A 288358-nucleotide genomic window follows, 5' to 3' on the forward strand; every position below is an offset into this window, starting at 1 on the left:
CATGTCCTCGTGTTCTTGTACATCTCTTCCTTTGAAGAATAAGTATTGTTTGCACAACATTCTTTTAGTATTCAGTAATCTAAACATAAAACACAAGAATAATTGGCATCGAAAGTATTTTAAGGCTCTTAGACTTTACATATAACATGATATACAATTTACTTCTAAGACAAACTAATCTGTTCTGCTAGGATGAAGACCTTAGTAAAGGGTGGCAACAGTAATTTTGAAGGATAACACTTTAGCTTGAGCCATTTTTCCTAAATAATGTTATTTTAGAAACAGCTTTTAGAGGAAATGCATTAATCTAAGATCTTGATTTAATGACCCCTTTTTCAACAAGTCCAAATTATTTGTCAAAATCACAATCAAAAATATAAATAGTAAATTGATAAACCCTAACAGACAGCTAGTTCGGACATACGGATGTGCTTGTCAGGATGGCCGAGCGGTCTAAGGCGCCAGACTCAAGATTCTACTCTTCCAGTTAGTGGGAATTCTCGTCTCTGTAAAGAGGCGTGGGTTCAAATCCCACTTCTGACAATATTTTCTTGCTCTTTGGTTATGTTTTACACTCAAAATGACCGACATTGAGAAGTATGCTCAGGACATCCACAGTCTTTCAATCTTTCCTCTCCCAGACATTGATATCTTGATCCCATTTATTTCTAAGCTATATGAAGCACAATGATTGAATTAATTAAAGGGCATAGAAACTGTTAAAGACCTAAGAATTGATCGATTTTCCCATCTACATTCCAATCAAGATCAAATTACATTAGACTTAAATTAATTAAATTATTCTTAAATGATAAAGACACTATGATTAGTTTTAAAATTCTAAAGTTCAGTTCATGTAGAAATTGACTGTTGAAATAATGTTTTACATAGAAACAGAATTTGATGGCAGATAAGAACCACTTGGCCCACGTAGCCTGCTCCTTTTCATGTATCCTTTAGGCAACTTCAATCCTATTTGCTCCTTACATTTCTCTTAAGGATATTCTTATGCCTATCCCAAGCATGTTTAAATTGTTTCACTATTTAGCTTCAACAACATCGGATGGGAGGCTTTTCTATTTATCAACTACCCTTTCTGTGACGTAATTTTTCTTCAAATTTCCTCTAAGTCTACCTCCCTCCAGTTTCAGTGCATGTCCTCGTGTTCTTGTACATCTCTTCCTTTGAAGAATAAGTATTGTTTGCACAACATTCTTTTAGTATTCAGTAATCTAAACATAAAACACAAGAATAATTGGCATCGAAAGTATTTTAAGGGTCTTAGACTTTACATATAACGTGATATACAATTTACTTCTAAGACAAACTAATCGGTTCTGCTAGGATGAAGACCTTAGTAAAGGGTGGCAACCGTAATTTTGAAGGATAACACTTTAGCTTGAGCCATTTTTCCTAAATAATGTTATTTAAGAAACAGCTTTTAGAGGAAATGCATTAATCTAAGATCTTGATTTAATGACCCCTTTTTCAACAAGGCCAAATTATTTGTCAAAATCACAATCAAAAATATAAATAGTAAAATGATAAACCCTAACAGGAAGCAGGTTTGGACATGCTGATGTGCTTGTCAGGATGGCCGAGCGGTCTAAGACACCAGACTCAAGATTTTACTCTTCCAGTTAATGGGAATTCTGGTCTCTGTAAAGAGGCGTGGGTTCAAATCCCACTTCTGACAATATATTTTTGCTCTTTGGTTATGTTTTACACTCAAAATGACTGACATTGAGAAGTATGCTCAGGACATCCACAGTCTTTCAATCTTTCCTCTCCTAGACATTGATATCTTGATCCCATTTATTTCTAAGCAATATGAAGCACAATGATTGAATGAATTAAAGGGCATAGAAACTTTTAAAGACCTAAGAATTGATCGATTTTCCCATCTACATTCCAATCAAGATCAAATTACATTTGACTTAAATTAATTAAATTATTCTTAAATGATAAAGACACTATGATTAGTTTTAAAATTCTAAAGTTCAGTTCATGTAGAAATTGGCGGTTGAAATAATGTTTTACATAGAAACAGAATTTGATGGCAGATAAGAACCACTTGGCCCACGTAGTCTGCTACTTTTCATGTATCCTTTAGTCAACTTCAACTCTATTTGCTCCTTACATTTCTTTTAAGGATATTCTTATGCCTATCCCAAGCGTATTTAAATTGTTTCACCATTTAGCTTCAACAACATCGGATGGGAGGCTTTTCTATTTATCAATTACCCTTTCTGTGAAGTAATTTTTCTTCAAATTTCCTCTAAGTATACCTCCCTTCAGTTTCAGTGCATGTCCTCATGTTCTTGTACATCTCTTCCTTTGAAGAATAAATATTGTTTGCACAACATTCTTTTAGTATTCAGTAATCTAAACATAAAACACAAGAATAATTGGCATCGAAAGTATTTTAAGGCTCTTAGACTTTACATATAACATGATATACAATTTTCTCCTAAGACAAACTAATCTGTTCTGCTAGGATGAAGACTTTAGTAAAGGGTGGCAACAGTAATTTTGAAGGATAACACTTTAGCTTGAGCCATTTTTCCTAAATAATGTTATTTAAGAAACAGCTTTTAGAGGAAATGCATAAATCTAAGATCTTGATTTAATGACCCCTTTTTCAACAAGTACAAATTATTTGTCAAAATCACAATCAAAAATATAAATAGTAAAATGATAAACCCTAACAGGAAGCAGGTTCGGATATACTGATGTGCTTGTCAGGATGGCCGAGTGGTCTAAGACGCCAGACTCAAGATTCTACTCTTCCAGTTAATGGGAATTCTGGTCTCTGTAAAGAGGCGTGGGTTCAAATCCCACTTCTGACAATATTTTCTTACTCTTTGGTTATGTTTTACACTCAAAATGACCAACATTGAGAAGTATGCTCAGGACATCCACAGTCTTTCAATCTTTCCTCTCCCAGACATTGATATCTTGATCCCATTTATTTCTCAGCAATATGAAGCACAATGATTGAATGAATTAAAGGGCATAGAAACTTTTAAAGACCTAAGAATTGATCGATTTTCCCATCTGCATTCCAATCAAGATCAAATTACATTAGAGTTAAATTAATTAAATTATTCTTAAATGATAAAGACACTATGATTAGTTTTAAAATTCTAAAGTTCAGTTCATATAGAAATTGGCTATTGAAATAATGTATTACATAGAAACAGAATTTGATGGCAGATAAGAACCACTTGGCCCATGTAGTCTGCTCCTTTTCATGTATCCTTTAGGCAACTTCAACCCTATTTGCTCCTTACATTACTCTTAAGGATATTCTTATGCCTATCCGAAGCGTGTTTAAATTGTTTCACCGTTTAGCTTCAACAACATCGGATGGGAGGCTTTTCTATTTATCAACTACCCTTTCTGTGAAGTAATTTTTCATCAAATTTCCTCTAAGTCTACCTCCCTCCAGTTTCAGTGCATGTCCTCGTGTTCTTGTACATCTCTTCCTTTGAAGAATAAGAATTGTTTACACAACATTCTTTTAGTATTCAGTAATCTAAACATAAAACACAAGAATAATTGGCATCGAAAGTATTTTAAGGCTCTTAGACTTTACATATAACGTGATATACAATTTACTTCTAAGACAAACTAATCTGTTCTGCTAGGATGAAGACCTTAGTAAAGGGTGGCAACAGTAATTTTGAAGGATAACACTTTAGCTTGAGCCATTTTTCCTAATTAATGTTATTTAAGAAACAGCTTTTAGAGGAAATGCATTAATCTAAGATCTTGATTTAATGACCCCATTTTCAACAAGGCCAAATTATTTGTCAAAATCACAATCAAAAATATAAATAGTAAAATGATAAACCCTAACAGGAAGCAGGTTTGGACATACTGATGTGCTTGTCAGGATGGCCGAGCGGTCTAAGACACCAGACTCAAGATTTTACTCTTCCAGTTAATGGGAATTCTGGTCTCTGTAAAGAGGCGTGGTTTCAAATCCCACTTCTGACAATGTATTTTTGCTCTTTGGTTATGTTTTACACTCAAAATGACTGACATTGAGAAGTATGCTCAGGACATCCACAGTCTTTCAATCTTTCCTCTCCCAGACATTGATATCTTGATCCCATTTATTTCTAAGCAATATGAAGCACAATGATTGAATGAATTAAAGGGCATAGAAACTTTTAAAGACCTAAGAATTGATCGATTTTCCCATCTACATTCCAATCAAGATCAAATTACATTAGAGTTAAATTAATTAAATTATTCTTAAATAATAAAGACACTATGATTAGTTTTAAAATTCTAAAGTTCAGTTCATGTAGAAATTGGCTATTGAAATAATGTATTACATAGAAACAGAACTTGATGGCAGATAAGAACCACTTGGCCCATGTAGTCTGCTCCTTTTCATGTATCCTTTAGGCAACTTCAACCCTATTTGCTCCTTACATTTCTCTTAAGGATATTCTTATGCCTATCCGAAGCGTGTTTAAATTGTTTCACCGTTTAGCTTCAACAACATTGGATGGGAGGCTTTTCTATTTATCAACTACCCTTTCTGTGAAGTAATTTTTCTTCAAATTTCCTCTAAGTCTACCTCCCTCCAGTTTCAGTGCATGTCCTCGTGTTCTTGTACATCTCTTCCTTTGAAGAATAAGTATTGTTTGCACTACATTCTTTTAGTATTCAGTAATCTAAACATAAAACACAAGAATAATTGGCATTGAAAGTATTTTAAGGCTCTTAGACTTTACATATAACATGATATACAATTTACTTCTAAGACAAACTAATCTGTTCTGCTAGGATGAAGACCTTAGTAAAGGGTGGCAACAGTAATTTTGAAGGATAACACTTTAGCTTGAGCCATTTTTCCTAAATAATGTTATTTTAGAAACAGCTTTTAGAGGAAATGCATTAATCTAAGATCTTGATTTAATGACCCCTTTTTCAACAAGTCCAAATTATTTGTCAAAATCACAATCAAAAATATAAATAGTAAATTGATAAACCCTAACAGACAGCAGGTTCGGACTTACGGATGTGCTTGTCAGGATGGCCGAGCGGTCTAAGGCGCCAGACTCAAGATTCTACTCTTCCAGTTAATGGGAATTCTGGTCTCTGTAAAGAGGCGTGGGTTCAAATCCCACTTCTGACAATGTATTTTTGCTCTTTGGTTATGTTTTACACTCAAAATGACTGACATTGAGAAGTATGCTCAGGACATCCACAGTCTTTCAATCTTTCCTCTCCCAGACATTGATATCTTGATCCCATTTATTTCTAAGCAATATGAAGCACAATGATTGAATGAATTAAAGGGCATAGAAACTTTTAAAGACCTAAGAATTGATCGATTTTCCCATCTACATTCCAATCAAGATCAAATTACATTAGAGTTAAATTAATTAAATTATTCTTAAATAATAAAGACACTATGATTAGTTTTAAAATTCTAAAGTTCAGTTCATGTAGAAATTGGCTATTGAAATAATGTATTACATAGAAACAGAACTTGATGGCAGATAAGAACCACTTGGCCCATGTAGTCTGCTCCTTTTCATGTATCCTTTAGGCAACTTCAACCCTATTTGCTCCTTACATTTCTCTTAAGGATATTCTTATGCCTATCCGAAGCGTGTTTAAATTGTTTCACCGTTTAGCTTCAACAACATCGGATGGGAGGCTTTTCTATTTATCAACTACCCTTTCTGTGAAGTAATTTTTCATCAAATTTCCTCTAAGTCTACCTCCCTCCAGTTTCAGTGCATGTCCTCGTGTTCTTGTACATCTCTTCCTTTGAAGAATAAGAATTGTTTGCACAACATTCTTTTAGTATTCAGTAATCTAAACATAAAACACAAGAATAATTGGCATCGAAAGTATTTTAAGGCTCTTAGACTTTACATATAACGTGATATACAATTTACTTCTAAGACAAACTAATCTGTTCTGCTAGGATGAAGACCTTAGTAAAGGGTGGCAACAGTAATTTTGAAGGATAACACTTTAGCTTGAGCCATTTTTCCTAAATAATGTTATTTAAGAAACAGCTTTTAGAGGAAATGCATTAATCTAAGATCTTGATTTAATGACCCCTTTTTCAACAAGTCCAAATTATTTGTCAAAATCACAATCAAAAATATAAATAGTAAAATGATAAACCCTAACAGGAAGCAGGTTCGGATATACTGATGTGCTTGTCAGGCGCCAGACTCAAGATTCTACTCTTCCAGTTAATGGGAATTCTGGTCTCTGTAAAGAGGCGTGGGTTCAAATCCCACTTCTGACAATATTTTCTTACTCTTTGGTTATGTTTTACACTCAAAATGACCAACATTGAGAAGTATGCTCAGGACATCCACAGTCTTTCAATCTTTCCTCTCCCAGACATTGATATCTTGATCCCATTTATTTCTCAGCAATATGAAGCACAATGATTGAATGAATTAAAGGGCATAGAAACTTTTAAAGACCTAAGAATTGATCGATTTTCCCATCTGCATTCCAATCAAGATCAAATTACATTAGAGTTAAATTAATTAAATTATTCTTAAATGATAAAGACACTATGATTAATTGAAAAATTCTAAAGTTCAGTTCATGTAGAAATTGGCTATTGAAATAATGTATTACATAGAAACAGAATTTGATGGCAGATAAGAACCACTTGGCCCATGTAGTCTGCTCCTTTTCATGTATCCTTTAGCCAACTTCAACCCTATTTGCTCCTTACATTTCTCTTAAGGATATTCTTATGCCTATCCGAAGCGTGTTTAAATTGTTTCACCGTTTAGCTTCAACAACATCGGATGGGAGGCTTTTCTATTTATCAACTACCCTTTCTGTGAAGTAATTTTTCATCAAATTTCCTCTAAGTCTACCTCCCTCCAGTTTCAGTGCATGTCCTCGTGTTCTTGTACATCTCTTCCTTTGAAGAATAAGTATTGTTTGCACAACATTCTTTTAGTATTCAGTAATCTAAACATAAAACACAAGAATAATTGGCATTGAAAGTATTTTAAGGCTCTTAGACTTTACATATAACGTGATATACAATTTACTTCTATGACAAACTAAACTGTTCTGCTAGCATGAAGACCTTAGTAAAGGGTGGCAACAGTAATTTTGAAGGATAACACTTTAGCTTGAGCCATTTTTCCTAATTAATGTTATTTAAGAAACAGCTTTTAGAGGAAATGCATTAATCTAAGATCTTGATTTAATGACCCCATTTTCAACAAGGCCAAATTATTTGTCAAAATCACAATCAAAAATATAAATAGTAAAATGATAAACCCTAACAGGAAGCAGGTTTGGACATACTGATGTGCATGTCAGGATGGCCGAGCGGTCTAAGACACCAGACTCAAGATTCTACTCTTCCAGTTAATGGGAATTCAGGTCTCTGTAAAGAGGCGTGGGTTCAAATCCCACTTCTGACAACATTTTCTTACTCTTTGGTTATGTTTTACACTCAAAATGACTGACATTGAGAAGTATGCTCAGGACATCCACAGTCTTTCAATCTTTCCTCTCCCAGACATTGATATCTTGATCCCATTTATTTCTCAGCAATATGAAGCACAATGATTGAATGAATTAAAGGGCATAGAAACTTTTAAAGACCTAAGAATTGATCGATTTTCCCATCTGCATTCCAATCAAGATCAAATTACATTAGAGTTAAATTAATTAAATTATTCTTAAATGATAAAGACACTATGATTAGTTTTAAAATTCTAAAGTTCAGTTCATATAGAAATTGGCTATTGAAATAATGTATTACATAGAAACAGAATTTGATGGCAGATAAGAACCACTTGGCCCATGTAGTCTGCTCCTTTTCATGTATCCTTTAGGCAACTTCAACCATATTTGCTCCTTACATTTCTCTTAAGGATATTCTTATGCCTATCCGAAGCGTGTTTAAATTGTTTCACCGTTTAGCTTCAACAACATTGGATGGGAGGCTTTTCTATTTATCAACTACCCTTTCTGTGAAGTAATTTTTCTTCAAATTTCCTCTAAGTCTACCTCCCTCCAGTTTCAGTGCATGTCCTCGTGTTCTTGTACATCTCTTCCTTTGAAGAATAAGTATTGTTTGCACTACATTCTTTTAGTATTCAGTAATCTAAACATAAAACACAAGAATAATTGGCATCGAAAGTATTTTAAGGCTCTTAGACTTTACATATAACATGATATACAATTTACTTCTAAGACAAACTAATCTGTTCTGCTAGGATGAAGACCTTAGTAAAGGGTGGCAACAGTAATTTTGAAGGATAACACTTTAGCTTGAGCCATTTTTCCTAAATAATGTTATTTTAGAAACAGCTTTTAGAGGAAATGCATTAATCTAAGATCTTGATTTAATGACCCCTTTTTCAACAAGTCCAAATTATTTGTCAAAATCACAATCAAAAATATAAATAGTAAATTGATAAACCCTAACAGACAGCAGGTTCGGACTTACGGATGTGCTTGTCAGGATGGCCGAGCGGTCTAAGGCGCCAGACTCAAGATTCTACTCTTCCAGTTAATGGGAATTCTGGTCTCTGTAAAGAGGCGTGGGTTCAAATCCCACTTCTGACAATGTATTTTTGCTCTTTGGTTATGTTTTACACTCAAAATGACTGACATTGAGAAGTATGCTCAGGACATCCACAGTCTTTCAATCTTTCCTCTCCCAGACATTGATATCTTGATCCCATTTATTTCTAAGCAATATGAAGCACAATGATTGAATGAATTAAAGGGCATAGAAACTTTTAAAGACCTAAGAATTGATCGATTTTCCCATCTACATTCCAATCAAGATCAAATTACATTAGAGTTAAATTAATTAAATTATTCTTAAATAATAAAGACACTATGATTAGTTTTAAAATTCTAAAGTTCAGTTCATGTAGAAATTGGCTATTGAAATAATGTATTACATAGAAACAGAACTTGATGGCAGATAAGAACCACTTGGCCCATGTAGTCTGCTCCTTTTCATGTATCCTTTAGGCAACTTCAACCCTATTTGCTCCTTACATTTCTCTTAAGGATATTCTTATGCCTATCCGAAGCGTGTTTAAATTGTTTCACCGTTTAGCTTCAACAACATCGGATGGGAGGCTTTTCTATTTATCAACTACCCTTTCTGTGAAGTAATTTTTCATCAAATTTCCTCTAAGTCTACCTCCCTCCAGTTTCAGTGCATGTCCTCGTGTTCTTGTACATCTCTTCCTTTGAAGAATAAGAATTGTTTGCACAACATTCTTTTAGTATTCAGTAATCTAAACATAAAACACAAGAATAATTGGCATCGAAAGTATTTTAAGGCTCTTAGACTTTACATATAACGTGATATACAATTTACTTCTAAGACAAACTAATCTGTTCTGCTAGGATGAAGACCTTAGTAAAGGGTGGCAACAGTAATTTTGAAGGATAACACTTTAGCTTGAGCCATTTTTCCTAAATAATGTTATTTAAGAAACAGCTTTTAGAGGAAATGCATTAATCTAAGATCTTGATTTAATGACCCCTTTTTCAACAAGTCCAAATTATTTGTCAAAATCACAATCAAAAATATAAATAGTAAAATGATAAACCCTAACAGGAAGCAGGTTCGGATATACTGATGTGCTTGTCAGGCGCCAGACTCAAGATTCTACTCTTCCAGTTAATGGGAATTCTGGTCTCTGTAAAGAGGCATGGGTTCAAATCCCACTTCTGACAATATTTTCTTACTCTTTGGTTATGTTTTACACTCAAAATGACCAACATTGAGAAGTATGCTCAGGACATCCACAGTCTTTCAATCTTTCCTCTCCCAGACATTGATATCTTGATCCCATTTATTTCTCAGCAATATGAAGCACAATGATTGAATGAATTAAAGGGCATAGAAACTTTTAAAGACCTAAGAATTGATCGATTTTCCCATCTGCATTCCAATCAAGATCAAATTACATTAGAGTTAAATTAATTAAATTATTCTTAAATGATAAAGACACTATGATTAATTGAAAAATTCTAAAGTTCAGTTCATGTAGAAATTGGCTATTGAAATAATGTATTACATAGAAACAGAATTTGATGGCAGATAAGAACCACTTGGCCCATGTAGTCTGCTCCTTTTCATGTATCCTTTAGCCAACTTCAACCCTATTTGCTCCTTACATTTCTCTTAAGGATATTCTTATGCCTATCCGAAGCGTGTTTAAATTGTTTCACCGTTTAGCTTCAACAACATCGGATGGGAGGCTTTTCTATTTATCAACTACCCTTTCTGTGAAGTAATTTTTCATCAAATTTCCTCTAAGTCTACCTCCCTCCAGTTTCAGTGCATGTCCTCGTGTTCTTGTACATCTCTTCCTTTGAAGAATAAGTATTGTTTGCACAACATTCTTTTAGTATTCAGTAATCTAAACATAAAACACAAGAATAATTGGCATTGAAAGTATTTTAAGGCTCTTAGACTTTACATATAACGTGATATACAATTTACTTCTATGACAAACTAAACTGTTCTGCTAGCATGAAGACCTTAGTAAAGGGTGGCAACAGTAATTTTGAAGGATAACACTTTAGCTTGAGCCATTTTTCTTAATTAATGTTATTTAAGAAACAGCTTTTAGAGGAAATGCATTAATCTAAGATCTTGATTTAATGACCCCATTTTCAACAAGGCCAAATTATTTGTCAAAATCACAATCAAAAATATAAATAGTAAAATGATAAACCCTAACAGGAAGCAGGTTTGGACATACTGATGTGCATGTCAGGATGGCCGAGCGGTCTAAGACACCAGACTCAAGATTCTACTCTTCCAGTTAATGGGAATTCAGGTCTCTGTAAAGAGGCGTGGGTTCAAATCCCACTTCTGACAACATTTTCTTACTCTTTGGTTATGTTTTACACTCAAAATGACTGACATTGAGAAGTATGCTCAGGACATCCACAGTCTTTCAATCTTTCCTCTCCCAGACATTGATATCTTGATCCCATTTATTTCTCAGCAATATGAAGCACAATGATTGAATGAATTAAAGGGCATAGAAACTTTTAAAGACCTAAGAATTGATCGATTTTCCCATCTGCATTCCAATCAAGATCAAATTACATTAGAGTTAAATTAATTAAATTATTCTTAAATGATAAAGACACTATGATTAGTTTTAAAATTCTAAAGTTCAGTTCATATAGAAATTGGCTATTGAAATAATGTATTACATAGAAACAGAATTTGATGGCAGATAAGAACCACTTGGCCCATGTAGTCTGCTCCTTTTCATGTATCCTTTAGGCAACTTCAACCATATTTGCTCCTTACATTTCTCTTAAGGATATTCTTATGCCTATCCGAAGCGTGTTTAAATTGTTTCACCGTTTAGCTTCAACAACATTGGATGGGAGGCTTTTCTATTTATCAACTACCCTTTCTGTGAAGTAATTTTTCTTCAAATTTCCTCTAAGTCTACCTCCCTCCAGTTTCAGTGCATGTCCTCGTGTTCTTGTACATCTCTTCCTTTGAAGAATAAGTATTGTTTGCACTACATTCTTTTAGTATTCAGTAATCTAAACATAAAACACAAGAATAATTGGCATCGAAAGTATTTTAAGGCTCTTAGACTTTACATATAACATGATATACAATTTACTTCTAAGACAAACTAATCTGTTCTGCTAGGATGAAGACCTTAGTAAAGGGTGGCAACAGTAATTTTGAAGGATAACACTTTAGCTTGAGCCATTTTTCCTAAATAATGTTATTTTAGAAACAGCTTTTAGAGGAAATGCATTAATCTAAGATCTTGATTTAATGACCCCTTTTTCAACAAGTCCAAATTATTTGTCAAAATCACAATCAAAAATATAAATAGTAAATTGATAAACCCTAACAGACAGCAGGTTCGGACATACGGATGTGCTTGTCAGGATGGCCGAGCGGTCTAAGGCGCCAGACTCAAGATTCTACTCTTCCAGTTAGTGGGAATTCTCATCTCTGTAAAGAGGCATGGGTTCAAATCCCACTTCTGACAATATTTTCTTGCTCTTTGGTTATGTTTTACACTCAAAATGACCGACATTGAGAAGTATGCTCAGGACATCCACAGTCTTTCAATCTTTCCTCTCCCAGACATTGATATCTTGATCCCATTTATTTCTAAGCTATATGAAGCACAATGATTGAATTAATTAAAGGGCATAGAAACTGTTAAAGACCTAAGAATTGATCGATTTTCCCATCTACATTCCAATCAAGATCAAATTACATTAGAATTAAATTAATTAAATTATTCTTAAATGATAAAGACACTATGATTAGTTTTAAAATTCTAAAGTTCAGTTCATGTAGAAATTGACTGTTGAAATAATGTTTTACATAGAAACAGAATTTGATGGCAGATAAGAACCACTTGGCCCACGTAGCCTGCTCCTTTTCATGTATCCTTTAGGCAACTTCAATCCTATTTGCTCCTTACATTTCTCTTAAGGATATTCTTATGCCTATCCCAAGCATGTTTAAATTGTTTCACTATTTAGCTTCAACAACATCGGATGGGAGGCTTTTCTATTTATCAACTACCCTTTCTGTGACGTAATTTTTCTTCAAATTTCCTCTAAGTCTACCTCCCTCCAGTTTCAGTGCATGTCCTCGTGTTCTTGTACATCTCTTCCTTTGAAGAATAAGTATTGTTTGCACAACATTCTTTTAGTATTCAGTAATCTAAACATAAAACAGAAGAATAATTGGCATCGAAAGTATTTTAAGGGTCTTAGACTTTACATATAACGTGATATACAATTTACTTCTAAGACAAACTAATCGGTTCTGCTAGGATGAAGACCTTAGTAAAGGGTGGCAACCGTAATTTTGAAGGATAACACTTTAGCTTGAGCCATTTTTCCTAAATAATGTTATTTAAGAAACAGCTTTTAGAGGAAATGCATTAATCTAAGATCTTGATTTAATGACCCCTTTTTCAACAAGGCCAAATTATTTGTCAAAATCACAATCAAAAATATAAATAGTAAAATGATAAACCCTAACAGGAAGCAGGTTTGGACATGCTGATGTGCTTGTCAGGATGCCCGAGCGGTCTAAGACACCAGACTCAAGATTTTACTCTTCCAGTTAATGGGAATTCTGGTCTCTGTAAAGAGGCATGGGTTCAAATCCCACTTCTGACAATATATTTTTGCTCTTTGGTTATGTTTTACACTCAAAATGACTGACATTGAGAAGTATGCTCAGGACATCCACAGTCTTTCAATCTTTCCTCTCCTAGACATTGATATCTTGATCCCATTTATTTCTAAGCAATATGAAGCACAATGATTGAATGAATTAAAGGGCATAGAAACTTTTAAAGACCTAAGAATTGATCGATTTTCCCATCTACATTCCAATCAAGATCAAATTACATTTGACTTAAATTAATTAAATTATTCTTAAATGATAAAGACACTATGATTAGTTTTAAAATTCTAAAGTTCAGTTCATGTAGAAATTGGCGGTTGAAATAATGTTTTACATAGAAACAGAATTTGATGGCAGATAAGAACCACTTGGCCCACGTAGTCTGCTACTTTTCATGTATCCTTTAGTCAACTTCAACTCTATTTGCTCCTTACATTTCTTTTAAGGATATTCTTATGCCTATCCCAAGCGTATTTAAATTGTTTCACCATTTAGCTTCAACAACATCGGATGGGAGGCTTTTCTATTTATCAATTACCCTTTCTGTGAAGTAATTTTTCTTCAAATTTCCTCTAAGTATACCTCCCTTCAGTTTCAGTGCATGTCCTCATGTTCTTGTACATCTCTTCCTTTGAAGAATAAATATTGTTTGCACAACATTCTTTTAGTATTCAGTAATCTAAACATAAAACACAAGAATAATTGGCATCGAAAGTATTTTAAGGCTCTTAGACTTTACATATAACATGATATACAATTTTCTCCTAAGACAAACTAATCTGTTCTGCTAGGATGAAGACTTTAGTAAAGGGTGGCAACAGTAATTTTGAAGGATAACACTTTAGCTTGAGCCATTTTTCCTAAATAATGTTATTTAAGAAACAGCTTTTAGAGGAAATGCATAAATCTAAGATCTTGATTTAATGACCCCTTTTTCAACAAGTACAAATTATTTGTCAAAATCACAATCAAAAATATAAATAGTAAAATGATAAACCCTAACAGGAAGCAGGTTCGGATATACTGATGTGCTTGTCAGGATGGCCGAGTGGTCTAAGGCGCCAGACTCAAGATTCTACTCTTCCAGTTAATGGGAATTCTGGTCTCTGTAAAGAGGCGTGGGTTCAAATCCCACTTCTGACAATATTTTCTTACTCTTTGGTTATGTTTTACACTCAAAATGACCAACATTGAGAAGTATGCTCAGGACATCCACAGTCTTTCAATCTTTCCTCTCCCAGACATTGATATCTTGATCCCATTTATTTCTCAGCAATATGAAGCACAATGATTGAATGAATTAAAGGGCATAGAAACTTTTAAAGACCTAAGAATTGATCGATTTTCCCATCTGCATTCCAATCAAGATCAAATTACATTAGAGTTAAATTAATTAAATTATTCTTAAATGATAAAGACACTATGATTAGTTTTAAAATTCTAAAGTTCAGTTCATATAGAAATTGGCTATTGAAATAATGTATTACATAGAAACAGAATTTGATGGCAGATAAGAACCACTTGGCCCATGTAGTCTGCTCCTTTTCATGTATCCTTTAGGCAACTTCAACCCTATTTGCTCCTTACATTTCTCTTAAGGATATTCTTATGCCTATCCGAAGCGTGTTTAAATTGTTTCACCGTTTAGCTTCAACAACATCGGATGGGAGGCTTTTCTATTTATCAACTACCCTTTCTGTGAAGTAATTTTTCATCAAATTTCCTCTAAGTCTACCTCCCTCCAGTTTCAGTGCATGTCCTCGTGTTCTTGTACATCTCTTCCTTTGAAGAATAAGTATTGTTTGCACAACATTCTTTTAGTATTCAGTAATCTAAACATAAAACACAAGAATAATTGGCATTGAAAGTATTTTAAGGCTCTTAGACTTTACATATAACGTGATATACAATTTACTTCTATGACAAACTAAACTGTTCTGCTAGCATGAAGACCTTAGTAAAGGGTGGCAACAGTAATTTTGAAGGATAACACTTTAGCTTGAGCCATTTTTCCTAATTAATGTTATTTAAGAAACAGCTTTTAGAGGAAATGCATTAATCTAAGATCTTGATTTAATGACCCCATTTTCAACAAGGCCAAATTATTTGTCAAAATCACAATCAAAAATATAAATAGTAAAATGATAAACCCTAACAGGAAGCAGGTTTGGACATACTGATGTGCATGTCAGGATGGCCGAGCGGTCTAAGACACCAGACTCAAGATTCTACTCTTCCAGTTAATGGGAATTCAGGTCTCTGTAAAGAGGCGTGGGTTCAAATCCCACTTCTGACAATATTTTCTTACTCTTTGGTTATGTTTTACACTCAAAATGACTGACATTGAGAAGTATGCTCAGGACATCCACAGTCTTTCAATCTTTCCTCTCCCAGACATTGATATCTTGATCCCATTTATTTCTCAGCAATATGAAGCACAATGATTGAATGAATTACAGGGCATAGAAACTTTTAAAGACCTAAGAATTGATCGATTTTCCCATCTGCATTCCAATCAAGATCAAATTACATTAGAGTTAAATTAATTAAATTATTCTTAAATGATAAAGACACTATGATTAGTTTTAAAATTCTAAAGTTCAGTTCATATAGAAATTGGCTATTGAAATAATGTATTACATAGAAACAGAATTTGATGGCAGATAAGAACCACTTGGCCCATGTAGTCTGCTCCTTTTCATGTATCCTTTAGGCAACTTCAACCATATTTGCTCCTTACATTTCTCTTAAGGATATTCTTATGCCTATCCGAAGCGTGTTTAAATTGTTTCACCGTTTAGCTTCAACAACATCGGATGGGAGGCTTTTCTATTTATCAACTACCCTTTCTGTGACGTAATTTTTCTTCAAATTTCCTCTAAGTCTACCTCCCTCCAGTTTCAGTGCATGTCCTCGTGTTCTTGTACATCTCTTCCTTTGAAGAATAAGTATTGTTTGCACAACATTCTTTTAGTATTCAGTAATCTAAACATAAAACACAAGAATAATTGGCATCGAAAGTATTTTAAGGGTCTTAGACTTTACATATAACGTGATATACAATTTACTTCTAAGACAAACTAATCGGTTCTGCTAGGATGAAGACCTTAGTAAAGGGTGGCAACCGTAATTTTGAAGGATAACACTTTAGCTTGAGCCATTTTTCCTAAATAATGTTATTTAAGAAACAGCTTTTAGAGGAAATGCATTAATCTAAGATCTTGATTTAATGACCCCTTTTTCAACAAGGCCAAATTATTTGTCAAAATCACAATCAAAAATATAAATAGTAAAATGATAAACCCTAACAGGAAGCAGGTTTGGACATGCTGATGTGCTTGTCAGGATGCCCGAGCGGTCTAAGACACCAGACTCAAGATTTTACTCTTCCAGTTAATGGGAATTCTGGTCTCTGTAAAGAGGCATGGGTTCAAATCCCACTTCTGACAATATATTTTTGCTCTTTGGTTATGTTTTACACTCAAAATGACTGACATTGAGAAGTATGCTCAGGACATCCACAGTCTTTCAATCTTTCCTCTCCTAGACATTGATATCTTGATCCCATTTATTTCTAAGCAATATGAAGCACAATGATTGAATGAATTAAAGGGCATAGAAACTTTTAAAGACCTAAGAATTGATCGATTTTCCCATCTACATTCCAATCAAGATCAAATTACATTTGACTTAAATTAATTAAATTATTCTTAAATGATAAAGACACTATGATTAGTTTTAAAATTCTAAAGTTCAGTTCATGTAGAAATTGGCGGTTGAAATAATGTTTTACATAGAAACAGAATTTGATGGCAGATAAGAACCACTTGGCCCACGTAGTCTGCTACTTTTCATGTATCCTTTAGTCAACTTCAACTCTATTTGCTCCTTACATTTCTTTTAAGGATATTCTTATGCCTATCCCAAGCATATTTAAATTGTTTCACCATTTAGCTTCAACAACATCGGATGGGAGGCTTTTCTATTTATCAATTACCCTTTCTGTGAAGTAATTTTTCTTCAAATTTCCTCTAAGTATACCTCCCTTCAGTTTCAGTGCATGTCCTCATGTTCTTGTACATCTCTTCCTTTGAAGAATAAATATTGTTTGCACAACATTCTTTTAGTATTCAGTAATCTAAACATAAAACACAAGAATAATTGGCATCGAAAGTATTTTAAGGCTCTTAGACTTTACATATAACATGATATACAATTTTCTCCTAAGACAAACTAATCTGTTCTGCTAGGATGAAGACTTTAGTAAAGGGTGGCAACAGTAATTTTGAAGGATAACACTTTAGCTTGAGCCATTTTTCCTAAATAATGTTATTTAAGAAACAGCTTTTAGAGGAAATGCATAAATCTAAGATCTTGATTTAATGACCCCTTTTTCAACAAGTACAAATTATTTGTCAAAATCACAATCAAAAATATAAATAGTAAAATGATAAACCCTAACAGGAAGCAGGTTCGGATATACTGATGTGCTTGTCAGGATGGCCGAGTGGTCTAAGGCGCCAGACTCAAGATTCTACTCTTCCAGTTAATGGGAATTCTGGTCTCTGTAAAGAGGTGTGGGTTCAAATCCCACTTCTGACAATATTTTCTTACTCTTTGGTTATGTTTTACACTCAAAATGACCAACATTGAGAAGTATGCTCAGGACATCCACAGTCTTTCAATCTTTCCTCTCCCAGACATTGATATCTTGATCCCATTTATTTCTCAGCAATATGAAGCACAATGATTGAATGAATTAAAGGGCATAGAAACTTTTAAAGACCTAAGAATTGATCGATTTTCCCATCTGCATTCCAATCAAGATCAAATTACATTAGAGTTAAATTAATTAAATTATTCTTAAATGATAAAGACACTATGATTAGTTTTAAAATTCTAAAGTTCAGTTCATATAGAAATTGGCTATTGAAATAATGTATTACATAGAAACAGAATTTGATGGCAGATAAGAACCACTTGGCCCATGTAGTCTGCTCCTTTTCATGTATCCTTTAGGCAACTTCAACCCTATTTGCTCCTTACATTACTCTTAAGGATATTCTTATGCCTATCCGAAGCGTGTTTAAATTGTTTCACCGTTTAGCTTCAACAACATCGGATGGGAGGCTTTTCTATTTATCAACTACCCTTTCTGTGAAGTAATTTTTCATCAAATTTCCTCTAAGTCTACCTCCCTCCAGTTTCAGTGCATGTCCTCGTGTTCTTGTACATCTCTTCCTTTGAAGAATAAGAATTGTTTGCACAACATTCTTTTAGTATTCAGTAATCTAAACATAAAACACAAGAATAATTGGCATCGAAAGTATTTTAAGGCTCTTAGACTTTACATATAACGTGATATACAATTTACTTCTAAGACAAACTAATCTGTTCTGCTAGGATGAAGACCTTAGTAAAGGGTGGCAACAGTAATTTTGAAGGATAACACTTTAGCTTGAGCCATTTTTCCTAATTAATGTTATTTAAGAAACAGCTTTTAGAGGAAATGCATTAATCTAAGATCTTGATTTAATGACCCCATTTTCAACGAGGCCAAATTATTTGTCAAAATCACAATCAAAAATATAAATAGTAAAATGATAAACCCTAACAGGAAGCAGGTTCGGATATACTGATGTGCTTGTCAGGATGGCCGAGTGGTCTAAGGCGCCAGACTCAAGATTCTACTCTTCCAGTTAATGAAAATTCTCGTCTCTGTAAAGAGGCGGGGGTTCAAATCCCACTTCAGACAATATTTTCTTACTCTTTGGTTATGTTTTACACTCAAAATGACCGACATTGAGAAGTATGCTCAGGACATCCACAGTCTTTCAATCTTTCCTCTCCCAGACATTGATATCTTGATCCCATTTATTTCTCAGCAATATGAAGCACAATGATTGAATGAATTAAAGGGCATAGAAACTTTTAAAGACCTAAGAATTGATCGATTTTCCCATCTGCATTCCAATCAAGATCAAATTACATTAGAGTTAAATTAATTAAATTATTCTTAAATGATAAAGACACTATGATTAGTTTTAAAATTCTAAAGTTCAGTTCATATAGAAATTGGCTATTGAAATAATGTATTACATAGAAACAGAATTTGATGGCAGATAAGAACCACTTGGCCCATGTAGTCTGCTCCTTTTCATGTATCCTTTAGGCAACTTCAACCCTATTTGCTCCTTACATTTCTCTTAAGGATATTCTTATGCCTATCCGAAGCGTGTTTAAATTGTTTCACCGTTTAGCTTCAACAACATCGGATGGGAGGCTTTTCTATTTATCAACTACCCTTTCTGTGAAGTAATTTTTCATCAAATTTCCTCTAAGTCTACCTCCCTCCAGTTTCAGTGCATGTCCTCGTGTTCTTGTACATCTCTTCCTTTGAAGAATAAGTATTGTTTGCACAACATTCTTTTAGTATTCAGTAATCTAAACATAAAACACAAGAATAATTGGCATTGAAAGTATTTTAAGGCTCTTAGACTTTACATATAACGTGATATACAATTTACTTCTATGACAAACTAAACTGTTCTGCTAGCATGAAGACCTTAGTAAAGGGTGGCAACAGTAATTTTGAAGGATAACACTTTAGCTTGAGCCATTTTTCCTAATTAATGTTATTTAAGAAACAGCTTTTAGAGGAAATGCATTAATCTAAGATCTTGATTTAATGACCCCATTTTCAACAAGGCCAAATTATTTGTCAAAATCACAATCAAAAATATAAATAGTAAAATGATAAACCCTAACAGGAAGCAGGTTTGGACATACTGATGTGCATGTCAGGATGGCCGAGCGGTCTAAGACACCAGACTCAAGATTCTACTCTTCCAGTTAATGGGAATTCAGGTCTCTGTAAAGAGGCGTGGGTTCAAATCCCACTTCTGACAATATTTTCTTACTCTTTGGTTATGTTTTACACTCAAAATGACTGACATTGAGAAGTATGCTCAGGACATCCACAGTCTTTCAATCTTTCCTCTCCCAGACATTGATATCTTGATCCCATTTATTTCTCAGCAATATGAAGCACAATGATTGAATGAATTACAGGGCATAGAAACTTTTAAAGACCTAAGAATTGATCGATTTTCCCATCTGCATTCCAATCAAGATCAAATTACATTAGAGTTAAATTAATTAAATTATTCTTAAATGATAAAGACACTATGATTAGTTTTAAAATTCTAAAGTTCAGTTCATATAGAAATTGGCTATTGAAATAATGTATTACATAGAAACAGAATTTGATGGCAGATAAGAACCACTTGGCCCATGTAGTCTGCTCCTTTTCATGTATCCTTTAGGCAACTTCAACCATATTTGCTCCTTACATTTCTCTTAAGGATATTCTTATGCCTATCCGAAGCGTGTTTAAATTGTTTCACCGTTTAGCTTCAACAACATTGGATGGGAGGCTTTTCTATTTATCAACTACCCTTTCTGTGAAGTAATTTTTCTTCAAATTTCCTCTAAGTCTACCTCCCTCCAGTTTCAGTGCATGTCCTCGTGTTCTTGTACATCTCTTCCTTTGAAGAATAAGTATTGTTTGCACTACATTCTTTTAGTATTCAGTAATCTAAACATAAAACACAAGAATAATTGGCATCGAAAGTATTTTAAGGCTCTTAGACTTTACATATAACATGATATACAATTTACTTCTAAGACAAACTAATCTGTTCTGCTAGGATGAAGACCTTAGTAAAGGGTGGCAACAGTAATTTTGAAGGATAACACTTTAGCTTGAGCCATTTTTCCTAAATAATGTTATTTTAGAAACAGCTTTTAGAGGAAATGCATTAATCTAAGATCTTGATTTAATGACCCCTTTTTCAACAAGTCCAAATTATTTGTCAAAATCACAATTAAAAATATAAATAGTAAATTGATAAACCCTAACAGACAGCAGGTTCGGACATACGGATGTGCTTGTCAGGATGGCCGAGCGGTCTAAGGCGCCAGACTCAAGATTCTACTCTTCCAGTTAGTGGGAATTCTGGTCTCTGTAAAGAGGCGTGGGTTCCAATCCCACTTCTGACAATATTTTCTTGCTCTTTGGTTATGTTTTACACTCAAAATGACCGACATTGAGAAGTATGCTCAGGACATCCACAGTCTTTCAATCTTTCCTCTCCCAGACATTGATATCTTGATCCCATTTATTTCTAAGCTATATGAAGCACAATGATTGAATTAATTAAAGGGCATAGAAACTGTTAAAGACCTAAGAATTGATCGATTTTCCCATCTACATTCCAATCAAGATCAAATTACATTAGACTTAAATTAATTAAATTATTCTTAAATGATAAAGACACTATGATTAGTTTTAAAATTCTAAAGTTCAGTTCATGTAGAAATTGACTGTTGAAATAATGTTTTACATAGAAACAGAATTTGATGGCAGATAAGAACCACTTGGCCCACGTAGCCTGCTCCTTTTCATGTATCCTTTAGGCAACTTCAATCCTATTTGCTCCTTACATTTCTCTTAAGGATATTCTTATGCCTATCCCAAGCATGTTTAAATTGTTTCACTATTTAGCTTCAACAACATCGGATGGGAGGCTTTTCTATTTATCAAATACCCTTTCTGTGACGTAATTTTTCTTCAAATTTCCTCTAAGTCTACCTCCCTCCAGTTTCAGTGCATGTCCTCGTGTTCTTGTACATCTCTTCCTTTGAAGAATAAGTATTGTTTGCACAACATTCTTTTAGTATTCAGTAATCTAAACATAAAACACAAGAATAATTGGCATCGAAAGTATTTTAAGGGTCTTAGACTTTACATATAACGTGATATACAATTTACTTCTAAGACAAACTAATCGGTTCTGCTAGGATGAAGACCTTAGTAAAGGGTGGCAACCGTAATTTTGAAGGATAACACTTTAGCTTGAGCCATTTTTCCTAAATAATGTTATTTAAGAAACAGCTTTTAGAGGAAATGCATTAATCTAAGATCTTGATTTAATGACCCCTTTTTCAACAAGGCCAAATTATTTGTCAAAATCACAATCAAAAATATAAATAGTAAAATGATAAACCCTAACAGGAAGCAGGTTTGGACATGCTGATGTGCTTGTCAGGATGGCCGAGCGGTCTAAGACACCAGACTCAAGATTTTACTCTTCCAGTTAATGGGAATTCTGGTCTCTGTAAAGAGGCGTGGGTTCAAATCCCACTTCTGACAATATATTTTTGCTCTTTGGTTATGTTTTACACTCAAAATGACTGACATTGAGAAGTATGCTCAGGACATCCACAGTCTTTCAATCTTTCCTCTCCTAGACATTGATATCTTGATCCCATTTATTTCTAAGCAATATGAAGCACAATGATTGAATGAATTAAAGGGCATAGAAACTTTTAAAGACCTAAGAATTGATCGATTTTCCCATCTACATTCCAATCAAGATCAAATTACATTTGACTTAAATTAATTAAATTATTCTTAAATGATAAAGACACTATGATTAGTTTTAAAATTCTAAAGTTCAGTTCATGTAGAAATTGGCGGTTGAAATAATGTTTTACATAGAAACAGAATTTGATGGCAGATAAGAACCACTTGGCCCACGTAGTCTGCTACTTTTCATGTATCCTTTAGTCAACTTCAACTCTATTTGCTCCTTACATTTCTTTTATTGATATTCTTATGCCTATCCCAAGCGTATTTAAATTGTTTCACCATTTAGCTTCAACAACATCGGATGGGAGGCTTTTCTATTTATCAATTACCCTTTCTGTGAAGTAATTTTTCTTCAAATTTCCTCTAAGTATACCTCCCTTCAGTTTCAGTGCATGTCCTCATGTTCTTGTACATCTCTTCCTTTGAAGAATAAATATTGTTTGCACAACATTCTTTTAGTATTCAGTAATCTAAACATAAAACACAAGAATAATTGGCATCGAAAGTATTTTAAGGCTCTTAGACTTTACATATAACATGATATACAATTTTCTCCTAAGACAAACTAATCTGTTCTGCTAGGATGAAGACTTTAGTAAAGGGTGGCAACAGTAATTTTGAAGGATAACACTTTAGCTTGAGCCATTTTTCCTAAATAATGTTATTTAAGAAACAGCTTTTAGAGGAAATGCATAAATCTAAGATCTTGATTTAATGACCCCTTTTTCAACAAGTACAAATTATTTGTCAAAATCACAATCAAAAATATAAATAGTAAAATGATAAACCCTAACAGGAAGCAGGTTCGGATATACTGATGTGCTTGTCAGGATGGCCGAGTGGTCTAAGGCGCCAGACTCAAGATTCTACTCTTCCAGTTAATGGGAATTCTGGTCTCTGTAAAGAGGCGTGGGTTCAAATCCCACTTCTGACAATATTTTCTTACTCTTTGGTTATGTTTTACACTCAAAATGACCAACATTGAGAAGTATGCTCAGGACATCCACAGTCTTTCAATCTTTCCTCTCCCAGACATTGATATCTTGATCCCATTTATTTCTCAGCAATATGAAGCACAATGATTGAATGAATTAAAGGGCATAGAAACTTTTAAAGACCTAAGAATTGATCGATTTTCCCATCTGCATTCCAATCAAGATCAAATTACATTAGAGTTAAATTAATTAAATTATTCTTAAATGATAAAGACACTATGATTAGTTTTAAAATTCTAAAGTTCAGTTCATATAGAAATTGGCTATTGAAATAATGTATTACATAGAAACAGAATTTGATGGCAGATAAGAACCACTTGGCCCATGTAGTCTGCTCCTTTTCATGTATCCTTTAGGCAACTTCAACCCTATTTGCTCCTTACATTACTCTTAAGGATATTCTTATGCCTATCCGAAGCGTGTTTAAATTGTTTCACCGTTTAGCTTCAACAACATCGGATGGGAGGCTTTTCTATTTATCAACTACCCTTTCTGTGAAGTAATTTTTCATCAAATTTCCTCTAAGTCTACCTCCCTCCAGTTTCAGTGCATGTCCTCGTGTTCTTGTACATCTCTTCCTTTGAAGAATAAGAATTGTTTGCACAACATTCTTTTAGTATTCAGTAATCTAAACATAAAACACAAGAATAATTGGCATCGAAAGTATTTTAAGGCTCTTAGACTTTACATATAACGTGATATACAATTTACTTCTAAGACAAACTAATCTGTTCTGCTAGGATGAAGACCTTAGTAAAGGGTGGCAACAGTAATTTTGAAGGATAACACTTTAGCTTGAGCCATTTTTCCTAATTAATGTTATTTAAGAAACAGCTTTTAGAGGAAATGCATTAATCTAAGATCTTGATTTAATGACCCCATTTTCAACAAGGCCAAATTATTTGTCAAAATCACAATCAAAAATATAAATAGTAAAATGATAAACCCTAACAGGAAGCAGGTTAGGATATACTGATGTGCTTGTCAGGATGGCCGAGCGGTCTAAGACACCAGACTCAAGATTTTACTCTTCCAGTTAATGGGAATTCTGGTCTCTGTAAAGAGGCGTAGGTTCAAATCCCACTTCTGACAATATATTTTTGCTCTTTGGTTATGTTTTACACTCAAAATGACTGACATTGAGAAGTATGCTCAGGACATCCACAGTCTTTCAATCTTTCCTCTCCCAGACATTGATATCTTGATCCCATTTATTTCTAAGCAATATGAAGCACAATGATTGAATGAATTAAAGGGCATAGAAACTTTTAAAGACCTAAGAATTGATCAATTTTCCCATCTACATTCCAATCAAGATCAAATTTCATTAGAGTTAAATTAATTAAATTATTCTTAAATGATAAAGACACTATGATTAGTTTTAAAATTCTAAAGTTCAGTTCATGTAGAAATTGGCTATTGAAATAATGTATTACATAGAAACAGAATTTGATGGCAGATAAGAACCACTTGGCCCATGTAGTCTGCTCCTTTTCATGTATCCTTTAGGCAACTTCAACCCTATTTGCTCCTTACATTTCTCTTAAGGATATTCTTATGCCTATCCGAAGCGTGTTTAAATTGTTTCACCGTTTAGCTTCAACAACATCGGATGGGAGGCTTTTCTATTTATCAACTACCCTTTCTGTGAAGTAATTTTTCATCAAATTTCCTCTAAGTCTACCTCCCTCCAGTTTCAGTGCATGTCCTCATGTTCTTGTACATCTCTTCCTTTGAAGAATAAGTATTGTTTGCACAACATTCTTTTAGTATTCAGTAATCTAAACATAAAACACAAGAATAATTGGCATTGAAAGTATTTTAAGGCTCTTAGACTTTACATATAACGTGATATACAATTTACTTCTATGACAAACTAATCTGTTCTGCTAGGATGAAGAACTTAGTAAAGGGTGGCAACAGTAATTTTGAAGGATAACACTTTAGCTTGAGCAATTTTTCCTAATTAATGTTATTTAAGAAACAGCTTTTAGAGGAAACGCATTAATCTAAGATCTTGATTTAATGGCCCCATTTTCAACAAGGCCAAATTATTTGTCAAAATCACAATCAAAAATATAAATAGTAAAATGATAAACCCTAACAGGAAGCAGGTTTGGACATACTGATGTGCATGTCAGGATGGCCGAGCGGTCAAAGACACCAGACTCAAGATTCTACTCTTCCAGTTAATGGGAATTCTGGTCTCTGTAAAGAGGCGTGGGTTCAAATCCCACTTCTGACAATATTTTCTTACTCTTTGGTTATGTTTTACACTCAAAATGACCGACATTGAGAAGTATGCTCAGGACATCCACAGTCTTTCAATCTTTCCTCTCCCAGACATTGATATATTGATCCCATTTATTTCTCAGCAATATGAAGCACAATGATTGAATGAATTAAAGGGCATAGAAACTTTTAAAGACCTAAGAATTGATCGATTTTCCCATCTGCATTCCAATCAAGATCAAATTACATTAGAGTTAAATTAATTAAATTATTCTTAAATGATAAAGACACTATGATTAGTTTTAAAATTCTAAAGTTCAGTTCATATAGAAATTGGCTATTGAAATAATGTATTACATAGAAACAGAATTTGATGGCAGATAAGAACCACTTGGCCCATGTAGTCTGCTCCTTTTCATGTATCCTTTAGGCAACTTCAACCCTATTTGCTCCTTACATTTCTCTTAAGGATATTCTTATGCCTATCCGAAGCGTGTTTAAATTGTTTCACCGTTTAGCTTCAACAACATCGGATGGGAGGCTTTTCTATTTATCAACTACCCTTTCTGTGAAGTAATTTTTCATCAAATTTCCTCTAAGTCTACCTCCCTCCAGTTTCAGTGCATGTCCTCGTGTTCTTGTACATCTCTTCCTTTGAAGAATAAGAATTGTTTGCACAACATTCTTTTAGTATTCAGTAATCTAAACATAAAACACAAGAATAATTGGCATCGAAAGTATTTTAAGGCTCTTAGACTTTACATATAACGTGATATACAATTTACTTCTAAGACAAACTAATCTGTTCTGCTAGGATGAAGACCTTAGTAAAGGGTGGCAACAGTAATTTTGAAGGATAACACTTTAGCTTGAGCCATTTTTCCTAATTAATGTTATTTAAGAAACAGCTTTTAGAGGAAATGCATTAATCTAAGATCTTGATTTAATGACCCCATTTTCAACAAGGCCAAATTATTTGTCAAAATCACAATCAAAAATATAAATAGTAAAATGATAAACCCTAACAGGAAGCAGGTTCGGATATACTGATGTGCTTGTCAGGATGGCCGAGTGGTGTAAGGCGCCAGACTCAAGATTCTACTCTTCCAGTTAATGAAAATTCTGGTCTCTGTAAAGAGGCGTGGGTTCAAATCCCACTTCAGACAATACTTTCTTACTCTTTGGTTATGTTTTACACTCAAAATGACCGACATTGAGAAGTATGCTCAGGACATCCACAGTCTTTCAATCTTTCCTCTCCCAGACATTGATATCTTGATCCCATTTATTTCTCAGCAATATGAAGCACAATGATTGAATGAATTAAAGGGCATAGAAACTTTTAAAGACCTAAGAATTGATCGATTTTCCCATCTGCATTCCAATCAAGATCAAATTACATTAGAGTTAAATTAATTAAATTATTCTTAAATGATAAAGACACTATGATTAGTTTTAAAATTCTAAAGTTCAGTTCATATAGAAATTGGCTATTGAAATAATGTATTACATAGAAACAGAATTTGATGGCAGATAAGAACCACTTGGCCCATGTAGTCTGCTCCTTTTCATGTATCCTTTAGGCAACTTCAGCCATATTTGCTCCTTACATTTCTCTTAAGGATATTCTTATGCCTATCCAAAGCATGTTTAAATTGTTTCACCGTTTAGCTTCAACAACATTGGATGGGAGGCTTTTCTATTTATCAACTACCCTTTCTGTGAAGTAATTTTTCTTCAAATTTCCTCTAAGTCTACCTCCCTCCAGTTTCAGTGCATGTCCTCGTGTTCTTGTACATCTCTTCCTTTGAAGAATAAGTATTGTTTGCACAACATTCTTTTAGTATTCAGTAATCTAAACATAAAACACAAGAATAATTGGCATCGAAAGTATTTTAAGGCTCTTAGACTTTACATATAACATGATATACAATTTACTTCTAAGACAAACTAATCTGTTCTGCTAGGATGAAGACCTTAGTAAAGGGTGGCAGCAGTAATTTTGAAGGATAACACTTTAGCTTGAGCCATTTTTCCTAAATAATGTTATTTTAGAAACAGCTTTTAGAGGAAATGCATTAATCTAAGATCTTGATTTAATGACCCCTTTTTCAACAAGGCCAAATTATTTGTCAAAATCACAATCAAAAATATAAATAATAAAATGATAAACCCTAACAGACAGCAAGTTTGGATATACTGATGTGCATGTCAGGATGGCCGAGCGGTCTAAGGGGCCAGACTCAAGTTTCTACTCTTCCAGTTAATGGGAATTCTGGTCTCTGTAAAGAGGCGTAGGTTCAAATCCCATTTCTGACAATATATTTTTGCTCTTTGGTTATGTTTTACACTCAGAATGACTGACATTGAGAAGTATGCTCAGGACATCCACAGTCTTTCAATCTTTCCTCTCCCAGACATTGATATCTTGATCCCATTTATTTCTAAGCAATATGAAGCACAATGATTGAATGAATTAAAGGGCATAGAAACTTTTAAAGACCTAAGAATTGATCGATTTTCCCATCTACATTCCAATCAAGATCAAATTACATTAGAGTTAAATTAATTAAATTATTCTTAAATGATAAAGACACTATGATTAGTTTTAAAATTCTAAAGTTCAGTTCATGTAGAAATTGGCTATTGAAATAATGTATTACATAGAAACAGAATTTGATGGCAGATAAGAACCACTTGGCCCATGTAGTCTGCTCCTTTTCATGTATCCTTTAGCCAACTTCAACCCTAATTGCTCCTTACATTTCTCTTAAGGATATTCTTATGCCTATCTGAAGCGTGTTTGAATTGTTTCACCGTTTAGCTTCAACAACATCGGATGGGAGGCTTTTCTATTTATCAACTACCCTTTCTGTGAAGTAATTTTTCATCAAATTTCCTCTAAGTCTACCTCCCTCCAGTTTCAGTGCATGTCCTCGTGTTCTTGTACATCTCTTCCTTTGAAGAATAAGTATTGTTTGCACAACATTCTTTTAGTATTCAGTAATCTAAACATAAAACACAAGAATAATTGGCATTGAAAGTATTTTAAGGCTCTTAGACTTTACATATAACGTGATATACAATTTACTTCTATGACAAACTAAACTGTTCTGCTAGCATGAAGACCTTAGTAAAGGGTGGCAACAGTAATTTTGAAGGATAACACTTTAGCTTGAGCCATTTTTCCTAATTAATGTTATTTAAGAAACAGCTTTTAGAGGAAATGCATTAATCTAAGATCTTGATTTAATGACCCCATTTTCAACAAGGCCAAATTATTTGTCAAAATCACAATCAAAAATATAAATAGTAAAATGATAAACCCTAACAGGAAGCAGGTTTGGACTTACTGATGTGCATGTCATGATGGCCGAGCGGTCTAAGACACCAGACTCAAGATTCTACTCTTCCAGTTAATGGGAATTCTGGTCTCTGTAAAGAGGCGTGGGTTCAAATCCCACTTCTGACAATATTTTCATATTCTTTGGTTATGTTTTACACTCAAAATGACCGACATTGAGAAGTATGCTCAGGACATCCACAGTCTTTCAATCTTTCCTCTCCCAGACATTGATATCTTGATCCCATTTATTTCTCAGCAATATGAAGCACAATGATTGAATGAATTAAAGGGCATAGAAACTTTTAAAGACCTAAGAATTGATCGATTTTCCCATCTGCATTCCAATCAAGATCAAATTACATTAGAGTTAAATTAATTAAATTATTCTTAAATGATAAAGACACTATGATTAGTTTTAAAATTCTAAAGTTCAGTTCATACAGAAATTGGCTATTGAAATAATGTATTACATAGAAACAGAATTTGATGGCAGATAAGAACCACTTGGCCCATGTAGTCTGCTACTTTTCATGTATCCTTTAGGCAACTTCAACCATATTTGCTCCTTACATATCTCTTAAGGATATTCTTATGCCTATCCGAAGCGTGTTTAAATTGTTTCACCGTTTAGCTTCAACAACATTGGATGGGAGGCTTTTCTATTTATCAACTACCCTTTCTGTGAAGTAATTTTTCTTCAAATTTCCTCTAAGTCTACCTCCCTCCAGTTTCAGTGCATGTCCTCGTGTTCTTGTACATCTCTTCCTTTGAAGAATAAGTATTGTTTGCACTACATTCTTTTAGTATTCAGTAATCTAAACATAAAACACAAGAATAATTGGCATCGAAAGTATTTTAAGGCTCTTAGACATTACATATAACATGATATACAATTTACTTCTAAGACAAACTAATCTGTTCTGCTAGGATGAAGACCTTAGTAAAGGGTGGCAACAGTAATTTTGAAGGATAACACTTTAGCTTGAGCCATTTTTCCTAAATAATGTTATTTTAGAAACAGCTTTTAGAGGAAATGCATTAATCTAAGATCTTGATTTAATGACCCCTTTTTCAACAAGTCCAAATTATTTGTCAAAATCACAATCAAAAATATAAATAGTAAATTGATAAACCCTAACAGACAGCAGGTTCGGACATACGGATGTGCTTGTCAGGATGGCCGAGCAGTTTAAGGCGCCAGACTCAAGATTCTACTCTTCCAGTTAATGGGAATTCTGGTCTCTGTAAAGAGGCGTGGGTTCAAATCCCACTTCTGACAATAATTTCTTGCTCTTTGGTTATGTTTTACACTCAAAATGACCGACATTGAGAAGTATGCTCAGGACATCCACAGTCTTTCAATCTTTCCTCTCCCAGACATTGATATCTTGATCCCATTTATTTTTAAACAATATGAAGCACAATGATTGAATGAATTAAAGGGCATAGAAACTGTTAAAGACCTAAGAATTGATCGATTTTCCCATCTACATTCCAATCAAGATCAAATTACATTAGACTTAAATTAATTAAATTATTCTTAAATGATAAAGACACTATGATTAGTTTTAAAATTCTAAAGTTCAGTTCATGTAGAAATTGACTGTTGAAATAATGTTTTACATAGAAACAGAATTTGATGGCAGATAAGAACCACTTGGCCCACGTAGTCTGCTCCTTTTCATGTATCCTTTAGGCAACTTCAATCCTATTTGCTCCTTACATTTCTCTTAAGGATATTCTTATGCCTATCCCAAGCATGTTTAAATTGTTTCACCATTTAGCTTCAACAACATCGGATGGGAGGCTTTTCTATTTATCAACTACCCTTTCTGTGAAGTAATTTTTCTTCAAATTTCCTCTAAGTCTACCTCCCTCCAGTTTCAGTGCATGTCCTCGTGTTCTTGTACATCTCTTCCTTTGAAGAATAAGTATTGTTTGCACAACATTCTTTTAGTATTCAGTAATCTAAACATAAAACACAAGAATAATTGGCATCGAAAGTATTTTAAGGGTCTTAGACTTTACATATAACGTGATATACAATTTACTTCTAAGACAAACTAATCGGTTCTGCTAGGATGAAGACCTTAGTAAAGGGTGGCAACCGTAATTTTGAAGGATAACACTTTAGCTTGAGCCATTTTTCCTAAATAATGTTATTTAAGAAACAGCTTTTAGAGGAAATGCATTAATCTAAGATCTTGATTTAATGACCCCTTTTTCAACAAGGCCAAATTATTTGTCAAAATCACAATCAAAAATATAAATAGTAAAATGATAAACTCTAACAGGAAGCAGGTTTGGACATACTGATGTGCTTGTCAGGATGGCCGAGCGGTCTAAGACACCAGACTCAAGATTTTACTCTTCCAGTTAATAGGAATTCTGGTCTCTGTAAAGAGGCGTGGGTTCAAATCCCACTTCTGACAATATATTTTTGCTCTTTGGTTATGTTTTACACTCAAAATGACTGACATTGAGAAGTATGCTCAGGACATCCACAGTCTTTCAATCTTTCCTCTCCTAGACATTGATATCTTGATCCCATTTATTTCTAAGCAATATGAAGCACAATGATTGAATGAATTAAAGGGCATAGAAACTTTTAAAGACCTAAGAATTGATCGATTTTCCCATCTACATTCCAATCAAGATCAAATTACATTTGACTTAAATTAATTAAATTATTCTTAAATGATAAAGACACTATGATTAGTTTTAAAATTCTAAAGTTCAGTTCATGTAGAAATTGGCGGTTGAAATAATGTTTTACATAGAAACAGAATTTGATGGCAGATAAGAACCACTTGGCCCACGTAGTCTGCTACTTTTCATGTATCCTTTAGGCAACTTCAACCCTATTTGCTCCTTACATTTCTTTTAAGGATATTCTTATGCCTATCCCAAGCTTATTTAAATTGTTTCACCATTTAGCTTCAACAACTTCGGATGGGAGGCTTTTCTATTTATCAATTACCCTTTCTGTGAAGTAATTTTTCTTCAAATTTCCTCTAAGTCTACCTCCCTTCAGTTTCAGTGCATGTCCTCATGTTCTTGTACATCTCTTCCTTTGAAGAATAAATATTGTTTGCACAACATTCTTTTAGTATTCAGTAATCTAAACATAAAACACAAGAATAATTGGCATCGAAAGTATTTTAAGGCTCTTAGACTTTACATATAACATGATATACAATTTTCTCCTAAGACAAACTAATCTGTTCTGCTAGGATGAAGACCTTAGTAAAGGGTGGCAACAGTAATTTTGAAGGATAACACTTTAGCTTGAGCCATTTTTCCTAAATAATGTTATTTAAGAAACAGCTTTTAGAGGAAATGCATAAATCTAAGATCTTGATTTAATGACCCCTTTTTCAACAAGTCCAAATTATTTGTCAAAATCACAATCAAAAATATAAATAGTAAAATGATAAACCCTAACAGGAAGCAGGTTCGGATATACTGATGTGCTTGTCAGGATGGCCGAGTGGTCTAAGGCGCCAGACTCAAGATTCTACTGGGAATGGGAATTCTGGTCTCTGTAAAGAGGCGTGGGTTCAAATCCCACTTCTGACAATATTTTCTTACTCTTTGGTTATGTTTTACACTCAAAATGACCGACATTGAGAAGTATGCTCAGGACATCCACAGTCTTTCAATCTTTCCTCTCCCAGACATTGATATCTTGATCCCATTTATTTCTCAGCAATATGAAGCACAATGTTTGAATGAATTAAAGGGCATAGAAACTTTTAAAGACCTAAGAATTGATCGATTTTCCCATCTGCATTCCAATCAAGATCAAATTACATTAGAGTTAAATTAATTAAATTATTCTTAAATGATAAAGACACTATGATTAGTTTTAAAATTCTAAAGTTCAGTTCATATAGAAATTGGCTATTGAAATAATGTATTACATAGAAACAGAATTTGATGGCAGATAAGAACCACTTGGCCCATGTAGTCTGCTCCTTTTCATGTATCCTTTAGGCAACTTCAACCCTATTTGCTCCTTACATTTCTCTTAAGGATATTCTTATGCCTATCCAAAGCGTGTTTAAATTGTTTCACCGTTTAGCTTCAACAACATCGGATGGGAGGCTTTTCTATTTATCAACTACCCTTTCTGTGAAGTAATTTTTCATCAAATTTCCTCTAAGTCTACCTCCCTCCAGTTTCAGTGCATGTCCTCGTGTTCTTGTACATCTCTTCCTTTGAAGAATAAGAATTGTTTGCACAACATTCTTTTAGTATTCAGTAATCTAAACATAAAACACAAGAATAATTGGCATCGAAAGTATTTTAAGGCTCTTAGACTTTACATATAACGTGATATACAATTTACTTCTAAGACAAACTAATCTGTTCTGCTAGGATGAAGACCTTAGTAAAGGGTGGCAACAGTAATTTTGAAGGATAACACTTTAGTTTGAGCCATTTTTCCTAATTAATGTTATTTAAGAAACAGCTTTTAGAGGAAATGCATTTATCTAAGATCTTGATTTAATGACCCCTTTTTCAACAAGGCCAAATTATTTGTCAAAATCACAATCAAAAATATAAATAGTAAAATGATAAACCCTAACAGGAAGCAGGTTTGGACATACTGATGTGCTTGTCAGGATGGCAGAGCGGTCTAAGACACCAGATTCAAGATTTTACTCTTCCAGTTAATGGGAATTCTGGTCTCTTTAAAGAGGCGTGGGTTCAAATCCCACTTCTGACAATATATTTTTGCTCTTTGGTTATGTTTTACACTCAAAATGACCGACATTGAGAAGTATGCTCAGGACATCCACAGTCTTTCAATCTTTCCTCTCCTAGACATTGATATCTTGATCCCATTTATTTCTAAGCAATATGAAGCACAATGATTGAATGAATTAAAGGGCATAGAAACTTTTAAAGACCTAAGAATTGATCGATTTTCCCATCTGCATTCCAATCAAGATCAAATTACATTAGAGTTAAATTAATTAAATTATTCTTAAATGATAAAGACACTATGATTAGTTTTAAAATTCTAAAGTTCAGTTCATATAGAAATTGGCTATTGAAATAATGTATTACATAGAAACAGAATTTGATGGCAGATAAGAACCACTTGGCCCATGTAGTCTGCTCCTTTTCATGTATCCTTTAGGCAACTTCAACCCTATTTGCTCCTTACATTTCTCTTAAGGATATTCTTATGCCTATCCGAAGCGTGTTTAAATTGTTTCACCGTTTAGCTTCAACAACATTGGATGGGAGGCTTTTCTATTTATCAACTACCCTTTCTGTGAAGTAATTTTTCTTCAAATTTCCTCTAAGTCTACCTCCCTCCAGTTTCAGTGCATGTCCTCATGTTCTTGTACATCTCTTCCTTTGAAGAATAAGTATTGTTTGCACAACATTCTTTTAGTATTCAGTAATCTAAACATAAAACACAAGAATAATTGGCATCGAAAGTATTTTAAGGGTCTTAGACTTTACATATAACGTGATATACAATTTACTTCTAAGACAAACTAATCGGTTCTGCTAGGATGAAGACCTTAGTAAAGGGTGGCAACAGTAATTTTGAAGGATAACACTTTAGTTTGAGCCATTTTTCCTAATTAATGTTATTTAAGAAACAGCTTTTAGAGGAAATGCATTTATCTAAGATCTTGATTTAATGACCCCATTTTCAACAAGGCCAAATTATTTGTCAAAATCACAATCAAAAATATAAATAGTAAAATGATAAACCCTAACAGGAAGCAGGTTCGGATATACTGATGTGCTTGTCAGGATGGCCGAGTGGTCTAAGGCGCCAGACTCAAGATTCTACTCTTCCAGTTAATGAAAATTCTGGTCTCTGTAAAGAGGCGTGGGTTCAAATCCCACTTCAGACAATATTTTCTTACTCTTTAGTTATGTTTTACACTCAAAATGACCGACATTGAGAAGTATGCTCAGGACATCCACAGTCTTTCAATCTTTCCTCTCCCAGACATTGATATCTTGATCCCATTTATTTCTCAGCAATATGAAGCACAATGATTGAATGAATTAAAGGGCATAGAAACTTTTAAAGACCTAAGAATTGATCGATTTTCCCATCTGCATTCCAATCAAGATCAAATTACATTAGACTTAAATTAATTAAATTATTCTTAAATGATAAAGACACTATGATTAGTTTTAAAATTCTAAAGTTCAGTTCATGTAGAAATTGACTGTTGAAATAATGTTTTACATAGAAACAGAATTTGATGGCAGATAAGAACCACTTGGCCCACGTAGTCTGCTCCTTTTCATGTATCCTTTAGGCAACTTCAATCCTATTTGCTCCTTACATTTCTCTTAAGGATATTCTTATGCCTATCCCAAGCATGTTTAAATTGTTTCACCATTTAGCTTCAACAACATCGGATGGGAGGCTTTTCTATTTATCAATTACCCTTTCTGTGAAGTAATTTTTCTTCAAATTTCCTCTAAGTCTACCTCCCTTCAGTTTCAGTGCATGTCCTCATGTTCTTGTACATCTCTTCCTTTGAAGAATAAATATTGTTTGCACAACATTCTTTTAGTATTCAGTAATCTAAACATAAAACACAAGAATAATTGGCATCGAAAGTATTTTAAGGCTCTTAGACTTTACATATAACATGATATACAATTTTCTCCTAAGACAAACTAATCTGTTCTGCTAGGATGAAGACCTTAGTAAAGGGTGGCAACAGTAATTTTGAAGGATAACACTTTAGCTTGAGCCATTTTTCCTAAATAATGTTATTTAAGAAACAGCTTTTAGAGGAAATGCATAAATCTAAGATCTTGATTTAATGACCCCTTTTTCAACAAGTCCAAATTATTTGTCAAAATCACAATCAAAAATATAAATAGTAAAATGATAAACCCTAACAGGAAGCAGGTTCGGATATACTGATGTGCTTGTCAGGATGGCCGAGTGGTCTAAGGCGCCAGACTCAAGATTCTACTCTTCCAGTTAATGGGAATTCTGGTCTCTGTAAAGAGGTGTGGGTTCAAATCCCACTTCTGACAATATTTTCTTACTCTTTGGTTATGTTTTACACTCAAAATGACCAACATTGAGAAGTATGCTCAGGACATCCACAGTCTTTCAATCTTTCCTCTCCCAGACATTGATATCTTGATCCCATTTATTTCTCAGCAATATGAAGCACAATGATTGAATGAATTAAAGGGCATAGAAACTTTTAAAGACCTAAGAATTGATCGATTTTCCCATCTGCATTCCAATCAAGATCAAATTACATTAGAGTTAAATTAATTAAATTATTCTTAAATGATAAAGACACTATGATTAGTTTTAAAATTCTAAAGTTCAGTTCATATAGAAATTGGCTATTGAAATAATGTATTACATAGAAACAGAATTTGATGGCAGATAAGAACCACTTGGCCCATGTAGTCTGCTCCTTTTCATGTATCCTTTAGGCAACTTCAGCCATATTTGCTCCTTACATTTCTCTTAAGGATATTCTTATGCCTATCCAAAGCATGTTTAAATTGTTTCACCGTTTAGCTTCAACAACATTGGATGGGAGGCTTTTCTATTTATCAACTACCCTTTCTGTGAAGTAATTTTTCTTCAAATTTCCTCTAAGTCTACCTCCCTCCAGTTTCAGTGCATGTCCTCGTGTTCTTGTACATCTCTTCCTTTGAAGAATAAGTATTGTTTGCACAACATTCTTTTAGTATTCAGTAATCTAAACATAAAACACAAGAATAATTGGCATCGAAAGTATTTTAAGGCTCTTAGACTTTACATATAACATGATATACAATTTACTTCTAAGACAAACTAATCTGTTCTGCTAGGATGAAGACCTTAGTAAAGGGTGGCAGCAGTAATTTTGAAGGATAACACTTTAGCTTGAGCCATTTTTCCTAAATAATGTTATTTTAGAAACAGCTTTTAGAGGAAATGCATTAATCTAAGATCTTGATTTAATGACCCCTTTTTCAACAAGGCCAAATTATTTGTCAAAATCACAATCAAAAATATAAATAATAAAATGATAAACCCTAACAGACAGCAAGTTTGGATATACTGATGTGCATGTCAGGATGGCCGAGCGGTCTAAGGGGCCAGACTCAAGTTTCTACTCTTCCAGTTAATGGGAATTCTGGTCTCTGTAAAGAGGCGTAGGTTCAAATCCCATTTCTGACAATATATTTTTGCTCTTTGGTTATGTTTTACACTCAGAATGACTGACATTGAGAAGTATGCTCAGGACATCCACAGTCTTTCAATCTTTCCTCTCCCAGACATTGATATCTTGATCCCATTTATTTCTAAGCAATATGAAGCACAATGATTGAATGAATTAAAGGGCATAGAAACTTTTAAAGACCTAAGAATTGATCGATTTTCCCATCTACATTCCAATCAAGATCAAATTACATTAGAGTTAAATTAATTAAATTATTCTTAAATGATAAAGACACTATGATTAGTTTTAAAATTCTAAAGTTCAGTTCATGTAGAAATTGGCTATTGAAATAATGTATTACATAGAAACAGAATTTGATGGCAGATAAGAACCACTTGGCCCATGTAGTCTGCTCCTTTTCATGTATCCTTTAGCCAACTTCAACCCTAATTGCTCCTTACATTTCTCTTAAGGATATTCTTATGCCTATCTGAAGCGTGTTTGAATTGTTTCACCGTTTAGCTTCAACAACATCGGATGGGAGGCTTTTCTATTTATCAACTACCCTTTCTGTGAAGTAATTTTTCATCAAATTTCCTCTAAGTCTACCTCCCTCCAGTTTCAGTGCATGTCCTCGTGTTCTTGTACATCTCTTCCTTTGAAGAATAAGTATTGTTTGCACAACATTCTTTTAGTATTCAGTAATCTAAACATAAAACACAAGAATAATTGGCATTGAAAGTATTTTAAGGCTCTTAGACTTTACATATAACGTGATATACAATTTACTTCTATGACAAACTAAACTGTTCTGCTAGCATGAAGACCTTAGTAAAGGGTGGCAACAGTAATTTTGAAGGATAACACTTTAGCTTGAGCCATTTTTCCTAATTAATGTTATTTAAGAAACAGCTTTTAGAGGAAATGCATTAATCTAAGATCTTGATTTAATGACCCCATTTTCAACAAGGCCAAATTATTTGTCAAAATCACAATCAAAAATATAAATAGTAAAATGATAAACCCTAACAGGAAGCAGGTTTGGACTTACTGATGTGCATGTCATGATGGCCGAGCGGTCTAAGACACCAGACTCAAGATTCTACTCTTCCAGTTAATGGGAATTCTGGTCTCTGTAAAGAGGCGTGGGTTCAAATCCCACTTCTGACAATATTTTCATATTCTTTGGTTATGTTTTACACTCAAAATGACCGACATTGAGAAGTATGCTCAGGACATCCACAGTCTTTCAATCTTTCCTCTCCCAGACATTGATATCTTGATCCCATTTATTTCTCAGCAATATGAAGCACAATGATTGAATGAATTAAAGGGCATAGAAACTGTTAAAGACCTAAGAATTGATCGATTTTCCCATCTACATTCCAATCAAGATCAAATTACATTAGACTTAAATTAATTAAATTATTCTTAAATGATAAAGACACTATGATTAGTTTTAAAATTCTAAAGTTCAGTTCATGTAGAAATTGACTGTTGAAATAATGTTTTACATAGAAACAGAATTTGATGGCAGATAAGAACCACTTGGCCCACGTAGTCTGCTCCTTTTCATGTATCCTTTAGGCAACTTCAATCCTATTTGCTCCTTACATTTCTCTTAAGGATATTCTTATGCCTATCCCAAGCATGTTTAAATTGTTTCACCATTTAGCTTCAACAACATCGGATGGGAGGCTTTTCTATTTATCAACTACCCTTTCTGTGAAGTAATTTTTCTTCAAATTTCCTCTAAGTCTACCTCCCTCCAGTTTCAGTGCATGTCCTCGTGTTCTTGTACATCTCTTCCTTTGAAGAATAAGTATTGTTTGCACAACATTCTTTTAGTATTCAGTAATCTAAACATAAAACACAAGAATAATTGGCATCGAAAGTATTTTAAGGGTCTTAGACTTTACATATAACGTGATATACAATTTACTTCTAAGACAAACTAATCGGTTCTGCTAGGATGAAGACCTTAGTAAAGGGTGGCAACCGTAATTTTGAAGGATAACACTTTAGCTTGAGCCATTTTTCCTAAATAATGTTATTTAAGAAACAGCTTTTAGAGGAAATGCATTAATCTAAGATCTTGATTTAATGACCCCTTTTTCAACAAGGCCAAATTATTTGTCAAAATCACAATCAAAAATATAAATAGTAAAATGATAAACTCTAACAGGAAGCAGGTTTGGACATACTGATGTGCTTGTCAGGATGGCCGAGCGGTCTAAGACACCAGACTCAAGATTTTACTCTTCCAGTTAATAGGAATTCTGGTCTCTGTAAAGAGGCGTGGGTTCAAATCCCACTTCTGACAATATATTTTTGCTCTTTGGTTATGTTTTACACTCAAAATGACTGACATTGAGAAGTATGCTCAGGACATCCACAGTCTTTCAATCTTTCCTCTCCTAGACATTGATATCTTGATCCCATTTATTTCTAAGCAATATGAAGCACAATGATTGAATGAATTAAAGGGCATAGAAACTTTTAAAGACCTAAGAATTGATCGATTTTCCCATCTACATTCCAATCAAGATCAAATTACATTTGACTTAAATTAATTAAATTATTCTTAAATGATAAAGACACTATGATTAGTTTTAAAATTCTAAAGTTCAGTTCATGTAGAAATTGGCGGTTGAAATAATGTTTTACATAGAAACAGAATTTGATGGCAGATAAGAACCACTTGGCCCACGTAGTCTGCTACTTTTCATGTATCCTTTAGGCAACTTCAACCCTATTTGCTCCTTACATTTCTTTTAAGGATATTCTTATGCCTATCCCAAGCTTATTTAAATTGTTTCACCATTTAGCTTCAACAACTTCGGATGGGAGGCTTTTCTATTTATCAATTACCCTTTCTGTGAAGTAATTTTTCTTCAAATTTCCTCTAAGTCTACCTCCCTTCAGTTTCAGTGCATGTCCTCATGTTCTTGTACATCTCTTCCTTTGAAGAATAAATATTGTTTGCACAACATTCTTTTAGTATTCAGTAATCTAAACATAAAACACAAGAATAATTGGCATCGAAAGTATTTTAAGGCTCTTAGACTTTACATATAACATGATATACAATTTTCTCCTAAGACAAACTAATCTGTTCTGCTAGGATGAAGACCTTAGTAAAGGGTGGCAACAGTAATTTTGAAGGATAACACTTTAGCTTGAGCCATTTTTCCTAAATAATGTTATTTAAGAAACAGCTTTTAGAGGAAATGCATAAATCTAAGATCTTGATTTAATGACCCCTTTTTCAACAAGTCCAAATTATTTGTCAAAATCACAATCAAAAATATAAATAGTAAAATGATAAACCCTAACAGGAAGCAGGTTCGGATATACTGATGTGCTTGTCAGGATGGCCGAGTGGTCTAAGGCGCCAGACTCAAGATTCTACTGGGAATGGGAATTCTGGTCTCTGTAAAGAGGCGTGGGTTCAAATCCCACTTCTGACAATATTTTCTTACTCTTTGGTTATGTTTTACACTCAAAATGACCGACATTGAGAAGTATGCTCAGGACATCCACAGTCTTTCAATCTTTCCTCTCCCAGACATTGATATCTTGATCCCATTTATTTCTCAGCAATATGAAGCACAATGTTTGAATGAATTAAAGGGCATAGAAACTTTTAAAGACCTAAGAATTGATCGATTTTCCCATCTGCATTCCAATCAAGATCAAATTACATTAGAGTTAAATTAATTAAATTATTCTTAAATGATAAAGACACTATGATTAGTTTTAAAATTCTAAAGTTCAGTTCATATAGAAATTGGCTATTGAAATAATGTATTACATAGAAACAGAATTTGATGGCAGATAAGAACCACTTGGCCCATGTAGTCTGCTCCTTTTCATGTATCCTTTAGGCAACTTCAACCCTATTTGCTCCTTACATTTCTCTTAAGGATATTCTTATGCCTATCCAAAGCGTGTTTAAATTGTTTCACCGTTTAGCTTCAACAACATCGGATGGGAGGCTTTTCTATTTATCAACTACCCTTTCTGTGAAGTAATTTTTCATCAAATTTCCTCTAAGTCTACCTCCCTCCAGTTTCAGTGCATGTCCTCGTGTTCTTGTACATCTCTTCCTTTGAAGAATAAGAATTGTTTGCACAACATTCTTTTAGTATTCAGTAATCTAAACATAAAACACAAGAATAATTGGCATCGAAAGTATTTTAAGGCTCTTAGACTTTACATATAACGTGATATACAATTTACTTCTAAGACAAACTAATCTGTTCTGCTAGGATGAAGACCTTAGTAAAGGGTGGCAACAGTAATTTTGAAGGATAACACTTTAGTTTGAGCCATTTTTCCTAATTAATGTTATTTAAGAAACAGCTTTTAGAGGAAATGCATTTATCTAAGATCTTGATTTAATGACCCCTTTTTCAACAAGGCCAAATTATTTGTCAAAATCACAATCAAAAATATAAATAGTAAAATGATAAACCCTAACAGGAAGCAGGTTTGGACATACTGATGTGCTTGTCAGGATGGCAGAGCGGTCTAAGACACCAGATTCAAGATTTTACTCTTCCAGTTAATGGGAATTCTGGTCTCTTTAAAGAGGCGTGGGTTCAAATCCCACTTCTGACAATATATTTTTGCTCTTTGGTTATGTTTTACACTCAAAATGACCGACATTGAGAAGTATGCTCAGGACATCCACAGTCTTTCAATCTTTCCTCTCCTAGACATTGATATCTTGATCCCATTTATTTCTAAGCAATATGAAGCACAATGATTGAATGAATTAAAGGGCATAGAAACTTTTAAAGACCTAAGAATTGATCGATTTTCCCATCTGCATTCCAATCAAGATCAAATTACATTAGAGTTAAATTAATTAAATTATTCTTAAATGATAAAGACACTATGATTAGTTTTAAAATTCTAAAGTTCAGTTCATATAGAAATTGGCTATTGAAATAATGTATTACATAGAAACAGAATTTGATGGCAGATAAGAACCACTTGGCCCATGTAGTCTGCTCCTTTTCATGTATCCTTTAGGCAACTTCAACCCTATTTGCTCCTTACATTTCTCTTAAGGATATTCTTATGCCTATCCGAAGCGTGTTTAAATTGTTTCACCGTTTAGCTTCAACAACATTGGATGGGAGGCTTTTCTATTTATCAACTACCCTTTCTGTGAAGTAATTTTTCTTCAAATTTCCTCTAAGTCTACCTCCCTCCAGTTTCAGTGCATGTCCTCATGTTCTTGTACATCTCTTCCTTTGAAGAATAAGTATTGTTTGCACAACATTCTTTTAGTATTCAGTAATCTAAACATAAAACACAAGAATAATTGGCATCGAAAGTATTTTAAGGGTCTTAGACTTTACATATAACGTGATATACAATTTACTTCTAAGACAAACTAATCGGTTCTGCTAGGATGAAGACCTTAGTAAAGGGTGGCAACAGTAATTTTGAAGGATAACACTTTAGTTTGAGCCATTTTTCCTAATTAATGTTATTTAAGAAACAGCTTTTAGAGGAAATGCATTTATCTAAGATCTTGATTTAATGACCCCATTTTCAACAAGGCCAAATTATTTGTCAAAATCACAATCAAAAATATAAATAGTAAAATGATAAACCCTAACAGGAAGCAGGTTCGGATATACTGATGTGCTTGTCAGGATGGCCGAGTGGTCTAAGGCGCCAGACTCAAGATTCTACTCTTCCAGTTAATGAAAATTCTGGTCTCTGTAAAGAGGCGTGGGTTCAAATCCCACTTCAGACAATATTTTCTTACTCTTTAGTTATGTTTTACACTCAAAATGACCGACATTGAGAAGTATGCTCAGGACATCCACAGTCTTTCAATCTTTCCTCTCCCAGACATTGATATCTTGATCCCATTTATTTCTCAGCAATATGAAGCACAATGATTGAATGAATTAAAGGGCATAGAAACTTTTAAAGACCTAAGAATTGATCGATTTTCCCATCTGCATTCCAATCAAGATCAAATTACATTAGACTTAAATTAATTAAATTATTCTTAAATGATAAAGACACTATGATTAGTTTTAAAATTCTAAAGTTCAGTTCATGTAGAAATTGACTGTTGAAATAATGTTTTACATAGAAACAGAATTTGATGGCAGATAAGAACCACTTGGCCCACGTAGTCTGCTCCTTTTCATGTATCCTTTAGGCAACTTCAATCCTATTTGCTCCTTACATTTCTCTTAAGGATATTCTTATGCCTATCCCAAGCATGTTTAAATTGTTTCACCATTTAGCTTCAACAACATCGGATGGGAGGCTTTTCTATTTATCAATTACCCTTTCTGTGAAGTAATTTTTCTTCAAATTTCCTCTAAGTCTACCTCCCTTCAGTTTCAGTGCATGTCCTCATGTTCTTGTACATCTCTTCCTTTGAAGAATAAATATTGTTTGCACAACATTCTTTTAGTATTCAGTAATCTAAACATAAAACACAAGAATAATTGGCATCGAAAGTATTTTAAGGCTCTTAGACTTTACATATAACATGATATACAATTTTCTCCTAAGACAAACTAATCTGTTCTGCTAGGATGAAGACCTTAGTAAAGGGTGGCAACAGTAATTTTGAAGGATAACACTTTAGCTTGAGCCATTTTTCCTAAATAATGTTATTTAAGAAACAGCTTTTAGAGGAAATGCATAAATCTAAGATCTTGATTTAATGACCCCTTTTTCAACAAGTCCAAATTATTTGTCAAAATCACAATCAAAAATATAAATAGTAAAATGATAAACCCTAACAGGAAGCAGGTTCGGATATACTGATGTGCTTGTCAGGATGGCCGAGTGGTCTAAGGCGCCAGACTCAAGATTCTACTCTTCCAGTTAATGGGAATTCTGGTCTCTGTAAAGAGGTGTGGGTTCAAATCCCACTTCTGACAATATTTTCTTACTCTTTGGTTATGTTTTACACTCAAAATGACCAACATTGAGAAGTATGCTCAGGACATCCACAGTCTTTCAATCTTTCCTCTCCCAGACATTGATATCTTGATCCCATTTATTTCTCAGCAATATGAAGCACAATGATTGAATGAATTAAAGGGCATAGAAACTTTTAAAGACCTAAGAATTGATCGATTTTCCCATCTGCATTCCAATCAAGATCAAATTACATTAGAGTTAAATTAATTAAATTATTCTTAAATGATAAAGACACTATGATTAGTTTTAAAATTCTAAAGTTCAGTTCATATAGAAATTGGCTATTGAAATAATGTATTACATAGAAACAGAATTTGATGGCAGATAAGAACCACTTGGCCCATGTAGTCTGCTCCTTTTCATGTATCCTTTAGGCAACTTCAACCCTATTTGCTCCTTACATTTCTCTTAAGGATATTCTTATGCCTATCCGAAGCATGTTTAAATTGTTTCACCGTTTAGCTTCAACAACATTGGATGGGAGGCTTTTCTATTTATCAACTACCCTTTCTGTGAAGTAATTTTTCTTCAAATTTCCTCTAAGTCTACCTCCCTCCAGTTTCAGTGCATGTCCTCGTGTTCTTGTACATCTCTTCCTTTGAAGAATAAGTATTGTTTGCACAACATTCTTTTAGTATTCAGTAATCTAAACATAAAACACAAGAATAATTGGCATCGAAAGTATTTTAAGGGTCTTAGACTTTACATATAACGTGATATACAATTTACTTCTAAGACAAACTAATCGGTTCTGCTAGGATGAAGACCTTAGTAAAGGGTGGCAACAGTAATTTTGAAGGATAACACTTTAGCTTGAGCCATTTTTCCTAAATAATGTTATTTAAGAAACAGCTTTTAGAGGAAATGCATTAATCTAAGATCTTGATTTAATGACCCCTTTTTCAACAAGGCCAAATTATTTGTCAAAATCACAATCAAAAATATAAATAGTAAAATGATAAACCCTAACAGGAAGCAGGTTTGGACATACTGATGTGCTTGTCAGGATGGCAGAGCGGTCTAAGACACCAGATTCAAGATTTTACTCTTCCAGTTAATGGGAATTCTGGTCTCTTTAAAGAGGCGTGGGTTCAAATCCCACTTCTGACAATTTATTTTTGCTCTTTGGTTATGTTTTACACTCAAAATGACTGACATTGAGAAGTATGCTCAGGACATCCACAGTCTTTCAATCTTTCCTCTCCTAGACATTGATATCTTGATCCCATTTATTTCTAAGCAATATGAAGCACAATGATTGAATGAATTAAAGGGCATAGAAACTTTTAAAGACCTAAGAATTGATCGATTTTCCCATCTACATTCCAATCAAGATCAAATTACATTTGACTTAAATTAATTAAATTATTCTTAAATGATAAAGACACTATGATTAGTTTTAAAATTCTAAAGTTCAGTTCATGTAGAAATGGCGGTTGAAATAATGTTTTACATAGAAACAGAATTTGATGGCAGATAAGAACCACTTGGCCCACGTAGTCTGCTACTTTTCATGTATCCTTTAGGCAACTTCAACCCTATTTGCTCCTTACATTTCTTTTAAAGATATTCTTATGCCTATCCCAAGTGTATTTAAATTGTTTCATCATTTAGCTTCAACAACATCGGATGGGAGGCTTTTCTATTTATCAATTACCCTTTCTGTGAAGTAATTTTTCTTCAAATTTCCTCTAAGTCTACCTCCCTTCAGTTTCAGTGCATGTCCTCATGTTCTTGTACATCTCTTCCTTTGAAGAATAAATATTGTTTGCACAACATTCTTTTAGTATTCAGTAATCTAAACATAAAACACAAGAATAATTGGCATCGAAAGTATTTTAAGGCTCTTAGACTTTACATATAACATGATATACAATTTTCTCCTAAGACAAACTAATCTGTTCTGCTAGGATGAAGACCTTAGTAAAGGGTGGCAACAGTAATTTTGAAGGATAACACTTTAGCTTGAGCCATTTTTCCTAAATAATGTTATTTAAGAAACAGCTTTTAGAGGAAATGCATAAATCTAAGATCTTGATTTAATGACCCCTTTTTCAACAAGTCCAAATTATTTGTCAAAATCACAATCAAAAATATAAATAGTAAAATGATAAACCCTAACAGGAAGCAGGTTCGTATATACTGATGTGCTTGTCAGGATGGCCGAGTGGTCTAAGGCGCCAGACTCAAGATTCTACTCTTCCAGTTAATGGGAATTCTGGTCTCTGTAAAGAGGCGTGGGTTCAAATCCCACTTCTGACAATATTTTCTTACTCTTTGGTTATGTTTTACACTCAAAATGACCAACATTGAGAAGTATGCTCAGGACATCCACAGTCTTTCAATCTTTCCTCTCCCAGACATTGATATCTTGATCCCATTTATTTCTCAGCAATATGAAGCACAATGATTGAATGAATTAAAGGGCATAGAAACTTTTAAAGACCTAAGAATTGATCGATTTTCCCATCTGCATTCCAATCAAGATCAAATTACATTAGAGTTAAATTAATTAAATTATTCTTAAATGATAAAGACACTATGATTAGTTTTAAAATTCTAAAGTTCAGTTCATATAGAAATTGCCTATTGAAATAATGTATTACATAGAAACAGAATTTGATGGCAGATAAGAACCACTTGGCCCATGTAGTCTGCTCCTTTTCATGTATCCTTTAGGCAACTTCAACCCTATTTGCTCCTTACATTTCTATTAAGGATATTCTTATGCCTATCCGAAGCGTGTTTAAATTGTTTCACCGTTTAGCTTCAACAACATTGGATGGGAGGCTTTTCTATTTATCAACTACCCTTTCTGTGAAGTAATTTTTCTTCAAATTTCCTCTAAGTCTACCTCCCTCCAGTTTCAGTGCATGTCCTCGTGTTCTTGTACATCTCTTCCTTTGAAGAATAAGTATTGTTTGCACAACATTCTTTTAGTAGTCAGTAATCTAAACATAAAACACAAGAATAATTGGCATCGAAAGTATTTTAAGGCTCTTAGACTTTACATATAACATGATATACAATTTACTTCTAAGACAAACTAATCTGTTCTGCTAGGATGAAGACCTTAGTAAAGGGTGGCAGCAGTAATTTTGAAGGATAACACTTTAGCTTGAGCCATTTTTCCTAAATAATGTTATTTTAAAAACAGCTTTTAGAGGAAATGCATTAATCTAAGATCTTGATTTAATGACCCCTTTTTCAACAAGGCCAAATTATTTGTCAAAATCACAATCAAAAATATAAATAGTAAAATGATAAACCCTAACAGGAAGCAGGTTTGGATATACTGATGTGCTTGTCAGGATGGCCGAGCGGTCTAAGACACCAGACTCAAGATTTTACTCTTCCAGTTAATGGGAATTCTGGTCTCTGTAAAGAGGCGTAGGTTCAAATCCCACTTCTGACAATATATTTTTGCTCTTTGGTTATGTTTTACACTCAAAATGACTGACATTGAGAAGTATGCTCAGGACATCCACAGTCTTTCAATCTTTCCTCTCCTAGACATTGATATCTTGATCCCATTTATTTCTAAGCAATATGAAGCACAATGATTGAATGAATTAAAGGGCATAGAAACTTTTAAAGACCTAAGAATTGATCGATTTTCCCATCTACATTCCAATCAAGATCAAATTACATTTGACTTAAATTAATTAAATTATTCTTAAATGATAAAGACACTATGATTAGTTTTAAAATTCTAAAGTTCAGTTCATGTAGAAATGGCAGTTGAAATAATGTTTTACATAGAAACAGAATTTGATGGCAGATAAGAACCACTTGGCCCACGTAGTCTGCTACTTTTCATGTATCCTTTAGGCAACTTCAACCCTATTTGCTCCTTACATTTCTTTTAAGGATATTCTTATGCCTATCCCAAGTGTATTTAAATTGTTTCACCATTTAGCTTCAACAACATCGGATGGGAGGCTTTTCTATTTATCAATTACCCTTTCTGTGAAGTAATTTTTCTTCAAATTTCCTCTAAGTCTACCTCCCTTCAGTTTCAGTGCATGTCCTCATGTTCTTGTACATCTCTTCCTTTGAAGAATAAATATTGTTTGCACAACATTCTTTTAGTATTCAGTAATCTAAACATAAAACACAAGAATAATTGGCATCGAAAGTATTTTAAGGCTCTTAGACTTTACATATAACATGATATACAATTTTCTCCTAAGACAAACTAATCTGTTCTGCTAGGATGAAGACCTTAGTAAAGGGTGGCAACAGTAATTTTGAAGGATAACACTTTAGCTTGAGCCATTTTTCCTAAATAATGTTATTTAAGAAACAGCTTTTAGAGGAAATGCATAAATCTAAGATCTTGATTTAATGACCCCTTTTTCAACAAGTCCAAATTATTTGTCAAAATCACAATCAAAAATATAAATAGTAAAATGATAAACCCTAACAGGAAGCAGGTTCGGATATACTGATGTGCTTGTCAGGATGGCCGAGTGGTCTAAGGCGCCAGACTCAAGATTCTACTCTTCCAGTTAATGGGAATTCTGGTCTCTGTAAAGAGGTGTGGGTTCAAATCCCACTTCTGACAATATTTTCTTACTCTTTGGTTATGTTTTACACTCAAAATGACCAACATTGAGAAGTATGCTCAGGACATCCACAGTCTTTCAATCTTTCCTCTCCCAGACATTGATATCTTGATCCCATTTATTTCTCAGCAATATGAAGCACAATGATTGAATGAATTAAAGGGCATAGAAACTTTTAAAGACCTAAGAATTGATCGATTTTCCCATCTGCATTCCAATCAAGATCAAATTACATTAGAGTTAAATTAATTAAATTATTCTTAAATGATAAAGACACTATGATTAGTTTTAAAATTCTAAAGTTCAGTTCATATAGAAATTGGCTATTGAAATAATGTATTACATAGAAACAGAATTTGATGGCAGATAAGAACCACTTGGCCCATGTAGTCTGCTCCTTTTCATGTATCCTTTAGGCAACTTCAACCCTATTTGCTCCTTACATTTCTCTTAAGGATATTCTTATGCCTATCCGAAGCATGTTTAAATTGTTTCACCGTTTAGCTTCAACAACATTGGATGGGAGGCTTTTCTATTTATCAACTACCCTTTCTGTGAAGTAATTTTTCTTCAAATTTCCTCTAAGTCTACCTCCCTCCAGTTTCAGTGCATGTCCTCGTGTTCTTGTACATCTCTTCCTTTGAAGAATAAGTATTGTTTGCACAACATTCTTTTAGTATTCAGTAATCTAAACATAAAACACAAGAATAATTGGCATCGAAAGTATTTTAAGGGTCTTAGACTTTACATATAACGTGATATACAATTTACTTCTAAGACAAACTAATCGGTTCTGCTAGGATGAAGACCTTAGTAAAGGGTGGCAACAGTAATTTTGAAGGATAACACTTTAGCTTGAGCCATTTTTCCTAAATAATGTTATTTAAGAAACAGCTTTTAGAGGAAATGCATTAATCTAAGATCTTGATTTAATGACCCCTTTTTCAACAAGGCCAAATTATTTGTCAAAATCACAATCAAAAATATAAATAGTAAAATGATAAACCCTAACAGGAAGCAGGTTTGGACATACTGATGTGCTTGTCAGGATGGCAGAGCGGTCTAAGACACCAGATTCAAGATTTTACTCTTCCAGTTAATGGGAATTCTGGTCTCTTTAAAGAGGCGTGGGTTCAAATCCCACTTCTGACAATTTATTTTTGCTCTTTGGTTATGTTTTACACTCAAAATGACTGACATTGAGAAGTATGCTCAGGACATCCACAGTCTTTCAATCTTTCCTCTCCTAGACATTGATATCTTGATCCCATTTATTTCTAAGCAATATGAAGCACAATGATTGAATGAATTAAAGGGCATAGAAACTTTTAAAGACCTAAGAATTGATCGATTTTCCCATCTACATTCCAATCAAGATCAAATTACATTTGACTTAAATTAATTAAATTATTCTTAAATGATAAAGACACTATGATTAGTTTTAAAATTCTAAAGTTCAGTTCATGTAGAAATGGCGGTTGAAATAATGTTTTACATAGAAACAGAATTTGATGGCAGATAAGAACCACTTGGCCCACGTAGTCTGCTACTTTTCATGTATCCTTTAGGCAACTTCAACCCTATTTGCTCCTTACATTTCTTTTAAAGATATTCTTATGCCTATCCCAAGTGTATTTAAATTGTTTCATCATTTAGCTTCAACAACATCGGATGGGAGGCTTTTCTATTTATCAATTACCCTTTCTGTGAAGTAATTTTTCTTCAAATTTCCTCTAAGTCTACCTCCCTTCAGTTTCAGTGCATGTCCTCATGTTCTTGTACATCTCTTCCTTTGAAGAATAAATATTGTTTGCACAACATTCTTTTAGTATTCAGTAATCTAAACATAAAACACAAGAATAATTGGCATCGAAAGTATTTTAAGGCTCTTAGACTTTACATATAACATGATATACAATTTTCTCCTAAGACAAACTAATCTGTTCTGCTAGGATGAAGACCTTAGTAAAGGGTGGCAACAGTAATTTTGAAGGATAACACTTTAGCTTGAGCCATTTTTCCTAAATAATGTTATTTAAGAAACAGCTTTTAGAGGAAATGCATAAATCTAAGATCTTGATTTAATGACCCCTTTTTCAACAAGTCCAAATTATTTGTCAAAATCACAATCAAAAATATAAATAGTAAAATGATAAACCCTAACAGGAAGCAGGTTCGTATATACTGATGTGCTTGTCAGGATGGCCGAGTGGTCTAAGGCGCCAGACTCAAGATTCTACTCTTCCAGTTAATGGGAATTCTGGTCTCTGTAAAGAGGCGTGGGTTCAAATCCCACTTCTGACAATATTTTCTTACTCTTTGGTTATGTTTTACACTCAAAATGACCAACATTGAGAAGTATGCTCAGGACATCCACAGTCTTTCAATCTTTCCTCTCCCAGACATTGATATCTTGATCCCATTTATTTCTCAGCAATATGAAGCACAATGATTGAATGAATTAAAGGGCATAGAAACTTTTAAAGACCTAAGAATTGATCGATTTTCCCATCTGCATTCCAATCAAGATCAAATTACATTAGAGTTAAATTAATTAAATTATTCTTAAATGATAAAGACACTATGATTAGTTTTAAAATTCTAAAGTTCAGTTCATATAGAAATTGGCTATTGAAATAATGTATTACATAGAAACAGAATTTGATGGCAGATAAGAACCACTTGGCCCATGTAGTCTGCTCCTTTTCATGTATCCTTTAGGCAACTTCAACCCTATTTGCTCCTTACATTTCTATTAAGGATATTCTTATGCCTATCCGAAGCGTGTTTAAATTGTTTCACCGTTTAGCTTCAACAACATTGGATGGGAGGCTTTTCTATTTATCAACTACCCTTTCTGTGAAGTAATTTTTCTTCAAATTTCCTCTAAGTCTACCTCCCTCCAGTTTCAGTGCATGTCCTCGTGTTCTTGTACATCTCTTCCTTTGAAGAATAAGTATTGTTTGCACAACATTCTTTTAGTAGTCAGTAATCTAAACATAAAACACAAGAATAATTGGCATCGAAAGTATTTTAAGGCTCTTAGACTTTACATATAACATGATATACAATTTACTTCTAAGACAAACTAATCTGTTCTGCTAGGATGAAGACCTTAGTAAAGGGTGGCAGCAGTAATTTTGAAGGATAACACTTTAGCTTGAGCCATTTTTCCTAAATAATGTTATTTTAAAAACAGCTTTTAGAGGAAATGCATTAATCTAAGATCTTGATTTAATGACCCCTTTTTCAACAAGGCCAAATTATTTGTCAAAATCACAATCAAAAATATAAATAGTAAAATGATAAACCCTAACAGGAAGCAGGTTTGGATATACTGATGTGCTTGTCAGGATGGCCGAGCGGTCTAAGACACCAGACTCAAGATTTTACTCTTCCAGTTAATGGGAATTTTGGTCTCTGTAAAGAGGCGTAGGTTCAAATCCCACTTCTGACAATATATTTTTGCTCTTTGGTTATGTTTTACACTCAAAATGACTGACATTGAGAAGTATGCTCAGGACATCCACAGTCTTTCAATCTTTCCTCTCCTAGACATTGATATCTTGATCCCATTTATTTCTAAGCAATATGAAGCACAATGATTGAATGAATTAAAGGGCATAGAAACTTTTAAAGACCTAAGAATTGATCGATTTTCCCATCTACATTCCAATCAAGATCAAATTACATTTGACTTAAATTAATTAAATTATTCTTAAATGATAAAGACACTATGATTAGTTTTAAAATTCTAAAGTTCAGTTCATGTAGAAATGGCAGTTGAAATAATGTTTTACATAGAAACAGAATTTGATGGCAGATAAGAACCACTTGGCCCACGTAGTCTGCTACTTTTCATGTATCCTTTAGGCAACTTCAACCCTATTTGCTCCTTACATTTCTTTTAAGGATATTCTTATGCCTATCCCAAGTGTATTTAAATTGTTTCACCATTTAGCTTCAACAACATCGGATGGGAGGCTTTTCTATTTATCAATTACCCTTTCTGTGAAGTAATTTTTCTTCAAATTTCCTCTAAGTCTACCTCCCTTCAGTTTCAGTGCATGTCCTCATGTTCTTGTACATCTCTTCCTTTGAAGAATAAATATTGTTTGCACAACATTCTTTTAGTATTCAGTAATCTAAACATAAAACACAAGAATAATTGGCATCGAAAGTATTTTAAGGCTCTTAGACTTTACATATAACATGATATACAATTTTCTCCTAAGACAAACTAATCTGTTCTGCTAGGATGAAGACCTTAGTAAAGGGTGGCAACAGTAATTTTGAAGGATAACACTTTAGCTTGAGCCATTTTTCCTAAATAATGTTATTTAAGAAACAGCTTTTAGAGGAAATGCATAAATCTAAGATCTTGATTTAATGACCCCTTTTTCAACAAGGCCAAATTATTTGTCAAAATCAAAATCAAAAATATAAATAGTAAAATGATAAACCCTAACAGGAAGCAGGTTCGGATATACTGATGTGCTTGTCAGGATGGCCGAGTGGTCTAAGGCGCCAGACTCAAGATTCTACTCTTCCAGTTAATGGGAATTCTGGTCTCTGTAAAGAGGCGTGGGTTCAAATCCCACTTCTGACAATATTTTCTTACTCTTTGGTTATGTTTTACACTCAAAATGACCAACATTGAGAAGTATGCTCAGGACATCCACAGTCTTTCAATCTTTCCTCTCCCAGACATTGATATCTTGATCCCATTTATTTCTCAGCAATATGAAGCACAATGATTGAATGAATTAAAGGGCATAGAAACTTTTAAAGACCTAAGAATTGATCGATTTTCCCATCTGCATTCCAATCAAGATCAAATTACATTAGAGTTAAATTAATTAAATTATTCTTAAATGATAAAGACACTATGATTAGTTTTAAAATTCTAAAGTTCAGTTCATATAGAAATTGGCTATTGAAATAATGTATTACATAGAAACAGAATTTGATGGCAGATAAGAACCACTTGGCCCATGTAGTCTGCTCCTTTTCATGTATCCTTTAGGCAACTTCAACCCTATTTGCTCCTTACATTTCTCTTAAGGATATTCTTATGCCTATCCGAAGCGTGTTTAAATTGTTTCACCGTTTAGCTTCAACAACATTGGATGGGAGGCTTTTCTATTTATCAACTACCCTTTCTGTGAAGTAATTTTTCTTCAAATTTCCTCTAAGTCTACCTCCCTCCAGTTTCAGTGCATGTCCTCGTGTTCTTGTACATCTCTTCCTTTGAAGAATAAGTATTGTTTGCACAACATTCTTTTAGTATTCAGTAATCTAAACATAAAACACAAGAATAATTGGCATCGAAAGTATTTTAAGGGTCTTAGACTTTACATATAACGTGATATACAATTTACTTCTAAGACAAACTAATCGGTTCTGCTAGGATGAAGACCTTAGTAAAGGGTGGCAACAGTAATTTTGAAGGATAACACTTTAGCTTGAGCCATTTTTCCTAAATAATGTTATTTAAGAAACAGCTTTTAGAGGAAATGCATTAATCTAAGATCTTGATTTAATGACCCCTTTTTCAACAAGGCCAAATTATTTGTCAAAATCACAATCAAAAATATAAATAGTAAAATGATAAACCCTAACAGGAAGCAGGTTTGGACATACTGATGTGCTTGTCAGGATGGCAGAGCGGTCTAAGACACCAGATTCAAGATTTTACTCTTCCAGTTAATGGGAATTCTGGTCTCTTTAAAGAGGCGTGGGTTCAAATCCCACTTCTGACAATATATTTTTGCTCTTTGGTTATGTTTTACACTCAAAATGACTGACATTGAGAAGTATGCTCAGGACATCCACAGTCTTTCAATCTTTCCTCTCCTAGACATTGATATCTTGATCCCATTTATTTCTAAGCAATATGAAGCACAATGATTGAATGAATTAAAGGGCATAGAAACTTTTAAAGACCTAAGAATTGATCGATTTTCCCATCTACATTCCAATCAAGATCAAATTACATTTGACTTAAATTAATTAAATTATTCTTAAATGATAAAGACACTATGATTAGTTTTAAAATTCTAAAGTTCAGTTCATGTAGAAATGGCGGTTGAAATAATGTTTTACATAGAAACAGAATTTGATGGCAGATAAGAACCACTTGGCCCACGTAGTCTGCTACTTTTCATGTATCCTTTAGGCAACTTCAACCCTATTTGCTCCTTACATTTCTTTTAAGGATATTCTTATGCCTATCCCAAGTGTATTTAAATTGTTTCATCATTTAGCTTCAACAACATCGGATGGGAGGCTTTTCTATTTATCAATTACCCTTTCTGTGAAGTAATTTTTCTTCAAATTTCCTCTAAGTCTACCTCCCTTCAGTTTCAGTGCATGTCCTCATGTTCTTGTACATCTCTTCCTTTGAAGAATAAATATTGTTTGCACAACATTCTTTTAGTATTCAGTAATCTAAACATAAAACACAAGAATAATTGGCATCGAAAGTATTTTAAGGCTCTTAGACTTTACATATAACATGATATACAATTTTCTCCTAAGACAAACTAATCTGTTCTGCTAGGATGAAGACCTTAGTAAAGGGTGGCAACAGTAATTTTGAAGGATAACACTTTAGCTTGAGCCATTTTTCCTAAATAATGTTATTTAAGAAACAGCTTTTAGAGGAAATGCATAAATCTAAGATCTTGATTTAATGACCCCTTTTTCAACAAGGCCAAATTATTTGTCAAAATCAAAATCAAAAATATAAATAGTAAAATGATAAACCCTAACAGGAAGCAGGTTCGGATATACTGATGTGCTTGTCAGGATGGCCGAGTGGTCTAAGGCGCCAGACTCAAGATTCTACTCTTCCAGTTAATGGGAATTCTGGTCTCTGTAAAGAGGCGTGGGTTCAAATCCCACTTCTGACAATATTTTCTTACTCTTTGGTTATGTTTTACACTCAAAATGACCAACATTGAGAAGTATGCTCAGGACATCCACAGTCTTTCAATCTTTCCTCTCCCAGACATTGATATCTTGATCCCATTTATTTCTCAGCAATATGAAGCACAATGATTGAATGAATTAAAGGGCATAGAAACTTTTAAAGACCTAAGAATTGATCGATTTTCCCATCTGCATTCCAATCAAGATCAAATTACATTAGAGTTAAATTAATTAAATTATTCTTAAATGATAAAGACACTATGATTAGTTTTAAAATTCTAAAGTTCAGTTCATATAGAAATTGGCTATTGAAATAATGTATTACATAGAAACAGAATTTGATGGCAGATAAGAACCACTTGGCCCATGTAGTCTGCTCCTTTTCATGTATCCTTTAGGCAACTTCAACCCTATTTGCTCCTTACATTTCTCTTAAGGATATTCTTATGCCTATCCGAAGCGTGTTTAAATTGTTTCACCGTTTAGCTTCAACAACATTGGATGGGAGGCTTTTCTATTTATCAACTACCCTTTCTGTGAAGTAATTTTTCTTCAAATTTCCTCTAAGTCTACCTCCCTCCAGTTTCAGTGCATGTCCTCGTGTTCTTGTACATCTCTTCCTTTGAAGAATAAGTATTGTTTGCACAACATTCTTTTAGTATTCAGTAATCTAAACATAAAACACAAGAATAATTGGCATCGAAAGTATTTTAAGGGTCTTAGACTTTACATATAACGTGATATACAATTTACTTCTAAGACAAACTAATCGGTTCTGCTAGGATGAAGACCTTAGTAAAGGGTGGCAACAGTAATTTTGAAGGATAACACTTTAGCTTGAGCCATTTTTCCTAAATAATGTTATTTAAGAAACAGCTTTTAGAGGAAATGCATTAATCTAAGATCTTGATTTAATGACCCCTTTTTCAACAAGGCCAAATTATTTGTCAAAATCACAATCAAAAATATAAATAGTAAAATGATAAACCCTAACAGGAAGCAGGTTTGGACATACTGATGTGCTTGTCAGGATGGCAGAGCGGTCTAAGACACCAGATTCAAGATTTTACTCTTCCAGTTAATGGGAATTCTGGTCTCTTTAAAGAGGCGTGGGTTCAAATCCCACTTCTGACAATATATTTTTGCTCTTTGGTTATGTTTTACACTCAAAATGACTGACATTGAGAAGTATGCTCAGGACATCCACAGTCTTTCAATCTTTCCTCTCCTAGACATTGATATCTTGATCCAATTTATTTCTAAGCAATATGAAGCACAATGATTGAATGAATTAAAGGGCATAGAAACTTTTAAAGACCTAAGAATTGATCGATTTTCCCATCTACATTCCAATCAAGATCAAATTACATTTGACTTAAATTAATTAAATTATTCTTAAATGATAAAGACACTATGATTAGTTTTAAAATTCTAAAGTTCAGTTCATGTAGAAATGGCGGTTGAAATAATGTTTTACATAGAAACAGAATTTGATGGCAGATAAGAACCACTTGGCCCACGTAGTCTGCTACTTTTCATGTATCCTTTAGGCAACTTCAACCCTATTTGCTCCTTACATTTCTTTTAAAGATATTCTTATGCCTATCCCAAGTGTATTTAAATTGTTTCATCATTTAGCTTCAACAACATTGGATGGGAGGCTTTTCTATTTATCAATTACCCTTTCTGTGAAGTAATTTTTCTTCAAATTTCCTCTAAGTCTACCTCCCTTCAGTTTCAGTGCATGTCCTCATGTTCTTGTACATCTCTTCCTTTGAAGAATAAATATTGTTTGCACAACATTCTTGTAGTATTCAGTAATCTAAACATAAAACACAAGAATAATTGGCATCGAAAGTATTTTAAGGCTCTTAGACTTTACATATAACATGATATACAATTTTCTCCTAAGACAAACTAATCTGTTCTGCTAGGATGAAGACCTTAGTAAAGGGTGGCAACAGTAATTTTGAAGGATAACACTTTAGCTTGAGCCATTTTTCCTAAATAATGTTATTTAAGAAACAGCTTTTAGAGGAAATGCATAAATCTAAGATCTTGATTTAATGACCCCTTTTTCAACAAGGCCAAATTATTTGTCAAAATCACAATCAAAAATATAAATAGTAAAATGATAAACCCTAACAGGAAGCAGGTTTGGATATACTGATGTGCTTGTCAGGATGGCCGAGCGGTCTAAGACACCAGACTCAAGATTTTACTCTTCCAGTTAATGGGAATTCTGGTCTCTGTAAAGAGGCGTAGGTTCAAATCCCACTTCTGACAATATATTTTTGCTCTTTGGTTATGTTTTACACTCAAAATGACTGACATTGAGAAGTATGCTCAGGACATCCACAGTCTTTCAATCTTTCCTCTCCTAGACATTGATATCTTGATCCCATTTATTTCTAAGCAATATGAAGCACAATGATTGAATGAGTTAAAGGGCATAGAAACTTTTAAAGACCTAAGAATTGATCGATTTTCCCATCTACATTCCAATCAAGATCAAATTACATTTGACTTAAATTAATTAAATTATTCTTAAATGATAAAGACACTATGATTAGTTTTAAAATTCTAAAGTTCAGTTCATGTAGAAATGGCAGTTGAAATAATGTTTTACATAGAAACAGAATTTGATGGCAGATAAGAACCACTTGGCCCACGTAGTCTGCTACTTTTCATGTATCCTTTAGGCAACTTCAACCCTATTTGCTCCTTACATTTCTTTTAAGGATATTCTTATGCCTATCCCAAGTGTATTTAAATTGTTTCACCATTTAGCTTCAACAACATCGGATGGGAGGCTTTTCTATTTATCAATTACCCTTTCTGTGAAGTAATTTTTCTTCAAATTTCCTCTAAGTCTACCTCCCTTCAGTTTCAGTGCATGTCCTCATGTTCTTGTACATCTCTTCCTTTGAAGAATAAATATTGTTTGCACAACATTCTTTTAGTATTCAGTAATCTAAACATAAAACACAAGAATAATTGGCATCGAAAGTATTTTAAGGCTCTTAGACTTTACATATAACATGATATACAATTTTCTCCTAAGACAAACTAATCTGTTCTGCTAGGATGAAGACCTTAGTAAAGGGTGGCAACAGTAATTTTGAAGGATAACACTTTAGCTTGAGCCATTTTTCCTAAATAATGTTATTTAAGAAACAGCTTTTAGAGGAAATGCATAAATCTAAGATCTTGATTTAATGACCCCTTTTTCAACAAGGCCAAATTATTTGTCAAAATCAAAATCAAAAATATAAATAGTAAAATGATAAACCCTAACAGGAAGCAGGTTCGGATATACTGATGTGCTTGTCAGGATGGCCGAGTGGTCTAAGGCGCCAGACTCAAGATTCTACTCTTCCAGTTAATGGGAATTCTGGTCTCTGTAAAGAGGCGTGGGTTCAAATCCCACTTCTGACAATATTTTCTTACTCTTTGGTTATGTTTTACACTCAAAATGACCAACATTGAGAAGTATGCTCAGGACATCCACAGTCTTTCAATCTTTCCTCTCCCAGACATTGATATCTTGATCCCATTTATTTCTCAGCAATATGAAGCACAATGATTGAATGAATTAAAGGGCATAGAAACTTTTAAAGACCTAAGAATTGATCGATTTTCCCATCTGCATTCCAATCAAGATCAAATTACATTAGAGTTAAATTAATTAAATTATTCTTAAATGATAAAGACACTATGATTAGTTTTAAAATTCTAAAGTTCAGTTCATATAGAAATTGGCTATTGAAATAATGTATTACATAGAAACAGAATTTGATGGCAGATAAGAACCACTTGGCCCATGTAGTCTGCTCCTTTTCATGTATCCTTTAGGCAACTTCAACCCTATTTGCTCCTTACATTTCTCTTAAGGATATTCTTATGCCTATCCGAAGCGTGTTTAAATTGTTTCACCGTTTAGCTTCAACAACATTGGATGGGAGGCTTTTCTATTTATCAACTACCCTTTCTGTGAAGTAATTTTTCTTCAAATTTCCTCTAAGTCTACCTCCCTCCAGTTTCAGTGCATGTCCTCGTGTTCTTGTACATCTCTTCCTTTGAAGAATAAGTATTGTTTGCACAACATTCTTTTAGTATTCAGTAATCTAAACATAAAACACAAGAATAATTGGCATCGAAAGTATTTTAAGGGTCTTAGACTTTACATATAACGTGATATACAATTTACTTCTAAGACAAACTAATCGGTTCTGCTAGGATGAAGACCTTAGTAAAGGGTGGCAACAGTAATTTTGAAGGATAACACTTTAGCTTGAGCCATTTTTCCTAAATAATGTTATTTAAGAAACAGCTTTTAGAGGAAATGCATTAATCTAAGATCTTGATTTAATGACCCCTTTTTCAACAAGGCCAAATTATTTGTCAAAATCACAATCAAAAATATAAATAGTAAAATGATAAACCCTAACAGGAAGCAGGTTTGGACATACTGATGTGCTTGTCAGGATGGCAGAGCGGTCTAAGACACCAGATTCAAGATTTTACTCTTCCAGTTAATGGGAATTCTGGTCTCTTTAAAGAGGCGTGGGTTCAAATCCCACTTCTGACAATATATTTTTGCTCTTTGGTTATGTTTTACACTCAAAATGACTGACATTGAGAAGTATGCTCAGGACATCCACAGTCTTTCAATCTTTCCTCTCCTAGACATTGATATCTTGATCCCATTTATTTCTAAGCAATATGAAGCACAATGATTGAATGAATTAAAGGGCATAGAAACTTTTAAAGACCTAAGAATTGATCGATTTTCCCATCTACATTCCAATCAAGATCAAATTACATTTGACTTAAATTAATTAAATTATTCTTAAATGATAAAGACACTATGATTAGTTTTAAAATTCTAAAGTTCAGTTCATGTAGAAATGGCGGTTGAAATAATGTTTTACATAGAAACAGAATTTGATGGCAGATAAGAACCACTTGGCCCACGTAGTCTGCTACTTTTCATGTATCCTTTAGGCAACTTCAACCCTATTTGCTCCTTACATTTCTTTTAAAGATATTCTTATGCCTATCCCAAGTGTATTTAAATTGTTTCATCATTTAGCTTCAACAACATTGGATGGGAGGCTTTTCTATTTATCAATTACCCTTTCTGTGAAGTAATTTTTCTTCAAATTTCCTCTAAGTCTACCTCCCTTCAGTTTCAGTGCATGTCCTCATGTTCTTGTACATCTCTTCCTTTGAAGAATAAATATTGTTTGCACAACATTCTTTTAGTATTCAGTAATCTAAACATAAAACACAAGAATAATTGGCATCGAAAGTATTTTAAGGCTCTTAGACTTTACATATAACATGATATACAATTTTCTCCTAAGACAAACTAATCTGTTCTGCTAGGATGAAGACCTTAGTAAAGGGTGGCAACAGTAATTTTGAAGGATAACACTTTAGCTTGAGCCATTTTTCCTAAATAATGTTATTTAAGAAACAGCTTTTAGAGGAAATGCATAAATCTAAGATCTTGATTTAATGACCCCTTTTTCAACAAGTCCAAATTATTTGTCAAAATCACAATCAAAAATATAAATAGTAAAATGATAAACCCTAACAGGAAGCAGGTTCGGATATACTGATGTGCTTGTCAGGATGGCCGAGTGGTCTAAGGCGCCAGACTCAAGATTCTACTCTTCCAGTTAATGGGAATTCTGGTCTCTGTAAAGAGGCGTGGGTTCAAATCCCACTTCTGACAATATTTTCTTACTCTTTGGTTATGTTTTACACTCAAAATGACCAACATTGAGAAGTATGCTCAGGACATCCACAGTCTTTCAATCTTTCCTCTCCCAGACATTGATATCTTGATCCCATTTATTTCTCAGCAATATGAAGCACAATGATTGAATGAATTAAAGGGCATAGAAACTTTTAAAGACCTAAGAATTGATCGATTTTCCCATCTGCATTCCAATCAAGATCAAATTACATTAGAGTTAAATTAATTAAATTATTCTTAAATGATAAAGACACTATGATTAGTTTTAAAATTCTAAAGTTCAGTTCATATAGAAATTGGCTATTGAAATAATGTATTACATAGAAACAGAATTTTATGGCAGATAAGAACCACTTGGCCCATGTAGTCTGCTCCTTTTCATGTATCCTTTAGGCAACTTCAACCCTATTTGCTCCTTACATTTCTCTTAAGGATATTCTTATGCCTATCCGAAGCGTGTTTAAATTGTTTCACCGTTTAGCTTCAACAACATTGGATGGGAGGCTTTTCTATTTATCAACTACCCTTTCTGTGAAGTAATTTTTCTTCAAATTTCCTCTAAGTCTACCTCCCTCCAGTTTCAGTGCATGTCCTCGTGTTCTTGTACATCTCTTCCTTTGAAGAATAAGTATTGTTTGCACAACATTCTTTTAGTATTCAGTAATCTAAACATAAAACACAAGAATAATTGGCATCGAAAGTATTTTAAGGCTCTTAGACTTTACATATAACATGATATACAATTTACTTCTAAGACAAACTAATCTGTTCTGCTAGGATGAAGACCTTAGTAAAGGGTGGCAGCAGTAATTTTGAAGGATAACACTTTAGCTTGAGCCATTTTTCCTAAATAATGTTATTTTAAAAACAGCTTTTAGAGGAAATGCATTAATCTAAGATCTTGATTTAATGACCCCTTTTTCAACAAGGCCAAATTATTTGTCAAAATCACAATCAAAAATATAAATAGTAAAATGATAAACCCTAACAGGAAGCAGGTTTGGATATACTGATGTGCTTGTCAGGATGGCCGAGCGGTCTAAGACACCAGACTCAAGATTTTACTCTTCCAGTTAATGGGAATTCTGGTCTCTGTAAAGAGGCGTAGGTTCAAATCCCACTTCTGACAATATATTTTTGCTCTTTGGTTATGTTTTACACTCAAAATGACTGACATTGAGAAGTATGCTCAGGACATCCACAGTCTTTCAATCTTTCCTCTCCTAGACATTGATATCTTGATCCCATTTATTTCTAAGCAATATGAAGCACAATGATTGAATGAGTTAAAGGGCATAGAAACTTTTAAAGACCTAAGAATTGATCGATTTTCCCATCTACATTCCAATCAAGATCAAATTACATTTGACTTAAATTAATTAAATTATTCTTAAATGATAAAGACACTATGATTAGTTTTAAAATTCTAAAGTTCAGTTCATGTAGAAATGGCAGTTGAAATAATGTTTTACATAGAAACAGAATTTGATGGCAGATAAGAACCACTTGGCCCACGTAGTCTGCTACTTTTCATGTATCCTTTAGGCAACTTCAACCCTATTTGCTCCTTACATTTCTTTTAAGGATATTCTTATGCCTATCCCAAGTGTATTTAAATTGTTTCACCATTTAGCTTCAACAACATCGGATGGGAGGCTTTTCTATTTATCAATTACCCTTTCTGTGAAGTAATTTTTCTTCAAATTTCCTCTAAGTCTACCTCCCTTCAGTTTCAGTGCATGTCCTCATGTTCTTGTACATCTCTTCCTTTGAAGAATAAATATTGTTTGCACAACATTCTTTTAGTATTCAGTAATCTAAACATAAAACACAAGAATAATTGGCATCGAAAGTATTTTAAGGCTCTTAGACTTTACATATAACATGATATACAATTTTCTCCTAAGACAAACTAATCTGTTCTGCTAGGATGAAGACCTTAGTAAAGGGTGGCAACAGTAATTTTGAAGGATAACACTTTAGCTTGAGCCATTTTTCCTAAATAATGTTATTTAAGAAACAGCTTTTAGAGGAAATGCATAAATCTAAGATCTTGATTTAATGACCCCTTTTTCAACAAGGCCAAATTATTTGTCAAAATCAAAATCAAAAATATAAATAGTAAAATGATAAACCCTAACAGGAAGCAGGTTCGGATATACTGATGTGCTTGTCAGGATGGCCGAGTGGTCTAAGGCGCCAGACTCAAGATTCTACTCTTCCAGTTAATGGGAATTCTGGTCTCTGTAAAGAGGCGTGGGTTCAAATCCCACTTCTGACAATATTTTCTTACTCTTTGGTTATGTTTTACACTCAAAATGACCAACATTGAGAAGTATGCTCAGGACATCCACAGTCTTTCAATCTTTCCTCTCCCAGACATTGATATCTTGATCCCATTTATTTCTCAGCAATATGAAGCACAATGATTGAATGAATTAAAGGGCATAGAAACTTTTAAAGACCTAAGAATTGATCGATTTTCCCATCTGCATTCCAATCAAGATCAAATTACATTAGAGTTAAATTAATTAAATTATTCTTAAATGATAAAGACACTATGATTAGTTTTAAAATTCTAAAGTTCAGTTCATATAGAAATTGGCTATTGAAATAATGTATTACATAGAAACAGAATTTGATGGCAGATAAGAACCACTTGGCCCATGTAGTCTGCTCCTTTTCATGTATCCTTTAGGCAACTTCAACCCTATTTGCTCCTTACATTTCTCTTAAGGATATTCTTATGCCTATCCGAAGCGTGTTTAAATTGTTTCACCGTTTAGCTTCAACAACATCGGATGGGAGGCTTTTCTATTTATCAACTACCCTTTCTGTGAAGTAATTTTTCATCAAATTTCCTCTAAGTCTACCTCCCTCCAGTTTCAGTGCATGTCCTCATGTTCTTGTACATCTCTTCCTTTGAAGAATTAGTATTGTTTGCACAACATTCTTTTAGTATTCAGTAATCTAAACATAAAACACAAGAATAATTGGCATTGAAAGTATTTTAAGGCTCTTAGACTTTACATATAACGTGATATACAATTTACTTCTATGACAAACTAATCTGTTCTGCTAGGATGAAGACCTTAGTAAAGGGTGGCAACAGTAATTTTGAAGGATAACACTTTAGCTTGAGCCATTTTTCCTAATTAATGTTATTTAAGAAACAGCTTTTAGAGGAAATGCATTAATCTAAGATCTTGATTTAATGACCCCATTTTCAACAAGGCCAAATTATTTGTCAAAATCACAATCAAAAATATAAATAGTAAAATGATAAACCCTAACAGGAAGCAGGTTTGGACATACTGATGTGCATGTCAGGATGGCCGAGCGGTCTAAGACACCAGACTCAAGATTCTACTCTTCCAGTTAATGGGAATTCTGGTCTCTGTAAAGAGGCATGGGTTCAAATCCCACTTCTGACAATATTTTCTTACTCTTTGGTTATGTTTTACACTCAAAATGACCGACATTGAGAATTATGCTCAGGACATCCACAGTCTTTCAATCTTTCCTCTCCCAGACATTGATATCTTGATCCCATTTATTTCTCAGCAATATGAAGCACAATGATTGAATGAATTAAAGGGCATAGAAACTTTTAAAGACCTAAGAATTGATCGATTTTCCCATCTGCATTCCAATCAAGATCAAATTACATTAGAGTTAAATTAATTAAATTATTCTTAAATGATAAAGACACTATGATTAGTTTTAAAATTCTAAAGTTCAGTTCATATAGAAATTGGCTATTGAAATAATGTATTACATAGAAACAGAATTTGATGGCAGATAAGAACCACTTGGCCCATGTAGTCTGCTCCTTTTCATGTATCCTTTAGGCAACTTCATCCATATTTGCTCCTTACATTTCTCTTAAGGATATTCTTATGCCTATCCGAAGCGTGTTTAAATTGTTTCACCGTTTAGCTTCAACAACATTGGATGGGAGGCTTTTCTATTTATCAACTACCCTTTCTGTGAAGTAATTTTTCTTCAAATTTCCTCTAAGTCTACCTCCCTCCAGTTTCAGTGCATGTCCTCGTGTTCTTGTACATCTCTTCCTTTGAAGAATAAGTATTGTTTGCACTACATTCTTTTAGTATTCAGTAATCTAAACATAAAACACAAGAATATTTGGCATCGAAAGTATTTTAAGGCTCTTAGACTTTACATATAACATGATATACAATTTACTTCTAAGACAAACTAATCTGTTCTGCTAGGATGAAGACCTTAGTAAAGGGTGGCAACAGTAATTTTGAAGGATAACACTTTAGCTTGAGCCATTTTTCCTAAATAATGTTATTTTAGAAACAGCTTTTAGAGGAAATGCATTAATCTAAGATCTTGATTTAATGACCCCTTTTTCAACAAGTCCAAATTATTTGTAAAAATCACAATCAAAAATATAAATAGTAAATTGATAAACCCTAACAGACAGCAGGTTCGGACATACGGATGTGCTTGTCAGGATGGCCGAGCGGTCTAAGGGGCCAGACTCAAGATTCTACTCTTCCAGTTAATGGGAATTCTGGTCTCTGTAAAGAGGCGTTGGTTCAAATCCCACTTCTGACAATATTTTCTTGCTCTTTGGTTATGTTTTACACTCAAAATGACCGACATTGAGAAGTATGCTCAGGACATCCACAGTCTTTCAATCTTTCCTCTCCCAGACATTGATATCTTGATCCCATTTATTTCTAAGCAATATGAAGCACAATGATTGAATGAATTAAAGGGCATAGAAACTGTTAAAGACCTAAGAATTGATCGATTTTCCCATCTACATTCCAATCAAGATCAAATTACATTAGACTTAAATTAATTAAATTATTCTTAAATGATAAAGACACTATGATTAGTTTTAAAATTCTAAAGTTCAGTTCATGTAGAAATTGACTGTTGAAATAATGTTTTACATAGAAACAGAATTTGATGGCAGATAAGAACCACTTGGCCCACGTAGTCTGCTCCTTTTCATGTATCCTTTAGGCAACTTCAATCCTATTTGCTCCTTACATTTCTCTTAAGGATATTCTTATGCCTATCCCAAGCATGTTTAAATTGTTTCACCATTTAGCTTCAACAACATCGGATGGGAGGCTTTTCTATTTATCAACTACCCTTTCTGTGAAGTAATTTTTCTTCAAATTTCCTCTAAGTCTACCTCCCTCCAGTTTCAGTGCATGTCCTCGTGTTCTTGTACATCTCTTCCTTTGAAGAATAAGTATTGTTTGCACAACATTCTTTTAGTATTCAGTAATCTAAACATAAAACACAAGAATAATTGGCATCGAAAGTATTTTAAGGCTCTTAGACTTTACATATAAAGTGATATACAATTTACTTCTAAGACAAACTAATCTGTTCTGCTAGGATGAAGACCTTAGTAAAGGGTGGCAACAGTAATTTTGAAGGATAACACTTTAGCTTGAGCCATTTTTCCTAATTAATGTTATTTAAGAAACAGCTTTTAGAGGAAATGCATTAATCTAAGATCTTGATTTAATGACCCCATTTTCAACAAGGCCAAATTATTTGTCAAAATCACAATCAAAAATATAAATAGTAAAATGATAAACCCTAACAGGAAGCAGGTTTGGACATACTGATGTGCATGTCAGGATGGCCGAGCGGTCTAAGGGGCCAGACTCAAGATTCTACTCTTCCAGTTAATGGGAATTCTGGTCTCTGTAAAGAGGCGTGGGTTCAAATTCCACTTCTGACAATATTTTCTTGCTCTTTGGTTATGTTTTACACTCAAAATGACTGACATTGAGAAGTATGCTCAGGACATCCACAGTCTTTCAATCTTTCCTCTCCCAGACATTGATATCTTGATCCCATTTATTTCTCAGCAATATGAAGCACAATGATTGAATGAATTAAAGGGCATAGAAACTTTTAAAGACCTAAGAATTGATCGATTTTCCCATCTGCATTCCAATCAAGATCAAATTACATTAGAGTTAAATTAATTAAATTATTCTTAAATGATAAAGACACTATGATTAGTTTTAAAATTCTAAAGTTCAGTTCATATAGAAATTGGCTATTGAAATAATGTATTACATAGAAACAGAATTTGATGGCAGATAAGAACCACTTGGCCCATGTAGTCTGCTCCTTTTCATGTATCCTTTAGGCAACTTCAACCCTATTTGCTCCTTACATTTCTCTTAAGGATATTCTTATGCCTATCCGAAGCGTGTTTAAATTGTTTCACCGTTTAGCTTCAACAACATCGGATGGGAGGCTTTTCTATTTATCAACTACCCTTTCTGTGAAGTAATTTTTCATCAAATTTCCTCTAAGTCTACCTCCCTCCAGTTTCAGTGCATGTCCTCGTGTTCTTGTACATCTCTTCCTTTGAAGAATTAGTATTGTTTGCACAACATTCTTTTAGTATTCAGTAATCTAAACATAAAACACAAGAATAATTGGCATTGAAAGTATTTTAAGGCTCTTAGACTTTACATATAACGTGATATACAATTTACTTCTATGACAAACTAATCTGTTCTGCTAGGATGAAGACCTTAGTAAAGGGTGGCAACAGTAATTTTGAAGGATAACACTTTAGCTTGAGCCATTTTTCCTAATTAATGTTATTTAAGAAACAGCTTTTAGAGGAAATGCATTAATCTAAGATCTTGATTTAATGACCCCATTTTCAACAAGGCCAAATTATTTGTCAAAATCACAATCAAAAATATAAATAGTAAAATGATAAACCCTAACAGGAAGCAGGTTTGGACATACTGATGTGCATGTCAGGATGGCCGAGCGGTCTAAGACACCAGACTCAAGATTCTACTCTTCCAGTTAATGGGAATTCTGGTCTCTGTAAAGAGGCATGGGTTCAAATCCCACTTCTGACAATATTTTCTTACTCTTTGGTTATGTTTTACACTCAAAATGACTGACATTGAGAATTATGCTCAGGACATCCACAGTCTTTCAATCTTTCCTCTCCCAGACATTGATATCTTGATCCCATTTATTTCTCAGCAATATGAAGCACAATGATTGAATGAATTAAAGGGCATAGAAACTTTTAAAGACCTAAGAATTGATCGATTTTCCCATCTGCATTCCAATCAAGATCAAATTACATTAGAGTTAAATTAATTAAATTATTCTTAAATGATAAAGACACTATGATTAGTTTTAAAATTCTAAAGTTCAGTTCATATAGAAATTGGCTATTGAAATAATGTATTACATAGAAACAGAATTTGATGGCAGATAAGAACCACTTGGCCCATGTAGTCTGCTCCTTTTCATGTATCCTTTAGGCAACTTCATCCATATTTGCTCCTTACATTTCTCTTAAGGATATTCTTATGCCTATCCGAAGCGTGTTTAAATTGTTTCACCGTTTAGCTTCAACAACATTGGATGGGAGGCTTTTCTATTTATCAACTACCCTTTCTGTGAAGTAATTTTTCTTCAAATTTCCTCTAAGTCTACCTCCCTCCAGTTTCAGTGCATGTCCTCTTGTTCTTGTACATCTCTTCCTTTGAAGAATAAGTATTGTTTGCACTACATTCTTTTAGTATTCAGTAATCTAATCATAAAACACAAGAATATTTGGCATCGAAAGTATTTTAAGGCTCTTAGACTTTACATATAACATGATATACAATTTACTTCTAAGACAAACTAATCTGTTCTGCTAGGATGAAGACCTTAGTAAAGGGTGGCAACAGTAATTTTGAAGGATAACACTTTAGCTTGAGCCATTTTTCCTATATAATGTTATTTTAGAAACAGCTTTTAGAGGAAATGCATTAATCTAAGATCTTGATTTAATGACCCCTTTTTCAACAAGTCCAAATTATTTGTAAAAATCACAATCAAAAATATAAATAGTAAATTGATAAACCCTAACAGACAGCAGGTTCGGACATACGGATGTGCTTGTCAGGATGGCCGAGCGGTCTAAGGCGCCAGACTCAAGATTCTACTCTTCCAGTTAATGGGAATTCTGGTCTCTGTAAAGAGGCGTTGGTTCAAATCCCACTTCTGACAATATTTTCTTGCTCTTTGGTTATGTTTTACACTCAAAATGACCGACATTGAGAAGTATGCTCAGGACATCCACAGTCTTTCAATCTTTCCTCTCCCAGACATTGATATCTTGATCCCATTTATTTCTAAGCAATATGAAGCACAATGATTGAATGAATTAAAGGGCATAGAAACTGTTAAAGACCTAAGAATTGATCGATTTTCCCATCTACATTCCAATCAAGATCAAATTACATTAGACTTAAATTAATTAAATTATTCTTAAATGATAAAGACACTATGATTAGTTTTAAAATTCTAAAGTTCAGTTCATGTAGAAATTGACTGTTGAAATAATGTTTTACATAGAAACAGAATTTGATGGCAGATAAGAACCACTTGGCCCACGTAGTCTGCTCCTTTTCATGTATCCTTTAGGCAACTTCAATCCTATTTGCTCCTTACATTTCTCTTAAGGATATTCTTATGCCTTTCCCAAGCATGTTTAAATTGTTTCACCATTTAGCTTCAACAACATCGGATGGGAGGCTTTTCTATTTATCAACTACCCTTTCTGTGAAGTAAATTTTCTTCAAATTTCCTCTAAGTCTACCTCCCTCCAGTTTCAGTGCATGTCCTCGTGTTCTTGTACATCTCTTCCTTTGAAGAATAAGTATTGTTTGCACTACATTCTTTTAGTATTCAGTAATCTAAACATAAAACACAAGAATAATTGGCATCGAAAGTATTTTAAGGCTCTTAGACTTTACATATAACATGATATACAATTTACTTCTAAGACAAACTAATCTGTTCTGCTAGGATGAAGACCTTAGTAAAGGGTGGCAACAGTAATTTTGAAGGATAACACTTTAGCTTGAGCCATTTTTCCTAAATAATGTTATTTTAGAAACAGCTTTTAGAGGAAATGCATTAATCTAAGATCTTGATTTAATGACCCCTTTTTCAACAAGTCCAAATTATTTGTAAAAATCACAATCAAAAATATAAATAGTAAATTGATAAACCCTAACAGACAGCAGGTTCGGACATACGGATGTGCTTGTCAGGATGGCCGAGCGGTCTAAGGCGCCAGACTCAAGATTCTACTCTTCCAGTTAATGGGAATTCTGGTCTCTGTAAAGAGGCGTTGGTTCAAATCCCACTTCTGACAATATTTTCTTGCTCTTTGGTTATGTTTTACACTCAAAATGACCGACATTGAGAAGTATGCTCAGGACATCCACAGTCTTTCAATCTTTCCTCTCCCAGACATTGATATCTTGATCCCATTTATTTCTAAGCAATATGAAGCACAATGATTGAATGAATTAAAGGGCATAGAAACTGTTAAAGACCTAAGAATTGATCGATTTTCCCATCTACATTCCAATCAAGATCAAATTACATTAGACTTAAATTAATTAAATTATTCTTAAATGATAAAGACACTATGATTAGTTTTAAAATTCTAAAGTTCAGTTCATGTAGAAATTGACTGTTGAAATAATGTTTTACATAGAAACAGAATTTGATGGCAGATAAGAACCACTTGGCCCACGTAGTCTGCTCCTTTTCATGTATCCTTTAGGCAACTTCAATCCTATTTGCTCCTTACATTTCTCTTAAGGATATTCTTATGCCTATCCCAAGCATGTTTAAATTGTTTCACCATTTAGCTTCAACAACATCGGATGGGAGGCTTTTCTATTTATCAACTACCCTTTCTGTGAAGTAATTTTTCTTCAAATTTCCTCTAAGTCTACCTCCCTCCAGTTTCAGTGCATGTCCTCGTGTTCTTGTACATCTCTTCCTTTGAAGAATAAGTATTGTTTGCACTACATTCTTTTAGTATTCAGTAATCTAAACATAAAACACAAGAATAATTGGCATCGAAAGTATTTTAAGGCTCTTAGACTTTACATATAACATGATATACAATTTACTTCTAAGACAAACTAATCTGTTCTGCTAGGATGAAGACCTTAGTAAAGGGTGGCAACAGTAATTTTGAAGGATAACACTTTAGCTTGAGCCATTTTTCCTAATTAATGTTATTTAAGAAACAGCTTTTAGAGGAAATGCATTAATCTAAGATCTTGATTTAATGACCCCATTTTCAACAAGGCCAAATTATTTGTCAAAATCACAATCAAAAATATAAATAGTAAAATGATAAACCCTAACAGGAAGCAGGTTTGGACATACTGATGTGCATGTCAGGATGGCCGAGCGGTCTAAGGGGCCAGACTCAAGATTCTACTCTTCCAGTTAATGGGAATTCTGGTCTCTGTAAAGAGGCGTGGGTTCAAATTCCACTTCTGACAATATTTTCTTGCTCTTTGGTTATGTTTTACACTCAAAATGACTGACATTGAGAAGTATGCTCAGGACATCCACAGTCTTTCAATCTTTCCTCTCCCAGACATTGATATCTTGATCCCATTTATTTCTAAGCAATATGAAGCACAATGATTGAATGAATTAAAGGGCATTGAAACTTTTAAAGACCTAAGAATTGATCGATTTTCCCATCTACATTCCAATCAAGATCAAATTACATTAGACTTAAATTAATTAAATTATTCTTAAATGATAAAGACACTATGATTAGTTTTAAAATTCTAAAGTTCAGTTCATGTAGAAATTGGCGGTTGAAATAATGTTTTACATAGAAACAGAATTTGATGGCAGATAAGAACCACTTGGCCCACGTAGTCTGCTACTTTTCATGTATCCTTTAGGCAACTTCAACCCTATTTGCTCCTTACATTTCTTTTAAGGATATTCTTATGCCTATCCCAAGCATATTTAAATTGTTTCACCATTTAGCTTCAACAACATTGGATGGGAGGCTTTTCTATTTATCAATTACCCTTTCTGTGAAGTAATTTTTCTTCAAATTTCCTCTAAGTCTACCTCCCTTCAGTTTCAGTGCATGTCCTCATGTTCTTGTACATCTCTTCCTTTGAAGAATAAATATTGTTTGCACAACATTCTTTTAGTATTCAGTAATCTAAACATAAAACACAAGAATAATTGGCATCGAAAGTATTTTAAGGCTCTTAGACTTTACATATAACATGATATACAATTTTCTCCTAAGACAAACTAATCTGTTCTGCTAGGATGAAGACCTTAGTAAAGGGTGGCAACAGTAATTTTGAAGGATAACACTTTAGCTTGAGCCATTTTTCCTAAATAATGTTATTTAAGAAACAGCTTTTAGAGAAAATGCATAAATCTAAGATCTTGATTTAATGACCCCTTTTTCAACAAGTCCAAATTATTTGTCAAAATCACAATCAAAAATATAAATAGTAAAATGATAAACCCTAACAGGATGCAGGTTCGGATATACTGATGTGCTTGTCAGGATGGCCGAGTGGTCTAAGGCGCCAGACTCAAGATTCTACTCTTCCAGTTAATGGGAATTCTAGTCTCTGTAAAGAGGCGTGGGTTCAAATCCCACTTCTGACAATATTTTCTTACTCTTTGGTTATGTTTTACACTCAAAATGACCGACATTGAGAAGTATGCTCAGGACATCCACAGTCTTTCAATCTTTCCTCTCCCAGACATTGATATCTTGATCCCATTTATTTCTCAGCAATATGAAGCACAATGATTGAATGAATTAAAGGGCATAGAAACTTGTAAAGACCTAAGAATTGATCGATTTTCCCATCTGCATTCCAATCAAGATCAAATTACATTAGAGTTAAATTAATTAAATTATTCTTAAATGATAAAGACACTATGATTAGTTTTAAATTTCTAAAGTTCAGTTCATATAGAAATTGGCTATTGAAATAATGTATTACATAGAAACAGAATTTGATGGCAGATAAGAACCACTTGGCCCATGTAGTCTGCTCCTTTTCATGTATCCTTTAGGCAACTTCAACCATATTTGCTCCTTACATTTCTCTTAAGGATATTCTTATGCCTATCCAAAGCATGTTTAAATTGTTTCACCGTTTAGCTTCAACAACATTGGATGGGAGGCTTTTCTATTTATCAACTACCCTTTCTGTGAAGTAATTTTTCTTCAAATTTCCTCTAAGTCTACCTCCCTTCAGTTTCAGTGCATGTCCTCATGTTCTTGTACATCTCTTCCTTTGAAGAATAAGTATTTTTTGCACAACATTCTTTTAGTATTCAGTAATCTAAACATAAAACACAAGAATAATTGGCATCGAAAGTATTTTAAGGCTCTTAGACTTTACATATAACATGATATACAATTTACTTCTAAGACAAACTAATCTGTTCTGCTAGGATGAAGACCTTAGTAAAGGGTGGCAACAGTAATTTTGAAGGATAACACTTTAGCTTGAGCCATTTTTCCTAAATAATGTTATTTTAGAAACAGCTTTTAGAGGAAATGCATTAATCTAAGATCTTGATTTAATGACCCCTTTTTCAACAAGTCCAAATTATTTGTAAAAATCACAATCAAAAATATAAATAGTAAAATGATAAACCCTAACAGGAAGCAGGTTTGGATATACTGATGTGCTTGTCAGGATGGCCGAGCGGTCTAAGACACCAGACTCAAGATTCTACTCTTCCAGTTAATGGGAATTCTGGTCTCTGTAAAGAGGCGTAGGTTCAAATCCCATTTCTGACAATATATTTTTGCTCTTTGGTTATGTTTTACACTCAGAATGACTGACATTGAGAAGTATGCTCAGGACATCCACAGTCTTTCAATCTTTCCTCTCCCAGACATTGATATCTTGATCCCATTTATTTCTCAGCAATATGAAGCACAATGATTGAATGAATTAAAGGGCATAGAAACTTTTAAAGACCTAAGAATTGATCGATTTTCCCATCTGCATTCCAATCAAGATCAAATTACATTAGACTTAAATTAATTAAATTATTCTTAAATGATAAAGACACTATGATTAGTTTTAAAATTCTAAAGTTCAGTTCATATAGAAATTGGCTATTGAAATAATGTATTACATAGAAACAGAATTTGATGGCAGATAAGAACCACTTGGCCCATGTAGTCTGCTCCTTTTCATGTATCCTTTAGGCAACTTCATCCATATTTGCTCCTTACATTTCTCTTAAGGATATTCTTATGCCTATCCAAAGCGTGTTTAAATTGTTTCACCGTTTAGCTTCAACAACATTGGATGGGAGGCTTTTCTATTTATCAACTACCCTTTCTGTGAAGTAATTTTTCTTCAAATTTCCTCTAAGTCTACCTCCCTCCAGTTTCAGTGCATGTCCTCGTGTTCTTGTACATCTCTTCCTTTGAAGAATAAGTATTGTTTGCACTACATTCTTTTAGTATTCAGTAATCTAAACATAAAACACAAGAATAATTGGCATCGAAAGTATTTTAAGGCTCTTAGACTTTACATATAACATGATATACAATTTACTTCTAAGACAAACTAATCTGTTCTGCTAGGATGAAGACCTTAGTAAAGGGTGGCAACAGTAATTTTGAAGGATAACACTTTAGCTTGAGCCATTTTTCCTAAATAATGTTATTTTAGAAACAGCTTTTAGAGGAAATGCATTAATCTAAGATCTTGATTTAATGACCCCTTTTTCAACAAGTCCAATTTATTTGTAAAAATCACAATCAAAAATATAAATAGTAAATTGATAAACCCTAACAGACAGCAGGTTCGGACATACGGATGTGCTTGTCAGGATGGCCGAGCGGTCTAAGGGGCCAGACTCAAGATTCTACTCTTCCAGTTAATGGGAATTCTGGTCTCTGTAAAGAGGCGTTGGTTCAAATCCCACTTCTGACAATATTTTCTTGCTCTTTGGTTATGTTTTACACTCAAAATGACCGACATTGAGAAGTATGCTCAGGACATCCACAGTCTTTCAATCTTTCCTCTCCCAGACATTGATATCTTGATCCCATTTATTTCTAAGCAATATGAAGCACAATGATTGAATGAATTAAAGGGCATAGAAACTGTTAAAGACCTAAGAATTGATCGATTTTCCCATCTACATTCCAATCAAGATCAAATTACATTAGACTTAAATTAATTAAATTATTCTTAAATGATAAAGACACTATGATTAGTTTTAAAATTCTAAAGTTCAGTTCATGTAGAAATTGACTGTTGAAATAATGTTTTACATAGAAACAGAATTTGATGGCAGATAAGAACCACTTGGCCCACGTAGTCTGCTCCTTTTCATGTATCCTTTAGGCAACTTCAATCCTATTTGCTCCTTACATTTCTCTTAAGGATATTCTTATGCCTATCCCAAGCATGTTTAAATTGTTTCACCATTTAGCTTCAACAACATCGGATGGGAGGCTTTTCTATTTATCAACTACCCTTTCTGTGAAGTAATTTTTCTTCAAATTTCCTCTAAGTCTACCTCCCTCCAGTTTCAGTGCATGTCCTCGTGTTCTTGTACATCTCTTCCTTTGAAGAATAAGTATTGTTTGCACAACATTCTTTTAGTATTCAGTAATCTAAACATAAAACACAAGAATAATTGGCATCGAAAGTATTTTAAGGCTCTTAGACTTTACATATAAAGTGATATACAATTTACTTCTAAGACAAACTAATCTGTTCTGCTAGGATGAAGACCTTAGTAAAGGGTGGCAACAGTAATTTTGAAGGATAACACTTTAGCTTGAGCCATTTTTCCTAATTAATGTTATTTAAGAAACAGCTTTTAGAGGAAATGCATTAATCTAAGATCTTGATTTAATGACCCCATTTTCAACAAGGCCAAATTATTTGTCAAAATCACAATCAAAAATATAAATAGTAAAATGATAAACCCTAACAGGAAGCAGGTTTGGACATACTGATGTGCATGTCAGGATGGCCGAGCGGTCTAAGGGGCCAGACTCAAGATTCTACTCTTCCAGTTAATGGGAATTCTGGTCTCTGTAAAGAGGCGTGGGTTCAAATTCCACTTCTGACAATATTTTCTTGCTCTTTGGTTATGTTTTACACTCAAAATGACTGACATTGAGAAGTATGCTCAGGACATCCACAGTCTTTCAATCTTTCCTCTCCCAGACATTGATATCTTGATCCCATTTATTTCTAAGCAATATGAAGCACAATGATTGAATGAATTAAAGGGCATTGAAACTTTTAAAGACCTAAGAATTGATCGATTTTCCCATCTACATTCCAATCAAGATCAAATTACATTAGAGTTAAATTAATTAAATTATTCTTAAATGATAAAGACACTATGATTAGTTTTAAAATTCTAAAGTTCAGTTCATGTAGAAATTGGCGGTTGAAATAATGTTTTACATAGAAACAGAATTTGATGGCAGATAAGAACCACTTGGCCCACGTAGTCTGCTACTTTTCATGTATCCTTTAGGCAACTTCAACCCTATTTGCTCCTTACATTTCTTTTAAGGATATTCTTATGCCTATCCCAAGCATATTTAAATTGTTTCACCATTTAGCTTCAACAACATTGGATGGGAGGCTTTTCTATTTATCAATTACCCTTTCTGTGAAGTAATTTTTCTTCAAATTTCCTCTAAGTCTACCTCCCTTCAGTTTCAGTGCATGTCCTCATGTTCTTGTACATCTCTTCCTTTGAAGAATAAATATTGTTTGCACAACATTCTTTTAGTATTCAGTAATCTAAACATAAAACACAAGAATAATTGGCATCGAAAGTATTTTAAGGCTCTTAGACTTTACATATAACATGATATACAATTTTCTCCTAAGACAAACTAATCTGTTCTGCTAGGATGAAGACCTTAGTAAAGGGTGGCAACAGTAATTTTGAAGGATAACACTTTAGCTTGAGCCATTTTTCCTAAATAATGTTATTTAAGAAACAGCTTTTAGAGGAAATGCATAAATCTAAGATCTTGATTTAATGACCCCTTTTTCAACAAGTCCAAATTATTTGTCAAAATCACAATCAAAAATATAAATAGTAAAATGATAAACCCTAACAGGAAGCAGGTTCGGATATACTGATGTGCTTGTCAGGATGGCCGAGTGGTCTAAGGCGCCAGACTCAAGATTCTACTCTTCCAGTTAATGGGAATTCTAGTCTCTGTAAAGAGGCGTGGGTTCAAATCCCACTTCTGACAATATTTTCTTACTCTTTGGTTATGTTTTACACTCAAAATGACCGACATTGAGAAGTATGCTCAGGACATCCACAGTCTTTCAATCTTTCCTCTCCCAGACATTGATATCTTGATCCCATTTATTTCTCAGCAATATGAAGCACAATGATTGAATGAATTAAAGGGCATAGAAACTTGTAAAGACCTAAGAATTGATCGATTTTCCCATCTGCATTCCAATCAAGATCAAATTACATTAGAGTTAAATTAATTAAATTACTCTTAAATGATAAAGACACTATGATTAGTTTTAAATTTCTAAAGTTCAGTTCATATAGAAATTGGCTATTGAAATAATGTATTACATAGAAACAGAATTTGATGGCAGATAAGAACCACTTGGCCCATGTAGTCTGCTCCTTTTCATGTATCCTTTAGGCAACTTCAACCATATTTGCTCCTTACATTTCTCTTAAGGATATTCTTATGCCTATCCAAAGCATGTTTAAATTGTTTCACCGTTTAGCTTCAACAACATTGGATGGGAGGCTTTTCTATTTATCAACTACCCTTTCTGTGAAGTAATTTTTCTTCAAATTTCCTCTAAGTCTACCTCCCTTCAGTTTCAGTGCATGTCCTCATGTTCTTGTACATCTCTTCCTTTGAAGAATAAGTATTTTTTGCACAACATTCTTTTAGTATTCAGTAATCTAAACATAAAACACAAGAATAATTGGCATCGAAAGTATTTTAAGGCTCTTAGACTTTACATATAACATGATATACAATTTACTTCTAAGACAAACTAATCTGTTCTGCTAGGATGAAGACCTTAGTAAAGGGTGGCAACAGTAATTTTGAAGGATAACACTTTAGCTTGAGCCATTTTTCCTAAATAATGTTATTTTAGAAACAGCTTTTAGAGGAAATGCATTAATCTAAGATCTTGATTTAATGACCCCTTTTTCAACAAGTCCAAATTATTTGTAAAAATCACAATCAAAAATATAAATAGTAAAATGATAAACCCTAACAGGAAGCAGGTTTGGATATACTGATGTGCTTGTCAGGATGGCCGAGCGGTCTAAGACACCAGACTCAAGATTCTACTCTTCCAGTTAATGGGAATTCTGGTCTCTGTAAAGAGGCGTAGGTTCAAATCCCATTTCTGACAATATATTTTTGCTCTTTGGTTATGTTTTACACTCAGAATGACTGACATTGAGAAGTATGCTCAGGACATCCACAGTCTTTCAATCTTTCCTCTCCCAGACATTGATATCTTGATCCCATTTATTTCTCAGCAATATGAAGCACAATGATTGAATGAATTAAAGGGCATAGAAACTTTTAAAGACCTAAGAATTGATCGATTTTCCCATCTGCATTCCAATCAAGATCAAATTACATTAGACTTAAATTAATTAAATTATTCTTAAATGATAAAGACACTATGATTAGTTTTAAAATTCTAAAGTTCAGTTCATATAGAAATTGGCTATTGAAATAATGTATTACATAGAGACAGAATTTGATGGCAGATAAGAACCACTTGGCCCATGTAGTCTGCTCCTTTTCATGTATCCTTTAGGCAACTTCATCCATATTTGCTCCTTACATTTCTCTTAAGGATATTCTTATGCCTATCCGAAGCGTGTTTAAATTGTTTCACCGTTTAGCTTCAACAACATTGGATGGGAGGCTTTTCTATTTATCAACTACCCTTTCTGTGAAGTAATTTTTCTTCAAATTTCCTCTAAGTCTACCTCCCTCCAGTTTCAGTGCATGTCCTCGTGTTCTTGTACATCTCTTCCTTTGAAGAATAAGTATTGTTTGCACTACATTCTTTTAGTATTCAGTAATCTAAACATAAAACACAAGAATAATTGGCATCGAAAGTATTTTAAGGCTCTTAGACTTTACATATAACATGATATACAATTTACTTCTAAGACAAACTAATCTGTTCTGCTAGGATGAAGACCTTAGTAAAGGGTGGCAACAGTAATTTTGAAGGATAACACTTTAGCTTGAGCCATTTTTCCTAAATAATGTTATTTTAGAAACAGCTTTTAGAGGAAATGCATTAATCTAAGATCTTGATTTAATGACCCCTTTTTCAACAAGTCCAAATTATTTGTAAAAATCACAATCAAAAATATAAATAGTAAATTGATAAACCCTAACAGACAGCAGGTTCGGACATACGGATGTGCTTGTCAGGATGGCCGAGCGGTCTAAGGGGCCAGACTCAAGATTCTACTCTTCCAGTTAATGGGAATTCTGGTCTCTGTAAAGAGGCGTTGGTTCAAATCCCACTTCTGACAATATTTTCTTGCTCTTTGGTTATGTTTTACACTCAAAATGACCAACATTGAGAAGTATGCTCAGGACATCCACAGTCTTTCAATCTTTCCTCTCCCAGACATTGATATCTTGATCCCATTTAATTCTAAGCAATATGAAGCACAATGATTGAATGAATTAAAGGGCATAGAAACTGTTAAAGACCTAAGAATTGATCGATTTTCCCATCTACATTCCAATCAAGATCAAATTACATTAGACTTAAATTAATTAAATTATTCTTAAATGATAAAGACACTATGATTAGTTTTAAAATTCTAAAGTTCAGTTCATGTAGAAATTGACTGTTGAAATAATGTTTTACATAGAAACAGAATTTGATGGCAGATAAGAACCACTTGGCCCACGTAGTCTGCTCCTTTTCATGTATCCTTTAGGCAACTTCAATCCTATTTGCTCCTTACATTTCTCTTAAGGATATTCTTATGCCTATCCAATGCGTGTTTAAATTGTTTCACCATTTAGCTTCAACAACATTGGATGGGAGGCTTTTCTATTTATCAATTACCCTTTCTGTGAAGTAATTTTTCTTCAAATTTCCTCTAAGTCTACCTCCCTTCAGTTTCAGTGCATGTCCTCATGTTCTTGTACATCTCTTCCTTTGAAGAATAAATATTGTTTGCACAACATTCTTTTAGTATTCAGTAATCTAAACATAAAACACAAGAATAATTGGCATCGAAAGTATTTTAAGGCTCTTAGACTTTACATATAACATGATATACAATTTTCTCCTAAGACAAACTAATCTGTTCTGCTAGGATGAAGACCTTAGTAAAGGGTGGCAACAGTAATTTTGAAGGATAACACTTTAGCTTGAGCCATTTTTCCTAAATAATGTTATTTAAGAAACAGCTTTTAGAGGAAATGCATAAATCTAAGATCTTGATTTAATGACCCCTTTTTCAACAAGTCCAAATTATTTGTCAAAATCACAATCAAAAATATAAATAGTAAAATGATAAACCCTAACAGGAAGCAGGTTCGGATATACTGATGTGCTTGTCAGGATGGCCGAGTGGTCTAAGGCGCCAGACTCAAGATTCTACTCTTCCAGTTAATGGGAATTCTAGTCTCTGTAAAGAGGCGTGGGTTCAAATCCCACTTCTGACAATATTTTCTTACTCTTTGGTTATGTTTTACACTCAAAATGACCGACATTGAGAAGTATGCTCAGGACATCCACAGTCTTTCAATCTTTCCTCTCCCAGACATTGATATCTTGATCCCATTTATTTCTCAGCAATATGAAGCACAATGATTGAATGAATTAAAGGGCATAGAAACTTGTAAAGACCTAAGAATTGATCGATTTTCCCATCTGCATTCCAATCAAGATCAAATTACATTAGAGTTAAATTAATTAAATTATTCTTAAATGATAAAGACACTATGATTAGTTTTAAATTTCTAAAGTTCAGTTCATATAGAAATTGGCTATTGAAATAATGTATTACATAGAAACAGAATTTGATGGCAGATAAGAACCACTTGGCCCATGTAGTCTGCTCCTTTTCATGTATCCTTTAGGCAACTTCAACCATATTTGCTCCTTACATTTCTCTTAAGGATATTCTTATGCCTATCCAAAGCATGTTTAAATTGTTTCACCGTTTAGCTTCAACAACATTGGATGGGAGGCTTTTCTATTTATCAACTACCCTTTCTGTGAAGTAATTTTTCTTCAAATTTCCTCTAAGTCTACCTCCCTTCAGTTTCAGTGCATGTCCTCATGTTCTTGTACATCTCTTCCTTTGAAGAATAAGTATTTTTTGCACAACATTCTTTTAGTATTCAGTAATCTAAACATAAAACACAAGAATAATTGGCATCGAAAGTATTTTAAGGCTCTTAGACTTTACATATAACATGATATACAATTTACTTCTAAGACAAACTAATCTGTTCTGCTAGGATGAAGACCTTAGTAAAGGGTAGCAACAGTAATTTTGAAGGATAACACTTTAGCTTGAGCCATTTTTCCTAAATAATGTTATTTTAGAAACAGCTTTTAGAGGAAATGCATTAATCTAAGATCTTGATTTAATGACCCCTTTTTCAACAAGGCCAAATTATTTGTCAAAATCACAATCAAAAATATAAATAGTAAAATGATAAACCCTAACAGGAAGCAGGTTTGGATATACTGATGTGCTTGTCAGGATGGCCGAGCGGTCTAAGACACCAGACTCAAGATTCTACTCTTCCAGTTATTGGGAATTCTGGTCTCTGTAAAGAGGCGTAGGTTCAAATCCCATTTCTGACAATATATTTTTGCTCTTTGGTTATGTTTTACACTCAGAATGACTGACATTGAGAAGTATGCTCAGGACATCCACAGTCTTTCAATCTTTCCTCTCCCAGACATTGATATCTTGATCCCATTTATTTCTCAGCAATATGAAGCACAATGATTGAATGAATTAAAGGGCATAGAAACTTTTAAAGACCTAAGAATTGATCGATTTTCCCATCTGCATTCCAATCAAGATCAAATTACATTAGAGTTAAATTAATTAAATTATTCTTAAATGATAAAGACACTATGATTAGTTTTAAAATTCTAAAGTTCAGTTCATATAGAAATTGGCTATTGAAATAATGTATTACATAGAAACAGAATTTGATGGCAGATAAGAACCACTTGGCCCATGTAGTCTGCTCCTTTTCATGTATCCTTTAGGCAACTTCATCCATATTTGCTCCTTACATTTCTCTTAAGGATATTCTTATGCCTATCCGAAGCGTGTTTAAATTGTTTCACCGTTTAGCTTCAACAACATTGGATGGGAGGCTTTTCTATTTATCAACTACCCTTTCTGTGAAGTAATTTTTCTTCAAATTTCCTCTAAGTCTACCTCCCTCCAGTTTCAGTGCATGTCCTCGTGTTCTTGTACATCTCTTCCTTTGAAGAATAAGTATTGTTTGCACTACATTCTTTTAGTATTCAGTAATCTAAACATAAAACACAAGAATAATTGGCATCGAAAGTATTTTAAGGCTCTTAGACTTTACATATAACATGATATACAATTTACTTCTAAGACAAACTAATCTGTTCTGCTAGGATGAAGACCTTAGTAAAGGGTGGCAACAGTAATTTTGAAGGATAACACTTTAGCTTGAGCCATTTTTCCTAAATAATGTTATTTTAGAAACAGCTTTTAGAGGAAATGCATTAATCTAAGATCTTGATTTAATGACCCCTTTTTCAACAAGTCCAAATTATTTGTAAAAATCACAATCAAAAATATAAATAGTAAATTGATAAACCCTAACAGACAGCAGGTTCGGACATACTGATGTGCTTGTCAGGATGGCCGAGCGGTCTAAGGCGCCAGACTCAAGATTCTACTCTTTCAGTTAATGGGAATTCTGGTCTCTGTAAAGAGGCGTTGGTTCAAATCCCACTTCTGACAATATTTTCTTGCTCTTTGGTTATGTTTTACACTCAAAATGACCGACATTGAGAAGTATGCTCAGGACATCCACAGTCTTTCAATCTTTCCTCTCCCAGACATTGATATCTTGATCCCATTTATTTCTAAGCAATATGAAGCACAATGATTGAATGAATTAAAGGGCATAGAAACTGTTAAAGACCTAAGAATTGATCGATTTTCCCATCTACATTCCAATCAAGATCAAATTACATTAGACTTAAATTAATTAAATTATTCTTAAATGATAAAGACACTATGATTAGTTTTAAAATTCTAAAGTTCAGTTCATGTGGAAATTGACTGTTGAAATAATGTTTTACATAGAAACAGAATTTGATGGCAGATAAGAACCACTTGGCCCACGTAGTCTGCTCCTTTTCATGTATCCTTTAGGCAACTTCAATCCTATTTGCTCCTTACATTTCTCTTAAGGATATTCTTATGCCTATCCCAAGCATGTTTAAATTGTTTCACCATTTAGCTTCAACAACATCGGATGGGAGGCTTTTCTATTTATCAACTACCCTTTCTGTGAAGTAATTTTTCTTCAAATTTCCTCTAAGTCTACCTCCCTCCAGTTTCAGTGCATGTCCTCGTGTTCTTGTACATCTCTTCCTTTGAAGAATAAGTATTGTTTGCACTACATTCTTTTAGTATTCAGTAATCTAAACATAAAACACAAGAATAATTGGCATCGAAAGTATTTTAAGGCTCTTAGACTTTACATATAACATGATATACAATTTACTTCTAAGACAAACTAATCTGTTCTGCTAGGATGAAGACCTTAGTAAAGGGTGGCAACAGTAATTTTGAAGGATAACACTTTAGCTTGAGCCATTTTTCCTAAATAATGTTATTTTAGAAACAGCTTTTAGAGGAAATGCATTAATCTAAGATCTTGATTTAATGACCCCTTTTTCAACAAGTCCAAATTATTTGTAAAAATCACAATCAAAAATATAAATAGTAAATTGATAAACCCTAACAGACAGCAGGTTCGGACATACGGATGTGCTTGTCAGGATGGCCGAGCGGTCTAAGGCGCCAGACTCAAGATTCTACTCTTCCAGTTAATGGGAATTCTGGTCTCTGTAAAGAGGCGTTGGTTCAAATCCCACTTCTGACAATATTTTCTTGCTCTTTGGTTATGTTTTACACTCAAAATGACCGACATTGAGAAGTATGCTCAGGACATCCACAGTCTTTCAATCTTTCCTCTCCCAGACATTGATATCTTGATCCCATTTATTTCAAAGCAATATGAAGCACAATGATTGAATGAATTAAAGGGCATAGAAACTGTTAAAGACCTAAGAATTGATCGATTTTCCCATCTACATTCCAATCAAGATCAAATTACATTAGACTTAAATTAATTAAATTATTCTTAAATGATAAAGACACTATGATTAGTTTTAAAATTCTAAAGTTCAGTTCATGTAGAAATTGACTGTTGAAATAATGTTTTACATAGAAACAGAATTTGATGGCAGATAAGAACCACTTGGCCCACGTAGTCTGCTCCTTTTCATGTATCCTTTAGGCAACTTCAATCCTATTTGCTCCTTACATTTCTCTTAAGGATATTCTTATGCCTATCCCAAGCATGTTTAAATTGTTTCACCATTTAGCTTCAACAACATCGGATGGGAGGCTTTTCTATTTATCAACTACCCTTTCTGTGAAGTAATTTTTCTTCAAATTTCCTCTAAGTCTACCTCCCTCCAGTTTCAGTGCATGTCCTCGTGTTCTTGTACATCTCTTCCTTTGAAGAATAAGTATTGTTTGCACAACATTCTTTTAGTATTCAGTAATCTAAACATAAAACACAAGAATAATTGGCATCGAAAGTATTTTAAGGCTCTTAGACTTTACATATAACGTGATATACAATTTACTTCTAAGACAAACTAATCTGTTCTGCTAGGATGAAGACCTTAGTAAAGGGTGGCAACAGTAATTTTGAAGGATAACACTTTAGCTTGAGCCATTTTTCCTAAATAATGTTATTTAAGAAACAGCTTTTAGAGGAAATGCATTAATCTAAGATCTTGATTTAATGACCCCATTTTCAACAAGGCCAAATTATTTGTCAAAATCACAATCAAAAATATAAATAGTAAAATGATAAACCCTAACAGGAAGCAGGTTTGGACATACTGATGTGCATGTCAGGATGGCCGAGCGGTCTAAGGGGCCAGACTCAAGATTCTACTCTTCCAGTTAATGGGAATTCTGGTCTCTGTAAAGAGGCGTGGGTTCAAATTCCACTTCTGACAATATTTTCTTGCTCTTTGGTTATGTTTTACACTCAAAATGACTGACATTGAGAAGTATGCTCAGGACATCCACAGTCTTTCAATCTTTCCTCTCCCAGACATTGATATCTTGATCCCATTTATTTCTAAGCAATATGAAGCACAATGATTGAATGAATTAAAGGGCATTGAAACTTTTAAAGACCTAAGAATTGATCGATTTTCCCATCTACATTCCAATCAAGATCAAATTACATTAGACTTAAATTAATTAAATTATTCTTAAATGATAAAGACACTATGATTAGTTTTAAAATTCTAAAGTTCAGTTCATGTAGAAATTGACTGTTGAAATAATGTTTTACATAGAAACAGAATTTGATGGCAGATAAGAACCACTTGGCCCACGTAGTCTGCTCCTTTTCATGTATCTTTTAGGCAACTTCAATCCTATTTGCTCCTTACATTTCTCTTAAGGATATTCTTATGCCTATCCCAAGCATGTTTAAATTGTTTCACCATTTAGCTTCAACAACATCGGATGGGAGGCTTTTCTATTTATCAACTACCCTTTCTGTGAAGTAATTTTTCTTCAAATTTCCTCTAAGTCTACCTCCCTCCAGTTTCAGTGCATGTCCTCGTGTTCTTGTACATCTCTTCCTTTGAAGAATAAGTATTGTTTGCACAACATTCTTTTAGTATTCAGTAATCTAAACATAAAACACAAGAATAATTGGCATCGAAAGTATTTTAAGGCTCTTAGACTTTACATATAAAGTGATATACAATTTACTTCTAAGACAAACTAATCTGTTCTGCTAGGATGAAGACCTTAGTAAAGGGTGGCAACAGTAATTTTGAAGGATAACACTTTAGCTTGAGCCATTTTTCCTAATTAATGTTATTTAAGAAACAGCTTTTAGAGGAAATGCATTAATCTAAGATCTTGATTTAATGACCCCATTTTCAACAAGGCCAAATTATTTGTCAAAATCACAATCAAAAATATAAATAGTAAAATGATAAACCCTAACAGGAAGCAGGTTTGGACATACTGATGTGCATGTCAGGATGGCCGAGCGGTCTAAGGGGCCAGACTCAAGATTCTACTCTTCCAGTTAATGGGAATTCTGGTCTCTGTAAAGAGGCGTGGGTTCAAATTCCACTTCTGACAATATTTTCTTGCTCTTTGGTTATGTTTTACACTCAAAATGACTGACATTGAGAAGTATGCTCAGGACATCCACAGTCTTTCAATCTTTCCTCTCCCAGACATTGATATCTTGATCCCATTTATTTCTAAGCAATATGAAGCACAATGATTGAATGAATTAAAGGGCATTGAAACTTTTAAAGACCTAAGAATTGATCGATTTTCCCATCTACATTCCAATCAAGATCAAATTACATTAGACTTAAATTAATTAAATTATTCTTAAATGATAAAGACACTATGATTAGTTTTAAAATTCTAAAGTTCAGTTCATGTAGAAATTGGCGGTTGAAATAATGTTTTACATAGAAACAGAATTTGATGGCAGATAAGAACCACTTGGCCCACGTAGTCTGCTACTTTTCATGTATCCTTTAGGCAACTTCAACCCTATTTGCTCCTTACATTTCTTTTAAGGATATTCTTATGCCTATCCCAAGCATATTTAAATTGTTTCACCATTTAGCTTCAACAACATTGGATGGGAGGCTTTTCTATTTATCAATTACCCTTTCTGTGAAGTAATTTTTCTTCAAATTTCCTCTAAGTCTACCTCCCTTCAGTTTCAGTGCATGTCCTCATGTTCTTGTACATCTCTTCCTTTGAAGAATAAATATTGTTTGCACAACATTCTTTTAGTATTCAGTAATCTAAACATAAAACACAAGAATAATTGGCATCGAAAGTATTTTAAGGCTCTTAGACTTTACATATAACATGATATACAATTTTCTCCTAAGACAAACTAATCTGTTCTGCTAGGATGAAGACCTTAGTAAAGGGTGGCAACAGTAATTTTGAAGGATAACACTTTAGCTTGAGCCATTTTTCCTAAATAATGTTATTTAAGAAACAGCTTTTAGAGGAAATGCATAAATCTAAGATCTTGATTTAATGACCCCTTTTTCAACAAGTCCAAATTATTTGTCAAAATCACAATCAAAAATATAAATAGTAAAATGATAAACCCTAACAGGAAGCAGGTTCGGATATACTGATGTGCTTGTCAGGATGGCCGAGTGGTCTAAGGCGCCAGACTCAAGATTCTACTCTTCCAGTTAATGGGAATTCTAGTCTCTGTAAAGAGGCGTGGGTTCAAATCCCACTTCTGACAATATTTTCTTACTCTTTGGTTATGTTTTACACTCAAAATGACCGACATTGAGAAGTATGCTCAGGACATCCACAGTCTTTCAATCTTTCCTCTCCCAGACATTGATATCTTGATCCCATTTATTTCTCAGCAATATGAAGCACAATGATTGAATGAATTAAAGGGCATAGAAACTTGTAAAGACCTAAGAATTGATCGATTTTCCCATCTGCATTCCAATCAAGATCAAATTACATTAGAGTTAAATTAATTAAATTACTCTTAAATGATAAAGACACTATGATTAGTTTTAAATTTCTAAAGTTCAGTTCATATAGAAATTGGCTATTGAAATAATGTATTACATAGAAACAGAATTTGATGGCAGATAAGAACCACTTGGCCCATGTAGTCTGCTCCTTTTCATGTATCCTTTAGGCAACTTCAACCATATTTGCTCCTTACATTTCTCTTAAGGATATTCTTATGCCTATCCAAAGCATGTTTAAATTGTTTCACCGTTTAGCTTCAACAACATTGGATGGGAGGCTTTTCTATTTATCAACTACCCTTTCTGTGAAGTAATTTTTCTTCAAATTTCCTCTAAGTCTACCTCCCTTCAGTTTCAGTGCATGTCCTCATGTTCTTGTACATCTCTTCCTTTGAAGAATAAGTATTTTTTGCACAACATTCTTTTAGTATTCAGTAATCTAAACATAAAACACAAGAATAATTGGCATCGAAAGTATTTTAAGGCTCTTAGACTTTACATATAACATGATATACAATTTACTTCTAAGACAAACTAATCTGTTCTGCTAGGATGAAGACCTTAGTAAAGGGTGGCAACAGTAATTTTGAAGGATAACACTTTAGCTTGAGCCATTTTTCCTAAATAATGTTATTTTAGAAACAGCTTTTAGAGGAAATGCATTAATCTAAGATCTTGATTTAATGACCCCTTTTTCAACAAGTCCAAATTATTTGTAAAAATCACAATCAAAAATATAAATAGTAAAATGATAAACCCTAACAGGAAGCAGGTTTGGATATACTGATGTGCTTGTCAGGATGGCCGAGCGGTCTAAGACACCAGACTCAAGATTCTACTCTTCCAGTTAATGGGAATTCTGGTCTCTGTAAAGAGGCGTAGGTTCAAATCCCATTTCTGACAATATATTTTTGCTCTTTGGTTATGTTTTACACTCAGAATGACTGACATTGAGAAGTATGCTCAGGACATCCACAGTCTTTCAATCTTTCCTCTCCCAGACATTGATATCTTGATCCCATTTATTTCTCAGCAATATGAAGCACAATGATTGAATGAATTAAAGGGCATAGAAACTTTTAAAGACCTAAGAATTGATCGATTTTCCCATCTGCATTCCAATCAAGATCAAATTACATTAGACTTAAATTAATTAAATTATTCTTAAATGATAAAGACACTATGATTAGTTTTAAAATTCTAAAGTTCAGTTCATATAGAAATTGGCTATTGAAATAATGTATTACATAGAGACAGAATTTGATGGCAGATAAGAACCACTTGGCCCATGTAGTCTGCTCCTTTTCATGTATCCTTTAGGCAACTTCATCCATATTTGCTCCTTACATTTCTCTTAAGGATATTCTTATGCCTATCCGAAGCGTGTTTAAATTGTTTCACCGTTTAGCTTCAACAACATTGGATGGGAGGCTTTTCTATTTATCAACTACCCTTTCTGTGAAGTAATTTTTCTTCAAATTTCCTCTAAGTCTACCTCCCTCCAGTTTCAGTGCATGTCCTCGTGTTCTTGTACATCTCTTCCTTTGAAGAATAAGTATTGTTTGCACTACATTCTTTTAGTATTCAGTAATCTAAACATAAAACACAAGAATAATTGGCATCGAAAGTATTTTAAGGCTCTTAGACTTTACATATAACATGATATACAATTTACTTCTAAGACAAACTAATCTGTTCTGCTAGGATGAAGACCTTAGTAAAGGGTGGCAACAGTAATTTTGAAGGATAACACTTTAGCTTGAGCCATTTTTCCTAAATAATGTTATTTTAGAAACAGCTTTTAGAGGAAATGCATTAATCTAAGATCTTGATTTAATGACCCCTTTTTCAACAAGTCCAAATTATTTGTAAAAATCACAATCAAAAATATAAATAGTAAATTGATAAACCCTAACAGACAGCAGGTTCGGACATACGGATGTGCTTGTTAGGATGGCCGAGCGGTCTAAGGGGCCAGACTCAAGATTCTACTCTTCCAGTTAATGGGAATTCTGGTCTCTGTAAAGAGGCGTTGGTTCAAATCCCACTTCTGACAATATTTTCTTGCTCTTTGGTTATGTTTTACACTCAAAATGACCAACATTGAGAAGTATGCTCAGGACATCCACAGTCTTTCAATCTTTCCTCTCCCAGACATTGATATCTTGATCCCATTTATTTCTAAGCAATATGAAGCACAATGATTGAATGAATTAAAGGGCATAGAAACTGTTAAAGACCTAAGAATTGATCGATTTTCCCATCTACATTCCAATCAAGATCAAATTACATTAGACTTAAATTAATTAAATTATTCTTAAATGATAAAGACACTATGATTAGTTTTAAAATTCTAAAGTTCAGTTCATGTAGAAATTGACTGTTGAAATAATGTTTTACATAGAAACAGAATTTGATGGCAGATAAGAACCACTTGGCCCACGTAGTCTGCTCCTTTTCATGTATCCTTTAGGCAACTTCAATCCTATTTGCTCCTTACATTTCTCTTAAGGATATTCTTATGCCTATCCAATGCGTGTTTAAATTGTTTCACCATTTAGCTTCAACAACATTGGATGGGAGGCTTTTCTATTTATCAATTACCCTTTCTGTGAAGTAATTTTTCTTCAAATTTCCTCTAAGTCTACCTCCCTTCAGTTTCAGTGCATGTCCTCATGTTCTTGTACATCTCTTCCTTTGAAGAATAAATATTGTTTGCACAACATTCTTTTAGCATTCAGTAATCTAAACATAAAACACAAGAATAATTGGCATCGAAAGTATTTTAAGGCTCTTAGACTTTACATATAACATGATATACAATTTTCTCCTAAGACAAACTAATCTGTTCTGCTAGGATGAAGACCTTAGTAAAGGGTGGCAACAGTAATTTTGAAGGATAACACTTTAGCTTGAGCCATTTTTCCTAAATAATGTTATTTAAGAAACAGCTTTTAGAGGAAATGCATAAATCTAAGATCTTGATTTAATGACCCCTTTTTCAACAAGTCCAAATTATTTGTCAAAATCACAATCAAAAATATAAATAGTAAAATGATAAACCCTAACAGGAAGCAGGTTCGGATATACTGATGTGCTTGTCAGGATGGCCGAGTGGTCTAAGGCGCCAGACTCAAGATTCTACTCTTCCAGTTAATGGGAATTCTAGTCTCTGTAAAGAGGCGTGGGTTCAAATCCCACTTCTGACAATATTTTCTTACTCTTTGGTTATGTTTTACACTCAAAATGACCGACATTGAGAAGTATGCTCAGGACATCCACAGTCTTTCAATCTTTCCTCTCCCAGACATTGATATCTTGATCCCATTTATTTCTCAGCAATATGAAGCACAATGATTGAATGAATTAAAGGGCATAGAAACTTGTAAAGACCTAAGAATTGATCGATTTTCCCATCTGCATTCCAATCAAGATCAAATTACATTAGAGTTAAATTAATTAAATTATTCTTAAATGATAAAGACACTATGATTAGTTTTAAATTTCTAAAGTTCAGTTCATATAGAAATTGGCTATTGAAATAATGTATTACATAGAAACAGAATTTGATGGCAGATAAGAACCACTTGGCCCATGTAGTCTGCTCCTTTTCATGTATCCTTTAGGCAACTTCAACCATATTTGCTCCTTACATTTCTCTTAAGGATATTCTTATGCCTATCCCAAGCATGTTTAAATTGTTTCACCATTTAGCTTCAACAACATCGGATGGGAGGCTTTTCTATTTATCAACTACCCTTTCTGTGAAGTAATTTTTCTTCAAATTTCCTCTAAGTCTACCTCCCTCCAGTTTCAGTGCATGTCCTCGTGTTCTTGTACATCTCTTCCTTTGAAGAATAAGTATTGTTTGCACTACATTCTTTTAGTATTCAGTAATCTAAACATAAAACACAAGAATAATTGGCATCGAAAGTATTTTAAGGCTCTTAGACTTTACATATAACATGATATACAATTTACTTCTAAGACAAACTAATCTGTTCTGCTAGGATGAAGACCTTAGTAAAGGGTGGCAACAGTAATTTTGAAGGATAACACTTTAGCTTGAGCCATTTTTCCTAAATAATGTTATTTTAGAAACAGCTTTTAGAGGAAATGCATTAATCTAAGATCTTGATTTAATGACCCCTTTTTCAACAAGTCCAAATTATTTGTAAAAATCACAATCAAAAATATAAATAGTAAATTGATAAACCCTAACAGACAGCAGGTTCGGACATACGGATGTGCTTGTCAGGATGGCCGAGCGGTCTAAGGCGCCAGACTCAAGATTCTACTCTTCCAGTTAATGGGAATTCTGGTCTCTGTAAAGAGGCGTTGGTTCAAATCCCACTTCTGACAATATTTTCTTGCTCTTTGGTTATGTTTTACACTCAAAATGACCGACATTGAGAAGTATGCTCAGGACATCCACAGTCTTTCAATCTTTCCTCTCCCAGACATTGATATCTTGATCCCATTTATTTCTAAGCAATATGAAGCACAATGATTGAATGAATTAAAGGGCATAGAAACTGTTAAAGACCTAAGAATTGATCGATTTTCCCATCTACATTCCAATCAAGATCAAATTACATTAGACTTAAATTAATTAAATTATTCTTAAATGATAAAGACACTATGATTAGTTTTAAAATTCTAAAGTTCAGTTCATGTAGAAATTGACTGTTGAAATAATGTTTTACATAGAAACAGAATTTGATGGCAGATAAGAACCACTTGGCCCACGTAGTCTGCTCCTTTTCATGTATCCTTTAGGCAACTTCAATCCTATTTGCTCCTTACATTTCTCTTAAGGATATTCTTATGCCTATCCCAAGCATGTTTAAATTGTTTCACCATTTAGCTTCAACAACATCGGATGGGAGGCTTTTCTATTTATCAACTACCCTTTCTGTGAAGTAATTTTTCTTCAAATTTCCTCTAAGTCTACCTCCCTCCAGTTTCAGTGCATGTCCTCGTGTTCTTGTACATCTCTTCCTTTGAAGAATAAGTATTGTTTGCACAACATTCTTTTAGTATTCAGTAATCTAAACATAAAACACAAGAATAATTGGCATCGAAAGTATTTTAAGGCTCTTAGACTTTACATATAACGTGATATACAATTTACTTCTAAGACAAACTAATCTGTTCTGCTAGGATGAAGACCTTAGTAAAGGGTGGCAACAGTAATTTTGAAGGATAACACTTTAGCTTGAGCCATTTTTCCTAAATAATGTTATTTAAGAAACAGCTTTTAGAGGAAATGCATTAATCTAAGATCTTGATTTAATGACCCCATTTTCAACAAGGCCAAATTATTTGTCAAAATCACAATCAAAAATATAAATAGTAAAATGATAAACCCTAACAGGAAGCAGGTTTGGACATACTGATGTGCATGTCAGGATGGCCGAGCGGTCTAAGGGGCCAGACTCAAGATTCTACTCTTCCAGTTAATGGGAATTCTGGTCTCTGTAAAGAGGCGTGGGTTCAAATTCCACTTCTGACAATATTTTCTTGCTCTTTGGTTATGTTTTACACTCAAAATGACTGACATTGAGAAGTATGCTCAGGACATCCACAGTCTTTCAATCTTTCCTCTCCCAGACATTGATATCTTGATCCCATTTATTTCTAAGCAATATGAAGCACAATGATTGAATGAATTAAAGGGCATTGAAACTTTTAAAGACCTAAGAATTGATCGATTTTCCCATCTACATTCCAATCAAGATCAAATTACATTAGACTTAAATTAATTAAATTATTCTTAAATGATAAAGACACTATGATTAGTTTTAAAATTCTAAAGTTCAGTTCATGTAGAAATTGGCGGTTGAAATAATGTTTTACATAGAAACAGAATTTGATGGCAGATAAGAACCACTTGGCCCACGTAGTCTGCTACTTTTCATGTATCCTTTAGGCAACTTCAACCCTATTTGCTCCTTACATTTCTTTTAAGGATATTCTTATGCCTATCCCAAGCATATTTAAATTGTTTCACCATTTAGCTTCAACAACATTGGATGGGAGGCTTTTCTATTTATCAATTACCCTTTCTGTGAAGTAATTTTTCTTCAAATTTCCTCTAAGTGTACCTCCCTTTAGTTTCAGTGCATGTCCTCATGTTCTTGTACATCTCTTCCTTTGAAGAATAAATATTGTTTGCACAACATTCTTTTAGTATTCAGTAATCTAAACATAAAACACAAGAATAATTGGCATCGAAAATATTTTAAGGCTCTTAGACTTTACATATAACATGATATACAATTTTCTCCTAAGACAAACTAATCTGTTCTGCTAGGATGAAGACCTTAGTAAAGGGTGGCAACAGTAATTTTGAAGGATAACACTTTAGCTTGAGCCATTTTTCCTAAATAATGTTATTTAAGAAACAGCTTTTAGAGGAAATGCATAAATCTAAGATCTTGATTTAATGACCCCTTTTTCAACAAGTCCAAATTATTTGTCAAAATCACAATCAAAAATATAAATAGTAAAATGATAAACCCTAACAGGAAGCAGGTTCGGATATACTGATGTGCTTGTCAGGATGGCCGAGTGGTCTAAGGCGCCAGACTCAAGATTCTACTCTTCCAGTTAATGGGAATTCTAGTCTCTGTAAAGAGGCGTGGGTTCAAATCCCACTTCTGACAATATTTTCTTACTCTTTGGTTATGTTTTACACTCAAAATGACCGACATTGAGAAGTATGCTCAGGACATCCACAGTCTTTCAATCTTTCCTCTCCCAGACATTGATATCTTGATCCCATTTATTTCTCAGCAATATGAAGCACAATGATTGAATGAATTAAAGGGCATAGAAACTTGTAAAGACCTAAGAATTGATCGATTTTCCCATCTGCATTCCAATCAAGATCAAATTACATTAGAGTTAAATTAATTAAATTATTCTTAAATGATAAAGACACTATGATTAGTTTTAAATTTCTAAAGTTCAGTTCATATAGAAATTGGCTATTGAAATAATGTATTACATAGAAACAGAATTTGATGGCAGATAAGAACCACTTGGCCCATGTAGTCTGCTCCTTTTCATGTATCCTTTAGGCAACTTCAACCATATTTGCTCCTTACATTTCTCTTAAGGATATTCTTATGCCTATCCAAAGCATGTTTAAATTGTTTCACCGTTTAGCTTCAACAACATTGGATGGGAGGCTTTTCTATTTATCAACTACCCTTTCTGTGAAGTAATTTTTCTTCAAATTTCCTCTAAGTCTACCTCCCTTCAGTTTCAGTGCATGTCCTCATGTTCTTGTACATCTCTTCCTTTGAAGAATAAGTATTTTTTGCACAACATTCTTTTAGTATTCAGTAATCTAAACATAAAACACAAGAATAATTGGCATCGAAAGTATTTTAAGGCTCTTAGACTTTACATATAACATGATATACAATTTACTTCTAAGACAAACTAATCTGTTCTGCTAGGATGAAGACCTTAGTAAAGGGTGGCAACAGTAATTTTGAAGGATAACACTTTAGCTTGAGCCATTTTTCCTAAATAATGTTATTTTAGAAACAGCTTTTAGAGGAAATGCATTAATCTAAGATCTTGATTTAATGACCCCTTTTTCAACAAGTCCAAATTATTTGTCAAAATCACAATCAAAAATATAAATAGTAAAATGATAAACCCTAACAGGAAGCAGGTTTGGATATACTGATGTGCTTGTCAGGATGGCCGAGCGGTCTAAGACACCAGACTCAAGATTCTACTCTTCCAGTTAATGGGAATTCTGGTCTCTGTAAAGAGGCGTAGGTTCAAATCCCATTTCTGACAATATATTTTTGCTCTTTGGTTATGTTTTACACTCAGAATGACTGACATTGAGAAGTATGCTCAGGACATCCACAGTCTTTCAATCTTTCCTCTCCCAGACATTGATATCTTGATCCCATTTATTTCTAAGCAATATGAAGCACAATGATTGAATGAATTAAAGGGCATAGAAACTGTTAAAGACCTAAGAATTGATCGATTTTCCCATCTACATTCCAATCAAGATCAAATTACATTAGACTTAAATTAATTAAATTATTCTTAAATGATAAAGACACTATGATTAGTTTTAAAATTCTAAAGTTCAGTTCATGTAGAAATTGACTGTTGAAATAATGTTTTACATAGAAACAGAATTTGATGGCAGATAAGAACCACTTGGCCCACGTAGTCTGCTCCTTTTCATGTATCCTTTAGGCAACTTCAATCCTATTTGCTCCTTACATTTCTCTTAAGGATATTCTTATGCCTATCCCAAGCATGTTTAAATTGTTTCACCATTTAGTTTCAACAACATCGGATGTGAGGCTTTTCTATTTATCAACTACCCTTTCTGTGAAGTAATTTTTCTTCAAATTTCCTCTAAGTCTACCTCCCTCCAGTTTCAGTGCATGTCCTCGTGTTCTTGTACATCTCTTCCTTTGAAGAATAAGTATTGTTTGCACTACATTCTTTTAGTATTCAGTAATCTAAACATAAAACACAAGAATAATTGGCATCGAAAGTATTTTAAGGCTCTTAGACTTTACATATAACATGATATACAATTTACTTCTAAGACAAACTAATCTGTTCTGGTAGGATGAAGACCTTAGTAAAGGGTGGCAACAGTAATTTTGAAGGATAACACTTTAGCTTGAGCCATTTTTCCTAAATAATGTTATTTTAGAAACAGCTTTTAGAGGAAATGCATTAATCTAAGATCTTGATTTAATGACCCCTTTTTCAACAAGGCCAAATTATTTGTCAAAATCACAATCAAAAATATAAATAGTAAAATGATAAACCCTAACAGGAAGCAGGTTTGGATATACTGATGTGCTTGTCAGGATGGCCGAGCGGTCTAAGACACCAGACTCAAGATTCTACTCTTCCAGTTAATGGGAATTCTGGTCTCTGTAAAGAGGCGTAGGTTCAAATCCCATTTCTGCCAATATATTTTTGCTCTTTGGTTATGTTTTACACTCAGAATGACTGACATTGAGAAGTATGCTCAGGACATCCACAGTCTTTCAATCTTTCCTCTCCCAGACATTGATATCTTGATCCCATTTATTTCTAAGCAATATGAAGCACAATGATTGAATGAATTAAAGGGCATAGAAACTGTTAAAGACCTAAGAATTGATCGATTTTCCCATCTACATTCCAATCAAGATCAAATTACATTAGAGTTAAATTAATTAAATTATTCTTAAATGATAAAGACACTATGATTAGTTTTAAAATTCTAAAGTTCAGTTCATGTAGAAATTGGCGGTTGAAATAATGTATTACATAGAAACAGAATTTGATGGCAGATAAGAACCACTTGGCCCATGTAGTCTGCTCCTTTTCATGTATCCTTTAGCCAACTTCAACCCTATTTGCTCCTTACATTTCTCTTAAGGATATTCTTATGCCTATCCGAAGCGTGTTTAAATTGTTTCACTGTTTAGCTTCAACAACATCGGATGGGAGGCTTTTCTATTTATCAACTAACCTTTCTGTGAAGTAATTTTTCATCAAATTTCCTCTAAGTCTACCTCCCTCCAGTTTCAGTGCATGTCCTCGTGTTCTTGTACATCTCTTCCTTTGAAGAATAAGTATTGTTTGCACAACATTCTTTTAGTATTCAGTAATCTAAACATAAAACACAAGAATAATTGGCATCGAAAGTATTTTAAGGGTCTTAGACTTTACATATAACGTGATATACAATTTACTTCTAAGACAAACTAATCGGTTCTGCTAGGATGAAGACCTTAGTAAAGGGTGGCAACAGTAATTTTGAAAGATAATACTTTAGCTTTAGCCATTTTTCCTAAATAATGTTATTTAAGAAACAGCTTTTAGAGGAAATGCATTAATCTAAGATCTTGATTTAATGACCCCATTTTCAACAAGGCCAAATTATTTGTCAAAATCACAATCAAAAATATAAATAGTAAAATGATAAACCCTAACAGGAAGCAGGTTTGGACATACTGATGTGCATGTCAGGATGGCCGAGCGGTCTAAGGGGCCAGACTCAAGATTCTACTCTTCCAGTTAATGGGAATTCTGGTCTCTGTAAAGAGGCGTGGGTTCAAATTCCACTTCTGACAATATTTTCTTGCTCTTTGGTTATGTTTTACACTCAAAATGACTGACATTGAGAAGTATGCTCAGGACATCCACAGTCTTTCAATCTTTCCTCTCCCAGACATTGATATCTTGATCCCATTTATTTCTAAGCAATATGAAGCACAATGATTGAATGAATTAAAGGGCATTGAAACTTTTAAAGACCTAAGAATTGATCGATTTTCCCATCTACATTCCAATCAAGATCAAATAACATTAGACTTAAATTAATTAAATTATTCTTAAATGATAAAGACAATATGATTAGTTTTAAAATTCTAAAGTTCAGTTCATGTAGAAATTGGCGGTTGAAATAATGTTTTACATAGAAACAGAATTTGATGGCAGATAAGAACCACTTGGCCCACGTAGTCTGCTACTTTTCATGTATCCTTTAGGCAACTTCAACCCTATTTGCTCCTTACATTTCTTTTAAGGATATTCTTATGCCTATCCCAAGCGTATTTAAATTGTTTCACCATTTAGCTTCAACAACATTGGATGGGAGGCTTTTCTATTTATCAATTACCCTTTCTGTGAAGTAATTTTTCTTCAAATTTCCTCTAAGTCTACCTCCCTTCAGTTTCAGTGCATGTCCTCATGTTCTTGTACATCTCTTCCTTTGAAGAATAAATATTGTTTGCACAACATTCTTTTAGTATTCAGTAATCTAAACATAAAACACAAGAATAATTGGCATCGAAAGTATTTTAAGGCTCTTAGACTTTACATATAACATGATATACAATTTTCTCCTAAGACAAACTAATCTGTTCTGCTAGGATGAAGACCTTAGTAAAGGGTGGCAACAGTAATTTTGAAGGATAACACTTTAGCTTGAGCCATTTTTCCTAAATAATGTTATTTAAGAAACAGCTCTTAGAGGAAATGCTTTAATCTAAGATCTTGATTTAATGACCCCTTTTTCAACAAGTCCAAATTATTTGTCAAAATCACAATCAAAAATATAAATAGTAAAATGATAAACCCTAACAGGAAGCAGGTTCGGATATACTGATGTGCTTGTCAGGATGGCCGAGTGGTCTAAGGCGCCAGACTCAAGATTCTACTCTTCCAGTTAATGGGAATTCTGGTCTCTGTAAAGAGGCGTGGGTTCAAATCCCACTTCTGACAATATTTTCTTACTCTTTGGTTATGTTTTACACTCAAAATGACCGACATTGAGAAGTATGCTCAGGACATCCACAGTCTTTCAATCTTTCCTCTCCCAGACATTGATATCTTGATCCCATTTATTTCTCAGCAATATGAAGCACAATGATTGAATGAATTAAAGGGCATAGAAACTTTTAAAGACCTAAGAATTGATCGATTTTCCCATCTGCATTCCAATCAAGATCAAATTACATTAGAGTTAAATTAATTAAATTATTCTTAAATGATAAAGACACTATGATTAGTTTTAAAATTCTAAAGTTCAGTTCATATAGAAATTGGCTATTGAAATAATGTATTACATAGAAACAGAATTTGATGGCAGATAAGAACCACTTGGCCCATGTAGTCTGCTCCTTTTCATGTATCCTTTAGGCAACTTCAACCATATTTGCTCCTTACATTTCTCTTAAGGATATTCTTATACCTATCCAAAGCATGTTTAAATTGTTTCACCGTTTAGCTTCAACAACATTGGATGGGAGGCTTTTCTATTTATCAACTACCCTTTCTGTGAAGTAATTTTTCTTCAAATTTCCTCTAAGTCTACCTCCCTCCAGTTTCAGTGCATGTCCTCATGTTCTTGTACATCTCTTCCTTTGAAGAATAATTATTTTTTGCACAACATTCTTTTAGTATTCAGTAATCTAAACATAAAACACAAGAATAATTGGCATCGAAAGTATTTTAAGGCTCTTAGACTTTACATATAACATGATATACAATTTACTTCTAAGACAAACTAATCTGTTCTGGTAGGATGAAGACCTTAGTAAAGGGTGGCAACAGTAATTTTGAAGGATAACACTTTAGCTTGAGCCATTTTTCCTAAATAATGTTATTTTAGAAACAGCTTTTAGAGGAAATGCATTAATCTAAGATCTTGATTTAATGACCCCTTTTTCAACAAGGCCAAATTATTTGTCAAAATCACAATCAAAAATATAAATAGTAAAATGATAAACCCTAACAGGAAGCAGGTTTGGATATACTGATGTGCTTGTCAGGATGGCCGAGCGGTCTAAGACACCAGACTCAAGATTCTACTCTTCCAGTTAATGGGAATTCTGGTCTCTGTAAAGAGGCGTAGGTTCAAATCCCATTTCTGACAATATATTTTTGCTCTTTGGTTATGTTTTACACTCAGAATGACTGACATTGAGAAGTATGCTCAGGACATCCACAGTCTTTCAATCTTTCCTCTCCCAGACATTGATATCTTGATCCCATTTATTTCTAAGCAATATGAAGCACAATGATTGAATGAATTAAAGGGCATAGAAACTGTTAAAGACCTAAGAATTGATCGATTTTCCCATCTACATTCCAATCAAGATCAAATTACATTAGAGTTAAATTAATTAAATTATTCTTAAATGATAAAGACACTATGATTAGTTTTAAAATTCTAAAGTTCAGTTCATGTAGAAATTGGCTATTGAAATAATGTATTACATAGAAACAGAATTTGATGGCAGATAAGAACCACTTGGCCCATGTAGTCTGCTCCTTTTCATGTATCCTTTAGCCAACTTCAACCCTATTTGCTCCTTACATTTCTCTTAAGGATATTCTTATGCCTATCCGAAGCGTGTTTAAATTGTTTCACTGTTTAGCTTCAACAACATCGGATGGGAGGCTTTTCTATTTATCAAATACCCTTTCTGTGAAGTAATTTTTCATCAAATTTCATCTAAGTCTACCTCCCTCCAGTTTCAGTGCATGTCCTCGTGTTCTTGTACATCTCTTCCTTTGAAGAATAAGTATTGTTTGCACAACATTCTTTTAGTATTCAGTAATCTAAACATAAAACACAAGAATAATTGGCATCGAAAGTATTTTAAGGGTCTTAGACTTTACATATAACGTGATATACAATTTACTTCTAAGACAAACTAATCGGTTCTGCTAGGATGAAGACCTTAGTAAAGGGTGGCAACAGTAATTTTGAAAGATAATACTTTAGCTTGAGCCATTTTTCCTAAATAATGTTATTTAAGAAACAGCTTTTAGAGGAAATGCATTAATCTAAGATCTTGATTTAATGACCCCTTTTTCAACAAGGCCAAATTATTTGTCAAAATCACAATCAAAAATATAAATAGTAAAATGATAAACCCTAACAGGAAGCAGGTTTGGACAGACTGACGTGCATGTCAGGATGGCCGAGCGGTCTAAGGCGCCAGACTCAAGATTCTACTCTTCCAGTTAATGGGAATTCTGGTCTCTGTAAAGAGGTGTGGGTTCAAATCCCACTTCTGACAATATTTTCTTGCTCTTTGGTTATGTTTTACACTCAAAATGACCGACATTGAGAAGTATGCTCAGGACAGCCACAGTCTTTCAATCTTTCCTCTCCCAGACATTGATATCTTGATCCCATTTATTTCTAAGCAATATGAAGCACAATGATTGAATGAATTAAAGGGCATAGAAACTGTTAAAGACCTAAGAATTGATCGATTTTCCCATCTACATTCCAATCAAGATCAAATTACATTAGACTTAAATTAATTAAATTATTCTTAAATGATAAAGACACTATGATTAGTTTTAAAATTCTAAAGTTCAGTTCATGTAGAAGTTGGCGGTTGAAATAATGTTTTACATAGAAACAGAATTTGATGGCAGATAAGAACCACTTGGCCCACGTAGTCTGCTACTTTTCATGTATCCTTTAGGCAACTTCAACCCTATTTGCTCCTTACATTTCTTTTAAGGATATTCTTATGCCTATCCCAAGCGTATTTAAATTGTTTCACCATTTAGCTTCAACAACATCGGATGGGAGGCTTTTCTATTTATCAATTACCCTTTCTGTGAAGTAATTTTTCTTCAAATTTCCTCTAAGTCTACCTCCCTTCAGTTTCAGTGCATGTCCTCATGTTCTTGTACATCTCTTCCTTTGAAGAATAAATATTGTTTGCACAACATTCTTTTAGTATTCAGTAATCTAAACATAAAACACAAGAATAATTGGCATCGAAAGTATTTTAAGGCTCTTAGACTTTACATATAACATGATATACAATTTACTTCTAAGACAAACTAATCTGTTCTGCTAGGATGAAGACCTTAGTAAAGGGTGGCAACAGTAATTTTGAAGGATAACACTTTAGCTTGAGCCATTTTTCCTAAATAATGTTATTTTAGAAACAGCTTTTAGAGGAAATGCATTAATCTAAGATCTTGATTTAATGACCCCTTTTTCAACAAGTCCAAATTATTTGTCAAAATCACAATCAAAAATATAAATAGTAAAATGATAAACCCTAACAGGAAGCAGGTTCGGATATACTGATGTGCTTGTCAGGATGGCCGAGTGGTCTAAGGCGCCAGACTCAAGATTCTACTCTTCCAGTTAATGGGAATTCTGGTCTCTGTAAAGAGGCGTGGGTTCAAATCCCACTTCTGACAATATTTTCTTACTCTTTGGTTATGTTTTACACTCAAAATGACCGACATTGAGAAGTATGCTCAGGACATCCACAGTCTTTCAATCTTTCCTCTCCCAGACATTGATATCTTGATCCCATTTATTTCTCAGCAATATGAAGCACAATGATTGAATGAATTAAAGGGCATAGAAACTTTTAAAGACCTAAGAATTGATCGATTTTCCCATCTGCATTCCAATCAAGATCAAATTACATTAGAGTTAAATTAATTAAATTATTCTTAAATGATAAAGACACTATGATTAGTTTTAAAATGCTACAGTTCAGTTCATATAGAAATTGGCTATTGAAATAATGTATTACATAGAAACAGAATTTGATGGCAGATAAGAACCACTTGGCCCATGTAGTCTGCTCCTTTTCATGTATCCTTTAGGCAACTTCAACCATATTTGCTCCTTACATTTCTCTTAAGGATATTCTTATGCCTATCCAAAGCATGTTTAAATTGTTTCACCGTTTAGCTTCAACAACATTGGATGGGAGGCTTTTCTATTTATCAACTACCCTTTCTGTGAAGTAATTTTTCTTCAAATTTCCTCTAAGTCTACCTCCCTCCAGTTTCAGTGCATGTCCTCGTGTTCTTGTACATCTCTTCCTTTGAAGAATAATTATTTTTTGCACAACATTCTTTTAGTATTCAGTAATCTAAACATAAAACACAAGAATAATTGGCATCGAAAGTATTTTAAGGCTCTTAGACTTTACATATAACATGGTATACAATTTACTTCTAAGACAAACTAATCTGTTCTGGTAGGATGAAGACCTTAGTTAAGGGTGGCAACAGTAATTTTGAAGGATAACACTTTAGCTTGAGCCATTTTTCCTAAATAATGTTATTTTAGAAACAGCTTTTAGAGGAAATGCATTCATCTAAGATCTTGATTTAATGACCCCTTTTTCAACAAGGCCAAATTATTTGTCAAAATCACAATCAAAAATATAAATAGTAAAATGATAAGCCCTAACAGGAAGCAGGTTTGGATATACTGATGTGCTTGTCAGGATGGCCGAGCGGTCTAAGACACCAGACTCAAGATTCTACTCTTCCAGTTAATGGGAATTCTGGTCTCTGTAAAGAGGCGTAGGTTCAAATCCCATTTCTGACAATATATTTTTGCTCTTTGGTTATGTTTTACACTCAGAATGACTGACATTGAGAAGTATGCTCAGGACATCCACAGTCTTTCAATCTTTCCTCTCCCAGACATTGATATCTTGATCCCATTTATTTCTAAGCAATATGAAGCACAATGATTGAATGAATTAAAGGGCATAGAAACTGTTAAAGACCTAAGAATTGATCGATTTTCCCATCTACATTCCAATCAAGATCAAATTACATTAGAGTTAAATTAATTAAATTATTCTTAAATGATAAAGACACTATGATTAGTTTTAAAATTCTAAAGTTCAGTTCATGTAGAAATTGGCTATTGAAATAATGTATTACATAGAAACAGAATTTAATGGCAGATAAGAACCACTTGGCCCATGTAGTCTGCTCCTTTTCATGTATCCTTTAGCCAACTTCAACCCTATTTGCTCCTTACATTTCTCTTAAGGATATTCTTATGCCTATCCGAAGCGTGTTTAAATTGTTTCACTGTTTAGCTTCAACAACATCGGATGGGAGGCTTTTCTATTTATCAACTACCCTTTCTGTGAAGTAATTTTTCATCAAATTTCCTCTAAGTCTACCTCCCTCCAGTTTCAGTGCATGTCCTCGTGTTCTTGTACATCTCTTCCTTTGAAGAATAAGTATTGTTTGCACAACATTCTTTTAGTATTCAGTAATCTAAACATAAAACACAAGAATAATTGGCATCGAAAGTATTTTAAGGGTCTTAGACTTTACATATAACGTGATATACAATTTACTTCTAAGACAAACTAATCGGTTCTGCTAGGATGAAGACCTTAGTAAAGGGTGGCAACAGTAATTTTGAAAGATAATACTTTAGCTTGAGCCATTTTTCCTAAATAATGTTATTTAAGAAACAGCTTTTAGAGGAAATGCATTAATCTAAGATCTTGATTTAATGACCCCTTTTTCAACAAGGCCAAATTATTTGTCAAAATCACAATCAAAAATATAAATAGTAAAATGATAAACCCTAACAGGAAGCAGGTTTGGACATACTGACGTGCATGTCAGGATGGCTGAGCGGTCTAAGGCGCCAGACTCAAGATTCTACTCTTCCAGTTAATGGGAATTCTGGTCTCTGTAAAGAGGTGTGGGTTCAAATCCCACTTCTGACAATATTTTCTTGCTCTTTGGTTATGTTTTACACTCAAAATGACCGACATTGAGAAGTATGCTCAGGACAGCCACAGTCTTTCAATCTTTCCTCTCCCAGACATTGATATCTTGATCCCATTTATTTCTAAGCAATATGAAGCACAATGATTGAATGAATTAAAGGGCATAGAAACTGTTAAAGACCTAAGAATTGATCGATTTTCCCATCTACATTCCAATCAAGATCAAATTACATTAGACTTAAATTAATTAAATTATTCTTAAATGATAAAGACACTATGATTAGTTTTAAAATTCTAAAGTTCAGTTCATGTAGAAGTTGGCGGTTGAAATAATGTTTTACATAGAAACAGAATTTGATGGCAGATAAGAACCACTTGGCCCACGTAGTCTGCTACTTTTCATGTATCCTTTAGGCAACTTCAACCCTATTTGCTCCTTACATTTCTTTTAAGGATATTCTTATGCCTATCCCAAGCGTATTTAAATTGTTTCACCATTTAGCTTCAACAACATCGGATGGGAGGCTTTTCTATTTATCAATTACCCTTTCTGTGAAGTAATTTTTCTTCAAATTTCCTCTAAGTCTACCTCCCTTCAGTTTCAGTGCATGTCCTCATGTTCTTGTACATCTCTTCCTTTGAAGAATAAATATTGTTTGCACAACATTCTTTTAGTATTCAGTAATCTAAACATAAAACACAAGAATAATTGGCATCGAAAGTATTTTAAGGCTCTTAGACTTTACATATAACATGATATACAATTTACTTCTAAGACAAACTAATCTGTTCTGCTAGGATGAAGACCTTAGTAAAGGGTGGCAACAGTAATTTTGAAGGATAACACTTTAGCTTGAGCCATTTTTCCTAAATAATGTTATTTTAGAAACAGCTTTTAGAGGAAATGCATTAATCTAAGATCTTGATTTAATGACCCCTTTTTCAACAAGTCCAAATTATTTGTCAAAATCACAATCAAAAATATAAATAGTAAAATGATAAACCCTAACAGGAAGCAGGTTCGGATATACTGATGTGCTTGTCAGGATGGCCGAGTGGTCTAAGGCGCCAGACTCAAGATTCTACTCTTCCAGTTAATGGGAATTCTGGTCTCTGTAAAGAGGCGTGGGTTCAAATCCCACTTCTGACAATATTTTCTTACTCTTTGGTTATGTTTTACACTCAAAATGACCGACATTGAGAAGTATGCTCAGGACAGCCACAGTCTTTCAATCTTTCCTCTCCCAGACATTGATATCTTGATCCCATTTATTTCTCAGCAATATGAAGCACAATGATTGAATGAATTAAAGGGCATAGAAACTTTTAAAGACCTAAGAATTGATCGATTTTCCCATCTGCATTCCAATCAAGATCAAATTACATTAGAGTTAAATTAATTAAATTATTCTTAAATGATAAAGACACTATGATTAGTTTTAAAATTCTAAAGTTCAGTTCATATAGAAATTGGCTATTGAAATAATGTATTACATAGAAACAGAATTTGATGGCAGATAAGAACCACTTGGCCCATGTAGTCTGCTCCTTTTCATGTATCCTTTAGGCAACTTCAACCATATTTGCTCCTTACATTTCTCTTAAGGATATTCTTATGCCTATCCAAAGCATGTTTAAATTGTTTCACCGTTTAGCTTCAACAACATTGGATGGGAGGCTTTTCTATTTATCAACTACCCTTTCTGTGAAGTAATTTTTCTTCAAATTTCCTCTAAGTCTACCTCCCTCCAGTTTCAGTGCATGTCCTCGTGTTCTTGTACATCTCTTCCTTTGAAGAATAATTATTTTTTGCACAACATTCTTTTAGTATTCAGTAATCTAAACATAAAACACAAGAATAATTGGCATCGAAAGTATTTTAAGGCTCTTAGACTTTACATATAACATGATATACAATTTACTTCTAAGACAAACTAATCTGTTCTGGTAGGATGAAGACCTTAGTAAAGGGTGGCAACAGTAATTTTGAAGGATAACACTTTAGCTTGAGCCATTTTTCCTAAATAATGTTATTTTAGAAACAGCTTTTAGAGGAAATGCATTAATCTAAGATCTTGATTTAATGACCCCTTTTTCAACAAGGCCAAATTATTTGTCAAAATCACAATCAAAAATATAAATAGTAAAATGATAAACCCTAACAGGAAGCAGGTTTGGATATACTGATGTGCTTGTCAGGATGGCCGAGCGGTCTAAGACACCAGACTCAAGATTCTACTCTTCCAGTTAATGGGAATTCTGGTCTCTGTAAAGAGGCGTAGGTTCAAATCCCATTTCTGACAATATATTTTTGCTCTTTGGTTATGTTTTACACTCAGAATGACTGACATTGAGAAGTATGCTCAGGACATCCACAGTCTTTCAATCTTTCCTCTCCCAGACATTGATATCTTGATCCCATTTATTTCTAAGCAATATGAAGCACAATGATTGAATGAATTAAAGGGCATAGAAACTGTTAAAGACCTAAGAATTGATCGATTTTCCCATCTACATTCCAATCAAGATCAAATTACATTAGAGTTAAATTAATTAAATTATTCTTAAATGATAAAGACACTATGATTAGTTTTAAAATTCTAAAGTTCAGTTCATGTAGAAATTGGCTATTGAAATAATGTATTACATAGAAACAGAATTTGATGGCAGATAAGAACCACTTGGCCCATGTAGTCTGCTCCTTTTCATGTATCCTTTAGCCAACTTCAACCCTATTTGCTCCTTACATTTCTCTTAAGGATATTCTTATGCCTATCCGAAGCGTGTTTAAATTGTTTCACTGTTTAGCTTCAACAACATCGGATGGGAGGCTTTTCTATTTATCAACTACCCTTTCTGTGAAGTAATTTTTCATCAAATTTCCTCTAAGTCTACCTCCCTCCAGTTTCAGTGCATGTCCTCGTGTTCTTGTACATCTCTTCCTTTGAAGAATAAGTATTGTTTGCACAACATTCTTTTAGTATTCAGTAATCTAAACATAAAACACAAGAATAATTGGCATCGAAAGTATTTTAAGGGTCTTAGACTTTACATATAACGTGATATACAATTTACTTCTAAGACAAACTAATCAGTTCTGCTAGGATGAAGACCTTAGTAAAGGGTGGCAACAGTAATTTTGAAAGATAATACTTTAGCTTGAGCCATTTTTCCTAAATAATGTTATTTAAGAAACAGCTTTTAGAGGAAATGCATTAATCTAAGATCTTGATTTAATGACCCCTTTTTCAACAAGGTCAAATTATTTGTCAAAATCACAATCAAAAATATAAATAGTAAAATGATAAACCCTAACAGGAAGCAGGTTTGGACATACTGATGTGCATGTCAGGATGGCTGAGCTGTCTAAGGCGCCAGACTCAAGATTCTACTCTTCCAGTTAATGGGAATTCTGGTCTCTGTAAAGAGGTGTGGGTTCAAATCCCACTTCTGACAATATTTTCTTGCTCTTTGGTTATGTTTTACACTCAAAATGACCGACATTGAGAAGTATGCTCAGGACAGCCACAGTCTTTCAATCTTTCCTCTCCCAGACATTGATATCTTGATCCCATTTATTTCTAAGCAATATGAAGCACAATGATTGAATGAATTAAAGGGCATAGAAACTGTTAAAGACCTAAGAATTGATCGATTTTCCCATCTACATTCCAATCAAGATCAAATTACATTAGACTTAAATTAATTAAATTATTCTTAAATGATAAAGACACTATGATTAGTTTTAAAATTCTAAAGTTCAGTTCATGTAGAAGTTGGCGGTTGAAATAATGTTTTACATAGAAACAGAATTTGATGGCAGATAAGAACCACTTGGCCCACGTAGTCTGCTACTTTTCATGTATCCTTTAGGCAACTTCAACCCTATTTGCTCCTTACATTTCTTTTAAGGATATTCTTATGCCTATCCCAAGCGTATTTAAATTGTTTCACCATTTAGCTTCAACAACATCGGATGGGAGGCTTTTCTATTTATCAATTACCCTTTCTGTGAAGTAATTTTTCTTCAAATTTCCTCTAAGTCTACCTCCCTTCAGTTTCAGTGCATGTCCTCATGTTCTTGTACATCTCTTCCTTTGAAGAATAAATATTGTTTGCACAACATTCTTTTAGTATTCAGTAATCTAAACATAAAACACAAGAATAATTGGCATCGAAAGTATTTTAAGGCTCTTAGACTTTACATATAACATGATATACAATTTACTTCTAAGACAAACTAATCTGTTCTGCTAGGATGAAGACCTTAGTAAAGGGTGGCAACAGTAATTTTGAAGGATAACACTTTAGCTTGAGCCATTTTTCCTAAATAATGTTATTTTAGAAACAGCTTTTAGAGGAAATGCATTAATCTAAGATCTTGATTTAATGACCCCTTTTTCAACAAAAACAAATTATTTGTCAAAATCACAATCAAAAATATAAATAGTAAAATGATAAACCCTAACAGGAAGCAGGTTTGTACATACTGATGTGCTTGTCAGGATGGCCGAGCGGTCTAAGACACCAGACTCAAGATTCTACTCTTCCAGTTAATGGGAATTCTGGTCTCTGTAAAGAGGCGTAGGTTCAAATCCCATTTCTGACAATATATTTTTGCTCTTTGGTTATGTTTTACACTCAGAATGACTGACATTGAGAAGTATGCTCAGGACATCCACAGTCTTTCAATCTTTCCTCTCCCAGACATTGATATCTTGATCCCATTTATTTCTAAGCAATATGAAGCACAATGATTGAATGAATTAAAGGGCATAGAAACTGTTAAAGACCTAAGAATTGATCGATTTTCCCATCTACATTCCAATCAAGATCAAATTACATTAGAGTTAAATTAATTAAATTATTCTTAAATGATAAAGACACTATGATTAGTTTTAAAATTCTAAAGTTCAGTTCATGTAGAAATTGGCTATTGAAATAATGTATTACATAGAAACAGAATTTGATGGCAGATAAGAACCACTTGGCCCATGTAGTCTGCTCCTTTTCATGTATCCTTTAGCCAACTTCAACCCTATTTGCTCCTTACATTTCTCTTAAGGATATTCTTATGCCTATCCGAAGCGTGTTTAAATTGTTTCACTGTTTAGCTTCAACAACATCGGATGGGAGGCTTTTCTATTTATCAACTACCCTTTCTGTGAAGTAATTTTTCATCAAATTTCCTCTAAGTCTACCCCCCTCCAGTTTCAGTGCATGTCCTCGTGTTCTTGTACATCTCTTCCTTTGAAGAATAAGTATTGTTTGCACAACATTCTTTTAGTATTCAGTAATCTAAACATAAAACACAAGAATAATTGGCATCGAAAGTATTTTAAGGGTCTTAGACTTTACATATAACGTGATATACAATTTACTTCTAAGACAAACTAATCGGTTCTGCTAGGATGAAGACCTTAGTAAAGGGTGGCAACAGTAATTTTGAAAGATAATACTTTAGCTTGAGCCATTTTTCCTAAATAATGTTATTTAAGAAACAGCTTTTAGAGGAAATGCATTAATCTAAGATCTTGATTTAATGACCCCTTTTTCAACAAGGCCAAATTATTTGTCAAAATCACAATCAAAAATATAAATAGTAAAATGATAAACCCTAACAGGAAGCAGGTTTGGACATACTGACGTGCATGTCAGGATGGCCGAGCGGTCTAAGGCACCAGACTCAAGATTCTACTCTTCCAGTTAATGGGAATTCTGGTCTCTGTAAAGAGGTGTGGGTTCAAATCCCACTTCTGACAATATTTTCTTGCTCTTTGGTTATGTTTTACACTCAAAATGACCGACATTGAGAAGTATGCTCAGGACAGCCACAGTCTTTCAATCTTTCCTCTCCCAGACATTGATATCTTGATCTCATTTATTTCTAAGCAATATGAAGCACAATGATTGAATGAATTAAAGGGCATAGAAACTGTTAAAGACCTAAGAATTGATCGATTTTCCCATCTACATTCCAATCAAGATCAAATTACATTAGACTTAAATTAATTAAATTATTCTTAAATGATAAAGACACTATGATTAGTTTTAAAATTCTAAAGTTCAGTTCATGTAGAAGTTGGCGGTTGAAATAATGTTTTACATAGAAACAGAATTTGATGGCAGATAAGAACCACTTGGCCCACGTAGTCTGCTACTTTTCATGTATCCTTTAGGCAACTTCAACCCTATTTGCTCCTTACATTTCTTTTAAGGATATTCTTATGCCTATCCCAAGTGTATTTAAATTGTTTCACCATTTAGCTTCAACAACATCGGATGGGAGGCTTTTCTATTTATCAATTACCCTTTCTGTGAAGTAATTTTTCTTCAAATTTCCTCTAAGTCTACCTCCCTTCAGTTTCAGTGCATGTCCTCATGTTCTTGTACATCTCTTCCTTTGAAGAATAAATATTGTTTGCACAACATTCTTTTAGTATTCAGTAATCTAAACATAAAACACAAGAATAATTGGCATCGAAAGTATTTTAAGGCTCTTAGACTTTACATATAACATGATATACAATTTACTTCTAAGACAAACTAATCTGTTCTGCTAGGATGAAGACCTTAGTAAAGGGTGGCAACAGTAATTTTGAAGGATAACACTTTAGCTTGAGCCATTTTTCCTAAATAATGTTATTTTAGAAACAGCTTTTAGAGGAAATGCATTAATCTAAGATCTTGATTTAATGACCCCTTTTTCAACAAGTCCAAATTATTTGTCAAAATCACAATCAAAAATATAAATAGTAAAATGATAAACCCTAACAGGAAGCAGGTTTGTACATACTGATGTGCTTGTCAGGATGGCCGAGCGGTCTAAGACACCAGACTCAAGATTCTACTCTTCCAGTTAATGGGAATTCTGGTCTCTGTAAAGAGGCGTAGGTTCAAATCCCATTTCTGACAATATATTTTTGCTCTTTGGTTATGTTTTACACTCAGAATGACTGACATTGAGAAGTATGCTCAGGACATCCACAGTCTTACAATCTTTCCTCTCCCAGACATTGATATCTTGATCCCATTTATTTCTAAGCAATATGAAGCACAATGATTGAATGAATTAAAGGGCATAGAAACTGTTAAAGACCTAAGAATTGATCGATTTTCCCATCTACATTCCAATCAAGATCAAATTACATTAGAGTTAAATTAATTAAATTATTCTTAAATGATAAAGACACTATGATTAGTTTTAAAATTCTAAAGTTCAGTTCATGTAGAAATTGGCTATTGAAATAATGTATTACATAGAAACAGAATTTGATGGCAGATAAGAACCACTTGGCCCATGTAGTCTGCTCCTTTTCATGTATCCTTTAGCCAACTTCAACCCTATTTGCTCCTTACATTTCTCTTAAGGAAATTCTTATGCCTATCCGAAGCGTGTTTAAATTGTTTCACCGTTTAGCTTCAACAACATCGGATGGGAGGCTTTTCTATTTATCAACTACCCTTTCTGTGAAGTAATTTTTCATCAAATTTCCTCTAAGTCTACCTCCCTCCAGGTTCAGTGCATGTCCTCGTGTTCTTGTACATCTCTTCCTTTGAAGAATAAGTATTGTTTGCACAACATTCTTTTAGTATTCAGTAATCTAAACATAAAACACAAGAATAATTGGCATTGAAAGTATTTTAAGGCTCTTAGACTTTACATATAACGTGATATACAATTTACTTCTATGACAAACTAATCTGTTCTGCTAGGATGAAGACCTTAGTAAAGGGTGGCAACAGTAATTTTGAAGGATAACACTTTAGCTTGAGCCATTTTTCCTAATTAATGTTATTTAAGAAACAGCTTTTAGAGGAAATGTATTAATCTAAGATCTTGATTTAATGACCCCATTTTCAACAAGGCCAAATTATTTGTAAAAATCACAATCAAATATATAAATAGTAAAATGATAAACCCTAACAGGAAGCAGGTTTGGACATACTGATGTGCATGTCAGGATGGCCGAGCGGTCTAAGGGGCCAGACTCAAGATTCTACTCTGCCAGTTAATGGGAATTCTGGTCTCTGTAAAGAGGCGTGGGTTCAAATTCCACTTCTGACAATATTTTCTTGCTCTTTGGTTATGTTTTACACTCAAAATGACTGACATTGAGAAGTATGCTCAGGACATCCACAGTCTTTCAATCTTTCCTCTCCCAGACATTGATATCTTGATCCCATTTATTTCTAAGCAATATGAAGCACAATGATTGAATGAATTAAAGGGCATTGAAACTTTTAAAGACCTAAGAATTGATCGATTTTCCCATCTACATTCCAATCAAGATCAAATTACATTAGACTTAAATTAATTAAATTATTCTTAAATGATAAAGACAATATGATTAGTTTTAAAATTCTAAAGTTCAGTTCATGTAGAAATTGGCGGTTGAAATAATGTTTTACATAGAAACAGAATTTGATGGCAGATAAGAACCACTTGGCCCACGTAGTCTGCTACTTTTCATGTATCCTTTAGGCAACTTCAACCCTATTTGCTCCTTACATTTCTTTTAAGGATATTCTTATGCCTATCCCAAGCGTATTTAAATTGTTTCACCATTTAGCTTCAACAACATTGGATGGGAGGCTTTTCTATTTATCAATTACCCTTTCTGTGAAGTAATTTTTCTTCAAATTTCCTCTAAGTCTACCTCCCTTCAGTTTCAGTGCATGTCCTCATGTTCTTGTACATCTCTTCCTTTGAAGAATAAATATTGTTTGCACAACATTCTTTTAGTATTCAGTAATCTAAACATAAAACACAAGAATAATTGGCATCGAAAGTATTTTAAGGCTCTTAGACTTTACATATAACATGATATACAATTTTCTCCTAAGACAAACTAATCTGTTCTGCTAGGATGAAGACCTTAGTAAAGGGTGGCAACAGTAATTTTGAAGGATAACACTTTAGCTTGAGCCATTTTTCCTAAATAATGTTATTTAAGAAACAGCTTTTAGAGGAAATGCATTAATCTAAGATCTTGATTTAATGACCCCTTTTTCAACAAGTCCAAATTATTTGTCAAAATCACAATCAAAAATATAAATAGTAAAATGATAAACCCTAACAGGAAGCAGGTTCGGATATACTGATGTGCTTGTCAGGATGGCCGAGTGGTCTAAGGCGCCAGACTCAAGATTCTACTCTTCCAGTTAATGGGAATTCTGGTCTCTGTAAAGAGGCGTAGGTTCAAATCCCATTTCTGACAATATATTTTTGCTCTTTGGTTATGTTTTACACTCAGAATGACTGACATTGAGAAGTATGCTCAGGACATCCACAGTCTTACAATCTTTCCTCTCCCAGACATTGATATCTTGATCCCATTTATTTCTAAGCAATAAGAAGCACAATGATTGAATGAATTAAAGGGCATAGAAACTTTTAAAGACCTAAGAATTGATCGATTTTCCCATCTACATTCCAATCAAGATCAAATTACATTAGAGTTAAATTAATTAAATTATTCTTAAATGATAAAGACACTATGATTAGTTTTAAAATTCTAAAGTTCAGTTCATGTAGAAATTGGCTATTGAAATAATGTATTACATAGAAACAGAATTTGATGGCAGATAAGAACCACTTGGCCCATGTAGTCTGCTCCTTTTCATGTATCCTTTAGCCAACTTCAACCCTATTTGCTCCTTACATTTCTCTTAAGGATATTCTTATGCCTATCCGAAGCGTGTTTAAATTGTTTCACCGTTTAGCTTCAACAACATCGGATGGGAGGCTTTTCTATTTATCAACTACCCTTTCTGTGAAGTAATTTTTCATCAAATTTCCTCTAAGTCTACCTCCCTCCAGGTTCAGTGCATGTCCTCGTGTTCTTGTACATCTCTTCCTTTGAAGAATAAGTATTGTTTGCACAACATTCTTTTAGTATTCAGTAATCTAAACATAAAACACAAGAATAATTGGCATTGAAAGTATTTTAAGGCTCTTAGACTTTACATATAACGTGATATACAATTACTTCTATGACAAACTAATCTGTTCTGCTAGGATGAAGACCTTAGTAAAGGGTGGCAACAGTAATTTTGAAGGATAACACTTTAGCTTGAGCCATTTTTCCTAATTAATGTTATTTAAGAAACAGCTTTTAGAGGAAATGTATTAATCTAAGATCTTGATTTAATGACCCCATTTTCAACAAGGCCAAATTATTTGTCAAAATCACAATCAAATATATAAGTAGTAAAATGATAAACCCTAACAGGAAGCAGGTTTGGACATACTGATGTGCATGTCAGGATGGCCGAGCGGTCTAAGGGGCCAGACTCAAGATTCTACTCTTCCAGTTAATGGGAATTCTGGTCTCTGTAAAGAGGCGTGGGTTCAAATTCCACTTCTGACAATATTTTCTTGCTCTTTGGTTATGTTTTACACTCAAAATGACTGACATTGAGAAGTATGCTCAGGACATCCACAGTCTTTCAATCTTTCCTCTCCCAGACATTGATATCTTGATCCCATTTATTTCTAAGCAATATGAAGCACAATGATTGAATGAATTAAAGGGCATTGAAACTTTTAAAGACCTAAGAATTGATCGATTTTCCCATCTACATTCCAATCAAGATCAAATTACATTAGACTTAAATTAATTAAATTATTCTTAAATGATAAAGACAATATGATTAGTTTTAAAATTCTAAAGTTCAGTTCATGTAGAAATTGGCGGTTGAAATAATGTTTTACATAGAAACAGAATTTGATGGCAGATAAGAACCACTTGGCCCACGTAGTCTGCTACTTTTCATGTATCCTTTAGGCAACTTCAACCCTATTTGCTCCTTACATTTCTTTTAAGGATATTCTTATGCCTATCCCAAGCGTATTTAAATTGTTTCACCATTTAGCTTCAACAACATTGGATGGGAGGCTTTTCTATTTATCAATTACCCTTTCTGTGAAGTAATTTTTCTTCAAATTTCCTCTAAGTCTACCTCCCTTCAGTTTCAGTGCATGTCCTCATGTTCTTGTACATCTCTTCCTTTGAAGAATAAATATTGTTTGCACAACATTCTTTTAGTATTCAGTAATCTAAACATAAAACACAAGAATAATTGGCATCGAAAGTATTTTAAGGCTCTTAGACTTTACATATAACATGATATACAATTTTCTCCTAAGACAAACTAATCTGTTCTGCTAGGATGAAGACCTTAGTAAAGGGTGGCAACAGTAATTTTGAAGGATAACACTTTAGCTTGAGCCATTTTTCCTAAATAATGTTATTTAAGAAACAGCTTTTAGAGGAAATGCATTAATCTAAGATCTTGATTTAATGACCCCTTTTTCAACAAGTCCAAATTATTTGTCAAAATCACAATCAAAAATATAAATAGTAAAATGATAAACCCTAACAGGAAGCAGGTTCGGATATACTGATGTGCTTGTCAGGATGGCCGAGTGGTCTAAGGCGCCAGACTCAAGATTCTACTCTTCCAGTTAATGGGAATTCTGGTCTCTGTAAAGAGGCGTGGGTTCAAATCCCACTTCTGACTATATTTTCTTACTCTTTGGTTATGTTTTACACTCAAAATGACCGACATTGAGAAGTATGCTCAGGACATCCACAGTCTTTCAATCTTTCCTCTCCCAGACATTGATATCTTGATCCCATTTATTTCTCAGCAATATGAAGCACAATGATTGAATGAATTAAAGGGCATAGAAACTTTTAAAGACCTAAGAATTGATCGATTTTCCCATCTGCATTCCAATCAAGATCAAATTACATTAGAGTTAAATTAATTAAATTATTCTTAAATGATAAAGACACTATGATTAGTTTTAAAATTCTAAAGTTCAGTTCATATAGAAATTGGCTATTGAAATAATGTATTACATAGAAACAGAATTTGATGGCAGATAAGAACCACTTGGCCCATGTAGTCTGCTCCTTTTCATGTATCCTTTAGGCAACTTCAACCATATTTGCTCCTTACATTTCTCTTAAGGATATTCTTATGCCTATCCAAAGCATGTTTAAATTGTTTCACCGTTTAGCTTCAACAACATTGGATGGGAGGCTTTTCTATTTATCAACTACCCTTTCTGTGAAGTAATTTTTCTTCAAATTTCCTCTAAGTCTACCTCCCTCCAGTTTCAGTGCATGTCCTCGTGTTCTTGTACATCTCTTCCTTTGAAGAATAATTATTTTTTGCACAACATTCTTTTAGTATTCAGTAATCTAAACATAAAACACAAGAATAATTGGCATCGAAAGTATTTTAAGGCTCTTAGACTTTACATATAACATGATATACAATTTACTTCTAAGACAAACTAATCTGTTCTGCTAGGATGAAGACCTTAGTAAAGGGTGGCAACAGTAATTTTGAAGGATAACACTTTAGCTTGAGCCATTTTTCCTAAATAATGTTATTTTAGAAACAGCTTTTAGAGGAAATGCATTAATCTAAGATCTTGATTTAATGACCCCTTTTTCAACAAGGCCAAATTATTTGTCAAAATCACAATCAAAAATATAAATAGTAAAATGATAAACCCTAACAGGAAGCAGGTTTGGATATACTGATGTGCTTGTCAGGATGGCCGAGCGGTCTAAGACACCAGACTCAAGATTCTACTCTTCCAGTTAATGGGAATTCTGGTCTCTGTAAAGAGGCGTAGGTTCAAATCCCATTTCTGACAATATATTTTTGCTCTTTGGTTATGTTTTACACTCAGAATGACTGACATTGAGAAGTATGCTCAGGACATCCACAGTCTTTCAATCTTTCCTCTCCCAGACATTGATATCTTGATCCCATTTATTTCTAAGCAATATGAAGCACAATGATTGAATGAATTAAAGGGCATAGAAACTGTTAAAGACCTAAGAATTGATCGATTTTCCCATCTACATTCCAATCAAGATCAAATTACATTAGAGTTAAATTAATTAAATTATTCTTAAATGATAAAGACACTATGATTAGTTTTAAAATTCTAAAGTTCAGTTCATGTAGAAATTGGCTATTGAAATAATGTATTACATAGAAACAGAATTTGATGGCAGATAAGAACCACTTGGCCCATGTAGTCTGCTCCTTTTCATGTATCCTTTAGCCAACTTCAACCCTATTTGCTCCTTACATTTCTCTTAAGGATATTCTTATGCCTATCCGAAGCGTGTTTAAATTGTTTCACTGTTTAGCTTCAACAACATCGGATGGGAGGCTTTTCTATTTATCAACTACCCTTTCTGTGAAGTAATTTTTCATCAAATTTCCTCTAAGTCTACCTCCCTCCAGTTTCAGTGCATGTCCTCGTGTTCTTGTACATCTCTTCCTTTGAAGAATAAGTATTGTTTGCACAACATTCTTTTAGTATTCAGTAATCTAAACATAAAACACAAGAATAATTGGCATCGAAAGTATTTTAAGGGTCTTAGACTTTACATATAACGTGATATACAATTTACTTCTAAGACAAACTAATCGGTTCTGCTAGGATGAAGACCTTAGTAAAGGGTGGCAACAGTAATTTTGAAAGATAATACTTTAGCTTGAGCCATTTTTCCTAAATAATGTTATTTAAGAAACAGCTTTTAGAGGAAATGCATTAATCTAAGATCTTGATTTAATGACCCCTTTTTCAACAAGGCCAAATTATTTGTCAAAATCACAATCAAAAATATAAATAGTAAAATGATAAACCCTAACAGGAAGCAGGTTTGGACATACTGATGTGCTTGTCAGGATGGCCGAGCGGTCTAAGACACCAGACTCAAGATTCTACTCTTCCAGTTAATGGGAATTCTGGTCTCTGTAAAGAGGCGTAGGTTCAAATCCCATTTCTGACAATATATTTTTGCTCTTTGGTTATGTTTTACACTCAGAATGACTGACATTGAGAAGTATGCTCAGGACATCCACAGTCTTACAATCTTTCCTCTCCCAGACATTGATATCTTGATCCCATTTATTTCTAAGCAATATGAAGCACAATGATTGAATGAATTAAAGGGCATAGAAACTGTTAAAGACCTAAGAATTGATCGATTTTCCCATCTACATTCCAATCAAGATCAAATTACATTAGAGTTAAATTAATTAAATTATTCTTAAATGATAAAGACACTATGATTAGTTTTAAAATTCTAAAGTTCAGTTCATGTAGAAATTGGCTATTGAAATAATGTATTACATAGAAACAGAATTTGATGGCAGATAAGAACCACTTGGCCCATGTAGTCTGCTCCTTTTCATGTATCCTTTAGCCAACTTCAACCCTATTTGCTCCTTACATTTCTCTTAAGGAAATTCTTATGCCTATCCGAAGCGTGTTTAAATTGTTTCACCGTTTAGCTTCAACAACATCGGATGGGAGGCTTTTCTATTTATCAACTACCCTTTCTGTGAAGTAATTTTTCATCAAATTTCCTCTAAGTCTACCTCCCTCCAGGTTCAGTGCATGTCCTCGTGTTCTTGTACATCTCTTCCTTTGAAGAATAAGTATTGTTTGCACAACATTCTTTTAGTATTCAGTAATCTAAACATAAAACACAAGAATAATTGGCATTGAAAGTATTTTAAGGCTCTTAGACTTTACATATAACGTGATATACAATTTACTTCTATGACAAACTAATCTGTTCTGCTAGGATGAAGACCTTAGTAAAGGGTGGCAACAGTAATTTTGAAGGATAACACTTTAGCTTGAGCCATTTTTCCTAATTAATGTTATTTAAGAAACAGCTTTTAGAGGAAATGTATTAATCTAAGATCTTGATTTAATGACCCCATTTTCAACAAGGCCAAATTATTTGTAAAAATCACAATCAAATATATAAATAGTAAAATGATAAACCCTAACAGGAAGCAGGTTTGGACATACTGATGTGCATGTCAGGATGGCCGAGCGGTCTAAGACACCAGACTCAAGATTCTACTCTTCCAGTTAATGGGAATTCTGGTCTCTGTAAAGAGGCATGGGATCAAATCCCACTTCTGACAATATTTTCTTACTCTTTGGTTATGTTTTACACTCAAAATGACCGACATTGAGAAGTATGCTCTGGACATCCACAGTCTTTCAATCTTTCCTCTCCCAGACATTGATATCTTGATCCCATTTATTTCTCAGCAATATGAAGCACAATGATTGAATGAATTAAAGGGCATAGAAACTGTTAAAGACCTAAGAATTGATCGATTTTCCCATCTGCATTCCAATCAAGATCAAATTACATTAGAGTTAAATTAATTAAATTATTCTTAAATGATAAAGACACTATGATTAGTTTTAAAATTCTAAAGTTCAGTTCATATAGAAATTGCCTATTGAAATAATGTATTACATAGAAAAAGAATTTGATGGCAGATAAGAACCACTTGGCCCATGTAGTCTGCTCCTTTTCATGTATCCTTTAGGCAACTTCAACCATATTTGCTCCTTACATTTCTCTTAAGGATATTCTTATGCCTATCCGAAGCGTGTTTAAATTGTTTCACCGTTTAGCTTCAACAACATTGGATGGGAGGCTTTTCTATTTATCAACTACCCTTTCTGTGAAGTAATTTTTCTTCAAATTTCCTCTAAGTCTACCTCCCTCCAGTTTCAGTGCATGTCCTCGTGTTCTTGTACATCTCTTCCTTTGAAGAATAAGTATTGTTTGCACAACATTCTTTTAGTATTCAGTAATCTAAACATAAAACACAAGAATAATTGGCATCGAAAGTATTTTAAGGCTCTTAGACTTTACATATAACATGATATACAATTTACTTCTAAGACAAACTAATCTGTTCTGCTAGGATGAAGACCTTAGTAAAGGGTGGCAAAAGTAATTTTGAAGGATAACACTTTAGCTTGAGACATTTTTCCTAAATAATGTTATTTTAGAAACAGCTTTTAGAGGAAATGCATTAATATAAGATCTTGATTTAATGACCCCTTTTTCAACAAGGCCAAATTATTTGTCAAAATCAAAATCAAAAATATAAATAGTAAAATGATAAACCCTAACAGGAAGCAGGTTTGGACATACTGATGTGCTTGTCAGGATGGCCGAGCGGTCTAAGACAACAGACTCAAAATTCTACTCTTCCAGTTAATGGGAATTCTGGTCTCTGTAAAGAGGCGTAGGTTCAAATCCCATTTCTGACAATATATTTTTGCTCTTTGGTTATGTTTTACACTCAGAATGACTGACATTGAGAAATATGCTCAGGACATCCACAGTCTTACAATCTTTCCTCTCCCAGACATTGATATCTTGATCCCATTTATTTCTAAGCAATAAGAAGCACAATGATTGAATGAATTAAAGGGCATAGAAACTTTTAAAGACCTAAGAATTGATCGATTTTCCCATCTGCATTCCAATCAAGATCAAATTACATTAGAGTTAAATTAATTAAATTATTCTTAAATGATAAAGACACTATGATTAGTTTTAAAATTCTAAAGTTCAGTTCATGTAGAAATTGGCTATTGAAATAATGTATTACATAGAAACAGAATTTGATGGCAGATAAGAACCACTTGGCCCATGTAGTCTGCTCCTTTTCATGTATCCTTTAGCCAACTTCAACCCTATTTGCTCCTTACATTTCTCTTAAGGATATTCTTATGCCTATCCGAAGCGTGTTTAAATTGTTTCACCGTTTAGCTTCAACAACATCGGATGGGAGGCTTTTCTATTTATCAACTACCCTTTCTGTGAAGTAATTTTTCATCAAATTTCCTCTAAGTCTACCTCCCTCCAGGTTCAGTGCATGTCCTCGTGTTCTTGTACATCTCTTCCTTTGAAGAATAAGTATTGTTTGCACAACATTCTTTTAGTATTCAGTAATCTAAACATAAAACACAAGAATAATTGACATTGAAAGTATTTTAAGGCTCTTAGACTTTACATATAACGTGATATACAATTTACTTCTATGACAAACTAATCTGTTCTGCTAGGATGAAGACCTTAGTAAAGGGTGGCAACAGTAATTTTGAAGGATAACACTTTAGCTTGAGCCATTTTTCCTAATTAATGTTATTTAAGAAACAGCTTTTAGAGGAAATGTATTAATCTAAGATCTTGATTTAATGACCCCATTTTCAACAAGGCCAAATTATTTGTCAAAATCACAATCAAATATATAAATAGTAAAATGATAAACCCTAACAGGAAGCAGGTTTGGACATACTGATGTGCATGTCAGGATGGCCGAGCGGTCTAAGACACCAGACTCAAGATTCTACTCTTCCAGTTAATGGGAATTCTGGTCTCTGTAAAGAGAAGTGGGTTCAAATCCCACTTCTGACAATATTTTCTTACTCTTTTGTTATGTTTTACACTCAAAATGACCGACATTGAGAAGTATGCTCAGGACATCCACAGTCTTTCAATCTTTCCTCCCAGACATTGATATCTTGATCCCATTTATTTCTCAGCAATATGAAGCACAATGATTGAATGAATTAAAGGGCATAGAAACTGTTAAAGACCTAAGAATTGATCGATTTTCCCATCTGCATTCCAATCAAGATCAAATTACATTAGAGTTAAATTAATTAAATTATTCTTAAATGATAAAGAAACTATGATTAGTTTTAAAATTCTAAAGTTCAGTTCATATAGAAATTGCCTATTGAAATAATGTATTACATAGAAACAGAATTTGATGGCAGATAAGAACCACTTGGCCCATGTAGTCTGCTCCTTTTCATGTATCCTTTAGGCAACTTCAACCATATTTGCTCCTTACATTTCTCTTAAGGATATTCTTATGCCTATCCGAAGCGTGTTTAAATTGTTTCACCGTTTAGCTTCAACAACATTGGATGGGAGGCTTTTCTATTTATCAACTACCCTTTCTGTGAAGTAATTTTTCTTCAAATTTCCTCTAAGTCTACCTCCCTCCAGTTTCAGTGCATGTCCTCGTGTTCTTGTACATCTCTTCCTTTGAAGAATAAGTATTGTTTGCACTACATTCTTTTAGTATTCAGTAATCTAAACATAAAACACAAGAATAATTGGCATCGAAAGTATTTTAAGGCTCTTAGACTTTACATATAACATGATATACAATTTACTTCTAAGACAAACTAATCTGTTCTGCTAGGATGAAGACCTTAGTAAAGGGTGGCAACAGTAATTTTGAAGGATAACACTTTAGCTTGAGCCATTTTTCCTAAATAATGTTATTTTAGAAACAGCTTTTAGAGGAAATGCATTAATCTAAGATCTTGATTTAATGACCCCTCTTTCAACAAGTCCAAAATATTTGTCAAAATCACAATCAAAAATATAAATAGTAAATTGATAAACCCTAACAGACAGCAGGTTCGGACATACGGATGTGCTTGTCAGGATGGCTGAGCGGTCTAAGGCGCCAGACTCAAGATTCTACTCTTCCAGTTAATGGGAATTCTGGTCTCTGTAAAGAGGCGTGGGTTCAAATCCCACTTCTGACAATATTTTCTTGCTCTTTGGTTATGTTTTACACTCAAAATGACCGACATTGAGAAGTATGCTCAGGACATCCACAGTCTTTCAATCTTTCCTCTCCCAGACATTGATATCTTGATCCCATTTATTTCTAAGCAATATGAAGCACAATGGTTGAATGAATTAAAGGGCATAGAAACTGTTAAAGACCTAAGAATTGATCGATTTTCCCATCTACATTCCAATCAAGATCAAATTACATTAGACTTAAATTAATTAAATTATTCTTAAATGATAAAGACACTATGATTAGTTTTAAAATTCTAAAGTTCAGTTCATGTAGAAATTGACTGTTGAAATAATGTTTTACATAGAAACAGAATTTGATGGCAGATAAGAACCACTTGGCCCACGTAGTCTGCTCCTTTTCATGTATCCTTTAGGCAACTTCAATCCTATTTGCTCCTTACATTTCTCTTAAGGATATTCTTATGCCTATCCCAAGCATGTTTAAATTGTTTCACCATTTAGCTTCAACAACATCGGATGGGAGGCTTTTCTATTTATCAACTACCCTTTCTGTAAAGTAATTTTTCTTCAAATTTCCTCTAAGTCTACCTCCCTCCAGTTTCAGTGCATGTCCTCGTGTTCTTGTACATCTCTTCCTTTGAAGAATAAGGATTGTTTGCACAACATTCTTTTAGTATTCAGTAATCTAAACATAAAACACAAGAATAATTGGCATCGAAAGTATTTTAAGGCTCTTAGACTTTACATATAACATGATATACAATTTACTTCTAAGACAAACTAATCTGTTCTGCTACGATGAAGACCTTAGTAAAGGGTGGCAACAGTAATTTTGAAGGATAACACTTTAGCTTGAGCCATTTTTCCTAAATAATGTTATTTTAGAAACAGCTTTTAGAGGAAATGCATTAATCTAAGATCTTGATTTAATGACCCCTTTTTCAACAAGGCCAAATTATTTGTCAAAATCACAATCAAAAATATAAATAGTAAAATGATAAACCCTAACAGGAAGCAGGTTTGGATATACTGATGTGCTTGTCAGGATGGCCGAGCGGTCTAAGACACCAGACTCAAGATTCTACTCTTCCAGTTAATGGGAATTCTGGTCTCTGTAAAGAGGCGTAGGTTCAAATCCCATTTCTGACAATATATTTTTGCTCTTTGGTTATGTCTTACACTCAGAATGACTGACATTGAGAAGTATGCTCAGGACATCCACAGTCTTTCAATCTTTCCTCTCCCAGACATTGATATCTTGATCCCATTTATTTCTAAGCAATATGAAGCACAATGATTGAATGAATTAAAGGGCATAGAAACTGTTAAAGACCTAAGAATTGATCGATTTTCCCATCTACATTCCAATCAAGATCAAATTACATTAGAGTTAAATTAATTAAATTATTCTTAAATGATAAAGACACTATGATTAGTTTTAAAATTCTAAAGTTCAGTTCATGTAGAAATTGGCTATTGAAATAATGTATTACATAGAAACAGAATTTGATGGCAGATAAGAACCACTTGGCCCATGTAGTCTGCTCCTTTTCATGTATCCTTTAGCCAACTTCAACCCTATTTGCAACTTACATTTCTCTTAAGGATATTCTTATGCCTATCCGAAGCGTGTTTAAATTGTTTCACTGTTTAGCTTCAAAAACATCGGATGGGAGGCTTTTCTATTTATCAACTACCCTTTCTGTGAAGTAATTTTTCATCAAATTTCCTCTAAGTCTACCTCCCTCCAGTTTCAGTGCATGTCCTCGTGTTCTTGTACATCTCTTCCTTTGAAGAATAAGTATTGTTTGCACAACATTCTTTTAGTATTCAGTAATCTAAACATAAAACACAAGAATAATTGGCATCGAAAGTATTTTAAGGGTCTTAGACTTTACATATAACGTGATATACAATTTACTTCTAAGACAAACTAATCGGTTCTGCTAGGATGAAGACCTTAGTAAAGGGTGGCAACAGTAATTTTGAAAGATAATACTTTAGCTTGAGCCATTTTTCCTAAATAATGTTATTTAAGAAACAGCTTTTAGAGGAAATGCATTAATCTAAGATCTTGATTTAATGACCCCTTTTTCAACAAGGCCAAATTATTTGTCAAAATCACAATCAAAAATATAAATAGTAAAATGATAAACCCTAACAGGAAGCAGGTTTGGACATACTGACGTGCATGTCAGGATGGCCGAGCGGTCTAAGGCGCCAGACTCAAGATTCTACTCTTCCAGTTAATGGGAATTCTGGTCTCTGTAAAGAGGTGTGGGTTCAAATCCCACTTCTGACAATATTTTCTTGCTCTTTGGTTATGTTTTACACTCAAAATGACCGACATTGAGAAGTATGCTCAGGACAGCCACAGTCTTTCAATCTTTCCTCTCCCAGACATTGATATCTTGATCCCATTTATTTCTAAGCAATATGAAGCACAATGATTGAATGAATTAAAGGGCATAGAAACTGTTAAAGACCTAAGAATTGATCGATTTTCCCATCTACATTCCAATCAAGATCAAATTACATTAGACTTAAATTAATTAAATTATTCTTAAATGATAAAGACACTATGATTAGTTTTAAAATTCTAAAGTTCAGTTCATGTAGAAGTTGGCGGTTGAAATAATGTTTTACATAGAAACAGAATTTGATGGCAGATAAGAACCACTTGGCCCACGTAGTCTGCTACTTTTCATGTATCCTTTAGGCAACTTCAACCCTATTTGCTCCTTACATTTCTTTTAAGGATATTCTTATGCCTATCCCAAGCGTATTTAAATTGTTTCACCATTTAGCTTCAACAACATCGGATGGGAGGCTTTTCTATTTATCAATTACCCTTTCTGTGAAGTAATTTTTCTTCAAATTTCCTCTAAGTCTACCTCCCTTCAGTTTCAGTGCATGTCCTCATGTTCTTGTACATCTCTTCCTTTGAAGAATAAATATTGTTTGCACAACATTCTTTTAGTATTCAGTAATCTAAACATAAAACACAAGAATAATTGGCATCGAAAGTATTTTAAGGCTCTTAGACTTTACATATAACATGATATACAATTTACTTCTAAGACAAACTAATCTGTTCTGCTAGGATGAAGACCTTAGTAAAGGGTGGCAACAGTAATTTTGAAGGATAACACTTTAGCTTGAGCCATTTTTCCTAAATAATGTTATTTTAGAAACAGCTTTTAGAGGAAATGCATTAATCTAAGATCTTGATTTAATGACCCCTTTTTCAACAAGTCCAAATTATTTGTCAAAATCACAATCAAAAATATAAATAGTAAAATGATAAACCCTAACAGGAAGCAGGTTTGGACATACTGATGTGCTTGTCAGGATGGCCGAGCGGTCTAAGACACCAGACTCAAGATTCTACTCTTCCAGTTAATGGGAATTCTGGTCTCTGTAAAGAGGCGTAGGTTCAAATCCCATTTCTGACAATATATTTTTGCTCTTTGGTTATGTTTTACACTCAGAATGACTGACATTGAGAAGTATGCTCAGGACATCCACAGTCTTACAATCTTTCCTCTCCCAGACATTGATATCTTGATCCCATTTATTTCTAAGCAATATGAAGCACAATGATTGAATGAATTAAAGGGCATAGAAACTGTTAAAGACCTAAGAATTGATCGATTTTCCCATCTACATTCCAATCAAGATCAAATTACATTAGAGTTAAATTAATTAAATTATTCTTAAATGATAAAGACACTATGATTAGTTTTAAAATTCTAAAGTTCAGTTCATGTAGAAATTGGCTATTGAAATAATGTATTACATAGAAACAGAATTTGATGGCAGATAAGAACCACTTGGCCCATGTAGTCTGCTCCTTTTCATGTATCCTTTAGCCAACTTCAACCCTATTTGCTCCTTACATTTCTCTTAAGGAAATTCTTATGCCTATCCGAAGCGTGTTTAAATTGTTTCACCGTTTAGCTTCAACAACATCGGATGGGAGGCTTTTCTATTTATCAACTACCCTTTCTGTGAAGTAATTTTTCATCAAATTTCCTCTAAGTCTACCTCCCTCCAGGTTCAGTGCATGTCCTCGTGTTCTTGTACATCTCTTCCTTTGAAGAATAAGTATTGTTTGCACAACATTCTTTTAGTATTCAGTAATCTAAACATAAAACACAAGAATAATTGGCATTGAAAGTATTTTAAGGCTCTTAGACTTTACATATAACGTGATATACAATTTACTTCTATGACAAACTAATCTGTTCTGCTAGGATGAAGACCTTAGTAAAGGGTGGCAACAGTAATTTTGAAGGATAACACTTTAGCTTGAGCCATTTTTCCTAATTAATGTTATTTAAGAAACAGCTTTTAGAGGAAATGTATTAATCTAAGATCTTGATTTAATGACCCCATTTTCAACAAGGCCAAATTATTTGTCAAAATCACAATCAAATATATAAATAGTAAAATGATAAACCCTAACAGGAAGCAGGTTTGGACATACTGATGTGCATGTCAGGATGGCCGAGCGGTCTAAGACACCAGACTCAAGATTCTACTCTTCCAGTTAATGGGAATTCTGGTCTCTGTAAAGAGAAGTGGGTTCAAATCCCACTTCTGACAATATTTTCTTACTCTTTTGTTATGTTTTACACTCAAAATGACCGACATTGAGAAGTATGCTCAGGACATCCACAGTCTTTCAATCTTTCCTCCCAGACATTGATATCTTGATCCCATTTATTTCTCAGCAATATGAAGCACAATGATTGAATGAATTAAAGGGCATAGAAACTGTTAAAGACCTAAGAATTGATCGATTTTCCCATCTGCATTCCAATCAAGATCAAATTACATTAGAGTTAAATTAATTAAATTATTCTTAAATGATAAAGAAACTATGATTAGTTTTAAAATTCTAAAGTTCAGTTCATATAGAAATTGGCTATTGAAATAATGTATTACATAGAAACAGAATTTGATGGCAGATAAGAACCACTTGGCCCATGTAGTCTGCTCCTTTTCATGTATCCTTTAGGCAACTTCAACCATATTTGCTCCTTACATTTCTCTTAAGGATATTCTTATGCCTATCCGAAGCGTGTTTAAATTGTTTCACCGTTTAGCTTCAACAACATTGGATGGGAGGCTTTTCTATTTATCAACTACCCTTTCTGTGAAGTAATTTTTCTTCAAATTTCCTCTAAGTCTACCTCCCTCCAGTTTCAGTGCATGTCCTCGTGTTCTTGTACATCTCTTCCTTTGAAGAATAAGTATTGTTTGCACTACATTCTTTTAGTATTCAGTAATCTAAACATAAAACACAAGAATAATTGGCATCGAAAGTATTTTAAGGCTCTTAGACTTTACATATAACATGATATACAATTTACTTCTAAGACAAACTAATCTGTTCTGCTAGGATGAAGACCTTAGTAAAGGGTGGCAACAGTAATTTTGAAGGATAACACTTTAGCTTGAGCCATTTTTCCTAAATAATGTTATTTTAGAAACAGCTTTTAGAGGAAATGCATTAATCTAAGATCTTGATTTAATGACCCCTCTTTCAACAAGTCCAAAATATTTGTCAAAATCACAATCAAAAATATAAATAGTAAATTGATAAACCCTAACAGACAGCAGGTTCGGACATACGGATGTGCTTGTCAGGATGGCTGAGCGGTCTAAGGCGCCAGACTCAAGATTCTACTCTTCCAGTTAATGGGAATTCTGGTCTCTGTAAAGAGGCGTGGGTTCAAATCCCACTTCTGACAATATTTTCTTGCTCTTTGGTTATGTTTTACACTCAAAATGACCGACATTGAGAAGTATGCTCAGGACATCCACAGTCTTTCAATCTTTCCTCTCCCAGACATTGATATCTTGATCCCATTTATTTCTAAGCAATATGAAGCACAATGGTTGAATGAATTAAAGGGCATAGAAACTGTTAAAGACCTAAGAATTGATCGATTTTCCCATCTACATTCCAATCAAGATCAAATTACATTAGACTTAAATTAATTAAATTATTCTTAAATGATAAAGACACTATGATTAGTTTTAAAATTCTAAAGTTCAGTTCATGTAGAAATTGACTGTTGAAATAATGTTTTACATAGAAACAGAATTTGATGGCAGATAAGAACCACTTGGCCCACGTAGTCTGCTCCTTTTCATGTATCCTTTAGGCAACTTCAATCCTATTTGCTCCTTACATTTCTCTTAAGGATATTCTTATGCCTATCCCAAGCATGTTTAAATTGTTTCACCATTTAGCTTCAACAACATCGGATGGGAGGCTTTTCTATTTATCAACTACCCTTTCTGTAAAGTAATTTTTCTTCAAATTTCCTCTAAGTCTACCTCCCTCCAGTTTCAGTGCATGTCCTCGTGTTCTTGTACATCTCTTCCTTTGAAGAATAAGGATTGTTTGCACAACATTCTTTTAGTATTCAGTAATCTAAACATAAAACACAAGAATAATTGGCATCGAAAGTATTTTAAGGCTCTTAGACTTTACATATAACATGATATACAATTTACTTCTAAGACAAACTAATCTGTTCTGCTACGATGAAGACCTTAGTAAAGGGTGGCAACAGTAATTTTGAAGGATAACACTTTAGCTTGAGCCATTTTTCCTAAATAATGTTATTTTAGAAACAGCTTTTAGAGGAAATGCATTAATCTAAGATCTTGATTTAATGACCCCTTTTTCAACAAGGCCAAATTATTTGTCAAAATCACAATCAAAAATATAAATAGTAAAATGATAAACCCTAACAGGAAGCAGGTTTGGATATACTTATGTGCTTGTCAGGATGGCCGAGCGGTCTAAGACACCAGACTCAAGATTCTACTCTTCCAGTTAATGGGAATTCTGGTCTCTGTAAAGAGGCGTAGGTTCAAATCCCATTTCTGACAATATATTTTTGCTCTTTGGTTATGTCTTACACTCAGAATGACTGACATTGAGAAGTATGCTCAGGACATCCACAGTCTTTCAATCTTTCCTCTCCCAGACATTGATATCTTGATCCCATTTATTTCTAAGCAATATGAAGCACAATGATTGAATGAATTAAAGGGCATAGAAACTGTTAAAGACCTAAGAATTGATCGATTTTCCCATCTACATTCCAATCAAGATCAAATTACATTAGAGTTAAATTAATTAAATTATTCTTAAATGATAAAGACACTATGATTAGTTTTAAAATTCTAAAGTTCAGTTCATGTAGAAATTGGCTATTGAAATAATGTATTACATAGAAACAGAATTTGATGGCAGATAAGAACCACTTGGCCCATGTAGTCTGCTCCTTTTCATGTATCCTTTAGCCAACTTCAACCCTATTTGCAACTTACATTTCTCTTAAGGATATTCTTATGCCTATCCGAAGCGTGTTTAAATTGTTTCACTGTTTAGCTTCAACAACATCGGATGGGAGGCTTTTCTATTTATCAACTACCCTTTCTGTGAAGTAATTTTTCATCAAATTTCCTCTAAGTCTACCTCCCTCCAGTTTCAGTGCATGTCCTCGTGTTCTTGTACATCTCTTCCTTTGAAGAATAAGTATTGTTTGCACAACATTCTTTTAGTATTCAGTAATCTAAACATAAAACACAAGAATAATTGGCATCGAAAGTATTTTAAGGGTCTTAGACTTTACATATAACGTGATATACAATTTACTTCTAAGACAAACTAATCGGTTCTGCTAGGATGAAGACCTTAGTAAAGGGTGGCAACAGTAATTTTGAAAGATAATACTTTAGCTTGAGCCATTTTTCCTAAATAATGTTATTTAAGAAACAGCTTTTAGAGGAAATGCATTAATCTAAGATCTTGATTTAATGACCCCTTTTTCAACAAGGCCAAATTATTTGTCAAAATCACAATCAAAAATATAAATAGTAAAATGATAAACCCTAACAGGAAGCAGGTTTGGACATACTGACGTGCATGTCAGGATGGCCGAGCGGTCTAAGGCGCCAGACTCAAGATTCTACTCTTCCAGTTAATGGGAATTCTGGTCTCTGTAAAGAGGTGTGGGTTCAAATCCCACTTCTGACAATATTTTCTTGCTCTTTGGTTATGTTTTACACTCAAAATGACCGACATTGAGAAGTATGCTCAGGACAGCCACAGTCTTTCAATCTTTCCTCTCCCAGACATTGATATCTTGATCCCATTTATTTCTAAGCAATATGAAGCACAATGATTGAATGAATTAAAGGGCATAGAAACTGTTAAAGACCTAAGAATTGATCGATTTTCCCATCTACATTCCAATCAAGATCAAATTACATTAGACTTAAATTAATTAAATTATTCTTAAATGATAAAGACACTATGATTAGTTTTAAAATTCTAAAGTTCAGTTCATGTAGAAGTTGGCGGTTGAAATAATGTTTTACATAGAAACAGAATTTGATGGCAGATAAGAACCACTTGGCCCACGTAGTCTGCTACTTTTCATGTATCCTTTAGGCAACTTCAACCCTATTTGCTCCTTACATTTCTTTTAAGGATATTCTTATGCCTATCCCAAGCGTATTTAAATTGTTTCACCATTTAGCTTCAACAACATCGGATGGGAGGCTTTTCTATTTATCAATTACCCTTTCTGTGAAGTAATTTTTCTTCAAATTTCCTCTAAGTCTACCTCCCTTCAGTTTCAGTGCATGTCCTCATGTTCTTGTACATCTCTTCCTTTGAAGAATAAATATTGTTTGCACAACATTCTTTTAGTATTCAGTAATCTAAACATAAAACACAAGAATAATTGGCATCGAAAGTATTTTAAGGCTCTTAGACTTTACATATAACATGATATACAATTTACTTCTAAGACAAACTAATCTGTTCTGCTAGGATGAAGACCTTAGTAAAGGGTGGCAACAGTAATTTTGAAGGATAACACTTTAGCTTGAGCCATTTTTCCTAAATAATGTTATTTTAGAAACAGCTTTTAGAGGAAATGCATTAATCTAAGATCTTGATTTAATGACCCCTTTTTCAACAAGTCCAAATTATTTGTCAAAATCACAATCAAAAATATAAATAGTAAAATGATAAACCCTAACAGGAAGCAGGTTTGGACATACTGATGTGCTTGTCAGGATGGCCGAGCGGTCTAAGACACCAGACTCAAGATTCTACTCTTCCAGTTAATGGGAATTCTGGTCTCTGTAAAGAGGCGTAGGTTCAAATCCCATTTCTGACAATATATTTTTGCTCTTTGGTTATGTTTTACACTCAGAATGACTGACATTGAGAAGTATGCTCAGGACATCCACAGTCTTACAATCTTTCCTCTCCCAGACATTGATATCTTGATCCCATTTATTTCTAAGCAATATGAAGCACAATGATTGAATGAATTAAAGGGCATAGAAACTGTTAAAGACCTAAGAATTGATCGATTTTCCCATCTACATTCCAATCAAGATCAAATTACATTAGAGTTAAATTAATTAAATTATTCTTAAATGATAAAGACACTATGATTAGTTTTAAAATTCTAAAGTTCAGTTCATGTAGAAATTGGCTATTGAAATAATGTATTACATAGAAACAGAATTTGATGGCAGATAAGAACCACTTGGCCCATGTAGTCTGCTCCTTTTCATGTATCCTTTAGCCAACTTCAACCCTATTTGCTCCTTACATTTCTCTTAAGGAAATTCTTATGCCTATCCGAAGCGTGTTTAAATTGTTTCACCGTTTAGCTTCAACAACATCGGATGGGAGGCTTTTCTATTTATCAACTACCCTTTCTGTGAAGTAATTTTTCATCAAATTTCCTCTAAGTCTACCTCCCTCCAGGTTCAGTGCATGTCCTCGTGTTCTTGTACATCTCTTCCTTTGAAGAATAAGTATTGTTTGCACAACATTCTTTTAGTATTCAGTAATCTAAACATAAAACACAAGAATAATTGGCATTGAAAGTATTTTAAGGCTCTTAGACTTTACATATAACGTGATATACAATTTACTTCTATGACAAACTAATCTGTTCTGCTAGGATGAAGACCTTAGTAAAGGGTGGCAACAGTAATTTTGAAGGATAACACTTTAGCTTGAGCCATTTTTCCTAATTAATGTTATTTAAGAAACAGCTTTTAGAGGAAATGTATTAATCTAAGATCTTGATTTAATGACCCCATTTTCAACAAGGCCAAATTATTTGTCAAAATCACAATCAAATATATAAATAGTAAAATGATAAACCCTAACAGGAAGCAGGTTTGGACATACTGATGTGCATGTCAGGATGGCCGAGCGGTCTAAGACACCAGACTCAAGATTCTACTCTTCCAGTTAATGGGAATTCTGGTCTCTGTAAAGAGGCGTGGGATCAAATCCCACTTCTGACAATATTTTCTTACTCTTTGGTTATGTTTTACACTCAAAATGACCGACATTGAGAAGTATGCTCTGGACATCCACAGTCTTTCAATCTTTCCTCTCCCAGACATTGATATCTTGATCCCATTTATTTCTCAGCAATATGAAGCACAATGATTGAATGAATTAAAGGGCATAGAAACTGTTAAAGACCTAAGAATTGATCGATTTTCCCATCTGCATTCCAATCAAGATCAAATTACATTAGAGTTAAATTAATTAAATTATTCTTAAATGATAAAGACACTATGATTAGTTTTAAAATTCTAAAGTTCAGTTCATATAGAAATTGCCTATTGAAATAATGTATTACATAGAAAAAGAATTTGATGGCAGATAAGAACCACTTGGCCCATGTAGTCTGCTCCTTTTCATGTATCCTTTAGGCAACTTCAACCATATTTGCTCCTTACATTTCTCTTAAGGATATTCTTATGCCTATCCCAAGCGTGTTTAAATTGTTTCACCGTTTAGCTTCAACAACATTGGATGGGAGGCTTTTCTATTTATCAACTACCCTTTCTGTGAAGTAATTTTTCTTCAAATTTCCTCTAAGTCTACCTCCCTCCAGTTTCAGTGCATGTCCTCGTGTTCTTGTACATCTCTTCCTTTGAAGAATAAGTATTGTTTGCACAACATTCTTTTAGTATTCAGTAATCTAAACATAAAACACAAGAATAATTGGCATCGAAAGTATTTTAAGGCTCTTAGACTTTACATATAACATGATATACAATTTACTTCTAAGACAAACTAATCTGTTCTGCTAGGATGAAGACCTTAGTAAAGGGTGGCAACAGTAATTTTGAAGGATAACACTTTAGCTTGAGCCATTTTTCCTAAATAATGTTATTTTAGAAACAGCTTTTAGAGGAAATGCATTAATCTAAGATCTTGATTTAATGACCCCTTTTTCAACAAGGCCAAATTATTTGTCAAAATCACAATCAAAAATATAAATAGTAAAATGATAAACCCTAACAGGAAGCAGGTTTGGACATACTGATGTTCTTGTCAGGATGGCCGAGCGGTCTAAGACACCAGACTCAAGATTCTACTCTTCCAGTTAATGGGAATTCTGGTCTCTGTAAAGAGGCGTAGGTTCAAATCCCATTTCTGACAATATATTTTTGCTCTTTGGTTATGTTTTACACTCAGAATGACTGACATTGAGAAGTATGCTCAGGACATCCACAGTCTTACAATCTTTCCTCTCCCAGACATTGATATCTTGATCCCATTTATTTCTAAGCAATAAGAAGCACAATGATTGAATGAATTAAAGGGCATAGAAACTTTTAAAGACCTAAGAATTGATCGATTTTCCCATCTACATTCCAATCAAGAGCAAATTACATTAGAGTTAAATTAATTAAATTATTCTTAAATGATAAAGACACTATGATTAGTTTTAAAATTCTAAAGTTCAGTTCATGTAGAAATTGGCTATTGAAATAATGTATTACATAGAAACAGAATTTGATGGCAGATAAGAACCACTTGGCCCATGTAGTCTGCTCCTTTTCATGTATCCTTTAGCCAACTTCAACCCTATTTGCTCCTTACATTTCTCTTAAGGATATTCTTATGCCTATCCGAAGCGTGTTTAAATTGTTTCACCGTTTAGCTTCAACAACATCGGATGGGAGGCTTTTCTATTTATCAACTACCCTTTCTGTGAAGTAATTTTTCATCAAATTTCCTCTAAGTCTACCTCCCTCCAGGTTCAGTGCATGTCCTCGTGTTCTTGTACATCTCTTCCTTTGAAGAATAAGTATTGTTTGCACAACATTCTTTTAGTATTCAGTAATCTAAACATAAAACACAAGAATAATTGGCATTGAAAGTATTTTAAGGCTCTTAGACTTTACATATAACGTGATATACAATTTACTTCTATGACAAACTAATCTGTTCTGCTAGGATGAAGACCTTAGTAAAGGGTGGCAACAGTAATTTTGAAGGATAACACTTTAGCTTGAGCCATTTTTCCTAATTAATGTTATTTAAGAAACAGCTTTTAGAGGAAATGTATTAATCTAAGATCTTGATTTAATGACCCCATTTTCAACAAGGCCAAATTATTTGTCAAAATCACAATCAAATATATAAATAGTAAAATGATAAACCCTAACAGGAAGCAGGTTTGGACATACTGATGTGCATGTCAGGATGGCCGAGCGGTCTAAGACACCAGACTCAAGATTCTACTCTTCCAGTTAATGGGAATTCTGGTCTCTGTAAAGAGGCGTGGGTTCAAATCCCACTTCTGACAATATTTTCTTACTCTTTGGTTATGTTTTACACTCAAAATGACCGACATTGAGAAGTATGCTCAGGACATCCACAGTCTTTCAATCTTTCCTCTCCCAGACATTGATATCTTGATCCCATTTATTTCTCAGCAATATGAAGCACAATGATTGAATGAATTAAAGGGCATAGAAACTGTTAAAGACCTAAGAATTGATCGATTTTCCCATCTGCATTCCAATCAAGATCAAATTACATTAGAGTTAAATTAATTAAATTATTCTTAAATGATAAAGAAACTATGATTAGTTTTAAAATTCTAAAGTTCAGTTCATATAGAAATTGCCTATTGAAATAATGTATTACATAGAAACAGAATTTGATGGCAGATAAGAACCACTTGGCCCATGTAGTCTGCTCCTTTTCATGTATCCTTTAGGCAACTTCAACCATATTTGCTCCTTACATTTCTCTTAAGGATATTCTTATGCCTATCCGAAGCATGTTTAAATTGTTTCACCGTTTAGCTTCAACAACATTGGATGGGAGGCTTTTCTATTTATCAACTACCCTTTCTGTGAAGTAATTTTTCTTCAAATTTCCTCTAAGTCTACCTCCCTCCAGTTTCAGTGCATGTCCTCGTGTTCTTGTACATCTCTTGCTTTGAAGAATAAGTATTGTTTGCACTACATTCTTTTAGTATTCAGTAATCTAAACATAAAACACAAGAATAATTGGCATCGAAAGTATTTTAAGGCTCTTAGACTTTACATATAACATGATATACAATTTACTTCTAAGACAAACTAATCTGTTCTGCTAGGATGAAGACCTTAGTAAAGGGTGGCAACAGTAATTTTGAAGGATAACACTTTAGCTTGAGCCATTTTTCCTAAATAATGTTATTTTAGAAACAGCTTTTAGAGGAAATGCATTAATCTAAGATGTTGATTTAATGACCCCTCTTTCAACAAGTCCAAAATATTTGTCAAAATCACAATCAAAAATATAAATAGTAAATTGATAAACCCTAACAGACAGCAGGTTCGGACATACGGATGTGCTTGTCAGGATGGCTGAGCGGTCTAAGGCGCCAGACTCAAGATTCTACTCTTCCAGTTAATGGGAATTCTGGTCTCTGTAAAGAGGCGTGGGTTCAAATCCCACTTCTGACAATATTTTCTTGCTCTTTGGTTATGTTTTACACTCAAAATGACCGACATTGAGAAGTATGCTCAGGACATCCACAGTCTTTCAATCTTTCCTCTCCCAGACATTGATATCTTGATCCCATTTATTTCTAAGCAATATGAAGCACAATGGTTGAATGAATTAAAGGGCATAGAAACTGTTAAAGACCTAAGAATTGATCGATTTTCCCATCTACATTCCAATCAAGATCAAATTACATTAGACTTAAATTAATTAAATTATTCTTAAATGATAAAGACACTATGATTAGTTTTAAAATTCTAAAGTTCAGTTCATGTAGAAATTGACTGTTGAAATAATGTTTTACATAGAAACAGAATTTGATGGCAGATAAGAACCACTTAGCCCACGTAGTCTGCTCCTTTTCATGTATCCTTTAGGCAACTTCAATCCTATTTGCTCCTTACATTTCTCTTAAGGATATTCTTATGCCTATCCCAAGCATGTTTAAATTGTTTCACCATTTAGCTTCAACAACATCGGATGGGAGGCTTTTCTATTTATCAACTACCCTTTCTGTAAAGTAATTTTTCTTCAAATTTCCTCTAAGTCTACCTCCCTCCAGTTTCAGTGCATGTCCTCGTGTTCTTGTACATCTCTTCCTTTGAAGAATAAGGATTGTTTGCACAACATTCTTTTAGTATTCAGTAATCTAAACATAAAACACAAGAATAATTGGCATTGAAAGTATTTTAAGGGTCTTAGACTTTACATATAATGTGATATACAATTTACTTCTATGACAAACTAATCTGTTCTGCTAGGATGAAGACCTTAGTAAAGGGTGGCAACAGTAATTTTGAAGGATAACACTTTAGCTTGAGCCATTTTTCCTAATTAATGTTATTTAAGAAACAGCTTTTAGAGGAAATGTATTAATCTAAGATCTTGATTTAATGACCCCTTTTTCAACAAGGCCAAATTATTTGTCAAAATCACAATCAAATATATAAATAGTAAAATGATAAACTAAAACAGGAAGCAGGTTTGGACATACTGATGTGCTTGTCAGGATGGCCGAGCGGTCTAAGACACCAGACTCAAGATTCTACTCTTCCAGTTAATGGGAATTCTGGTCTCTGTAAAGAGGCGTGGGTTCAAATCCCACTTCTGACAATATTTTCTTACTCTTTGGTTATGTTTTACACTCAAAATGACCGACATTGAGAATTATGCTCAGGACATCCACAGTCTTTCAATCTTTCCTCTCCCAGACATTGATATCTTGATCCCATTTATTTCTCAGCAATATGAAGCACAATGATTGAATGAATTAAAGGGCATAGAAACTTTTAAAGACCTAAGAATTGATCGATTTTCCCATCTGCATTCCAATCAAGATCAAATTACATTAGAGTTAAATTAATTAAATTATTCTTAAATGATAAAGACACTATGATTAGTTTTAAAATTCTAAAGTTCAGTTCATATAGAAATTGCCTATTGAAATAATGTATTACATAGAAACAGAATTTGATGGCAGATAAGAACCACTTGGCCCATGTAGTCTGCTCCTTTTCATGTATCCTTTAGGCAACTTCAACCATATTTGCTCCTTACATTTCTCTTAAGGATATTCTTATGCCTATCCGAAGCGTGTTTAAATTGTTTCACCGTTTAGCTTCAACAACATTGGATGGGAGGCTTTTCTATTTATCAACTACCCTTTCTGTGAAGAAATTTTTCTTCAAATTTCCTCTAAGTCTACCTCCCTCCAGTTTCAGTGCATGTCCTCGTGTTCTTGTACATCTCTTCCTTTGAAGAATAAGTATTGTTTGCACTACATTCATTTAGTATTCAGTAATCTAAACATAAAACACAAGAATAATTGGCATCGAAAGTATTTTAAGGCTCTTAGACTTTACATATAACATGATATACAATTTACTTCTAAGACAAACTAATCTGTTCTGCTAGGATGAAGACCTTAGTAAAGGGTGGCAACAGTAATTTTGAAGGATAACACTTTAGCTTGAGCCATTTTTCCTAAATAATGTTATTTTAGAAACAGGTTTTAGAGGAAATGCATTAATCTAAGATCTTGATTTAATGACCCCTTTTTCAACAAGTCCAAATTATTTGTCAAAATCACAATCAAAAATATAAATAGTAAATTGATAAACCCTAACAGACAGCAGGTTCGGACATACGGATGTGCTTGTCAGGATGGCCGAGCGGTCTAAGGCGCCAGACTCAAGATTCTACTCTTCCAGTTAATGGGAATTCTGGGCTCTGTAAAGATGCATGGGTTCAAATCCCACTTCTGACAATATTTTCTTACTCTTTGGTTATGTTTTACACTCAAAATGACTGACATTGAGAAGTATGCTCAGGACATCCACAGTCTTTCAATCTTTCCTCTCCCAGACATTGATATCTTGATCCCATTTATTTCCAAGCAATATGAAGCACAATGATTGAATGAATTAAAGGGCATAGAAACTTTTAAAGACCTAAGAATTGATCGATTTTCCCATCTACATTCCAATCAAGATCAAATTACATTAGAGTTAAATTAATTAAATTATTCTTAAATGATAAAGACACTATGATTAGTTTTAAAATTCTAAAGTTCAGTTCATGTAGAAATTGGCTATTGAAATAATGTATTACATAGAAACAGAATTTGATGGCAGATAAGAACCACTTGGCCCATGTAGTCTGCTCCTTTTCATGTATCCTTTAGGCAACTTCAACCCTATTTGCTCCTTACATTTCTCTTAAGGATATTCTTATGCCTATCCGAAGCGTGTTTAAATTGTTTCACCGTTTAGCTTCAACAACATCGGATGGGAGGCTTTTCTATTTATCAACTACCCTTTCTGTGAAGTAATTTTTCATCAAATTTCCTCTAAGTCTACCTCCCTCCAGTTTCAGTGCATGTCCTCGTGTTCTTGTACATCTCTTCCTTTGAAGAATAAGGATTGTTTGCACAACATTCTTTTAGTATTCAGTAATCTAAACATAAAACACAAGAATAATTGGCATCGAAAGTATTTTAAGGCTCTTAGACTTTACATATAACGTGATATACAATTTACTTCTAAGACAAACTAATCTGTTCTGCTAGGATGAAGACCTTAGTAAAGGGTGGCAACAGTAATTTTGAAGGATAACACTTTAGCTTGAGCCATTTTTCCTAAATAATGTTATTTTAGAAACAGCTTTTAGAGGAAATGCATTAATCAAAGATCTTGATTTAATGACCCCTTTTTCAACAAGTCCAAATTATTTGTCAAAATCACAATCAAAAATATAAATAGTAAATTGATAAACCCTAACAGACAGCAGGTTCGGACATACGGATGTGCTTGTCAGGATGGCCGAGCGGTCTAAGACACCAGACTCAAGTTTCTACTCTTCCAGTTAATGGGAATTCTGGTCTCAGTAAAGAGGCGTGGGTTCAAATCCCACTTCTGACAATATTTTCTTACTCTTTGGTTATGTTTTACACTCAAAATGACCGACATTGAGAAGTATGCTCAGGACATCCACAGTCTTTCAATCTTTCCTCTCCCAGACATTGATATCTTGATCCCATTTATTTCTCAGCAATATGAAGCACAATGATTGAATGAATTAAAGGGCATAGAAACTTTTAAAGACCTAAGAATTGATCGATTTTCCCATCTGCATTCCAATCAAGATCAAATTACATTAGACTTAAATTAATTAAATTATTCTTAAATGATAAAGACACTATGATTAGTTTTAAAATTCTAAAGTTCAGTTCATATAGAAATTGGCTATTGAAATAATGTATTACATAGAAACAGAATTTGATGGCAGATAAGAACCACTTGGCCCATGTAGTCTGCTCCTTTTCATGTATCCTTTAGGCAACTTCAACCATATTTGCTCCTTACATTTCTCTTAAGGATATTCTTATGCCTAACCGAAGCGTGTTTAAATTGTTTCACCGTTTAGCTTCAACAACATTGGATGGGAGGCTTTTCTATTTATCAACTACCCTTTCTGTGAAGTAATTTTTCTTCAAATTTCCTCTAAGTCTACCTCCCTCCAGTTTCAGTGCATGTCCTCGTGTTCTTGTACATCTCTTCCTTTGAAGAATAAGTATTGTTTGCACTACATTCTTTTAGTATTCAGTAATCTAAACATAAAACACAAGAATAATTGGCATCGAAAGTATTTTAAGGCTCTTAGACTTTACATATAACATGATATACAATTTACTTCTAAGACAAACTAATCTGTTCTGCTAGGATGAAGACCTTAGTAAAGGGTGGCAACAGTAATTTTGAAGGATAACACTTTAGCTTGAGCCATTTTTCCTAAATAATGTTATTTTAGAAACAGCTTTTAGAGGAAATGCATTAATCTAAGATGTTGATTTAATGACCCCTCTTTCAACAAGTCCAAAATATTTGTCAAAATCACAATCAAAAATATAAATAGTAAATTGATAAACCCTAACAGACAGCAGGTTCGGACATACGGATGTGCTTGTCAGGATGGCTGAGCGGTCTAAGGCGCCAGACTCAAGATTCTACTCTTCCAGTTAATGGGAATTCTGGTCTCTGTAAAGAGGCGTGGGTTCAAATCCCACTTCTGACAATATTTTCTTGCTCTTTGGTTATGTTTTACACTCAAAATGACCGACATTGAGAAGTATGCTCAGGACATCCACAGTCTTTCAATCTTTCCTCTCCCAGACATTGATATCTTGATCCCATTTATTTCTAAGCAATATGAAGCACAATGGTTGAATGAATTAAAGGGCATAGAAACTGTTAAAGACCTAAGAATTGATCGATTTTCCCATCTACATTCCAATCAAGATCAAATTACATTAGACTTAAATTAATTAAATTATTCTTAAATGATAAAGACACTATGATTAGTTTTAAAATTCTAAAGTTCAGTTCATGTAGAAATTGACTGTTGAAATAATGTTTTACATAGAAACAGAATTTGATGGCAGATAAGAACCACTTAGCCCACGTAGTCTGCTCCTTTTCATGTATCCTTTAGGCAACTTCAATCCTATTTGCTCCTTACATTTCTCTTAAGGATATTCTTATGCCTATCCCAAGCATGTTTAAATTGTTTCACCATTTAGCTTCAACAACATCGGATGGGAGGCTTTTCTATTTATCAACTACCCTTTCTGTAAAGTAATTTTTCTTCAAATTTCCTCTAAGTCTACCTCCCTCCAGTTTCAGTGCATGTCCTCGTGTTCTTGTACATCTCTTCCTTTGAAGAATAAGGATTGTTTGCACAACATTCTTTTAGTATTCAGTAATCTAAACATAAAACACAAGAATAATTGGCATTGAAAGTATTTTAAGGGTCTTAGACTTTACATATAATGTGATATACAATTTACTTCTATGACAAACTAATCTGTTCTGCTAGGATGAAGACCTTAGTAAAGGGTGGCAACAGTAATTTTGAAGGATAACACTTTAGCTTGAGCCATTTTTCCTAATTAATGTTATTTAAGAAACAGCTTTTAGAGGAAATGTATTAATCTAAGATCTTGATTTAATGACCCCTTTTTCAACAAGGCCAAATTATTTGTCAAAATCACAATCAAATATATAAATAGTAAAATGATAAACTAAAACAGGAAGCAGGTTTGGACATACTGATGTGCTTGTCAGGATGGCCGAGCGGTCTAAGACACCAGACTCAAGATTCTACTCTTCCAGTTAATGGGAATTCTGGTCTCTGTAAAGAGGCGTGGGTTCAAATCCCACTTCTGACAATATTTTCTTACTCTTTGGTTATGTTTTACACTCAAAATGACCGACATTGAGAATTATGCTCAGGACATCCACAGTCTTTCAATCTTTCCTCTCCCAGACATTGATATCTTGATCCCATTTATTTCTCAGCAATATGAAGCACAATGATTGAATGAATTAAAGGGCATAGAAACTTTTAAAGACCTAAGAATTGATCGATTTTCCCATCTGCATTCCAATCAAGATCAAATTACATTAGAGTTAAATTAATTAAATTATTCTTAAATGATAAAGACACTATGATTAGTTTTAAAATTCTAAAGTTCAGTTCATATAGAAATTGCCTATTGAAATAATGTATTACATAGAAACAGAATTTGATGGCAGATAAGAACCACTTGGCCCATGTAGTCTGCTCCTTTTCATGTATCCTTTAGGCAACTTCAACCATATTTGCTCCTTACATTTCTCTTAAGGATATTCTTATGCCTATCCGAAGCGTGTTTAAATTGTTTCACCGTTTAGCTTCAACAACATTGGATGGGAGGCTTTTCTATTTATCAACTACCCTTTCTGTGAAGAAATTTTTCTTCAAATTTCCTCTAAGTCTACCTCCCTCCAGTTTCAGTGCATGTCCTCGTGTTCTTGTACATCTCTTCCTTTGAAGAATAAGTATTGTTTGCACTACATTCATTTAGTATTCAGTAATCTAAACATAAAACACAAGAATAATTGGCATCGAAAGTATTTTAAGGCTCTTAGACTTTACATATAACATGATATACAATTTACTTCTAAGACAAACTAATCTGTTCTGCTAGGATGAAGACCTTAGTAAAGGGTGGCAACAGTAATTTTGAAGGATAACACTTTAGCTTGAGCCATTTTTCCTAAATAATGTTATTTTAGAAACAGGTTTTAGAGGAAATGCATTAATCTAAGATCTTGATTTAATGACCCCTTTTTCAACAAGTCCAAATTATTTGTCAAAATCACAATCAAAAATATAAATAGTAAATTGATAAACCCTAACAGACAGCAGGTTCGGACATACGGATGTGCTTGTCAGGATGGCCGAGCGGTCTAAGGCGCCAGACTCAAGATTCTACTCTTCCAGTTAATGGGAATTCTGGGCTCTGTAAAGATGCATGGGTTCAAATCCCACTTCTGACAATATTTTCTTACTCTTTGGTTATGTTTTACACTCAAAATGACTGACATTGAGAAGTATGCTCAGGACATCCACAGTCTTTCAATCTTTCCTCTCCCAGACATTGATATCTTGATCCCATTTATTTCCAAGCAATATGAAGCACAATGATTGAATGAATTAAAGGGCATAGAAACTTTTAAAGACCTAAGAATTGATCGATTTTCCCATCTACATTCCAATCAAGATCAAATTACATTAGAGTTAAATTAATTAAATTATTCTTAAATGATAAAGACACTATGATTAGTTTTAAAATTCTAAAGTTCAGTTCATGTAGAAATTGGCTATTGAAATAATGTATTACATAGAAACAGAATTTGATGGCAGATAAGAACCACTTGGCCCATGTAGTCTGCTCCTTTTCATGTATCCTTTAGGCAACTTCAACCCTATTTGCTCCTTACATTTCTCTTAAGGATATTCTTATGCCTATCCGAAGCGTGTTTAAATTGTTTCACCGTTTAGCTTCAACAACATCGGATGGGAGGCTTTTCTATTTATCAACTACCCTTTCTGTGAAGTAATTTTTCATCAAATTTCCTCTAAGTCTACCTCCCTCCAGTTTCAGTGCATGTCCTTGTGTTCTTGTACATCTCTTCCTTTGAAGAATAAGGATTGTTTGCACAACATTCTTTTAGTATTCAGTAATCTAAACATAAAACACAAGAATAATTGGCATCGAAAGTATTTTAAGGCTCTTAGACTTTACATATAACGTGATATACAATTTACTTCTAAGACAAACTAATCTGTTCTGCTAGGATGAAGACCTTAGTAAAGGGTGGCAACAGTAATTTTGAAGGATAACACTTTAGCTTGAGCCATTTTTCCTAAATAATGTTATTTTAGAAACAGCTTTTAGAGGAAATGCATTAATCAAAGATCTTGATTTAATAACCCCTTTTTCAACAAGTCCAAATTATTTGTCAAAATCACAATCAAAAATATAAATAGTAAATTGATAAACCCTAACAGACAGCAGGTTCGGACATACGGATGTGCTTGTCAGGATGGCCGAGCGGTCTAAGACACCAGACTCAAGTTTCTACTCTTCCAGTTAATGGGAATTCTGGTCTCAGTAAAGAGGCGTGGGTTCAAATCCCACTTCTGACAATATTTTCTTACTCTTTGGTTATGTTTTACACTCAAAATGACCGACATTGAGAAGTATGCTCAGGACATCCACAGTCTTTCAATCTTTCCTCTCCCAGACATTGATATCTTGATCCCATTTATTTCTCAGCAATATGAAGCACAATGATTGAATGAATTAAAGGGCATAGAAACTTTTAAAGACCTAAGAATTGATCGATTTTCCCATCTGCATTCCAATCAAGATCAAATTACATTAGACTTAAATTAATTAAATTATTCTTAAATGATAAAGACACTATGATTAGTTTTAAAATTCTAAAGTTCAGTTCATATAGAAATTGGCTATTGAAATAATGTATTACATAGAAACAGAATTTGATGGCAGATAAGAACCACTTGGCCCATGTAGTCTGCTCCTTTTCATGTATCCTTTAGGCAACTTCAACCATATTTGCTCCTTACATTTCTCTTAAGGATATTCTTATGCCTAACCGAAGCGTGTTTAAATTGTTTCACCGTTTAGCTTCAACAACATTGGATGGGAGGCTTTTCTATTTATCAACTACCCTTTCTGTGAAGTAATTTTTCTTCAAATTTCCTCTAAGTCTACCTCCCTCCAGTTTCAGTGCATGTCCTCGTGTTCTTGTACATCTCTTCCTTTGAAGAATAAGTATTGTTTGCACTACATTCTTTTAGTATTCAGTAATCTAAACATAAAACACAAGAATAATTGGCATCGAAAGTATTTTAAGGCTCTTAGACTTTACATATAACATGATATACAATTTACTTCTAAGACAAACTAATCTGTTCTGCTAGGATGAAGACCTTAGTAAAGGGTGGCAACAGTAATTTTGAAGGATAACACTTTAGCTTGAGCCATTTTTCCTAAATAATGTTATTTTAGAAACAGCTTTTAGAGGAAATGCATTAATCTAAGATCTTGATTTAATGACCCCTCTTTCAACAAGTCCAAAATATTTGTCAAAATCACAATCAAAAATATAAATAGTAAATTGATAAACCCTAACAGACAGCAGGTTCGGACATACGGATGTGCTTGTCAGGATGGCTGAGCGGTCTAAGGCGCCAGACTCAAGATTCTACTCTTCCAGTTAATGGGAATTCTGGTCTCTGTAAAGAGGCGTGGGTTCAAATCCCACTTCTGACCATATTTTCTTGCTCTTTGGTTATGTTTTACACTCAAAATGACCGACATTGAGAAGTATGCTCAGGACATCCACAGTCTTTCAATCTTTCCTCTCCCAGACATTGATATCTTGATCCCATTTATTTCTAAGCAATATGAAGCACAATGGTTGAATGAATTAAAGGGCATAGAAACTGTTAAAGACCTAAGAATTGATCGATTTTCCCATCTACATTCCAATCAAGATCAAATTACATTAGACTTAAATTAATTAAATTATTCTTAAATGATAAAGACACTATGATTAGTTTTAAAATTCTAAAGTTCAGTTCATGTAGAAATTGACTGTTGAAATAATGTTTTACATAGAAACAGAATTTGATGGCAGATAAGAACCACTTGGCCCACGTAGTCTGCTCCTTTTCATGTATCCTTTAGGCAACTTCAATCCTATTTGCTCCTTACATTTCTCTTAAGGATATTCTTATGCCTATCCCAAGCATGTTTAAATTGTTTCACCATTTAGCTTCAACAACATCGGATGGGAGGCTTTTCTATTTATCAACTACCCTTTCTGTGAAGTAATTTTTCTTCAAATTTCCTCTAAGTCTACCTCCCTCCAGTTTCAGTGCATGTCCTCGTGTTCTTGTACATCTCTTCCTTTGAAGAATAAGGATTGTTTGCACAACATTCTTTTAGTATTCAGTAATCTAAACATAAAACACAAGAATAATTGGCATTGAAAGTATTTTAAGGGTCTTAGACTTTACATATAACGTGATATACAATTTACTTCTATGACAAACTAATCTGTTCTGCTAGGATGAAGACCTTAGTAAAGGGTGGCAACAGTAATTTTGAAGGATAACACTTTAGCTTGAGCCATTTTTCCTAATTAATGTTATTTAAGAAACAGCTTTTAGAGGAAATGTATTAATCTAAGATCTTGATTTAATGACCCCTTTTTCAACAAGGCCAAATTATTTGTCAAAATCACAATCAAATATATAAATAGTAAAATGATAAACCCTAACAGGAAGCAGGTTTGGACATACTGATGTGCTTGTCAGGATGGCCGAGCGGTCTAAGACACCAGACTCAAGATTCTACTCTTCCAGTTAATGGGAATTCTGGTCTCTGTAAAGAGGCGTGGGTTCAAATCCCACTTCTGACAATATTTTCTTACTCTTTGGTTATGTTTTACACTCAAAATGACCGACATTGAGAATTATGCTCAGGACATCCACAGTCTTTCAATCTTTCCTCTCCCAGACATTGATATCTTGATCCCATTTATTTCTCAGCAATATGAAGCACAATGATTGAATGAATTAAAGGGCATAGAAACTTTTAAAGACCTAAGAATTGATCGATTTTCCCATCTGCATTCCAATCAAGATCAAATTACATTAGAGTTAAATTAATTAAATTATTCTTAAATGATAAAGACACTATGATTAGTTTTAAAATTCTAAAGTTCAGTTCATATAGAAATTGCCTATTGAAATAATGTATTACATAGAAACAGAATTTGATGGCAGATAAGAACCACTTGGCCCATGTAGTCTGCTCCTTTTCATGTATCCTTTAGGCAACTTCAACCATATTTGCTCCTTACATTTCTCTTAAGGATATTCTTATGCCTATCCGAAGCGTGTTTAAATTGTTTCACCGTTTAGCTTCAACAACATTGGATGGGAGGCTTTTCTATTTATCAACTACCCTTTCTGTGAAGAAATTTTTCTTCAAAATTCCTCTAAGTCTACCTCCCTCCAGTTTCAGTGCATGTCCTCGTGTTCTTGTACATCTCTTCCTTTGAAGAATAAGTATTGTTTGCACTACATTCATTTAGTATTCAGTAATCTAAACATAAAACACAAGAATAATTGGCATCGAAAGTATTTTAAGGCTCTTAGACTTTACATATAACATGATATACAATTTACTTCTAAGACAAACTAATCTGTTCTGCTAGGATGAAGACCTTAGTAAAGGGTGGCAACAGTAATTTTGAAGGATAACACTTTAGCTTGAGCCATTTTTCCTAAATAATGTTATTTTAGAAACAGGTTTTAGAGGAAATGCATTAATCTAAGATCTTGATTTAATGACCCCTTTTTCAACAAGTCCAAATTATTTGTCAAAATCACAATCAAAAATATAAATAGTAAATTGATAAACCCTAACAGACAGCAGGTTCGGACATACGGATGTGCTTGTCAGGATGGCCAAGCGGTCTAAGGCGCCAGACTCAAGATTCTACTCTTCCAGTTAATGGGAATTCTGGGCTCTGTAAAGATGCATGGGTTCAAATCCCACTTCTGACAATATTTTCTTACTCTTTGGTTATGTTTTACACTCAAAATGACTGACATTGAGAAGTATGCTCAGGACATCCACAGTCTTTCAATCTTTCCTCTCCCAGACATTGATATCTTGATCCCATTTATTTCCAAGCAATATGAAGCACAATGATTGAATGAATTAAAGGGCATAGAAACTTTTAAAGACCTAAGAATTGATCGATTTTCCCATCTACATTCCAATCAAGATCAAATTACATTAGAGTTAAATTAATTAAATTATTCTTAAATGATAAAGACACTATGATTAGTTTTAAAATTCTAAAGTTCAGTTCATGTAGAAATTGGCTATTGAAATAATGTATTACATAGAAACAGAATTTGATGGCAGATAAGAACCACTTGGCCCATGTAGTCTGCTCCTTTTCATGTATCCTTTAGGCAACTTCAACCCTATTTGCTCCATACATTTCTCTTAAGGATATTCTTATGCCTATCCGAAGCGTGTTTAAATTGTTTCACCGTTTAGCTTCAACAACATCGGATGGGAGGCTTTTCTATTTATCAACTACCCTTTCTGTGAAGTAATTTTTCATCAAATTTCCTCTAAGTCTACCTCCCTCCAGTTTCAGTGCATGTCCTCGTGTTCTTGTACATCTCTTCCTTTGAAGAATAAGTATTGTTTGCACAACATTCTTTTAGTATTCAGTAATCTAAACATAAAACACAAGAATAATTGGCATCGAAAGTATTTTAAGGCTCTTAGACTTTACATATAACGTGATATACAATTTTCTTCTAAGACAAACTAATTTGTTCTGCTAGGATGAAGACCTTAGTAAAGGGTGGCAACAGTTATTTTGAAGGATAACACTTTAGCTTGAGCCATTTTTCCTAAATAATGTTATTTAAGAAACAGCTTTTAGAGGAAATGCATTAATCTAAGATCTTGATTTAATGACCCCTTTTTCAACAAGGCCAAATTATTTGTCAAAATCACAATCAAAAATATAAATAGTAAAATGATAAACCCTAACAGGAAGCAGGTTTGGACATACTGACGTGCATGTCAGGATGGCCGAGCGGTCTCAGGCGCCAGACTCAAGATTCTACTCTTCCAGTTAATGGGAATTCTGGTCTCTGTAAAGAGGTGTGGGTTCAAATCCCACTTCTGACAATATTTTCTTACTCTTTGGTTATGTTTTACACTCAAAATGACCGACATTGAGAAGTATGCTCAGGACATCCACAGTCTTTCAATCTTTCCTCTCCCAGACATTGATATCTTGATCCCATTTATTTCTCAGCAATATGAAGCACAATGATTGAATGAATTAAAGGGCATAGAAACTGTTAAAGACCTAAGAATTGATCGATTTTCCCATCTACATTCCAATCAAGATCAAATTACATTAGACTTAAATTAATTAAATTATTCTTAAATGATAAAGACACTATGATTAGTTTTAAAATTCTAAAGTTCAGTTCATGTAGAAATTGACTGTTGAAATAATGTTTTACATAGAAACAGAATTTGATGGCAGATAAGAACCACTTGGCCCACGTAGTCTGCTCCTTTTCATGTATCCTTTAGGCAACTTCAAACCTATTTGCTCCTTACATTTCTCTTAAGGATATTCTTATGCCTATCCCAAGCATGTTTAAATTGTTTCACCATTTAGCTTCAACAACATCGGATGGGAGGCTTTTCTATTTATCAACTACCCTTTCTGTGAAGTAATTTTTCTTCAAATTTCCTCTAAGTCTACCTCCCTCCAGTTTCAGTGCATGTCCTCGTGTTCTTGTACATCTCTTCCTTTGAAGAATAAGTATTGTTTGCACAACATTCTTTTAGTATTCAGTAATCTAAACATAAAACACAAGAATAATTGGCATCGAAACTATTTTAAGGGTCTTAGACTTTACATGTAACGTGATATACAATTTACTTCTAAGACAAACTAATCGGTTCTGCTAGGATGAAGACCTTAGTAAAGGGTGGCAACAGTAATTTTGAAGGATAACACTTTAGCTTGAGCCATTTTTCCTAAATAATGTCATTTAAGAAACAGCTTTTAGAGGAAATGCATTAATCTAAGATCTTGATTTAATGACCCCTTTTTCAACAAGGCCAAATTATTTGTCAAAATCACAATCAAAAATATAAATAGTAAAATGATAAACCCTAACAGGAAGCAGGTTTGGACATACTGATGTTCTTGTCAGGATGGCCGAGCGGTCTAAGACACCAGACTCAAGATTTTACTCTTCTAGTTAATGGGAATTCTGGTCTCTGTAAAGAGGCGTAGGTTCAAATCCCACTTCTGACAATATATTTTTGCTCTTTGGTTATGTTTTACACTCAAAATGACTGACATTGAGAAGTATGCTCAGGACATCCACAGTCTTTCAATCTTTCCTCTCCCAGACATTGATATCTTGATCCCATTTATTTCTAAGCAATATGAAGCACAATGATTGAATGAATTAAAGGGCATAGAAACTTTTAAAGACCTAAGAATTGATCGATTTTCCCATCTGCATTCCAATCAAGATCAAATTACATTAGAGTTAAATTAATTAAATTATTCTTAAATGATAAAAACACTATGATTAGTTTTAAAATTCTAAAGTTCAGTTCATATAGAAATTGGCTATTGAAATAATGTATTACATAGAAACAGAATTTGATGGCAGATAAGAACCACTTGGCCCATGTAGTCTGCTCCTTTTCATGTATCCTTTAGGCAACTTCAACCATATTTGCTCCTTACATTTCTCTTAAGGATATTCTTATGCCTAACCGAAGCGTGTTTAAATTGTTTCACCGTTTAGCTTCAACAACATTGGATGGGAGGCTTTTCTATTTATCAACTACCCTTTCTGTGAAGTAATTTTTCTTCAAATTTCCTCTAAGTCTACCTCCCTCCAGTTTCAGTGCATGTCCTCGTGTTCTTGTACATCTCTTCCTTTGAAGAATAAGTATTGTTTGCACTACATTCTTTTAGTATTCAGTAATCTAAACATAAAACACAAGAATAATTGGCATCGAAAGTATTTTAAGGCTCTTAGACTTTACATATAACATGATATACAATTTACTTCTAAGACAAACTAATCTGTTCTGCTAGGATGAAGACCTTAGTAAAGGGTGGCAACAGTAATTTTGAAGGATAACACTTTAGCTTGAGCCATTTTTCCTAAATAATGTTATTTAAGAAACAGCTTTTAGAGGAAATGCATTAATCTAAGATCTTGATTTAATGACCCCTTTTTCAACAAGGCCAAATTATTTGTCAAAATCACAATCAAAAATATAAATAGTAAAATGATAAACCCTAACAGGAAGCAGGTTTGGACATACTGATGTGCTTGTCAGGATGGCCGAGCGGTCTAAGACACCAGACTCAAGATTTTACTCTTCCAGTTAATGGGAATTCTGGTCTCTGTAAAGAGGCGTAGGTTCAAATCCCACTTCTGACAATATATTTTTGCTCTTTGGTTATGTTTTACACTCAAAATGACTGACATTGAGAAGTATGCTCAGGACATCCACAGTCTTTCAATCTTTCCTCTCCCAGACATTGATATCTTGATCCCATTTATTTCCAAGCAATATGAAGCACAATGATTGAATGAATTAAAGGGCATAGAAACTTTTAAAGACCTAAGAATTGATCGATTTTCCCATCTACATTCCAATCAAGATCAAATTACATTAGAGTTAAATTAATTAAATTATTCTTAAATGATAAAGACACTATGATTAGTTTTAAAATTCTAAAGTTCAGTTCATGTAGAAATTGGCTATTGAAATAATGTATTACATAGAAACAGAATTTGATGGCAGATAAGAACCACTTGGCCCATGTAGTCTGCTCCTTTTCATGTATCCTTTAGGCAACTTCAACCCTATTTGCTCCTTACATTTCTCTTAAGGATATTCTTATGCCTATCCGAAGCGTGTTTAAATTGTTTCACCGTTTAGCTTCAACAACATCGGATGGGAGGCTTTTCTATTTATCAACTACCCTTTCTGTGAAGTAATTTTTCATCAAATTTCCTCTAAGTCTACCTCCCTCCAGTTTCAGTGCATGTCCTCGTGTTCTTGTACATCTCTTCCTTTGAAGAATAAGTATTGTTTGCACAACATTCTTTTAGTATTCAGTAATCTAAACATAAAACACAAGAATAATTGGCATCGAAAGTATTTTAAGGGTCTTAGACTTTACATATAACGTGATATACAATTTACTTCTAAGACAAACTAATCGGTTCTGCTAGGATGAAGACCTTAGTAAAGGGTGGCAACAGTAATTTTGAAGGATAACACTTTAGCTTGAGCCATTTTTCCTAAATAATGTTATTTAAGAAACAGCTTTTAGAGGAAATGCATTAATCTAAGATCTTGATTTAATGACCCCTTTTTCAACAAGGCCAAATTATTTGTCAAAATCACAATCAAAAATATAAATAGTAAAATGATAAACCCTAACAGGAAGCAGGTTTGGACATACTGATGTGCTTGTCAGGATGGCCGAGCGGTCTAAGACACGAGACTCAAGATTTTACTCTTCCAGTTAATGGGAATTCTGGTCTCTGTAAAGAGGCGTAGGTTCAAATCCCACTTCTGACAATATATTTTTGCTCTTTGGTTATGTTTTACACTCAAAATGACTGACATTGAGAAGTATGCTCAGGACATCCACAGTCTTTCAATCTTTCCTCTCCCAGACATTGATATCTTGATCCCATTTATTTCCAAGCAATATGAAGCACAATGATTGAATGAATTAAAGGGCATAGAAACTTTTAAAGACCTAAGAATTGATCGATTTTCCCATCTACATTCCAATCAAGATCAAATTACATTAGAGTTAAATTAATTAAATTATTCTTAAATGATAAAGACACTATGATTAGTTTTAAAATTCTAAAGTTCAGTTCATGTAGAAAATGGCTATTGAAATAATGTATTACATAGAAACAGAATTTGATGGCAGATAAGAACCACTTGGCCCATGTAGTCTGCTCCTTTTCATGTATCCTTTAGGCAACTTCAACCCTATTTGCTCCTTACATTTCTCTTAAGGATATTCTTATGCCTATCCGAAGCGTGTTTAAATTGTTTCACCGTTTAGCTTCAACAACATCGGATGGGAGGCTTTTCTATTTATCAACTACCCTTTCTGTGAAGTAATTTTTCATCAAATTTCCTCTAAGTCTACCTCCCTCCAGTTTCAGTGCATGTCCTCGTGTTCTTGTACATCTCTTCCTTTGAAGAATAAGTATTGTTTGCACAACATTCTTTTAGTATTCAGTAATCTAAACATAAAACACAAGAATAATTGGCATCGAAAGTATTTTAAGGCTCTTAGACTTTACATATAACGTGATATACAATTTTCTTCTAAGACAAACTAATCTGTTCTGCTAGGATGAAGTCCTTAGTAAAGGGTGGCAACAGTAATTTTGAAGGATAACACTTTAGCTTGAGCCATTTTTCCTAAATAATGTTATTTAAGAAACAGCTTTTAGAGGAAATGCATTAATCTAAGATCTTGATTTAATGACCCCTTTTTCAACAAGGCCAAATTATTTGTCAAAATCACAATCAAAAATATAAATAGTAAAATGATAAACCCTAACAGGAAGCAGGTTTGGACATACTGATGTGCATGTCAGGATGGCCGAGCGGTCTAAGGCGCCAGACTCAAGATTCTACTCTTCCAGTTAATGGGAATTCTGGTCTCTGTAAAGAGGTGTGGGTTCAAATCCTACTTCTGACAATATTTTCTTACTCTTTGGTTATGTTTTACACTCAAAATGACCAACATTGAGAAGTATGCTCAGGACATCCACAGTCTTTCAATCTTTCCTCTCCCAGACATTGATATCTTGATCCCATTTATTTCCAAGCAATATGAAGCACAATGATTGAATGAATTAAAGGGCATAGAAACTTTTAAAGACCTAAGAATTGATCGATTTTCCCATCTACATTCCAATCAAGATCAAATTACATTAGAGTTAAATTAATTAAATTATTCTTAAATGATAAAGACACTATGATTAATTTTAAAATTCTAAAGTTCAGTTCATGTAGAAATTGGCTATTGAAATAATGTATTACATAGAAACAGAATTTGATGGCAGATAAGAACCACTTTGCCCATGTAGTCTGCTCCTTTTCATGTATCCTTTAGGCAACTTCAACCCTATTTGCTCCTTACATTTCTCTTAAGGATATTCTTATGCCTATCCGAAGCGTGTTTAAATTGTTTCACCGTTTAGCTTCAACAACATCGGATGGGAGGCTTTTCTATTTATCAACTACCCTTTCTGTGAAGTAATTTTTCATCAAATTTCCTCTAAGTCTACCTCCCTCCAGTTTCAGTGCATGTCCTCGTGTTCTTGTACATCTCTTCCTTTGAAGAATAAGTATTGTTTGCACAACATTCTTTTAGTATTCAGTAATCTAAACATAAAACACAAGAATAATTGGCATTGAAAGTATTTTAAGGCTCTTAGACTTTACATATAACGTGATATACAATTTACTTCTAAGACAAACTAATCTGTTCTGCTAGGATGAAGACCTTAGTAAAGGGTGGCAACAGTAATTTTGAAGGATAACACTTTAGCTTGAGCCATTTTTCCTAAATAAAGTTATTTAAGAAACAGCTTTTAGAGGAAATGCATTAATCTAAGATCTTGATTTAATGACCCCATTTTCAACAAGGCCAAATTATTTGTCAAAAACACAATCAAAAATATAAATAGTAAAATGATAAACCCTAACAGGAAGCAGGTTTGGACATACTGATGTGCATGTCAGGATGGCCGAGCGGTCTAAGACACCAGACTCAAGATTCTACTCTTCCAGTTAATGGGAATTCTGGTCTCTGTAAAGAGGCGGAGGTTCAAATCTCACTTCTGACAATATTTTCTTACTCTTTGGTTATGTTTTACACTCAAAATGACTGACATTGAGAAGTATGCTCAGGACATCCACAGTCTTTCAATCTTTCCTCTCCCAGACATTGATATCTTGATCCCATTTATTTCTCAGCAATATGAAGCACAATGATTGATTGAATTAAAGGGCATAGAAACTTTTAAAGAACTAAAAATTGATCGATTTTCCCATCTACATTCCAATCAAGATCAAATTACATTAGAGTTAAATTAATTAAATTATTCTTAAATGATAAAGACACTATGATTAGTTTTAAAATTCTAAAGTTCAGTACATGTAGAAATTGGCTATTGAAATAATGTATTACATAGAAACAGAATTTGATGGCAGATAAGAACCACTTGGCCCATGTAGTCTGCTCCTTTTCATGTATCCTTTAGGCAACTTCAACCCTATTTGCTCCTTACATTTCTCTTAAGGATATTCTTATGCTTATCCGATGCGTGTTTAAATTGTTTCACCATTTAGCTTCAACAACATCGGATGGGAGGCTTTTCTATTTATCAACTACCCTTTCTGTGAAGTAATTTTTCATCAAATTTCCTCTAAGTCTACCTCCCTCCAGTTTCAGTGCATGTCCTCGTGTTCTTGTACATCTCTTCCTTTGAAGAATAAGTATTGTTTGCACAACATTCTTTTAGTATTCAGTAATCTAAACATAAAACACAAGAATAATTGGCATTGAAAGTATTTTAAGGCTCTTAGACTTTACATATAACGTGATATACAATTTACTTCTAAGACAAACTAATCTGTTCTGCTAGGATGAAGACCTTAGTAAAGGGTGGCAACAGTAATTTTGAAGGATAACACTTTAGCTTGAGCCATTTTTCCTAAATAAAGTTATTTAAGAAACAGCTTTTAGAGGAAATGCATTAATCTAAGATCTTGATTTAATGACCCCATTTTCAACAAGGCCAAATTATTTGTCAAAAACACAATCAAAAATATAAATAGTAAAATGATAAACCCTAACAGGAAGTAGGTTTGGACATACTGATGTGCATGTCAGGATGGCCGAGCGGTCTAAGACACCAGACTCAAGATTCTACTCTTCCAGTTAATGGGAATTCTGGTCTCTGTAAAGAGGCGTAGGTTCAAATCCCACTTCTGACAATATTTTCTTACTCTTTGGTTATGTTTTACACTCAAAATGACTGACATTGAGAAGTATGCTCAGGACATCCACAGTCTTTCAATCTTTCCTCTCCCAGACATTGATATCTTGATCCCATTTATTTCTCAGCAATATGAAGCACAATGATTGAATGAATTAAAGGGCATAGAAACTTTTAAAGACCTAAGAATTGATCGATTTTCCCATCTACATTCCAATCAAAATCAAATTACATTAGAGTTAAATTAATTAAATTATTCTTAAATGATAAAGACACTATGATTAGTTTTAAAATTCTAAAGTTCAGTTCATGTAGAAATTGGCTATTGAAATAATGTATTACATAGAAACAGAATTTGATGGCAGATAAGAACCACTTGGCCCATGTAGTCTGCTCCTTTTCATGTATCCTTTAGGCAACTTCAACCCTATTTGCTCCTTACATTTCTCTTAAGGATATTCTTATGCCTATCCGAAGCGTGTTTAAATTGTTTCACAGTTTAGCTTCAACAACTTTGGATGGGAGGCTTTTCTATTTATCAACTACCCTTTCTGTGAAGTAATTTTTCATCAAATTTCCTCTAAGTCTACCTCCCTCCAGTTTCAGTGCATGTCCTCGTGTTCTTGTACATCTCTTCCTTTGAAGAATAAGTATTGTTTGCTCAACATTCTTTTAGTATTCAGTAATCTAAACATAAAACACAAGAATAATTGGCATTGAAAGTATTTTAAGGCTCTTAGACTTTACATGTAACGTGATATACAATTTACTTCTAAGACAAACTAATCTGTTCTGCTAGGATGAAGACCTTAGTAAAGGGTGGCAACAGTAATTTTGAAGGATAACACTTTAGCTTGAGCCATTTTTCCTAAATAATGTTATTTAAGAAACAGCTTTTAGAGGAAATGCATTAATCTAAGATCTTGATTTAATGACCCCATTTTCAACAAGGCCAAATTATTTGTCAAAAACACAATCAAAAATATAAATAGTAAAATGATAAACCCTAACAGGAAGCAGGTTTGGACATATTGATGTGCATGTCAGGATGGCCGAGCAGTCTAACACACCAGACTCAAGATTCTACTCTTCCAGTTAATGGGAATTCTGGTCTCTGTAAAGAGGCGTAGGTTCAAATCCCACTTCTGACAATATTTTCTTACTCTTTGGTTATGTTTTACACTCAAAATGACCGACATTGAGAAGTATGCTCAGGACATCCACAGTCTTTCAATCTTTCCTCTCCCAGACATTGATATCTTGATCCCATTTATTTCTCAGCAATATGAAGCACAATGATTGAATGAATTAAAGGGCATAGAAACTTTTAAAGACCTAAGAATTTATCGATTTTATCATCTACATTCCAATCAAGATCAAATTACATTAGAGTTAAATTAATTAAATTATTCTTAAATGATAAAGACACTATGATTAGTTTTAAAATTCTAAAGTTCAGTTCATATAGAAATTGGCTATTGAAATAATGTATTACATAGAAACAGAATTTGATGGCAGATAAGAACCACTTGGCCCATGTAGTCTGCTCCTTTTCATGTATCCTTTAGGCAACTTCAACCATATTTGCTCCTTACATTTCTCTTAAGGATATTCTTATGCCTATCCGAAGCGTGTTTAAATTGTTTCACCGTTTAGCTTCAACAACATTGGATGGGAGGCTTTTCTATTTATCAACTACCCTTTCTGTGAAGTAATTTTTCTTCAAATTTCCTCTAAGTCTACCTCCCTCCAGTTTCAGTGCATGTCCTCGTGTTCTTGTACATCTCTTCCTTTGAAGAATAAGTATTGTTTGCACAACATTCTTTTAGTATTCAGTAATCTAAACATAAAACACAAGAATAATTGGCATCGAAACTATTTTAAGGGTCTTAGACTTTACATGTAACGTGATATACAATTTACTTCTAAGACAAACTAATCGGTTCTGCTAGGATGAAGACCTTAGTAAAGGGTGGCAACAGTAATTTTGAAGGATAACACTTTAGCTTGAGCCATTTTTCCTAAATAATGTCATTTAAGAAACAGCTTTTAGAGGAAATGCATTAATCTAAGATCTTGATTTAATGACCCCTTTTTCAACAAGGCCAAATTATTTGTCAAAATCACAATCAAAAATATAAATAGTAAAATGATAAACCCTAACAGGAAGCAGGTTTGGACATACTGATGTGCTTGTCAGGATGGCCGAGCGGTCTAAGACACCAGACTCAAGATTTTACTCTTCCAGTTAATGGGAATTCTGGTCTCTGTAAAGAGGCGTAGGTTCAAATCCCACTTCTGACAATATATTTTTGCTCTTTGGTTATGTTTTACACTCAAAATGACTGACATTGAGAAGTATGCTCAGGACATCCACAGTCTTTCAATCTTTCCTCTCCCAGACATTGATATCTTGATCCCATTTATTTCCAAGCAATATGAAGCACAATGATTGAATGAATTAAAGGGCATAGAAACTTTTAAAGACCTAAGAATTGATCGATTTTCCCATCTACATTCCAATCAAGATCAAATTACATTAGAGTTAAATTAATTAAATTATTCTTAAATGATAAAGACACTATGATTAGTTTTAAAATTCTAAAGTTCAGTTCATGTAGAAATTGGCTATTGAAATAATGTATTACATAGAAACAGAATTTGATGGCAGATAAGAACCACTTGGCCCATGTAGTCTGCTCCTTTTCATGTATCCTTTAGGCAACTTCAACCCTATTTGCTCCTTACATTTCTCTTAAGGATATTCTTATGCCTATCCGAAGCGTGTTTAAATTGTTTCACCGTTTAGCTTCAACAACATCGGATGGGAGGCTTTTCTATTTATCAACTACCCTTTCTGTGAAGTAATTTTTCATCAAATTTCCTCTAAGTCTACCTCCCTCCAGTTTCAGTGCATGTCCTCGTGTTCTTGTACATCTCTTCCTTTGAAGAATAAGTATTGTTTGCACAACATTCTTTTAGTATTCAGTAATCTAAACATAAAACACAAGAATAATTGGCATCGAAAGTATTTTAAGGGTCTTAGACTTTACATATAACGTGATATACAATTTACTTCTAAGACAAACTAATCGGTTCTGCTAGGATGAAGACCTTAGTAAAGGGTGGCAACAGTAATTTTGAAGGATAACACTTTAGCTTGAGCCATTTTTCCTAAATAATGTTATTTAAGAAACAGCTTTTAGAGGAAATGCATTAATCTAAGATCTTGATTTAATGACCCCTTTTTCAACAAGGCCAAATTATTTGTCAAAATCACAATCAAAAATATAAATAGTAAAATGATAAACCCTAACAGGAAGCAGGTTTGGACATACTGATGTGCTTGTCAGGATGGCCGAGCGGTCTAAGACACGAGACTCAAGATTTTACTCTTCCAGTTAATGGGAATTCTGGTCTCTGTAAAGAGGCGTAGGTTCAAATCCCACTTCTGACAATATATTTTTGCTCTTTGGTTATGTTTTACACTCAAAATGACTGACATTGAGAAGTATGCTCAGGACATCCACAGTCTTTCAATCTTTCCTCTCCCAGACATTGATATCTTGATCCCATTTATTTCCAAGCAATATGAAGCACAATGATTGAATGAATTAAAGGGCATAGAAACTTTTAAAGACCTAAGAATTGATCGATTTTCCCATCTACATTCCAATCAAGATCAAATTACATTAGAGTTAAATTAATTAAATTATTCTTAAATGATAAAGACACTATGATTAGTTTTAAAATTCTAAAGTTCAGTTCATGTAGAAAATGGCTATTGAAATAATGTATTACATAGAAACAGAATTTGATGGCAGATAAGAACCACTTGGCCCATGTAGTCTGCTCCTTTTCATGTATCCTTTAGGCAACTTCAACCCTATTTGCTCCTTACATTTCTCTTAAGGATATTCTTATGCCTATCCGAAGCGTGTTTAAATTGTTTCACCGTTTAGCTTCAACAACATCGGATGGGAGGCTTTTCTATTTATCAACTACCCTTTCTGTGAAGTAATTTTTCATCAAATTTCCTCTAAGTCTACCTCCCTCCAGTTTCAGTGCATGTCCTCGTGTTCTTGTACATCTCTTCCTTTGAAGAATAAGTATTGTTTGCACAACATTCTTTTAGTATTCAGTAATCTAAACATAAAACACAAGAATAATTGGCATCGAAAGTATTTTAAGGCTCTTAGACTTTACATATAACGTGATATACAATTTTCTTCTAAGACAAACTAATCTGTTCTGCTAGGATGAAGTCCTTAGTAAAGGGTGGCAACAGTAATTTTGAAGGATAACACTTTAGCTTGAGCCATTTTTCCTAAATAATGTTATTTAAGAAACAGCTTTTAGAGGAAATGCATTAATCTAAGATCTTGATTTAATGACCCCTTTTTCAACAAGGCCAAATTATTTGTCAAAATCACAATCAAAAATATAAATAGTAAAATGATAAACCCTAACAGGAAGCAGGTTTGGACATACTGATGTGCATGTCAGGATGGCCGAGCGGTCTAAGGCGCCAGACTCAAGATTCTACTCTTCCAGTTAATGGGAATTCTGGTCTCTGTAAAGAGGTGTGGGTTCAAATCCTACTTCTGACAATATTTTCTTACTCTTTGGTTATGTTTTACACTCAAAATGACCAACATTGAGAAGTATGCTCAGGACATCCACAGTCTTTCAATCTTTCCTCTCCCAGACATTGATATCTTGATCCCATTTATTTCCAAGCAATATGAAGCACAATGATTGAATGAATTAAAGGGCATAGAAACTTTTAAAGACCTAAGAATTGATCGATTTTCCCATCTACATTCCAATCAAGATCAAATTACATTAGAGTTAAATTAATTAAATTATTCTTAAATGATAAAGACACTATGATTAATTTTAAAATTCTAAAGTTCAGTTCATGTAGAAATTGGCTATTGAAATAATGTATTACATAGAAACAGAATTTGATGGCAGATAAGAACCACTTTGCCCATGTAGTCTGCTCCTTTTCATGTATCCTTTAGGCAACTTCAACCCTATTTGCTCCTTACATTTCTCTTAAGGATATTCTTATGCCTATCCGAAGCGTGTTTAAATTGTTTCACCGTTTAGCTTCAACAACATCGGATGGGAGGCTTTTCTATTTATCAACTACCCTTTCTGTGAAGTAATTTTTCATCAAATTTCCTCTAAGTCTACCTCCCTCCAGTTTCAGTGCATGTCCTCGTGTTCTTGTACATCTCTTCCTTTGAAGAATAAGTATTGTTTGCACAACATTCTTTTAGTATTCAGTAATCTAAACATAAAACACAAGAATAATTGGCATTGAAAGTATTTTAAGGCTCTTAGACTTTACATATAACGTGATATACAATTTACTTCTAAGACAAACTAATCTGTTCTGCTAGGATGAAGACCTTAGTAAAGGGTGGCAACAGTAATTTTGAAGGATAACACTTTAGCTTGAGCCATTTTTCCTAAATAAAGTTATTTAAGAAACAGCTTTTAGAGGAAATGCATTAATCTAAGATCTTGATTTAATGACCCCATTTTCAACAAGGCCAAATTATTTGTCAAAAACACAATCAAAAATATAAATAGTAAAATGATAAACCCTAACAGGAAGCAGGTTTGGACATACTGATGTGCATGTCAGGATGGCCGAGCGGTCTAAGACACCAGACTCAAGATTCTACTCTTCCAGTTAATGGGAATTCTGGTCTCTGTAAAGAGGCGGAGGTTCAAATCTCACTTCTGACAATATTTTCTTACTCTTTGGTTATGTTTTACACTCAAAATGACTGACATTGAGAAGTATGCTCAGGACATCCACAGTCTTTCAATCTTTCCTCTCCCAGACATTGATATCTTGATCCCATTTATTTCTCAGCAATATGAAGCACAATGATTGATTGAATTAAAGGGCATAGAAACTTTTAAAGAACTAAAAATTGATCGATTTTCCCATCTACATTCCAATCAAGATCAAATTACATTAGAGTTAAATTAATTAAATTATTCTTAAATGATAAAGACACTATGATTAGTTTTAAAATTCTAAAGTTCAGTACATGTAGAAATTGGCTATTGAAATAATGTATTACATAGAAACAGAATTTGATGGCAGATAAGAACCACTTGGCCCATGTAGTCTGCTCCTTTTCATGTATCCTTTAGGCAACTTCAACCCTATTTGCTCCTTACATTTCTCTTAAGGATATTCTTATGCTTATCCGATGCGTGTTTAAATTGTTTCACCATTTAGCTTCAACAACATCGGATGGGAGGCTTTTCTATTTATCAACTACCCTTTCTGTGAAGTAATTTTTCATCAAATTTCCTCTAAGTCTACCTCCCTCCAGTTTCAGTGCATGTCCTCGTGTTCTTGTACATCTCTTCCTTTGAAGAATAAGTATTGTTTGCACAACATTCTTTTAGTATTCAGTAATCTAAACATAAAACACAAGAATAATTGGCATTGAAAGTATTTTAAGGCTCTTAGACTTTACATATAACGTGATATACAATTTACTTCTAAGACAAACTAATCTGTTCTGCTAGGATGAAGACCTTAGTAAAGGGTGGCAACAGTAATTTTGAAGGATAACACTTTAGCTTGAGCCATTTTTCCTAAATAAAGTTATTTAAGAAACAGCTTTTAGAGGAAATGCATTAATCTAAGATCTTGATTTAATGACCCCATTTTCAACAAGGCCAAATTATTTGTCAAAAACACAATCAAAAATATAAATAGTAAAATGATAAACCCTAACAGGAAGCAGGTTTGGACATACTGATGTGCATGTCAGGATGGCCGAGCGGTCTAAGACACCAGACTCAAGATTCTACTCTTCCAGTTAATGGGAATTCTGGTCTCTGTAAAGAGGCGTAGGTTCAAATCCCACTTCTGACAATATTTTCTTACTCTTTGGTTATGTTTTACACTCAAAATGACTGACATTGAGAAGTATGCTCAGGACATCCACAGTCTTTCAATCTTTCCTCTCCCAGACATTGATATCTTGATCCCATTTATTTCTCAGCAATATGAAGCACAATGATTGAATGAATTAAAGGGCATAGAAACTTTTAAAGACCTAAGAATTGATCGATTTTCCCATCTACATTCCAATCAAGATCAAATTACATTAGAGTTAAATTAATTAAATTATTCTTAAATGATAAAGACACTATGATTAGTTTTAAAATTCTAAAGTTCAGTTCATGTAGAAATTGGCTATTGAAATAATGTATTACATAGAAACAGAATTTGATGGCAGATAAGAACCACTTGGCCCATGTAGTCTGCTCCTTTTCATGTATCCTTTAGGCAACTTCAACCCTATTTGCTCCTTACATTTCTCTTAAGGATATTCTTATGCCTATCCGAAGCGTGTTTAAATTGTTTCACAGTTTAGCTTCAACAACTTTGGATGGGAGGCTTTTCTATTTATCAACTACCCTTTCTGTGAAGTAATTTTTCATCAAATTTCCTCTAAGTCTACCTCCCTCCAGTTTCAGTGCATGTCCTCGTGTTCTTGTACATCTCTTCCTTTGAAGAATAAGTATTGTTTGCTCAACATTCTTTTAGTATTCAGTAATCTAAACATAAAACACAAGAATAATTGGCATTGAAAGTATTTTAAGGCTCTTAGACTTTACATGTAACGTGATATACAATTTACTTCTAAGACAAACTAATCTGTTCTGCTAGGATGAAGACCTTAGTAAAGGGTGGCAACAGTAATTTTGAAGGATAACACTTTAGCTTGAGCCATTTTTCCTAAATAATGTTATTTAAGAAACAGCTTTTAGAGGAAATGCATTAATCTAAGATCTTGATTTAATGACCCCATTTTCAACAAGGCCAAATTATTTGTCAAAAACACAATCAAAAATATAAATAGTAAAATGATAAACCCTAACAGGAAGCAGGTTTGGACATATTGATGTGCATGTCAGGATGGCCGAGCAGTCTAACACACCAGACTCAAGATTCTACTCTTCCAGTTAATGGGAATTCTGGTCTCTGTAAAGAGGCGTAGGTTCAAATCCCACTTCTGACAATATTTTCTTACTCTTTGGTTATGTTTTACACTCAAAATGACCGACATTGAGAAGTATGCTCAGGACATCCACAGTCTTTCAATCTTTCCTCTCCCAGACATTGATATCTTGATCCCATTTATTTCTCAGCAATATGAAGCACAATGATTGAATGAATTAAAGGGCATAGAAACTTTTAAAGACCTAAGAATTTATCGATTTTATCATCTACATTCCAATCAAGATCAAATTACATTAGAGTTAAATTAATTAAATTATTCTTAAATGATAAAGACACTATGATTAGTTTTAAAATTCTAAAGTTCAGTTCATATAGAAATTGGCTATTGAAATAATGTATTACATAGAAACAGAATTTGATGGCAGATAAGAACCACTTGGCCCATGTAGTCTGCTCCTTTTCATGTATCCTTTAGGCAACTTCAACCATATTTGCTCCTTACATTTCTCTTAAGGATATTCTTATGCCTATCCGAAGCGTGTTTAAATTGTTTCACCGTTTAGCTTCAACAACATTGGATGGGAGGCTTTTCTATTTATCAACTACCCTTTCTGTGAAGTAATTTTTCTTCAAATTTCCTCTAAGTCTACCTCCCTCCAGTTTCAGTGCATGTCCTCGTGTTCTTGTACATCTCTTCCTTTGAAGAATAAGTATTGTTTGCACAACATTCTTTTAGTATTCAGTAATCTAAACATAAAACACAAGAATAATTGGCATCGAAAGTATTTTAAGGCTCTTAGACTTTACTTATAACGTGATATACAATTTACTTCTAAGACAAACTAATCTGTTCTGCTAGGATGAAGATGTTAGTAAAGGGTGGCAACAGTAATTTTGAAGGATAACACTTTAGCTTGAGACATTTTTCCTAAATAATGTTATTTAAGAAACTGCTTTTAGAGGAAATGCATTAATCTAAGATCTTGATTTAATGACCCCTTTTTCAACAAGGCCAAATTATTTGTCAAAATCACAATCAAAAATATAAATAGTAAAATTATAAACCCTAACAGGAAGCAGGTTTGGACATACTGATGTGCTTGTCAGGATGGCCGAGCGGTCTAAGACACCAGACTCAAGATTCTACTCTTCCAGTTAATGGGAGTTCTGGTCTCTGTAAAGAGGCGTAGGTTCAAATCTCACTTCTGACAATATATTTTTGCTCTTTGGTTATGTTTTACACTCAAAATGACTGACATTGAGAAGTATGCTCAGGACATCCACAGTCTTTCAATCTTTCCTCTCCCAGACATTGATATCTTGATCCATTTATTTCTAAGCAATATGAAGCACAATGATTGAGTGAATTAAAGGGCATAGAAACTTTTAAAGACCTAAGAATTGATCGATTTTCCCATCTACATTCCAATCAAGATCAAATTACATTAGAGTTAAATTAATTAAATTATTCTTAAATGATAAAGACACTATGATTAGTTTTAAGATTCTAAAGTTCAGTTCATGTAGAAATTGGCTATTGAAATAATGTATTACATAGAAACAGAATTTGATGGCAGATAAGAACCACTTGGCCCATGTAGTCTGCTCCTTTTCATGTATCTTTTAGGCAACTTCAACCCTATTTGCTCCTTACATTTCTCTTAAGGATATTCTTATGCCTATCCGAAGCGTATTTAAATTGTTTCACCATTTACCTTCAACAACATCGGATGGGAGGCTTTTCTATTTATCAACTACCCTTTCTGTGAAGTAATTTTTCATCAAATTTCCTCTAAGTCTACCTCCCTCCAGTTTCAGTGCATGTCCTCGTGTTCTTGTACATCTCTTCCTTTGAAGAATAAGTATTGTTTGCACAACATTCTTTTAGTATTCAGTAATCTAAACATAAAACACAAGAATAATTGGCATTGAAAGTATTTTAAGGCTCTTAGACTTTACATATAACGTGATATACAATTTACTTCTAAGACAAACTAATCTGTTCTGCTAGGATGAAGACCTTAGTAAAGGGTGGCAACAGTAATTTTGAAGGATAACACTTTAGCTTGAGCCATTTTTCCTAAATAAAGTTATTTAAGAAACAGCTTTTAGAGGAAATGCATTAATCGAAGATCTTGATTTAATGACCCCATTTTCAACAAGGCCAAATTATTTGTCAAAATCACAATCAAAAATATAAATAGTAAAATGATAAACCCTAACAGGAAGCAGGTTTGGAAATACTGATGTGCATGTCAGGATGGCCGAGCGGTCTAAGACACCAGACTCAAGATTCTACTCTTCCAGTTAATGGGAATTCTGGTCTCTGTAAAGAGGCGTAGGTTCAAATCCCACTTCTGACAATATTTTCTTACTCTTTGGTTATGTTTTACACTCAAAATGACTGACATTGAGAAGTATGCTCAGGACATCCACAGTCTTTCAATCTTTCCTCTCCCAGACATTGATATCTTGATCCCATTTATTTCTCAGCAATATGAAGCACAATGATTGAATGAATTAAAGGGCATAGAAACTTTTAAAGACCTAAGAATTGATCGATTTTCCCATCTACATTCCAATCAAGATCAAATTACATTAGAGTTAAATTAATTAAATTATTCTTAAATGATAAAGACACTATGATTAGTTTTAAAATTCTAAAGTTCAGTTCATGTAGAAATTGGCTATTGAAATAATGTATTACATAGAAACAGAATTTGATGGCAGATAAGAACCACTTGGCCCATGTAGTCTGCTCCTTTTCATGTATCCTTTAGGCAACTTCAACCCTATTTGCTCCTTACATTTCTCTTAAGGATATTCTTATGCCTATCCGAAGCGTGTTTAAATTGTTTCACCGTTTAGCTTCAACAACTTTGGATGGGAGGTTTTTCTATTTATCAACTACCCTTTCTGTGAAGTAATTTTTCATCAAATTTCCTCTAAGTCTACCTCCCTCCAGTTTCAGTGCATGTCCTCGTGTTCTTGTACATCTCTTCCTTTGAAGAATAAGTATTGTTTGCTCAACATTCTTTTAGTATTCAGTAATCTAAACATAAAACACAAGAATAATTGGCATTGAAAGTATTTTAAGGCTCTTAGACTTTACATATAACGTGATATACAATTTACTTCTAAGACAAACTAATCTGTTCTGCTAGGATGAAGACCTTAGTAAAGGGTGGCAACAGTAATTTTGAAGGATAACACTTTAGCTTGAGCCATTTTTCCTAAATAAAGTTATTTAAGAAACAGCTTTTAGAGGAAATGCATTAATCTAAGATCTTGATTTAATGACCCCATTTTCAACAAGGCCAAATTATTTGTCAAAAACACAATCAAAAATATAAATAGTAAAATGATAAACCCTAACAGGAAGCAGGTTTGGACATACTGATGTGCATGTCAGGATGGCCGAGCGGTCTAAGACACCAGACTCAAGATTCTACTCTTCCAGTTAATGGGAATTCTGGTCTCTGTAAAGAGGCGTAGGTTCAAATCCCACTTCTGACAATATTTTCTTACTCTTTGGTTATGTTTTACACTCAAAATGACTGACATTGAGAAGTATGCTCAGGACATCCACAGTCTTTCAATCTTTCCTCTCCCAGACATTGATATCTTGATCCCATTTATTTCTCAGCAATATGAAGCACAATGATTGAATGAATTAAAGGGCATAGAAACTTTTAAAGACCTAAGAATTGATCGATTTTCCCATCTACATTCCAATCAAGATCAAATTACATTAGAGTTAAATTAATTAAATTATTCTTAAATGATAAAGACACTATGATTAGTTTTAAAATTCTAAAGTTCAGTTCATGTAGAAATTGGCTATTGAAATAATGTATTACATAGAAACAGAATTTGATGGCAGATAAGAACCACTTGGCCCATGTAGTCTGCTCCTTTTCATGTATCCTTTAGGCAACTTCAACCCTATTTGCTCCTTACATTTCTCTTAAGGATATTCTTATGCCTATCCGAAGCGTGTTTAAATTGTTTCACAGTTTAGCTTCAACAACTTTGGATGGGAGGCTTTTCTATTTATCAACTACCCTTTCTGTGAAGTAATTTTTCATCAAATTTCCTCTAAGTCTACCTCCCTCCAGTTTCAGTGCATGTCCTCGTGTTCTTGTACATCTCTTCCTTTGAAGAATAAGTATTGTTTGCTCAACATTCTTTTAGTATTCAGTAATCTAAACATAAAACACAAGAATAATTGGCATTGAAAGTATTTTAAGGCTCTTAGACTTTACATGTAACGTGATATACAATTTACTTCTAAGACAAACTAATCTGTTCTGCTAGGATGAAGACCTTAGTAAAGGGTGGCAACAGTAATTTTGAAGGATAACACTTTAGCTTGAGCCATTTTTCCTAAATAATGTTATTTAAGAAACAGCTTTTAGAGGAAATGCATTAATCTAAGATCTTGATTTAATGACCCCATTTTCAACAAGGCCAAATTATTTGTCAAAAACACAATCAAAAATATAAATAGTAAAATGATAAACCCTAACAGGAAGCAGGTTTGGACATATTGATGTGCATGTCAGGATGGCCGAGCAGTCTAACACACCAGACTCAAGATTCTACTCTTCCAGTTAATGGGAATTCTGGTCTCTGTAAAGAGGCGTAGGTTCAAATCCCACTTCTGACAATATTTTCTTACTCTTTGGTTATGTTTTACACTCAAAATGACCGACATTGAGAAGTATGCTCAGGACATCCACAGTCTTTCAATCTTTCCTCTCCCAGACATTGATATCTTGATCCCATTTATTTCTCAGCAATATGAAGCACAATGATTGAATGAATTAAAGGGCATAGAAACTTTTAAAGACCTAAGAATTTATCGATTTTATCATCTACATTCCAATCAAGATCAAATTACATTAGAGTTAAATTAATTAAATTATTCTTAAATGATAAAGACACTATGATTAGTTTTAAAATTCTAAAGTTCAGTTCATATAGAAATTGGCTATTGAAATAATGTATTACATAGAAACAGAATTTGATGGCAGATAAGAACCACTTGGCCCATGTAGTCTGCTCCTTTTCATGTATCCTTTAGGCAACTTCAACCATATTTGCTCCTTACATTTCTCTTAAGGATATTCTTATGCCTATCCGAAGCGTGTTTAAATTGTTTCACCGTTTAGCTTCAACAACATTGGATGGGAGGCTTTTCTATTTATCAACTACCCTTTCTGTGAAGTAATTTTTCTTCAAATTTCCTCTAAGTCTACCTCCCTCCAGTTTCAGTGCATGTCCTCGTGTTCTTGTACATCTCTTCCTTTGAAGAATAAGTATTGTTTGCACAACATTCTTTTAGTATTCAGTAATCTAAACATAAAACACAAGAATAATTGGCATCGAAAGTATTTTAAGGCTCTTAGACTTTACTTATAACGTGATATACAATTTACTTCTAAGACAAACTAATCTGTTCTGCTAGGATGAAGATGTTAGTAAAGGGTGGCAACAGTAATTTTGAAGGATAACACTTTAGCTTGAGACATTTTTCCTAAATAATGTTATTTAAGAAACTGCTTTTAGAGGAAATGCATTAATCTAAGATCTTGATTTAATGACCCCTTTTTCAACAAGGCCAAATTATTTGTCAAAATCACAATCAAAAATATAAATAGTAAAATTATAAACCCTAACAGGAAGCAGGTTTGGACATACTGATGTGCTTGTCAGGATGGCCGAGCGGTCTAAGACACCAGACTCAAGATTCTACTCTTCCAGTTAATGGGAGTTCTGGTCTCTGTAAAGAGGCGTAGGTTCAAATCTCACTTCTGACAATATATTTTTGCTCTTTGGTTATGTTTTACACTCAAAATAACTGACATTGAGAAGTATGCTCAGGACATCCACAGTCTTTCAATCTTTCCTCTCCCAGACATTGATATCTTGATCCCATTTATTTCTAAGCAATATGAAGCACAATGATTGAGTGAATTAAAGGGCATAGAAACTTTTAAAGACCTAAGAATTGATCGATTTTCCCATCTACATTCCAATCAAGATCAAATTACATTAGAGTTAAATTAATTAAATTATTCTTAAATGATAAAGACACTATGATTAGTTTTAAGATTCTAAAGTTCAGTTCATGTAGAAATTGGCTATTGAAATAATGTATTACATAGAAACAGAATTTGATGGCAGATAAGAACCACTTGGCCCATGTAGTCTGCTCCTTTTCATGTATCTTTTAGGCAACTTCAACCCTATTTGCTCCTTACATTTCTCTTAAGGATATTCTTATGCCTATCCGAAGCGTATTTAAATTGTTTCACCATTTACCTTCAACAACATCGGATGGGAGGCTTTTCTATTTATCAACTACCCTTTCTGTGAAGTAATTTTTCATCAAATTTCCTCTAAGTCTACCTCCCTCCAGTTTCAGTGCATGTCCTCGTGTTCTTGTACATCTCTTCCTTTGAAGAATAAGTATTGTTTGCACAACATTCTTTTAGTATTCAGTAATCTAAACATAAAACACAAGAATAATTGGCATTGAAAGTATTTTAAGGCTCTTAGACTTTACATATAACGTGATATACAATTTACTTCTAAGACAAACTAATCTGTTCTGCTAGGATGAAGACCTTAGTAAAGGGTGGCAACAGTAATTTTGAAGGATAACACTTTAGCTTGAGCCATTTTTCCTAAATAAAGTTATTTAAGAAACAGCTTTTAGAGGAAATGCATTAATCGAAGATCTTGATTTAATGACCCCATTTTCAACAAGGCCAAATTATTTGTCAAAATCACAATCAAAAATATAAATAGTAAAATGATAAACCCTAACAGGAAGCAGGTTTGGACATACTGATGTGCATGTCAGGATGGCCGAGCGGTCTAAGACACCAGACTCAAGATTCTACTCTTCCAGTTAATGGGAATTCTGGTCTCTGTAAAGAGGCGTAGGTTCAAATCCCACTTCTGACAATATTTTCTTACTCTTTGGTTATGTTTTACACTCAAAATGACTGACATTGAGAAGTATGCTCAGGACATCCACAGTCTTTCAATCTTTCCTCTCCCAGACATTGATATCTTGATCCCATTTATTTCTCAGCAATATGAAGCACAATGATTGAATGAATTAAAGGGCATAGAAACTTTTAAAGACCTAAGAATTGATCGATTTTCCCATCTACATTCCAATCAAGATCAAATTACATTAGAGTTAAATTAATTAAATTATTCTTAAATGATAAAGACACTATGATTAGTTTTAAAATTCTAAAGTTCAGTTCATGTAGAAATTGGCTATTGAAATAATGTATTACATAGAAACAGAATTTGATGGCAGATAAGAACCACTTGGCCCATGTAGTCTGCTCCTTTTCATGTATCCTTTAGGCAACTTCAACCCTATTTGCTCCTTACATTTCTCTTAAGGATATTCTTATGCCTATCCGAAGCGTGTTTAAATTGTTTCACCGTTTAGCTTCAACAACTTTGGATGGGAGGTTTTTCTATTTATCAACTACCCTTTCTGTGAAGTAATTTTTCATCAAATTTCCTCTAAGTCTACCTCCCTCCAGTTTCAGTGCATGTCCTTGTGTTCTTGTACATCTCTTCCTTTGAAGAATAAGTATTGTTTGCTCAACATTCTTTTAGTATTCAGTAATCTAAACATAAAACACAAGAATAATTGGCATTGAAAGTATTTTAAGGCTCTTAGACTTTACATATAACGTGATATACAATTTACTTCTAAGACAAACTAATCTGTTCTGCTAGGATGAAGACCTTAGTAAAGGGTGGCAACAGTAATTTTGAAGGATAACACTTTAGCTTGAGCCATTTTTCCTAAATAATGTTATTTAAGAAACAGCTTTTAGAGGAAATGCATTAATCTAAGATCTTGATTTAATGACCCCATTTTCAACAAGGCCAAATTATTTGTCAAAAACACAATCAAAAATATAAATAGTAAAATGATAAACCCTAACAGGAAGCAGGTTTGGACATATTGATGTGCATGTCAGGATGGCCGAGTAGTCTAAGACACCAGACTCAAGATTCTACTCTTCCAGTTAATGGGAATTCTGGTCTCTGTAAAGAGGCGTAGGTTCAAATCCCACTTCTGACAATATTTTCTTACTCTTTGGTTATGTTTTACACTCAAAATGACCGACATTGAGAAGTATGCTCAGGACATCCACAGTCTTTCAATCTTTCCTCTCCCAGACATTGATATCTTGATCCCATTTATTTCTCAGCAATATGAAGCACAATGATTGAATGAATTAAAGGGCATAAAAACTTTTAAAGACCTAAGAATTGATCGATTTTCCCATCTACATTCCAATCAAGATCAAATTACATTAGAGTTAAATTAATTAAATTATTCTTAAATGATAAAGACACTATGATTAGTTTTAAAATTCTAAAGTTCAGTTCATGTAGAAATTGGCTATTGAAATAATGTATTACATAGAAACAGAATTTGATGGCAGATAAGAACCACTTGGCCCATGTAGTCTGCTCCTTTTCATGTATCCTTTAGGCAACTTCAACCCTATTTGCTCCTTACATTTCTCTTAAGGATATTCTTATGCCTATCCGAAGCGTGTTTAAATTGTTTCACAGTTTAGCTTCAACAACTTTGGATGGGAGGCTTTTCTATTTATCAACTACCCTTTCTGTGAAGTAATTTTTCATCAAATTTCCTCTAAGTCTACCTCCCTCCAGTTTCAGTGCATGTCCTCGTGTTCTTGTACATCTCTTCCTTTGAAGAATAAGTATTGTTTGCTCAACATTCTTTTAGTATTCAGTAATCTAAACATAAAACACAAGAATAATTGGCATTGAAAGTATTTTAAGGCTCTTAGACTTTACATGTAACGTGATATACAATTTACTTCTAAGACAAACTAATCTGTTCTGCTAGGATGAAGACCTTAGTAAAGGGTGGCAACAGTAATTTTGAAGGATAACACTTTAGCTTGAGCCATTTTTCCTAAATAATGTTATTTAAGAAACAGCTTTTAGAGGAAATGCATTAATCTAAGATCTTGATTTAATGACCCCATTTTCAACAAGGCCAAATTATTTGTCAAAAACACAATCAAAAATATAAATAGTAAAATGATAAACCCTAACAGGAAGCAGGTTTGGACATATTGATGTGCATGTCAGGATGGCCGAGCAGTCTAACACACCAGACTCAAGATTCTACTCTTCCAGTTAATGGGAATTCTGGTCTCTGTAAAGAGGCGTAGGTTCAAATCCCACTTCTGACAATATTTTCTTACTCTTTGGTTATGTTTTACACTCAAAATGACCGACATTGAGAAGTATGCTCAGGACATCCACAGTCTTTCAATCTTTCCTCTCCCAGACATTGATATCTTGATCCCATTTATTTCTCAGCAATATGAAGCACAATGATTGAATGAATTAAAGGGCATAGAAACTTTTAAAGACCTAAGAATTTATCGATTTTATCATCTACATTCCAATCAAGATCAAATTACATTAGAGTTAAATTAATTAAATTATTCTTAAATGATAAAGACACTATGATTAGTTTTAAAATTCTAAAGTTCAGTTCATATAGAAATTGGCTATTGAAATAATGTATTACATAGAAACAGAATTTGATGGCAGATAAGAACCACTTGGCCCATGTAGTCTGCTCCTTTTCATGTATCCTTTAGGCAACTTCAACCATATTTGCTCCTTACATTTCTCTTAAGGATATTCTTATGCCTATCCGAAGCGTGTTTAAATTGTTTCACCGTTTAGCTTCAACAACATTGGATGGGAGGCTTTTCTATTTATCAACTACCCTTTCTGTGAAGTAATTTTTCTTCAAATTTCCTCTAAGTCTACCTCCCTCCAGTTTCAGTGCATGTCCTCGTGTTCTTGTACATCTCTTCCTTTGAAGAATAAGTATTGTTTGCACAACATTCTTTTAGTATTCAGTAATCTAAACATAAAACACAAGAATAATTGGCATCGAAAGTATTTTAAGGCTCTTAGACTTTACTTATAACGTGATATACAATTTACTTCTAAGACAAACTAATCTGTTCTGCTAGGATGAAGATGTTAGTAAAGGGTGGCAACAGTAATTTTGAAGGATAACACTTTAGCTTGAGACATTTTTCCTAAATAATGTTATTTAAGAAACTGCTTTTAGAGGAAATGCATTAATCTAAGATCTTGATTTAATGACCCCTTTTTCAACAAGGCCAAATTATTTGTCAAAATCACAATCAAAAATATAAATAGTAAAATTATAAACCCTAACAGGAAGCAGGTTTGGACATACTGATGTGCTTGTCAGGATGGCCGAGCGGTCTAAGACACCAGACTCAAGATTCTACTCTTCCAGTTAATGGGAGTTCTGGTCTCTGTAAAGAGGCGTAGGTTCAAATCTCACTTCTGACAATATATTTTTGCTCTTTGGTTATGTTTTACACTCAAAATAACTGACATTGAGAAGTATGCTCAGGACATCCACAGTCTTTCAATCTTTCCTCTCCCAGACATTGATATCTTGATCCCATTTATTTCTAAGCAATATGAAGCACAATGATTGAGTGAATTAAAGGGCATAGAAACTTTTAAAGACCTAAGAATTGATCGATTTTCCCATCTACATTCCAATCAAGATCAAATTACATTAGAGTTAAATTAATTAAATTATTCTTAAATGATAAAGACACTATGATTAGTTTTAAGATTCTAAAGTTCAGTTCATGTAGAAATTGGCTATTGAAATAATGTATTACATAGAAACAGAATTTGATGGCAGATAAGAACCACTTGGCCCATGTAGTCTGCTCCTTTTCATGTATCTTTTAGGCAACTTCAACCCTATTTGCTCCTTACATTTCTCTTAAGGATATTCTTATGCCTATCCGAAGCGTATTTAAATTGTTTCACCATTTACCTTCAACAACATCGGATGGGAGGCTTTTCTATTTATCAACTACCCTTTCTGTGAAGTAATTTTTCATCAAATTTCCTCTAAGTCTACCTCCCTCCAGTTTCAGTGCATGTCCTCGTGTTCTTGTACATCTCTTCCTTTGAAGAATAAGTATTGTTTGCACAACATTCTTTTAGTATTCAGTAATCTAAACATAAAACACAAGAATAATTGGCATTGAAAGTATTTTAAGGCTCTTAGACTTTACATATAACGTGATATACAATTTACTTCTAAGACAAACTAATCTGTTCTGCTAGGATGAAGACCTTAGTAAAGGGTGGCAACAGTAATTTTGAAGGATAACACTTTAGCTTGAGCCATTTTTCCTAAATAAAGTTATTTAAGAAACAGCTTTTAGAGGAAATGCATTAATCGAAGATCTTGATTTAATGACCCCATTTTCAACAAGGCCAAATTATTTGTCAAAATCACAATCAAAAATATAAATAGTAAAATGATAAACCCTAACAGGAAGCAGGTTTGGACATACTGATGTGCATGTCAGGATGGCCGAGCGGTCTAAGACACCAGACTCAAGATTCTACTCTTCCAGTTAATGGGAATTCTGGTCTCTGTAAAGAGGCGTAGGTTCAAATCCCACTTCTGACAATATTTTCTTACTCTTTGGTTATGTTTTACACTCAAAATGACTGACATTGAGAAGTATGCTCAGGACATCCACAGTCTTTCAATCTTTCCTCTCCCAGACATTGATATCTTGATCCCATTTATTTCTCAGCAATATGAAGCACAATGATTGAATGAATTAAAGGGCATAGAAACTTTTAAAGACCTAAGAATTGATCGATTTTCCCATCTACATTCCAATCAAGATCAAATTACATTAGAGTTAAATTAATTAAATTATTCTTAAATGATAAAGACACTATGATTAGTTTTAAAATTCTAAAGTTCAGTTCATGTAGAAATTGGCTATTGAAATAATGTATTACATAGAAACAGAATTTGATGGCAGATAAGAACCACTTGGCCCATGTAGTCTGCTCCTTTTCATGTATCCTTTAGGCAACTTCAACCCTATTTGCTCCTTACATTTCTCTTAAGGATATTCTTATGCCTATCCGAAGCGTGTTTAAATTGTTTCACCGTTTAGCTTCAACAACTTTGGATGGGAGGTTTTTCTATTTATCAACTACCCTTTCTGTGAAGTAATTTTTCATCAAATTTCCTCTAAGTCTACCTCCCTCCAGTTTCAGTGCATGTCCTTGTGTTCTTGTACATCTCTTCCTTTGAAGAATAAGTATTGTTTGCTCAACATTCTTTTAGTATTCAGTAATCTAAACATAAAACACAAGAATAATTGGCATTGAAAGTATTTTAAGGCTCTTAGACTTTACATATAACGTGATATACAATTTACTTCTAAGACAAACTAATCTGTTCTGCTAGGATGAAGACCTTAGTAAAGGGTGGCAACAGTAATTTTGAAGGATAACACTTTAGCTTGAGCCATTTTTCCTAAATAATGTTATTTAAGAAACAGCTTTTAGAGGAAATGCATTAATCTAAGATCTTGATTTAATGACCCCATTTTCAACAAGGCCAAATTATTTGTCAAAAACACAATCAAAAATATAAATAGTAAAATGATAAACCCTAACAGGAAGCAGGTTTGGACATATTGATGTGCATGTCAGGATGGCCGAGTAGTCTAAGACACCAGACTCAAGATTCTACTCTTCCAGTTAATGGGAATTCTGGTCTCTGTAAAGAGGCGTAGGTTCAAATCCCACTTCTGACAATATTTTCTTACTCTTTGGTTATGTTTTACACTCAAAATGACCGACATTGAGAAGTATGCTCAGGACATCCACAGTCTTTCAATCTTTCCTCTCCCAGACATTGATATCTTGATCCCATTTATTTCTCAGCAATATGAAGCACAATGATTGAATGAATTAAAGGGCATAAAAACTTTTAAAGACCTAAGAATTGATCGATTTTCCCATCTACATTCCAATCAAGATCAAATTACATTAGAGTTAAATTAATTAAATTATTCTTAAATGATAAAGACACTATGATTAGTTTTAAAATTCTAAAGTTCAGTTCATATAGAAATTGGCTATTGAAATAATGTATTACATAGAAACAGAATTTGATGGCAGATAAGAACCACTTGGCCCATGTAGTCTGCTCCTTTTCATGTATCCTTTAGGCAACTTCAACCATATTTGCTCCTTACATTTCTCTTAAGGATATTCTTATGCCTATCCGAAGCGTGTTTAAATTGTTTCACCGTTTAGCTTCAACAACATTGGATGGGAGGCTTTTCTATTTATCAACTACCCTTTCTGTGAAGTAATTTTTCTTCAAATTTCCTCTAAGTCTACCTCCCTCCAGTTTCAGTGCATGTCCTCGTGTTCTTGTACATCTCTTCCTTTGAAGAATTAGTATTGTTTGCACAACATTTTTTTAGTATTCAGTAATCTAAACATAAAACACAAGAATAATTGGCATCGAAAGTATTTTAAGGCTCTTAGACTTTACTTATAACGTGATATACAATTTACTTCTAAAACAAACTAATCTGTTCTGCTAGGATGAAGATGTTAGTAAAGGGTGGCAACAGTAATTTTGAAGGATAACACTTTAGCTTGAGACATTTTTCCTAAATAATGTTATTTAAGAAACTGCTTTTAGAGGAAATGCATTAATCTAAGATCTTGATTTAATGACCCCTTTTTCAACAAGGCCAAATTATTTGTCAAAATCACAATCAAAAATATAAATAGTAAAATTATAAACCCTAACAGGAAGCAGGTTTGGACATACTGATGTGCTTGTCAGGATGGCTGAGCGGTCTAAGACACCAGACTCAAGATTCTACTCTTCCAGTTAATGGGAGTTCTGGTCTCTGTAAAGAGGCGTAGGTTCAAATCTCACTTCTGACAATATATTTTTGCTCTTTGGTTATGTTTTACACTCAAAATGACTGACATTGAGAAGTATGCTCAGGACATCCACAGTCTTTCAATCTTTCCTCTCCCAGAAATTGATATCTTGATCCCATTTATTTCTAAGCAATATGAAGCACAATGATTGAATGAATTAAAGGGCATAGAAACTTTTAAAGACCTAAGAATTGATCGATTTTCCCATCTACATTCCAATCAAGATCAAATTACATTAGAGTTAAATTAATTAAATTATTCTTAAATGATAAAGACACTATGATTAGTTTTAAGATTCTAAAGTTCAGTTCATGTAGAAATTGGCTATTGAAATAATGTATTACATAGAAACAGAATTTGATGGCAGATAAGAACCACTTGGCCCATGTAGTCTGCTCCTTTTCATGTATCCTTTAGGCAACTTCAACCCTATTTGCTCCTTACATTTCTCTTAAGGATATTCTTATGCCTATCCGAAGCATATTTAAATTGTTTCACCATTTAGCTTCAACAACATCGGATGGGAGGCTTTTCTATTTATCAACTACCCTTTCTGTGAAGTAATTTTTCATCAAATTTCCTCTAAGTCTACCTCCCTCCAGTTTCAGTGCATGTCCTCGTGTTCTTGTACATCTCTTCCTTTGAAGAATAAGTATTGTTTGCACAACATTCTTTTAGTATTCAGTAATCTAAACATAAAACACAAGAATAATTGGCATTGAAAGTATTTTAAGGCTCTTAGACTTTACATATAACGTGATATACAATTTACTTCTAAGACAAACTAATCTGTTCTGCTAGGATGAAGACCTTAGTAAAGGGTGGCAACAGTAATTTTGAAGGATAACACTTTAGCTTGAGCCATTTTTCCTAAATAATGTTATTTAAGAAACAGCTTTTAGAGGAAATGCATTAATCTAAGATCTTGATTTAATGACCCCATTTTCAACAAGGCCAAATTATTTGTCAAAAACACAATCAATAATATAAATAGTCAAATGATAAACCCTAACAGGAAGCAGGTTTGGACATACTGATGTGCATGTCAGGATGGCCGAGCGGTCTAAGACACCAGACTCAAGATTCTACTCTTCCAGTTAATGGGAATTCTGGTCTCTGTAAAGAGGCGTAGGTTCAAATCCCACTTCTGACAATATTTTCATGCTCTTTGGTTATGTTTTACAATCAAAATGACCGACATTGAGAAGTATGCTCAGGACATCCACAGTCTTTCAATCTTTCCTCTCCCAGACATTGATATCTTGATCCAATTTATTTCTAAGCAATATGAAGCACAATGATTGAATGAATTAAAGGGCATAGAAACTTTTAAAGACCTAAGAATTGATCGATTTCCCATCTACATTCCAATCAAGATCAAATTACATTAGAGTTAAATTAATTAAATTATTCTTAAATGATAAAGACACTATGATTAGTTTTAAAATTCTAAAGTTCAGTTCATGTAGAAATTGGCTATTGAAATAATGTATTACATAGAAACAGAATTTGATGGCAGATAAGAACCACTTGGCCCATGTAGTCTGCTCCTTTTCATGTATCCTTTAGGCAACTTCAACCCTATTTGCTCCTTACATTTCTCTTAAGGATATTCTTATGCCTATCCCAAGCGTGTTTAAATTGTTTCACCATTTAGCTTCAACAACATCGGATGGGAGGCTTTTCTTTTTATCAACTACCCTTTCTGTGAAGTAATTTTTCTTCAAATTTCCTCTAAGTCTACCTCCCTCCAGTTTCAGTGCATGTCCTCGTGTTCTTGTACATCTCTTCCTTTGAAGAATAAGTAATGCTTGCACAACATTCTTTTAGTATTCAGTAATCTAAACATAAAACACAAGAATAATTGGCATCGAAAGTATTTTAAGGCTCTTAGACTTTACATATAACGTGATATACAATTTACTTCTAAGACAAACTAATCTGTTCTGCTAGGATGAAGACCTTAGTATAGGGTGGCAACAGTAATTTTGAAGGATAACACTTTAGCTTGAGCTTTTTTCCTAAATAATGTTATTTAAGAAACAGCTTTTAGAGGAAATGCATTAATCGAAGATCTTGATTTAATGACCCCTTTTTCAACAAGGCCAAATTATTTGTCAAAATCACAATCAAAGATATAAATAGTAAAATGATAAACCCTAACAGGAAGCAGGTTTGGACATACTGATGTGCTTGTCAGGATGGCGGAGCGGTCTAAGACACCAGACTCAAGATTCTACTCTTCCAGTTAATGGGAATTCTGGTCTCTGTAAAGAGGCGTAGGTTCAAATCCCACTTCTGACAATATATTTTTGCTCTTTGGTTATGTGTTACACTCAAAATGACTGACATTGAGAAGTATGCTCAGGACATCCACAGTCTTTCAATCTTTCCTCTCCCAGACATTGATATCTTGATCCCATTTATTTCTAAGCAATATGAAGCACAATGATTGAATGAATTAAAGGGCATAGAAACTTTTAAAGACCTAAGAATTGATCGATTTTTCCATCTACATTCCAATCAAGATCAAATTACATTAGAGTTAAATTAATTAAATTATTCTTAAATGATAAAGACACTATGATTAGTTTTAAAATTCTAAAGTTCAGTTCATGTAGAAATTGGCTATTGAAATAATGTATTACATAGAAACAGAATTTGATGGCAGATAAGAACCATTTGGCCCATGTAGTCTGCTCCTTTTCATGTATCCTTTAGGCAACTTCAACCCTATTTGCTCCTTACATTTCTCTTAAGGATATTCTTATGCTTATCCGAAGCGTGTTTAAATTGTTTCACCGTTTAGCTTCAACAACTTTGGATGGGAGGCTTTTCTATTTATCAACTACCCTTTCTGTGAAGTAATTTTTCATCAAATTTCCTCTAAGTCTACCTCCCTCCAGTTTCAGTGCATGTCCTCGTGTTCTTGTACATCTCTTCCTTTGAAGAATAAGTATTGTTTGCACAACATTCTTTTAGTATTCAGTAATCTAAACATAAAACACAAGAATAATTGGCATTGAAAGTATTTTAAGGCTCTTAGACTTTACATATAACGTGATATACAATTTACTTCTAAGACAAACTAATCTGTTCTGCTAGGATGAAGACCTTAGTAAAGGGTGGCAACAGTAATTTTGAAGGATAACACTTTAGCTTGAGCCATTTTTCCTAAATAATGTTATTTAAGAAACAGCTTTTAGAGGAAATGCATTAATCTAAGATCTTGATTTAATGACCCCATTTTCAACAAGGCCAAATTATTTGTCAAAAACACAATCAAAAATATAAATGGTAAAATGATAAACCCTATCAGGAAGCAGGTTTGGAAATACTGATGTGCATGTCAGGATGGCTGAGCGGTCTAAGACACCAGACTCAAGATTCTACTCTTCCAGTTAATGGGAATTCTTGTCTCTGTAAAGAGGCGTAGGTTCAAATCCCACTTCTGACAATATTTTCTTACTCTTTGGTTATGTTTTACACTCAAAATGACCGACATTGAGAAGTATGCTCAGGACATCCACAGTCTTTCAATCTTTCCTCTCCCAGACATTGATATATTGATCCCATTTATTTCTCAGCAATATGAAGCACAATGATTGAATGAATTAAAGGGCATAGAAACTTTTAAAGACCTAAGAATTGATCGATTTTCCCATCTACATTCCAATCAAGATCAAATTACATTAGAGTTAAATTAATTAAATTATTCTTAAATGATAAAGACACTATGATTAGTTTTAAAATTCTAAAGTTCAGTTCATGTAGAAATTGGCTTTTGAAATAATGTATTACATAGAAACAGAATTTGATGGCAGATAAGAACCACTTGGCCCATGTAGTCTGCTCCTTTTCATGTATCCTTTAGGCAACTTCAACCCTATTTGCTCCTTACATTTCTCTTAAGGATATTCTTATGCCTATCCGAAGCGTGTTTAAATTGTTTCACCGTTTAGCTTCAACAACTTTGGATGGGAGGCTTTTCTATTTATCAACTACCCTTTCTGTGAAGTAATTTTTCATCAAATTTCCTCTAAGTCTACCTCCCTCCAGTTTCAGTGCATGTCCTCGTGTTCTTGTACATCTCTTCCTTTGAAGAATAAGTATTGTTTGCTCAACATTCTTTTAGTATTCAGTAATCTAAACATAAAACACAAGAATAATTGGCATTGAAAGTATTTTAAGGCTCTTAGACTTTACATATAACGTGATATACAATTTACTTCTAAGACAAACTAATCTGTTCTGCTAGGATGAAGACCTTAGTAAAGGGTGGCAACAGTAATTTTGAAGGATAACACTTTAGCTTGAGCCATTTTTCCTAAATAATGTTATTTAAGAAACAGCTTTTAGAGGAAATGCATTAATCTAAGATCTTGATTTAATGACCCCATTTTCAACAAGGCCAAATTATTTGTCAAAAACACAATCAAAAATATAAATAGTAAAATGATAAACCCTAACAGGAAGCAGGTTTGGACATATTGATGTACATGTCAGGATGGCCGTGCAGTCTAAGACACCAGACTCAAGATTCTACTCTTCCAGTTAATGGGAATTCTGGTCTCTGTAAAGAGGCGTAGGTTCAAATCCCACTTCTGACAATATTTTCTTACTCTTTGGTTATGTTTTACACTCAAAATGACCGACATTGTGAAGTATGCTCAGGACATCCACAGTCTTTCAATATTTCCTCTCCCAGACATTGATATCTTGATCCCATTTATTTCTCAGCAATATGAAGCACAATGATTGAATGAATTAAAGGGCATAGAAACTTTTAAAGACCTAAGAATTGATCGATTTTCCAATCTGCATTCCAATCAAGATCAAATTACATTAGAGTTAAATTAATTAAATTATTCTTAAATGATAAAGACACTATGATTAGTTTTAAAATTCTAAAGTTCAGTTCATATAGAAATTGGCTATTGAAATAATGTATTACATAGAAACAGAATTTGATGGCAGATAAGAACCACTTGGCCCATGTAGTCTGCTCCTTTTCATGTATCCTTTAGGCAACTTCAACCATATTTGCTCCTTACATTTCTCTTAAGGATATTCTTATGCCTATCCGAAGCGTGTTTAAATTGTTTCACCGTTTAGCTTCAACAACATTGGATGGGAGGCTTTTCTATTTATCAACTACCCTTTCTGTGAAGTAATTTTTCTTCAAATTTCCTCTAAGTCTACCTCCCTCTAGTTTCAGTGCATGTCCTCGTGTTCTTGTACATCTCTTCCTTTGAAGAATAAGTATTGTTTGCACAACATTCTTTTAGTATTCAGTAATCTAAAAATAAAACACAAGAATAATTGGCATCAAAAGTATTTTAAGGCTCTTAGACTTTACTTATAACGTGATATACAATTTACTTCTAAGACAAACTAATCTGTTCTGCTAGGATGAAGATGTTAGTAAAGGGTGGCAACAGTAATTTTGAAGGATAACACTTTAGCTTGAGCCATTTTTCCTAAATAATGTTATTTAAGAAACTGCTTTTAGAGGAAATGCATTAATCTAAGATCTTGATTTAATGACCCCTTTTTCAACAAGGCCAAATTATTTGTCAAAATCACAATCAAAAATATAAATAGTAAAATGATAAACCCTAACAGGAAGCAGGTTTGGACATACTGATGTGCTTGTCACGATGGCCGAGTGGTCTAAGACACCAGACTCAAGATTCTACTCTTCCAGTTAATGGGAATTCTGGTCTCTGTAAAGAGGCGTAGGTTCAAATCTCACTTCTGACAATATATTTTTGCTCTTTGGTTATATTTTACACTCAAAATGACTGACATTGAGAAGTATGCTCAGGACATCCACAGTCTTTCAATCTTTCCTCTCCCAGACATTGATATCTTGATCCCATTTATTTCTAAGCAATATGAAGCACAATGATTGAATGAATTAAAGGGCATAGAAACTTTTAAAGACCTAAGAATTGATCGATTTTCCCATCTACATTCCAATCAAGATCAAATTACATTAGAGTTAAATTAATTAAATTATTCTTAAATGATAAAGACACTATGATTAGTTTTAAGATTCTAAAGTTCAGTTCATGTAGAAATTGGCTATTGAAATAATGTATTACATAGAAACAGAATTTGATGGCAGATAAGAACCACTTGGCCCATGTAGTCTGCTCCTTTTCATGTATCCTTTAGGCAACTTCAACCCTATTTGCTCCTTACATTTCTCTTAAGGATATTCTTATGCTTATCCGAAGCGTGTTTAAATTGTTTCACCATTTAGCTTCAACAACATCGGATGGGAGGCTTTTCTATTTATCAACTACCCTTTCTGTGAAGTAATTTTTCATCAAATTTCCTCTAAGTCTACCTCCCTCCAGTTTCAGTGCATGTCCTCGTGTTCTTGTACATCTCTTCCTTTGAAGAATAAGTATTGTTTGCACAACATTCTTTTAGTATTCAGTAATCTAAACATAAAACACAAGAATAATTGGCATTGAAAGTATTTTAAGGCTCTTAGACTTTACATATAACGTGATATACAATTTACTTCTAAGACAAACTAATCTGTTCTGCTAGGATGAAGACCTTAGTAAAGGGTGGCAACAGTAATTTTGAAGGATAACACTTTAGCTTGAGCCATTTTTCCTAAATAATGTTATTTAAGAAACAGCTTTTAGAGGAAATGCATTAATCTAAGATCTTGATTTAATGACCCCATTTTCAACAAGGCCAAATTATTTGTCAAAAACACAATCAAAAATATAAATAGTAAAATGATAAACCCTAACAGGAAGCAGGTTTGGACATACTGATGTGCATGTCAGGATGGCCGAGCGGTCTAAGACACCAGACTCAAGATTCTACTCTTCCAGTTAATGGGAATTCTGGTCTCTGTAAAGAGGCGTAGGTTCAAATCCCACTTCTGACAATATTTTCTTACTCTTTGGTTATGTTTTACACTCAAAATGACCGACATTGAGAAGTATGCTCAGGACATCCACAGTCTTTCAATCTTTCCTCTCCCAGACATTGATATCTTGATCCCATTTATTTCTCAGCAATATGAAGCACAATGATTGAATGAATTAAAGGGCATAGAAACTTTTAAAGACCTAAAAATTGATCGATTTTCCCATCTACATTCCAATCAAGATCAAATTACATTAGAGTTAAATTAATTAAATTATTCTTAAATGATAAAGACACTATGATTAGTTTTAAAATTCTAAAGTTCAGTTCATGTAGAAATTGGCTATTGAAATAATGTATTACATAGAAACAGAATTTGATGGCAGATAAGAACCACTTGGCCCATGTAGTCTGCTCCTTTTCATGTATCCTTTAGGCAACTTCAACCCTATTTGCTCCTTACATTTCTCTTAAGGATATTCTTATGCTTATCCGAAGCGTGTTTAAATTGTTTCACCATTTAGCTTCAACAACATCGGATGGGAGGCTTTTCTATTTATCAACTACCCTTTCTGTGAAGTAATTTTTCATCAAATTTCCTCTAAGTCTACCTCCCTCCAGTTTCAGTGCATGTCCTCGTGTTCTTGTACATCTCTTCCTTTGAAGAATAAGTATTGTTTGCACAACATTCTTTTAGTATTCAGTAATCTAAACATAAAACACAAGAATAATTGGCATTGAAAGTATTTTAAGGCTCTTAGACTTTACATATAACGTGATATACAATTTACTTCTAAGACAAACTAATCTGTTCTGCTAGGATGAAGACCTTAGTAAAGGGTGGCAACAGTAATTTTGAAGGATAACACTTTAGCTTGAGCCATTTTTCCTAAATAATGTTATTTAAGAAACAGCTTTTAGAGGAAATGCATTAATCTAAGATCTTGATTTAATGACCCCATTTTCAACAAGGCCAAATTATTTGTCAAAAACACAATCAAAAATATAAATAGTAAAATGATAAACCCTAACAGGAAGCAGGTTTGGACATACTGATGTGCATGTCAGGATGGCCGAGCGGTCTAAGACACCAGACTCAAGATTCTACTCTTCCAGTTAATGGGAATTCTGGTCTCTGTAAAGAGGCGTAGGTTCAAATCCCACTTCTGACAATATTTTCTTACTCTTTGGTTATGTTTTACACTCAAAATGACCGACATTGAGAAGTATGCTCAGGACATCCACAGTCTTTCAATCTTTCCTCTCCCAGACATTGATATCTTGATCCCATTTATTTCTCAGCAATATGAAGCACAATGATTGAATGAATTAAAGGGCATAGAAACTTTTAAAGACCTAAAAATTGATCGATTTTCCCATCTACATTCCAATCAAGATCAAATTACATTAGAGTTAAATTAATTAAATTATTCTTAAATGATAAAGACACTATGATTAGTTTTAAAATTCTAAAGTTCAGTTCATGTAGAAATTGGCTATTGAAATAATTTATTACATAGAAACAGAATTTGATGGCAGATAAGAACCACTTGGCCCATGTAGTCTGCTCCTTTTCATGTATCCTTTAGGCAACTTCAACCCTATTTGCTCCTTACATTTCTCTTAAGGATATTCTTATGCTTATCCGAAGCGTGTTTAAATTGTTTCACCATTTAGCTTCAACAACATCGGATGGGAGGCTTTTCTATTTATCAACTACCCTTTCTGTGAAGTAATTTTTCATCAAATTTCCTCTAACTCTACCTCCCTCCAGTTTCAGTGCATGTCCTCGTGTTCTTGTACATCTCTTCCTTTGAAGAATAAGTATTGTTTGCACAACATTCTTTTAGTATTCAGTAATCTAAACATAAAACACAAGAATAATTGGCATTGAAAGTATTTTAAGGCTCTTAGACTTTACATATAACGTGATATACAATTTACTTCTAAGACAAACTAATCTGTTCTGCTAGGATGAAGACCTTAGTAAAGGGTGGCAACAGTAATTTTGAAGGATAACACTTTAGCTTGAGCCATTTTTCCTAAATAATGTTATTTAAGAAACAGCTTTTAGAGGAAATGCATTAATCTAAGATCTTGATTTAATGACCCCATTTTCAACAAGGCCAAATTATTTGTCAAAAACACAATCAAAAATATCAATAGTAAAATGATAAACCCTAACAGGAAGCAGGTTTGGACATACTGATGTGCATGTCAGGATGGCTGAGCAGTCTAAGACACCAGACTCAAGATTCTACTCTTCCAGTTAATGGGAATTCTGGTCTCTGTAAAGAGGCGTGGGTTCAAATCCCACTTCTGACAATATTTTCTTACTCTTTGGTTATGTTTTACACTCAAAATGACCGACATTGAGAAGTATGCTCAGGACATCCACAGTCTTTCAATCTTTCCTCTCCCAGACATTGATATCTTGATCCCATTTATTTCTCAGCAATATGAAGCACAATGATTGAATGAATTAAAGGGCATAGAAACTTTTAAAGACCTAAGAATTGATCGATTTTCCCATCTACATTCCAATCAAGATCAAATTACATTAGAGTTAAATAAATTAAATTATTCTTAAATGATAAAGACACTATGATTAGTTTTAAAATTCTAAAGTTCAGTTCATGTAGAAATTGGCTATTGAAATAATGTATTACATAGAAACAGAATTTGATGGCAGATAAGAACCACTTGGCCCATGTAGTATGCTCCTTTTCATGTATCCTTTAGGCAACTTCAACCCTATTTGCTCCTTACATTTCTCTTAAGGATATTCTTATGCCTATCCGAAGCGTGTTTAAATTGTTTCACCATTTAGCTTCAACAACTTTGGATGGGAGGCTTTTCTATTTATCAACTACCCTTTCTGTGAAGTAATTTTTCATCAAATTTCCTCTAAGTCTACCTCCCTCCAGTTTCAGTGCATGTCCTCGTGTTCTTGTACATCTCTTCCTTTGAAGAATAAGTATTGTTTGCACAACATTCTTTTAGTATTCAGTAATCTAAACATAAAACACAAGAATAATTGGCATTGAAAGTATTTTAAGGCTCTTAGACTTTACATATAACGTGATATACAATTTACTTCTAAGACAAACTAATCTGTTCTGCTAGGATGAAGACCTTAGTAAAGGGTGGCAACAGTAATTTTGAAGGATAACACTTTAGCTTGAGCCATTTTTCCTAAATAATGTTATTTAAGAAACAGCTTTTAGAGGAAATGCATTAATCTAAGATCTTGATTTAATGACCCCATTTTCAACAAGGCGAAATTATTTGTCAAAAACACAATCAAAAATATAAATAGTAAAATGATAAACCCTAACAGGAAGCAGGTTTGGGCATACTGATGTGCATGTCAGGATGGCCGAGCGGTCTAAGACACCAGACTCAAGATTCTACTCTTCCAGTTAATGGGAATTCTGGTCTCTGTAAAGAGGCGTAGGTTCAAATCCCACTTCTGACAATATTTTCTTACTCTTTGGTTATGTTTTACACTCAAAATGACCGACATTGAGAAGTATGCTCAGGACATCCACAGTCTTTCAATCTTTCCTCTCCCAGACATTGATATCTTGATCCCATTTATTTCTCAGCAATATGAAGCACAATGATTGAATGAATTAAAGGGCATAGAAACTTTTAAAGACCTAAGAATTGATCGATTTTCCCATCTACAATCCAATCAAGATCAAATTACATTAGAGTTAAATTAATTAAATTATTCTTAAATGATAAAGACACTATGATTAGTTTTAAAATTCTAAAGTTCAGTTCATGTAGAAATTGGCTATTGAAATAATGTATTACATAGAAACAGAATTTGATGGCAGATAAGAACCACTTGGCCCATGTAGTCTGCTCCTTTTCATGTATCCTTTAGGCAACTTCAACCCTATTTGCTCCTTACATTTCTCTTAAGGATATTCTTATGCCTATCCGAAGCGTGTTTAAATTGTTTCACCGTTTAGCTTCAACAACTTTGGATGGGAGGCTTTTCTATTTATCAACTACCCTTTCTGTGAAGTAATTTTTCATCAAATTTCCTCTAAGTCTACCTCCCTCCAGTTTCAGTGCATGTCCTCGTGTTCTTGTACATCTCTTCCTTTGAAGAATAAGTATTGTTTGCTCAACATTCTTTTAGTATTCAGTAATCTAAACATAAAACACAAGAATAATTGGCATTGAAAGTATTTTAAGGCTCTTAGACTTTACATATAACGTGATATACAATTTACTTCTAAGACAAACTAATCTGTTCTGCTAGGATGAAGACCTTAGTAAAGGGTGGCAACAGTAATTTTGAAGGATAACACTTTAGCTTGAGCCATTTTTCCTAAATAATGTTATTTAAGAAACAGCTTTTAGAGGAAATGCATTAATCTAAGATCTTGATTTAATGACCCCATTTTCAACAAGGCCAAATTATTTGTCAAAAACACAATCAAAAATATAAATAGTAAAATGATAAACCCTAACAGGAAGCAGGTTTGGACATATTGATGTGCATGTCAGGATGGCCGAGCAGTCTAAGACACCAGACTCAAGATTCTACTCTTCCAGTTAATGGGAATTCTGGTCTCTGTAAAGAGGCGTAGGTTCAAATCCCACTTCTGACAATATTTTCTTACTCTTTGGTTATGTTTTACACTCAAAATGACCGACATTGAGAAGTATGCTCAGGACATCCACAGTCTTTCAATCTTTCCTCTCCCAGACATTGATATCTTGATCCCATTTATTTCTCAGCAATATGAAGCACAATGATTGAATGAATTAAAGGGCATAGAAACTTTTAAAGACCTAAGAATTGATCGATTTTCCCATCTACATTCCAATCAAGATCAAATTACATTAGAGTTAAATTAATTAAATTATTCTTAAATGATAAAGACACTATGATTAGTTTTAAAATTCTAAAGTTTAGTTCATGTAGAAATTGGCGGTTGAAATAATGTTTTACATAGAAACAGAATTTGATGGCAGATAAGAACCACTTGGCCCACATAGTCTGCTACTTTTCATGTATCATTTAGGCAACTTCAACCCTATTTGCTCTTTCCATTTCTTTTAAGGATATTCTTATGCCTATCCCAAGCGTATTTAAATTGTTTCACCATTTAGCTTCAACAACATCGGATGGGAGGCTTTTCTATTTATCAATTACCCTTTCTGTGAAGTAATTTTTCTTCAAATTTCCTCTAAGTCTACCTCCCTTCAGTTTCAGTGCATGTCCTCATGTTCTTGTACATCTCTTCCTTTCGAAGAATAAATATTGTTTGTACAACATTCTTTTAGTATTCAGTAATCTAAACATAAAACACAAGAATAATTGGCATCGAAAGTATTTTATGGCTCTTAGACTTTACATATAACATGATATACAATTTTCTTCTAAGACAAACTAATCTGTTCTGCTAGGATGAAGACCTTAGTAAAGGGTGGCAACAGTAATTTTGAAGGATAACACTTTAGCTTGAGCCATTTTTCCTAAATAATGTTATTTAAGAAACAGCTTTTAGAGGAAATGCATAAATCTAAGATCTTGATTTAATGACCCCTTTTTCAACAAGTCCAAATTATTTGTCAAAATCACAATCAAAAATATAAATAGTAAAATGAAAAACCCTAACAGGAAGCAGGTTCGGATATACTGATGTGCTTGTCAGGATGGCCGAGTGGTCTAAGGCGCCAGACTCAAGATTCTACTCTTCCAGTTAATGGGAATTCTGGTCTCTGTAAAGAGGCGTGGGCTCAAATCCCACTTCTGACAATATTTTCTTACTCTTTGGTTATGTTTTACACTCAAAATGACCGACATTGAGAAGTATGCTCAGGACATCCACAGTCTTTCAATCTTTTCTCTCCCAGACATTGATATCTTGATCCCATTTATTTCTCAGCAATATGAAGCACAATGATTGAATGAATTAAAGGGCATAGAAACTTTTAAAGACCTAAGAATTGATCGATTTTCCCATCTGCATTCCAATCAAGATCAAATTACATTAGAGTTAAATTAATTAAATTATTCTTAAATGATAAAGACAATATGATTAGTTTTAAAATTCTAAAGTTCAGTTCATATAGAAATTGGCTATTGAAATAATGTATTACATAGAAACAGAATTTGATGGCAGATAAGAACCACTTGGCCCATGTAGTCTGCTCCTTTTCATGTATCCTTTAGGCAACTTCAACCATATTTGCTCCTTACATTTCTCTTAAGGATATTCTTATGCCTATCCGAAGCGTATTTAAATTGTTTCACCGTTTAGCTTCAACAACATTGGATGGGAGGCTTTTCTATTTATCAACTACCCTTTCTGTGAAGTAATTTTTCTTCAAATTTCCTCTAAGTCTACCTCCCTCCAGTTTCAGTGCATGTCCTCGTGTTCTTGTACATCTCTTCCTTTGAAGAATAAGTATTGTTTGCAAAACATTCTTTTAGTATTCAGTAATCTAAACATAAAACACAAGAATAATTGGCATCGAAAGTATTTTAATGCTCTTAGACTTTACATATAACATGATATACAATTTTCTTCTAAGACAAACTAATCTGTTCTGCTAGGATGAAGACCTTAGTAAAGGGTGGCAACAGTAATTTTGAAGGATAACACTTTAGCTTGAGCCATTTTTCCTAAATAATGTTATTTAAGAAACAGCTTTTAGATGAAATGCATAAATCTAAGATCTTGATTTAATGACCCCTTTTTCAACAAGTCCAAATTATTTGTCAAAATCACAATCAAAAATATAAATAGTAAAATGAAAAACTCTAACAGGAAGCAGGTTCGGATATACTGATGTGCTTGTCAGGATGGCCGAGTGGTCTAAGGCGCCAGACTCAAGATTCTACTCTTCCAGTTAATGGGAATTCTGGTCTCTGTAAAGAGGCGTGGGCTCAAATCCCACTTCTGACAATATTTTCTTACTCTTTGGTTATGTTTTACACTCAAAATGACCGACATTGAGAAGTATGCTCAGGACATCCACAGTCTTTCAATCTTTTCTCTCCCAGACATTGATATCTTGATCCCATTTATTTCTCAGCAATATGAAGCACAATGATTGAATGAATTAAAGGGCATAGAAACTTTTAAAGACCTAAGAATTGATCGATTTTCCCATCTGCATTCCAATCAAGATCAAATTACATTAGAGTTAAATTAATTAAATTATTCTTAAATGATAAAGACAATATGATTAGTTTTAAAATTCTAAAGTTCAGTTCATATAGAAATTGGCTATTGAAATAATGTATTACATAGAAACAGAATTTGATGGCAGATAAGAACCACTTGGCCCATGTAGTCTGCTCCTTTTCATGTATCCTTTAGGCAACTTCAACCATATTTGCTCCTTACATTTCTCTTAAGGATATTCTTATGCCTATCCGAAGCGTGTTTAAATTGTTTCACCGTTTAGCTTCAACAACATTGGATGGGAGGCTTTTCTATTTATCAACTACCCTTTCTGTGAAGTAATTTTTCTTCAAATTTCCTCTAAGTCTACCTCCCTCCAGTTTCAGTGCATGTCCTCGTGTTCTTGTACATCTCTTCCTTTGAAGAATAAGTATTGTTTGCACAACATTCTTTTAGTTTTCAGTAATCTAAACATAAAACACAAGAATAATTGGCATCGAAAGTATTTTAAGGCTCTTAGACTTTACATATAACATGATATACAATTTTCTTCTAAGACAAACTAATCTGTTCTGCTAGGATGAAGACCTTAGTAAAGGGTGGCAACAGTAATTTTGAAGGATAACACTTTAGCTTGAGCCATTTTTCCTAAATAATGTTATTTAAGAAACAGCTTTTAGAGGAAATGCATAAATCTAAGATCTTGATTTAATGACCCCTTTTTCAACAAGTCCAAATTATTTGTCAAAATCACAATCAAAAATATAAATAGTAAAATGAAAAACCCTAACAGGAAGCAGGTTCGGATATACTGATGTGCTTGTCAGGATGGCTGAGTGGTCTAAGGCGCCAGACTCAAGATTCTACTCTTCCAGTTAATGGGAATTCTGGTCTCTGTAAAGAGGCGTGGGCTCAAATCCCACTTATGACAAAATTTTCTTACTCTTTGGTTATGTTTTACACTCAAAATGACCGACATTGAGAAGTATGCTCAGGACATCCACAGTCTTTCAATCTTTTCTCTCCCAGACATTGATATCTTGATCCCATTTATTTCTCAGCAATATGAAGCACAATGATTGAATGAATTAAAGGGCATAGAAACTTTTAAAGACCTAAGAATTGATCGATTTTCCCATCTGCATTCCAATCAAGATCAAATTACATTAAAGTTAAATTAATTAAATTATTCTTAAATGATAAAGACAATATGATTAGTTTTAAAATTCTAAAGTTCAGTTCATATAGAAATTGGCTATTGAAATAATGTATTACATAGAAACAGAATTTGATGGCAGATAAGAACCACTTGGCCCATGTAGTCTGCTCCTTTTCATGTATCCTTTAGGCAACTTCAACCATATTTGCTCCTTACATTTCTCTTAAGGATATTCTTATGCCTATCCGAAGCGTGTTTAAATTGTTTCACCGTTTAGCTTCAACAACATTGGATGGGAGGCTTTTCTATTTATCAACTACCCTTTCTGTGAAGTAATTTTTCTTCAAATTTCCTCTAAGTCTACCTCCCTCCAGTTTCAGTGCATGTCCTCGTGTTCTTGTACATCTCTTCCTTTGAAGAATAAGTATTGTTTGCACAACATTCTTTTAGTATTCAGTAATCTAAACATAAAACACAAGAATAATTGGCATCGAAAGTATTTTAAGGCTCTTAGACTTTACATATAACATGATATACAATTTTCTTCTAAGACAAACTAATCTGTTCTGCTAGGATGAAGACCTTAGTAAAGGGTGGCAACAGTAATTTTGAAGGATAACACTTTAGCTTGAGCCATTTTTCCTAAATAATGTTATTTAAGAAACAGCTTTTAGAGGAAATGCATAAATCTAAGATCTTGATTTAATGACCCCTTTTTCAACAAGTCCAAATTATTTGTCAAAAACACAATCAAAAATATAAATAGTAAATTGATAAACCCTAACAGACAGCAGGTTTGGACATACTGATGTGCTTGTCAGGATGGCCGAGCGGTCTAAGGCGCCAGACTCAAGATTCTACTCTTCCAGTTAATGGGAATTCTGGTCTCTGTAAAGAGGCATGGGTTCAAATCCCACTTCTGACAATATTTTCATGCTCTTTGGTTATGTTTTACACTCAAAATACCGACATTGAGAAGTATGCTCAGGACATCCACAGTCTTTCAATCTTTCCTCTCCCAGACATTGATATCTTGTTCCCATTTATTTCTAAGCAATATGAAGCACAATGATTGAATGAATTAAAGGGCATAGAAACTTTTAAAGACCTAAGAATTGATCGATTTTCCCATCTACATTCCAATCAAGATCAAATTACATTAGAGTTAAATTAATTAAATTATTCTTAAATGATAAAGACACTATGATTAGTTTTAAAATTCTAATGTTCAGTTCATGTAGAAATTGACTGTTGAAATAATGTTTTACATAGAAACAGAATTTGATGGCAGATAAGAACCACTTGGCCCACGTAGTCTGCTCCTTTTCATGTATCCTTTAGGCAACTTCAATCCTATTTGCTCCTTACATTTCTCTTAAGGATATTCTTATGCCTATCCCAAGCATGTTTAAATTGTTTCACCATTTAGCTTCAACAACATCGGATGGGAGGCTTTTCTATTTATCAACTACCCTTTCTGTGAAGTAATTTTTCTTCAAATTTCCTCTAAGTCTACCTCCCTCCAGTTTCAGTGCATGTCCTCGTATTCTTGTACATCTCTTCCTTTGAAGAATAAGTATTGTTTGCACAACATTCTTTTAGTATTCAGTAATCTAAACATAAAACACAAGAATAATTGGCATCGAAAGTATTTTAATGCTCTTAGACTTTACTTATAACGTGATATACAATTTACTTCTAAGACAAACTAATCTGTTCTGCTAGGATGAAGACCTTAGTAAAGGGTGGCAACAGTAATTTTGAAGGATAACACTTTAGCTTGAGCCATTTTTCCTAAATAATGTTATTTAAGAAACAGCTTTTAGAGGAAATGCATAAATCTAAGATCTTGATTTAATGACCCCTTTTTCAACAAGTCCAAATTATTTGTCAAAATCACAATCAAAAATATAAATAGTAAAATGAAAAACTCTAACAGGAAGCAGGTTCGGATATACTGATGTGCTTGTCAGGATGGCCGAGTGGTCTAAGGCGCCAGACTCAAGATTCTACTCTTCCAGTTAATGGGAATTCTGGTCTCTGTAAAGAGGCGTGGGCTCAAATCCCACTTCTGACAATATTTTCTTACTCTTTGGTTATGTTTTACACTCAAAATGACCGACATTGAGAAGTATGCTCAGGACATCCACAGTCTTTCAATCTTTTCTCTCCCAGACATTGATATCTTGATCCCATTTATTTCTCAGCAATATGAAGCACAATGATTGAATGAATTAAAGGGCATAGAAACTTTTAAAGACCTAAGAATTGATCGATTTTCCCATCTGCATTCCAATCAAGATCAAATTACATTAGAGTTAAATTAATTAAATTATTCTTAAATGATAAAGACAATATGATTAGTTTTAAAATTCTAAAGTTCAGTTCATATAGAAATTGGCTATTGAAATAATGTATTACATAGAAACAGAATTTGATGGCAGATAAGAACCACTTGGCCCATGTAGTCTGCTCCTTTTCATGTATCCTTTAGGCAACTTCAACCATATTTGCTCCTTACATTTCTCTTAAGGATATTCTTATGCCTATCCGAAGCGTGTTTAAATTGTTTCACCGTTTAGCTTCAACAACATTGGATGGGAGGCTTTTCTATTTATCAACTACCCTTTCTGTGAAGTAATTTTTCTTCAAATTTCCTCTAAGTCTACCTCCCTCCAGTTTCAGTGCATGTCCTCGTGTTCTTGTACATCTCTTCCTTTGAAGAATAAGTATTGTTTGCACAACATTCTTTTAGTTTTCAGTAATCTAAACATAAAACACAAGAATAATTGGCATCGAAAGTATTTTAAGGCTCTTAGACTTTACATATAACATGATATACAATTTTCTTCTAAGACAAACTAATCTGTTCTGCTAGGATGAAGACCTTAGTAAAGGGTGGCAACAGTAATTTTGAAGGATAACACTTTAGCTTGAGCCATTTTTCCTAAATAATGTTATTTAAGAAACAGCTTTTAGAGGAAATGCATAAATCTAAGATCTTGATTTAATGACCCCTTTTTCAACAAGTCCAAATTATTTGTCAAAATCACAATCAAAAATATAAATAGTAAAATGAAAAACCCTAACAGGAAGCAGGTTCGGATATACTGATGTGCTTGTCAGGATGGCTGAGTGGTCTAAGGCGCCAGACTCAAGATTCTACTCTTCCAGTTAATGGGAATTCTGGTCTCTGTAAAGAGGCGTGGGCTCAAATCCCACTTATGACAAAATTTTCTTACTCTTTGGTTATGTTTTACACTCAAAATGACCGACATTGAGAAGTATGCTCAGGACATCCACAGTCTTTCAATCTTTTCTCTCCCAGACATTGATATCTTGATCCCATTTATTTCTCAGCAATATGAAGCACAATGATTGAATGAATTAAAGGGCATAGAAACTTTTAAAGACCTAAGAATTGATCGATTTTCCCATCTGCATTCCAATCAAGATCAAATTACATTAAAGTTAAATTAATTAAATTATTCTTAAATGATAAAGACAATATGATTAGTTTTAAAATTCTAAAGTTCAGTTCATATAGAAATTGGCTATTGAAATAATGTATTACATAGAAACAGAATTTGATGGCAGATAAGAACCACTTGGCCCATGTAGTCTGCTCCTTTTCATGTATCCTTTAGGCAACTTCAACCATATTTGCTCCTTACATTTCTCTTAAGGATATTCTTATGCCTATCCGAAGCGTGTTTAAATTGTTTCACCGTTTAGCTTCAACAACATTGGATGGGAGGCTTTTCTATTTATCAACTACCCTTTCTGTGAAGTAATTTTTCTTCAAATTTCCTCTAAGTCTACCTCCCTCCAGTTTCAGTGCATGTCCTCGTGTTCTTGTACATCTCTTCCTTTGAAGAATAAGTATTGTTTGCACAACATTCTTTTAGTATTCAGTAATCTAAACATAAAACACAAGAATAATTGGCATCGAAAGTATTTTAAGGCTCTTAGACTTTACATATAACATGATATACAATTTTCTTCTAAGACAAACTAATCTGTTCTGCTAGGATGAAGACCTTAGTAAAGGGTGGCAACAGTAATTTTGAAGGATAACACTTTAGCTTGAGCCATTTTTCCTAAATAATGTTATTTAAGAAACAGCTTTTAGAGGAAATGCATAAATCTAAGATCTTGATTTAATGACCCCTTTTTCAACAAGTCCAAATTATTTGTCAAAAACACAATCAAAAATATAAATAGTAAATTGATAAACCCTAACAGACAGCAGGTTTGGACATACTGATGTGCTTGTCAGGATGGCCGAGCGGTCTAAGGCGCCAGACTCAAGATTCTACTCTTCCAGTTAATGGGAATTCTGGTCTCTGTAAAGAGGCATGGGTTCAAATCCCACTTCTGACAATATTTTCATGCTCTTTGGTTATGTTTTACACTCAAAATACCGACATTGAGAAGTATGCTCAGGACATCCACAGTCTTTCAATCTTTCCTCTCCCAGACATTGATATCTTGTTCCCATTTATTTCTAAGCAATATGAAGCACAATGATTGAATGAATTAAAGGGCATAGAAACTTTTAAAGACCTAAGAATTGATCGATTTTCCCATCTACATTCCAATCAAGATCAAATTACATTAGAGTTAAATTAATTAAATTATTCTTAAATGATAAAGACACTATGATTAGTTTTAAAATTCTAATGTTCAGTTCATGTAGAAATTGACTGTTGAAATAATGTTTTACATAGAAACAGAATTTGATGGCAGATAAGAACCACTTGGCCCACGTAGTCTGCTCCTTTTCATGTATCCTTTAGGCAACTTCAATCCTATTTGCTCCTTACATTTCTCTTAAGGATATTCTTATGCCTATCCCAAGCATGTTTAAATTGTTTCACCATTTAGCTTCAACAACATCGGATGGGAGGCTTTTCTATTTATCAACTACCCTTTCTGTGAAGTAATTTTTCTTCAAATTTCCTCTAAGTCTACCTCCCTCCAGTTTCAGTGCATGTCCTCGTATTCTTGTACATCTCTTCCTTTGAAGAATAAGTATTGTTTGCACAACATTCTTTTAGTATTCAGTAATCTAAACATAAAACACAAGAATAATTGGCATCGAAAGTATTTTAATGCTCTTAGACTTTACTTATAACGTGATATACAATTTACTTCTAAGACAAACTAATCTGTTCTGCTAGGATGAAGACCTTAGTAAAGGGTGGCAACAGTAATTTTGAAGGATAACACTTTAGCTTGAGCCATTTTTCCTAAATAATGTTATTTAAGAAACAGCTTTTAGAGGAAATGCATAAATCTAAGATCTTGATTTAATGACCCCTTTTTCAACAAGTCCAAATTATTTGTCAAAATCACAATCAAAAATATAAATAGTAAAATGAAAAACCCTAACAGGAAGCAGGTTCGGATATACTGATGTGCTTGTCAGGATGGCTGAGTGGTCTAAGGCGCCAGACTCAAGATTCTACTCTTCCAGTTAATGGGAATTCTGGTCTCTGTAAAGAGGCGTGGGCTCAAATCCCACTTATGACAAAATTTTCTTACTCTTTGGTTATGTTTTACACTCAAAATGACCGACATTGAGAAGTATGCTCAGGACATCCACAGTCTTTCAATCTTTTCTCTCCCAGACATTGATATCTTGATCCCATTTATTTCTCAGCAATATGAAGCACAATGATTGAATGAATTAAAGGGCATAGAAACTTTTAAAGACCTAAGAATTGATCGATTTTCCCATCTGCATTCCAAGCAAGATCAAATTACATTAAAGTTAAATTAATTAAATTATTCTTAAATGATAAAGACAATATGATTAGTTTTAAAATTCTAAAGTTCAGTTCATATAGAAATTGGCTATTGAAATAATGTATTACATAGAAACAGAATTTGATGGCAGATAAGAACCACTTGGCCCATGTAGTCTGCTCCTTTTCATGTATCCTTTAGGCAACTTCAACCATATTTGCTCCTTACATTTCTCTTAAGGATATTCTTATGCCTATCCCAAGCGTGTTTAAATTGTTTCACCGTTTAGCTTCAACAACATTGGATGGGAGGCTTTTCTATTTATCAACTACCCTTTCTGTGAAGTAATTTTTCTTCAAATTTCCTCTAAGTCTACCTCCCTCCAGTTTCAGTGCATGTCCTCGTGTTCTTGTACATCTCTTCCTTTGAAGAATAAGTATTGTTTGCACAACATTCTTTTAGTATTCAGTAATCTAAACATAAAACACAAGAATAATTGGCATCGAAAGTATTTTAAGGCTCTTAGACTTTACATATAACATGATATACAATTTTCTTCTAAGACAAACTAATCTGTTCTGCTAGGATGAAGACCTTAGTAAAGGGTGGCAACAGTAATTTTGAAGGATAACACTTTAGCTTGAGCCATTTTTCCTAAATAATGTTATTTAAGAAACAGCTTTTAGAGGAAATGCATAAATCTAAGATCTTGATTTAATGACCCCTTTTTCAACAAGTCCAAATTATTTGTCAAAAACACAATCAAAAATATAAATAGTAAATTGATAAACCCTAACAGACAGCAGGTTTGGACATACTGATGTGCTTGTCAGGATGGCCGAGCGGTCTAAGGCGCCAGACTCAAGATTCTACTCTTCCAGTTAATGGGAATTCTGGTCTCTGTAAAGAGGCATGGGTTCAAATCCCACTTCTGACAATATTTTCATGCTCTTTGGTTATGTTTTACACTCAAAATACCGACATTGAGAAGTATGCTCAGGACATCCACAGTCTTTCAATCTTTCCTCTCCCAGACATTGATATCTTGTTCCCATTTATTTCTAAGCAATATGAAGCACAATGATTGAATGAATTAAAGGGCATAGAAACTTTTAAAGACCTAAGAATTGATCGATTTTCCCATCTACATTCCAATCAAGATCAAATTACATTAGAGTTAAATTAATTAAATTATTCTTAAATGATAAAGACACTATGATTAGTTTTAAAATTCTAATGTTCAGTTCATGTAGAAATTGACTGTTGAAATAATGTTTTACATAGAAACAGAATTTGATGGCAGATAAGAACCACTTGGCCCACGTAGTCTGCTCCTTTTCATGTATCCTTTAGGCAACTTCAATCCTATTTGCTCCTTACATTTCTCTTAAGGATATTCTTATGCCTATCCCAAGCATGTTTAAATTGTTTCACCATTTAGCTTCAACAACATCGGATGGGAGGCTTTTCTATTTATCAACTACCCTTTCTGTGAAGTAATTTTTCTTCAAATTTCCTCTAAGTCTACCTCCCTCCAGTTTCAGTGCATGTCCTCGTATTCTTGTACATCTCTTCCTTTGAAGAATAAGTATTGTTTGCACAACATTCTTTTAGTATTCAGTAATCGAAACATAAAACACAAGAATAATTGGCATCGAAAGTATTTTAATGCTCTTAGACTTTACTTATAACGTGATATACAATTTACTTCTAAGACAAACTAATCTGTTCTGCTAGGATGAAGACCTTAGTAAAGGGTGGCAACAGTAATTTTGAAGGATAACACTTTAGCTTGAGCCATTTTTCCTAAATAATGTTATTTAAGAAACAGCTTTTAGACGAAATGCATTAATCTAAGATCTTGATTTAATGACCCCTTTTTCAACAAGGCCAAATTATTTGTCAAAATCACAATCAAAAATATAAATAGTAAAATGATAAACCCTAACAGGAAGCAGGTTTGGACATACTGATGTGCTTGTCAGGATGGCCGAGCGGTCTAAGACACCAGACTGAAGATTCTACTCTTCCAGTTAATGGGAATTCTGGTCTCTGTAAAGAGGCGTAGGTTAAAATCCCACTTCTGACAATATATTTTTGCTCTTTGGTTATGTTTTACACTCAAAATGACTAACATTGAGAAGTATGCTCAGGACATCCACAGTCTTTCAATCTTTCCTCTCCCAGACATTGATATCTTGATCCCATTTAGTTCTAAGCAATATGAAGCACAATGATTGAATGAATTAAAGGGCATATAAACTTTTAAAGACCTAAGAATTGATCGATTTTTCCATCTACATTCCAATCAAGATCAAATTACATTAGAGTTAAATTAATTAAATTATTCTTAAATGATAAAGACACTATGATTAGTTTTAAAATTCTAAAGTTCAGTTCATGTAGAAATTGGCTATTGAAATAATGTATTACATAGAAACAGAATTTGATGGCAGATAAGAACCACTTGGCCTATGTAGTCTGCTCCTTTTCATGTATCCTTTAGGCAACTTCAACCCTATTTGCTCCTTACATTTCTCTTAAGGATATTCTTATGCCTATCCGAAGCGTGTTTAAATTGTTTCACCGTTTAGCTTCAACAACATCGGATGGGAGGCTTTTCTATTTATCAACTACCCTTTCTGTGAAGTAATTTTTCATCAAATTTCCTCTAAGTCTACCTCCCTCCAGTTTCAGTGCATGTCCTCGTGTTCTTGTACATCTCTTCCTTTGAAGAATAAGTATTGTTTGCACAACATTCTTTTAGTATTCAGTAATCTAAACATAAAACACAAGAATAATTGGCATTGAAAGTATTTTAAGGCTCTTAGACTTTACATATAACGTGATATACAATTTACTTCTAAGACAAACTAATCTGTTCTGCTAGGATGAAGACCTTAGTAAAGGGTGGCAACAGTAATTTTGAAGGATAACACTTTAGCTTGAGCCATTTTTCCTAAATAATGTTATTTAAGAAACAGCTTTTAGAGGAAATGCATTAATCTAAGATCTTGATTTAATGACCCGATTTTCAACAAGGCCAAATTATTTGTCAAAAACACAATCAAAAATATAAATAGTAAAATGATAAACCCTAACAGGAAGCAGGTTTGGACATACTGATGTGCATGTCAGTATGGCCGAGCGGGTTAAGACACCAGACTCAAGATTCTACTCTTCCAGTTAATGGGAATTCTGGTCTCTGTAAAGAGGCGTAGGTTCAAATCCCACTTTTGACAATATATTCATGCTCTTTGGTTATGTTTTACACTCAAAATGACCGACATTGAGAAGTATGCTCAGGACATCCACAGTCTTTCAATCTTTCCTCTCCCAGACATTGATATCTTGATCCCATTTATTTCTCAGCAATATGAAGCACAATGATTGAATGAATTAAAGGGCATAGAAACTTTTAAAGACCTAAGAATTGATCGATTTTCCCATCTACATTCCAATCAAGATCAAATTACATTAGAGTTAAATTAATTAAATTATTCTTAAATGATAAAGACACTATGATTAGTTTTAAAATTCTAAAGTTCAGTTCATGTAGAAATTGGCTATTGAAATAATGTATTACATAGAAACAGAATTTGATGGCAGATAAGAACCACTTGGCCCATGTAGTCTGCTCCTTTTCATGTATCCTTTAGGCAACTTCAACCCTATTTGCTCCTTATATTTCTCTTAAGGATATTCTTATGCCTATCCCAAGCGTATTTAAATTGTTTCACCATTTAGCTTCAACAACATCGGATGGGAGGCTTTTCTATTTATCAATTACCCTTTCTGTGAAGTAATTTTTCTTCAAATTTCCTCTAAGTCTACCTCCCTTCAGTTTCAGTGCATGTCCTCATGTTCTTGTACATCTCTTCCTTTGAAGAATAAATATTGTTTGTACAACATTCTTTTAGTATTCAGTAATCTAAACATAAAACACAAGAATAATTGGCATCGAAAGTATTTTATGGCTCTTAGACTTTACATATAACATGATATACAATTTTGTTCTAAGACAAACTAATCTGTTCTGCTAGGATGAAGACCTTAGTAAAGGGTGGCAACAGTAATTTTGAAGGATAACACTTTAGCTTGAGCCATTTTTCCTAAATAATGTTATTTAAGAAACAGGTTTTAGAGGAAATGCATAAATCTAAGATCTTGATTTAATGACCCCTTTTTCAACAAGTCCAAATTATTTGTCAAAATCACAATCAAAAATATAAATAGTAAAATGAAAAACCCTAACAGGAAGCAGGTTCGGACATACTGATGTGCTTGTCAGGATGGCCGAGTGGTCTAAGGCGCCAGACTCAAGATTCTACTCTTCCAGTTAATGGGAATTCTGGTCTCTGTAAAGAGGCGTGGGCTCAAATCCCACTTCTGACAATATTTTCTTACTCTTTGGTTATGTTTTACACTCAAAATGACCGACATTGAGAAGTATGCTCAGGACATCCACAGTCTTTCAATTTTTTCTCTCCCAGACATTGATATCTTGATCCCATTTATTTCTCAGCAATATGAAGCACAATGATTGAATGAATTAAAGGGCATAGAAACTTTTAAAGACCTAAGAATTGATCGATTTTCCCATCTGCATTCCAATCAAGATCAAATTACATTAGAGTTAAATTAATTAAATTATTCTTAAATGATAAAGACAATATGATTAGTTTTAAAATTCTAAAGTTCAGTTCATATAGAAATTGGCTATTGAAATAATGTATTACATAGAAACAGAATTTGATGGCAGATAAGAACCACTTGGCCCATGTAGTCTGCTCCTTTTCATGTATCCTTTAGGCAACTTCAACCATATTTGCTCCTTACATTTCTCTTAAGGATATTCTTATGCCTATCCGAAGCGTGTTTAAATTGTTTCACCGTTTAGCTTCAACAACATTGGATGGGAGGCTTTTCTATTTATCAACTACCCTTTCTGTGAAGTAATTTTTCTTCAAATTTCCTCTAAGTCTACCTCCCTCCAGTTTCAGTGCATGTCCTCGTGTTCTTGTACATCTCTTCCTTTGAAGAATAAGTATTGTTTGCACAACATTCTTTTAGTATTCAGTAATCTAAACATAAAACACAAGAATAATTGGCATCGAAAGTATTTTAAGGCTCTTAGACTTTACATATAACATGATATACAATTTTCTTCTAAGACAAACTAATCTGTTCTGCTAGGATGAAGACCTTAGTAAAGGGTGGCAACAGTAATTTTGAAGGATAACACTTTAGCTTGAGCCATTTTTCCTAAATAATGTTATTTAAGAAACAGCTTTTAGAGGAAATGCATAAATCTAAGATCTTGATTTAATGACCCCTTTTTCAACAAGTCCAAATTATTTGTCAAAATCACAATCAAAAATATAAATAGTAAAATGAAAAACCCTAACAGGAAGCAGGTTCGGATATACTGATGTGCTTGTCAGGATGGCCGAGTGGTCTAAGGCGCCAGACTCAAGATTCTACTCTTCCAGGTAATGGGAATTCTGGTCTCTGTAAAGAGGGGTGGGCTCAAATCCCACTTCTGACAATATTTTCTTAGTCTTTGGTTATGTTTTACACTCAAAATGACCGACATTGAGAAGTATGCTCAGGACATCCACAGTCTTTCAATCTTTTCTCTCCCAGACATTGATATCTTGATCCCATTTATTTCTCAGCAATATGAAGCACAATGATTGAATGAATTAAAGGGCATAGAAACTTTTAAAGACCTAAGAATTGATCGATTTTCCCATCTGCATTCCAATCAAGATCAAATTACATTAGAGATAAATTAATTAATTTATTCTTAAATGATAAAGACAATATGATTAGTTTTAAAATTCTAAAGTTCAGTTCATATAGAAATTGGCTATTGAAATAATGTATTACATAGAAACAGAATTTGATGGCAGATAAGAACCACTTGGCCCATGTAGTCTGCTCCTTTTCATGTATCCTTTAGGCAACTTCAACCCTATTTGCTCCTTATATTTCTCTTAAGGATATTCTTATGCCTATCCGAAGCGTGTTTAAATTGTTTCACCATTTAGCTTCAACAACATCGGATGGGAGGCTTTTCTATTTATCAACTACCCTTTCTGTGAAGTAATTTTTCTTCAAATTTCCTCTAAGTCTACCTCCCTCCAGTTTCAGTGCATGTCCTCGTATTCTTGTACATCTCTTCCTTTGAAGAATAAGTATTGTTTGCACAACATTCTTTTAGTATTCAGTAATCTAAACATAAAACACAAGAATAATTGGCATCGAAAGTATTTTAATGCTCTTAGACTTTACTTATAACGTGATATACAATTTACTTCTAAGACAAACTAATCTGTTCTGCTACGATGAAGACCTTAGTAAAGGGTGGCAACAGTAATTTTGAAGGATAACACTTTAGCTTGAGCCATTTTTCCTAAATAATGTTATTTAAGAAACAGCTTATAGAGGAAATGCATTAATCTAAGATCTTGATTTAATGACCCCTTTTTCAACAAGGCCAAATTATTTGTCAAAATCACAATCAAAAATATAAATAGTAAAATGATAAACCCTAACAGGAAGCAGGTTTGGACATACTGATGGGCTTGTCAGGATGGCTGAGCGGTCTAAGACACCAGACTCAAGATTCTACTCTTCCAGTTAATGGGAATTCTGGTCTCTGTAAAGAGGCGTAGGTTCAAATCCCACTTCTGACAATATATTTTTGCTCTTTGGTTATGTTTTACACTCAAAATGACTGACATTGAGAAGTATGCTCAGGACATCCACAGTCTTTTAATCTTTCCTCTCCCAGACATTGATATCTTGATCCCATTTATATCTCAGCAATATGAAGCACAATGATTGAATGAATTAAAGGGCATAGAAACTTTTAAAGACCTAAGAATTGATCGATTTTCCCATCTACATTCCAAACAAGATCAAATTAAATTAGAGTTAAATTAATTAAATTATTCTTAAATGATAAAGACACTATGATTAGTTTTAAAATTCTAAAGTTCAGTTCATGTAGAAATTGGCTATTGAAATAATGTATTACATAGAAACAGAATTTGATGGCAGATAAGAACCACTTGGCCCATGTAGTCTGCTCCTTTTCATGTATCCTTTAGGCAACTTCAACCCTATTTGCTCCTTACATTTCTCTTAAGGATATTCTTATGCCTATCCGAAGCGTGTTTAAATTGTTTCACCATTTAGCTTCAACAACATCGGATGGGAGGCTTTTCTTTTTATCAACTACCCTTTCTGTGAAGTAATTTTTCTTCAAATTTCCTCTAAGTCTACCTCCCTCCAGTTTCAGTGCATGTCCTCGTGTTCTTGTACATCTCTTCCTTTGAAGAATAAGTATTGCTTGCACAACATTCTTTTAGTATTCAGTAATCTAAACATAAAACACAAGAATAATTGGCATCGAAAGTATTTTAAGGCTCTTAGACTTTACATATAACGTGATATACTATTTACTTCTAAGACAAACTAATCTGTTCTGCTAGGATGAAGACCTTAGTAAAGGGTGGCAACAGTAATTTTGAAGGATAACACTTTAGCTTGAGCTTTTTTCCTAAATAATGTTATTCAAGAAACAGCTTTTAGAGGAAATGCATTAATCGAAGATCTTGATTTAATGACCCCTTTTTCAACAAGTCGAAATTATTTGTCAAAATCACAATCAAAAAAAATAAATAGTAAAATGATAAACCCTAACAGGAAGCAGGTTTGGAAATACTGACGTGCTTGTCAGGATGGCCAAGCGGTCTGAGGCGCCAGACTCAAGGTTCTACTTTTTCAGTTAATGGTGATTCTGGTCTCTGTAAAGAGGTATAGGTTCAAATCCCACTTCTGACAATATTGTCTTGCTCTTTGGTTATGTTTTACACTCAAAATGACCGACATTGAGAGGTATGCTCAGGACATCCACAGTCTTTCAATCTTTCCTCTCCCAGACATTGATATCTTGATCCCATTTATTTCTAAGCAATATGAAGCACAATGATTGAATGAATTAAAGGGCATAGAAACTTTTAAAGACCTAAGAATTGATCGATTTTCCCATCTACATTCCAATCAAGATCAAATTACATTAGACTTAAAGTAATTTAATTATTCTTAAATGATAAAGACACTATGATTAGTTTTAAAATTCTAAAGTTCAGTTCATGTAGAAATTGGCAGTTGAAATAATGTTTTACATAGAAACAGAATTTGATGGCAGATAAGAACCACTTGGCCCACGTAGTCTGCTCCTTTTCATGTATCCTTTAGGCAACTTCAATCCTATTTGCTCCTTACATTTCTCTTAAGGATATTCTTATGCCTATCCCAAGCGTGTTTAAATTGATTCACCATTTAGCTTCAACAACATCGGATGGGAGGCTTTTCTATTTATCAACTACCCTTTCTGTGAAGTAATTTTTCTTCAAATTTCCTCTAAGTCTACCTCCCTCCAGTTTCAGTGCATGTCCTCGTGTTCTTGTACATCTCTTCCTTTGAAGAATAAGTATTGTTTGCACAACATTCTTTTAGTATTCAGTAATCTAAACATAAAACACAAGAATAATTGGCATTGAAAGTATTTTAAGGCTCTTAGACTTTACATATAACGTGATATACAATTTACTTCTAAGACAAACTAATCTGTTCTGCTAGGATGAAGACCTTAGTAAAGGGTGGCAACAGTAATTTTGAAGGATAACACTTTAGCTTGAGCCATTTTTCCTAAATAATGTTATTTAAGAAACAGCTTTTAGAGGAAATGCATTAATCTAAGATCTTGAATTAATGACCCCTTTTTCAACAAGTCCAAATTATTTGTCAAAATCACAATCAAAAATATAAATAGTAAATTTATAAACCCTAACAGACAGTAGGTTCAGACATACTGATGTGCTTGTCAGGATGGCCGAGCGGTCTAAGGCGCCAGACTCAAGATTCTACTCTTCCAGTTAATGGGAATTCTGGTCTCTGTAAAGAGGCATGGGTTCAAATCCCACTTCTGACAATATTTTCTTGCTCTTTGGTTATGTTTTACACTCAAAATACCGACATTGAGAAGTATGCTCAGGACATCCACAGTCTTTCAATCTTTCCGCTCCCAGACATTGATATCTTGATCCCATTTATTTCTAAGCAATATGAAGCACAATGATTGAATGAATTAAAGGGCATAGAAACTGTTAAAGACCTAAGAATTGATCGATTTTTCCATCTACATTCCAATCAAGATCAAATTACATTAGAGTTAAATTAATTAAATTATTCTTAAATGATAAAGACACTATGATTAGTTTTAAAATTCTAATGTTCAGTTCATGTAGAAATTGACTGTTGAAATAATGTTTTACATAGAAACAGAATTTGATGGCAGATAAGAACCACTTGGCCCACGTAGTCTGCTCCTTTTCATGTATCCTTTAGGCAACTTCAATCCTATTTGCTCCTTACATTTCTCTTAAGGATATTCTTATGCCTATCCCAAGCATGTTTAAATTGTTTCACCATTTAGCTTCAACAACATCGGATGGGAGGCTTTTCTATTTATCAACTACCCTTTCTGTGAAGTAATTTTTCTTCAAATTTCCTCTAAGTCTACCTCCCTCTAGTTTCAGTGCATGTCCTCGTATTCTTGTACATCTCTTCCTTTGAAGAATAAGTATTGCTTGCACAACATTCTTTTAGTATTCAGTAATCTAAACATAAAACACAAGAATAATTGGCATCGAAAGTATTTTAAGGCTCTTAGACTTTACATATAACGTGATATACTATTTACTTCTAAGACAAACTAATCTGTTCTGCTAGGATGAAGACCTTAGTAAAGGGTGGCAACAGTAATTTTGAAGGATAACACTTTAGCTTGAGCTTTTTTCCTAAATAATGTTATTTAAGAAACAGCTTTTAGAGGAAATGCATTAATCGAAGATCTTGATTTAATGACCCCTTTTTCAACAAGTCGAAATTATTTGTCAAAATCACAATCAAAAATATAAATAGTAAAATGATAAACCCTAACAGGAAGCAGGTTTGGAAATACTGATGTGCTTGTCAGGATGGCCAAGCGGTCTGAGGCGCCAGACTCAAGGTTCTACTTTTTCAGTTAATGGTGATTCTGGTCTCTGTAAAGAGGTATAGGTTCAAATCCCACTTCTGACAATATTGTCTTGCTCTTTGGTTATGTTTTACACTCAAAATGACCGACATTGAGAGGTATGCTCAGGACATCCACAGTCTTTCAATCTTTCCTCTCCCAGACATTGATATCTTGATCCCATTTATTTCTAAGCAATATGAAGCACAATGATTGAATGAATTAAAGGGCATAGAAACTTTTAAAGACCTAAGAATTGATCGATTTTCCCATCTACATTCCAATCAAGATCAAATTACATTAGACTTAAATTAATTTAATTATTCTTAAATGATAAAGACACTATGATTAGTTTTAAAATTCTAAAGTTCAGTTCATGTAGAAATTGGCGGTTGAAATAATGTTTTACATAGAAACAGAATTTGATGGCAGATAAGAACCACTTGGCCCACGTTGTCTGCTCCTTTTCATGTATCCTTTAGGCAACTTCAATCCTATTTGCTCCTTACATTTCTCTTAAGGATATTCTTATGCCTATCCCAAGCGTGTTTAAATTGATTCACCATTTATCTTCAACAACATCGGATGGGAGGCTTTTCTATTTATCAACTACCCTTTCTGTGAAGTAAATTTTCTTCAAATTTCCTCTAAGTCTACCTCCCTCCAGTTTCAGTGCATGTCCTCGTGTTCTTGTACATCTCTTCCTTTGAAGAATAAGTATTGTTTGCACAACATTTTTTTAGTATTCAGTAATCTAAACATAAAACAAAAGAATAATTGGCATCGAAAGTATTTTAAGGCTCTTAGACTTTACATATAACGTGATATACAATTTACTTCTAAGACAAACTAATCTGTTCTGCTAGGATGAAGACCTTAGTAAAGGGTGGCAACAGTAATTTTGAAGGATAACACTTTAGCTTGAGCCATTTTTCCTAAGTAATGTTATTTAAGAAACAGCTTTTAGAGGAAATGCATTAATCTAAGATCTTGATTTAATGACCCCTTTTTCAACAAGGCCAAATTATTTGTCAAAATCACAATCAAAAATATAAATAGTAAAATGAAAAACCCTAACAGGAAGCAGGTTCGGATATACTGATGTGCTTGTCAGGATGGCCGAGTGGTCTAAGGCGCCAGACTCAAGATTCTACTCTTCCAGTTAATCGGAATTCTGGTCTCTGTAAAGAGGCGTGGGCTCAAATCCCACTTCTGACAATATTTTCTTACTCTTTGGTTATGTTTTACACTCAAAATGACCGACATTGAGAAGTATGCTCAGGACATCCACAGTCTTTCAATCTTTCCTCTCCCAGACATTGATATCTTGATCCCATTTATTTCTCAGCAATATGAAGCACAATGATTGAATGAATTAAAGGGCATAGAAACTTTTAAAGACCTAAGAATTGATCGATTTTTCCATCTACATTCCAATCAAGATCAAATTACATTAGAGTTAAATTAATTAAATTATTCTTAAATGATAAAGACACTATGATTAGTTTTAAAATTCTAAAGTTCAGTTCATGTAGAAATTGGCTATTGAAATAATGTATTACATAGAAACAGAATTTGATGGCAGATAAGAACCACTTGGCCCATGTAGTCTGCTCCTTTTCATGTATCCTTTAGGCAACTTCAACCCTATTTGCTCCTTACATTTCTCTTAAGGATATTCTTATGCCTATCCGAAGCATGTTTAAATTGTTTCACCGTTTAGCTTCAACAACATCGGATGGGAGGCTTTTCTATTTATCAACTACCCTTTCTGTGAAGTAATTTTTCATCAAATTTCCTCTAAGTCTACCTCCCTCCAGTTTCAGTGCATGTCCTCGTGTTCTTGTACATCTCTTCCTTTGAAGAATAAGTATTGTTTGCACAACATTCTTTTAGTATTCAGTAATCTAAACATAAAACACAAGAATAATTGGCATTGAAAGTATTTTAAGGCTCTTAGACTTTACATATAACGTGATATACAATTTACTTCTAAGACAAACTAATCTGTTCTGCTAGGATGAAGACCTTAGTAAAGGGTGGCAACAGTAATTTTGAAGGATAACACTTTAGCTTGAGCCATTTTTCCTAAATAATGTTATTTAAGAAACAGCTTTTAGAGGAAATGCATTAATCTAAGATCTTGATTTAATGACCCCATTTTCAACAAGGCCAAATTATTTGTCAAAAACACAATCAAAAATATAAATAGTAAAATGATAAACCCTAACAGGAAGCAGGTTTGGACATACTGACGTGCATGTCAGGATGGCCGAGCGGGTTAAGACACCAGACTCAAGATTCTACTCTTCCAGTTAATGGGAATTCTGGTCTCTGTAAAGAGGCGTAGGTTCAAATCCCACTTCTGACAATATATTCATGCTCTTTGGTTATGTTTTACACTCAAAATGACCGACATTGAGAAGTATGCTCAGGACATCCACAGTCTTTCAATCTTTCCTCTCCCAGACATTGATATCTTGATCCCATTTATTTCTCAGCAATATGAAGCACAATGATTGAATGAATTAAAGGGCATAGAAACTTTTAAAGACCTAAGAATTGATCGATTTTCCCATCTACATTCCAATCAAGATCAAATTAAATTAGAGTTAAATTAATTAAATTATTCTTAAATGATAAAGACACTATGATTAGTTTTAAAATTCTAAAGTTCAGTTCATGTAGAATTTGGCTATTGAAATAATGTATTACATAGAAACAGAATTTGATGGCAGATAAGAACCACTTGGCCCATGTAGTCTGCTCCTTTTCATGTATCCTTTAGGCAACTTCAACCCTATTTGCTCCTTACATTTCTCTTAAGGATATTCTTATGCCTATCCGAAGCGTGTTTAAATTGTTTCACCATTTAGCTTCAACAACATCGGATGGGAGGCTTTTCTTTTTATCAACTACCCTTTCTGTGAAGTAATTTTTCTTCAAATTTCCTCTAAGTCTACCTCCCTCCAGTTTCAGTGCATGTCCTCGTGTTCTTGTACATCTCTTCCTTTGAAGAATAAGTATTGTTTGCACAACATTCTTTTAGTATTCAGTAATCTAAACACAAAACACAAGAATAATTGGCATCGAAAGTATTTTAAGGCTCTTAGACTTTACATATAACATGATATACAATTTACTTCTAAGACAAACTAATCTGTTCTGCTAGGATGAAGACCTTAGTAAAGGGTGGCAACAGTAATTTTGAAGGATAACACTTTAGCTTGAGCCATTTTTCCTAAATAATGTTATTTTAGAAACAGCTTTTAGAGGAAATGCATTAATCTAAGATCTTGAATTAATGACCCCTTTTTCAACAAGTCCAAATTATTTGTCAAAATCACAATCAAAAATATAAATAGTAAATTTATAAACCCTAACAGACAGCAGGTTCGGACATACTGATGTGCTTGTCAGGATGGCCGAGCAGTCTAAGGCGCCAGACTCAAGATTCTACTCTTCCAGTTAATGGGAATTCTGGTCTCTGTAAAGAGGCATGGGTTCAAATCCCACTTCTGACAATATTTTCTTGCTCTTTGGTTATGTTTTACACTCAAAATACCGACATTGAGAAGTATGCTCAGGACATCCACAGTCTTTCAATCTTTCCGCTCCCAGACATTGATATCTTGATCCCATTTATTTCTAAGCAATATGAAGCACAATGATTGAATGAATTAAAGGGCATAGAAACTGTTAAAGACCTAAGAATTGATCGATTTTTCCATCTACATTCCAATCAAGATCAAATTACATTAGAGTTAAATTAATTAAATTATTCTTAAATGATAAAGACACTATGATTAGTTTTAAAATTCTAATGTTCAGTTCATGTAGAAATTGACTGTTGAAATAATGTTTTACATAGAAACAGAATTTGATGGCAGATAAGAACCACTTGGCCCACGTAGTCTGCTCCTTTTCATGTATCCTTTAGGCAACTTCAATTCTATTTGCTCCTTACATTTCTCTTAAGGATATTCTTATGCCTATCCCAAGCATGTTTAAATTGTTTCACCATTTAGCTTCAACAACATCGGATGGGAGGCTTTTCTATTTATCAACTACCCTTTCTGTGAAGTAATTTTTCTTCAAATTTCCTCTAAGTCTACCTCCCTCCAGTTTCAGTGCATGTCCTCGTATTCTTGTACATCTCTTCCTTTGAAGAATAAGTATTGTTTGCACAACATTCTTTTAGTATTCAGTAATCTAAACATAAAACACAAGAATAATTGGCATCAAAAGTATTTTAATGCTCTTAGACTTTACTTATAACGTGATATACAATTTACTTCTAAGACAAACTAATCTGTTCTGCTAGGATGAAGACCTTAGTAAAGGGTGGCAACAGTAATTTTGAAGGATAACACTTTAGCTTGAGCCATTTTTCCTAAATAATGTTATTTAAGAAACAGCTTTTAGAGGAAATGCATTAATCTAAGATCTTGATTTAATGACCCCTTTTTCAACAAGGCCAAATTATTTGTCAAAATCACAATCAAAAATATAAATAGTAAAATGATAAACCCTAACAGGAAGCAGGTTTGGACATACTGATGTGCTTGTCAGGATGGCTGAGCGGTCTAAGACACCAGACTCAAGATTCTACTCTTCCAGTTAATGGGAATTCTGGTCTCTGTAAAGAGGCGTAGGTTCAAATCCCACTTCTGACAATATATTTTTGCTCTTTGGTTATGTTTTACACTCAAAATGACTGACATTGAGAAGTATGCTCAGGACATCCACAGTCTTTTAATCTTTCCTCTCCCAGACATTGATATCTTGATCCCATTTATTTCTCAGCAATATGAAGCACAATGATTGAATGAATTGAAGGACATAGAAACTTTTAAAGACCTAAGAATTGATCGATTTTCCCATCTACATTCCAATCAAGATCAAATTACATTAGACTTAAATTAATTTAATTATTCTTAAATGATAAAGACACTATGATTAGTTTTAAAATTCTAAAGTTCAGTTCATGTAGAAATTGGCGGTTGAAATAATGTTTTACATAGAAACAGAATTTGATGGCAGATAAGAACCACTTGGCCCACGTAGTCTGCTCCTTTTCATGTATCCTTTAGGCAACTTCAATCCTATTTGCTCCTTACATTTCTCTTAAGGATATTCTTATGCCTATCCCAAGCGTGTTTAAATTGATTCACCATTTATCTTCAACAACATCGGATGGGAGGCTTTTCTATTTATCAACTACCCTTTCTGTGAAGTAATTTTTCTTCAAATTTCCTCTAAGTCTACCTCCCTCCAGTTTCAGTGCATGTCCTCGTGTTCTTGTACATCTCTTCCTTTGAAGAATAACTATTGTTTGCACAACATTTTTTTAGTATCCAGTAATCTAAACATAAAACAAAAGAATAATTGGCATCGAAAGTATTTTAAGGCTCTTAGACTTTACATATAACGTGATATACAATTTACTTCTAAGACAAACTAATCTGTTCTGCTAGGATGAAGACCTTAGTAAAGGGTGGCAACAGTAATTTTGAAGGATAACACTTTAGCTTGAGCCATTTTTCCTAAGTAATGTTATTTAAGAAACAGCTTTTAGAGGAAATGCATTAATCTAAGATCTTGATTTAATGACCCCTTTTTCAACAAGGCCAAATTATTTGTCAAAATCACAATCAAAAATATAAATAGTAAAATGAAAAACCCTAACAGGAAGCAGGTTCGGATATACTGATGTGCTTGTCAGGATGGCCGAGTGGTCTAAGGCGCCAGACTCAAGATTCTACTCTTCCAGTTAATGGGAATTCTGGTCTCTGTAAAGAGGCGTGGGCTCAAATCCCACTTCTGACAATATTTTCTTACTCTTTGGTTATGTTTTACACTCAAAATGACCGACATTGAGAAGTATGCTCAGGACATCCACAGTCTTTCAATCTTTCCTCTCCCAGACATTGATATCTTGATCCCATTTATTTCTCAGCAATATGAAGCACAATGATTGAATGAATTAAAGGGCATAGAAACTTTTAAAGACCTAAGAATTGATCGATTTTTCCATCTACATTCCAATCAAGATCAAATTACATTAGAGTTAAATTAATTAAATTATTCTTAAATGATAAAGACACTATGATTAGTTTTAAAATTCTAAAGTTCAGTTCATGTAGAAATTGGCTATTGAAATAATGTATTACATAGAAACAGAATTTGATGGCAGATAAGAACCACTTGGCCCATGTAGTCTGCTCCTTTTCATGTATCCTTTAGGCAACTTCAACCCTATTTGCTCCTTACATTTCTCTTAAGGATATTCTTATGCCTATCCGAAGCATGTTTAAATTGTTTCACCGTTTAGCTTCAACAACATCGGATGGGAGGCTTTTCTATTTATCAACTACCCTTTCTGTGAAGTAATTTTTCATCAAATTTCCTCTAAGTCTACCTCCCTCCAGTTTCAGTGCATGTCCTCGTGTTCTTGTACATCTCTTCCTTTGAAGAATAAGTATTGTTTGCACAACATTCTTTTAGTATTCAGTAATCTAAACATAAAACACAAGAATAATTGGCATTGAAAGTATTTTAAGGCTCTTAGACTTTACATATAACGTGATATACAATTTACTTCTAAGACAAACTAATCTGTTCTGCTAGGATGAAGACCTTAGTAAAGGGTGGCAACAGTAATTTTGAAGGATAACACTTTAGCTTGAGCCATTTTTCCTAAATAATGTTATTTAAGAAACAGCTTTTAGAGGAAATGCATTAATCTAAGATCTTGATTTAATGACCCCATTTTCAACAAGGCCAAATTATTTGTCAAAAACACAATCAAAAATATAAATAGTAAAATGATAAACCCTAACAGGAAGCAGGTTTGGACATACTGATGTGCTTGTCAGGATGGCTGAGCGGTCTAAGACACCAGACTCAAGATTCTACTCTTCCAGTTAATGGGAATTCTGGTCTCTGTAAAGAGGCGTAGGTTCAAATCCCACTTCTGACAATATATTTTTGCTCTTTGGTTATGTTTTACACTCAAAATGACTGACATTGAGAAGTATGCTCAGGACATCCACAGTCTTTTAATCTTTCCTCTCCCAGACATTGATATCTTGATCCCATTTATTTCTCAGCAATATGAAGCACAATGATTGAATGAATTAAAGGACATAGAAACTTTTAAAGACCTAAGAATTGATCGATTTTCCCATCTACATTCCAATCAAGATCAAATTACATTAGACTTAAATTAATTTAATTATTCTTAAATGATAAAGACACTATGATTAGTTTTAAAATTCTAAAGTTCAGTTCATGTAGAAATTGGCGGTTGAAATAATGTTTTACATAGAAACAGAATTTGATGGCAGATAAGAACCACTTGGCCCACGTAGTCTGCTCCTTTTCATGTATCCTTTAGGCAACTTCAATCCTATTTGCTCCTTACATTTCTCTTAAGGATATTCTTATGCCTATCCCAAGCGTGTTTAAATTGATTCACCATTTATCTTCAACAACATCGGATGGGAGGCTTTTCTATTTATCAACTACCCTTTCTGTGAAGTAATTTTTCTTCAAATTTCCTCTAAGTCTACCTCCCTCCAGTTTCAGTGCATGTCCTCGTGTTCTTGTACATCTCTTCCTTTGAAGACTAACTATTGTTTGCACAACATTTTTTTAGTATCCAGTAATCTAAACATAAAACAAAAGAATAATTGGCATCGAAAGTATTTTAAGGCTCTTAGACTTTACATATAACGTGATATACAATTTACTTCTAAGACAAACTAATCTGTTCTGCTAGGATGAAGACCTTAGTAAAGGGTGGCAACAGTAATTTTGAAGGATAACACTTTAGCTTGAGCCATTTTTCCTAAGTAATGTTATTTAAGAAACAGCTTTTAGAGGAAATGCATTAATCTAAGATCTTGATTTAATGACCCCTTTTTCAACAAGGCCAAATTATTTGTCAAAATCACAATCAAAAATATAAATAGTAAAATGAAAAACCCTAACAGGAAGCAGGTTCGGATATACTGATGTGCTTGTCAGGATGGCCGAGTGGTCTAAGGCGCCAGACTCAAGATTCTACTCTTCCAGTTAATGGGAATTCTGGTCTCTGTAAAGAGGCGTGGGCTCAAATCCCACTTCTGACAATATTTTCTTACTCTTTGGTTATGTTTTACACTCAAAATGACCGACATTGAGAAGTATGCTCAGGACATCCACAGTCTTTCAATCTTTCCTCTCCCAGACATTGATATCTTGATCCCATTTATTTCTCAGCAATATGAAGCACAATGATTGAATGAATTAAAGGGCATAGAAACTTTTAAAGACCTAAGAATTGATCGATTTTTCCATCTACATTCCAATCAAGATCAAATTACATTAGAGTTAAATTAATTAAATTATTCTTAAATGATAAAGACACTATGATTAGTTTTAAAATTCTAAAGTTCAGTTCATGTAGAAATTGGCTATTGAAATAATGTATTACATAGAAACAGAATTTGATGGCAGATAAGAACCACTTGGCCCATGTAGTCTGCTCCTTTTCATGTATCCTTTAGGCAACTTCAACCCTATTTGCTCCTTACATTTCTCTTAAGGATATTCTTATGCCTATCCGAAGCATGTTTAAATTGTTTCACCGTTTAGCTTCAACAACATCGGATGGGAGGCTTTTCTATTTATCAACTACCCTTTCTGTGAAGTAATTTTTCATCAAATTTCCTCTAAGTCTACCTCCCTCCAGTTTCAGTGCATGTCCTCGTGTTCTTGTACATCTCTTCCTTTGAAGAATAAGTATTGTTTGCACAACATTCTTTTAGTATTCAGTAATCTAAACATAAAACACAAGAATAATTGGCATTGAAAGTATTTTAAGGCTCTTAGACTTTACATATAACGTGATATACAATTTACTTCTAAGACAAACTAATCTGTTCTGCTAGGATGAAGACCTTAGTAAAGGGTGGCAACAGTAATTTTGAAGGATAACACTTTAGCTTGAGCCATTTTTCCTAAATAATGTTATTTTAGAAACAGCTTTTAGAGGAAATGCATTAATCTAAGATCTTGAATTAATGACCCCTTTTTCAACAAGTCCAAATTATTTGTCAAAATCACAATCAAAAATATAAATAGTAAAATGATAAACCCTAACAGGAAGCAGGTTTGGACATACTGATGTGCTTGTCAGGATGGCTGAGCGGTCTAAGACACCAGACTCAAGATTCTACTCTTCCAGTTAATGGGAATTCTGGTCTCTGTAAAGAGGCGTAGGTTCAAATCCCACTTCTGACAATATATTTTTGCTCTTTGGTTATGTTTTACACTCAAAATGACTGACATTGAGAAGTATGCTCAGGACATCCACAGTCTTTTAATCTTTCCTCTCCCAGACATTGATATCTTGATCCCATTTATTTCTCAGCAATATGAAGCACAATGATTGAATGAATTAAAGGACATAGAAACTTTTAAAGACCTAAGAATTGATCGATTTTCCCATCTACATTCCAATCAAGATCAAATTACATTAGACTTAAATTAATTTAATTATTCTTAAATGATAAAGACACTATGATTAGTTTTAAAATTCTAAAGTTCAGTTCATGTAGAAATTGGCGGTTGAAATAATGTTTTACATAGAAACAGAATTTGATGGCAGATAAGAACCACTTGGCCCACGTAGTCTGCTCCTTTTCATGTATCCTTTAGGCAACTTCAATCCTATTTGCTCCTTACATTTCTCTTAAGGATATTCTTATGCCTATCCCAAGCGTGTTTAAATTGATTCACCATTTATCTTCAACAACATCGGATGGGAGGCTTTTCTATTTATCAACTACCCTTTCTGTGAAGTAATTTTTCTTCAAATTTCCTCTAAGTCTACCTCCCTCCAGTTTCAGTGCATGTCCTCGTGTTCTTGTACATCTCTTCCTTTGAAGAATAACTATTGTTTGCACAACATTTTTTTAGTATCCAGTAATCTAAACATAAAACAAAAGAATAATTGGCATCGAAAGTATTTTAAGGCTCTTAGACTTTACATATAACGTGATATACAATTTACTTCTAAGACAAACTAATCTGTTCTGCTAGGATGAAGACCTTAGTAAAGGGTGGCAACAGTAATTTTGAAGGATAACACTTTAGCTTGAGCCATTTTTCCTAAGTAATGTTATTTAAGAAACAGCTTTTAGAGGAAATGCATTAATCTAAGATCTTGATTTAATGACCCCTTTTTCAACAAGGCCAAATTATTTGTCAAAATCACAATCAAAAATATAAATAGTAAAATGAAAAACCCTAACAGGAAGCAGGTTCGGATATACTGATGTGCTTGTCAGGATGGCCGAGTGGTCTAAGGCGCCAGACTCAAGATTCTACTCTTCCAGTTAATGGGAATTCTGGTCTCTGTAAAGAGGCGTGGGCTCAAATCCCACTTCTGACAATATTTTCTTACTCTTTGGTTATGTTTTACACTCAAAATGACCGACATTGAGAAGTATGCTCAGGACATCCACAGTCTTTCAATCTTTCCTCTCCCAGACATTGATATCTTGATCCCATTTATTTCTCAGCAATATGAAGCACAATGATTGAATGAATTAAAGGGCATAGAAACTTTTAAAGACCTAAGAATTGATCGATTTTTCCATCTACATTCCAATCAAGATCAAATTACATTAGAGTTAAATTAATTAAATTATTCTTAAATGATAAAGACACTATGATTAGTTTTAAAATTCTAAAGTTCAGTTCATGTAGAAATTGGCTATTGAAATAATGTATTACATAGAAACAGAATTTGATGGCAGATAAGAACCACTTGGCCCATGTAGTCTGCTCCTTTTCATGTATCCTTTAGGCAACTTCAACCCTATTTGCTCCTTACATTTCTCTTAAGGATATTCTTATGCCTATCCGAAGCATGTTTAAATTGTTTCACCGTTTAGCTTCAACAACATCGGATGGGAGGCTTTTCTATTTATCAACTACCCTTTCTGTGAAGTAATTTTTCATCAAATTTCCTCTAAGTCTACCTCCCTCCAGTTTCAGTGCATGTCCTCGTGTTCTTGTACATCTCTTCCTTTGAAGAATAAGTATTGTTTGCACAACATTCTTTTAGTATTCAGTAATCTAAACATAAAACACAAGAATAATTGGCATTGAAAGTATTTTAAGGCTCTTAGACTTTACATATAACGTGATATACAATTTACTTCTAAGACAAACTAATCTGTTCTGCTAGGATGAAGACCTTAGTAAAGGGTGGCAACAGTAATTTTGAAGGATAACACTTTAGCTTGAGCCATTTTTCCTAAATAATGTTATTTAAGAAACAGCTTTTAGAGGAAATGCATTAATCTAAGATCTTGATTTAATGACCCCATTTTCAACAAGGCCAAATTATTTGTCAAAAACACAATCAAAAATATAAATAGTAAAATGATAAACCCTAACAGGAAGCAGGTTTGGACATACTGATGTGCTTGTCAGGATGGCTGAGCGGTCTAAGACACCAGACTCAAGATTCTACTCTTCCAGTTAATGGGAATTCTGGTCTCTGTAAAGAGGCGTAGGTTCAAATCCCACTTCTGACAATATATTTTTGCTCTTTGGTTATGTTTTACACTCAAAATGACTGACATTGAGAAGTATGCTCAGGACATCCACAGTCTTTTAATCTTTCCTCTCCCAGACATTGATATCTTGATCCCATTTATTTCTCAGCAATATGAAGCACAATGATTGAATGAATTAAAGGACATAGAAACTTTTAAAGACCTAAGAATTGATCGATTTTCCCATCTACATTCCAATCAAGATCAAATTACATTAGACTTAAATTAATTTAATTATTCTTAAATGATAAAGACACTATGATTAGTTTTAAAATTCTAAAGTTCAGTTCATGTAGAAATTGGCGGTTGAAATAATGTTTTACATAGAAACAGAATTTGATGGCAGATAAGAACCACTTGGCCCACGTAGTCTGCTCCTTTTCATGTATCCTTTAGGCAACTTCAATCCTATTTGCTCCTTACATTTCTCTTAAGGATATTCTTATGCCTATCCCAAGCGTGTTTAAATTGATTCACCATTTATCTTCAACAACATCGGATGGGAGGCTTTTCTATTTATCAACTACCCTTTCTGTGAAGTAATTTTTCTTCAAATTTCCTCTAAGTCTACCTCCCTCCAGTTTCAGTGCATGTCCTCGTGTTCTTGTACATCTCTTCCTTTGAAGAATAACTATTGTTTGCACAACATTTTTTTAGTATCCAGTAATCTAAACATAAAACAAAAGAATAATTGGCATCGAAAGTATTTTAAGGCTCTTAGACTTTACATATAACGTGATATACAATTTACTTCTAAGACAAACTAATCTGTTCTGCTAGGATGAAGACCTTAGTAAAGGGTGGCAACAGTAATTTTGAAGGATAACACTTTAGCTTGAGCCATTTTTCCTAAGTAATGTTATTTAAGAAACAGCTTTTAGAGGAAATGCATTAATCTAAGATCTTGATTTAATGACCCCTTTTTCAACAAGGCCAAATTATTTGTCAAAATCACAATCAAAAATATAAATAGTAAAATGAAAAACCCTAACAGGAAGCAGGTTCGGATATACTGATGTGCTTGTCAGGATGGCCGAGTGGTCTAAGGCGCCAGACTCAAGATTCTACTCTTCCAGTTAATGGGAATTCTGGTCTCTGTAAAGAGGCGTGGGCTCAAATCCCACTTCTGACAATATTTTCTTACTCTTTGGTTATGTTTTACACTCAAAATGACCGACATTGAGAAGTATGCTCAGGACATCCACAGTCTTTCAATCTTTCCTCTCCCAGACATTGATATCTTGATCCCATTTATTTCTCAGCAATATGAAGCACAATGATTGAATGAATTAAAGGGCATAGAAACTTTTAAAGACCTAAGAATTGATCGATTTTTCCATCTACATTCCAATCAAGATCAAATTACATTAGAGTTAAATTAATTAAATTATTCTTAAATGATAAAGACACTATGATTAGTTTTAAAATTCTAAAGTTCAGTTCATGTAGAAATTGGCTATTGAAATAATGTATTACATAGAAACAGAATTTGATGGCAGATAAGAACCACTTGGCCCATGTAGTCTGCTCCTTTTCATGTATCCTTTAGGCAACTTCAACCCTATTTGCTCCTTACATTTCTCTTAAGGATATTCTTATGCCTATCCGAAGCATGTTTAAATTGTTTCACCGTTTAGCTTCAACAACATCGGATGGGAGGCTTTTCTATTTATCAACTACCCTTTCTGTGAAGTAATTTTTCATCAAATTTCCTCTAAGTCTACCTCCCTCCAGTTTCAGTGCATGTCCTCGTGTTCTTGTACATCTCTTCCTTTGAAGAATAAGTATTGTTTGCACAACATTCTTTTAGTATTCAGTAATCTAAACATAAAACACAAGAATAATTGGCATTGAAAGTATTTTAAGGCTCTTAGACTTTACATATAACGTGATATACAATTTACTTCTAAGACAAACTAATCTGTTCTGCTAGGATGAAGACCTTAGTAAAGGGTGGCAACAGTAATTTTGAAGGATAACACTTTAGCTTGAGCCATTTTTCCTAAATAATGTTATTTAAGAAACAGCTTTTAGAGGAAATGCATTAATCTAAGATCTTGATTTAATGACCCCATTTTCAACAAGGCCAAATTATTTGTCAAAAACACAATCAAAAATATAAATAGTAAAATGATAAACCCTAACAGGAAGCAGGTTTGGACATACTGACGTGCATGTCAGGATGGCCGAGCGGGTTAAGACACCAGACTCAAGATTCTACTCTTCCAGTTAATGGGAATTCTGGTCTCTGTAAAGAGGCGTAGGTTCAAATCCCACTTCTGACAATATATTCATGCTCTTTGGTTATGTTTTACACACAAAATGACCGACATTGAGAAGTATGCTCAGGACATCCACAGTCTTTCAATCTTTCCTCTCCCAGACATTGATATCTTGATCCCATTTATTTCTCAACAATATGAAGCACAATGATTGAATGAATTAAAGGGCATAGAAACTTTTAAAGACCTAAGAATTGATCGATTTTCCCATCTACATTCCAATCAAGATCAAATTAAATTAGAGTTAAATTAATTAAATTATTCTTAAATGATAAAGACACTATGATTAGTTTTAAAATTCTAAAGTTCAGTTCATGTAGAATTTGGCGGTTGAAATAATGTATTACATAGAAACAGAATTTGATGGCAGATAAGAACCACTTGGCCCATGTAGTCTGCTCCTTTTCATGTATCCTTTAGGCAACTTCAACCCTATTTGCTCCTTACATTTCTCTTAAGGATATTCTTATGCCTATCCGAAGCGTGTTTAAATTGTTTCACCATTTAGCTTCAACAACATCGGATGGGAGGCTTTTCTTTTTATCAACTACCCTTTCTGTGAAGTAATTTTTCTTCAAATTTCCTCTAAGTCTACCTCCCTCCAGTTTCAGTGCATGTCCTCGTGTTCTTGTACATCTCTTCCTTTGAAGAATAAGTATTGTTTGCACAACATTCTTTTAGTATTCAGTAATCTAAACATAAAACACAAGAATAATTGGCATCGAAAGTATTTTAAGGCTCTTAGACTTTACATATAACATGATATACAATTTACTTCTAAGACAAACTAATCTGTTCTGCTAGGATGAAGACCTTAGTAAAGGGTGGCAACAGTAATTTTGAAGGATAACACTTTAGCTTGAGCCATTTTTCCTAAATAATGTTATTTTAGAAACAGCTTTTAGAGGAAATGCATTAATCTAAGATCTTGAATTAATGACCCCTTTTTCAACAAGTCCAAATTATTTGTCAAAATCACAATCAAAAATATAAATAGTAAATTTATAAACCCTAACAGACAGCAGGTTCGGACATACTGATCTGCTTGTCAGGATGGCCGAGCGGTCTAAGGCGCCAGACTCAAGATTCTACTCTTCCAGTTAATGGGAATTCTGGTCTCTGTAAAGAGGCAAGGGTTCAAATCCCACTTCTGACAATATTTTCTTGCTCTTTGGTTATGTTTTACACTCAAAATACCGACATTGAGAAGTATGCTCAGGACATCCACAGTCTTTCAATCTTTCCGCTCCCAGACATTGATATCTTGATCCCATTTATTTCTAAGCAATATGAAGCACAATGATTGAATGAATTAAAGGGCATAGAAACTGTTAAAGACCTAAGAATTGATCGATTTTTCCATCTACATTCCAATCAAGATCAAATTACATTAGAGTTAAATTAATTAAATTATTCTTAAATGATAAAGACACTATGATTAGTTTTAAAATTCTAATGTTCAGTTCATGTAGAAATTGACTGTTGAAATAATGTTTTACATAGAAACAGAATTTGATGGCAGATAAGAACCACTTGGCCCACGTAGTCTGCTCCTTTTCATGTATCCTTTAGGCAACTTCAATTCTATTTGCTCCTTACATTTCTCTTAAGGATATTCTTATGCCTATCCCAAGCATGTTTAAATTGTTTCACCATTTAGCTTCAACAACATCGGATGGGAGGCTTTTCTATTTATCAACTACCCTTTCTGTGAAGTAATTTTTCTTCAAATTTCCTCTAAGTCTACCTCCCTCCAGTTTCAGTGCATGTCCTCGTATTCTTGTACATCTCTTCCTTTGAAGAATAAGTATTGTTTGCACAACATTCTTTTAGTATTCAGTAATCTAAACATAAAACACAAGAATAATTGGCATCGAAAGTATTTTAATGCTCTTAGACTTTACTTATAACGTGATATACAATTTACTTCTAAGACAAACTAATCTGTTCTGCTAGGATGAAGACCTTAGTAAAGGGTGGCAACAGTAATTTTGAAGGATAACACTTTAGCTTGAGCCATTTTTCCTAAATAATGTTATTTAAGAAACAGCTTTTAGAGGAAATGCATTAATCTAAGATCTTGATTTAATGACCCCTTTTTCAACAAGGCCAAATTATTTGTCAAAATCACAATCAAAAATATAAATAGTAAAATGATAAACCCTAACAGGAAGCAGGTTTGGACATACTGATGTGCTTGTCAGGATGGCTGAGCGGTCTAAGACACCAGACTCAAGATTCTACTCTTCCAGTTAATGGGAATTCTGGTCTCTGTAAAGAGGCGTAGGTTCAAATCCCACTTCTGACAATATATTTTTGCTCTTTGGTTATGTTTTACACTCAAAATGACTGACATTGAGAAGTATGCTCAGGACATCCACAGTCTTTCAATCTTTCCTCTCCCAGACATTGATATCTTGATCCCATTTATTTCTCAGCAATATGAAGCACAATGATTGAATGAATTAAAGGGCATAGAAACTTTTAAAGACCTAAGAATTGATCGATTTTCCCATCTACATTCCAATCAAGATCAAATTAAATTAGAGTTAAATTAATTAAATTATTCTTAAATGATAAAGACACTATGATTAGTTTTAAAATTCTAAAGTTCAGTTCATGTAGAAATTGGCTATTGAAATAATGTATTACATAGAAACAGAATTTGATGGCAGATAAGAACCACTTGGCCCATGTAGTCTGCTCCTTTTCATGTATCCTTTAGGCAACTTCAACCCTATTTGCTCCTTACATTTCTCTTAAGGATATTCTTATGCCTATCCGAAGCGTGTTTAAATTGTTTCACCATTTAGCTTCAACAACATCGGATGGGATGCTTTTCTTTTTATCAACTACCCTTTCTGTGAAGTAATTTTTCTTCAAATTTCCTCTAAGTCTACCTCCCTCCAGTTTCAGTGCATGTCCTCGTGTTCTTGTACATCTCTTCCTTTGAAGAATAAGTATTGCTTGCACAACATTCTTTTAGTATTCAGTAATCTAAACATAAAACACAAGAATAATTGGCATCGAAAGTATTTTAAGGCTCTTAGACTTTACATATAACGTGATATACTATTTACTTCTAAGACAAACTAATCTGTTCTGCTAGGATGAAGACCTTAGTAAAGGGTGGCAACAGTAATTTTGAAGGATAACACTTTAGCTTGAGCTTTTTTCCTAAATAATGTTATTTAAGAAACAGCTTTTAGAGGAAATGCATTAATCGAAGATCTTGATTTAATGACCCCTTTTTCAACAAGTCGAAATTATTTGTCAAAAACACAATCAAAAATATAAATAGTAAAATGATAAACCCTAACAGGAAGCAGGTTTGGATATACTGATGTGCTTGTCAGGATGGCCGAGCGGGTTAAGACATCAGACTCAAGATTCTACTCTTCCAGTTAATGGGAATTCTGGTCTCTGTAAAGAGGCGTAGGTTCAAATCCCACTTCTGACAATATATTCATGCTCTTTGGTTATGTTTTACACTCAAAATGACCGACATTGAGAAGTATGCACAGGACATCCACAGTCTTTCAATCTTTCCTCTCCCAGACATTGATATCTTGATCCCATTTATTTCTCAGCAATATGAAGCACAATGATTGAATGAATTAAAGGGCATAGAAACTTTTAAAGACCTAAGAATTGATCGATTTTCCCATCTACATTCCAATCAAGATCAAATTAAATTAGAGTTAAATTAATTAAATTATTCTTAAATGATAAAGACACTATGATTAGTTTTAAAATTCTAAAGTTCAGTTCATGTAGAATTTGGCTATTGAAATAATGTATTACATAGAAACAGAATTTGATGGCAGATAAGAACCACTTGGCCCATGTAGTCTGCTCCTTTTCATGTATCCTTTAGGCAACTTCAACCCTATTTGCTCCTTACATTTCTCTTAAGGATATTCTTATGCCTATCCGAAGCGTGTTTAAATTGTTTCACCATTTAGCTTCAACAACATCGGATGGGAGGCTTTTCTTTTTATCAACTACCCTTTCTGTGAAGTAATTTTTCTTCAAATTTCCTCTAAGTCTACCTCCCTCCAGTTTCATTGCATGTCCTCGTGTTCTTGTACATCTCTTCCTTTGAAGAATAAGTATTGTTTGCACAACATTCTTTTAGTATTCAGTAATCTAAACATAAAACACAAGAATAATTGGCATCGAAAGTATTTTAAGGCTCTTAGACTTTACATATAGCGTGATATACAATTTACTTCTAAGACAAACTAATCTGTTCTGCTAGGATGAAGACCTTAGTAAAGGGTGGCAACAGTAATTTTGAAGGATAACACTTTAGCTTGAGCCATTTTTCCTAAATAATGTTATTTAAGAAACAGCTTTTAGAGGAAATGCATTAATCTAAGATCTTGATTTAATGACCCCATTTTCAACAAGGCCAAATTATTTGTCAAAAACACACTCAAAAATATAAATAGTAAAATGATAAACCCTAACAGGAAGCAGGTTTGGACATATTGATGTGCATGTCAGGATGGCCGAGCGGGTTAAGACACCAGACTCAAGATTCTACTCTTCCAGTTAATGGGAATTCTGGTCTCTGTAAAGAGGTGTAGGTTCAAATCCCACTTCTGACAATATATTCATGCTCTTTGGTTATGTTTTACACTCAAAATGACCGACATTGAGAAGTATGCCCAGGACATCCACAGTCTTTCAATCTTTCCTCTCCCAGACATTGATATCTTGATCCCATTTATTTCTCAGCAATATGAAGCACAATGATTGAATGAATTAAAGGGCATAGAAACTTTTAAAGACCTAAGAATTTATCGATTTTCCCATCTACATTCCAATCAAGATCAAATTAAATTAGAGTTAAATTAATTAAATTATTCTTAAATGATAAAGACACTATGATTAGTTTTAAAATTCTAAAGTTCAGTTCATGTAGAATTTGGCTATTGAAATAATGTATTACATAGAAACAGAATTTGATGGCAGATAAGAACCACTTGGCCCATGTAGTCTTCTCCTTTTCATGTATCCTTTAGGCAACTTCAACCCTATTTGCTCCTTACATTTCTCTTAAGGATATTCTTATGCCTATCCGAAGCGTGTTTAAATTGTTTCACCATTTAGCTTCAACAACATCGGATGGGAGGCTTTTCTTTTTATCAACTACCCTTTCTGTGAAGTAATTTTTCTTCAAATTTCCTCTAAGTCTACCTCCCTCCAGTTTCAGTGCATGTCCTCGTGTTCTTGTACATCTCTTCCTTTGAAGAATAAGTATTGTTTGCACAACATTCTTTTAGTATTCAGTAATCTAAACATAAAACACAAGAATAATTGGCATCGAAAGTATTTTAAGGCTCTTAGACTTTACATATAACGTGATATACAATTTACTTCTAAGACAAACTAAACTGTTCTGCTAGGATGAAGACCTTAGTAAAGGGTGGCAACAGTAATTTTGAAGGATAACACTTTAGCTTGAGCTTTTTTCCTAAATAATGTTATTTTAGAAACAGCTTTTAGAGGAAATGCATTAATCTAAGATCTTGATTTAATGACCCCTTTTTCAACAAGTCCAAATTATTTGTCAAAATCACAATCAAAAATATAAATAGTAAATTGATAAACCCTAACAGACAGCAGGTTCGGACATACTGATGTGCTTGTCAGGATGGCCGAGCGGTCTAAGGCGCCACACTCAAGATTCTACTCTTCCAGTTAATGGGAATTCTGGTCTCTGTAAAGAGGCGTTGGTTCAAATCCCACTTCTGACAATATTTTCTTACTCTTTGGTTATGTTTTACACTCAAAATGACCGACATTGAGAAGTATGCTCAGGACATCCACAGTCTTTCAATCTTTCCTCTCCCAGACATTGATATCTTGATCCCATTTATTTCTAAGCAATATGAAGCACAATGATTGAATGAATTAAAGGGCATAGAAACTGTTAAAGACCTAAGAATTGATCGATTTTCCCATCTACATTCCAATCAAGATCAAATTACATTAGAGTTAAATTAATTAAATTATTCTTAAATGATAAAGACACTATGATTAGTTTTAAAATTCTAAAGTTCAGTTCATGTAGAAATTGACTGTTCAAATAATGTTTTACATAGAAACAGAATTTGATGGCAGATAAGAACCACTTGGCCCACGTAGTCTGCTCCTTTTCATGTATCCTTTAGGCAACTTCAATCCTATTTGCTCCTTACATTTCTCTTAAGGATATTCTTATGCCTATCCCAAGCATGTTTAAATTGTTTCACCATTTAGCTTCAACAACATCGGATGGGAGGCTTTTCTACTTATCAACTACCCTTTCTGTGAAGTAATTTTTCTTCAAATTTCCTCTAAGTCTACCTCCCTCCAGTTTCAGTGCATGTCCTCGTGTTCTTGTACATCTCTTCCTTTGAAGAATAAGTATTGTTTGCACAACATTCTTTTAGTATTCAGTAATCTAAACATAAAACACAAGAATAATTGGCATCAAAAGTATTTTAAGGCTCTTAGACTTTACTTATAACATGATATACAATTTACTTCTAAGACAAACTAATCTGTTCTGCTAGGATGAAGACCTTAGTAAAGGGTGGCAACAGTAATTTTGAAGGATAACACTTTAGCTTGAGCCATTTTTCCTAAATAATGTTATTTAAGAAACTGCTTTTAGAGGAAATGCATTAATCTAAGATCTTGATTTAATGACCCCTTTTTCAACAAGGCCAAATTATTTGTCAAAATCACAATCAAAAATATAAATAGTAAAATGATAAACCCTAACAGGAAGCAGGTTTGGACATACTGATGTGCTTGTCAGGATGGCCGAACGGTCTAAGACACCAGACTCAAGATTCTACTCTTCCAGTTAATGGGAATTCTGGTCTCTGTAAAGAGGCGTAGGTTCAAATTTCACTTCTGACAATATATTTTTGCTCTTTGGTTATGTTTTACACTCAAAATGACTGACATTGAGAAGTATGCTCAGGACATCCACAGTCTTTCAATCTTTCCTCTCCCAGACATTGATATCTTGATCCCATTTATTTCTCAGCAATATGAAGCACAATGATTGAATGAATTAAAGGGCATAGAAACTTTTAAAGACCTAAGAATTGATCGATTTTCCCATCTGCATTCCAATCAAGATCAAATTACATTAGAGTTAAATTAATTAAATTATTCTTAAATGATAAAGACAATATGATTAGTTTTAAAATTCTAAAGTTCAGTTCATGTAGAAATTGGCTATTGAAATAATGTATTACATAGAAACAGAATTTGATGGCAGATAAGAACCACTTGGCCCATGTAGTCTGCTCCTTTTCATGTATCCTTTAGGCAACTTCAACCCTATTTGCTCCTTACATTTCTCTTAAGGATATTCTTATGCCTATCCGAAGCGTGTTTAAATTGTTTCACCATTTAGCTTCAACAACATCGGATGGGAGGCTTTTCTTTTTATCAACTACCCTTTCTGTGAAGTAATTTTTCTTCAAATTTCCTCTAAGTCTACCTCCCTCCAGTTTCAGTGCATGTCCTCGTGTTCTTGTACATCTCTTCCTTTGAAGAATAAGTATTGCTTGCACAACATTCTTTTAGTATTCAGTAATCTAAACATAAAACACAAGAATAATTGGCATCGAAAGTATTTTAAGGCTCTTAGACTTTACATATAACGTGATATACAATTTACTTCTAAGACAAACTAATCTGTTCTGCTAGGATGAAGTCCTTAGTAAAGGGTGGCAACAGTAATTTTGAAGGATAACACTTTAGCTTGAGCTTTTTTCCTAAATAATGTTATTTAAGAAACAGCTTTTAGAGGAAATGCATTAATCGAAGATCTTGATTTAATGACCCCTTTTTCAACAAGTCGAAATTATTTGTCAAAATCACAATCAAAAATATAAATAGTAAAATGATAAACCCTAACAGGAAGCAGGTTTGGAAATACTGATGTGCTTGTCAGGATGGCCGAGCGGTCTGAGGCGCCAGACTCAAGGTTCTACTTTTTCAGTTAATGGTGATTCTGGTCTCTGTAAAGAGGTATAGGTTTAAATCCCACTTCTGACAATATTTTCTTACTCTTTGGTTATGTTTTACACTCAAAATGACCGACATTGAGAAGTATGCTCAGGACATCCACAGTCTTTCAATCTTTCCTCTCCCAGACATTGATATCTTGATCCCATTTATTTCTCAGCAATATGAAGCACAATGATTGAATCAATTAAAGGGCATAGAAACTTTTAAAGACCTAAGAATTGATCGATTTTCCCATCTGAATTCCAATCAAGATCAAATTACATTAGAGTTAAATTAATTAAATTATTCTTAAATGATAAAGACACTATGATTAGTTTTAAAATTCTAAAGTTCAGTTCATATAGAAATTGGCTATTGAAATAATGTATTACATAGAAACAGAATTTGATGGCAGATAAGAACCACTTGGCCCATGTAGTCTGCTCCTTTTCATGTATCCTTTAGGCAACTTCAACCATATTTGCTCCTTACATTTCTCTTAAGGATATTCCTATGCCTATCCGAAGCGTGTTTAAATTGTTTCACCGTTTAGCTTCAACAACATTGGATGGGAGGCTTTTCTATTTATCAACTACCCTTTCTGTGAAGTAATTTTTCTTCAAATTTCCTCTAAGTCTACCTCCCTCCAGTTTCAGTGCATGTCCTCGTGTTCTTGTACATCTCTTCCTTTGAAGAATAAGTATTGTTTGCACAACATTCTTTTAGTATTCAGTAATCTAAACATAAAACACAAGAATAATTGGCATCGAAAGTATTTTAAGGCTCTTAGACTTTACATATAACATGATATACAATTTACTTCTAAGACAAACTAATCTGTTCTGCTAGGATGAAGACCTTAGTAAAGGGTGGCAACAGTAATTTTGAAGGATAACACCTTAGCTTCAGCCATTTTTCCTAAATAATGTTATTTTAGAAACAGCTTTTAGAGGAAATGCATTAATCTAAGATCTTGATTTAATGACCCCTTTTTCAACAAGTCCAAATTATTTGTCAAAATCACAATCAAAAATATAAATAGTAAATTGATAAACCCTAACAGACAGCAGGTTCAGACATACTGATGTGCTTGTCAGGATGGCCGAGCGGTCTAAGGCGCCAGACTCAAGATTCTACTCTTCCAGTTAATGGGAATTCTGATCTCTGTAAAGAGGCGTGGGTTCAAACCCCACTTCTGACAATATTTTCTTGCTCTTTGGTTATGTTTTACACTCAAAATGACCGACATTGAGAAGTATGCTCAGGACATCCACAGTCTTTCAATCTTTCCTCTCCCAGACATTGATATCTTGATCCCATTTATTTCTAAGCAATATGAAGCACAATGATTGAATGAATTAAAGGGCATAGAAACTGTTAAAGACCTAAGAATTGATCGATTTTCCCATCTACATTCCAATCAAGATCAAATTACATTAGAGTTAAATTAATTAAATTATTCTTAAATGATAAAGACACTATGATTAGTTTTAAAATTCTAAAGTTCAGTTCATGTAGAAATTGACTGTTGAAATAATGTTTTACATAGAAACAGAATTTGATGGCAGATAAGAACCACTTGGCCCACGTAGTCTGCTCCTTTTCATGTATCCTTTAGGCAACTTCAATCCTATTTGCTCCTTACATTACTCTTAAGGATATTCTTATGCCTATCCCAAGCATGTTTAAATTGTTTCACCATTTAGCTTCAACAACATCGGATGGGAGGCTTTTCTATTTATCAACTACCCTTTCTGTGAAGTAATTTTTCTTCAAATTTCCTCTAAGTCTACCTCCCTCCAGTTTCAGTGCATGTCCTCGTGTTCTTGTACATCTCTTCCTTTGAAGAATAAGTATTGTTTGCACAACATTCTTTTAGTATTCAGTAATCTAAACATAAAACACAAGAATAATTGGCATCGAAAGTATTTTAAGGCTCTTAGACTTTACATATAACATGATATACAATTTACTTCTAAGACAAACTAATCTGTTCTGCTAGGATGAAGACCTTAGTAAAGGGTGGCAACAGTAATTTTGAAGGATAACACCTTAGCTTGAGCCATTTTTCCTAAATAATGTTATTTTAGAAACAGCTTTTAGAGGAAATGCATTAATCTAAGATCTTGATTTAATGACCCCTTTTTCAACAAGTCCAAATTATTTGTCAAAATCACAATCAAAAATATAAATAGTAAATTGATAAACCCTAACAGACAGCAGGTTCAGACATACTGATGTGCTTGTCAGGATGGCCGAGCGGTCTAAGGCGCCAGACTCAAGATTCTACTCTTCCAGTTAATGGGAATTCTGATCTCTGTAAAGAGACGTGGGTTCAAATCCCAGTTCTGACAATATTTTCTTGCTCTTTGGTTATGTTTTACACTCAAAATGACCGACATTGAGAAGTATGCTCAGGACATCCACAGTCTTTCAATCTTTCCTCTCCCAGACATTGATATCTTGATCCCATTTATTTCTAAGCAATATGAAGCACAATGATTGAATGAATTAAAGGGCATAGAAACTGTTAAAGACCTAAGAATTGATCGATTTTCCCATCTACATTCCAATCAAGATCAAATTACATTAAGGTTAAATTAATTAAATTATTCTTAAATGATAAAGACACTATGATTAGTTTTAAAATTCTAAAGTTCAGTTCATGTAGAAATTGACTGTTGAAATAATGTTTTACATAGAAACAGAATTTGATGGCAGATAAGAACCACTTGGCCCACGTAGTCTGCTCCTTTTCATGTATCCTTTAGGCAACTTCAATCCTATTTGCTCCTTACATTTCTCTTAAGGATATTCTTATGCCTATCCCAAGCATGTTTAAATTGTTTCACCATTTAGCTTCAACAACATCGGATGGGAGGCTTTTCTTTTTATCAACTACCCTTTCTGTGAAGTAATTTTTCTTCAAATTTCCTCTAAGTCTACCTCCCTCCAGTTTCAGTGCATGTCCTCGTGTTCTTGTACATCTCTTCCTTTGAAGAATAAGTATTGCTTGCACAACATTCTTTTAGTATTCAGTAATCTAAACATAAAACACAAGAATAATTGGCATCGAAAGTATTTTAAGGCTCTTAGACTTTACATATAACGTGATATACAATTTACTTCTAAGACAAACTAATCTGTTCTGCTAGGATGAAGTCCTTAGTAAAGGGTGGCAACAGTAATTTTGAAGGATAACACTTTAGCTTGAGCTTTTTTCCTAAATAATGTTATTTAAGAAACAGCTTTTAGAGGAAATGCATTAATCGAAGATCTTGATTTAATGACCCCTTTTTCAACAAGTCGAAATTATTTGTCAAAATCACAATCAAAAATATAAATAGTAAAATGATAAACCCTAACAGGAAGCAGGTTTGGAAATACTGATGTGCTTGTCAGGATGGCCGAGCGGTCTGAGGCGCCAGACTCAAGGTTCTACTTTTTCAGTTAATGGTGATTCTGGTCTCTGTAAAGAGGTATAGGTTTAAATCCCACTTCTGACAATATTTTCTTACTCTTTGGTTATGTTTTACACTCAAAATGACCGACATTGAGAAGTATGCTCAGGACATCCACAGTCTTTCAATCTTTCCTCTCCCAGACATTGATATCTTGATCCCATTTATTTCTCAGCAATATGAAGCACAATGATTGAATCAATTAAAGGGCATAGAAACTTTTAAAGACCTAAGAATTGATCGATTTTCCCATCTGAATTCCAATCAAGATCAAATTACATTAGAGTTAAATTAATTAAATTATTCTTAAATGATAAAGACACTATGATTAGTTTTAAAATTCTAAAGTTCAGTTCATATAGAAATTGGCTATTGAAATAATGTATTACATAGAAACAGAATTTGATGGCAGATAAGAACCACTTGGCCCATGTAGTCTGCTCCTTTTCATGTATCCTTTAGGCAACTTCAACCATATTTGCTCCTTACATTTCTCTTAAGGATATTCCTATGCCTATCCGAAGCGTGTTTAAATTGTTTCACCGTTTAGCTTCAACAACATTGGATGGGAGGCTTTTCTATTTATCAACTACCCTTTCTGTGAAGTAATTTTTCTTCAAATTTCCTCTAAGTCTACCTCCCTCCAGTTTCAGTGCATGTCCTCGTGTTCTTGTACATCTCTTCCTTTGAAGAATAAGTATTGTTTGCACAACATTCTTTTAGTATTCAGTAATCTAAACATAAAACACAAGAATAATTGGCATCGAAAGTATTTTAAGGCTCTTAGACTTTACATATAACATGATATACAATTTACTTCTAAGACAAACTAATCTGTTCTGCTAGGATGAAGACCTTAGTAAAGGGTGGCAACAGTAATTTTGAAGGATAACACCTTAGCTTCAGCCATTTTTCCTAAATAATGTTATTTTAGAAACAGCTTTTAGAGGAAATGCATTAATCTAAGATCTTGATTTAATGACCCCTTTTTCAACAAGTCCAAATTATTTGTCAAAATCACAATCAAAAATATAAATAGTAAATTGATAAACCCTAACAGACAGCAGGTTCAGACATACTGATGTGCTTGTCAGGATGGCCGAGCGGTCTAAGGCGCCAGACTCAAGATTCTACTCTTCCAGTTAATGGGAATTCTGATCTCTGTAAAGAGGCGTGGGTTCAAACCCCACTTCTGACAATATTTTCTTGCTCTTTGGTTATGTTTTACACTCAAAATGACCGACATTGAGAAGTATGCTCAGGACATCCACAGTCTTTCAATCTTTCCTCTCCCAGACATTGATATCTTGATCCCATTTATTTCTAAGCAATATGAAGCACAATGATTGAATGAATTAAAGGGCATAGAAACTGTTAAAGACCTAAGAATTGATCGATTTTCCCATCTACATTCCAATCAAGATCAAATTACATTAGAGTTAAATTAATTAAATTATTCTTAAATGATAAAGACACTATGATTAGTTTTAAAATTCTAAAGTTCAGTTCATGTAGAAATTGACTGTTGAAATAATGTTTTACATAGAAACAGAATTTGATGGCAGATAAGAACCACTTGGCCCACGTAGTCTGCTCCTTTTCATGTATCCTTTAGGCAACTTCAATCCTATTTGCTCCTTACATTACTCTTAAGGATATTCTTATGCCTATCCCAAGCATGTTTAAATTGTTTCACCATTTAGCTTCAACAACATCGGATGGGAGGCTTTTCTATTTATCAACTACCCTTTCTGTGAAGTAATTTTTCTTCAAATTTCCTCTAAGTCTACCTCCCTCCAGTTTCAGTGCATGTCCTCGTGTTCTTGTACATCTCTTCCTTTGAAGAATAAGTATTGTTTGCACAACATTCTTTTAGTATTCAGTAATCTAAACATAAAACACAAGAATAATTGGCATCGAAAGTATTTTAAGGCTCTTAGACTTTACATATAACATGATATACAATTTACTTCTAAGACAAACTAATCTGTTCTGCTAGGATGAAGACCTTAGTAAAGGGTGGCAACAGTAATTTTGAAGGATAACACCTTAGCTTGAGCCATTTTTCCTAAATAATGTTATTTTAGAAACAGCTTTTAGAGGAAATGCATTAATCTAAGATCTTGATTTAATGACCCCTTTTTCAACAAGTCCAAATTATTTGTCAAAATCACAATCAAAAATATAAATAGTAAATTGATAAACCCTAACAGACAGCAGGTTCAGACATACTGATGTGCTTGTCAGGATGGCCGAGCGGTCTAAGGCGCCAGACTCAAGATTCTACTCTTCCAGTTAATGGGAATTCTGATCTCTGTAAAGAGACGTGGGTTCAAATCCCAGTTCTGACAATATTTTCTTGCTCTTTGGTTATGTTTTACACTCAAAATGACCGACATTGAGAAGTATGCTCAGGACATCCACAGTCTTTCAATCTTTCCTCTCCCAGACATTGATATCTTGATCCCATTTATTTCTAAGCAATATGAAGCACAATGATTGAATGAATTAAAGGGCATAGAAACTGTTAAAGACCTAAGAATTGATCGATTTTCCCATCTACATTCCAATCAAGATCAAATTACATTAAGGTTAAATTAATTAAATTATTCTTAAATGATAAAGACACTATGATTAGTTTTAAAATTCTAAAGTTCAGTTCATGTAGAAATTGACTGTTGAAATAATGTTTTACATAGAAACAGAATTTGATGGCAGATAAGAACCACTTGGCCCACGTAGTCTGCTCCTTTTCATGTATCCTTTAGGCAACTTCAATCCTATTTGCTCCTTACATTTCTCTTAAGGATATTCTTATGCCTATCCCAAGCATGTTTAAATTGTTTCACCATTTAGCTTCAACAACATCGGATGGGAGGCTTTTCTATTTATCAACTACCCTTTCTGTGAAGTAATTTTTCTTCAAATTTCCTCTAAGTCTACCTCCCTCCAGTTTCAGTGCATGTCCTCGTGTTCTTGTACATCTCTTCCTTTGAAGAATAAGTATTGTTTGCACAACATTCTTTTAGTATTCAGTAATCTAAACATAAAACACAAGAATAATTGGCATCGAAAGTATTTTAAGGCTCTTAGACTTTACTTATAACATGATATACAATTTACTTCTAAGAAAAACTAATCTGTTCTGCTAGGATGAAGACCTTAGTAAAGGGTGGCAACAGTAATTTTGAAGGATAACACTTTAGCTTGAGCCATTTTTCCTAAATAATGTTATTTAAGAAACTGCTTTTAGAGGAAATGCATTAATCTAAGATCTTGATTTAATGACCCCTTTTTCAACAAGGCCAAATTATTTGTCAAAATCACAATCAAAAATATAAATAGTAAAATGATAAACCCTAACAGGAAGCAGGTTTGGACATACTGATGTGCTTGTCAGGATGGCCGAGCGGTCTAAGACACCAGACTCAAGATTCTCCTCTTCCAGTTAATGGGAATTCTGGTCTCTGTAAAGAGGCGTAGGTTCAAATCTCACTTCTGACAATATATTTTTCCTCTTTGGTTATGTTTTACACTCAAAATGACTGACATTGAGAAGTATGCTCAGGACATCCACAGTCTTTCAATCTTTCCTCTCCCAGACATTGATATCTTGATCCCATTTATTTCTAAGCAATATGAAGCACAATGATTGAATGAATTAAAGGGCATAGAAACTTTTAAAGACCTAAGAATTGATCGATTTTCCCATCTGCATTCCAATCAAGATCAAATTACATTAGAGTTAAATTAATTAAATTATTCTTAAATGATAAAGACACTATGATTAGTTTTAAGATTCTAGAGTTCAGTTCATGTAGAAATTGGCTATTGAAATAATGTATTACATAGAAACAGAATTTGATGGCAGATAAGAACCACTTGGCCCATGTAGTCTGCTCCTTTTCATGTATCCTTTAGGCAACTTCAACCCTATTTGCTCCTTACATTTCTCTTAAGGATATTCTTATGCCTATCCGAAGCGTGTTTAAATTGTTTCACCATTTAGCTTCAACAACATCGGATGGGAGGCTTTTCTTTTTATCAACTACCCTTTCTGTGAAGTAATTTTTCTTCAAATTTCCTCTAAGTCTACCTCCCTCCAGTTTCAGTGCATGTCCTCGTGTTCTTGTACATCTCTTCCTTTGAAGAATAAGTATTGCTTGCACAACATTATTTTAGTATTCTGTAATCTAAACATAAAACACAAGAATAATTGGCATCGAAAGTATTTTAAGGCTCTTAGACTTTACATATAACGTGATATACAATTTACTTCTAAGACAAACTAATCTGTTCTGCTAGGATGAAGTCCTTAGTAAAGGGTGGCAACAGTAATTTTGAAGGATAACACTTTAGCTTGAGCTTTTTTCCTAAATAATGTTATTTAAGAAACAGCTTTTAGAGGAAATGCATTAATCGAAGATCTTGATTTAATGACCCCTTTTTCAACAAGTCGAAATTATTTGTCAAAATCACAATCAAAAATATAAATAGTAAAATGATAAACCCTAACACGAAGCAGGTTTGGAAATACTGATGTGCTTGTCAGGATGGCCGAGCGGTCTGAGGCGCCAGACTCAAGGTTCTACTTTTTCAGTTAATGGTGATTCTGGTCTCTGTAAAGAGGTATAGGTTCAAATCCCACTTCTGACAATATTTTCTTGCTCTTTGGTTATGTTTTACACTCAAAATGACCGACATTGAGTGGTATGCTCAGGACATCCACAGTCTTTCAATCTTTCCTCTCCCAGACATTGATATCTTGATCCCATTTATTTCTAAGCAATATGAAGCACAATGATTGAATGAATTAAAGGGCATAGAAACTTTTAAAGACCTAAGAATTGATCGATTTTCCCATCTACATTCCAATCAAGATCAAATTACATTAGACTTAAATTAATTTAATTATTCTTAAATGATAAAGACAATATGATTAGTTTTAAAATTCTAAAGTTCAGTTCATGTAGAAATTGACTGTTGAAATAATGTTTTACATAGAAACAGAATTTGATGGCAGATAAGAACCACTTGGCCCACGTAGTCTGCTCCTTTTCATGTATCCTTTAGGCAACTTCAATCCTATTTGCTCCTTACATTTCTCTTAAGGATATTCTTATGCCTATCCCAAGCATGTTTAAATTGATTCACCATTTAGCTTCAACAACATCGGATGGGAGGCTTTTCTATTTATCAACTACCCTTTCTGTGAAGTAATTTTTCTTCAAATTTCCTCTAAGTCTACCTCCCTCCAGTTTCAGTGCATGTCCTCGTGTTCTTGTACATCTCTTCCTTTGAAGAATAAGTATTGTTTGCACAACATTCTTTTAGTATTCAGTAATCTAAACATAAAACAAAAGAATAATTGGTATCGAAAGTATTTTAAGGCTCTTAGACTTTACATATAACGTGATATACAATTTACTTCTAAGACAAACTAATCTGTTCTGCTAGGATGAAGACCTTAGTAAAGGGTGGCAACAGTAATTTTGAAGGATAACACTTTAGCTTCAGCCATTTTTCCTAAGTAATGTTATTTAAGAAACAGCTTTTAGAGGAAATGCATTAATCTAAGATCTTGATTTAATGACCCCTTTTTCAACAAGTCCAAATTATTTGTCAAAATCACAATCAAAAATATAAATAGTAAAATGAAAAACCCTAACAGGAAGCAGGTTCGGATATACTGATGTGCTTGTCAGGATGGCCGAGTGGTCTAAGGCGCCAGACTCAAGATTCTACTCTTCCAGTTAATGGGAATTCTGGTCTCTGTAAAGAGGCGTGGGCTCAAATCCCACTTCTGACAATATTTTCTTACTCTTTGGTTATGTTTTACACTCAAAATGACCGACATTGAGAAGTATGCTCAGGACATCCACAGTCTTTCAATCTTTCCTCTCCCAGACATTGATATCTTGATCCCATTTATTTCTCAGCAATATGAAGCACAATGATTGAATGAATTAAAGGGCATAGAAACTTTTAAAGACCTAAGAATTGATCGATTTTCCCATCTGCATTCCAATCAAGATCAAATTACATTAGAGTTAAATTAATTAAATTATTCTTAAATGATAAAGACACTATGATTAGTTTTAAAATTCTAAAGTTCAGTTCATATAGAAATTGGCTATTGAAATAATGTATTACATAGAAACAGAATTTGATGGCAGATAAGAACCACTTGGCCCATGTAGTCTGCTCCTTTTCATGTATCCTTTAGGCAACTTCAACCATATTTGCTCCTTACATTTCTCTTAAGGATATTCTTATGCCTATCCGAAGCGTGTTTAAATTGTTTCACCGTTTAGCTTCAACAACATTGGATGGGAGGCTTTTCTATTTATCAACTACCCTTTCTGTGAAGTAATTTTTCTTCAAATTTCCTCTAAGTCTACCTCCCTCCAGTTTCAGTGCATGTCCTCGTGTTCTTGTACATCTCTTCCTTTGAAGAATAAGTATTGTTTGCACAACATTCTTTTAGTATTCAGTAATCTAAACATAAAACACAAGAATAATTGGCATCGAAAGTATTTTAAGGCTCTTAGACTTTACATATAACATGATATACAATTTACTTCTAAGACAAACTAATCTGTTCTGCTAGGATGAAGACCTTAGTAAAGGGTGGCAACAGTAATTTTGAAGGATAACACCTTAGCTTGAGCCATTTTTCCTAAATAATGTTATTTTAGAAACAGCTTTTAGAGGAAATGCATTAATCTAAGATCTTGATTTAATGACCCCTTTTTCAACAAGGCCAAATTATTTGTCAAAATCACAATCAAAAATATAAATAGTAAATTGATAAACCCTAACAGACAGCAGGTTCAGACATACTGATGTGCTTGTCAGGATGGCCGAGCGGTCTAAGGCGCCAGACTCAAGATTCTACTCTTCCAGTTAATGGGAATTCTGATCTCTGTAAAGAGGCGTGGGTTCAAATCCCACTTCTGACAATATTTTCTTGCTCTTTGGTTATGTTTTACACTCAAAATGACCGACATTGAGAAGTATGCTCAGGACATCCACAGTCTTTCAATCTTTCCTCTCCCAGACATTGATATCTTGATCCCATTTATTTCTAAGCAATATGAAGCACAATGATTGAATGAATTAAAGGGCATAGAAACTTTTAAAGACCTAAGAATTGATCGATTTTCCCATCTACATTCCAATCAAGATCAAATTACATTAGACTTAAATTAATTTAATTATTCTTAAATGATAAAGACACTATGATTAGTTTTAAAATTCTAAAGTTCAGTTCATGTAGAAATTGACTGTTGAAATAATGTTTTACATAGAAACAGAATTTGATGGCAGATAAGAACCACTTGGCCCACGTAGTCTGCTCCTTTTCATGTATCCTTTAGGCAACTTCAATCCTATTTGCTCCTTACATTTCTCTTAAGGATATTCTTATGCCTATCCCAAGCATGTTTAAATTGATTCACCATTTAGCTTCAACAACATCGGATGGGAGGCTTTTCTATTTATCAACTACCCTTTCTGTGAAGTAATTTTTCTTCAAATTTCCTCTAAGTCTACCTCCCTCCAGTTTCAGTGCATGTCCTCGTGTTCTTGTACATCTCTTCCTTTGAAGAATAAGTATTGTTTGCACAACATTCTTTTAGAATTCAGTAATCTAAACATAAAACAAAAGAATAATTGGTATCGAAAGTATTTTAAGGCTCTTAGACTTTACATATAACGTGATATACAATTTACTTCTAAGACAAACTAATCTGTTCTGCTAGGATGAAGACCTTAGTAAAGGGTGGCAACAGTAATTTTGAAGGATAACACTTTAGCTTCAGCCATTTTTCCTAAGTAATGTTATTTAAGAAACAGCTTTTAGAGGAAATGCATTAATCTAAGATCTTGATTTAATGACCCCTTTTTCAACAAGTCCAAATTATTTGTCAAAATCACAATCAAAAATATAAATAGTAAAATGAAAAACCCTAACAGGAAGCAGGTTCGGATATACTGATGTGCTTGTCAGGATGGCCGAGTGGTCTAAGGCGCCAGACTCAAGATTCTACTCTTCCAGTTAATGGGAATTCTGGTCTCTGTAAAGAGGCGTGGGCTCAAATCCCACTTCTGACAATATTTTCTTACTCTTTGGTTATGTTTTACACTCAAAATGACCGACATTGAGAAGTATGCTCAGGACATCCACAGTCTTTCAATCTTTCCTCTCCCAGACATTGATATCTTGATCCCATTTATTTCTCAGCAATATGAAGCACAATGATTGAATGAATTAAAGGGCATAGAAACTTTTAAAGACCTAAGAATTGATCGATTTTCCCATCTGCATTCCAATCAAGATCAAATTACATTAGAGTTAAATTAATTAAATTATTCTTAAATGATAAAGACACTATGATTAGTTTTAAAATTCTAAAGTTCAGTTCATATAGAAATTGGCTATTGAAATAATGTATTACATAGAAACAGAATTTGATGGCAGATAAGAACCACTTGGCCCATGTAGTCTGCTCCTTTTCATGTATCCTTTAGGCAACTTCAACCATATTTGCTCCTTACATTTCTCTTAAGGATATTCTTATGCCTATCCGAAGCGTGTTTAAATTGTTTCACCGTTTAGCTTCAACAACATTGGATGGGAGGCTTTTCTATTTATCAACTACCCTTTCTGTGAAGTAATTTTTCTTCAAATTTCCTCTAAGTCTACCTCCCTCCAGTTTCAGTGCATGTCCTCGTGTTCTTGTACATCTCTTCCTTTGAAGAATAAGTATTGTTTGCACAACATTCTTTTAGTATTCAGTAATCTAAACATAAAACACAAGAATAATTGGCATCGAAAGTATTTTAAGGCTCTTAGACTTTACATATAACATGATATACAATTTACTTCTAAGACAAACTAATCTGTTCTGCTAGGATGAAGACCTTAGTAAAGGGTGGCAACAGTAATTTTGAAGGATAACACCTTAGCTTGAGCCATTTTTCCTAAATAATGTTATTTTAGAAACAGCTTTTAGAGGAAATGCATTAATCTAAGATCTTGATTTAATGACCCCTTTTTCAACAAGTCCAAATTATTTGTCAAAATCACAATCAAAAATATAAATAGTAAATTGATAAACCCTAACAGACAGCAGGTTCAGACATACTGATGTGCTTGTCAGGATGGCCGAGCGGTCTAAGGCGCCAGACTCAAGATTCTACTCTTCCAGTTAATGGGAATTCTGGTCTCTGTAAAGAGGCGTGGGCTCAAATCCCACTTCTGACAATATTTTCTTACTCTTTGGTTATGTTTTACACTCAAAATGACCGACATTGAGAAGTATGCTCAGGACATCCACAGTCTTTCAATCTTTCCTCTCCCAGACATTGATATCTTGATCCCATTTATTTCTAAGCAATATGAAGCACAATGATTGAATGAATTAAAGGGCATAGAAACTGTTAAAGACCTAAGAATTGATCGATTTTCCCATCTACATTCCAATCAAGATCAAATTACATTAAGGTTAAATTAATTAAATTATTCTTAAATGATAAAGACACTATGATTAGTTTTAAAATTCTAAAGTTCAGTTCATGTAGAAATTGACTGTTGAAATAATGTTTTACATAGAAACAGAATTTGATGGCAGATAAGAACCACTTGGCCCACGTAGTCTGCTCCTTTTCATGTATCCTTTAGGCAACTTCAATCCTATTTGCTCCTTACATTTCTCTTAAGGATATTCTTATGCCTATCCCAAGCATGTTTAAATTGTTTCACCATTTAGCTTCAACAACATCGGATGGGAGGCTTTTCTATTTATCAACTACCCTTTCTGTGAAGTAATTTTTCTTCAAATTTCCTCTAAGTCTACCTCCCTCCAGTTTCAGTGCATGTCCTCGTGTTCTTGTACATCTCTTCCTTTGAAGAATAAGTATTGTTTGCACAACATTCTTTTAGTATTCAGTAATCTAAACATAAAACACAAGAATAATTGGCATCGAAAGTATTTTAAGGCTCTTAGACTTTACTTATAACATGATATACAATTTACTTCTAAGAAAAACTAATCTGTTCTGCTAGGATGAAGACCTTAGTAAAGGGTGGCAACAGTAATTTTGAAGGATAACACTTTAGCTTGAGCCATTTTTCCTAAATAATGTTATTTAAGAAACTGCTTTTAGAGGAAATGCATTAATCTAAGATCTTGATTTAATGACCCCTTTTTCAACAAGGCCAAATTATTTGTCAAAATCACAATCAAAAATATAAATAGTAAAATGATAAACCCTAACAGGAAGCAGGTTTGGACATACTGATGTGCTTGTCAGGATGGCCGAGCGGTCTAAGACACCAGACTCAAGATTCTCCTCTTCCAGTTAATGGGAATTCTGGTCTCTGTAAAGAGGCGTAGGTTCAAATCTCACTTCTGACAATATATTTTTCCTCTTTGGTTATGTTTTACACTCAAAATGACTGACATTGAGAAGTATGCTCAGGACATCCACAGTCTTTCAATCTTTCCTCTCCCAGACATTGATATCTTGATCCCATTTATTTCTAAGCAATATGAAGCACAATGATTGAATGAATTAAAGGGCATAGAAACTTTTAAAGACCTAAGAATTGATCGATTTTCCCATCTGCATTCCAATCAAGATCAAATTACATTAGAGTTAAATTAATTAAATTATTCTTAAATGATAAAGACACTATGATTAGTTTTAAGATTCTAGAGTTCAGTTCATGTAGAAATTGGCTATTGAAATAATGTATTACATAGAAACAGAATTTGATGGCAGATAAGAACCACTTGGCCCATGTAGTCTGCTCCTTTTCATGTATCCTTTAGGCAACTTCAACCCTATTTGCTCCTTACATTTCTCTTAAGGATATTCTTATGCCTATCCGAAGCGTGTTTAAATTGTTTCACCATTTAGCTTCAACAACATCGGATGGGAGGCTTTTCTTTTTATCAACTACCCTTTCTGTGAAGTAATTTTTCTTCAAATTTCCTCTAAGTCTACCTCCCTCCAGTTTCAGTGCATGTCCTCGTGTTCTTGTACATCTCTTCCTTTGAAGAATAAGTATTGCTTGCACAACATTATTTTAGTATTCTGTAATCTAAACATAAAACACAAGAATAATTGGCATCGAAAGTATTTTAAGGCTCTTAGACTTTACATATAACGTGATATACAATTTACTTCTAAGACAAACTAATCTGTTCTGCTAGGATGAAGTCCTTAGTAAAGGGTGGCAACAGTAATTTTGAAGGATAACACTTTAGCTTGAGCTTTTTTCCTAAATAATGTTATTTAAGAAACAGCTTTTAGAGGAAATGCATTAATCGAAGATCTTGATTTAATGACCCCTTTTTCAACAAGTCGAAATTATTTGTCAAAATCACAATCAAAAATATAAATAGTAAAATGATAAACCCTAACACGAAGCAGGTTTGGAAATACTGATGTGCTTGTCAGGATGGCCGAGCGGTCTGAGGCGCCAGACTCAAGGTTCTACTTTTTCAGTTAATGGTGATTCTGGTCTCTGTAAAGAGGTATAGGTTCAAATCCCACTTCTGACAATATTTTCTTGCTCTTTGGTTATGTTTTACACTCAAAATGACCGACATTGAGTGGTATGCTCAGGACATCCACAGTCTTTCAATCTTTCCTCTCCCAGACATTGATATCTTGATCCCATTTATTTCTAAGCAATATGAAGCACAATGATTGAATGAATTAAAGGGCATAGAAACTTTTAAAGACCTAAGAATTGATCGATTTTCCCATCTACATTCCAATCAAGATCAAATTACATTAGACTTAAATTAATTTAATTATTCTTAAATGATAAAGACAATATGATTAGTTTTAAAATTCTAAAGTTCAGTTCATGTAGAAATTGACTGTTGAAATAATGTTTTACATAGAAACAGAATTTGATGGCAGATAAGAACCACTTGGCCCACGTAGTCTGCTCCTTTTCATGTATCCTTTAGGCAACTTCAATCCTATTTGCTCCTTACATTTCTCTTAAGGATATTCTTATGCCTATCCCAAGCATGTTTAAATTGATTCACCATTTAGCTTCAACAACATCGGATGGGAGGCTTTTCTATTTATCAACTACCCTTTCTGTGAAGTAATTTTTCTTCAAATTTCCTCTAAGTCTACCTCCCTCCAGTTTCAGTGCATGTCCTCGTGTTCTTGTACATCTCTTCCTTTGAAGAATAAGTATTGTTTGCACAACATTCTTTTAGTATTCAGTAATCTAAACATAAAACAAAAGAATAATTGGTATCGAAAGTATTTTAAGGCTCTTAGACTTTACATATAACGTGATATACAATTTACTTCTAAGACAAACTAATCTGTTCTGCTAGGATGAAGACCTTAGTAAAGGGTGGCAACAGTAATTTTGAAGGATAACACTTTAGCTTCAGCCATTTTTCCTAAGTAATGTTATTTAAGAAACAGCTTTTAGAGGAAATGCATTAATCTAAGATCTTGATTTAATGACCCCTTTTTCAACAAGTCCAAATTATTTGTCAAAATCACAATCAAAAATATAAATAGTAAAATGAAAAACCCTAACAGGAAGCAGGTTCGGATATACTGATGTGCTTGTCAGGATGGCCGAGTGGTCTAAGGCGCCAGACTCAAGATTCTACTCTTCCAGTTAATGGGAATTCTGGTCTCTGTAAAGAGGCGTGGGCTCAAATCCCACTTCTGACAATATTTTCTTACTCTTTGGTTATGTTTTACACTCAAAATGACCGACATTGAGAAGTATGCTCAGGACATCCACAGTCTTTCAATCTTTCCTCTCCCAGACATTGATATCTTGATCCCATTTATTTCTCAGCAATATGAAGCACAATGATTGAATGAATTAAAGGGCATAGAAACTTTTAAAGACCTAAGAATTGATCGATTTTCCCATCTGCATTCCAATCAAGATCAAATTACATTAGAGTTAAATTAATTAAATTATTCTTAAATGATAAAGACACTATGATTAGTTTTAAAATTCTAAAGTTCAGTTCATATAGAAATTGGCTATTGAAATAATGTATTACATAGAAACAGAATTTGATGGCAGATAAGAACCACTTGGCCCATGTAGTCTGCTCCTTTTCATGTATCCTTTAGGCAACTTCAACCATATTTGCTCCTTACATTTCTCTTAAGGATATTCTTATGCCTATCCGAAGCGTGTTTAAATTGTTTCACCGTTTAGCTTCAACAACATTGGATGGGAGGCTTTTCTATTTATCAACTACCCTTTCTGTGAAGTAATTTTTCTTCAAATTTCCTCTAAGTCTACCTCCCTCCAGTTTCAGTGCATGTCCTCGTGTTCTTGTACATCTCTTCCTTTGAAGAATAAGTATTGTTTGCACAACATTCTTTTAGTATTCAGTAATCTAAACATAAAACACAAGAATAATTGGCATCGAAAGTATTTTAAGGCTCTTAGACTTTACATATAACATGATATACAATTTACTTCTAAGACAAACTAATCTGTTCTGCTAGGATGAAGACCTTAGTAAAGGGTGGCAACAGTAATTTTGAAGGATAACACCTTAGCTTGAGCCATTTTTCCTAAATAATGTTATTTTAGAAACAGCTTTTAGAGGAAATGCATTAATCTAAGATCTTGATTTAATGACCCCTTTTTCAACAAGGCCAAATTATTTGTCAAAATCACAATCAAAAATATAAATAGTAAATTGATAAACCCTAACAGACAGCAGGTTCAGACATACTGATGTGCTTGTCAGGATGGCCGAGCGGTCTAAGGCGCCAGACTCAAGATTCTACTCTTCCAGTTAATGGGAATTCTGATCTCTGTAAAGAGGCGTGGGTTCAAATCCCACTTCTGACAATATTTTCTTGCTCTTTGGTTATGTTTTACACTCAAAATGACCGACATTGAGAAGTATGCTCAGGACATCCACAGTCTTTCAATCTTTCCTCTCCCAGACATTGATATCTTGATCCCATTTATTTCTAAGCAATATGAAGCACAATGATTGAATGAATTAAAGGGCATAGAAACTTTTAAAGACCTAAGAATTGATCGATTTTCCCATCTACATTCCAATCAAGATCAAATTACATTAGACTTAAATTAATTTAATTATTCTTAAATGATAAAGACACTATGATTAGTTTTAAAATTCTAAAGTTCAGTTCATGTAGAAATTGACTGTTGAAATAATGTTTTACATAGAAACAGAATTTGATGGCAGATAAGAACCACTTGGCCCACGTAGTCTGCTCCTTTTCATGTATCCTTTAGGCAACTTCAATCCTATTTGCTCCTTACATTTCTCTTAAGGATATTCTTATGCCTATCCCAAGCATGTTTAAATTGATTCACCATTTAGCTTCAACAACATCGGATGGGAGGCTTTTCTATTTATCAACTACCCTTTCTGTGAAGTAATTTTTCTTCAAATTTCCTCTAAGTCTACCTCCCTCCAGTTTCAGTGCATGTCCTCGTGTTCTTGTACATCTCTTCCTTTGAAGAATAAGTATTGTTTGCACAACATTCTTTTAGAATTCAGTAATCTAAACATAAAACAAAAGAATAATTGGTATCGAAAGTATTTTAAGGCTCTTAGACTTTACATATAACGTGATATACAATTTACTTCTAAGACAAACTAATCTGTTCTGCTAGGATGAAGACCTTAGTAAAGGGTGGCAACAGTAATTTTGAAGGATAACACTTTAGCTTCAGCCATTTTTCCTAAGTAATGTTATTTAAGAAACAGCTTTTAGAGGAAATGCATTAATCTAAGATCTTGATTTAATGACCCCTTTTTCAACAAGTCCAAATTATTTGTCAAAATCACAATCAAAAATATAAATAGTAAAATGAAAAACCCTAACAGGAAGCAGGTTCGGATATACTGATGTGCTTGTCAGGATGGCCGAGTGGTCTAAGGCGCCAGACTCAAGATTCTACTCTTCCAGTTAATGGGAATTCTGGTCTCTGTAAAGAGGCGTGGGCTCAAATCCCACTTCTGACAATATTTTCTTACTCTTTGGTTATGTTTTACACTCAAAATGACCGACATTGAGAAGTATGCTCAGGACATCCACAGTCTTTCAATCTTTCCTCTCCCAGACATTGATATCTTGATCCCATTTATTTCTCAGCAATATGAAGCACAATGATTGAATGAATTAAAGGGCATAGAAACTTTTAAAGACCTAAGAATTGATCGATTTTCCCATCTGCATTCCAATCAAGATCAAATTACATTAGAGTTAAATTAATTAAATTATTCTTAAATGATAAAGACACTATGATTAGTTTTAAAATTCTAAAGTTCAGTTCATATAGAAATTGGCTATTGAAATAATGTATTACATAGAAACAGAATTTGATGGCAGATAAGAACCACTTGGCCCATGTAGTCTGCTCCTTTTCATGTATCCTTTAGGCAACTTCAACCATATTTGCTCCTTACATTTCTCTTAAGGATATTCTTATGCCTATCCGAAGCGTGTTTAAATTGTTTCACCGTTTAGCTTCAACAACATTGGATGGGAGGCTTTTCTATTTATCAACTACCCTTTCTGTGAAGTAATTTTTCTTCAAATTTCCTCTAAGTCTACCTCCCTCCAGTTTCAGTGCATGTCCTCGTGTTCTTGTACATCTCTTCCTTTGAAGAATAAGTATTGTTTGCACAACATTCTTTTAGTATTCAGTAATCTAAACATAAAACACAAGAATAATTGGCATCGAAAGTATTTTAAGGCTCTTAGACTTTACATATAACATGATATACAATTTACTTCTAAGACAAACTAATCTGTTCTGCTAGGATGAAGACCTTAGTAAAGGGTGGCAACAGTAATTTTGAAGGATAACACCTTAGCTTGAGCCATTTTTCCTAAATAATGTTATTTTAGAAACAGCTTTTAGAGGAAATGCATTAATCTAAGATCTTGATTTAATGACCCCTTTTTCAACAAGTCCAAATTATTTGTCAAAATCACAATCAAAAATATAAATAGTAAATTGATAAACCCTAACAGACAGCAGGTTCAGACATACTGATGTGCTTGTCAGGATGGCCGAGCGGTCTAAGGCGCCAGACTCAAGATTCTACTCTTCCAGTTAATGGGAATTCTGGTCTCTGTAAAGAGGCGTGGGCTCAAATCCCACTTCTGACAATATTTTCTTACTCTTTGGTTATGTTTTACACTCAAAATGACCGACATTGAGAAGTATGCTCAGGACATCCACAGTCTTTCAATCTTTCCTCTCCCAGACATTGATATCTTGATCCCATTTATTTCTCAGCAATATGAAGCACAATGATTGAATGAATTAAAGGGCATAGAAACTTTTAAAGACCTAAGAATTGATCGATTTTCCCATCTGCATTCCAATCAAGATCAAATTACATTAGAGTTAAATTAATTAAATTATTCTTAAATGATAAAGACACTATGATTAGTTTTAAAATTCTAAAGTTCAGTTCATATAGAAATTGGCTATTGAAATAATGTATTACATAGAAACAGAATTTGATGGCAGATAAGAACCACTTGGCCCATGTAGTCTGCTCCTTTTCATGTATCCTTTAGGCAACTTCAACCATATTTGCTCCTTACATTTCTCTTAAGGATATTCTTATGCCTATCCGAAGCGTGTTTAAATTGTTTCACCGTTTAGCTTCAACAACATTGGATGGGAGGCTTTTCTATTTATCAACTACCCTTTCTGTGAAGTAATTTTTCTTCAAATTTCCTCTAAGTCTACCTCCCTCCAGTTTCAGTGCATGTCCTCGTGTTCTTGTACATCTCTTCCTTTGAAGAATAAGTATTGTTTGCACAACATTCTTTTAGTATTCAGTAATCTAAACATAAAACACAAGAATAATTGGCATCGAAAGTATTTTAAGGCTCTTAGACTTTACATATAACATGATATACAATTTACTTCTAAGACAAACTAATCTGTTCTGCTAGGATGAAGACCTTAGTAAAGGGTGGCAACAGTAATTTTGAAGGATAACACCTTAGCTTGAGCCATTTTTCCTAAATAATGTTATTTTAGAAACAGCTTTTAGAGGAAATGCATTAATCTAAGATCTTGATTTAATGACCCCTTTTTCAACAAGTCCAAATTATTTGTCAAAATCACAATCAAAAATATAAATAGTAAATTGATAAACCCTAACAGACAGCAGGTTCAGACATACTGATGTGCTTGTCAGGATGGCCGAGCGGTCTAAGGCGCCAGACTCAAGATTCTACTCTTCCAGTTAATGGGAATTCTGATCTCTGTAAAGAGGCGTGGGTTCAAATCCCACTTCTGACAATATTTTCTTGCTCTTTGGTTATGTTTTACACTCAAAATGACCGACATTGAGAAGTATGCTCAGGACATCCACAGTCTTTCAATCTTTCCTCTCCCAGACATTGATATCTTGATCCCATTTATTTCTAAGCAATATGAAGCACAATGATTGAATGAATTAAAGGGCATAGAAACTGTTAAAGACCTAAGAATTGATCGATTTTCCCATCTACATTCCAATCAAGATCAAATTACATTAGAGTTAAATTAATTAAATTATTCTTAAATGATAAAGACACTATGATTAGTTTTAAAATTCTAAAGTTCAGTTCATGTAGAAATTGACTGTTGAAATAATGTTTTACATAGAAACAGAATTTGATGGCAGATAAGAACCACTTGGCCCACGTAGTCTGCTCCTTTTCATGTATCCTTTAGGCAACTTCAATCCTATTTGCTCCTTACATTTCTCTTAAGGATATTCTTATGCCTATCCCAAGCATGTTTAAATTGTTTCACCATTTAGCTTCAACAACATCGGATGGGAGGCTTTTCTATTTATCAACTACCCTTTCTGTGAAGTAATTTTTCTTCAAATTTCCTCTGTCTACCTCCCTCCAGTTTCAGTGCATGTCCTCGTGTTCTTGTACATCTCTTCCTTTGAAGAATAAGTATTGTTTGCACAACATTCTTTTAGTATTCAGTAATCTAAACATAAAACACAAGAATAATTGGCATCGAAAGTATTTTAAGGCTCTTAGACTTTACTTATAACATGATATACAATTTACTTCTAAGACAAACTAATCTGTTCTGCTAGGATGAAGACCTTAGTAAAGGGTGGCAACAGTAATTTTGAAGGATAACACTTTAGCTTGAGCCATTTTTCCTAAATAATGTTATTTAAGAAACTGCTTTTAGAGGAAATGCATTAATCTAAGATCTTGATTTAATGACCCCTTTTTCAACAAAGGCCAAATTATTTGTCAAAATCACAATCAAAAATATAAATAGTAAAATGATAAACCCTAACAGGAAGCAGGTTTGGACATACTGATGTGCTTGTCAGGATGGCCGAGCGGTCTAAGACACCAGACTCAAGATTCTCCTCTTCCAGTTAATGGGAATTCTGGTCTCTGTAAAGAGGCGTAGGTTCAAATCTCACTTCTGACAATATATTTTTGCTCTTTGGTTATGTTTTACACTCAAAATGACTGACATTGAGAAGTATGCTCAGGACATCCACAGTCTTTCAATCTTTCCTCTCCCAGACATTGATATCTTGATCCCATTTATTTCTAAGCAATATGAAGCACAATGATTGAATGAATTAAAGGGCATAGAAACTTTTAAAGACCTAAGAATTGATCGATTTTCCCATCTGCATTCCAATCAAGATCAAATTACATTAGAGTTAAATTAATTAAATTATTCTTAAATGATAAAGACACTATGATTAGTTTTAAGATTCTAGGGTTCAGTTCATGTAGAAATTGGCTATTGAAATAATGTATTACATAGAAACAGAATTTGATGGCAGATAAGAACCACTTGGCCCATGTAGTCTGCTCCTTTTCATGTATCCTTTAGGCAACTTCAACCCTATTTGCTCCTTACATTTCTCTTAAGGATATTCTTATGCCTATCCGAAGCGTGTTTAAATTGTTTCACCATTTAGCTTCAACAACATCGGATGGGAGGCTTTTCTTTTTATCAACTACCCTTTCTGTGAAGTAATTTTTCTTCAAATTTCCTCTAAGTCTACCTCCCTCCAGTTTCAGTGCATGTCCTCGTGTTCTTGTACATCTCTTCCTTTGAAGAATAAGTATTGCTTGCACAACATTCTTTTAGTATTCTGTAATCTAAACATAAAACACAAGTATAATTGGCATCGAAAGTATTTTAAGGCTCTTAGACTTTACATATAACGTGATATACAATTTACTTCTAAGACAAACTAATCTGTTCTGCTAGGATGAAGTCCTTAGTAAAGGGTGGCAACAGTAATTTTGAAGGATAACACTTTAGCTTGAGCTTTTTTCCTAAAAAATGTTATTTAAGAAACAGCTTTTAGAGGAAATGCATTAATCGAAGATCTTGATTTAATGACCCCTTTTTCAACAAGTCCAAATTATTTGTCAAAATCACAATCAAAAATATAAATAGTAAAATGAAAAACCCTAACAGGAAGCAGGTTCGGATATACTGATGTGCTTGTCAGGATGGCCGAGTGGTCTAAGGCGCCAGACTCAAGATTCTACTCTTCCAGTTAATGGGAATTCTGGTCTCTGTAAAGAGGCGTGGGCTCAAATCCCACTTCTGACAATATTTTCTTACTCTTTGGTTATGTTTTACACTCAAAATGACCGACATTGAGAAGTATGCTCAGGACATCCACAGTCTTTCAATCTTTCCTCTCCCAGACATTGATATCTTGATCCCATTTATTTCTCAGCAATATGAAGCACAATGATTGAATGAATTAAAGGGCATAGAAACTTTTAAAGACCTAAGAATTGATCGATTTTCCCATCTGCATTCCAATCAAGATCAAATTACATTAGAGTTAAATTAATTAAATTATTCTTAAATGATAAAGACACTATGATTAGTTTTAAAATTCTAAAGTTCAGTTCATATAGAAATTGGCTATTGAAATAATGTATTACATAGAAACAGAATTTGATGGCAGATAAGAACCACTTGGCCCATGTAGTCTGCTCCTTTTCATGTATCCTTTAGGCAACTTCAACCATATTTGCTCCTTACATTTCTCTTAAGGATATTCTTATGCCTATCCGAAGCGTGTTTAAATTGTTTCACCGTTTAGCTTCAACAACATTGGATGGGAGGCTTTTCTATTTATCAACTACCCTTTCTGTGAAGTAATTTTTCTTCAAATTTCCTCTAAGTCTACCTCCCTCCAGTTTCAGTGCATGTCCTCGTGTTCTTGTACATCTCTTCCTTTGAAGAATAAGTATTGTTTGCACAACATTCTTTTAGTATTCAGTAATCTAAACATAAAACACAAGAATAATTGGCATCGAAAGTATTTTAAGGCTCTTAGACTTTACATATAACATGATATACAATTTACTTCTAAGACAAACTAATCTGTTCTGCTAGGATGAAGACCTTAGTAAAGGGTGGCAACAGTAATTTTGAAGGATAACACCTTAGCTTGAGCCATTTTTCCTAAATAATGTTATTTTAGAAACAGCTTTTAGAGGAAATGCATTAATCTAAGATCTTGATTTAATGACCCCTTTTTCAACAAGTCCAAATTATTTGTCAAAATCACAATCAAAAATATAAATAGTAAATTGATAAACCCTAACAGACAGCAGGTTCAGACATACTAATGTGCTTGTCAGGATGGCCGAGCGGTCTAAGGCGCCAGACTCAAGATTCTACTCTTCCAGTTAATGGGAATTCTGATCTCTGTAAAGAGGCGTGGGTTCAAATCCCACTTCTGACAATATTTTCTTGCTCTTTGGTTATGTTTTACACTCAAAATGACCGACATTGAGAAGTATGCTCAGGACATCCACAGTCTTTCAATCTTTCCTCTCCCAGACATTGATATCTTGATCCCATTTATTTCTAAGCAATATGAAGCACAATGATTGAATGAATTAAAGGGCATAGAAACTGTTAAAGACCTAAGAATTGATCGATTTTCCCATCTACATTCCAATCAAGATCAAATTACATTAGAGTTAAATTAATTAAATTATTCTTAAATGATAAAGACACTATGATTAGTTTTAAAATTCTAAAGTTCAGTTCATGTAGAAATTGACTGTTGAAATAATGTTTTACATAGAAACAGAATTTGATGGCAGATAAGAACCACTTGGCCCACGTAGTCTGCTCCTTTTCATGTATCCTTTAGGCAACTTCAATCCTATTTGCTCCTTACATTTCTCTTAAGGATATTCTTATGCCTATCCCAAGCATGTTTAAATTGTTTCACCATTTAGCTTCAACAACATCGGATGGGAGGCTTTTCTATTTATCAACTACCCTTTCTGTGAAGTAATTTTTCTTCAAATTTCCTCTGTCTACCTCCCTCCAGTTTCAGTGCATGTCCTCGTGTTCTTGTACATCTCTTCCTTTGAAGAATAAGTATTGTTTGCACAACATTCTTTTAGTATTCAGTAATCTAAACATAAAACACAAGAATAATTGGCATCGAAAGTATTTTAAGGCTCTTAGACTTTACTTATAACATGATATACAATTTACTTCTAAGACAAACTAATCTGTTCTGCTAGGATGAAGACCTTAGTAAAGGGTGGCAACAGTAATTTTGAAGGATAACACTTTAGCTTGAGCCATTTTTCCTAAATAATGTTATTTAAGAAACTGCTTTTAGAGGAAATGCATTAATCTAAGATCTTGATTTAATGACCCCTTTTTCAACAAAGGCCAAATTATTTGTCAAAATCACAATCAAAAATATAAATAGTAAAATGATAAACCCTAACAGGAAGCAGGTTTGGACATACTGATGTGCTTGTCAGGATGGCCGAGCGGTCTAAGACACCAGACTCAAGATTCTCCTCTTCCAGTTAATGGGAATTCTGGTCTCTGTAAAGAGGCGTAGGTTCAAATCTCACTTCTGACAATATATTTTTGCTCTTTGGTTATGTTTTACACTCAAAATGACTGACATTGAGAAGTATGCTCAGGACATCCACAGTCTTTCAATCTTTCCTCTCCCAGACATTGATATCTTGATCCCATTTATTTCTAAGCAATATGAAGCACAATGATTGAATGAATTAAAGGGCATAGAAACTTTTAAAGACCTAAGAATTGATCGATTTTCCCATCTGCATTCCAATCAAGATCAAATTACATTAGAGTTAAATTAATTAAATTATTCTTAAATGATAAAGACACTATGATTAGTTTTAAGATTCTAGGGTTCAGTTCATGTAGAAATTGGCTATTGAAATAATGTATTACATAGAAACAGAATTTGATGGCAGATAAGAACCACTTGGCCCATGTAGTCTGCTCCTTTTCATGTATCCTTTAGGCAACTTCAACCCTATTTGCTCCTTACATTTCTCTTAAGGATATTCTTATGCCTATCCGAAGCGTGTTTAAATTGTTTCACCATTTAGCTTCAACAACATCGGATGGGAGGCATTTCTTTTTATCAACTACCCTTTCTGTGAAGTAATTTTTCTTCAAATTTCCTCTAAGTCTACCTCCCTCCAGTTTCAGTGCATGTCCTCGTGTTCTTGTACATCTCTTCCTTTGAAGAATAAGTATTGCTTGCACAACATTCTTTTAGTATTCTGTAATCTAAACATAAAACACAAGTATAATTGGCATCGAAAGTATTTTAAGGCTCTTAGACTTTACATATAACGTGATATACAATTTACTTCTAAGACAAACTAATCTGTTCTGCTAGGATGAAGTCCTTAGTAAAGGGTGGCAACAGTAATTTTGAAGGATAACACTTTAGCTTGAGCTTTTTTCCTAAAAAATGTTATTTAAGAAACAGCTTTTAGAGGAAATGCATTAATCGAAGATCTTGATTTAATGACCCCTTTTTCAACAAGTCGAAATTATTTGTCAAAATCACAATCAAAAATATAAATAGTAAAATGATAAACCCTAACAGGAAGCAGGTTCGGATATACTGATGTGCTTGTCAGGATGGCCGAGTGGTCTGAGGCGCCAGACTCAAGGTTCTAATTTTTCAGTTAATGGTGATTCTGGTCTCTGTAAAGAGGTATAGGTTCAAATCCCACTTCTGACAATATTTTCTTGCTCTTTGGTTATGTTTTACACTCAAAATGACCGACATTGAGTGGTATGCTCAGGACATCCACAGTCTTTCAATCTTTCCTCTCCCAGACATTGATATCTTGATCCCATTTATTTCTAAGCAATATGAAGCACAATGATTGAATGAATTAAAGGGCATAGAAACTTTTAAAGACCTAAGAATTGATCGATTTTCCCATCTACATTCCAATCAAGATCAAATTTCATTAGACTTAAATTAATTTAATTATTCTTAAATGATAAAGACACTATGATTAGTTTTAAAATTCTAAAGTTCAGTTCATGTAGAAATTGACTGTTGAAATAATGTTTTACATAGAAACAGAATTTGATGGCAGATAAGAACCACTTGGCCCACGTAGTCTGCTCCTTTTCATGTATCCTTTAGGCAACTTCAATCCTATTTGCTCCTTACATTTCTCTTAAGGATATTCTTATGCCTATCCCAAGCATGTTTAAATTGATTCACCATTTAGCTTCAACAACATCGGATGGGAGGCTTTTCTATTTATCAACTACCCTTTCTGTGAAGTAATTTTTCTTCAAATTTCCTCTAAGTCTACCTCCCTCCAGTTTCAGTGCATGTCCTCGTGTTCTTGTACATCTCTTCCTTTGAAGAATAAGTATTGTTTGCACAACATTCTTTTAGTATTCAGTAATCTAAACATAAAACAAAAGAATAATTGGCATCGAAAGTATTTTAAGGCTCTTAGACTTTACATATAACGTGATATACAATTTACTTCTAAGACAAACTAATCTGTTCTGCTAGGATGAAGACCTTAGTAAAGGGTGGCAACAGTAATTTTGAAGGATAACACTTTAGCTTCAGCCATTTTTCCTAAGTAATGTTATTTAAGAAACAGCTTTTAGAGGAAATGCATTAATCTAAGATCTTGATTTAATGACCCCTTTTTCAACAAGTCCAAATTATTTGTCAAAATCACAATCAAAAATATAAATAGAAAAATGAAAAACCCTAACAGGAAGCAGGTTCAGATATACTGATGTGCTTGTCAGGATGGCCGAGTGGTCTAAGGCGCCAGACTCAAGATTCTACTCTTCCAGTTAATGGGAATTCTGGTCTCTGTAAAGAGGCGTGGGCTCAAATCCCACTTCTGACAATATTTTCTTACTCTTTGGTTATGTTTTACACTCAAAATGACCGACAGTGAGAAGTATGCTCAGGACATCGACAGTCTTTCAATCTTTCCTCTCCCAGACATTGATATCTTGATCCCATTTATTTCTCAGCAATATGAAGCACAATGATTGAATGAATTAAAGGGCATAGAAACTTTTAAAGACCTAAGAATTGATCGATTTTCCCATCTGCATTCCAATCAAGATCAAATTACATTAGAGTTAAATTAATTAAATTATTCTTAAATGATAAAGACACTATGATTAGTTTTAAAATTCTAAAGTTCAGTTCATATAGAAATTGGCTATTGAAATAATGTATTACATAGAAACAGAATTTGATGGCAGATAAGAACCACTTGGCCCATGTAGTCTGCTCCTTTTCATGTATCCTTTAGGCAACTTCAACCATATTTGCTCCTTACATTTCTCTTAAGGATATTCTTATGCCTATCCGAAGCGTGTTTAAATTGTTTCACCGTTTAGCTTCAACAACATTGGATGGGAGGCTTTTCTATTTATCAACTACCCTTTCTGTGAAGTAATTTTTCTTCAAATTTACTCTAAGTCTACCTCCCTCCAGTTTCAGTGCATGTCCTCGTGTTCTTGTACATCTCTTCCTTTGAAGAATAAGTATTGTTTGCACAACATTCTTTTAGTATTCAGTAATCTAAACATAAAACAAAAGAATAATTGGCATCGAAAGTATTTTAAGGCTCTTAGACTTTACATATAACGTGATATACAATTTACTTCTAAGACAAACTAATCTGTTCTGCTAGGATGAAGACCTTAGTAAAGGGTGGCAACAGTAATTTTGAAGGATAACACTTTAGCTTGAGCCATTTTTCCTAAGTAATGTTATTTAAGAAACAGCTTTTAGAGGAAATGCATTAATCTAAGATCTTGATTTAATGACCCCTTTTTCAACAAGTCCAAATTATTTGTCAAAATCACAATCAAAAATATAAATAGTAAAATGAAAAACCCTAACAGGAAGCAGGTTCGGATATACTGATGTGCTTGTCAGGATGGCCGAGTGGTCTAAGGCGCCAGACTCAAGATTCTACTCTTCCAGTTAATGGGAATTCTGGTCTCTGTAAAGAGGCGTGGGCTCAAATCCCACTTCTGACAATATTTTCTTACTCTTTGGTTATGTTTTACACTCAAAATGACCGACATTGAGAAGTATGCTCAGGACATCCACAGTCTTTCAATCTTTCCTCTCCCAGACATTGATATCTTGATCCCATTTATTTCTCAGCAATATGAAGCACAATGATTGAATGAATTAAAGGGCATAGAAACTTTTAAAGACCTAAGAATTGATCGATTTTCCCATCTGCATTCCAATCAAGATCAAATTACATTAGAGTTAAATTAATTAAATTATTCTTAAATGATAAAGACACTATGATTAGTTTTAAAATTCTAAAGTTCAGTTCATATAGAAATTGGCTATTGAAATAATGTATTACATAGAAACAGAATTTGATGGCAGATAAGAACCACTTGGCCCATGTAGTCTGCTCCTTTTCATGTATCCTTTAGGCAACTTCAACCATATTTGCTCCTTACATTTCTCTTAAGGATATTCTTATGCCTATCCGAAGCGTGTTTAAATTGTTTCACCGTTTAGCTTCAACAACATTGGATGGGAGGCTTTTCTATTTATCAACTACCCTTTCTGTGAAGTAATTTTTCTTCAAATTTCCTCTAAGTCTACCTCCCTCCAGTTTCAGTGCATGTCCTCGTGTTCTTGTACATCTCTTCCTTTGAAGAATAAGTATTGTTTGCACAACATTCTTTTAGTATTCAGTAATCTAAACATAAAACACAAGAATAATTGGCATCGAAAGTATTTTAAGGCTCTTAGACTTTACATATAACATGATATACAATTTACTTCTAAGACAAACTAATCTGTTCTGCTAGGATGAAGACCTTAGTAAAGGGTGGCAACAGTAATTTTGAAGGATAACACCTTAGCTTGAGCCATTTTTCCTAAATAATGTTATTTTAGAAACAGCTTTTAGAGGAAATGCATTAATCTAAGATCTTGATTTAATGACCCCTTTTTCAACAAGTCCAAATTATTTGTCAAAATCACAATCAAAAATATAAATAGTAAATTGATAAACCCTAACAGACAGCAGGTTCAGACATACTGATGTGCTTGTCAGGATGGCCGAGCGGTCTAAGGCGCCAGACTCAAGATTCTACTCTTCCAGTTAATGGGAATTCTGATCTCTGTAAAGAGGCGTGGGTTCAAATCCCACTTCTGACAATATTTTCTTGCTCTTTGGTTATGTTTTACACTCAAAATGACCGACATTGAGAAGTATGCTCAGGACATCCACAGTCTTTCAATCTTTCCTCTCCCAGACATTGATATCTTGATCCCATTTATTTCTAAGCAATATGAAGCACAATGATTGAATGAATTAAAGGGCATAGAAACTGTTAAAGACCTAAGAATTGATCGATTTTCCCATCTACATTCCAATCAAGATCAAATTACATTAGAGTTAAATTAATTAAATTATTCTTAAATGATAAAGACACTATGATTAGTTTTAAAATTCTAAAGTTCAGTTCATGTAGAAATTGACTGTTGAAATAATGTTTTACATAGAAACAGAATTTGATGGCAGATAAGAACCACTTGGCCCACGTAGTCTGCTCCTTTTCATGTATCCTTTAGGCAACTTCAATCCTATTTGCTCCTTACATTTCTCTTAAGGATATTCTTATGCCTATCCCAAGCATGTTTAAATTGTTTCACCATTTAGCTTCAACAACATCGGATGGGAGGCTTTTCTATTTATCAACTACCCTTTCTGTGAAGTAATTTTTCTTCAAATTTCCTCTAAGTCTACCTCCCTCCAGTTTCAGTGCATGTCCTCGTGTTCTTGTACATCTCTTCCTTTGAAGAATAAGTATTGTTTGCACAACATTCTTTTAGTATTCAGTAATCTAAACATAAAACACAAGAATAATTGGCATCGAAAGTATTTTAAGGCTCTTAGACTTTACTTATAACATGATATACAATTTACTTCTAAGACAAACTAATCTGTTCTGCTAGGATGAAGACCTTAGTAAAGGGTGGCAACAGTAATTTTGAAGGATAACACTTTAGCTTGAGCCATTTTTCCTAAATAATGTTATTTAAGAAACTGCTTTTAGAGGAAATGCATTAATCTAAGATCTTGATTTAATGACCCCTTTTTCAACAAAGGCCAAATTATTTGTCAAAATCACAATCAAAAATATAAATAGTAAAATGATAAACCCTAACAGGAAGCAGGTTTGGACATACTGATGTGCTTGTCAGGATGGCCGAGCGGTCTAAGACACCAGACTCAAGATTCTCCTCTTCCAGTTAATGGGAATTCTGGTCTCTGTAAAGAGGCGTAGGTTCAAATCTCACTTCTGACAATATATTTTTGCTCTTTGGTTATGTTTTACACTCAAAATGACTGACATTGAGAAGTATGCTCAGGACATCCACAGTCTTTCAATCTTTCCTCTCCCAGACATTGATATCTTGATCCCATTTATTTCTAAGCAATATGAAGCACAATGATTGAATGAATTAAAGGGCATAGAAACTTTTAAAGACCTAAGAATTGATCGATTTTCCCATCTGCATTCCAATCAAGATCAAATTACATTAGAGTTAAATTAATTAAATTATTCTTAAATGATAAAGACACTATGATTAGTTTTAAGATTCTAGGGTTCAGTTCATGTAGAAATTGGCTATTGAAATAATGTATTACATAGAAACAGAATTTGATGGCAGATAAGAACCACTTGGCCCATGTAGTCTGCTCCTTTTCATGTATCCTTTAGGCAACTTCAACCCTATTTGCTCCTTACATTTCTCTTAAGGATATTCTTATGCCTATCCGAAGCGTGTTTAAATTGTTTCACCATTTAGCTTCAACAACATTGGATGGGAGGCTTTTCTTTTTATCAACTACCCTTTCTGTGAAGTAATTTTTCTTCAAATTTCCTCTAAGTCTACCTCCCTCCAGTTTCAGTGCATGTCCTCGTGTTCTTGTACATCTCTTCCTTTGAAGAATAAGTATTGCTTGCACAACATTCTTTTAGTATTCTGTAATCTAAACATAAAACACAAGAATAATTGGCATCGAAAGTATTTTAAGGCTCTTAGACTTTACATATAACGTGATATACAATTTACTTCTAAGACAAACTAATCTGTTCTGCTAGGATGAAGTCCTTAGTAAAGGGTGGCAACAGTAATTTTGAAGGATAACACTTTAGCTTGAGCTTTTTTCCTAAATAATGTTATTTAAGAAACAGCTTTTAGAGGAAATGCATTAATCGAAGATCTTGATTTAATGACCCCTTTTTCAACAAGTCGAAATTATTTGTCAAAATCACAATCAAAAATATAAATAGTAAAATGATAAACCCTAACAGGAAGCAGGTTTGGAAATACTGATGTGCTTGTCAGGATGGCCGAGCGGTCTGAGGCGCCAGACTCAAGGTTCTACTTTTTCAGTTAATGGTGATTCTGGTCTCTGTAAAGAGGTATAGGTTCAAATCCCACTTCTGACAATATTTTCTTGCTCTTTGGTTATGTTTTACACTCAAAATGACCGACATTGAGTGGTATGCTCAGGACATCCACAGTCTTTCAATCTTTCCTCTCCCAGACATTGATATCTTGATCCCATTTATTTCTAAGCAATATGAAGCACAATGATTGAATGAATTAAAGGGCATAGAAACTTTTAAAGACCTAAGAATTGATCGATTTTCCCATCTACATTCCAATCAAGATCAAATTACATTAGACTTAAATTAATTTAATTATTCTTAAATGATAAAGACACTATGATTAGTTTTAAAATTCTAAAGTTCAGTTCATGTAGAAATTGACTGTTGAAATAATGTTTTACATAGAAACAGAATTTGATGGCAGATAAGAACCACTTGGCCCACGTAGTCTGCTCCTTTTCATGTATCCTTTAGGCAACTTCAATCCTATTTGCTCCTTACATTTCTCTTAAGGATATTCTTATGCCTATCCCAAGCATGTTTAAATTGATTCACCATTTAGCTTCAACAACATCGGATGGGAGGCTTTTCTATTTATCAACTACCCTTTCTGTGAAGTAATTTTTCTTCAAATTTCCTCTAAGTCTACCTCCCTCCAGTTTCAGTGCATGTCCTCGTGTTCTTGTACATCTCTTCCTTTGAAGAATAAGTATTGTTTGCACAACATTCTTTTAGTATTCAGTAATCTAAACATAAAACAAAAGAATAATTGGCATCGAAAGTATTTTAAGGCTCTTAGACTTTACATATAACGTGATATACAATTTACTTCTAAGACAAACTAATCTGTTCTGCTAGGATGAAGACCTTAGTAAAGGGTGGCAACAGTAATTTTGAAGGATAACACTTTAGCTTGAGCCATTTTTCCTAAGTAATGTTATTTAAGAAACAGCTTTTAGAGGAAATGCATTAATCTAAGATCTTGATTTAATGACCCCTTTTTCAACAAGTCCAAATTATTTGTCAAAATCACAATCAAAAATATAAATAGAAAAATGAAAAACCCTAACAGGAAGCAGGTTCAGATATACTGATGTGCTTGTCAGGATGGCCGAGTGGTCTAAGGCGCCAGACTCAAGATTCTACTCTTCCAGTTAATGGGAATTCTGGTCTCTGTAAAGAGGCGTGGGCTCAAATCCCACTTCTGACAATATTTTCTTACTCTTTGGTTATGTTTTACACTCAAAATGACAGACAGTGAGAAGTATGCTCAGGACATCGACAGTCTTTCAATCTTTCCTCTCCCAGACATTGATATCTTGATCCCATTTATTTCTCAGCAATATGAAGCACAATGATTGAATGAATTAAAGGGCATAGAAACTTTTAAAGACCTAAGAATTGATCGATTTTCCCATCTACATTCCAATCAAGATCAAATTACATTAGAGTTAAATTAATTAAATTATTCTTAAATGATAAAGACACTATGATTAGTTTTAAAATTCTAAAGTTCAGTTCATGTAGAAATTGACTGTTGAAATAATGTTTTACATAGAAACAGAATTTGATGGCAGATAAGAACCACTTGGCCCACGTAGTCTGCTCCTTTTCATGTATCCTTTAGGCAACTTCAATCCTATTTGCTCCTTACATTTCTCTTAAGGATATTCTTATGCCTATCCCAAGCATGTTTAAATTGTTTCACCATTTAGCTTCAACAACATCGGATGGGAGGCTTTTCTATTTATCAACTACCCTTTCTGTGAAGTAATTTTTCTTCAAATTTCCTCTAAGTCTACCTCCCTCCAGTTTCAGTGCATGTCCTCGTGTTCTTGTACATCTCTTCCTTTGAAGAATAAGTATTGTTTGCACAACATTCTTTTAGTATTCAGTAATCTAAACATAAAACAAAAGAATAATTGGCATCGAAAGTATTTTAAGGCTCTTAGACTTTACATATAACGTGATATACAATTTACTTCTAAGACAAACTAATCTGTTCTGCTAGGATGAAGACCTTAGTAAAGGGTGGCAACAGTAATTTTGAAGGATAACACTTTAGCTTGAGCCATTTTTCCTAAGTAATGTTATTTAAGAAACAGCTTTTAGAGGAAATGCATTAATCTAAGATCTTGATTTAATGACCCCTTTTTCAACAAGTCCAAATTATTTGTCAAAATCACAATCAAAAATATAAATAGTAAAATGAAAAACCCTAACAGGAAGCAGGTTCGGATATACTGATGTGCTTGTCAGGATGGCCGAGTGGTCTAAGGCGCCAGACTCAAGATTCTACTCTTCCAGTTAATGGGAATTCTGGTCTCTGTAAAGAGGCGTGGGCTCAAATCCCACTTCTGACAATATTTTCTTACTCTTTGGTTATGTTTTACACTCAAAATGACCGACATTGAGAAGTATGCTCAGGACATCCACAGTCTTTCAATCTTTCCTCTCCCAGACATTGATATCTTGATCCCATTTATTTCTCAGCAATATGAAGCACAATGATTGAATGAATTAAAGGGCATAGAAACTTTTAAAGACCTAAGAATTGATCGATTTTCCCATCTGCATTCCAATCAAGATCAAATTACATTAGAGTTAAATTAATTAAATTATTCTTAAATGATAAAGACACTATGATTAGTTTTAAAATTCTAAAGTTCAGTTCATATAGAAATTGGCTATTGAAATAATGTATTACATAGAAACAGAATTTGATGGCAGATAAGAACCACTTGGCCCATGTAGTCTGCTCCTTTTCATGTATCCTTTAGGCAACTTCAACCATATTTGCTCCTTACATTTCTCTTAAGGATATTCTTATGCCTATCCGAAGCGTGTTTAAATTGTTTCACCGTTTAGCTTCAACAACATTGGATGGTAGGCTTTTCTATTTATCAACTACCCTTTCTGTGAAGTAATTTTTCTTCAAATTTCCTCTAAGTCTACCTCCCTCCAGTTTCAGTGCATGTCCTCGTGTTCTTGTACATCTCTTCCTTTGAAGAATAAGTATTGTTTGCACAACATTCTTTTAGTATTCAGTAATCTAAACATAAAACACAAGAATAATTGGCATCGAAAGTATTTTAAGGCTCTTAGACTTTACATATAACATGATATACAATTTACTTCTAAGACAAACTAATCTGTTCTGCTAGGATGAAGACCTTAGTAAAGGGTGGCAACAGTAATTTTGAAGGATAACACCTTAGCTTGAGCCATTTTTCCTAAATAATGTTATTTTAGAAACAGCTTTTAGAGGAAATGCATTAATCTAAGATCTTGATTTAATGACCCCTTTTTCAACAAGTCCAAATTATTTGTCAAAATCACAATCAAAAATATAAATAGTAAATTGATAAACCCTAACAGACAGCAGGTTCAGACATACTGATGTGCTTGTCAGGATGGCCGAGCGGTCTAAGGCGCCAGACTCAAGATTCTACTCTTCCAGTTAATGGGAATTCTGATCTCTGTAAAGAGGCGTGGGTTCAAATCCCACTTCTGACAATATTTTCTTGCTCTTTGGTTATGTTTTACACTCAAAATGACCGACATTGAGAAGTATGCTCAGGACATCCACAGTCTTTCAATCTTTCCTCTCCCAGACATTGATATCTTGATCCCATTTATTTCTAAGCAATATGAAGCACAATGATTGAATGAATTAAAGGGCATAGAAACTGTTAAAGACCTAAGAATTGATCGATTTTCCCATCTACATTCCAATCAAGATCAAATTACATTAGAGTTAAATTAATTAAATTATTCTTAAATGATAAAGACACTATGATTAGTTTTAAAATTCTAAAGTTCAGTTCATGTAGAAATTGACTGTTGAAATAATGTTTTACATAGAAACAGAATTTGATGGCAGATAAGAACCACTTGGCCCACGTAGTCTGCTCCTTTTCATGTATCCTTTAGGCAACTTCAATCCTATTTGCTCCTTACATTTCTCTTAAGGATATTCTTATGCCTATCCCAAGCATGTTTAAATTGTTTCACCATTTAGCTTCAACAACATCGGATGGGAGGCTTTTCTATTTATCAACTACCCTTTCTGTGAAGTAATTTTTCTTCAAATTTCCTCTAAGTCTACCTCCCTCCAGTTTCAGTGCATGTCCTCGTGTTCTTGTACATCTCTTCCTTTGAAGAATAAGTATTGTTTGCACAACATTCTTTTAGTATTCAGTAATCTAAACATAAAACACAAGAATAATTGGCATCGAAAGTATTTTAAGGCTCTTAGACTTTACTTATAACATGATATACAATTTACTTCTAAGACAAACTAATCTGTTCTGCTAGGATGAAGACCTTAGTAAAGGGTGGCAACAGTAATTTTGAAGGATAACACTTTAGCTTGAGCCATTTTTCCTAAATAATGTTATTTAAGAAACTGCTTTTAGAGGAAATGCATTAATCTAAGATCTTGATTTAATGACCCCTTTTTCAACAAAGGCCAAATTATTTGTCAAAATCACAATCAAAAATATAAATAGTAAAATGATAAACCCTAACAGGAAGCAGGTTTGGACATACTGATGTGCTTGTCAGGATGGCCGAGCGGTCTAAGACACCAGACTCAAGATTCTCCTCTTCCACTTAATGGGAATTCTGGTCTCTGTAAAGAGGCGTAGGTTCAAATCTCACTTCTGACAATATATTTTTGCTCTTTGGTTATGTTTTACACTCAAAATGACTGACATTGAGAAGTATGCTCAGGACATCCACAGTCTTTCAATCTTTCCTCTCCCAGACATTGATATCTTGATCCCATTTATTTCTAAGCAATATGAAGCACAATGATTGAATGAATTAAAGGGCATAGAAACTTTTAAAGACCTAAGAATTGATCGATTTTCCCATCTGCATTCCAATCAAGATCAAATTACATTAGAGTTAAATTAATTAAATTATTCTTAAATGATAAAGACACTATGATTAGTTTTAAGATTCTAGGGTTCAGTTCATGTAGAAATTGACTGTTGAAATAATGTTTTACATAGAAACAGAATTTGATGGCAGATAAGAACCACTTGGCCCACGTAGTCTGCTCCTTTTCATGTATCCTTTAGGCAACTTCAATCCTATTTGCTCCTTACATTTCTCTTAAGGATATTCTTATGCCTATCCCAAGCATGTTTAAATTGTTTCACCATTTAGCTTCAACAACATCGGATGGGAGGCTTTTCTATTTATCAACTACCCTTTCTGTGAAGTAATTTTTCTTCAAATTTCCTCTAAGTCTACCTCCCTCCAGTTTCAGTGCATGTCCTCGTGTTCTTGTACATCTCTTCCTTTGAAGAATAAGTATTGTTTGCACAACATTCTTTTAGTATTCAGTAATCTAAACATAAAACACAAGAATAATTGGCATCGAAAGTATTTTAAGGCTCTTAGACTTTACTTATAACATGATATACAATTTACTTCTAAGACAAACTAATCTGTTCTGCTAGGATGAAGACCTTAGTAAAGGGTGGCAACAGTAATTTTGAAGGATAACACTTTAGCTTGAGCCATTTTTCCTAAATAATGTTATTTAAGAAACTGCTTTTGGAGGAAATGCATTAATCTAAGATCTTGATTTAATGACCCCTTTTCAACAAAGGCCAAATTATTTGTCAAAATCACAATCAAAAATATAAATAGTAAAATGATAAACCCTAACAGGAAGCAGGTTTGGACATACTGATGTGCTTGTCAGGATGGCCGAGCGGTCTAAGACACCAGACTCAAGATTCTCCTCTTCCAGTTAATGGGAATTCTGGTCTCTGTAAAGAGGCGTAGGTTCAAATCTCACTTCTGACAATATATTTTTGCTCTTTGGTTATGTTTTACACTCAAAATGACTGACATTGAGAAGTATGCTCAGGACATCCACAGTCTTTCAATCTTTCCTCTCCCAGACATTGATATCTTGATCCCATTTATTTCTAAGCAATATGAAGCACAATGATTGAATGAATTAAAGGGCATAGAAACTTTTAAAGACCTAAGAATTGATCGATTTTCCCATCTGCATTCCAATCAAGATCAAATTACATTAGAGTTAAATTAATTAAATTATTCTTAAATGATAAAGACACTATGATTAGTTTTAAAATTCTAAAGTTCAGTTCATATAGAAATTGGCTATTGAAATAATGTATTACATAGAAACAGAATTTGATGGCAGATAAGAACCACTTGGCCCATGTAGTCTGCTCCTTTTCATGTATCCTTTAGGCAACTTCAACCATATTTGCTCCTTACATTTCTCTTAAGGATATTCTTATGCCTATCCGAAGCGTGTTTAAATTGTTTCACCGTTTAGCTTCAACAACATTGGATGGTAGGCTTTTCTATTTATCAACTACCCTTTCTGTGAAGTAATTTTCTTCAAATTTCCTCTAAGTCTACCTCTCTCCAGTTTCAGTGCATGTCCTCGTGTTCTTGTACATCTCTTCCTTTGAAGAATAAGTATTGTTTGCACAACATTCTTTTAGTATTCAGTAATCTAAACATAAAACACAAGAATAATTGGCATCGAAAGTATTTTAAGGCTCTTAGACTTTACATATAACATGATATACAATTTACTTCTAAGACAAACTAATCTGTTCTGCTAGGATGAAGACCTTAGTAAAGGGTGGCAACAGTAATTTTGAAGGATAACACCTTAGCTTGAGCCATTTTTCCTAAATAATGTTATTTTAGAAACAGCTTTTAGAGGAAATGCATTAATCTAAGATCTTGATTTAATGACCCCTTTTTCAACAAGTCCAAATTATTTGTCAAAATCACAATCAAAAATATAAATAGTAAATTGATAAACCCTAACAGACAGCAGGTTCAGACATACTGATGTGCTTGTCAGGATGGCCGAGCGGTCTAAGGCGCCAGACTCAAGATTCTACTCTTCCAGTTAATGGGAATTCTGATCTCTGTAAAGAGGCGTGGGTTCAAATCCCACTTCTGACAATATTTTCTTGCTCTTTGGTTATGTTTTACACTCAAAATGACCGACATTGAGAAGTATGCTCAGGACATCCACAGTCTTTCAATCTTTCCTCTCCCAGACATTGATATCTTGATCCCATTTATTTCTAAGCAATATGAAGCACAATGATTGAATGAATTAAAGGGCATAGAAACTGTTAAAGACCTAAGAATTGATCGATTTTCCCATCTACATTCCAATCAAGATCAAATTACATTAGAGTTAAATTAATTAAATTATTCTTAAATGATAAAGACACTATGATTAGTTTTAAAATTCTAAAGTTCAGTTCATGTAGAAATTGACTGTTGAAATAATGTTTTACATAGAAACAGAATTTGATGGCAGATAAGAACCACTTGGCCCACGTAGTCTGCTCCTTTTCATGTATCCTTTAGGCAACTTCAATCCTATTTGCTCCTTACATTTCTCTTAAGGATATTCTTATGCCTATCCCAAGCATGTTTAAATTGTTTCACCATTTAGCTTCAACAACATCGGATGGGAGGCTTTTCTATTTATCAACTACCCTTTCTGTGAAGTAATTTTTCTTCAAATTTCCTCTAAGTCTACCTCCCTCCAGTTTCAGTGCATGTCCTCGTGTTCTTGTACATCTCTTCCTTTGAAGAATAAGTATTGTTTGCACAACATTCTTTTAGTATTCAGTAATCTAAACATAAAACACAAGAATAATTGGCATCGAAAGTATTTTAAGGCTCTTAGACTTTACTTATAACATGATATACAATTTACTTCTAAGACAAACTAATCTGTTCTGCTAGGATGAAGACCTTAGTAAAGGGTGGCAACAGTAATTTTGAAGGATAACACTTTAGCTTGAGCCATTTTTCCTAAATAATGTTATTTAAGAAACTGCTTTTAGAGGAAATGCATTAATCTAAGATCTTGATTTAATGACCCCTTTTTCAACAAAGGCCAAATTATTTGTCAAAATCACAATCAAAAATATAAATAGTAAAATGATAAACCCTAACAGGAAGCAGGTTTGGACATACTGATGTGCTTGTCAGGATGGCCGAGCGGTCTAAGACACCAGACTCAAGATTCTCCTCTTCCACTTAATGGGAATTCTGGTCTCTGTAAAGAGGCGTAGGTTCAAATCTCACTTCTGACAATATATTTTTGCTCTTTGGTTATGTTTTACACTCAAAATGACTGACATTGAGAAGTATGCTCAGGACATCCACAGTCTTTCAATCTTTCCTCTCCCAGACATTGATATCTTGATCCCATTTATTTCTAAGCAATATGAAGCACAATGATTGAATGAATTAAAGGGCATAGAAACTTTTAAAGACCTAAGAATTGATCGATTTTCCCATCTGCATTCCAATCAAGATCAAATTACATTAGAGTTAAATTAATTAAATTATTCTTAAATGATAAAGACACTATGATTAGTTTTAAGATTCTAGGGTTCAGTTCATGTAGAAATTGACTGTTGAAATAATGTTTTACATAGAAACAGAATTTGATGGCAGATAAGAACCACTTGGCCCACGTAGTCTGCTCCTTTTCATGTATCCTTTAGGCAACTTCAATCCTATTTGCTCCTTACATTTCTCTTAAGGATATTCTTATGCCTATCCCAAGCATGTTTAAATTGTTTCACCATTTAGCTTCAACAACATCGGATGGGAGGCTTTTCTATTTATCAACTACCCTTTCTGTGAAGTAATTTTTCTTCAAATTTCCTCTAAGTCTACCTCCCTCCAGTTTCAGTGCATGTCCTCGTGTTCTTGTACATCTCTTCCTTTGAAGAATAAGTATTGTTTGCACAACATTCTTTTAGTATTCAGTAATCTAAACATAAAACACAAGAATAATTGGCATCGAAAGTATTTTAAGGCTCTTAGACTTTACTTATAACATGATATACAATTTACTTCTAAGACAAACTAATCTGTTCTGCTAGGATGAAGACCTTAGTAAAGGGTGGCAACAGTAATTTTGAAGGATAACACTTTAGCTTGAGCCATTTTTCCTAAATAATGTTATTTAAGAAACTGCTTTTGGAGGAAATGCATTAATCTAAGATCTTGATTTAATGACCCCTTTTCAACAAAGGCCAAATTATTTGTCAAAATCACAATCAAAATATAAATAGTAAAATGATAAACCCTAACAGGAAGCAGGTTTGGACATACTGATGTGCTTGTCAGGATGGCCGAGCGGTCTAAGACACCAGACTCAAGATTCTCCTCTTCCAGTTAATGGGAATTCTGGTCTCTGTAAAGAGGCGTAGGTTCAAATCTCACTTCTGACAATATATTTTTGCTCTTTGGTTATGTTTTACACTCAAAATGACTGACATTGAGAAGTATGCTCAGGACATCCACAGTCTTTCAATCTTTCCTCTCCCAGACATTGATATCTTGATCCCATTTATTTCTAAGCAATATGAAGCACAATGATTGAATGAATTAAAGGGCATAGAAACTTTTAAAGACCTAAGAATTGATCGATTTTCCCATCTGCATTCCAATCAAGATCAAATTACATTAGAGTTAAATTAATTAAATTATTCTTAAATGATAAAGACACTATGATTAGTTTTAAGATTCTAGGGTTCAGTTCATGTAGAAATTGACTGTTGAAATAATGTTTTACATAGAAACAGAATTTGATGGCAGATAAGAACCACTTGGCCCACGTAGTCTGCTCCTTTTCATGTATCCTTTAGGCAACTTCAATCCTATTTGCTCCTTACATTTCTCTTAAGGATATTCTTATGCCTATCCCAAGCATGTTTAAATTGTTTCACCATTTAGCTTCAACAACATCGGATGGGAGGCTTTTCTATTTATCAACTACCCTTTCTGTGAAGTAATTTTTCATCAAATTTCCTCTAAGTCTACCTCCCTCCAGTTTCAGTGCATGTCCTCGTGTTCTTGTACATCTCTTCCTTTGAAGAATAAGTATTGTTTGCACAACATTCTTTTAGTATTCAGTAATCTAAACATAAAACACAAGAATAATTGGCATCGAAAGTATTTTAAGGCTCTTAGACTTTACTTATAACATGATATACAATTTACTTCTAAGACAAACTAATCTGTTCTGCTAGGATGAAGACCTTAGTAAAGGGTGGCAACAGTAATTTTGAAGGATAACACTTTAGCTTGAGCCATTTTTCCTAAATAATGTTATTTAAGAAACAGCTTTTAGAGGAAATGCATTAATCTAAGATCTTGATTTAATGACCCCTTTTTCAACAAAGGCCAAATTATTTGTCAAAATCACAATCAAAAATATAAATAGTAAAATGATAAACCCTAACAGGAAGCAGGTTTGGACATACTGATGTGCTTGTCAGGATGGCCGAGCGGTCTAAGACACCAGACTCAAGATTCTCCTCTTCCAGTTAATGGGAATTCTGGTCTCTGTAAAGAGGCGTAGGTTCAAATCTCACTTCTGACAATATATTTTTGCTCTTTGGTTATGTTTTACACTCAAAATGACTGACATTGAGAAGTATGCTCAGGACATCCACAGTCTTTCAATCTTTCCTCTCCCAGACATTGATATCTTGATCCCATTTATTTCTAAGCAATATGAAGCACAATGATTGAATGAATTAAAGGGCATAGAAACTTTTAAAGACCTAAGAATTGATCGATTTTCCCATCTGCATTCCAATCAAGATCAAATTACATTAGAGTTAAATTGATTAAATTATTCTTAAATGATAAAGACACTATGATTAGTTTTAAGATTCTAGGGTTCAGTTCATGTAGAAATTGGCTATTGAAATAATGTATTACATAGAAACAGAATTTGATGACAGATAAGAACCACTTGGCCCATGTAGTCTGCTCCTTTTCATGTATCCTTTAGGCAACTTCAACCCTATTTGCTCCTTACATTTCTCTTAAGGATATTCTTATGCCTATCCGAAGCGTGTTTAAATTGTTTCACCATTTAGCTTCAACAACATCGGATGGGAGGCTTTTCTTTTTATCAACTACCCTTTCTGTGAAGTAATTTTTCTTCAAATTTCCTCTAAGTCTACCTCCCTCCAGTTTCAGTGCATGTCCTCGTGTTCTTGTACATCTCTTCCTTTGAAGAATAAGTATTGCTTGCACAACATTCTTTTAGTATTCTGTAATCTAAACATAAAACACAAGAATAATTGGCATCGAAAGTATTTTAAGGCTCTTAGACTTTACATATAACGTGATATACAATTTACTTCTAAGACAAACTAATCTGTTCTGCTAGGATGAAGTCCTTAGTAAAGGGTGGCAACAGTAATTTTGAAGGATAACACTTTAGCTTGAGCTTTTTTCCTAAATAATGTTATTTAAGAAACAGCTTTTAGAGGAAATGCATTAATCGAAGATCTTGATTTAATGACCCCTTTTTCAACAAGTCGAAATTATTTGTCAAAATCACAATCAAAAATATAAATAGTAAAATGATAAACCCTAACAGGAAGCAGGTTTGGAAATACTGATGTGCTTGTCAGGATGGCCGAGCGGTCTGAGGCGCCAGACTCAAGGTTCTACTTTTTCAGTTAATGGTGATTCTTGTCTCTGTAAAGAGGTATAGGTTCAAATCCCACTTCTGACAATATTTTCTTGCTCTTTGGTTATGTTTTACACTCAAAATGACCGACATTGAGTGGTATGCTCAGGACATCCACAGTCTTTCAATCTTTCCTCTCCCAGACATTGATATCTTGATCCCATTTATTTCTAAGCAATATGAAGCACAATGATTGAATGAATTAAAGGGCATAGAAACTTTTAAAGACCTAAGAATTGATCGATTTTCCCATCTACATTCCAATCAAGATCAAATTACATTAGACTTAAATTAATTTAATTATTCTTAAATGATAAAGACACTATGATTAGTTTTAAAATTCTAAAGTTCAGTTCATGTAGAAATTGACTGTTGAAATAATGTTTTACATAGAAACAGAATTTGATGGCAGATAAGAACCACTTGGCCCACGTAGTCTGCTCCTTTTCATGTATCCTTTAGGCAACTTCAATCCTATTTGCTCCTTACATTTCTCTTAAGGATATTCTTATGCCTATCCCAAGCATGTTTAAATTGATTCACCATTTAGCTTCAACAACATCGGATGGGAGGCTTTTCTATTTATCAACTACCCTTTCTGTGAAGTAATTTTTCTTCAAATTTCCTCTAAGTCTACCTCCCTCCAGTTTCAGTACATGTCCTCGTGTTCTTGTACATCTCTTCCTTTGAAGAATAAGTATTGTTTGCACAACATTCTTTTAGTATTCAGTAATCTAAACATAAAACAAAAGAATAATTGGCATCGAAAGTATTTTAAGGCTCTTAGACTTTACATATAACGTGATATACAATTTACTTCTAAGACAAACTAATCTGTTCTGCTAGGATGAAGACCTTAGTAAAGGGTGGCAACAGTAATTTTGAAGGATAACACTTTAGCTTCAGCCATTTTTCCTAAGTAATGTTATTTAAGAAACAGCTTTTAGAGGAAATGCATTAATCTAAGATCTTGATTTAATGACCCCTTTTTCAACAAGTCCAAATTATTTGTCAAAATCACAATCAAAAATATAAATAGAAAAATGAAAAACCCTAACAGGAAGCAGGTTCAGATATACTGATGTGCTTGTCAGGATGGCCGAGTGGTCTAAGGCGCCAGACTCAAGATTCTACTCTTCCAGTTAATGGGAATTCTGGTCTCTGTAAAGAGGCGTGGGCTCAAATCCCACTTCTGACAATATTTTCTTACTCTTTGGTTATGTTTTACACTCAAAATGACCGACATTGAGAAGTATGCTCAGGACATCGACAGTCTTTCAATCTTTCCTCTCCCAGACATTGATATCTTGATCCCATTTATTTCTCAGCAATATGAAGCACAATGATTGAATGAATTAAAGGGCATAGAAACTTTTAAAGACCTAAGAATTGATCGATTTTCCCATCTACATTCCAATCAAGATCAAATTACATTAGAGTTAAATTAATTAAATTATTCTTAAATGATAAAGACACTATGATTAGTTTTAAAATTCTAAAGTTCAGTTCATGTAGAAATTGACTGTTGAAATAATGTTTTACATAGAAACAGAATTTGATGGCAGATAAGAACCACTTGGCCCACGTAGTCTGCTCCTTTTCATGTATCCTTTAGGCAACTTCAACCCTATTTGCTCCTTACATTTCTCTTAAGGATATTCTTATGCCTATCCCAAGCATGTTTAAATTGTTTCACCATTTAGCTTCAACAACATCGGATGGGAGGCTTTTCTATTTATCAACTACCCTTTCTGTGAAGTAATTTTTCTTCAAATTTCCTCTAAGTCTACCTCCCTCCAGTTTCAGTGCATGTCCTCGTGTTCTTGTACATCTCTTCCTTTGAAGAATAAGTATTGTTTGCACAACATTCTTTTAGTATTCAGTAATCTAAACATAAAACAAAAGAATAATTGGCATCGAAAGTATTTTAAGGCTCTTAGACTTTACATATAACGTGATATACAATTTACTTCTAAGACAAACTAATCTGTTCTGCTAGGATGAAGACCTTAGTAAAGGGTGGCAACAGTAATTTTGAAGGATAACACTTTAGCTTGAGCCATTTTTCCTAAGTAATGTTATTTAAGAAACAGCTTTTAGAGGAAATGCATTAATCTAAGATCTTGATTTAATGACCCTTTTTTCAACAAGTCCAAATTATTTGTCAAAATCACAATCAAAAATATAAATAGTAAAATGAAAAACCCTAACAGGAAGCAGGTTCGGATATACTGATGTGCTTGTCAGGATGGCCGAGTGGTCTAAGGCGCCAGACTCAAGATTCTACTCTTCCAGTTAATGGGAATTCTGGTCTCTGTAAAGAGGCGTGGGCTCAAATCCCACTTCTGACAATATTTTCTTACTCTTTGGTTATGTTTTACACTCAAAATGACCGACATTGAGAAGTATGCTCAGGACATCCACAGTCTTTCAATCTTTCCTCTCCCAGACATTGATATCTTGATCCCATTTATTTCTCAGCAATATGAAGCACAATGATTGAATGAATTAAAGGGCATAGAAACTTTTAAAGACCTAAGAATTGATCGATTTTCCCATCTGCATTCCAATCAAGATCAAATTACATTAGAGTTAAATTAATTAAATTATTCTTAAATGATAAAGACACTATGATTAGTTTTAAAATTCTAAAGTTCAGTTCATATAGAAATTGGCTATTGAAATAATGTATTACATAGAAACAGAATTTGATGGCAGATAAGAACCACTTGGCCCATGTAGTCTGCTCCTTTTCATGTATCCTTTAGGCAACTTCAACCATATTTGCTCCTTACATTTCTCTTAAGGATATTCTTATGCCTATCCGAAGCATGTTTAAATTGTTTCACCGTTTAGCTTCAACAACATTGGATGGGAGGCTTTTCTATTTATCAACTACCCTTTCTGTGAAGTAATTTTTCTTCAAATTTCCTCTAAGTCTACCTCCCTCCAGTTTCAGTGCATGTCCTCGTGTTCTTGTACATCTCTTCCTTTGAAGAATAAGTATTGTTTGCACAACATTCTTTTAGTATTCAGTAATCTAAACATAAAACACAAGAATAATTGGCATCGAAAGTATTTTAAGGCTCTTAGACTTTACATATAACATGATATACAATTTACTTCTAAGACAAACTAATCTGTTCTGCTAGGATGAAGACCTTAGTAAAGGGTGGCAACAGTAATTTTGAAGGATAACACCTTAGCTTGAGCCATTTTTCCTAAATAATGTTATTTTAGAAACAGCTTTTAGAGGAAATGCATTAATCGAAGATCTTGATTTAATGACCCCTTTTTCAACAAGTCGAAATTATTTGTCAAAATCACAATCAAAAATATAAATAGTAAAATGATAAACCCTAACAGGAAGCAGGTTTGGAAATACTGATGTGCTTGTCAGGATGGCCGAGCGGTCTGAGGCGCCAGACTCAAGGTTCTACTTTTTCAGTTAATGGTGATTCTGGTCTCTGTAAAGAGGTATAGGTTCAAATCCCACTTCTGACAATATTTTCTTGCTCTTTGGTTATGTTTTACACTCAAAATGACCGACATTGAGTGGTATGCTCAGGACATCCACAGTCTTTCAATCTTTCCTCTCCCAGACATTGATATCTTGATCCCATTTATTTCTAAGCAATATGAAGCACAATGATTGAATGAATTAAAGGGCATAGAAACTTTTAAAGACCTAAGAATTGATCGATTTTCCCATCTACATTCCAATCAAGATCAAATTACATTAGACTTAAATTAATTTAATTATTCTTAAATGATAAAGACACTATGATTAGTTTTAAAATTCTAAAGTTCAGTTCATGTAGAAATTGGCGGTTGAAATAATGTTTTACATAGAAACAGAATTTGATGGCAGATAAGAACCACTTGGCCCACGTAGTCTGCTCCTTTTCATGTATCCTTTAGGCAACTTCAACCCTATTTGCTCCTTACATTTCTCTTAAGGATATTCTTATGCCTATCCCAAGCGTGTTTAAATTGTTTCACCATTTAGCTTCAACAACATCGGATGGGAGGCTTTTCTATTTATCAACTACCCTTTCTGTGAAGTAATTTTTCTTCAAATTTCCTCTAAGTCTACCTCCCTCCAGTTTCAGTGCATGTCCTCGTGTTCTTGTACATCTCTTCCTTTGAAGAATAAGTATTGTTTGCACAACATTCTTTTAGTATTCAGTAATCTAAACATAAAACACAAGAATAATTGGCATCGAAAGTATTTTAAGGCTCTTAGACTTTACATATAACATGATATACAATTTACTTCTAAGACAAACTAATCTGTTCTGCTAGGATGAAGACCTTAGTAAAGGGTGGCAACAGTAATTTTGAAGGATAACACTTTAGCTTCAGCCATTTTTCCTAAATAATGTTATTTTAGAAACAGCTTTTAGAGGAAATGCATTAATCTAAGATCTTGATTTAATGACCCCTTTTTCAACAAGTCCAAATTATTTGTCAAAATCACAATCAAAAATATAAATAGTAAATTGATAAACCCTAACAGACAGCATGTTCGGACATACTGATGTGCTTGTCAGGATGGCCGAGCGGTCTAAGGCACCAGACTCAAGATTCTACTCTTCCAGTTAATGGGAATTCTGGTCTCTGTAAAGAGGCGTGGGTTCAAATCCCACTTCTGACAATATTTTCTTGCTCTTTGGTTATGTTTTACACTCAAAATGACCGACATTGAGAAGTATGCTCAGGACATCCACAGTCTTTCAATCTTTCCTCTCCCAGACATTGATATCTTGATCCCATTTATTTCTAAGCAATATGAAGCACAATGATTGAATGAATTAAAGGGCATAGAAACTGTTAATGACCTAAGAATTGATCAATTTTCCCATCTACATTCCAATCAAGATCAAATTACATTAGAGTTAAATTAATTAAATTATTCTTAAATGATAAAGACACTATGATTAGTTTTAAAATTCTAAAGTTCAGTTCATGTAGAAATTGACTGTTGAAATAATGTTTTACATAGAAACAGAATTTGATGGCAGATAAGAACCACTTGGCCCACGTAGTCTGCTCCTTTTCATGTATCCTTTAGGCAACTTCAATCCTATTTGCTCCTTACATTTCTCTTAAGGATATTCTTATGCCTATCCCAAGCATGTTTAAATTGATTCACCATTTAGCTTCAACAACATCGGATGGGAGGCTTTTCTATTTATCAACTACCCTTTCTGTGAAGTAATTTTTCTTCAAATTTCCTCTAAGTCTACCTCCCTCCAGTTTCAGTGCATGTCCTCGTGTTCTTGTACATCTCTTCCTTTGAAGAATAAGTATTGTTTGCACAACATTCTTTTAGTATTCAGTAATCTAAACATAAAACAAAAGAATAATTGGCATCGAAAGTATTTTAAGGCTCTTAGACTTTACATATAACGTGATATACAATTTACTTCTAAGACAAACTAATCTGTTCTGCTAGGATGAAGACCTTAGTAAAGGGTGGCAACAGTAATTTTGAAGGATAACACTTTAGCTTGAGCCATTTTTCCTAAGTAATGTTATTTAAGAAACAGCTTTTAGAGGAAATGCATTAATCTAAGATCTTGATTTAATGACCCCTTTTTCAACAAGTCCAAATTATTTGTCAAAATCACAATCAAAAATATAAATAGAAAAATGAAAAACCCTAACAGGAAGCAGGTTCAGATATACTGATGTGCTTGTCAGGATGGCCGAGTGGTCTAAGGCGCCAGACTCAAGATTCTACTCTTCCAGTTAATGGGAATTCTGGTCTCTGTAAAGAGGCGTGGGCTCAAATCCCACTTCTGACAATATTTTCTTACTCTTTGGTTATGTTTTACACTCAAAATGACCGACATTGAGAAGTATGCTCAGGACATCGACAGTCTTTCAATCTTTCCTCTCCCAGACATTGATATCTTGATCCCATTTATTTCTCAGCAATATGAAGCACAATGATTGAATGAATTAAAGGGCATAGAAACTTTTAAAGACCTAAGAATTGATCGATTTTCCCATCTGCATTCCAATCAAGATCAAATTACATTAGAGTTAAATTAATTAAATTATTCTTAAATGATAAAGACACTATGATTAGTTTTAAAATTCTAAAGTTCAGTTCATATAGAAATTGGCTATTGAAATAATGTATTACATAGAAACAGAATTTGATGGCAGATAAGAACCACTTGGCCCATGTAGTCTGCTCCTTTTCATGTATCCTTTAGGCAACTTCAACCATATTTGCTCCTTACATTTCTCTTAAGGATATTCTTATGCCTATCCGAAGCGTGTTTAAATTGTTTCACCGTTTAGCTTCAACAACATTGGATGGGAGGCTTTTCTATTTATCAACTACCCTTTCTGTGAAGTAATTTTTCTTCAAATTTCCTCTAAGTCTACCTCCCTCCAGTTTCAGTGCATGTCCTCGTGTTCTTGTACATCTCTTCCTTTGAAGAATAAGTATTGTTTGCACAACATTCTTTTAGTATTCAGTAATCTAAACATAAAACACAAGAATAATTGGCATCAAAAGTATTTTAAGGCTCTTAGACTTTACATATAACATGATATACAATTTACTTCTAAGACAAACTAATCTGTTCTGCTAGGATGAAGACCTTAGTAAAGGGTGGCAACAGTAATTTTGAAGGATAACACCTTAGCTTGAGCCATTTTTCCTAAATAATGTTATTTTAGAAACAGCTTTTAGAGGAAATGCATTAATCTAAGATCTTGATTTAATGACCCCTTTTTCAACAAGTCCAAATTATTTGTCAAAATCACAATCAAAAATATAAATAGTAAATTGATAAACCCTAACAGGAAGCAGGTTTGGACATACTGATGTGCTTGTCAGGATGGCCTAGCGGTCTAAGACACCAGACTCAAGATTCTACTCTTCCAGTTAATGGGAATTCTGGTCTCTGTAAAGAGGCGTAGGTTCAAATCCCACTTCTGACAATATTTTCATGCTCTTTGGTTATGTTTTACACTCAAAATGACCGACATTGAGAAGTATGCTCAGGACATCCACAGTCTTTCAATCTTTCCTCTCCCAGACATTGATATCTTGATCCCATTTATTTCTAAGCAATATGAAGCACAATGATTGAATGAATTAAAGGGCATAGAAACTTTTAAAGACCTAAGAATTGATCGATTTTCCCATCTACATTCCAATCAAGATCAAATTACATTAGAGTTAAATTAATTAAATTATTCTTAAATGATAAAGACACTATGATTAGTTTTAAAATTCTAAAGTTCAGTTCATGTAGAAATTGGCTATTGAAATAATGTATTACATAGAAACAGAATTTGATGGCAGATAAGAACCACTTGGCCCATGTAGTCTGCTCCTTTTCATGTATCCTTTAGGCAACTTCAACCCTATTTGCTCCTTACATTTCTCTTAAGGATATTCTTATGCCTATCCGAAGCGTGTTTAAATTGTTTCACCATTTAGCTTCAACAACATCGGATGGGAGGCTTTTCTTTTTATCAACTACCCTTTCTGTGAAGTAATTTTTCTTCAAATTTCCTCTAAGTCTACCTCCCTCCAGTTTCAGTGCATGTCCTCGTGTTCTTGTACATCTCTTCCTTTGAAGAATAAGTATTGCTTGCACAACATTCTTTTAGTATTCAGTAATCTAAACATAAAACACAAGAATAATTGGCATCGAAAGTATTTTAAGGCTCTTAGACTTTACATATAACGTGATATACAATTTACTTCTAAGACAAACTAATCTGTTCTGCTAGGATGAAGTCCTTAGTAAAGGGTGGCAACAGTAATTTTGAAGGATAACACTTTAGCTTGAGCTTTTTTCCTAAATAATGTTATTTAAGAAACAGCTTTTAGAGGAAATGCATTAATCGAAGATCTTGATTTAATGACCCCTTTTTCAACAAGTCGAAATTATTTGTCAAAATCACAATCAAAAATATAAATAGTAAAATGATAAACCCTAACAGGAAGCAGGTTTGGAAATACTGATGTGCTTGTCAGGATGGCCGAGCGGTCTGAGGCGCCAGACTCAAGGTTCTACTTTCTCAGTTAATGGTGATTCTGGTCTCTGTAAAGAGGTATAGGTTCAAATCCCACTTCTGACAATTTTTTCTTGCTCTTTGGTTATGTTTTACACTCAAAATGACCGACATTGAGTGGTATGCTCAGGACATCCACAGTCTTTCAATCTTTCCTCTCCCAGACATTGATATCTTGATCCCATTTATTTCTAAGCAATTTGAAGCACAATGATTGAATGAATTAAAGGGCATAGAAACTTTTAAAGACCTAAGAATTGATCGATTTTCCCATCTACATTCCAATCAAGATCAAATTACATTAGACTTAAATTAATTTAATTATTCTTAAATAATAAAGACACTATGATTAGTTTTAAAATTCTAAAGTTCAGTTCATGTAGAAATTGGCGGTTGAAATAATGTTTTACATAGAAACAGAATTTGATGGCAGATAAGAACCACTTGGCCCACGTAGTCTGCTCCTTTTCATGTATCCTTTAGGCAACTTCAACCATATTTGCTCCTTACATTTCTCTTAAGGATATTCTTATGCCTATCCCAAGCGTGTTTAAATTGTTTCACCATTTAGCTTCAACAACATCGGATGGGAGGCTTTTCTATTTATCAACTACCCTTCTGTGAAGTAATTTTTCTTCAAATTTCCTCTAAGTCTACCTCCCTCCAGTTTCAGTGCATGTCCTCGTGTTCTTGTACATCTCTTCCTTTGAAGAATAAGTATTGTTTGCACAACATTCTTTTAGTATTCAGTAATCTAAACATAAAACACAAGAATTATTGGCATTGAAAGTATTTTAAGGCTCTTAGACTTTACATATAACTTGATATACAATTTACTTCTAAGACAAACTAATCTGTTCTGCTAGGATGAAGACCTTAGTAAAGGGTGGCAACAGTAATTTTGAAGGATAACACCTTAGCTTGAGCCATTTTTCCTAAATAATGTTATTTTAGAAACAGCTTTTGGAGGAAATGCATTAATCTAAGATCTTGATTTAATGACCCCTTTTTCAACAAGTCCAAATTATTTGTCAAAATCACAATCAAAAATATAAATAGTAAATTGATAAACCCTAACAGACAGCAGGTTCGGAAAAACTGATGTGCTTGTCAGGATGGCCGAGCGGTCTAAGGCGCCAGACTCAAGATTCTACTCTTCCAGTTAATGGGAATTCTGGTCTCTGTAAAGAGGCGTGGGTTGAAATCCCACTTCTGACAATATTTTTTTGCTCTTTGGTTATGTTTTACACTCAAAATGACCGACATTGAGAAGTATGCTCAGGACATCCACAGTCTTTCAATCTTTCCTCTCCCAGACATTGATATCTTGATCCCATTTATTTCTAAGCAATATGAAGCACAATGATTGAATGAATTAAAGGGCATAGAAACTGTTAAAGACCTAAGAATTGATCGATTTTCCCATCTACATTCCAATCAAGATCAAATTACATTAGAGTTAAATTAATTAAATTATTCTTAAATGATAAAGACACTATGATTAGTTTTAAAATTCTAAAGTTCAGTTCATGTAGAAATTGACTGTTCAAATAATGTTTTACATAGAAACAGAATTTGATGGCAGATAAGAACCACTTGGCCCACGTAGTCTGCTCCTTTTCATGTATCCTTTAGGCAACTTCAATCCTATTTGCTCCTTACATTTCTCTTAAGGATATTCTTATGCCTATCCCAAGCATGTTTAAATTGATTCACCATTTAGCTTCAACAACATCGGATGGGAGGCTTTTCTATTTATCAACTACCCTTTCTGTGAAGTAATTTTTCTTCAAATTTCCTCTAAGTCTACCTCCCTCCAGTTTCAGTGCATGTCCTCGTGTTCTTGTACATCTCTTCCTTTGAAGAATAAGTATTGTTTGCACAACATTCTTTTAGTATTCAGTAATCTAAACATAAAACAAAAGAATAATTGGCATCGAAAGTATTTTAAGGCTCTTAGACTTTACATATAACGTGATATACAATTTACTTCTAAGACAAACTAATCTGTTCTGCTAGGATGAAGACCTTAGTAAAGGGTGGCAACAGTAATTTTGAAGGATAACACTTTAGCTTGAGCCATTTTTCCTAAGTAATGTTATTTAAGAAACAGCTTTTAGAGGAAATGCATTAATCTAAGATCTTGATTTAATGACCCCTTTTTCAACAAGTCCAAATTATTTGTCAAAATCACAATCAAAAATATAAATAGAAAAATGAAAAACCCTAACAGGAAGCAGGTTCAGATATACTGATGTGCTTGTCAGGATGGCCGAGTGGTCTAAGGCGCCAGACTCAAGATTCTACTCTTCCAGTTAATGGGAATTCTGGTCTCTGTAAAGAGGCGTGGGCTCAAATCCCACTTCTGACAATATTTTCTTACTCTTTGGTTATGTTTTACACTCAAAATGACCGACATTGAGAAGTATGCTCAGGACATCGACAGTCTTTCAATCTTTCCTCTCCCAGACATTGATATCTTGATCCCATTTATTTCTCAGCAATATGAAGCACAATGATTGAATGAATTAAAGGGCATAGAAACTTTTAAAGACCTAAGAATTGATCGATTTTCCCATCTGCATTCCAATCAAGATCAAATTACATTAGAGTTAAATTAATTAAATTATTCTTAAATGATAAAGACACTATGATTAGTTTTAAAATTCTAAAGTTCAGTTCATATAGAAATTGGCTATTGAAATAATGTATTACATAGAAACAGAATTTGATGGCAGATAAGAACCACTTGGCCCATGTAGTCTGCTCCTTTTCATGTATCCTTTAGGCAACTTCAACCATATTTGCTCCTTACATTTCTCTTAAGGATATTCTTATGCCTATCCGAAGCGTGTTTAAATTGTTTCACCGTTTAGCTTCAACAACATTGGATGGGAGGCTTTTCTATTTATCAACTACCCTTTCTGTGAAGTAATTTTTCTTCAAATTTCCTCTAAGTCTACCTCCCTCCAGTTTCAGTGCATGTCCTCGTGTTCTTGTACATCTCTTCCTTTGAAGAATAAGTATTGTTTGCACAACATTCTTTTAGTATTCAGTAATCTAAACATAAAACACAAGAATAATTGCCATCAAAAGTATTTTAAGGCTCTTAGACTTTACATATAACATGATATACAATTTACTTCTAAGACAAACTAATCTGTTCTGCTAGGATGAAGACCTTAGTAAAGGGTGGCAACAGTAATTTTGAAGGATAACACCTTAGCTTGAGCCATTTTTCCTAAATAATGTTATTTTAGAAACAGCTTTTAGAGGAAATGCATTAATCGAAGATCTTGATTTAATGACCCCTTTTTCAACAAGTCGAAATTATTTGTCAAAATCACAATCAAAAATATAAATAGTAAAATGATAAACCCTAACAGGAAGCAGGTTTGGAAATACTGATGTGCTTGTCAGGATGGCCGAGCGGTCTGAGGCGCCAGACTCAAGGTTCTACTTTCTCAGTTAATGGTGATTCTGGTCTCTGTAAAGAGGTATAGGTTCAAATCCCACTTCTGACAATTTTTTCTTGCTCTTTGGTTATGTTTTACACTCAAAATGACCGACATTGAGTGGTATGCTCAGGACATCCACAGTCTTTCAATCTTTCCTCTCCCAGACATTGATATCTTGATCCCATTTATTTCTAAGCAATTTGAAGCACAATGATTGAATGAATTAAAGGGCATAGAAACTTTTAAAGACCTAAGAATTGATCGATTTTCCCATCTACATTCCAATCAAGATCAAATTACATTAGACTTAAATTAATTTAATTATTCTTAAATAATAAAGACACTATGATTAGTTTTAAAATTCTAAAGTTCAGTTCATGTAGAAATTGGCGGTTGAAATAATGTTTTACATAGAAACAGAATTTGATGGCAGATAAGAACCACTTGGCCCACGTAGTCTGCTCCTTTTCATGTATCCTTTAGGCAACTTCAACCATATTTGCTCCTTACATTTCTCTTAAGGATATTCTTATGCCTATCCCAAGCGTGTTTAAATTGTTTCACCATTTAGCTTCAACAACATCGGATGGGAGGCTTTTCTATTTATCAACTACCCTTCTGTGAAGTAATTTTTCTTCAAATTTCCTCTAAGTCTACCTCCCTCCAGTTTCAGTGCATGTCCTCGTGTTCTTGTACATCTCTTCCTTTGAAGAATAAGTATTGTTTGCACAACATTCTTTTAGTATTCAGTAATCTAAACATAAAACACAAGAATAATTGGCATTGAAAGTATTTTAAGGCTCTTAGACTTTACATATAACTTGATATACAATTTACTTCTAAGACAAACTAATCTGTTCTGCTAGGAT

At 33.7% G+C, this 288358-nt stretch overlaps 95 non-coding genes across 95 annotated transcripts; all 95 read left to right on the top strand.

Annotated features, from left to right (window-relative positions):
* Window positions 1-434: 434 nt before the first annotated feature.
* On the top strand, window positions 435-543 carry TRNAL-CAA (transfer RNA leucine (anticodon CAA)). The gene is made up of 2 exons: window positions 435-472; window positions 498-543. It is a non-coding gene; the product is annotated as a tRNA-Leu (tRNA).
* Window positions 544-1587: 1044 nt separating this feature from the next.
* On the top strand, window positions 1588-1696 carry TRNAL-CAA (transfer RNA leucine (anticodon CAA)). The gene is made up of 2 exons: window positions 1588-1625; window positions 1651-1696. It is a non-coding gene; the product is annotated as a tRNA-Leu (tRNA).
* A 1044-nt stretch (window positions 1697-2740) lies between these two features.
* On the top strand, window positions 2741-2849 carry TRNAL-CAA (transfer RNA leucine (anticodon CAA)). Its single transcript has 2 exons — window positions 2741-2778; window positions 2804-2849. It is a non-coding gene; the product is annotated as a tRNA-Leu (tRNA).
* Window positions 2850-5046: 2197 nt separating this feature from the next.
* On the top strand, window positions 5047-5155 carry TRNAL-CAA (transfer RNA leucine (anticodon CAA)). Its single transcript has 2 exons — window positions 5047-5084; window positions 5110-5155. It is a non-coding gene; the product is annotated as a tRNA-Leu (tRNA).
* Window positions 5156-8486: 3331 nt separating this feature from the next.
* Window positions 8487-8595, top strand: TRNAL-CAA (transfer RNA leucine (anticodon CAA)). The gene is made up of 2 exons: window positions 8487-8524; window positions 8550-8595. It is a non-coding gene; the product is annotated as a tRNA-Leu (tRNA).
* A 5637-nt stretch (window positions 8596-14232) lies between these two features.
* Window positions 14233-14341, top strand: TRNAL-CAA (transfer RNA leucine (anticodon CAA)). The gene is made up of 2 exons: window positions 14233-14270; window positions 14296-14341. It is a non-coding gene; the product is annotated as a tRNA-Leu (tRNA).
* A 3350-nt stretch (window positions 14342-17691) lies between these two features.
* TRNAL-CAA (transfer RNA leucine (anticodon CAA)) lies at window positions 17692-17800 on the top strand. Its single transcript has 2 exons — window positions 17692-17729; window positions 17755-17800. It is a non-coding gene; the product is annotated as a tRNA-Leu (tRNA).
* Window positions 17801-21150: 3350 nt separating this feature from the next.
* On the top strand, window positions 21151-21259 carry TRNAL-CAA (transfer RNA leucine (anticodon CAA)). Its single transcript has 2 exons — window positions 21151-21188; window positions 21214-21259. It is a non-coding gene; the product is annotated as a tRNA-Leu (tRNA).
* A 1044-nt stretch (window positions 21260-22303) lies between these two features.
* On the top strand, window positions 22304-22412 carry TRNAL-CAA (transfer RNA leucine (anticodon CAA)). The gene is made up of 2 exons: window positions 22304-22341; window positions 22367-22412. It is a non-coding gene; the product is annotated as a tRNA-Leu (tRNA).
* A 1044-nt stretch (window positions 22413-23456) lies between these two features.
* TRNAL-CAA (transfer RNA leucine (anticodon CAA)) lies at window positions 23457-23565 on the top strand. Its single transcript has 2 exons — window positions 23457-23494; window positions 23520-23565. It is a non-coding gene; the product is annotated as a tRNA-Leu (tRNA).
* Window positions 23566-25762: 2197 nt separating this feature from the next.
* On the top strand, window positions 25763-25871 carry TRNAL-CAA (transfer RNA leucine (anticodon CAA)). The gene is made up of 2 exons: window positions 25763-25800; window positions 25826-25871. It is a non-coding gene; the product is annotated as a tRNA-Leu (tRNA).
* A 1044-nt stretch (window positions 25872-26915) lies between these two features.
* Window positions 26916-27024, top strand: TRNAL-CAA (transfer RNA leucine (anticodon CAA)). Its single transcript has 2 exons — window positions 26916-26953; window positions 26979-27024. It is a non-coding gene; the product is annotated as a tRNA-Leu (tRNA).
* A 3350-nt stretch (window positions 27025-30374) lies between these two features.
* TRNAL-CAA (transfer RNA leucine (anticodon CAA)) lies at window positions 30375-30483 on the top strand. Its single transcript has 2 exons — window positions 30375-30412; window positions 30438-30483. It is a non-coding gene; the product is annotated as a tRNA-Leu (tRNA).
* A 1044-nt stretch (window positions 30484-31527) lies between these two features.
* TRNAL-CAA (transfer RNA leucine (anticodon CAA)) lies at window positions 31528-31636 on the top strand. The gene is made up of 2 exons: window positions 31528-31565; window positions 31591-31636. It is a non-coding gene; the product is annotated as a tRNA-Leu (tRNA).
* Window positions 31637-32680: 1044 nt separating this feature from the next.
* TRNAL-CAA (transfer RNA leucine (anticodon CAA)) lies at window positions 32681-32783 on the top strand. The gene is given in 2 exon segments: window positions 32681-32718; window positions 32738-32783. It is a non-coding gene; the product is annotated as a tRNA-Leu (tRNA).
* Window positions 32784-34980: 2197 nt separating this feature from the next.
* On the top strand, window positions 34981-35089 carry TRNAL-CAA (transfer RNA leucine (anticodon CAA)). Its single transcript has 2 exons — window positions 34981-35018; window positions 35044-35089. It is a non-coding gene; the product is annotated as a tRNA-Leu (tRNA).
* A 1044-nt stretch (window positions 35090-36133) lies between these two features.
* TRNAL-CAA (transfer RNA leucine (anticodon CAA)) lies at window positions 36134-36242 on the top strand. The gene is made up of 2 exons: window positions 36134-36171; window positions 36197-36242. It is a non-coding gene; the product is annotated as a tRNA-Leu (tRNA).
* A 3350-nt stretch (window positions 36243-39592) lies between these two features.
* On the top strand, window positions 39593-39701 carry TRNAL-CAA (transfer RNA leucine (anticodon CAA)). Its single transcript has 2 exons — window positions 39593-39630; window positions 39656-39701. It is a non-coding gene; the product is annotated as a tRNA-Leu (tRNA).
* Window positions 39702-40745: 1044 nt separating this feature from the next.
* On the top strand, window positions 40746-40848 carry TRNAL-CAA (transfer RNA leucine (anticodon CAA)). Its single transcript is given in 2 exon segments — window positions 40746-40783; window positions 40803-40848. It is a non-coding gene; the product is annotated as a tRNA-Leu (tRNA).
* Window positions 40849-43045: 2197 nt separating this feature from the next.
* TRNAL-CAA (transfer RNA leucine (anticodon CAA)) lies at window positions 43046-43154 on the top strand. Its single transcript has 2 exons — window positions 43046-43083; window positions 43109-43154. It is a non-coding gene; the product is annotated as a tRNA-Leu (tRNA).
* A 1044-nt stretch (window positions 43155-44198) lies between these two features.
* On the top strand, window positions 44199-44307 carry TRNAL-CAA (transfer RNA leucine (anticodon CAA)). Its single transcript has 2 exons — window positions 44199-44236; window positions 44262-44307. It is a non-coding gene; the product is annotated as a tRNA-Leu (tRNA).
* Window positions 44308-46503: 2196 nt separating this feature from the next.
* On the top strand, window positions 46504-46612 carry TRNAL-CAA (transfer RNA leucine (anticodon CAA)). Its single transcript has 2 exons — window positions 46504-46541; window positions 46567-46612. It is a non-coding gene; the product is annotated as a tRNA-Leu (tRNA).
* A 2196-nt stretch (window positions 46613-48808) lies between these two features.
* On the top strand, window positions 48809-48917 carry TRNAL-CAA (transfer RNA leucine (anticodon CAA)). Its single transcript has 2 exons — window positions 48809-48846; window positions 48872-48917. It is a non-coding gene; the product is annotated as a tRNA-Leu (tRNA).
* A 2196-nt stretch (window positions 48918-51113) lies between these two features.
* On the top strand, window positions 51114-51222 carry TRNAL-CAA (transfer RNA leucine (anticodon CAA)). The gene is made up of 2 exons: window positions 51114-51151; window positions 51177-51222. It is a non-coding gene; the product is annotated as a tRNA-Leu (tRNA).
* Window positions 51223-53418: 2196 nt separating this feature from the next.
* On the top strand, window positions 53419-53527 carry TRNAL-CAA (transfer RNA leucine (anticodon CAA)). The gene is made up of 2 exons: window positions 53419-53456; window positions 53482-53527. It is a non-coding gene; the product is annotated as a tRNA-Leu (tRNA).
* A 2196-nt stretch (window positions 53528-55723) lies between these two features.
* Window positions 55724-55832, top strand: TRNAL-CAA (transfer RNA leucine (anticodon CAA)). The gene is made up of 2 exons: window positions 55724-55761; window positions 55787-55832. It is a non-coding gene; the product is annotated as a tRNA-Leu (tRNA).
* Window positions 55833-59180: 3348 nt separating this feature from the next.
* On the top strand, window positions 59181-59289 carry TRNAL-CAA (transfer RNA leucine (anticodon CAA)). The gene is made up of 2 exons: window positions 59181-59218; window positions 59244-59289. It is a non-coding gene; the product is annotated as a tRNA-Leu (tRNA).
* A 2196-nt stretch (window positions 59290-61485) lies between these two features.
* Window positions 61486-61594, top strand: TRNAL-CAA (transfer RNA leucine (anticodon CAA)). Its single transcript has 2 exons — window positions 61486-61523; window positions 61549-61594. It is a non-coding gene; the product is annotated as a tRNA-Leu (tRNA).
* A 2196-nt stretch (window positions 61595-63790) lies between these two features.
* Window positions 63791-63899, top strand: TRNAL-CAA (transfer RNA leucine (anticodon CAA)). Its single transcript has 2 exons — window positions 63791-63828; window positions 63854-63899. It is a non-coding gene; the product is annotated as a tRNA-Leu (tRNA).
* Window positions 63900-73014: 9115 nt separating this feature from the next.
* TRNAL-CAA (transfer RNA leucine (anticodon CAA)) lies at window positions 73015-73123 on the top strand. Its single transcript has 2 exons — window positions 73015-73052; window positions 73078-73123. It is a non-coding gene; the product is annotated as a tRNA-Leu (tRNA).
* Window positions 73124-77626: 4503 nt separating this feature from the next.
* TRNAL-CAA (transfer RNA leucine (anticodon CAA)) lies at window positions 77627-77735 on the top strand. Its single transcript has 2 exons — window positions 77627-77664; window positions 77690-77735. It is a non-coding gene; the product is annotated as a tRNA-Leu (tRNA).
* Window positions 77736-81085: 3350 nt separating this feature from the next.
* Window positions 81086-81194, top strand: TRNAL-CAA (transfer RNA leucine (anticodon CAA)). Its single transcript has 2 exons — window positions 81086-81123; window positions 81149-81194. It is a non-coding gene; the product is annotated as a tRNA-Leu (tRNA).
* A 6809-nt stretch (window positions 81195-88003) lies between these two features.
* On the top strand, window positions 88004-88112 carry TRNAL-CAA (transfer RNA leucine (anticodon CAA)). Its single transcript has 2 exons — window positions 88004-88041; window positions 88067-88112. It is a non-coding gene; the product is annotated as a tRNA-Leu (tRNA).
* A 3350-nt stretch (window positions 88113-91462) lies between these two features.
* On the top strand, window positions 91463-91571 carry TRNAL-CAA (transfer RNA leucine (anticodon CAA)). Its single transcript has 2 exons — window positions 91463-91500; window positions 91526-91571. It is a non-coding gene; the product is annotated as a tRNA-Leu (tRNA).
* Window positions 91572-94921: 3350 nt separating this feature from the next.
* On the top strand, window positions 94922-95030 carry TRNAL-CAA (transfer RNA leucine (anticodon CAA)). Its single transcript has 2 exons — window positions 94922-94959; window positions 94985-95030. It is a non-coding gene; the product is annotated as a tRNA-Leu (tRNA).
* Window positions 95031-99533: 4503 nt separating this feature from the next.
* On the top strand, window positions 99534-99642 carry TRNAL-CAA (transfer RNA leucine (anticodon CAA)). The gene is made up of 2 exons: window positions 99534-99571; window positions 99597-99642. It is a non-coding gene; the product is annotated as a tRNA-Leu (tRNA).
* Window positions 99643-101839: 2197 nt separating this feature from the next.
* On the top strand, window positions 101840-101948 carry TRNAL-CAA (transfer RNA leucine (anticodon CAA)). Its single transcript has 2 exons — window positions 101840-101877; window positions 101903-101948. It is a non-coding gene; the product is annotated as a tRNA-Leu (tRNA).
* A 1044-nt stretch (window positions 101949-102992) lies between these two features.
* Window positions 102993-103101, top strand: TRNAL-CAA (transfer RNA leucine (anticodon CAA)). Its single transcript has 2 exons — window positions 102993-103030; window positions 103056-103101. It is a non-coding gene; the product is annotated as a tRNA-Leu (tRNA).
* A 2197-nt stretch (window positions 103102-105298) lies between these two features.
* On the top strand, window positions 105299-105407 carry TRNAL-CAA (transfer RNA leucine (anticodon CAA)). Its single transcript has 2 exons — window positions 105299-105336; window positions 105362-105407. It is a non-coding gene; the product is annotated as a tRNA-Leu (tRNA).
* Window positions 105408-106451: 1044 nt separating this feature from the next.
* On the top strand, window positions 106452-106560 carry TRNAL-CAA (transfer RNA leucine (anticodon CAA)). Its single transcript has 2 exons — window positions 106452-106489; window positions 106515-106560. It is a non-coding gene; the product is annotated as a tRNA-Leu (tRNA).
* A 4503-nt stretch (window positions 106561-111063) lies between these two features.
* Window positions 111064-111172, top strand: TRNAL-CAA (transfer RNA leucine (anticodon CAA)). Its single transcript has 2 exons — window positions 111064-111101; window positions 111127-111172. It is a non-coding gene; the product is annotated as a tRNA-Leu (tRNA).
* Window positions 111173-116827: 5655 nt separating this feature from the next.
* On the top strand, window positions 116828-116936 carry TRNAL-CAA (transfer RNA leucine (anticodon CAA)). Its single transcript has 2 exons — window positions 116828-116865; window positions 116891-116936. It is a non-coding gene; the product is annotated as a tRNA-Leu (tRNA).
* A 6807-nt stretch (window positions 116937-123743) lies between these two features.
* On the top strand, window positions 123744-123852 carry TRNAL-CAA (transfer RNA leucine (anticodon CAA)). The gene is made up of 2 exons: window positions 123744-123781; window positions 123807-123852. It is a non-coding gene; the product is annotated as a tRNA-Leu (tRNA).
* A 2197-nt stretch (window positions 123853-126049) lies between these two features.
* Window positions 126050-126158, top strand: TRNAL-CAA (transfer RNA leucine (anticodon CAA)). The gene is made up of 2 exons: window positions 126050-126087; window positions 126113-126158. It is a non-coding gene; the product is annotated as a tRNA-Leu (tRNA).
* A 3348-nt stretch (window positions 126159-129506) lies between these two features.
* Window positions 129507-129615, top strand: TRNAL-CAA (transfer RNA leucine (anticodon CAA)). The gene is made up of 2 exons: window positions 129507-129544; window positions 129570-129615. It is a non-coding gene; the product is annotated as a tRNA-Leu (tRNA).
* A 2197-nt stretch (window positions 129616-131812) lies between these two features.
* On the top strand, window positions 131813-131921 carry TRNAL-CAA (transfer RNA leucine (anticodon CAA)). The gene is made up of 2 exons: window positions 131813-131850; window positions 131876-131921. It is a non-coding gene; the product is annotated as a tRNA-Leu (tRNA).
* Window positions 131922-136424: 4503 nt separating this feature from the next.
* Window positions 136425-136533, top strand: TRNAL-CAA (transfer RNA leucine (anticodon CAA)). The gene is made up of 2 exons: window positions 136425-136462; window positions 136488-136533. It is a non-coding gene; the product is annotated as a tRNA-Leu (tRNA).
* A 1044-nt stretch (window positions 136534-137577) lies between these two features.
* Window positions 137578-137686, top strand: TRNAL-CAA (transfer RNA leucine (anticodon CAA)). Its single transcript has 2 exons — window positions 137578-137615; window positions 137641-137686. It is a non-coding gene; the product is annotated as a tRNA-Leu (tRNA).
* A 1044-nt stretch (window positions 137687-138730) lies between these two features.
* On the top strand, window positions 138731-138839 carry TRNAL-CAA (transfer RNA leucine (anticodon CAA)). The gene is made up of 2 exons: window positions 138731-138768; window positions 138794-138839. It is a non-coding gene; the product is annotated as a tRNA-Leu (tRNA).
* Window positions 138840-142189: 3350 nt separating this feature from the next.
* TRNAL-CAA (transfer RNA leucine (anticodon CAA)) lies at window positions 142190-142298 on the top strand. Its single transcript has 2 exons — window positions 142190-142227; window positions 142253-142298. It is a non-coding gene; the product is annotated as a tRNA-Leu (tRNA).
* Window positions 142299-143342: 1044 nt separating this feature from the next.
* TRNAL-CAA (transfer RNA leucine (anticodon CAA)) lies at window positions 143343-143451 on the top strand. The gene is made up of 2 exons: window positions 143343-143380; window positions 143406-143451. It is a non-coding gene; the product is annotated as a tRNA-Leu (tRNA).
* Window positions 143452-146801: 3350 nt separating this feature from the next.
* Window positions 146802-146910, top strand: TRNAL-CAA (transfer RNA leucine (anticodon CAA)). The gene is made up of 2 exons: window positions 146802-146839; window positions 146865-146910. It is a non-coding gene; the product is annotated as a tRNA-Leu (tRNA).
* A 1044-nt stretch (window positions 146911-147954) lies between these two features.
* TRNAL-CAA (transfer RNA leucine (anticodon CAA)) lies at window positions 147955-148063 on the top strand. Its single transcript has 2 exons — window positions 147955-147992; window positions 148018-148063. It is a non-coding gene; the product is annotated as a tRNA-Leu (tRNA).
* Window positions 148064-150260: 2197 nt separating this feature from the next.
* Window positions 150261-150369, top strand: TRNAL-CAA (transfer RNA leucine (anticodon CAA)). The gene is made up of 2 exons: window positions 150261-150298; window positions 150324-150369. It is a non-coding gene; the product is annotated as a tRNA-Leu (tRNA).
* Window positions 150370-154872: 4503 nt separating this feature from the next.
* On the top strand, window positions 154873-154981 carry TRNAL-CAA (transfer RNA leucine (anticodon CAA)). The gene is made up of 2 exons: window positions 154873-154910; window positions 154936-154981. It is a non-coding gene; the product is annotated as a tRNA-Leu (tRNA).
* Window positions 154982-161790: 6809 nt separating this feature from the next.
* On the top strand, window positions 161791-161899 carry TRNAL-CAA (transfer RNA leucine (anticodon CAA)). The gene is made up of 2 exons: window positions 161791-161828; window positions 161854-161899. It is a non-coding gene; the product is annotated as a tRNA-Leu (tRNA).
* Window positions 161900-191766: 29867 nt separating this feature from the next.
* On the top strand, window positions 191767-191875 carry TRNAL-CAA (transfer RNA leucine (anticodon CAA)). The gene is made up of 2 exons: window positions 191767-191804; window positions 191830-191875. It is a non-coding gene; the product is annotated as a tRNA-Leu (tRNA).
* A 1044-nt stretch (window positions 191876-192919) lies between these two features.
* TRNAL-CAA (transfer RNA leucine (anticodon CAA)) lies at window positions 192920-193028 on the top strand. Its single transcript has 2 exons — window positions 192920-192957; window positions 192983-193028. It is a non-coding gene; the product is annotated as a tRNA-Leu (tRNA).
* Window positions 193029-195225: 2197 nt separating this feature from the next.
* Window positions 195226-195334, top strand: TRNAL-CAA (transfer RNA leucine (anticodon CAA)). The gene is made up of 2 exons: window positions 195226-195263; window positions 195289-195334. It is a non-coding gene; the product is annotated as a tRNA-Leu (tRNA).
* A 1043-nt stretch (window positions 195335-196377) lies between these two features.
* On the top strand, window positions 196378-196486 carry TRNAL-CAA (transfer RNA leucine (anticodon CAA)). Its single transcript has 2 exons — window positions 196378-196415; window positions 196441-196486. It is a non-coding gene; the product is annotated as a tRNA-Leu (tRNA).
* Window positions 196487-198683: 2197 nt separating this feature from the next.
* On the top strand, window positions 198684-198792 carry TRNAL-CAA (transfer RNA leucine (anticodon CAA)). Its single transcript has 2 exons — window positions 198684-198721; window positions 198747-198792. It is a non-coding gene; the product is annotated as a tRNA-Leu (tRNA).
* A 2196-nt stretch (window positions 198793-200988) lies between these two features.
* TRNAL-CAA (transfer RNA leucine (anticodon CAA)) lies at window positions 200989-201097 on the top strand. Its single transcript has 2 exons — window positions 200989-201026; window positions 201052-201097. It is a non-coding gene; the product is annotated as a tRNA-Leu (tRNA).
* Window positions 201098-204446: 3349 nt separating this feature from the next.
* On the top strand, window positions 204447-204555 carry TRNAL-CAA (transfer RNA leucine (anticodon CAA)). The gene is made up of 2 exons: window positions 204447-204484; window positions 204510-204555. It is a non-coding gene; the product is annotated as a tRNA-Leu (tRNA).
* A 4503-nt stretch (window positions 204556-209058) lies between these two features.
* On the top strand, window positions 209059-209167 carry TRNAL-CAA (transfer RNA leucine (anticodon CAA)). The gene is made up of 2 exons: window positions 209059-209096; window positions 209122-209167. It is a non-coding gene; the product is annotated as a tRNA-Leu (tRNA).
* A 2195-nt stretch (window positions 209168-211362) lies between these two features.
* TRNAL-CAA (transfer RNA leucine (anticodon CAA)) lies at window positions 211363-211471 on the top strand. Its single transcript has 2 exons — window positions 211363-211400; window positions 211426-211471. It is a non-coding gene; the product is annotated as a tRNA-Leu (tRNA).
* Window positions 211472-215973: 4502 nt separating this feature from the next.
* Window positions 215974-216082, top strand: TRNAL-CAA (transfer RNA leucine (anticodon CAA)). Its single transcript has 2 exons — window positions 215974-216011; window positions 216037-216082. It is a non-coding gene; the product is annotated as a tRNA-Leu (tRNA).
* Window positions 216083-218279: 2197 nt separating this feature from the next.
* Window positions 218280-218388, top strand: TRNAL-CAA (transfer RNA leucine (anticodon CAA)). The gene is made up of 2 exons: window positions 218280-218317; window positions 218343-218388. It is a non-coding gene; the product is annotated as a tRNA-Leu (tRNA).
* Window positions 218389-220585: 2197 nt separating this feature from the next.
* Window positions 220586-220694, top strand: TRNAL-CAA (transfer RNA leucine (anticodon CAA)). Its single transcript has 2 exons — window positions 220586-220623; window positions 220649-220694. It is a non-coding gene; the product is annotated as a tRNA-Leu (tRNA).
* A 2197-nt stretch (window positions 220695-222891) lies between these two features.
* TRNAL-CAA (transfer RNA leucine (anticodon CAA)) lies at window positions 222892-223000 on the top strand. Its single transcript has 2 exons — window positions 222892-222929; window positions 222955-223000. It is a non-coding gene; the product is annotated as a tRNA-Leu (tRNA).
* A 10264-nt stretch (window positions 223001-233264) lies between these two features.
* Window positions 233265-233373, top strand: TRNAL-CAA (transfer RNA leucine (anticodon CAA)). Its single transcript has 2 exons — window positions 233265-233302; window positions 233328-233373. It is a non-coding gene; the product is annotated as a tRNA-Leu (tRNA).
* A 3349-nt stretch (window positions 233374-236722) lies between these two features.
* TRNAL-CAA (transfer RNA leucine (anticodon CAA)) lies at window positions 236723-236831 on the top strand. The gene is made up of 2 exons: window positions 236723-236760; window positions 236786-236831. It is a non-coding gene; the product is annotated as a tRNA-Leu (tRNA).
* Window positions 236832-241333: 4502 nt separating this feature from the next.
* TRNAL-CAA (transfer RNA leucine (anticodon CAA)) lies at window positions 241334-241442 on the top strand. The gene is made up of 2 exons: window positions 241334-241371; window positions 241397-241442. It is a non-coding gene; the product is annotated as a tRNA-Leu (tRNA).
* Window positions 241443-242486: 1044 nt separating this feature from the next.
* TRNAL-CAA (transfer RNA leucine (anticodon CAA)) lies at window positions 242487-242595 on the top strand. Its single transcript has 2 exons — window positions 242487-242524; window positions 242550-242595. It is a non-coding gene; the product is annotated as a tRNA-Leu (tRNA).
* A 1044-nt stretch (window positions 242596-243639) lies between these two features.
* On the top strand, window positions 243640-243748 carry TRNAL-CAA (transfer RNA leucine (anticodon CAA)). The gene is made up of 2 exons: window positions 243640-243677; window positions 243703-243748. It is a non-coding gene; the product is annotated as a tRNA-Leu (tRNA).
* A 1044-nt stretch (window positions 243749-244792) lies between these two features.
* TRNAL-CAA (transfer RNA leucine (anticodon CAA)) lies at window positions 244793-244901 on the top strand. The gene is made up of 2 exons: window positions 244793-244830; window positions 244856-244901. It is a non-coding gene; the product is annotated as a tRNA-Leu (tRNA).
* A 3349-nt stretch (window positions 244902-248250) lies between these two features.
* Window positions 248251-248359, top strand: TRNAL-CAA (transfer RNA leucine (anticodon CAA)). The gene is made up of 2 exons: window positions 248251-248288; window positions 248314-248359. It is a non-coding gene; the product is annotated as a tRNA-Leu (tRNA).
* A 1044-nt stretch (window positions 248360-249403) lies between these two features.
* TRNAL-CAA (transfer RNA leucine (anticodon CAA)) lies at window positions 249404-249512 on the top strand. The gene is made up of 2 exons: window positions 249404-249441; window positions 249467-249512. It is a non-coding gene; the product is annotated as a tRNA-Leu (tRNA).
* Window positions 249513-250556: 1044 nt separating this feature from the next.
* On the top strand, window positions 250557-250665 carry TRNAL-CAA (transfer RNA leucine (anticodon CAA)). The gene is made up of 2 exons: window positions 250557-250594; window positions 250620-250665. It is a non-coding gene; the product is annotated as a tRNA-Leu (tRNA).
* Window positions 250666-251709: 1044 nt separating this feature from the next.
* Window positions 251710-251818, top strand: TRNAL-CAA (transfer RNA leucine (anticodon CAA)). The gene is made up of 2 exons: window positions 251710-251747; window positions 251773-251818. It is a non-coding gene; the product is annotated as a tRNA-Leu (tRNA).
* A 1044-nt stretch (window positions 251819-252862) lies between these two features.
* Window positions 252863-252971, top strand: TRNAL-CAA (transfer RNA leucine (anticodon CAA)). Its single transcript has 2 exons — window positions 252863-252900; window positions 252926-252971. It is a non-coding gene; the product is annotated as a tRNA-Leu (tRNA).
* A 2195-nt stretch (window positions 252972-255166) lies between these two features.
* TRNAL-CAA (transfer RNA leucine (anticodon CAA)) lies at window positions 255167-255275 on the top strand. The gene is made up of 2 exons: window positions 255167-255204; window positions 255230-255275. It is a non-coding gene; the product is annotated as a tRNA-Leu (tRNA).
* Window positions 255276-256319: 1044 nt separating this feature from the next.
* Window positions 256320-256428, top strand: TRNAL-CAA (transfer RNA leucine (anticodon CAA)). Its single transcript has 2 exons — window positions 256320-256357; window positions 256383-256428. It is a non-coding gene; the product is annotated as a tRNA-Leu (tRNA).
* A 3348-nt stretch (window positions 256429-259776) lies between these two features.
* TRNAL-CAA (transfer RNA leucine (anticodon CAA)) lies at window positions 259777-259885 on the top strand. The gene is made up of 2 exons: window positions 259777-259814; window positions 259840-259885. It is a non-coding gene; the product is annotated as a tRNA-Leu (tRNA).
* Window positions 259886-260929: 1044 nt separating this feature from the next.
* On the top strand, window positions 260930-261038 carry TRNAL-CAA (transfer RNA leucine (anticodon CAA)). Its single transcript has 2 exons — window positions 260930-260967; window positions 260993-261038. It is a non-coding gene; the product is annotated as a tRNA-Leu (tRNA).
* A 1044-nt stretch (window positions 261039-262082) lies between these two features.
* Window positions 262083-262191, top strand: TRNAL-CAA (transfer RNA leucine (anticodon CAA)). Its single transcript has 2 exons — window positions 262083-262120; window positions 262146-262191. It is a non-coding gene; the product is annotated as a tRNA-Leu (tRNA).
* A 3350-nt stretch (window positions 262192-265541) lies between these two features.
* Window positions 265542-265650, top strand: TRNAL-CAA (transfer RNA leucine (anticodon CAA)). Its single transcript has 2 exons — window positions 265542-265579; window positions 265605-265650. It is a non-coding gene; the product is annotated as a tRNA-Leu (tRNA).
* A 1044-nt stretch (window positions 265651-266694) lies between these two features.
* TRNAL-CAA (transfer RNA leucine (anticodon CAA)) lies at window positions 266695-266803 on the top strand. Its single transcript has 2 exons — window positions 266695-266732; window positions 266758-266803. It is a non-coding gene; the product is annotated as a tRNA-Leu (tRNA).
* Window positions 266804-267847: 1044 nt separating this feature from the next.
* TRNAL-CAA (transfer RNA leucine (anticodon CAA)) lies at window positions 267848-267956 on the top strand. The gene is made up of 2 exons: window positions 267848-267885; window positions 267911-267956. It is a non-coding gene; the product is annotated as a tRNA-Leu (tRNA).
* Window positions 267957-271306: 3350 nt separating this feature from the next.
* On the top strand, window positions 271307-271415 carry TRNAL-CAA (transfer RNA leucine (anticodon CAA)). The gene is made up of 2 exons: window positions 271307-271344; window positions 271370-271415. It is a non-coding gene; the product is annotated as a tRNA-Leu (tRNA).
* A 5656-nt stretch (window positions 271416-277071) lies between these two features.
* TRNAL-CAA (transfer RNA leucine (anticodon CAA)) lies at window positions 277072-277180 on the top strand. The gene is made up of 2 exons: window positions 277072-277109; window positions 277135-277180. It is a non-coding gene; the product is annotated as a tRNA-Leu (tRNA).
* A 1044-nt stretch (window positions 277181-278224) lies between these two features.
* On the top strand, window positions 278225-278333 carry TRNAL-CAA (transfer RNA leucine (anticodon CAA)). The gene is made up of 2 exons: window positions 278225-278262; window positions 278288-278333. It is a non-coding gene; the product is annotated as a tRNA-Leu (tRNA).
* A 2197-nt stretch (window positions 278334-280530) lies between these two features.
* TRNAL-CAA (transfer RNA leucine (anticodon CAA)) lies at window positions 280531-280639 on the top strand. The gene is made up of 2 exons: window positions 280531-280568; window positions 280594-280639. It is a non-coding gene; the product is annotated as a tRNA-Leu (tRNA).
* A 1044-nt stretch (window positions 280640-281683) lies between these two features.
* On the top strand, window positions 281684-281792 carry TRNAL-CAA (transfer RNA leucine (anticodon CAA)). The gene is made up of 2 exons: window positions 281684-281721; window positions 281747-281792. It is a non-coding gene; the product is annotated as a tRNA-Leu (tRNA).
* Window positions 281793-285140: 3348 nt separating this feature from the next.
* On the top strand, window positions 285141-285249 carry TRNAL-CAA (transfer RNA leucine (anticodon CAA)). Its single transcript has 2 exons — window positions 285141-285178; window positions 285204-285249. It is a non-coding gene; the product is annotated as a tRNA-Leu (tRNA).
* A 1044-nt stretch (window positions 285250-286293) lies between these two features.
* On the top strand, window positions 286294-286402 carry TRNAL-CAA (transfer RNA leucine (anticodon CAA)). Its single transcript has 2 exons — window positions 286294-286331; window positions 286357-286402. It is a non-coding gene; the product is annotated as a tRNA-Leu (tRNA).
* The last annotated feature ends 1956 nt before the right edge of the window (window positions 286403-288358 follow it).

Source organism: Taudactylus pleione, unplaced genomic scaffold (genome assembly GCF_031769625.1).
Source record: "Taudactylus pleione unplaced genomic scaffold, aTauple2 ptg000612l, whole genome shotgun sequence".
NCBI classification, from domain to species: domain Eukaryota; kingdom Metazoa; phylum Chordata; class Amphibia; order Anura; family Myobatrachidae; genus Taudactylus; species Taudactylus pleione.